Raw genomic sequence first — 202,365 nt, forward strand, 5'->3', positions numbered from 1 at the left:
TTTGACATAAACCATTTGAAAAGTGACTTTTTTTTAGCATATTTGATATATTTTTCATATTTAAGCTTGAATCGGAGCGTTTTTAATGACTTAATTAGTTTAAATCTTTCACATAAACTAATTGAATTAACGGAAATAGACACTCAAGGGTTTTAAAAGTGTCCAAAATCTTTCGTTAGATGAACCTGAAATTTGAACCTAAAATCGGCCCTTACCGGACCTACTCCTTTTCATTTTTTCTAATTTAAAAACTTTGATTAATTTCCCCGTATATTAGATTTCTACTTATTCAATGGTATTAATTGCGTCGATATGTCTACAACTTGCCTAGATACAAATATATACATTTACGACCTATCTCTAGTTCATGTCGTGGGCAACTTGTTTTTGTACTGACATGAAGCCGAACAAAACCCCTCCTTAAGGACAAAAGAAGAAAGGCATCTTAATTTTTCTTTAAATTATTATGATCATGTTATGTCATATGCACTCAATAAATCACATTTCGATGAGTACATGTATGTCATATATGTTACACGATATTGACACAGTTGGACGATTTCAAACTAGAATTTATAACAAACGTGTGGTGTTCAACTTCCATTTTTCATCAGCAAAATACCCTCTACTCCATTGTATGACTTTTACATAGCACAGTTAATACGCGTACTTGTGCACGTTCACACAATTAAGACTTCATCAAAAAGGCTCCAACAGAGGACACAATTAAGACTTCATCAAAAAGGCTCCAACAGAGGTGTGAGGACGAACGATTGAAATCGACACTGCATAAATTTTACGGGCATCGCTGCAATATGGTTGACCGAAACGATTTGTCTGCGTCTCAACAAACTTTAGCAACTGTTTTCGAGGTCTTCAAATTTGAGATGTATAGTTCAGTAGTCTAATCTGTAATTTTACAAAGTGTGTCCTATATCCAACTGTGACATTTTAACGCAGTTTGAATTCGAAAAGCGGGTGATGCATGGATGTCTAGCATAAGACGGTTATCCTGTCGAAGCATTGGGTCTCAATTCTATCTGAATCATGATTTCCCCTCAGTTTCTGTTTCTTAACACCTTGATTTGTCTCTTTATAATCGATTTACTAGATTTGAACATCGGTAAACCATTGTTGCCTTATTGATTTGATAACTTAAATCATAGCCTACACAATTCAGCAATATATTATACATATATATAAGACGATATGGTATGAGTGGGAATGAGTCAACTCTCCATCCAAGTCACAATTTGTAAAAGTAAACCATAATAGGTTAAAGTACGGTCTTCAAAACGGAGCATCGGCTCACAACGAACAGCACGCTTATGTTCAAAATTTACTTTTGTAAAATTATTCAAACGGTAAAACCAACGGTTTAATCAATATAAAAAAAAGAGAAACGAGAAAGACTCTTCTGAAAAATCTTTGAAAAAGTAAGTTGTAAACAATTATGTAAACAATTCGCATATACGAATAAGACTGTTAATGTTCAAGTATAGCAAGTAATTAATATATTAACTTTATATCAACTATATTTACTGCAGTAGACGCGCGTTTCGACAATACCTGCATCCTAAGTGATGCTCGAGGCAAAAATAATTGATAATCAAAAACCTTATAGAAATGTTGATGATTTTGCGTTCAAGCCAAAAAAGCGGAAAACAAAATTGACAAACATAAAATATGAATCCTTTAATATGCAAGAAACAAAAGAAGATTACGATTTTGAGGCATAGAGTTTGAAACAACAAAAAGTAGTCTATTTCAAACTACACAGAAAAAACTATAGACTGGAAATCCCAAACCCTACTAAAAATAAGAATTAAGCATTACTAAACCATGGCAGTTAGTATAATTAAAAAGAGGCTGTAGATATCAAGCAGTATACAACCTCAGTAGTCGAAAAAAAAAAACTGCTCACGCTTCACGATAAACGAAAAACGAAAAAGGACAATACAAAAACAAATTTACAAAACACAACACATATAACTAAAGGAATAGCAAAACAAACAAAGGTGATCTTCGGAGCTCCAGAAGGGTAAGCAGATCTACTGTTCCACATGTGTTTACCCGTGGTGATGCTCTTGTAAGTACAAACTCGTTGTTTTGCTTAATCCATAATGTCACATTCGATAACAAGAGAACGGGATTGTCGTTAGGCAATTTGGAATATGTCCGTCGTTAGGCAATTTGGAATATGTCCGTCGTTAGGCAATTTGGAATATGTCCGTCGTTAGGCAATTTGAAATATGTCCGTCGTTATCCGTGAAACATGAAACAGATATTCTCTAAAGCTCCACTAACTCGTGTTGGTGTCTGGTAACTTTCGAAGCTATTGATTTGAAACCTTGCTTGTTACAAGTTACACTCTATCAATGAAATGAAATCATAGTTAGAAATGCCATCTCTAGAATATAAAATCGACTGAGAAATATACTCTATATGCAGACACTGCTATAAAGCTGCATCAAAGAAATTGAAAGTTCAATGATAAGGCTTATGTTGAGTTTTTATTCCACAAGGTGTCACCAGCCCAAATATTAGCACTTCTGTGTTGACATTAATTATCATTGATATGGTAATCATAATAAATTAACTGTTTACAAAACTTTGAATGTTGAATTTTGAAATACTCATATAGCTTTTCTACCTCAGGAATAGTTTATCTTTAGTTAGCTGTATTTGGCAATAGTTTTAGGAATTTTCGACCTCAATATTCTTCAATTTCGTATTTCATTATGCTGTTTTATTCGATCATCACTTATGAGTATTTTGTAGACAAAACACGCATCTGGTGCACATAAAAAAATGATAATCCTGGCATCTATGATGAGTTTATTATTTAGTGATTAAGCTTATAACACAATGTTAGTTTAAACATATTTATTTAGAGTGGATTGGGAAACAAGTTTTGCAACTTATATTAATTCCTTTCCACTTTGCGGGTGCGAGTGCTGCATTGTAGCGGCATTAGCCTACTATTTTTCGAAATCTACAAGGGTGTCTTTAACGTACAAGAGATATGCACATTGTTGACTGCGGTACCCCTATTTTTGTTTTACTTTTTACCTATTACTTTAGTATGTCTGTGTTTTTTTCTCTCAATATAATGAAATTTTATGCGACTGTCATACAAGGGAGAGGTTTAACTATCTATTAACCAGGTTTAATCCACTGTTTTCTTCATAAGAAATATGCAATCGTTTGATACGTTTGAGCTTTTGATTTTTCCTTTGCATGGGGACTTTCCGTTTCGAATTTTCTTCGGAGTTCGATATATTTTGTTATTTTACCTTTTAAGAAACTGAAATCGTCTCTTTTGTCGTAAGTAAGAGATGAGACAGACTTAACTGTATATCGTTATCCTTTATTTCAAGTTCGATAGGATACTAGTATATTCACCAAACTTTGAATTATTTTATGAGAAGCATGAGGGATCATCTATTTAGCGAAACGTGAGGTTGAAGAATGATACTAAGATATTAAAGACGATACAACATATTTGTTTTCATGCTGATTTCTCAATAAAACGAATTTGTGGTGATAAATTCCTGCAATAAATTTATCAGGAATGCTATACAAAAATCAAACTTCACCTTAAAGATTGGGAACATAAAACAAAAAGGGATACCAAATTAATCTGAAATAGCGTATATCTATCTTAAAGACAATATTGAAATTGCACTTATAAGAACGAAAAGTTAATAAGCTTTAACGTCGCTCAGACAGCAAACGTGTGAGGATTCAGCTGTTCATCTGATGACATTTAATTTCAACACTTGATAATTGTAGACTTCATATGAACTGTAAGGAAAAAAAATATATCTGACACAGATTTCTATCAGGTAAATATTAAGACATAATGTCAAACAGTCGCCCACACAACACGGTTTTATTATTTTTATGAAATGTCAACTATGATATACATAACGACATCTGATCCCAACGATCACGTAGTTATAAAATAAGTTTCAACATATTTTTAAATTGTTTTATCTTACTTGAAACATGACTTTGTACCCTTTAATCAAAAAAAATATACATTAAAATTTAAAGCAATATATAAGCAAGATTCGACACATTGATTTCAAAACATGATATTATTTAAAACTTTTCTTTCTTACCTGCATACTATAAGAAACACATTTTGTTCTATTTACCCAATTCTGTCTTTTACTCAGAGTAAGATGGAATTTGATGGTAAGATTTAACTTTTGATCATGAATATATCATTATTACGAAAAAAAAAGTAAAATCACAACTAGTATCTCAATTGTTTGTAAAACAATTGAAAGGTCTTTCCTGTAAAAGTGATGTTTTCGTAATGTTCTTTGTACGACCTTTCGTTCGATATACGACAAGCATACCTTCTGTAACTTTTCGCTTTTTACACTTAATGACCTCATCCGCCTACATTTTTTAGATCGGAAGTATGATATATGTAACACAGGGTAGATGAGCTTTCATTTGATATGCGACAACGCCATGTTTTAAAAAGTTTGATTGTTGCACTTAATAACCTCATCCAACCAATTTTTGGAGGTTGGGAATTTGATATTTCAAATGTATACATCATGACCTTTCATTTGATATACAACAACCCTATCGTAAAAGAAAATTTATTTTTTGCACTCAATGACCCCATCCAACCAATTTTTGGGGGACGTCAATTTGAAATTTGAAATGTACGCTTTATGTTCTTTCATTTGATATGCGACAACCTTACCATTTGAGAAATTTGAATGTTTGCACTAAATGACCCCACCCTTCCCCCTGGGATGAAAAGGGGGGTTAAAATTTTCATTTTTTAAGTAGAGTTTATTAAGACCTTCAATTTGATATATCAGATGACCCCATTTGACAAAGTGCAAATAATGATGCAATATCAACTATATAAATAGAAGTTATGAAACTTACAAAGTCAATGCAAAACATGAAAATTTCAAATTGATTTTTTGGTGTTTTTTTCCATGGAATGTTTTTGGTATTTGGTCAAACACATAACTATGTCCACCTCTTCAATTTCTAAAACATTTTTCGTGGTAAGCTCTTGATGATTCAGAAATACATGCCTCCGCTCGCAAAACTTCAAACTGCATTATCTCTAAAACGACAATAGATATCTCAAATCTGTTAAATGATAAATGATCTACAGTTGAAGGACAACATTATAGAAAAAGAATGTGGACAATTTCAAAGTTCACCAAGGTCACAATTAATCATCAAATATATGATGCAATACAAAACTTGAGAACCGGAAGTCGTAGAGACATGGGACTATCACCATTCAACTCAAGACCACTTGACCTTTCAAATGTCACAAGGTCAAGGTCATAGTATAATGTGAAGGTCAAGGTGAAATTTCATCATGACCTGACATTGACCTCAAATTGAAGGTCTTCAACTACTGATCATCTTTGCTGTTTATAGTAGGTTGATATCTGTTACCTTTAAAAAGATATACACACAATACTATACTTTTAAGAATCATCCCGTCGTAACTTTTGAACAGACAGTCGGAATCTTTTGAGCTCAGTGTATAAAATGTAGAGCTCGTCGAGAGGAACATTTTATACACTGTAAGTATGCAGCAAACTCTTATCGTTTTCTTAATATGCAAGCTTGAAATTGCAGCGTAATTTTTTTTTGCACTTGGTGACCTTTGACCTTGGGTGCAAATTAAAGGTCACATGAACTTAAGATTATTGGTGTAGGTCCCAAGTCTTTACGACTTCCGGTTCTCGAGATACAATTTTTCAAAAATTGTGTATATTTTTTCAAGGGAAATATCTCCTTATAAGGGTTAACAACTAAATGATTGTATATGTTTATTATCATTGCCATTTGGTCTTGTACATGTTGCCGTTTTCAAATCGAATCTATCTTGAATACTTTTTGATTAAAATGTAAAAGAAAGAAATTGCTTCAAGGGGACGTAACTCTCATAGGGAATGATGAAATCCTTAGCAGCCTCATATGGTAACACATCATGATGAGATCTAACTTTTGTCCAAATAAGGTCATGATATCTTTTAAAACATTTAAGGGGGGCCATGTTGAAAAAAATCAATAAAAGGGAGATAACTTCTAAAGGGGATGATGAAATCCTACAAAAGTTCATCTGGTAAAAGTTCATGATGAGGTCTATCAATGATCCATATTTGGTATTGATAACTTCAACAGAAAGGGGATGAGGCCTTGTCAAACAAATGTTGGAAGAAAAAAAAGAAAAACTAGTATCTCAATTGTTTGTAAAACAATTGAAAGGTCTTTCCTGTAAAAGTGATGCTTTCATAATGTACTTTGTACGACCTTTCGTTTGATATACGACAAGCATACCTTCTGAAACTTTTTACTTTTATCACTTAATGACCTCATCCGCCTACATTTTTGAGATCGGAATTATTATATATGTAACATAGAGTAGATGAGCTTTCATTTGATATGCGACAACGCCATATTCTAGAAAAGTTGATTTTTGCACTCAATAACCCTATCTTACTAATTTTTGGAGGTCAGGAATTTGCTATTTGAAATGTACATATCATGACCTTTCATTTGATATACAACAACCCTACCTTAAAAGAACATTTATTTTTTGCACTCAATGACCCCATCCAACTCATTTTTGGGAGACGTGAATTTGAAATTTGAAATGTTCGCTTTATGTTCTTTCATTTGATATGCGACAACATTACCATCTGAAAAATTTGAATGTTTGCACTAAATGACCCCACCCGTCTCCCTTGGATGAAAAGGGGGTTTCAAATTTTCATTTTTAAGTAGAGTTTATTGAGACCTTCAATTTGATATATCAGTTGACCCCATTTGGCAAAGTGTCAAAACTGATGCAATATCAACGATATAAATAGAAGTTATGAAACTTTCAAAGTTAATGCAAAACATGAAAATTTCAAAATGATTTTTTTGGTGTTTTTTCCCATGGAATATTTTTGGTATTTGGTCAAACATATAACTATGCCAACCTCTTCAATTTCTTAAACATTTTAAGTGGTAAGCTGTTGTTGATTCAGAAATACATGCCACCGCTCGCAAAATTTCAAACTGCATTATCTCTAAAACGACAGCAGATATCTCAAATCTGTTAAATGGTAAATGATCTACAGTTAAAGGACAACATCATAGAAAAAGAATTGGGACAATTTCAATGTTCACCAAGGTCACAATTAATCATCAAATATATGATGCAATACCGAACTTGAGAACCGGAAGTCGTAGAGACATGGGACTACCACCATTCAACTCAGGACCACTTGACCTTTCAAATATCACAAGGTCAAGGTCATAGTATAATGTGAAGGTCAAGGTGAAATTTAATCATGACCTGACATTGACCTCAAATTGAAGGTCTTGAATTACTGATCATCTTTGCAGTTTATAGTAGGTTGATATCTGTTACATTTAAAAAGATATACACACAATACTTTACTTTTAAGAATCATCCCGTTGTAACTTTTGAACAGACGGTCGGACATTTTTGAGTTTATGTATAAAATGTAGAGCTCGTCGAGAAGAACATTTTATACGCTGTATGTATGCAGCAAAGTCTTATCGTTTTCCTAATATGTAAGCTTCAAATTGCAGCGTATTTTTTTTTTGCACTCGGTGAACTTTGACCTTGAGTGCATATTAAAGGTCATATGAATTTAAGATTATTGGTGAAGGTTCAAAGTCTCTATGACTTCCGGTTCTCGAAATAAAATTTTTGAATTATTTTTTTTAATTTTTAAAGGGAAATAACTCCTTATAAGGGTTAGTAACAAATTAATTGTTTATGTTTATAAACATTGCCTTCTGTTCTAATACATGCTGTCATTTTCAATTAAATTCTATCTCTGATACTTTTTGAAAAAAATGCAAATAAAAGAAATTGCTTCAAGGGGATATAACTCTCAAAGTAGATGATGAAATCCTATGCAGCCTCATATGGTAATACATCATTGTGAGATCTACCTATTGTCCAAATAAAGTCATGATATCTTTAAACACATTTTGGGGGGACCATGTTGAAAAAAATTAATAAAAGGGAGATAACTTCTTAAGGGGCAGGTGAAATCCTACAAAAGTTCATCTGGTAAAAGTTCATGTTGAGGTCTATCGATGGTTCAATTTTGGGATTGATAACTCCAATAGAAGCGGTAGGAGGGCGTGCCAAAAAAATGCTGGAAGAAAAAAAAGAAAAAACTAGTATCTCAATTGTTTGTAAAACAATTGAAAGGTCTTTCCTGTAAAAGTGATGTTTTCGTCATGTTCTTTGTACGACCTTACGTTTGATATACGACAAGCATACCTTCTGAAATTTTTCGCTTTTTAAACTTAATGACCTCATCCGCCTACATTTTTGAGATCGGAAGTATGATATATGTAACATAGAGTAGATGAGCTTTCATTTGATGTGCGACAACGCCATGTTCTAGAAATTTAGATTTTTGCACTTAATAACCCTATCCAACTAATTTTTGGAGGTCGGAAATTTGATATTTCAAATGTACACATCATGACCTTTTATTTGATATACAACAACTCTATCTTAAAAGTAAATTTATTTTTTGCACTCAATAACCCCATCCAACCAATTTTTGGGGGACGCCAATTTGAAATTTGAAAATGTACGCTTTATGTCCTTTCATTTGATATGCGACAACCTTACCATCTGAGAAATTTGAATGTTTGCACTAAATGACCCCACCCGTGTCCCTGGGATGAAACGGGGGTTTAAAATTTTCATCTTGAAGTAGAGTTTATTAAGACCTTCAATTTGATATATCTGATGACCCCTTTTGACAAAGTGCAAATAATGATGCAATATCAACTATATAAATAGAAGTTATGAAACTTACAAAGTCAATGCAAAACATGAAAATTTCAAAATGATTTTTTTGTGGTTTTTTTCCATGGAATGTTTTCGGTATTTGGTCAAACATATAGCTATGTTAACTTCTTCAATTTCGAAAACATTTTAAGCGGTAAGCTCTTGTTGATTCAGAAATACATGCCGCCGCTCGCAAAACTTCAAACTGCATTATCTCTACAACGACAATAGATATCTCAAATCTGTTAAATGATAAATGATCTACAGTTAAAGGACAACATCATAGAAAAAGAATTGGGACAATTTCAATGTTCACCAAGGTCACAATTAATCATCAAATATATGATGCAATACCAAACTTGAGAACCGGAAGTCGTAGAGACATCGGATTATCACCATTCAACTCAAGACCACTTGACCTTTCAAATATCACAAGGTCAAGGTCATAGTATAATGTGAAGGTCAAGGTGAAATTTCATCATGACCTGACATTGACCTCAAATTGAAGGTCTTGAATTACTGATCATCTTTTCAGTTTATAGTAGGTTGATATCTGTTACCTTTAAAAAGATATACACAAAATACTATACTTTTAATAATCATCCCGTTGTAACTTTTGAACAGACGGTCGGACATTTTTGGGCTTATTATATAAAATGTAGAGTTCGTCGAGAGGAACATTTTATACGCTGTATGTAGGCAGCAAAGTCTTATCGTTTTCCTAATATGTAAGCTTGAAATTGCAGCGTAATTTTTTTTTGCACTCTGTGACCTTTGACCTTGGGTGCATTTTGAAGGTCACATGAATTAAAGATTATTGGTGAAGGTCCCAAGTCTCTACGTCTTCCAGTTCTTGAAATAGATTTTTTCTAAAATTGTTTTCAATTTTTCAAGGGAAATAACTCCTTATAAGGGTTAATAACAAAATGATTGTATATGTTCATTGACATTGCCATCTGTTCCTGTACATGTTGCCGTTTTCAAATCGATTCTATCTCTAACATTTTTTGAGAAATGAGCAAAGGAAAGAAATTGTTTCAAGGGGAAATAACTCTCAAAGGGGATGATGAAATTCTATGCAGCCTCATATGGTAATACATCATGATGAGATGTACCTATTGTCCAAATAAGATCATGATATCTTTAAAAACAACGAGGGGGGGCCATGTTGAAAAAAATCAATAAAAGGGAGATAACTTCTAAAGGGGATGATGAAATCCTACACAGCCTCATCTGGTAATACTTCATAATGAGGTCTACCGATGGTTCATATTTGGTTTTGATAACTCCAATAGAAACGAGGGGAGGCCATGTCAAACAAATGCTGGATGAAAAAAAAAAAAAAAAAAAAAAAAAAAAAAAAAAAAAACATGCGAAAAACAATAAGGTCTTTCCTCACGGAGAGGAAAGACCTTAAAAACATTAGAAAAACAATAAGGTCTTTCCCATGTAGGGGAAAGACCTTAACTAGTATCTCAATTGTTTGTAAAACAATTGAAAGGTCTTTCCTGTAAAAGTGATGTTTTCGTATTGTAATTTGTACGACCTTTCGTTTGATATAAGACAGCATACCTTCTGAAACTTTTCGCTTTTTACACTTAATGACCTCATCCGCCTACATTTTTGAGATCGGAATTATGATACATGGAACAGAGTAGATGAGCTTTCTTTTGATATGCGACAACACCATGTTCTAAAAAGTTAGATTTTTGCACTTAATAACCCTATCCAACTAATTTTTGGAGGTCGGGAATTTGATATATCAAATGTACACATCATGACCTTTCATTTGATATACAACAACCCTACCTTAAAAGAAAATTTATTTTTTGCACTCAATGACCCCATCCAACCAATTTTTTGGAGACGTCAATTTGAAATTTGAAATGTACGCTTTATGTTCTTTCATTTGATATGCAACAACCTTACCATCTGAGAAATTTGAATGTTTGCACTAAATGACCCCACCCGTCCCCCTGGGATGAAAAGGAGGTTTAAAATTTTCATTTTTAAGTAGAGTTTATTGAGACCTTCAATTTGATATATCAGATGACCCCATTTGACAAAGTGCAAATAATGATGCAATATCAACTATATAAATAGAAGTTATGAAACTTACAAAGTCAATGCAAAACTTGAAAATTTCAAATTGATTTTTTGGTGTTTTTTTCCATGGAATGTTTTTGGTATTTGGTCAAACATATAACTATGTCAACCTCTTCAATTTCTAAGACATTTTAAGTGGTAAACTCTTGATGATTCAGAAATACATGCCTCCGCTCGCAAAACTTCAAACTGCATTATCTCTAAAAGGACTATAGATATTTCAAATATGTTAAATGATAAACGATATACAGTTGAACAACAACATTATAGAAAAAGAATTGGGACAATTTCAAAGTTCATAAAGGTCACAATTTATCATCAAATATATGATGCAATACTAAACTTAAGAACCGGAAGTCGTAGAAACATGGGACTAGCACCATTCAACTCAGGACCACTTAACCTTTCAACTATCACAAGGTCAAGGTCATAGTATACTGTGAAGGTCAAGGTGAAATTTCATCATGACCTGACATTGACCTCAAATTGAAGGTCTCGAACTACTGATCATCTTTGCAGTTTATAGTAGGTTGATATCTGTTACCTTTAAAAAGATATTCACACAATACTATACTTTTAAGAATCATCCCGTTGTAACTTTTGAACAGACGGTCGGACATTTTTGGGCTTATTGTATAAAATGTAGAGCTTGTCGAGAAGAACATTTCATACGCTGTATGTATGCAGCAAAGTCTTATCGTTTTCCTAATATGTAAGCTTGAAATTGCAGCGTAATTTTTGTTTGCACTCGGTGACCTTTGACCTTGGGTGCATATTAAAGGTCATATGAATTTAAGATTATTGGTGAAGGTTACAAGTCTCTATGACTTCCGGTTCTCGAATATAAATTTTTGAAAATATATTTTTAATTTCTAAAGGGAAATAACTCCTTATAAGGGTTAATAACAAATAAATTGTTTATGTTTATAAACATTGCCATCTGTTCTAATACATGCTGTCATTTTCAATTAAATTCTATCTCTAATACTTTTTGAAAAAAATGCAAATAAAAGAAATTGATTCAAGGGGATATAACTCTCAAAGTAGATGATGAAATCCTATGCAGCCTCATATGGTAATACATTATGATGAGATCTACCTTTTGTCCAAATAAAGTCGTGATATCTTTTAACACATTTTGGGGGGACCATGTTGAAAAAAATCAACAAAAGGGAGATAACTTCTTAAGGGGAAGGTGAAATCCTACAAAAGTTCATCTGGTAAAAGTTCATGTTGAGGTCTATTGATGGTTTAATTTTGGTATTGATAACTCCAATAGAAGCGGTAGGAGGGCGAGCCAAACAAATGCTGGAAGAAAAAAAAGAAAAAAAAACATTAGAAAAACAATAAGGTCTTTCCTCACGGAGAGGAAAGACCTTAAAAAGAAACTAGTATCTCAATTGTTTGTAAAACAATTGAAAGGTCTTTCCTGTAAAAGTGATGTTTTCGTAATGTTCTTTGTACGACCTTTCGTTCGATATACGACAAGCATACCTTCTGTAACTTTTCGCTTTTTACACTTAATGACCTCATCCGCCTACATTTTTTAGATCGGAAGTATGATATATGTAACACAGGGTAGATGAGCTTTCATTTGATATGCGACAACGCCATGTTTTAAAAAGTTAGATTTTTGCACTTAATAACCTCATCCAACCAATTTTTGGAGGTTGGGAATTTGATATTTCAAATGTATACATCATGACCTTTCATTTGATATACAACAACCCTATCGTAAAAGAAAATTTATTTTTTGCACTCAATGACCCCATCCAACCAATTTTTGGGGGACGTCAATTTGAAATTTGAAATGTACGCTTTATGTTCTTTTATTTGATATGCGACAACCTTACCATCTGAGAAATTTGAATGTTTGCACTAAATGACCCTACCCTTCCCCCTGGGATGAAAAGGGGGTTTAAAATTTTCATTTTTTAAGTAGAGTTTATTAAGACCTTCAATTTGATATATCAGATGACCCCATTTGACAAAGTGCAAATAATGATGCAATATCAACTATATAAATAGAAGTTATGAAACTTACAAAGTCAATGCAAAACATGAAAATTTCAAATTGAATTTTTGGTGTTTTTTTCCATGGAATGTTTTTGGTATTTGGTCAAACACATAACTATGTCAACCTCTTCAATTTCTAAAACATTTTTCGTGGTAAGCTCTTGATGATTCAGAAATACATGCCTCCGCTCGCAAAACTTCAAACTGCATTATCTCTAAAACGACAATAGATATCTCAAATCTGTTAAATGATAAATGATCTACAGTTGAAGGACAACATTATAGAAAAAGAATGTGGACAATTTCAAAGTTCACCAAGGTCACAATTAATCATCAATTATATGATGCAATACAAAACTTGAGAACCGGAAGTCGTAGAGACATGGGACTATCACCATTCAACTCAGGACCACTTGACCTTTCAAATGTCACAAGGTCAAGGTCATAGTATAATGTGAAGGTCAAGGTGAAATTTCATCATGACCTGACATTGACCTCAAATTGAAGGTCTTGAACTACTGATCATCTTTGCAGTTTATAGTAGGTTGATATATGTTACCTTTAAAAAGATATACACACAATACTATACTTTTAAGAATCATCCCGTCGTAACTTTTGAACAGACGGTCGGACATTTTTGGGCTTATTATATAAAATGTAGAGTTCGTCGAGAGGAACATTTTATACGCTGTATGTAGGCAGCAAAGTCTTATCGTTTTCCTAATATGTAAGCTTGAAATTGCAGCGTAATTTTTTTTTGCACTCTGTGACCTTTGACTTTGGGTGCATATTGAAGGTCACATGAATTAATGATTATTGGTGAAGGTCCCAAGTCTCTACGACTTCCAGTTCTCGAAATAGATTTTTTCTAAAATTGTATACAATTTTTCAAGGGGAATTACTCCTTATAAGGGTTAATAACAAAATGATTGTATATTTTCATTAACATTGCCATCTGTTCCTGTACATGTTGCCGTTTTCAAATCGATTCCATCTCTAACATTTTTTGAGAAATGAGCAAAGGAAAGAAATTGTTTCAAGGGGAAATAACTCTCAAAGGGGATGATGAAATTCTATGCAGCCTCATATGGTAATACATCATGATGAGATGTATCAATTGTCCAAATAAGATCATGATATCTTCAAAAACAACGAGGGGGGGGCCATGTTGAAAAAAATCAATAAAAGGGAGATAACTTCTAAAGGGGATGATGAAATCCTACACAGCCTCATCTGGTAATACTTCATAATGAGGTCTACCGATGGTCCATATTTGGGTTTGATAACTCCAATAGAAACGAGGGGAGGCAATGTCAAACAAATGCTGGATGAAAAAAAAAAAAAAAAAAAAAAAACTAGTATCTCAATTGTTTGTAAAACAATTGAAAGGTCTTTCCTGTAAAAGTGATGTTTTCGTAATGTTCTTAGTACTACCTTTCGTTTGATATACGACAAGCATACCTTCTCAAACTTTTCACTTTTAACTTTTAATGACCTCATCCGCCTACATTTTTGAGATTGGAAGTATGATATATGTAACATAGAGTAGATGAGCTTTCATTTGATATGCGACAACGCCATGTTCTAGAAAGTTTGATTTTTGCACTTAATAACCCTGTTCAACTTTTTGTTGGGGGTCGGAAATTTGATATTTCAAATGTACACATCATGACCTTTCATTTGATATACAACAACCATACATTAAAAGAAAAAATAATTTTTGCACTCAATAACCCCATCCAACCCATTTTCGGGAAACGTCAATTTGAAATTTGAAATGTACGCTTTATGTTCTTTCATTTGATATGCGACAACCTTACCATCTGAGAAATTTGAATTTTTGCACTAAATGACCCCAGCCTTCCACCTGGGATGAAAAAGAGGTTTAAAATTTTCATTTTTAAGTAGAGTTTATTAAGACCTTCAATTTGATATATCAGTTGACCCCATTTGACAAAGTGCAAAAAATGATGCAATATCGACGATATAAATAGAAGTTATGAAACTTACAAAGTCAATGCAAAACATGAAAATTTCAAATTGATTTTTTTGGTGTTTTTTTAAATGGAATGTTTTTGGTATTTGGTTAAGCATATAATTAGGTTAACCTCTTAAATTTCGTAAACATTTTAAGTGTTAAACTGTTGTTGATTCAGAAATATATGCCACTGCACGTAAAATTTCGAACTGCATTATTTCTAAAGCGACAATAGATATCTCCAATCTGTTAAAAGGTAAATGATCTACAGTTAAAGGACACCATTATAGAAAAAGAATTGGGATGATTTCAAAGTTCACCAGGGTCAAAATTAATCATCAAATATATGATGCAATACCAAACTTGAGAACCGGAAGTCGTGGAGACATGGGACTACCACCATTCAACTCAGCACCACTTGACCTTTCAAATATCACAAGGTCAAGGTCATAGTATACTGTGAAGGTCAGGGTAAAATTTCATCATGACCTGACATTGACCTCAAATTGAAGGTCTTGAATTACTGATCATTTTTGCAGTTTATAGTAGGTTGATATCTGTTACCTTCAAAAAGATATACACAAAATACTATATTTTTAAGAATCATCCCGTTGTAACTTTTGAACAGACAGTCGGACATTTTTGGACTGATCATATAAAATGTAGAGCTTGTCGAGAGGAACAATTTATACGCTGTATGTATGCAGCAAAGTCTTATCGTTTTCCTAATATGTAAGCTTGAAATTGCAGCGTAATTTTTTTTTGCACTCAGTGACCTTTGACCTTGGGTGCATAGTAAAGGTCACATGAATTACAGATTATTGGTGAAGGTCCCAAGTCTCTACGACTTCTGGTTCTCGAAATACAATTTTTCTAAAATTATGTACAATTTTTCAAGGGGAATAACTCCTTATAAGGATTAATAACAAAATGATTGTACATGTTCATTAACATTGCCATCTGTTCTTGTACATGTTGCTGTTTTCAAATCGATTCTAGCTTGAATACTTTTTGAGAAAAATGTAAAAGAAAGAAATGGATTCAAAGGGACATAACTTTCATAACGGATGATGAAATCCTTAGCAGCCTCATATGATAACACATCATGATAAGATCTAGCTATTGTCCAAATAAGGTCATGATATCTTTTAAAACATTTAAGGGGGGCCATGTTGAAAAAAATCAATAAAAGGGAGATAACTTCTAAAGGGGATGATGAAATCCTACAAAAGTTCATCTTGTAAAAGTTCATGATGAGGTCTATCGATGGTCCATATTTGGTCTTGATAACTTCAACAGAAAGGGGAGGAGGCCTTGTCAAACAAATGTTGGAAGAAAAAAAAGAAAAACTAGTATCTCAATTGTTTGTAAAACAATTGAAAGGTCTTTCCTGTAAAAGTGATGTTTTCGTATTGTAATTTGTACGACCTTTCGTTTGATATAAGACAGCATACCTTCTGAAACTTTTCGCTTTTTACACTTAATGACCTCATCCGCCTACATTTTTGAGATCGGAATTATGATACTTGGAACAGAGTAGATGAGCTTTCTTTTGATATGCGACAACACCATGTTCTAAAAAGTTTGATTTTTGCACTTAATAACCCTATCCAACTAATTTTTGGAGGTCGGGAATTTGATATATCAAATGTACACATCATGACCTTTCATTTGATATACAACAACCCTACCTTAAAAGAAAATTTATTTTTTGCACTCAATGACCCCATCCAACCAATTTTTTGGAGACGTCAATTTGAAATTTGAAATGTACGCTTTATGTTCTTTCATTTGATATGCAACAACCTTACCATCTGAGAAATTTGAATGTTTGCACTAAATGACCCCACCCGTCCCCCTGGGATGAAAAGGAGGTTTAAAATTTTCATTTTTAAGTAGAGTTTATTGAGACCTTCAATTTGATATATCAGATGACCCCATTTGACAAAGTGCAAATAATGATGCAATATCAACTATATAAATAGAAGTTATGAAACTTACAAAGTCAATGCAAAACTTGAAAATTTCAAATTGATTTTTTGGTGTTTTTTTCCATGGAATGTTTTTGGTATTTGGTCAAACATATAACTATGTCAACCTCTTCAATTTCTAAGACATTTTAAGTGGTAAACTCTTGATGATTCAGAAATACATGCCTCCGCTCGCAAAACTTCAAACTGCATTATCTCTAAAAGGACTATAGATATTTCAAATATGTTAAATGATAAACGATATACAGTTGAACAACAACATTATAGAAAAAGAATTGGGACAATTTCAAAGTTCATAAAGGTCACAATTTATCATCAAATATATGATGCAATACTAAACTTAAGAACCGGAAGTCGTAGAAACATGGGACTAGCACCATTCAACTCAGGACCACTTAACCTTTCAACTATCACAAGGTCAAGGTCATAGTATACTGTGAAGGTCAAGGTGAAATTTCATCATGACCTGACATTGACCTCAAATTGAAGGTCTCGAACTACTGATCATCTTTGCAGTTTATAGTAGGTTGATATCTGTTACCTTTAAAAAGATATTCACACAATACTATACTTTTAAGAATCATCCCGTTGTAACTTTTGAACAGACGGTCGGACATTTTTGGGCTTATTGTATAAAATGTAGAGCTTGTCGAGAAGAACATTTCATACGCTGTATGTATGCAGCAAAGTCTTATCGTTTTCCTAATATGTAAGCTTGAAATTGCAGCGTAATTTTTGTTTGCACTCGGTGACCTTTGACCTTGGGTGCATATTAAAGGTCATATGAATTTAAGATTATTGGTGAAGGTTACAAGTCTCTATGACTTCCGGTTCTCGAATATAAATTTTTGAAAATATATTTTTAATTTCTAAAGGGAAATAACTCCTTATAAGGGTTAATAACAAATAAATTGTTTATGTTTATAAACATTGCCATCTGTTCTAATACATGCTGTCATTTTCAATTAAATTCTATCTCTAATACTTTTTGAAAAAAATACAAATAAAAGAAATTGATTCAAGGGGATATAACTCTCAAAGTAGATGATGAAATCCTATGCAGCCTCATATGGTAATACATTATGATGAGATCTACCTTTTGTCCAAATAAAGTCGTGATATCTTTTAACACATTTTGGGGGGACCATGTTGAAAAAAATCAACAAAAGGGAGATAACTTCTTAAGGGGAAGGTGAAATCCTACAAAAGTTCATCTGGTAAAAGTTCATGTTGAGGTCTATTGATGGTTTAATTTTGGTATTGATAACTCCAATAGAAGCGGTAGGAGGGCGAGCCAAACAAATGCTGGAAGAAAAAAAAGAAAAACTAGTATCTCAATTGTTTGTAAAACAATTGAAAGGTCTTTCCTGTAAAAGTGATGTTTTCGTATTGTACTTTGAACGACCTTTCGTTTGATATACGACAAGCATACCTTCTGAAACTTTTCGCTTTTTACACTTAATGACCTTATCCGCCTACATTTTTGAGATCGGAATTATAATATATGAAACAGAGTATATGAGCTTTCATTTGATATGCGACAACGCCATGTTCTAGAAAGTTTATTTTTTGCACTTAATAACCCTATCCAACTAATTTTTGGAGGTTGGGAATTTGATATTTCAAATGTACACATCATGACCTTTCATTTGATATATAACAACCCTACCTTAAAAGAACATTTATTTTTTGCACTCAATGACCCCATCTAACCCATTTTTGGGAGACGTCAATTTGAAATTTGAAATGTACGCTTTATGTTCTTTCATTTGATATGCGACAACCTTACCATCTGAGAAATTTGAATGTTTGCACTAAATGACCCCACCCTTCCCTCTGGGATGAAAAGGGGGTTTAAAATTTTCATTTTTAAGTAGAGTTTATTAAGACCTTCAATTTGATATATCAGATGACCCCATTTGACAAAGTACAAATAATGATGCAATATCAACTATATAAATAGAAGTTATGAAACTTACAAAGTCAATGCAAAACTTGAAAATTTCAAATTGATTTTTTGGTGTTTTTTTCCATGGAATGTTTTTGGTATTTGGTCAAACATATAACTATGTCAACCTCTTCAATTTCTAATACATTTTAAGTGGTAAGCTCTTGATGATTTAGAAATACATGCCTCCGCTCGAAAAATTTCAAACTGTATTACCTCTAAAACGACAATAGATATCTCAAATCTGTTAAATGATAAATGATCTACAGTTGAAGGACAACATTATAGAAAAAGAATTGGAACATTTTCAATGTTCACCAAGGTCACAATTAATCATCAAATATATGATGCAATACCAAACTTGAGAACCGGAAGTCGTAGGTACATGGGACTATCACCATTCAACTCAAGACCACTTGACCTTTCAAATATCACAAGGTCAAGGTCATAGTATAATGTGAAGGTCAAGGTGAAATTTCATCATGACCTGACATTGACCTCAAATTGAAGGTCTTGAATTACTGATCATCTTTTCAGTTTATAGTAGGTTGATATCTGTTACCTCTAAAAAGATATAGACTAAATACTATACTTTAAAGAATCATCCGTTGTAACTTTTGAACAGACGGTCGGACATTTTTGGGCTTATTATATAAAATGTAGAGTTCGTCGAGAGGAACATTTTATACGCTGTATGTAGGCAGCAAACTCTTATCGTTTTCTTAATATGCAAGCTTGAAATTGCAGCGTAATTTTTTTTTGCACTTGGTGACCTTTGACCTTGGACGCAAATTAAAGTTCACATGAACTTAAGATTATTGGTGTAGGTCCCAAGTCTTTACGACTTCCGGTTCTCGAGATACAATTTTTCAAAAATTGTGTATATTTTTTCAAGGGAAATAACTCCTTATAAGGGTTAACAACAAAATGATTGTATATGTTTATTATCATTGCCATTTGGTCTTGTACATGTTGCCGTTTTCAAATCGATTCTATCTTGAATACTTTTTGAGAAAAATAAAAAAGAAAGAAATTGCTTCAAGGGGACGTAACTCTCATAGGGAATGATGAAATCCTTAGCAGCCTCATATGGTAACACATCATGATGAGATCTAACTTTTGTCCAAATAAGGTCATGATATCTTTTAAAAACTTTAAGGGGGGCCATGTTGAAAAAAATCAATAAAAGGGAGATAACTTCTAAAGTGGATGATGAAATCCTACAAAAGTTCATCTGGTAAAAGTTCATGATAAGGTCTATCAATGATCCATATTTGGTCTTGATAACTTTAACAGAAAGGGGATGAGGCCTTGTCAAACAAATGTTGGAAGAAAAAAAAGAAAAAAAAGAAAAAAAAAGAAAAAAAAACATTAGAAAAACAATAAGGTCTTTCCTCACGTAGGGGAAAGACCTTAAAAAACATTAGAAAAACAATAAGGTCTTTCCTCACGGAGAGGAAAGACCTTAAAAAAAGAAAAAAAAACATTAGAACTAGTATCTCAATTGTTTGTAAAACAATTGAAAGGTCTTTCCTGTAAAAGTGATGTTTTCGAAATGTACTTTGTACGACCTTTCGTTTGATATACGACAAGCATACCTTCTGAAACTTTTCGCTTTTTACACTTAATGACCTCATCCGCCTACATTTTTGAGATCGGAAGTATGATATATGTAACACATGGTCGATGAGCTTTCATTTGATATGCGACAACGCATTGTTCTAAAAAGTTTAAATTTTGCACTTAATAACCCCATCCAACCAATTTTTGGAGGTTGGGAATTTGATATTTCAAATGTACACATCATGACCTTTCATTTGATATACAACAACCCTATTGTAAAAGAAATTTTTTTTTTTGCACTCAATGACCCCATCCAACCAATTTTTGGGAGACGTCAATATGAAATTTGAAATGTACGCTTTATATTCTTTCATTTGATATGCGACAACCTTACCATCTGAGAAATTTGAATTTTTGCACTAAATGACCCCACCCGTCTTCCTTGGATGAAAAGGGGGTTTCAAATTTTCATTTTTAAGTAGAGTTTATTAAGACCTTCAATTTGATATATCAGATGACCCCATTTGACAAAGTGCAAATAATGATGCAATATCAACTATATAAATAGAAATTATGAAACTTACAAAGTCAATGCAAAACATGAAAATTTCAAATTGAATTTTTGGTGTTTTTTTCCATGGAATGTTTTTGGTATTTGGTCAAACATATAACTATGTCAACCTCTTCAATTTCTTAAACATTTTAAGTGGTAAGCTCTTGATGATTCAGAAATACATGCCTCCGCTCGCAAAACTTAAAACTGCATTATCTCTAAAACGACAATAGATATCTCAAATCTGTTAAATGATAAATGATCTACAGTTAAAGGACAACACTATAGAAAAAGAATTGGGACAATTTCAAAGTTAACCAAGGTCACAATTAATCATCAAATATATGATGCAATACAAAACTTGAGAACCGGAAGTCGTAGAGACATGGGACTATCACCATTCAACTCAGGACCACTTAACCTTTCAAATATCACAAGGTCAAGGTCATAGTATAATGTGAAGGTCAAGGTGAAATTTCATCATGACCTGACATTGACCTCAAATTGAAGGTCTTGAACTACTGATCATCTTTGCAGTTTAGAGTAGGTTGATATATGTTACCTTTAAGAAGATATACACACAATACTATACTTTTAAGAATCATCCCGTCGTAACTTTTGAACAGACAGTCGGACACTTTTAAGCTCAGTGTATAAAATGTAGAGCTCGTCGAGAGGAACATTTTATACGCTGTAAGTATGCAGCAAACTCTTATCGTTTTCTTAATATGAAAGCTTGAAATTGCAGCGTAATTTTTTTTTGCACTCGGTGACCTTTGACCTTGGGTGCAAATTAAAGGTCACATGAACTTAAGATTATTGGTGTAGGTCCCAAGTCTTTACGACTTCCGGTTCTCGAGATACAATTTTTCAAAAATTGTGTATATTTTTTCAAGGGAAATAACTCCTTATAAGGGTTAACAACAAAATGATTGTATATGCTAATTAACATTGCCATCTGTTCTTGTACATGTTGCCGTTTTCAAATGGATTCTATCTTGAATACTTTTTGAGAAAAATGTAAAAGAAAGAAATTGCTTCAAGGGGACATAACTCTCATAGGGAATGATGAAATCCTTAGCAGCCTCATATGGTAACACATAATGATGAGATCTAACTATTGTCCAAATAAGGTTATGATATCTTCAAAAACAACGAGGGGGGACCATGTCGAAAAAAAACAATAAAAGGGAGATAACTTCTAAAGGGGATGATGAAATCCTACACAGCCTCATCTGGTAATACTTCATGATGAGGTCTACCGATGGTCCATATTTGGTCTTGATAACTCCAATAGAAACGAAGGGAGGCCATGTCAAACAAATGCTGGATGAAAAAAAACAAAAAAAAACAGGCGAAAAACTAGTATCTCAATTGTTTGTAAAACAATTGAAAGGTCTTTCCTGTAAAAGTTATGTTTTCGTTATGTTCTTTGTACGACCTTTCGTTTGATATACGACAAGCATACCTTCTGAAACTTTTCGCTTTTTACACTTAATGACCTCATCCGCCTACATTTTTGAGATCGGAAGTATGATATATGTAACACATGGTAGATGAGCTTTCATTTGATATGCGACAACGCCATGTTCTAAAAAGTTTAAATTTTGCACTTAATAACCCCATCCAACCAATTTTTGGAGGTTGGGAATTTGATATTTCAAATGTACACATCATGACCTTTCATTTGATATACAACAACCCTATTGTAAAAGAAATTATTTTTTTTGCACTCAATGACCCATTCCAACCAATTTTTGGGGGACCTCAATTTGAAATTTGAAATGTACGCTTTATGTTCTTTCATTTGATATGCGACAACCTTACCATCTGAGAAATTTGAATGTTTGCACTAAATGACCCCACCCTTCCCCCTGGGATGAAAAGGGGGTTTAAAATTTTCATTTTTAAAGTAGAGTTTATTAAGACCTTCAATTTGATATATCAGATGACCCCATTTGACAAAGTGCAAATAATGATGCAATATCAACTATATAAATAGAAGTTATGAAACTTACAAAGTCCATGCAAAACATGAAAATTTCAAATTGATTTTTTGGTGTTTTTTTCCATGGAATGTTTTTGGTATTTGGTCAAACACATAACTATGTCAACCTCTTCAATTTCTAAAACATTTTTCGTGGTAAGCTCTTGATGATTCAGAAATACATGCCTCCGCTCGCAAAAATTCAAGCTGCATTATCTCTAAAACGACAATAGATATCTCAAATCTGTTAAATGATAAATGATCTACAGTTGAAGGACAACATTATAGAAAAAGAATGTGGACAATTTCAAAGTTCACCAAGGTCACAATAAATCATCAAATATATGATGCAATACAAAACTTGAGAACCGGAAGTCGTAGAGACATGGGACTATCACCATTCAACTCAGGACCACTTGACCTTTCAAATGTCACAAGGTCAAGGTCATAGTATAATGTGAAGGTCAAGGTGAAATTTCATCATGACCTGACATTGACCTCAAATTGAAGGTCTTGAACTACTGATCATCTTTGCAGTTTATAGTAGGTTGATATCTGTTACCTTTAAAAAGATATACACACAATACTATACTTTTAAGAATCATCCCGTCGTAACTTTTGAACAGACAGTCGGAATCTTTTGAGCTCAGTGTATAAAATGTAGAGCTCGTCGAGAGGAACATTTTATACACTGTAAGTATGCAGCAAACTCTTATCGTTTTCTTAATATGCAAGCTTGAAATTGCAGCGTAATTTTTTTTTGCACTTGGTGACCTTTGACCTTGGGTGCAAATTAAAGGTCACATGAACTTAAGATTATTGGTGTAGGTCCCAAGTCTACGACTTCCGGTTCTCGAGATACAATTTTTCAAAAATTGTGTATATTTTTTCAAGGGAAATAACTCCTTATAAGGGTTAACAACAAAATGATTGTATATGTTTATTATCATTGTCATTTGTTCTTGTACATGTTGCCGTTTTCAAATCGATTCTATCTTGAATACTTTTTGAGAAAAATGTAAAAGAAAGAAATTGCTTCAAGGGGACGTAACTCTCATAGGGAATGATGAAATCCTTAGCAGCCTCATATGGTAACACATCATGATGAGATCTAACTTTTGTCCAAATAAGGTCATGATATCTTTTAAAACATTTAAGGGGGGCCATGTTGAAAAAAATCAATAAAAGGGAGATTACTTCTAAAGGGGATGATGAAATCCTACAAAAGTTCATCTGGTAAAAGTTCATGATGAGGTCTATCAATGATCCATATTTGGTCTTGATAACTTCAACAGAAAGAGGATGAGGCCTTGTCAAACAAATGTTGGAAGAAAAAAAAGAAAAAGAAAAAAAAACACTAGTATCTCAATTGTTTGTAAAACAATTGAAAGGTCTTTCCTGTAAAAGTGATGCTTTCATAATGTACTTTGTACGACCTTTCGTTTGATATACGACAAGCATACCTTCTGAAACTTTTTACTTTTATCACTTAATGACCTCATCCGCCTACATTTTTGAGATCGGAATTATTATATATGTAACATAGAGTAGATGAGCTTTCATTTGATATGCGACAACGCCATATTCTAGAAAGTTTGATTTTTGCACTCAATAACCCTATCTTACTAATTTTTGGAGGTCAGGAATTTGCTATTTGAAATGTACACATCATGACCTTTCATTTGATATACAACAACCCTACCTTAAAAGAACATTTATTTTTTGCACTCAATGACCCCATCCAACTCATTTTTGGGGGACGTCAATTTGAAATTTGAAATGTACGCTTTATGTTCTTTCATTTGATATGCGACAACCTTACCATTTGAGAAATTTGAATGTTTGCACTAAATGACCCCACCCTTCCCCCTGGGATGAAAAAGGGGGTTAAAATTTTCATTTTTTAAGTAGAGTTTATTAAGACCTTCAATTTGATATATCAGATGACCCCATTTGACAAAGTGCAAATAATGATGCAATATCAACTATATAAATAGAAGTTATGAAACTTACAAAGTCAATGCAAAACATGAAAATTTCAAATTGATTTTTTGGTGTTTTTTTCCATGGAATGTTTTTGGTATTTGGTCAAACACATAACTATGTCCACCTCTTCAATTTCTAAATCATTTTTCGTGGTAAGCTCTTGATGATTCAGAAATACATGCCTCCGCTCGCAAAACTTCAAACTGCATTATCTCTAAAACGACAATAGATATCTCAAATCTGTTAAATGATAAATGATCTACAGTTGAAGGACAACATTATAGAAAAAGAATGTGGACAATTTTAAAGTTCACCAAGGTCACAATTAATCATCAAATATATGATGCAATACAAAACTTGAGAACCGGAAGTCGTAGAGACATGGGACTATCACCATTCAACTCAAGACCACTTGACCTTTCAAATGTCACAAGGTCAAGGTCATAGTATAATGTGAAGGTCAAGGTGAAATTTCATCATGACCTGACATTGACCTCAAATTGAAGGTCTTGAACTACTGATCATCTTTGCTGTTTATAGTAGGTTGATATCTGTTACCTTTAAAAAGATATACACACAATACTATACTTTTAAGAATCATCCCGTCGTAACTTTTGAACAGACAGTCGGAATCTTTTGAGCTCAGTGTATAAAATGTAGAGCTCGTCGAGAGGAACATTTTATACACTGTAAGTATGCAGCAAACTCTTATCGTTTTCTTAATATGCAAGCTTGAAATTGCAGCGTAATTTTTTTTTGCACTTGGTGACCTTTGACCTTGGGTGCAAATTAAAGGTCACATGAACTTAAGATTATTGGTGTAGGTCCCAAGTCTTTACGACTTCCGGTTCTCGAGATACAATTTTTCAAAAATTGTGTATATTTTTTCAAGGGAAATATCTCCTTATAAGGGTTAACAACTAAATGATTGTATATGTTTATTATCATTGCCATTTGGTCTTGTACATGTTGCCGTTTTCAAATCGAATCTATCTTGAATACTTTTTGATAAAAATGTAAAAGAAAGAAATTGCTTCAAGGGGACGTAACTCTCATAGGGAATGATGAAATCCTTAGCAGCCTCATATGGTAACACATCATGATGAGATCTAACTTTTGTCCAAATAAGGTCATGATATCTTTTAAAACATTTAAGGGGGGCCATGTTGAAAAAAATCAATAAAAGGGAGATAACTTCTAAAGGGGATGATGAAATCCTACAAAAGTTCATCTGGTAAAAGTTCATGATGAGGTCTATCAATGATCCATATTTGGTATTGATAACTTCAACAGAAAGGGGATGAGGCCTTGTCAAACAAATGTTGGAAGAAAAAAAAGAAAAAAAAGAAAAAACTAGTATCTCAATTGTTTGTAAAACAATTGAAAGGTCTTTCCTGTAAAAGTGATGTTTTCGTAATGTTCTTTGTACGACCTTTCGTTCGATATACGACAAGAATACCTTCTGTAACTTTTCGCTTTTTACACTTAATGACCTCATCCGCCTACATTTTTTAGATCGGAAGTATGATATATGTAACACAGGGTAGATGAGCTTTCATTTGATATGCGACAACGCCATGTTTTAAAAAGTTTGATTTTTGCACTTAAGAACCCATCCAACCAATTTTTGGAGGTTGGGAATTTGATATTTCAAATGTAAACATCATGACCTTTCATTTGATATACAACAACCTTATCGTAAAAGAAAAATTATTTTTTGCACTCAATGACCCCATCCAACCAATTTTGGGGGACGTCAATTTGAAATTTGAAATGTACGCTTTATGTTCTTTCATTTGATATGCGACAACCTTACCATCTGAGAAATTTGAATGTTTGCACTAAATGACCCCACCCTTCCCCCTGGGATGAAAAGGGGGTTTAAAATTTTCATTTTTTAAGTAGAGTTTATTAAGACCTTCAATTTGATATATCAGATGACCCCATTTGACAAAGTGCAAATAATGATGCAATATCAACTATATAAATAGAAGTTATGAAACTTACAAAGTCAATGCAAAACATGAAAATTTCAAATTGATTTTTTGGTGTTTTTTTCCATGGAATGTTTTTGGTATTTGGTCAAACACATAACTATGTCAACCTCTTCAATTTCTAAAACATTTTTCGTGGTAAGCTCTTGATGATTCAGAAATACATGCCTCCGCTCGCAAAATTTCAAACTGCATTATCTCTAAAACGACAATAGATATCTCAAATCTGTTAAATGATAAATGATCTACAGTTGAAGGACAACATTATAGAAAAAGAATGTGGACAATTTCAAAGTTCACCAAGGTCACAATTAATCATCAAATATATGATGCAATACAAAACTTGAGAACCGGAAGTCGTAGAGACATGGGACTATCACCATTCAACTCAGGACCACTTGACCTTTCAAATGTCACAAGGTCAAGGTCATAGTATAATGTGAAGGTCAAGGTGAAATTTCATCATGACCTGACATTGACCTCAAATTGAAGGTCTTGAACTACTGATCATCTTTTCAGTTTATAGTAGGTTGATATCTGTTACCTTTAAAAAGATATACACACAATACTATACTTTTAAGAATCATCCCGTCGTAACTTTTGAACAGACAGTCGGAATCTTTTGAGCTCAGTGTAGAAAATGTAGAGCTCGTCGAGAGGAACATTTTATACACTGTAAGTATGCAGCAAACTCTTATCGTTTTCTTAATATGCAAGCTTGAAATTGCAGCGTAATTTTTTTTTGCACTTGGTGACCTTTGACCTTGGGTGCAAATTAAAGGTCACATGAACTTAAGATTATTGGTGTAGGTCCCAAGTCTTTACGACTTCCGGTTCTCGAGATACAATTTTTCAAAAATTGTGTATATTTTTTCAAGGGAAATAACTCCTTATAAGGGTTAACAACAAAATGATTGTATATGTTTATTATCATTGCCATTTGGTCTTGTACATGTTGCCGTTTTCAAATCGATTCTATCTTGAATACTTTTTGAGAAAAATGTAAAAGAAAGAAATTGCTTCAAGGGGACGTAACTCTCATAGGGAATGATGAAATCCTTAGCAGCCTCATATGGTAACACATCATGATGAGATCTAACTTTTGTCCAAATAAGGTCATGATATCTTTTAAAACATTTAAGGGGGGCCATGTTGAAAAAAACCAATAAAAGGGAGATAACTTCTAAAGGGGATGATGAAATCCTACAAAAGTTCATCTGGTAAAAGTTCATGATGAGGTCTATCAATGATCCATATTTGGTCTTGATAACTTCAACAGAAAGGGGATGAGGCCTTGTGAAACAAATGTTGGAAGAAAAAAAAGAAAAAAAAGAAAAAGAAAAAAAAACATTAGAAAAACAATAAGGTCTTTCCTCACGTAGGGGAAAGACCTTAACAATAAGGTCTTTCCTCACGTAGGGGAAAGACCTTAAAAACATTAGAAAAACAATAAGGTCTTTCCTCACGTAGGGGAAAGACCTTAAAAAGAACTAGTATCTCAATTGTTTGTAAAACAATTGAAAGGTCTTTCCTGTAAAAGTGATGTTTTCGTTATGTTCTTTGTACGACCTTTCGTTTGATATACGACAAGCATACCTTCTGAAACTTTTCGCTTTTTACACTTAATGACCTCATCCGCCTACATTTTTGAGATCGGAAGTATGATATATGTAACACATGGTAGATGAGCTTTCATTTGATATGCGACAAGCATACCTTCTGAAACTTTTCGCTTTTTACACTTAATGACCTCATCCGCCTACATTTTTGAGATCGGAAGTATGATATATGTAACACATGGTAGATGAGCTTTCATTTGATATGCGACAACGCCATGTTCTAAAAAGTTTAAATTGTGCACTTAATAACCCCATCCAACCAATTTTTGGAGGTTGGGAATTTGATATTTCAAATGTACTCATCATGACCTTTCATTTGATATATAACAACCCTATTGTAAAAGAAATTATTTTTTTTGCACTCAATGACCCCATCCAACCAATTTTTGGGGGACGTCAATTTGAAATTTGAAATGTACGCTTTATGTTCTTTCATTTGATATGCGACAACCTTACCATCTGAGAAATTTGAATTTTTGCACTAAATGACCCCACCCTTCCACCTGGGATGAAAAAGAGGTTTAAAATTTTCATTTTTAAGTAGAGTTTATTGAGACCTTCAATTTGATATATCAGATGACCCCATTTGACAAAGTACAAATAATGATGCAATATCAACTATATAAATAGAAGTTATGAAACTTACAAAGTCAATGCAAAACTTGAAAATTTCAAAATGATTTTTTGGTGTATTTTTCCATGGAATGTTTTTGGTATTTGGTCAAACATATAACTATGTCAACCTCTTCAATTTCTTAAACATTTTAAGTGGTAAGCTCTTGTTGATTCAGAAATACATGCCTCCGCTCGCAAAACTTTAAACTGCAGTATCTCTATAACGACAATAGATATCTCAAATCTGTTAAATGATAAATGATCTACAGTTGAAGGACAACATTATAGAAAAAGAATTGGGACAATTTCAAAGTTCACCAAGGTCACAATTAATCATCAAATATATGATGCAATACCAAACTTGAGAACCGGAAGTCATAGAGACATGGGACTATCACCATTCAACTCAGGACCACTTGACCTTTCAGAGATCACAATGTCAAGGTCATAGTATAATGTGAAGGTCAAGGTGAAATTGCATCATGACGTAACATTGACCTCAAATTGAAGGTCTTGAATTACTGATCATCTTTGCAGTATATAGTAGGTTGATATCTGTTACCTTAAAAAAGATATACACAAAATACTAGATTTTTAAGATTCATCCCGTTGTAACTTTTGAACAGACTGTCGGACATTTTTCGGTTAATAATATAAAATGTAGAGCTCGTCGAGAGGAACATTTTATACGCTGTATGTATGCAGCAAAGTCTTATCGTTTTCCTAATATGTAAGCTTGAAATTGCAGCGTAATTTTTTTTTGCACTCAGTGACCTTTGACCTTGGGTGCATATTCAAGGTCACATGAATTACAGATTATTGGTGCAGGTCCCAAGTCTCTACGACTTCCGGTTCTGAAAATAAAAAAATTCTAAAACTGTTCACAATTTTTCAAGGGGAATAACTCCTTATAAGGGTTAATAACAAAATGAGTGTATATGTTCAATAACATTGCCATCTGTTCTTGTACATGTTACCGTTTTCAAATCGATTCTGTCTTGAATACTTTTTGCTAAAAATGTAAAAGAAAGAAATTGCTTCAAGGGGACATAACTCTCATAAGGGATGATGAAATCCTTAGCAGCCTCATATGGTAACATATCATGATAAGATCTAGCTATTGTCCAAATAAGGTCATGATATCTTTTAAAACATTAAAGGGGGGCCATGTTGAAAAAAATCAATAAAAGGGAGATAACTTCTAAAGGGGATGATGAAATCCTACAAAAGTTCATCTTGTAAAAGTTCATGATGAGGTCTATCGATGGTCCATATTTGGTCTTGATAACTTCAACAGAAAGGGGAGGAGGCCTTGTCAAACAAATGTTGGAAGAAAAAAAAAGAAAAAGACTAGTATCTCAATTGTTTGTAAAACAATTGAAAGGTCTTTCCTGTAAAAGTGATGTTTTCGTAATGTACTTTGTACGACCTTTCGTTTGATATACGACAAGCATACCTTCTGAAACTTTTCGCTTTTTACTCTTAATGACCTCATTCGCCTTCATTTTTGAGATCGGAAGTATGATATATGTAACACAGGGTAGATGAGTTGTCATTTGATATGCGACAACGCCGTGTTCTAAAAAGTTTGATTATTGCACTTAATAACCCCATCCAACCAATTTTTGAAGGTTGGGAATTCGATATTTCAAATGTTCAAATCATGACCTTTCATTTGATATACAACAAACCTATCGTAAAGAAAATTTATTTTTTGCACTCAATGACCCCATCTAACCAATTTTTGAGAGACGTCAATTTGAAATTTGAAATGTACGCTTTATGTTCTTTCATTTGATATGCGACAACCTTACCATCTAAGAAGTTTGAATTTTTGCACTAAATGACCCCACCCTTCCACCTGGGATGAAAAGGGGGTTTAAAATTTTCATTTTTTAAGTAGAGTTTATTAAGACCTTCAATTTGATATATCAGATGACCCCATTTGACAAAGTGCAAATAATGATGCAATATCAACTATATAAATAGAAGTTATGAAACTTACAAAGTCAATGCAAAACATGAAAATTTCAAATTGATTTTTTGGTGTTTTTTTCCATGGAATGTTTTTGGTATTTGGTCAAACACATAACTATGTCAACCTCTTCAATTTCTAAAACATTTTTCGTGGTAAGCTCTTGATGATTCAGAAATACATGCCTCCGCTCGCAAAATTTCAAACTGCATTATCTCTAAAACGACAATAGATATCTCAAATCTGTTAAATGATAAATGATCTACAGTTGAAGGACAACATTATAGAAAAAGAATGTGGACAATTTCAAAGTTCACCAAGGTCACAATTAATCATCAAATATATGATGCAATACAAAACTTGAGAACCGGAAGTCGTAGAGACATGGGACTATCACCATTCAACTCAGGACCACTTGACCTTTCAAATGTCACAAGGTCAAGGTCATAGTATAATGTGAAGGTCAAGGTGAAATTTCATCATGACCTGACATTGACCTCAAATTGAAGGTCTTGAACTACTGATCATCTTTTCAGTTTATAGTAGGTTGATATCTGTTACCTTTAAAAAGATATACACACAATACTATACTTTTAAGAATCATCCCGTCGTAACTTTTGAACAGACAGTCGGAATCTTTTGAGCTCAGTGTAGAAAATGTAGAGCTCGTCGAGAGGAACATTTTATACACTGTAAGTATGCAGCAAACTCTTATCGTTTTCTTAATATGCAAGCTTGAAATTGCAGCGTAATTTTTTTTTGCACTTGGTGACCTTTGACCTTGGGTGCAAATTAAAGGTCACATGAACTTAAGATTATTGGTGTAGGTCCCAAGTCTTTACGACTTCCGGTTCTCGAGATACAATTTTTCAAAAATTGTGTATATTTTTTCAAGGGAAATAACTCCTTATAAGGGTTAACAACAAAATGATTGTATATGTTTATTATCATTGCCATTTGGTCTTGTACATGTTGCCGTTTTCAAATCGATTCTATCTTGAATACTTTTTGAGAAAAATGTAAAAGAAAGAAATTGCTTCAAGGGGACGTAACTCTCATAGGGAATGATGAAATCCTTAGCAGCCTCATATGGTAACACATCATGATGAGATCTAACTTTTGTCCAAATAAGGTCATGATATCTTTTAAAACATTTAAGGGGGGCCATGTTGAAAAAAACCAATAAAAGGGAGATAACTTCTAAAGGGGATGATGAAATCCTACAAAAGTTCATCTGGTAAAAGTTCATGATGAGGTCTATCAATGATCCATATTTGGTCTTGATAACTTCAACAGAAAGGGGATGAGGCCTTGTGAAACAAATGTTGGAAGAAAAAAAAGAAAAAAAAGAAAAAGAAAAAAAAACATTAGAAAAACAATAAGGTCTTTCCTCACGTAGGGGAAAGACCTTAACAATAAGGTCTTTCCTCACGTAGGGGAAAGACCTTAAAAACATTAGAAAAACAATAAGGTCTTTCCTCACGTAGGGGAAAGACCTTAAAAAGAACTAGTATCTCAATTGTTTGTAAAACAATTGAAAGGTCTTTCCTGTAAAAGTGATGTTTTCGTTATGTTCTTTGTACGACCTTTCGTTTGATATACGACAAGCATACCTTCTGAAACTTTTCGCTTTTTACACTTAATGACCTCATCCGCCTACATTTTTGAGATCGGAAGTATGATATATGTAACACATGGTAGATGAGCTTTCATTTGATATGCGACAAGCATACCTTCTGAAACTTTTCGCTTTTTACACTTAATGACCTCATCCGCCTACATTTTTGAGATCGGAAGTATGATATATGTAACACATGGTAGATGAGCTTTCATTTGATATGCGACAACGCCATGTTCTAAAAAGTTTAAATTGTGCACTTAATAACCCCATCCAACCAATTTTTGGAGGTTGGGAATTTGATATTTCAAATGTACTCATCATGACCTTTCATTTGATATATAACAACCCTATTGTAAAAGAAATTATTTTTTTTGCACTCAATGACCCCATCCAACCAATTTTTGGGGGACGTCAATTTGAAATTTGAAATGTACGCTTTATGTTCTTTCATTTGATATGCGACAACCTTACCATCTGAGAAATTTGAATTTTTGCACTAAATGACCCCACCCTTCCACCTGGGATGAAAAAGAGGTTTAAAATTTTCATTTTTAAGTAGAGTTTATTGAGACCTTCAATTTGATATATCAGATGACCCCATTTGACAAAGTACAAATAATGATGCAATATCAACTATATAAATAGAAGTTATGAAACTTACAAAGTCAATGCAAAACTTGAAAATTTCAAAATGATTTTTTGGTGTATTTTTCCATGGAATGTTTTTGGTATTTGGTCAAACATATAACTATGTCAACCTCTTCAATTTCTTAAACATTTTAAGTGGTAAGCTCTTGTTGATTCAGAAATACATGCCTCCGCTCGCAAAACTTTAAACTGCAGTATCTCTATAACGACAATAGATATCTCAAATCTGTTAAATGATAAATGATCTACAGTTGAAGGACAACATTATAGAAAAAGAATTGGGACAATTTCAAAGTTCACCAAGGTCACAATTAATCATCAAATATATGATGCAATACCAAACTTGAGAACCGGAAGTCATAGAGACATGGGACTATCACCATTCAACTCAGGACCACTTGACCTTTCAGAGATCACAATGTCAAGGTCATAGTATAATGTGAAGGTCAAGGTGAAATTGCATCATGACGTAACATTGACCTCAAATTGAAGGTCTTGAATTACTGATCATCTTTGCAGTATATAGTAGGTTGATATCTGTTACCTTAAAAAAGATATACACAAAATACTAGATTTTTAAGATTCATCCCGTTGTAACTTTTGAACAGACTGTCGGACATTTTTCGGTTAATAATATAAAATGTAGAGCTCGTCGAGAGGAACATTTTATACGCTGTATGTATGCAGCAAAGTCTTATCGTTTTCCTAATATGTAAGCTTGAAATTGCAGCGTAATTTTTTTTTGCACTCAGTGACCTTTGACCTTGGGTGCATATTCAAGGTCACATGAATTACAGATTATTGGTGCAGGTCCCAAGTCTCTACGACTTCCGGTTCTGAAAATAAAAAAATTCTAAAACTGTTCACAATTTTTCAAGGGGAATAACTCCTTATAAGGGTTAAAAACAAAATGAGTGTATATGTTCAATAACATTGCCATCTGTTCTTGTACATGTTACCGTTTTCAAATCGATTCTGTCTTGAATACTTTTTGCTAAAAATGTAAAAGAAAGAAATTGCTTCAAGGGGACATAACTCTCATAAGGGATGATGAAATCCTTAGCAGCCTCATATGGTAACATATCATGATAAGATCTAGCTATTGTCCAAATAAGGTCATGATATCTTTTAAAACATTAAAGGGGGGCCATGTTGAAAAAAATCAATAAAAGGGAGATAACTTCTAAAGGGGATGATGAAATCCTACAAAAGTTCATCTTGTAAAAGTTCATGATGAGGTCTATCGATGGTCCATATTTGGTCTTGATAACTTCAACAGAAAGGGGAGGAGGCCTTGTCAAACAAATGTTGGAAGAAAAAAAAAGAAAAAGACTAGTATCTCAATTGTTTGTAAAACAATTGAAAGGTCTTTCCTGTAAAAGTGATGTTTTCGTAATGTACTTTGTACGACCTTTCGTTTGATATACGACAAGCATACCTTCTGAAACTTTTCGCTTTTTACTCTTAATGACCTCATTCGCCTTCATTTTTGAGATCGGAAGTATGATATATGTAACACAGGGTAGATGAGTTGTCATTTGATATGCGACAACGCCGTGTTCTAAAAAGTTTGATTATTGCACTTAATAACCCCATCCAACCAATTTTTGAAGGTTGGGAATTCGATATTTCAAATGTTCAAATCATGACCTTTCATTTGATATACAACAAACCTATCGTAAAGAAAATTTATTTTTTGCACTCAATGACCCCATCTAACCAATTTTTGAGAGACGTCAATTTGAAATTTGAAATGTACGCTTTATGTTCTTTCATTTGATATGCGACAACCTTACCATCTAAGAAGTTTGAATTTTTGCACTAAATGACCCCACCCTTCCACCTGGGATGAAAAAGAGGTTTAGAATTTTTGTTTTTAAGTAGAGTTTATTGAGACCTTCAATTTGATATATCAGATGACCCCATTTGACAAAGTGCAAAAAATGATGCAATATCAATTATATAAATAGAAGTTATGAAACTTACAAAGTCAATGCAAAACATGAAAATTTCGAAATGATTTTTTTGGTGTTTTTTTCAATGGAATGTTTTTGGTATTTGGTCAAAGATATAACTATGTTAACTTCTTCAATTTCTAAAACATTTTAAGGGGTAAGCTGTTGTTGATTCAGAAATACATGCTACCGCTCGCAAAACTTCAAATTGCATTATCTCTAAAACGACAATAGATATCTCAAATCTGTTAAATGATAAATGATCTACAGTTAAAGGACAACATTATAGGAAAAGAATTGGGACATTGTCAAAGTTCACCAAGGTCACAATTAATCATCAAATATATGATGCAATACCAAACTTAAGAACCGGAAGTCGTAGAGACATGGGACTACCACTATTCAACTCAGGACCACTTGACCTTTCAAATATCACAAGGTCAAGGTCATAGTATACTGTGAAGGTCAAGGTGAAATTTCATCATGACCTGACATTGACCTCAAATTGAAGGTCTTGAATTACTGATCATCTTTGCAGTTTATAGTAGGTTGATATCTGTTACCTTTAAAAAGATATACACAAAATAATATACTTTTAAGAATCATCCCGTTGTAACTTTTGAACAGACAGTCGGACATTTTTGGACTTATCATATAAAATGTAGAGCTCGTCGAGAGGAACATTTTATACGCTGTATGTATGCAGCAAAGTCTTATCGTTTTCCTAATATGTAAGCTTGAAATTGCAGCGTAATTTTATTTTGCACTCTGTGACCTTTGACCTTGATGCATATTAAAGGTCACATGAATTAAAGATTATTGGTGAAGGTCCCAAGTCTCTACGACTTCCGGTTCTGGAAATACATTTTTTCTAAAATTGTACACAATTTTTCAAGGGGAATAACTCCTTATAAGGGTTAATAACAAAATGATTGTATATGTTCATAAACATTGCCATCTGTTCCTGTACATGTTGCCGTTTTCAAATCAATTCTATCTCTTATACTTTTTGAGAAAAATGCAAAGGAAAGAAATTGTTTCAAGGGGATATAACTCTCATAGGGGACAATAAAATCCTATTCAATCTCATATGGTAATAAATCATGATGAGATCTACCTATTGTCCAAATAATGTCATGATATTTTTAAAAACAACAAGGAGATGCCGTGTTGAAAAAAATCAATAAAAGGGAGATAACTTCTAAAGAGGATGATGAAATCCTTAACAGGGTCATTTGGTAAAACTGCATGATGAGGTCTATCAATGGTCCATATTTGGTCTCGGTAACTTTAACAGAAAGAAGGGGCAGCCATGTCAAAAAAATGTTGGAAGAAAAAAAAAAAAAAAAAAGAAAAAAAAAAAACATTAGAAAAACAATAAGGTCTTTCCTCGCGGAGAGGAAAGACCTTAAAAACTAGTATCTCAATTGTTTGTAAAACAATTGAAAGGTCTTTCCTGTAAAAGTGATGTTTTCGTATTGTAATTTGTACGACCTTTCGTTTGATATAAGACAGCATACCTTCTGAAACTTTTCGCTTTTTACACTTAATGACCTCATCCGCCTACATTTTTGAGATCGGAATTATGATACATGGAACAGAGTAGATGAGCTTTCTTTTGATATGCGACAACACCATGTTCTAAAAAGTTTGATTTTTGCACTTAATAACCCTATCCAACTAATTTTTGGAGGTCGGGAATTTGATATATCAAATGTACACATCATGACCTTTCATTTGCTATACAACAACCCTACCTTAAAAGAAAATTTATTTTTTGCACTCAATGACCCCATCCAACCAATTTTTTGGAGACGTCAATTTGAAATTTGAAATGTACGCTTTATGTTCTTTCATTTGATATGCAACAACCTTACCATCTGAGAAATTTGAATGTTTGCACTAAATGACCCCACCCGTCCCCCTGGGATGAAAAGGAGGTTTAAAATTTTCATTTTTAAGTAGAGTTTATTGAGACCTTCAATTTGATATATCAGATGACCCCATTTGACAAAGTGCAAATAATGATGCAATATCAACTATATAAATAGAAGTTATGAAACTTACAAAGTCAATGCAAAACTTGAAAATTTCAAATTGATTTTTTGGTGTTTTTTTCCATGGAATGTTTTTGGTATTTGGTCAAACATATAACTATGTCAGCCTCTTCAATTTCTAAGACATTTTAAGTGGTAAACTCTTGATGATTCAGAAATACATGCCTCCGCTCGCAAAACTTCAAACTGCATTATCTCTAAAAGGACTATAGATATTTCAAATATGTTAAATGATAAACGATATACAGTTGAACAACAACATTATAGAAAAAGAATTGGGACAATTTCAAAGTTCATAAAGGTCACAATTTATCATCAAATATATGATGCAATACTAAACTTAAGAACCGGAAGTCGTAGAAACATGGGACTAGCACCATTCAACTCAGGACCACTTAACCTTTCAACTATCACAAGGTCAAGGTCATAGTATACTGTGAAGGTCAAGGTGAAATTTCATCATGACCTGACATTGACCTCAAATTGAAGGTCTCGAACTACTGATCATCTTTGCAGTTTATAGTAGGTTGATATCTGTTACCTTTAAAAAGATATTCACACAATACTATACTTTTAAGAATCATCCCGTTGTAACTTTTGAACAGACGGTCGGACATTTTTGGGCTTATTGTATAAAATGTAGAGCTTGTCGAGAAGAACATTTCATACGCTGTATGTATGCAGCAAAGTCTTATCGTTTTCCTAATATGTAAGCTTGAAATTGCAGCGTAATTTTTGTTTGCACTCGGTGACCTTTGACCTTGGGTGCATATTAAAGGTCATATGAATTTAAGATTATTGGTGAAGATTACAAGTCTCTATGACTTCCGGTTCTCGAATATAAATTTTTGAAAATATATTTTTAATTTCTAAAGGGAAATAACTCCTTATAAGGGTTAATAACAAATAAATTGTTTATGTTTATAAACATTGCCATCTGTTCTAATACATGCTGTCATTTTCAATTAAATTCTATCTCTAATACTTTTTGAAAAAAATGCAAATAAAAGAAATTGATTCAAGGGGATATAACTCTCAAAGTAGATGATGAAATCCTATGCAGCCTCATATGGTAATACATTATGATGAGATCTACCTTTTGTCCAAATAAAGTCGTGATATCTTTTAACACATTTTGGGGGGACCATGTTGAAAAAAATCAACAAAAGGGAGATAACTTCTTAAGGGGAAGGTGAAATCCTACAAAAGTTCATCTGGTAAAAGTTCATGTTGAGGTCTATTGATGGTTTAATTTTGGTATTGATAACTCCAATAGAAGCGGTAGGAGGGCGAGCCAAACAAATGCTGGAAGAAAAAAAAGAAAAAAAAACATTAGAAAAACAATAAGGTCTTTCCTCACGGAGAGGAAAGACCTTAAAAACATTAGAAAAACAATAAGGTCTTTCCTCGCGGAGAGGAAAGACCTTAACAATAAGGTCTTTCCTCACCTAGGGGAAAGACCTTAAAAACTAGTATCTCAATTGTTTGTAAAACAATTGAAAGGTCTTTCCTGTAAAAGTGATGTTTTCGTTATGTACTTTGTACGACCTTTCGTTTGATATACGACAAGCATACCTTTTCAAACTTTTCGCTTTTAACACTTAATGACCTCATCCGCCTACAGTTTTGAGATCGGAAGTATGATATATGTAATACAGAGTAGATGAGCTTTCATTTGATATGCGACAATGCCATTTTCTAGAAAGTTTGATTTTTGCACTTAATAACCCTATCCAACTAATTTTTTGAGGTCGGGAATTTGATATTTTAAATGTACACATCATGACCTTTCATTTGATATACAACAACCCTATCTTTAAAGAAAATTTATATTTTGCACTCAATGACCCCATCCAACCCATTTTTGGGAGACGTCAATTTGAAATTTGAAATGTACGCTTAATGTTCTTTCATTTGATATGCGACAACCTTACCATCTGAGAAATTTGAATGTTTGCACTAAATGAACCCACCCTGCCCACTGGGATGAAAAGGGGGTTTAAAATTTTCATTTTTAGGTAGAGTTTATTTAGACCTTCAATTTGATATATCAGATGACCCCATTTGACAAAGTGCAAATAATGATGCAATATCAACTATATAAATAGAAGTTATGAAACTTACAAAGTCAACGCAAAACTTGAAAATTTCAAAATGATTTTTTGGTGTTTTTTTCCATGGATTTTTTTTTGGTATTTAGTCAAACGTATAACTTTGTTAACTTCTTCAATTTCTAAAACATTTTAAGTGGTAAGCTCTTGTTGATTCAGAAATACATGCCTCCGCTCGCAAAACTTTAAACTGCATTATCTCTATAACGACAATAGATATCTCAAATCTGTTAAATGATAAATGATCTACAGTTGAAGGACAACATTATAGAAAAAAAATTGGGACAATTTCAAAGTTCACCAAGGTCACAATTAATCATCAAATATATGATGCAATACCAAACTTGAGAACCGGAAGTCATAGAGACATGGGACTATCACCATTCAACTCAGGACCACTTGACCTTTCAGAGATCACAATGTCAAGGTCATAGTATAATGTGAAGGTCAAGGTGAAATTGCATCATGACGTAACATTGACCTCAAATTGAAGGTCTTGAATTACTGATCATCTTTGCAGTATATAGTAGGTTGATATCTGTTACCTTAAAAAAGATATACACAAAATACTAGATTTTTAAGAATCATCCCGTTGTAACTTTTGAACAGACAGTCGGACATTTTTCGGTTTATAATATAAAATGTAGAGCTCGTCGAGAGGAACATTTTATACGCTGTATGTATGCAGCAAAGTCTTATCGTTTTCCTAATATGTAAGCTTGAAATTGCAGCGTAATTTTTTTTGCACTCATTGACCTTTGACCTTGGGTGCATATTGAAGGTCACATGAATTACAGATTATTGGTGAAGGTCCCAAGTCTCTACGACTTCCGGTTCTGAAAATAAAAAAATTCTAAAATTGTTCACAATTTTTAAAGGGGAATAACTCCTTATAAGGGTTTATTACAAAATGCTTGTATATGTTCAATAACATTGCCATCTGTTCTTGTACATGTTACCGTTTTCAAATTGATTCTGTCTTGAATACTTTTTGAGAAAAATGTAAAAGAAAGAAATTGCTTCAAGGGGACATAACTCTCATAAGGAATGATGAAATCGTTAGCAGCCTCATATGGTAACACATCATGATAAGATCTAGCTATTGTCCAAATAAGGTCATGATATCTTTTAAAACATTTAAGGGGGGCCATGTTGAAAAAAATCAATAAAAGGGAGATAACTTCTAAAGGGGATGATGAAATCCTACAAAAGTTCATCTTGTAAAAGTTCATGATGAGGTCTATCGATGGTCCATATTTGGTCTTGATAACTTCAACAGAAAGGGGAGGAGGCCTTGTCAAACAAATGTTGGAAGAAAAAAAAGAAAAAGAAAAAAAAACACTAGTATCTCAATTGTTTGTAAAACAATTGAAAGGTCTTTCCTGTAAAAGTGATGCTTTCATAATGTACTTTGTACGACCTTTCGTTTGATATACGACAAGCATACCTTCTGAAACTTTTTACTTTTATCACTTAATGACCTCATCCGCCTACTTTTTTGAGATCGGAATTATTATATATGTAACATAGAGTAGATGAGCTTTCATTTGATATGCGACAACGCCATATTCTAGAAAGTTTGATTTTTGCACTCAATAACCCTATCTTACTAATTTTTGGAGGTCAGGAATTTGCTATTTGAAATGTGCACATCATGACCTTTCGTTTGATATACAACAACCCTACCTTAAAAGAACATTTATTTTTTGCACTCAATGACCCCATCCAACTCATTTTTGGGAGACGTCAATTTGAAATTTGAAATGTACGCTTTATGTTCTTTCATTTGATATGCGACAACCTTACCATCTGAGAAATTTGAATGTTTGCACTAAATGACCCCACCCGTCCCCCTGGGATGAAAAGGGGGTTTAAAATTTTCATTTTTGAGTAGAGTTTATTGAGACCTTCAATTTGATATATCAGATGACCCCATTTGACAAAGTGCAAAAAATGATGCAATATTAACTATATAAATAGAAGTTATGAAACTCACAAAGTCAATGCAAAACATGAAAATTTCAAATTTATTTTTGGGTGTTTTTTTTCCATGGAATGTTTTTGGTATTTGGTTAAACATATAACTATGTCAATCTCTTCAATTTCTTAAACATTTTAAGTGGTTAGCTGTTGTTGTTTCAGAAATACTTGCCGCCGCTCGAAAAATTTCAAACTGCATTATCTCTAAAACGACAATAGATATCTCAAATCTGTTAAATGGTAAATGATCTGCAGTTAAAGGACAACACTATAGAAAAAGAAATGGGACAATTTCAAAGTTCACCAAGGTCACAATTAATCATCAAATATATGATGCAATACCAAACTTAAGAACCGGAAGCCGTGAAGACATGGGACTACCACCATTCAACTCAGGACTACTTGACCTTTCAAATATCACAAGGTCAAGGTCATAGTATACTGTGAAGGTCAAGGTGAAATTTCATCATCACCTGAAATTGACCTCAAATTGAAGGTCTTGAAATACTGATCATCTTTGCAGTTGATAGTAGGTTGATATATGTTACCTTTCAAAAGATATACACAAAATACTATACTTTTCAGAATCATCCCGTTGTAACTTTTGAACAGACGGTCGGACATTATTGGGCTTATTGTATAAAATGTAGAGCTCGTCGAGAAGAACAATTTACATGCTATATGTATGCAGCAAAGTCTTATCGTTTTACTAATATGTAAGCTTGAAATTGCAGCGTAAATTTTTTTTGCACTCAGTGACCTTTGACCTTGATTGTATATTAAAGGTCACATGAATTAAAGATTATTGGTGAAGGTCCCCAGTCTCTACGACTTCTGGTTCTCGAAATACAGTTTTTCTAAAATTATGTACATTTTTTCAAGTGGAATAACTCCTTATAAGGGTTAATAACAAAACAGTGTACATGTTTATTAGCATTGCCATCTGTTCATGTACATGTTGCCGTTTTCAAATCGATTCTATCTCTTATACTTTATGTGAAAAATGCAAAAGAAAGAAATTGTTTCAAGGGGATATAACTCTCATAGGGGACGCTGAAATCTTAATCAGCCTCACATGGTAATACATCATTATGAGATCTACATTATGTCCAATTAAGGTCATGATATCTTTAAAACCAACGAGGGGGGGTCATGCTGAAAAAAATCAATAAAAGGAAGATAACTCCTAAAGGGGATGATGAAATCCTTAACAGGGTCATTTAGTAATACATCTTGGTGAGGTCTAGCTATGGTCCATATTTGGTCCTAATAACTTCAACAGAAACAAGAGGCGGGCATGTCAAAAAAATGTTGGAAGAAAAAAAGGAAAAAAAAGAAAAAAAAACATTAGAAAAACAATAAGGTCTTTCCTCACGTAGGGGAAAGACCTTAATTAGAAAAACTAGTATCTCAATTGTTTGTAAAACAATTGAAAGGTCTTTCCTGTAAAAGTGACGTTTATTGTAATGTACTTTGTACGACCTTTCCACAGGCACTTGTCTCAAAAAAAAATTCCTGTATAATTAAGGTATACAGGAATTTTTTTTTTTGAGACAAGTGCCTGTGGACCTTTCGTTTGATATACGACAAGCATACCTTCTCAAACTTTTCGCTTTTGACACTTAATGACCTCATCCCCCTACATTTTTGAGATTGGAAGTATGATATATGTAACATAGAGTAGATGAGCTTTCATTTGATATGCGATAACGCCATGTTCTAGAAAGTTTGAGTTTTGCACTTAATAACCCTATCCAACTAATTTTTGGAGGTCAGGAATTTGATATTTCAAATGCAAACATCATGACCTTTCATTTGATATACAACAACCCTACCTTAAAAGAAAATTTATTTTTGCACTCTATAACCCCATCCAACCCATTTTTTGGAAACGTCAATTTGAAATTTGAAATGTACGCTTTATGTTCATTCATTTGATATGCGACAACCTTACCATCTGAGAAATTTGAATGTTTGCACGTAATGACCCCACCCGTCCCCCTGGGATGACAGAGGGGTTTTAAATTTTCATTTTTAAGTAGAGTTTATAAAGACCTTCAATTTGATATATCAGATGACCCCATTTGACAAAGTACAAATAATGATGCAATATCAACTATATAAATAGAACTTATGAAACTTACAAAGTCGATGCAAAACTTGAAAATTTCAAATTGAATTTTTGGTGTTTTTTTACATGGAATGTTTTTAGTATTTGGTCAAACATATAACTAAGTTCATCTCTTCAATTTATAAAACATTTTAAGTGGTAAGTTCTTGTTAATTCAGAAATACATGCCTCCTCTCGCAAAATTTCAAACTGCATTATCTCTTAAACGATAAAAGATATCTCAAATCTGTTAAATGATAAATGATCTACAGTTGAAGGAAAACATTATAGGAAAAGAATTGGGACAATTTCACAGTTCACCAAGGTCACAATTATTCATCAAATATATGATGCAATACCAAACTTGAGAACCGGAAGTCGTGGAGACATGGGACTACCACCATTCAACTCAGCACCACTTGACCGTTCAAATATCTCAAGGTCAAGGTCATAGTATACTGTGAAGGTCAAGGTGAAATTTCATCATGACCTGACATTGACCTCAAATTGACGGTCTTGAATTACTGATTATCTTTGCAGTTTATAGTAGGTTGGTATCTGTTACCTTTAAAAAGATATACACACAATACTATACTTTTAAGAATCATCCCGTCGTAACTTTTGAACAGACAGTCGGACATTTTTGGACTTATCATATAAAATGTAGGTTGTCAAGAGGAACATTTTATACGCTGTATGTATAGAGCAAAGTCTTATCGTTTTCCTAATATTTAAGCTTGAAATTGCAGCGTAATGTGTTTTTGCACTCAGTGACCTTTGACCTTGGGTGCATATTAAAGGTCTCATGAATTAAAGATTATTGGTGAAGGTCCCAAGTCTCTACGACTTCTGGTTCTCAAAATACAATTTTTCTAAAATTATGTACAATTTTTCAAGGGAAATTACTCGTTATAAGAGTTAACATCAAACTGATTGTACATGTTCATTAACATTGCCATCTGTTCCTGTACATGTTGCTGTTTTCAAATCGATACTAGCTTGAATACTTTTTGAGAAAAATGTAAAATAAGGAAATTGCTTCAAGGGGACATAACTCTCATAGGGAATGATGAAATCCTTAGCAGCCTCAGATGGTAACACATCATGATGAGATCTAGCTATTGTCCAAATAAGGTCATGATATCTTTTAAAACATTTAAGGGGGGCCATGTTGAAAAAAATCAATAAAAGGGAGATAACTTCTAAAGGGGATGATGAAATCCTACAAAAGTTCATCTGGTAAAAGTTCATGATGAGGTCTATCAATGATCCATATTTGGTCTTGATAACTTCAACAGAAAGGGGATGAGGCCTTGTCAAACAAATGTTGGAAGAAAAAAAAGAAAAAAAAGAAAAAGAAAAAAAAACATTAGAAAAACAATAAGGTCTTTCCTCACGTAGGGGAAAGACCTTAAAAATACTGAACTCCAAGGAAAATTCAAAACGGAAAGTCCCTAATTAAATGGCAAAATCAAATGATAGAACATACCAAACGAATGGATAACAACTGTCATATTCCTGACTTGATACAGACATTTTCAAATTTTCAAATGTATAAAATGATGGTTTGAACCTGGTTTTATAGCGCTAAAACTCTCACATGTATGAGAGTCGCGTCAAATTCCATTACTGTGAAAGTACTTTTATTCGTGGGGTACCAATTTTCGTGGTTTTCGTGGATGACTTTATCCACGATTTAAGTGTCTCATTTGTATGAGAGTCGCGTCAAATTCCATTACTAATGTATCTACACCGATGCGCCAACAAAACAGACATAACAGATATAATTGTCAAAATATTGGGCACAACAATTATCACTGATTTTCGTCTTAAATGAAAGTGGCCGCAGTTGTGTTCAATATATTAAAGTTGCAAATTCCATTTGATGAAAATACATAACATACATAAAGCATTGTAAAGGTTGAGGATGAAAACGGATGCGACCATTTTCATTTGACAAAAAAAGAACCATCTGAAAAGTGACATTTGTTGGCATATTTGATACATTTTTCATGTTTAAGCTTGAATGGGACGTTTTTAATGACTAAATCCTTAAATTCTTTCACATTAACTAATTGAATCAAATGAAATAGACACTCAAGTGTTTAAAAAATTTCAAAAATCTTTTGTCAGATGAAACTGAAATTTGAGGCCAAAATCGTTCTTTATCGGATCTACTCCTTTAATCCACACATTCATTGCTTACTAATATATGTATTATAAATCAAACTCCCGAGTACTCGTTGCCATCCCTAATTAAAAGCGAATATTTGGCAATTGAACCAAATGACATTCGGAACTTTACGATATATTTTTACTTCTTTTGTTGGTTGAAATAGAAATAGTAATTGGTGTTACTTGATCCTTATAATAATATAGGGTTATTGCATGAATATTAGGGAATATTGTCCCAAGTAGAATTTTATATTGCACGAGCTTGCGAGTGCAATATATGTTCTACGAGGGACAATATTCACCAATATTCATGCAATAACCCTTTTATTGTATAGCAGTATAATATTTGAATGTAAAAATCGGTTTAAACTCAGATTTAAACGTTGATGACGTCATGAATTTGAAGATTTATTGCACTAGTGCAATATTAGAATTTATTGCACGCTAACTTTTGGTTACGTTCTGTGGGAAATATTATATTGCTATGCAATAATATGTAATTATCTTACCTTCTGTAAATAGAAAAGAAATACTAATAATAATAATGATACTACTACTACTACTACTACTACTACTACTACTAATGATAATAATGATAATAGTTTTAAAATATATTTTATTGAAATAATTCTCAGGCATAGATTACCTTAACTGTATTTGGCAAAACTTATAGGAATTTTGGTTCTCAATGCTCTTCAATTTCGTACTTTATTTGACATTTTTAACTTTTTTGGATTCGAGCGTCACTGATGAGTCTTTTGTAGACGAAACGCACGTCTGGCGTATATACTAAATTTTGTCCTGGTATCTATGATGAGTTTATTTACAACCACTGGGTCGATGCCTCTGCTGGTGGAGATTTATTTCCCCGAGGGTATCAAAAGCCCAGTAGTCAGCACGTTTTGTGCTGACATGAATTGTCATTGATATGGTTATATTTATAAATTTACTGTTTACAATTTTTTTTTAACCTTTTGAAATACTAAGGCTTTTCTACCTCAAGCATAGATAACCTTAGCTGTATTTGGCAAAACTTTTAGGAATTTTGGTTCTCAATGCTCTTTAACTTCGTACTTTATTTGGCCTTTTTAATTTTTTGGATTCGAGCGTCACTGATGAGTCTTTTGTAGACGAAACGCGCTTCTGGCCTATATACTAAATTTAGTCCTGATATCTATGTTGAGTTTATTTATCAAGTATACATTTTTATTTCATTTCAATTATATATATAAAAAAGATCTGCTATAATGCCAATAACTCTCCACAAGAGACCAATGCAAATGACACAGAAATTAACACATATAGGTCACGACACGGCCTTCCACGATAAGCAAAGCCCATTCCACATTGTTAGCTATAAAAGGCGCCTGAAGTCTTTTTTCACGAAACCGATTGGTCTCAGAAGTTTTATTTAACCCACCATCACTCGTTTTAATTCGAACGCTCTTGAAAATAATTGCTCCTCGGAAATAGAGATATGCATCTATCTGATTTATGTTTAGGTTCATCAAGACATGTGAAACTCAGTTCATTTCCTTTGCAAAGTCATTGGAATTCCAGCGATGAAAGTGCATGTTTAAGTCAGAAATAATCAGAACGCTTTCTCGTGCCTGCCTATAAAATGAAACATTTACATCCCATATCCATGACGATGACCCATTCAGCTCTAACACACGCACAAGCTGAAGATCACCAGATAAGAATGCGTATGTAAGAGCAGTTCGACCAAAATTGTCTTTTGCATTTACGTCTGCATTCCTATTGATTAAACTGCGTACTAAATGCAATTGCATACGTCTTAAGTCATCTTCCACCTTTTGGTCACAAATCAGAATCAGAGGTGTCACTCCTGTTCTCAGTCTGCAGTTCACATCTACGTCTCCTTCTACCAATATTCTGGCTAACTTAAATTTATGATCTAATATCGCCCGAAATAATTTACCTTCCATTTGGCGTTTAACGAATTCACTTATATAAATATTGCCGAGGGGATTCACTTTTGCTGATCTTCTTTTCATTTTGTAAACTATGCGAATTAGTAGACACGGGTCACTAGCTTGGACAACAAAGGATGGCAGTGTAAGTGAATGAAATGAGTGAAGACATGTTCTTATTATTTATAAAATAGGAATCACCCACATGGGTGTTAACAATCAACCTACGATATCACAGTTGGCGGTTATCATAAAGCACATGGTCAGGTGTTTTTTTCACAGTTTGATATCAGCAGAAAATTTATTGAATTTTCTTGATGAGAATTAAAATTATTTCGGACACTAAATGAGAAAACTTTAGAATATTCCAATTTTAATTGATTGGTTGATTTTTTGTTTAATGCCACTTTCATTTCTATTATGATATTTCAGTTTTTATTTGCTGCGGAAGGCTGAGTGCCTGGAGAGAACAATTGGTATAAAAATTGACAATCCTTGTCAATTAGATCAGAGTCGATACCACGCACAGGATTCGAACTCACTCTCTCTCTTAGTGTTGAAAGGCTATAGTGATACAATAGTTCGATCTTAAAATGAAAAAACGACGGTATCACATATTTAGTTGTATAGTTTAGTTCTAAACAAATCCGCATTATCAAATGCTAATAAGCAGTCCTTAACAAGCTATCAATTTGTCTATTTTCTGTCTAAGTTTGTGGCTTTGATTCTTCATTTTTTTCGAGATTTGAACATCGGTAAACTACTCCGTTCTGAATTCATCTTCCAAGAATGAGATTTCAAGTAAGTTTTAAACTTTATAACTATTTTGATGTCTGGCTTATCAAATTATAAGCCTCATACTTTGATTACTATTTACACCATTTGGTAGATGCCACTGTTGGTGGACGTTTCGACTACAAAGGTATTACCAGCTTAGTAGTCAGCACTTATATATCAATTATATGGTCATTTTTATAAATAAACTGTTTGCAAAAGAAGAAATTATTCGAAATACTAAGGATTTTCTATTTTAAGCCTTTGTTACCTTATGCGTATTTGGCACAACATTTTGGGGATTTTGGGTCCTCAACGCTATTCTACTTTATACTTGTTTCACTTTCTAACTATTTTTATGTGACCGTCACTGATGAGTCTTATGTAGACTAAACGCGCGACTGGCTTATCAAATTATAAGCCTGGTAGCCTTTGATAACTGTTTACTCCATCATATATATAAACATATTTATCAAAAATTTACACAATTCAAAATAAAAAAAAAACAAACTCGAATTTGATCTAAGATTGAAAACCCAAAATATATAGACAGTAAAAAAACAAACTTTCTCCTAAACATGGCTAGTAGTATGCGAGTCAAGAAGGTAAAACATTAGAAACCAATTTTAAAAAGCAGTTGGAAATATCTTTAAAATTTATCATTGTATTTATATTTTTCAGTTAAGACATTTCTATATACCAGTGTATTACCGGTGAATCAGATCGGGCAAAATATTGATTTACATGAAATCAGAAAAAAAAACATTGTCTTTGAAAAGTAAATTTTCAACCCTGAAAAACGATTAGGTCTATTTCTTGTTTACTATTTTTGTGATCTTACTTGGTTTTTTTGTTCAATGTTGCTAATGTTATCTTTCCTATATAATTTATATAAATTGTTCCTTAAGTACTTAGATTCTTTAATAATTGTAATTTACAGTTTGATCATTGATATTCAACAAACATACTCGTGTGTGTTAAGCAAACTGATATTTGAATTGTTTTATTCAAGGATGATACCTTGACTTGCCTTACCCTTGGTAAAACGTAGGCGGAATTCTTTTGAATAACAATACCGTTTACATTATAGCGTAGAATAAAATTACAACTGTTACAATATTTGATAGAGTGTAAAGCACAACATTTGTTGACAACTTTATTAAAAGAAAATTTGTAGGGGTTCCGCGGAACCCAGTGTCTTGCCTACTTTTGATGTTAATCACACACTCAACAAAAATGATGGAAAAATCAATAAAAATATTCCTCTTGATACTATCATTTGATTGTCAGAAGCTTCTGTCCATCTGTCCAAAACTTACTTCTGGATACTATCTTTTGATCATAAACAAGCTTCTGGTCAAGTTTCGTACAATTCCAGGATAGTTTGAGAAAGTTATTAAAATTATAAAAACATTAACCACAGAGTGAATGTAATGTTTCCTGGCAGAAAAAACTAAGTCCATTTATAAATAAAATACGGAAAAAATGGTATTTTATTTTTTCAAAATTTTCTCATGAATATTATCTTATCAACATAAAAAGCTTCTGTTCAAGTTTGGTAGAAATCCAGGATATTTTAAGAAAGTTAATTTCAAAAACTTTAACCACAGAGTGATTATTTCTGGACTCCGCCGACGACACCGACACCGACGACGACACCGACGACGGAATGTAGGATCGCTATGCCTCGCTTTTTCGACTAAAGTCGAAGGCTTGACAAAAACCATGAAATTGATCGATCTTCATGTCCCTCTGTTATTGCTGTGTTTTTTTTAGTGTATTTAACAGCGATTCTAAAATCAAAGTTTGTCCGTTGATTTATATAATGTATTTAGCTTGTGCACTACCACTAGTCGTCACTGCTACTTGTGATCACTTGACACTACTTCAGTAATGGCATTATTTGAATATTATACTTTGACTTCAATATATTCATTGTATATTATAAACTAGATATCATCAAATTGGAATAAATCCAAAGTTTATACTGCCTCAGATGCATTTGACGTAAGGTGGTACTGATAGTAATTTTTAAACGCATTTGGGTTTTTTTTATCACGAAATTTCATCCGAATTTTTGGCTACTGAAACCACTTTTGATCTCGAAAGTTTGTGAAAAATATTCTTGAAAATCTCAATTGACTTCAAAAGAGTTCATCGCCATCGCTTAGCAGATCCAATGCTTAGGGTTGACCGCCAATCCTTAACGGCACCATTGTCTATTTGGTCATTTATTCGGTAACTTTGATATTTTGAATAAAATTTTATGTTTATACATCTTAAGTATGCGTCATGAAGGTTATTTAAAAAAAAATGTGTCGCACGTACTAAAGTCGGTATCATATTTTTTTTTATCAAAATCCATACTTTTTCATTCCACTATTTTACATGAAAGGTATACAATTGATGCCTTATAGAACTCTCATTTTAACCAAATCACATACATTCATATATTTCCGAAATTCTGACTTCTGAATGTCGTTGTCAGTTCACAGAAGTTGGCAGTTACTTAATTGTAAGTTCGTGTTTATTCAATTTATGTGACTGAAGTATGAGAATACGCCAACCAGTTGAATGGTTTTAGTCAGGATTGATTATGTTTTAGACGGGAAATGACACATTAGAAAATTTATAATGAAATGATAATTCATTCTGCATTAATGAATTTGTACGTTTCTAAGAAATTCATGACGGGCGCCACATTTGTAGCAGGATATACTTAATCGTAAGGATACCGGAGAATCCCGCCTCCAAGTGTTTTGGTGAAAATTACAAATGACAAAATTCTATAATACGATATAAGTAATTGGTAGTCAATATGCCAAACGTTCTTGAGATATTGTTCATCTAAAAAAAAGTACACTGTAGTATATTTTTAAGAAACGAATTGCAGAAATAACACAAACAAAAAAGAGTAACAATAATACCGAACCTCAAGGCCAATTCAAAATGTTGAAGTTCACCTAAACTGCATGACATTATCAGCGGAAGGACTAAAACACTGTATTGTTTCTAACTTTGTACAGACATTTCCAACGATAATTATGGGTTAATCCTTGTTTTATAGCTACTTTAACTTCCCACTTGTATGACATCTGTTTAAAGATCTGTAACAACAGACAACGACAAAAAAACAGGAATGTTTGGGGATTTACTAATTATATGGAACAATATTGATTTTGAAAAGGAGGGCTCCAAGTACAAGACTTAGTAAATAACACGTTAAGATTGTATACGACATAGATCATTTCTTTTATCACAGTGATGATCATGTTACAAAAATACGGTCATATGACATGGAAAGCCGTAAAACTCCTGATTTCGACTGTTTTCTGATTCCATAAGTACTTAGATTCTATGTTTGGATTCCACAGTGCGATCATTGATATTCAACAAACCCACTTGAATGTGCTTGTGTATTGTTATTTTTTCTTTATTGTACAAACAGATATTTGAATTGTTTTATTCACGGATGCTACCTTGACTTGTCGTGCCCTTGGTAAAGCGTAGGTGAAATTCTTCTGAATAACATTACAGTTTTTATATATAGCGTAGATTGTAAACAATTACAACTGTTACAATATTTGATATAGTGTAGAGCACAACAGTTGTTGACAGCTTTATTAAAAGAAAACTATGGAAATTTTCGAATTTCGTTCTTAGTGTTCCTCTGTTGATGTTATTTTGGTTTTTTCAGTGTTTCTAAAATTAAAACTTTTTTGTTGATTTCAACAATACATTTATCACTAGCACTTGAGGCTTACCAATAGTCGTCGCTACTAGTGATCATTATTTCGGTAACGGCATTATCCAAATACTTTGACTACATAAGCAGTGTATTAATCATCAAATTGAACTAAAACAAAATTTACACTGCCTCGCAGTTGACCTAAGATGGAACAGGTAGTAATATGTAAACCCATGTGTTGTATAATCACGAATGTTTTCAGTATTTGGCTACTAAAACTTTAAAGCTCGAAAGTGTCTTAAAATTTTCTTGAAACACTCAATCGATTTTTTAGGATTTTATCACCGTCACCTTTCTGGTGGACTGCCAATCCTTAAATAGTTGTTAAGGGCAACATCGTCTATTTGGAAATAAATTCATTAATTAAGATATTTGGAATAAAATTTTATGTTTATAAATCTAATCCGGACCTCCTTTGGGAATATTATAGACGTTCATTTTACTTTGATGCTCACATAATAATTTGGTGAAATGATGGTTATTTATAGAAAGCCAATTCGGACTCATAAAATCTATATATCGCAATTTTATTATAGTTCATCATTTTTCATCCAACTAATTTACATAAAAGGAGTAAAGTTAAGTTGAATTATTTCTGTCAGGATTGATTATGTTTTAAACTGTTACTGATAAATAAAGGCAATAAACTAAAATATATCATAAAATATAAAGATTCTACACTTTTTTTTCATGACGGGTGTCACATGTTGAGCAGGATCTTTGTACCCTTCCGGAGCACATGATATATCCCTTAGTTTCTGGTGTGGTTCTTGTAGCTCAATTTTGTTTTTGTGAACTGTTGTGTTTTTTCTTCATTAGCTACGACGTTGTCTTTTTTTCGACTTGTGAATTCAGTTCCATTTTGTATCGTTCGCCTCTCTTTTAACCCAATCATGAAAAAACAAAATTCTATAATACGTTTTTTAAAAGTAATTGGTAAACAATATGTCAAATCCTCTTGAAATATTATTCATTAAGAAAATAACTGTTGACATGCATGCAGTAGCATGTTTTTAAGAAACAGATATGAGACATAACACCAACAAAAAGTATAACTACAATACCGACCTCAAAAGTTAAAAAGGCAAGTCCACGTAAACTGGCAAAATCTCAGGTTTTTAATCAACAGAACGATGGAAAACAATGAACAACTATTCCCAATTTGGTACATGCATCACAGGTGCTTTAGGACAGGATCCTTTATGAGCCCCATACAGTCGAGATTCGTGTTGATAGTAAACATGCACATTTAGAGTATAAATATGGTATATTAGTATATATATGGTACAAATAAGTGATATATATCGAAAAATCTGAGATTTATGATAATAAGGGGGATGGACTATATGGGGCTCATACAGGATCCTGTTCTCAAGCACCTGTGACATGCATAAGAAATATTTAGCGTTATCGAATTAGGAAACTGAAGAGTATTCAAACTAAATATTTAAAAATAATATGAATCAAATATTGCTCAGGCTAGGAGAGTTGTTTCATTGGCACTCACACCACATCTTCCTATATCTATATAGGAGTAAAACAATTTGTGTTATTTTAGTGATCTTAACATTCAAATGAACATATTTACATAAGATGATCACATCAGTGATATTGCATGTCAGAACAGCAGAGGATGATCTATGGAATGAACAAAACTGTACAGTAACAGTGTCATGAATTGTGGCATAATATCATTGATTGATGAATTATGATTTTTATTTACAGTTTTGAATCTTCACACACCCACTTCTCAGTTAAAATACATATCAGTTCATCATATCAACAGGTTTGTACACTATAAACTGTTTTAATAAAGCATCAAAACCATAGTTCATGTAGACAATAATAACTTTTCAACATTTCAATTATCACTGTTATTTTAATTGATGACTTTGAGTTTTCTGCCGATTTCAACAAAAGCATCCACAGCTCTATCAATTTCTTGCTCTGAATGAGCAGCAGATATCTGTACTCGGATTCGTGATTTTCCTGAAATATAATAAATTAATTTCAATCCTGGTATCTATGATCAGTTTATTTATTTATTAATTGAAGAAGTTTTTCTAGTTTATACCATTTCATTATTTATGTCACACCATGAAGTATATGAAAGCAGGTAATGGTTTTGTTTTGTTTTCTCATTTATGTTATATCTTTTCAAGAATTTGGTTCATAATCTTCCATCCTTCAAAACAAAAATATATCAGTTCCTGTTTACATATTTCAAATTCGATGTAGATATATGCCTTGCCTAATTGTATGGTGCAACGTTTTCAGTCCGTTGTTTAAAAAATATGTTAAGTTAAAGAAAAAACGAAAAAAACATCATGTTACTGTGATGTTTGATTCTTGTAATTAATGTGATTGTCATTGTTTTTTATGCATCAACCCTAAGATATTAAATATGACAAGTCTTACCTTTTGGAACAACTGGATAACTGAATCCTATCACATAGATACCTTTCTCTGAAAAATTCAATGTGAAATGAACAAAGAGCAGTTAATGAATAGTATTTTCAAAGGAAAGATTACATTCTATCGACTCGACAAAGACAACATTGTCTTTGGAACAGTTGTTTTGTTTGTTAAAGTATATTATTTGTCCAATACTAAATATTTGCAGTTAAGAAAAAGATAAAACAATTTTATTTTCTAATCTCACCTAGTTGAAAACTATAGTAAAGTCTATTTTGTTATTTTATTTGTTCATTGAGAAAGACCATTTTTCAAACATGTTCATTACAAAAGAAACACATATTACTTTTCCCCATCTCCATTTTTAATTTTATAGTTTATATACAATACAATCTTGTTTATAATTTGTGAAATTTAATTGACTCATAATATATCAGTTTGCTTCGTTGCTTTGGTAAAGAAATCGCGTAAAGTTCAATAAAACCTTGAATCTATGAATAAACGTTTGTTTTTGGTGTGGAAGACATTGAGGACAGAAGTTGCTATTAATCTAAAAGAAAAAATCACCAACAACAAGCAGGAAAATATAAAACATTTGACTTACATTCAATTTAATAAATAGAAACAATGAAGAAATAATGAATCACATCTTACCCAACATATCATCAGCAAAAGTACTAGCTAACTTGGCATCTCCTAACATAACTGGACAAATGGGATGTCCTGGATCACCCTGCAATACAAACAATGTCTAGTATGTGTGCTTTCTTCGGGCATGCTTAATTGATATCAATGTGGATAAAGGTCAAGTTAGGGATTCATGAATACGGATTTAAATGAGTTTGAATTATTGACTTGCAAGTCAAAGATACATTTGCAATGTTTGGATCATATTTTGACCAAACTGAACCAAACTGACTGCTAATAGTGAAATATAATTTCAATATTCCGTGTTTATAAATGATTGCAACAACATAAAAATTGCATTTTTTTTTCTGCATCGTAAAAAGTCAAATAAGAAAAATACCGAACTCCGAGAAAAATTCAAAACTGAAAGTCCCTAATCAAATGGCAAATTCTAATGATAAAACACATCAAACGAATGGACAACAGTGTCATATTCCTGATTTGGTATACAGGCATTCTCAAATGTAGAAAATGGTGAATTGAACCTGGTTTTATTGCGCTAAACCTTTCACTTGCATGAAAGTTGCATCAAATTCCAAAAAGCTATTGTTCTAAATGTGTAGGCAGCAAAAACATGCTAAAGGGTTAAACAATATATATTCCTATATTCACTAAATTATGCTTGGGCAGTTGCAACAGGTTCATTCAAAGGTCCTCAAACGGACATTATTACCCACAATTTATTTATAGTCATTGATTATAAACATCCCTTACCGATATAGTGAAACCAGCGTCCGTCATTTTAGTCCTAAATCTTACTGTATTGGTCAAAAGCTTCTTCGGTAAATCTGGATTCTGTATTATCAAATCAAAGGCCTGTAAAAGATGATCTAAACATATCAAGATTATGCTGCATATTCAATAAATTTGGTCAAGGTTCACTTATGGCACAAAATGGCCTAAAATATCAACTTTTATCATAAAACACCAAAGAGGTCATAATTTGGTTCGTAAATGGGTCTATTTCAAAAGTCTTGATTTCTTAAAGGTGCCAAAAAAATATGTTTTCGTCTTATTAGTATTGATTTAAAAAAAAACATTAAAAATTTAGGGCCACTTCTAACCCTTCATGAATCTTCGTATCTTGTAATTTGAATAAGACCTACGGATATTTATTGGTGTTTTCCTTATGTTTAACAAATCAACAAAATATAAGATGAACTCATGTGAAAAGTAACTCAAACTTCTTCAGAAACTGTTCTTCACAACGAGTGTTTTCATGTATAAATTGTATCCTCGAAATTAGGTGTGTGTGTGTGTGTGTGTGGCATTTGAAACGTCAACTTTAACAAAACAACAAATACATCTGCTTTTCCAATTTGAAAATGATTTGGCCTTCTTGTTTGTTAGTTACACGTCTTAATTGTATACATTTTTTTCGATAATATGTATCCACATAATTAAAATGTTTAAATATTACTCCTTTATTTACCATACCTACACATGCTTCAACTTCTGTTTATTACCTTGCTAGCACATGCTACTACTGGTGGGGGTAATGTGTTTGAAAACAAGTAAGGTCTGGATCTTTGTCTGAGAAGCTGTACAAGTTCTTTTGGTCCAGAGGTATAACCACCTGTAATGTTAAAGTATGACTATTTTAACCTTTGTTCAAACAAGTTATTAGTATGACGATGGAGTTTTAAAATACATCGTGTGAATCAGATTGTCTGTCCATAAAAGAATAAAATTCTTGTGAACCATCCATGAATTGTATCTAACAACATGCATATATTTGAAACATACCTAATTATAAAAAAAGAAGATGTGGTATGATTGCCAATGAGACAACTCTCCACAATAATTAGACTGTAATTACATGAAAAGAGAGGAAAATTTGACTCCATTTTTTGTATATTTTTTGCCAATTGCAGGACAAAGACACCAAGAGTGCACAAACTGAAATGTCTCGCCTTTTTTACTTATCATTGATATTATGTAGATAGTCCTAAATATAAAGCTCTATTTCAACTGTCATATAAACTTAACATTAACCAAGAAAAATAAACATTGACCAATGAACCATATGAAAATGAGGTCAAGGTCAGATGGATAATGCCAGGCAGACATGTACAGCTAACAATTCGTCCATACAACAAATGAAGTTGACCTATTGCTCATAGATTAAAGAAAAACCGACCCAAACACAAAAACTTAACACTGAGCAATGAACCGTGAAAAGGAGGTCATGGTCAAATAAAACTTGCGCAACTGGCAATTATATCATAAAATATTTCCATACACCAGATATAGAATTTGAAAAAAAAGACCGAAACTCAAAAACTGAACTTTGACCACTGAACCATGAAAATAAGGTCAAGGTCAGAAGACGTCTGCCAGCTAGACATTTACATCTTAAATCATTCCATACACCAAATATAGTAGACCTATTGCATACAATGAAAGAAAAACAGACCAAAACACAAACACTTAACTCTAACCACTGAACCATGAAAATGAGGTCAAGGTCAGATGACAACTGCCAGTAAGAATACCTCACAGTCCTTCTATACACCAAATATACAAGACCTATTTCTTATAGTATCTGAGTTATGGACTTGACCACCAAAACTTAACTTTGTTCACTGATCCATGAAATGCGATCGAGGTCAAGTGAAAACTGACTGACGGGCATGAAGACCTTGCAAGATACGCACATACCAAATAAAGTAATCCTATTACTTATAATAAGAGAGAATTTAACATTACATAAATTCTTAACTTTTTTTCAGGTAGTCACTGAACAATGAAAATGAGGTCAAGGACACTGGACATGTGACTGACGGAAACTTCGTAACATGATGTTTCTATATACAAAGTATGAAGCATCTAGGTATTCCACCTTCTAAAATATAAAGCTTTTAATAAGTGAGCTAATACCGCCGCCGCCGGCGAAACACTATCCCATTGTCGAGCTTTCTACAAATAATGTCGAAGGCTCGACAATAATTAAATGCTTACCCGCAGCACCTCCCATGGCTTTACCGAGAGTTGAGTTTATGATATCAACTTCCAATCCAAAATGCTCATCAGTTCCTCTAAAAATAATGTTTCTAATTAAAACAGTACAAACCAAATGTGTAGATCAAAACGTACATGAAATGATAGATACCGCGTATACATCGACGAGATAGTAAAATAATAATAGACAATTTACCGTGGATGACATCTTAAAAACTGCAGGTTCTATAAAAATTTGACCGATTTAAAAAAAAAATACAATCAAATAATTCGTGTTGCCGTAATTTGTCAGTTTGAAGTAGAAATTCTCCATGTCGAACAGACCTTCTTGATCCATTGTTCCTTCCCAGATCGTTGCAATTCATGGACTTAAGGGCATACGATACAGTTACAGGGGAGGTAATGACGTTGCTAACGTAAAATGGTATTTTCGCGACGTCAAACTGTGACATATCGGGATAAGATGCATTTTTCGACTGATTTTTATCATTCAAACTGATTTAATTTGAAAACGAGTTCATGGACCCCTATTTTTCAAAACAGCAATTCATTTCATTTTCCAGGGAGATTATGTGACCCAAATTTTATAAAACTGTAAATAGAGATTTTTTTTTAAATTTTGATAAACATGCAGCAAAAAAAGACGTATTTTCCTCAAGTCATGAACATTTGATAAATATGAGTTATTTCTGAATAAAAAATGCATAATTTTTTAGAATACTTATAAAATACAAAAATTACCGATTATTTAACAAAAAACAATTTGTGTTTATCTTTTATTACAAAAGAGTTATGTCTTTCTTTCGAAAAAGAAATTGCGGCCACAAATCTGAATTTTGAGCAAATATACAAAATTTCGACCTAATTTAACAAAAAGAAAAGTAGCACATGAAGGTATATTTTTTATTACATATTTGATTTAATCAGATAAAAAATAGCCTATATGCAAATTTTCACGAACTTGTAAATACAGGATCAAAACTGTATCGTATGCCCTTAATAGCTTTGTCAGTCAACGTGTCGTCCGTCCGTTTTATGACTATGCCAATTAAAATAACAGATTTTTTGTGTCTATAATTATAGAGCGAAATAGAAAGCAGTCATTCTAATGGTGACCACATTCCATATGTGGCCAAGAAAACAATTGTTTATCGTTTCTTAATCTTTAACTTATGATAAATAGTGCCAGTCATAAAGACAGCAATCATTACCTGCCGGTTGGTCCAAAAAATCCTGTTCCATGACATTCGTCGATGAAGACCAAGGCTCCATACTCGTTTCCAAGTCTTGTTATGTCACTGCAATAAAAAAAATCATGCCCGGTACATAAAAAAAAAAGATCGAAAGATTTCGTTAAGATTTCATAATATCCTAAACTTAAGAACTAGTAATTGAAAAATGTTATGAATTTACAGCATAGCTGTTAAAAGTTTGGTGAAAAGGGGTGTATGACAAGAAAATAATGCATTGGACTGAAAGTGCTTCTATAATATAACTGTGGGGAAACTCACGGCAACGGTGCGACGCTGCCATCCATACTAAATACACCATCAGTGGCTATCAGCTTTTTGTGACAGGAGGATGCGTCCTTCAAGTTTTGTTCAAGATCTGAAAATAAAAATATCACCAATGAATTTTTTACCCAATCGGTACAGAAGATTTTGATTTGTGTTACCTATTGCATCTACAGTTCCGACAGTCGGTAATAGGGTGTGCAAATATAGTTCAGAAAAATGTACATTAGATTGTTAAGCAACCTACTTTACTATTTTACTCATTAAAAAAAATTTTAATGTTGTATGTTTATTTTTAAATAATTACAAAATGTTGAATGAAATGTGAAGCAGTAGGAATGCTAAATATCGTGATGATCGAAGTTTGACTATCGTCAAATATTGTAATGATCGAAAATAAACTCATCATAGATACCAGGACTAACTTTTGTATGTACAAAAGTATCATCAGTGACGCTCGAATCCAAAAAAGTTAATGAGGACAAAATAAAGTTCGAAGTTGAAGAGCATTGAGGACCAAAATTCCTAAAGGTTTTGCCAAATACTGCTAAGGTAATCTATGCCTGAGGTAGAAAAGTCAATTGGTATTTCAAAAATTCTAAATCTTGTAAACAGTTAGTTTATTAATATAACCATATCAATGATAATTCATGTCAGCACAAACTGAGTGCTGACTACTTGGCTGGTGATACCCTTGGGGAAATAAATCTCCATCAGTAGTGTCATCGACCCAGTGCATCGACCCAGTGGTGTTAAATAAACTCATCATAGATACTAGGACAAAATTTTGTATATACGCCAGACGCGCGTTTCGTCTACAAAAGACTCATCAGTGATGCTCGAATAAAAAAAAAGGATCGTGAAATGTCGTGATGATCGAAGTGTGACTTATGTTCAAATATCATTATGATTGAAGTTTGGCTTATGTTCAAATATCGCGATGATCGAAGTTTGACTATCGTTAATTATCATGATGATCGAATTTTGGCACTTACCTTTCATATCTGTGTGTTTATATCTGAATCTTTTAGCTTTACATAGACGTATTCCATCAATAATAGATGCATGGTTTAATTCGTCTGATATAACAGCATCTTCAGGTCCAAGCAATACCTCAAAAAGGCCGGCATTTGCATCAAAGCAACTAGCGTATAAAATGGTGTCCTCTTTCTTGTGGAATTTTGAGATTTTATCTTCAAGTTCTTTGTGCAGATCCTGCAATACACAGTTTAATTTCTCGTCAGATTAGTATGTTGACATCTATCACTGTTATATAGGCTACGTCAGTTGGTCTTTCATGGATAGTTGTTTCATTGGCAATGATCATATCTTCTTATTTTTAAATTTAACTTCAATATAAAAAGAAGATGTGGTATGATTGCCAATGAGACAAATATCCACAAAAGACCAAAATGACACAAACATTAACAATTATAGGTCACCGTACGGTCTTCAACAATGAGCAAAGCCCATATCGCATATAGTAAGCTATAAAAGGCCCCAGTTGGTTTTGTTCCCTTCTTTTGTTATAGTTCAAGTTATGAAAATCACTTGACCTATAGTAACAAATCATAAGTTGTGAAGATTTGAAACACAAGGTTAAGAACTTCCTTTATCAATACATTCTTTGAGTTTAGACTTGTATTTCAATATTCTATGTTTTATTGACGCAATCAATGTATAAAAGAATATCTTGTGAATTTCAAAATTTTAGCCACGAGAGAATGCTTTCATACAAACTTTTTTTCTGTTTCTGTTTGTTCTATGTGATATAGTGAAGTGAAGAATGATTATTATTATTACTTATAGTTTGTTTGTTCTTTTCTTTATGGAAAAGTGAAATATTAAACCTACTTGTGTACCGCATATAAATCGGACAGAGCTGAGGCCAGCGCCGTGTGTGTCAAGTGCTGTCTTCCCGGCTTCAATAACTTCAGGGTGGCTCTAGAATTTACAGAAATAACAAATATTTCATTTACAAGCAACGAAGAATCCACTAAAAAAAACGGTTGAAAAAGAAGCAAAAGGGAAAAAAATGACAGAAAATGAGGTATATACATAAATATACGTTGCATCAACGTATTTTATTGTATAGCAATATAATATTCCCCACAGAACGTAACCAAAAGTTAGCGTGCAATAAATTCTAATATTGCACTAGTGCAATAAATCTTCAAAATTCATGACGTCATCAATGTTTAAATCTTAGTTTAAACCAAGTTTTACTTTCAAATATTATATTGCTATACAATAAAAGGGTTATTGCATGAATATTGGTGAATATTGTCCCTCGTAGAACATATATTGCACTCGCAAGCTCGTGCAATATAAAATTCTACTCGGGACAATATTCTCCAATATTCATGCAATAACCCTATAATATTAACACCATCATGAACACTGCCGTTTTAACATCCGTGCAATCTTCATGAAAATTTATACTAGTTATTCAAATAAAAAATGTTACATAAACAGAAAGAGCAATATTCATGTCTGTTCCATAATATTTATCTATGAGAATACATTAAACAACATCAATGTTTTGTAATATTTTTGCAACTTCACAAAAAGAAAAATATCGACCATGACATTTTTATATATACTAAAACGGGTCTAATCCCAACATATTGTGTGTAAGTGACAAGTTATACTTTTTGGGCCGTGTTATGTTGTTTGTTTGTTTGTTTGTTGTTTGTTTGTTTGTTTGTTATATTTTGGGATAAATCAGTGTAGGTTGCTGGTATAGTCTATAACAACTACCACTAGTTTTGTGATTTCTGTTATCCAATATTATAAATATGCAATTAACATACAGACAAACCAAGGTAGTTGTTTGCACAGAAATTGAGTATGTCTGCTTGAGATCCCGCTACGTGAATTGTAGGGCCTTGTTTAGAAGTGATGACACGTTCTCCCTTCCAAGTCCCGGCATCTTTTATGCCCTCTAGTTCATGTTGCAGGTCTTGTTGTACGGCAGCTGCAGCTTGTGTAGATCTCTTTCTGGTAAAATATTTTAAAGCGCGATGATCTGTTGTGAAAACAAACAAAGGTAGAAGTATTTTAGAATATATGTATGTACTTATATGTCTCTTCACGTAGGATTCAGCCACAATTTGGTTTGACTAAATTTTCCCACGGAGTTGTTAAATGATAAAAGGGAAGGAATAAAACAAAATGACAATGCATGTATTTCATCAGATTGTGAAGTATGCATAGTTGATTAATTACAGCAGATTTCAGTGAGTATGTAGCTAAAGGTAATATCTTTAGTTAGCTTGCTTGTTAGCTGAACCGTGAAGTCATTGTTAGGTTATGTAAACTACCCTCCTTTAATAGTAGACTAGCCCAACAGATAACCAATCTATCTCTCTGTAGGACTAAGCTACTTTAAAAGGAGGGTAGTATACCTTACCTAACAATGACTTCACGGTTCAGCTAACAAGCAAGCTAACCAAAGATATTAGCTACATACTCACTGAAATCTGCTGTAAGGGTTTGTGTAATGATTGAATGGTTACGTTTTCCCAAGCATTATTTGCTTGTCGTGACGATACTTCAAGAGACATCCTGGTCACATCCATAACTTTATTGGGCACTAGCTAAATGTCGGAATATCACCATTGTTTCTACTAATCGTCTGTCTTTTTTTACGCTAAATTTCGCTAATATCCGTTTGTTGAATATTACATCATCTGCGCTCCGGAATAAAACGATCATATTTTATCGAATAAAACATAATAGTTGTGTATCTTATTAACATTAGCATGCTTTATGCATGTATAGTATATAGGTCTACTCAACCATGACAAATGTTTAAACTTTTCCATATTCGTATAGTAGAAAATATCACAATATTTAATTCAATGATTTCAGAGAAGGTAAAACATATTGTGACGGATTTAGCGATTGTGTCTAACAAGCATGAAACGTTTGACAGCTGTTGACAGACATATAAAAACATAAATACAAATATACAATATTTATTTTCATTTCTGACTTCATATTATATAGTGTAAGAGCTATTTTATAAATCCCTGTATGAATACGCATTTAAAGAAAGTAATTAAGAAATGTCTTTGTTGTGACTTGTGATTTAAATTCCATGTTGACCTTGGTTATATAATTACAAGTTTTTTTTATACACGAATGTATAGCGTATAAATTGCCAAAATATGTACGTACACCTATATATGAAAATAGAAGAAAAAAAGCATTCACACCTCATTTCAGAGAAAAAGGTTATAGGTTAACATATATGTATAAAGAAAGTACTGCATATCTGCGTTTCTTTTGTGCATACGTGGAAAAAAGCTAAATGAAAGTTTCAGTTTGTGCTATAAAAAAAACTTTAACGCTACATAATTTATTCTGCAATCGAAACAGGACTGAATGAAACTGTTAACCACCAATAGCTCGTTCTGTTAACTTCCGAGTGGAGTCAAAGAATTGTGGAAATGTACCACAAATTAATGAATTATTCTACCCTATGGTTATATACAATTTTATGTTTTTAAAAAATAGAGTAGACTTACTGTGACGTTTAGATATTTTAAGTACAAAATCCCCGATTCTTTCCATTGTACAATATGGTTAATGACAACAGCCTGTTGGAGGTGTGTGACATTCAACCAATCCGATAAAGGAATATCTAAATATGTATTTTATTTATGGTTCACTACATGTTCTTTGAAACGCTTCGTTTACTTGTCATTAAAGGAAAGTTTGGACTTGCGCATTACGTTTACTTGTAGGGCATTTTTCAAACATGCATGCCGAAGTCAAGTTAAATTAACTCTACTGAGATTTAAGTGTTCAAATTTTTATAAAAAATTGAACTAATGATTTTTCATTGTATAAAAAGATAGAAAATGCTTTGACTTATTTTGTATTTTTGTTCTCAGTTAGATACGCAGTTTAGTTTTTGTTATTTGTAAATAAGATCACATTAGACATGGCGAACAGAAGATATGTACATAGCATTTGACTGTATATGTCTTTGATTCAACCTTACTGCATGCTTTCAGCGTTTATAAACCCATATACAGGATATTTAATGAAAATAAAAGGTGTGCATTTTCAACATAAAACACTTAATACCCAACCTACGTTGCCCCGTCAGTTTTGCAGGACTCAGTCCAAACTATTCCATGATCCCTGCAGTTATATGTTTAGCATCGAAAATATAACATCAACACGTGTGGGAAATACATTTCCTGTAGACATATATTGAATGGAGTCACGATACTGAAGCCTTCGTGGTTGGTGTTAACATTTAGGCTCAGTCTGTATTTTAGCCAGTTTTTGGTGAAGCCTTCGTCGTCGGTGTTTAAATTTAGGCTCAGTCTGTATTTAAGCCAGTTTTTGGTAAAGCCTTCGTCGTTGGTGTTAACATTTAGGTTCAGTCTGTATTTAAGCCAGTTTTTGGTGAAGCCTTCGTCGTCGGTGATTAAATGTATGCTGAATCTATATTTAAGCCAGGTTTTGGTGAAGCCTTTGTCATTGGTGTTAACATTTAGGCTCAGTTTGTATTTAAGCCAGTTTTTTGCTGAAGCCTTCGTCATCGGTGTTAACATTCAGGCTGAGACTACATTTAGGTTCAGTTTTTGGTGAAGCCTTCGTCATTGGTGTTAACATTTAGGCTCAGTCTGTATTTAAGCCAGTTTTTGATGAAGCCTTGAAGCTTCGTCGTTGGTATTAACATTTCGGCTGAGTCTGTATTTAAGCCAGTTTTTGGACATTGTAACTTTGTCAAACTTCATAGAGTTTTACGAAACTACAGCATACTCCTGATGACAAAAAGACAGCATATATACAAAGCAGTGTGTGGTTAAAAGATTCCAAACTTAGAAAACTCTTGCAGGTCTAAATATTCATAGAATTTTACAACTTGGACAGACATTTCTTCGTAATCCATCTAGAGTGATCAACTAAATCCAATTTCGCCAGTTTATTTATTTTGTCACGATTTGGCGATATTGTCAAAATTCCTCATATAATTTGAAATAGTTGTAGATTTTGCAAATGTCTGTATATAAATATGCTTATAATTCATTTTTAACAAAGTTTCAGGATTTTAGTGGGAAAACGGCATTTGGTGCGGTATATTTATCAAGCTTAAAAAAATCATCGTATACTTTTCATTCATTAAATTTGGAACAAATAATCTCCATCCGTAATCAAAACTAGTAATGTCATTTTGAAAAGGAGGGATTAATGACTGAAATGTCCTCGCTTTATGTTGAATCAGTTCAAATCGTGAAAAAACGGCAGTCGAAAATGCATCTTAGTCCCTTTCTATATATAAGCCTATACAGTTGATAACTTCTACGTTATTTGATCTCTGCGATTTGTCTCAATAGCAATCATACGAAATCTTCTGCTTATTTTGAAAACAAGCAGTGGAGGATCCAGAAATTTTCATAAGTCGGGCCTACTGGCTGCCTAAGAGGGGGGCCGCTCCAGTCATGCTTCAGTGATTCCCTCAATAATCAACCATTTTCCCAAGAAAGGGGAGGTGGGGTGACCCCCCCTGAAAACCCCTTTAAATCTGCCTCTGACAAGTATTCACCTCATGGTATTGAATGTGGTCCTATCCATTTTCTTATTTTATCTTATATTACCTTAGATTTATCATATTTGGTAGTTCTAACCTGTCGTTTTACCCAGATGTTTCTTTTATATCTGATCGAATGAATCATGTTACTATGACTTGGCGTGTTTTAATTTTGTTAACATAAATGAGCCACATATCAAGTGTCATTGCCGGTTCTGATGCGTCTTATTTGTAGAGTTTCAATAGTCATCTCAAATTTATGCGCTTTCTTATATATTTTTTTTTTCCATTTTTTTTCAAATTAAGAAAAATATTTAAAAAATTAATGAAAAATTCTTTTTCATTCTTTTTCATGAATGATCACGATCACGATTTTTAAAATTAAATCTTGAATTCATCTTGAAAGGGAGCACAGACACTTGTCTCAGAAAAAAATCTTATAGACCTTAATATACGTGTTATATTAAGGTATATATAAAAAAAATAATCTAAGACAAGGGAGGGCTTCTATAAATTCTGATCATTTCCGAAACATATACCCGTCAGTCAGTCCCGATTTAGAATATACCGGAAGTAAATGTTTGGCGGAAAATTCAAAACATGGCGGACTTAGAACGAACCTTAGAAGTTTTTGCAAAATTAACCTTACAGAACTTTACAAATGGTAAACAATTCAGAATAACAATATTTGAGATCTTTTGAATACAAATTTCCTTATAAAGAAATCTTTTGTGAAACATTTTAATACTTTTAAGAGGTAGAAAACGTAACTCACAAACAAGACCCCTAAATATTTCATTTCAAGAACGAAGTGGATGCAATAAAATACATTTTTTTTTATTAAGATCTTGGATTTATTAGAAAAAAATGTCTAATACTGGTTCAAATCACCGTTTGCACAAACAATACACTTTAAGAGACTTCTTTGTTGTGGTCAACACAGCTTGAGCCTTCGCTTCAACGCCCTTATAGACGTATTTACACAAATTTGTTAGCCATTACCTTGAATCACACAGGTTCCAGTAAACTTTGACATAACAATACCAAAAATTTGAGGTCACAATAAAAAAGCGATTGTTGAAACCGTACTTTCCAGAACTGTTGTATTGTCTTAACCATGATTGTTTTGATGTTTACATGTATCAGCCGCTTTTGTTAACCAAAGTTAAAGGATCATAATTTGAAAGTTCTTCTTTTTATTTGCAATATTTATACTTTGTCTTTAGTCCCCCAAACCTACATGTAAGTCAGGTATATTACAAACGTCAATAGGTTATTCGGAGGCGATCTAAGGTCATTTGGAGACAAAATTCTGCTAAATATCAAAAGTGTAAATACTTTTATGCCAATAATAATTTAAAGGAATCAATTTGGTTCCCATAAACAAAATTTTAACATCACAATTCGGATGCCAATAAGAATCCCTTTGATTGTTCAATGTATGACAATAAAAGATGTTGATCAAGTTTTGCAGTGATATTATTAGAATTCTAAATAAATGATATATATACATGTACATATTTGTGCAATGGTTAAAGATTTACAACTCATTGGAACCTTTTACCATGGTCAAAATCAGAAGTCTGACATGAATAGGTATCTACGATTTGCAGCATCAACAACAAGAAGTTGTGTACCCATTTGTAAAACATTGAAGAAAGATTTAGGGGCAAACATTTACAACATAGAAATTGGTTTAAATGACTTGAAATGTAAAATTTCATGATAACAGACTGTGCAATTTGCATATATATGCAACATGCATCTTTCTATTTTAGATGAAAAGCAATGTTTTGATTCGATTGTAAACTACAAAATGATTTCAAACAGGATTATTTGCGTTAATTAAATGCTGCTGCCTTTGGTTATCAATATTAAAACTGATTTCTTTTAACAGATTGGGTAAAATCTATATGGGATAATGACTTCACAGAAATAGATCCTTTAGACCTTGCTGTAGAGGGTGAATTAGAAGATAATGGATATCATACAGTTACATTTAGGATACTACAGACTGTTTTTGAAGACTGGAAGTCAAACAAAGAAGGAAAAGATGGAGAAGGTGGATTACAATTCATTAATACACCAGATAGGAAAAATGACAACATATTTTTGCAATATTCAATGAAAGAAAAAACAAGACTTGGACTTAAATCTGGCATCATGGATTTAAAAAAAATATTTTTGAGCCTTTAAAATATAAGGCACATATCCCTCTGAAATGACCATTGACCAAAAAAATCTTGGAGGGGTTGGCACTCATAGTTACCAAAATTGATCATGTTGGTGACACTCAAAAAAATTATTCCACAAAAAGACTTAGGTGTTATAGTCTCAGATACATGTATGGAGGAAACTTACCTAAATTACTCCACAAAAGACACAATAGACCCCTTTCGAGTTCATCCCTCACCGAAAAAAACTCGTCAGTTATACACACCTTTATGACGTCATTTACCAGATAGATGGGGTCGCCTGTATCCCTGCACTATTTACGTTCATCAAGCGTCTTAGTGATCGTCATTGTGTAGGATAAACTAGAAATAATGGTTGTTCTGTCAATTCTCTAATGACAGCAGTGCTGGTTGTCAATTTTGAGAATTCAATTTGCCGAATAATTCGTACAATATGGAATTATAGTTTTCCAACCACTTGCTCAACATTGGAACGGAAGTGATGACGCCCCTAAACGCACAAATGACGGTGATAAAGGCGCGTATAATTGACGAGTTTTTTCTGGTGAAGGATGAACTCTGAAGTGGTCTATTGGTGAATAGTTTGGTGTTTTAGCATGTTTAGTCTTAGATATGGATTGTTTAAGCCCAATTACTGTAAACCAACTTATTTTCGCGAGCGATTTATTTTCGCGACTTTCGAGAGTAGAAAAATAACGCGAAAATAAATCGTCGCTAATATGAAAAACGCTGTTGTTACCTTATTAAATACACCAAGTCAGCTGGAAAATGATGAAATTAAATAGCCGCGAAGTGGACTAGAAGGGATCAAACGCGAAATATAGTATCCGCGAAAATAAGTTGGTTTACAGTATATGAAGGAATTCATTATGTTCTGGACCTATGAATGTTGAAAATTTGTATATCAAGTTCAACTTCATGGTCACTTACCATGCTTATTTTATTATTTTTTTATTGTTATAATCTGTTTATTTATTATTTTTCAGGATTCTGGAGCGTTCTGGTTGAAAATGACATTTCACATAAAAGTTTGATAGCATTGTTTGCATATTTGATGGAAATAGGAAATAAGGTAGGTTAGAATTTTGTTCAATTTGATATAACAAAAAGCTGTAAATGTGTGCTTACTGTACAAAGAAGCCCCTTTTAGCTCAAATACGAATATTTTTTATTACATACAATGTAATATTTGGCCTCTTGTGAGGAGTTGTCTTATTGGCAATCAGACCACATCCTTTTTTTAAATGAAATGACAAATTTTCCCCACCCTGTTGAACCCAACTTTGAATAAGAATTTTTAATTTTAATTATGAAAATTATGTTTACACAGGGATTAGATTATTTTTTTGATAAAATACTCCTTACTTTGTAGAAATAAAAAAATTAAATGCATTTATGAGAATGAACATTTCTGTTTTTTATTGAAAATCTAACACCACTTCTGTATTAATATGTACATTGTATGTATATGATTTGTATTTTACAGAAAACATCAGGTTCTACAAAAAAAGAAGCAGGAATTTTATCTGCATCATGCTACATCAAGATGCTAAGTATACCAGGTACAGTACGTTTTAAGTCTTGTTACGATAATTGTTTGACACTACTATCCCGCATCTTATATCCTTTAGTCGTGAATTAATCAATCGATAGGTACAGCTACCTCATGAATCCTTTCATCTTTTACCACACACTTTAATCAGAGGGGCCTCAGTGGTCAAGTGGTCTAAATAGTTCTACTTTAATCACTAGCTAGTCAACACTTAGGTTGTTAGTTCTAGGCCCGTTTGTGCTGCTGCACTCTACTTCAATCTTAATTGACTAAGATTGTCAGTTTTCCTGACGAATGTCAGTGTGTTTTTCTGTGCACTCCAGCTTCCTCCTCCAAAAAAAATGGCCGCCACGAAATAGCTAAAAAAAGTAGTGTTAAAACACCAACAATCAATCAATCACTTGTATCAGTCTGTTACCCTTCAATGTGTCCACCAGTAAATTGTATACATGAATATTCTGTTTTCAGGTGCTATTGATAAAATATAATACACATGTAAATTTCAAAGTTCAAATATTTATACTATTTTGCTTAATTGGTCAGGCATCTTTGTAAATTTATATATTTGTATAATATATCAAAATTGTTTTAAATGAATAACATATTTCCTTAAATATTTACAGCATTAATTTCCAGGGATGGAATGTAGTTGCCTTTTGGGTGGTTTAAACTGCAATAAAAAGTTCATGTCTTTTCAGAACCCACTACTATCATGACTATTTACTCTATAAAAAAAAATTCTACTAGCCAGCTTGACCACTGATTAAAAGATATTAACACAGTATATTTTATTTCACAGGAAGTATAGCTTTCAAGGTGTTTCATCCAGTTTTATATGAAAAGGCTGTAGATATAATAAAAACCATCAATACTTTAGGAGGTAAGAGATAATCTTGTAATAATACATACACAGACATCCAGATACCTTTGTTTAAGTTACCTCTACCGTTACCAAGAGTAAACCTATGTGAAAGATTATTTGTCCAATAAATGCTTAGGATATCGCATATAGATAAGGTATCATATATTGCAGGATATCCAATGTCAGCTTTATCAACTTTCAGGCATTAGAAAATTCTTGCTCAATTTAATAACATATATTATAAACAGATTATGCCACCAATCAACCAATCAATCATGTAATATTCATATTAGGGCTATTCCAGAAAAAAATGTATGGGGGGGTTGGAAGGCAGTTGTTGTCAGCAACCGCCACCCAGACAATTGTAATTGAGAATTATAGTGCATTACTGTGTGAAAAGTTGCTCGAATACCCATCACCCATGTAATATTAATACAATGTGCCTTCCACCCCCGCCCCCCGCCCCCCCTACATTTTTTTCTGGAATAGCCCTTACCAGATTGTCACTTTATAACAAAAATAATAGTTTTGCTTTACATATATATATGACTTAATTTTTCTTTCATTTTTAAACAAATCAAATCTGAATAGATCATCAGTCACACAATAGTTTTAAAGGAAATTATGCATGATATTTTCATTATAATTTTCAAGCTGGTAGTAAAAGGAAGAGAAGTGTATCACCAGCACCAAGCCAGAAAGGTAAAAGAGGCAGAGGAAATAAAACCAGGAACCAGGATCCTACTCTTAACCTTCAGGTACCTTTAGTCTTGTCTTTTGTGTCTAAATGGTCTATAGATTGATGATAAATTTGTAGTTGATATTGTAGGGAGAGTGTCTTAAGATAAAACTGCCTTCAATTCATCACCACACCACAGGATAGATATGCATTCAAGTATGGTTTTGTAAGTTTTCAAGTGATAAGAAGACAATTGAATCGACACATTTAAAATCAATCTTCAATTCTCATTCACACTATGCTACCCTACTGTCATCCAATTTTACAAAAAACTTGCCTTAAAGTTTGCGCTTCTTAGGAATATTGTTTAAACAAAAAAATATCCCAATGAATTAATTTAAATTACAACCCACAGAATTTTAACCCCACAGAAAAGTTTTCCAGTATATACATGTAGCAGTAATATTATTTAATTTAATTTTGTAGGATTTTGGAAGTGATGATGATGAGAGTATAGAGGAACTGGCTCCACAAGAAATCTCAGGATTCAGAAAATTGTTAGAAGCTTTGTTAAAGGTAATGGAAAAAAATCATTGATAGGACAATAATAATTGTAAGTTGACTGCTTAATATTCAGTGGCAAGACAATAATGATATAATAAGACAACCAAAAACAAGGTTAAAAAAGATGAATCAAATGTTTCATAGCCATTTTAATTCAGTTCTTTAATTTATGATAATTTATCGCACACATAAGATGAAAATATATCATTTTGATTTTTGATAAGCATTAGGAACAGTTTTGATTTTATAGTATTTGTCACTTTTAGTGCAAGTGTTGACTTTTATTCATGAGTATTGAGATATTTTTTCAGGCTGATATTAGAAGATACCACTATTTAAACTTGGTTAGTGACATTCCTTTAGAAACAAATCTGCAGAAATGATAATTGGTTCTTTATGTTAGGTTTTATTGATGTTTGCTTGAAGTGATTAATAACCTAAGGCCAAATAAATTAGTATGTGTGGTTCCAGTTACATCTGGAAAAAAAATAAGGGTAGGTAGGTAGGGATTTTTTTTTATTTTATGGTGGTTTTTTTTACATGGAGTCTATGGGAGCAACATTCTGACTTTAACAGTGCTTAATGAAAAATGACAATAAAATCTTTAGGGTAGGCAATTTTTAAGCCGAAAAAGTAGGGACGGTAGGGTTACTGGAACCACACATATATTTTTATTTGGCCTAACACCCTCACAAAGTCTACATATAAATGGTACTGTATGGACCAGTAGAACTCTGTTGACTGTACAGACAAACCTGGATTTAAAGATCACCCTCAGAAAACATTCCTTATAAGAGAAGTAACTTTTATTTGACTGTTGAAAATGCATATCTATCACAATAGCTTAACAAGAAGATCACAATATAGGTTTTCTCTTAAAAGAGGTTGACCTTTCTTGCTACAAAAAAATAGCAAGACAAACTAGTTGGAAAGTTAATTGTTTGTTCTTTGGACTACTAGATTAAAGGTGAACTGTTTGGTTGTCTAGTTTATGCATGGATTGTAATACAGTTAATCTATTTGTAGGATTTGATAAGTTTGTTAGAGATGACCTCCCTACGCCAGTCGTGAACTGTTTGATTGTCTAGTTTATGCATGGATTGTAATAAAGTTAATCTATTTGTAGGATTTGATAAGTTTGTTAGAGACCACCTCCCTACGCCAGTCGTGAACTGTTTGATTGTCTAGTTTGTCCATGAATTGTAATAAAGTTAATCTATTTGTAGGATTTGATAAGTTTGTTAGAGACCACCTCCCTACGCCAGTCGTGAACTGTTTGATTGTCTAGTTTGTCCATGAATTGTAATAAAGTTAATCTATTTGTAGGATTTGATAAGTTTGTTAGAGACCACCTCTCTACGCCAGTCTGAATCATCAGCCTATCATACTGTCCAGATCCTAGCCACACTCACCAGACAGGACACAGATACATATGATGGAAAATTTGATCAAGGGTATAAATTTTCAAATAGTATAACTGCGAAAGAAAATTATTTTGCTGATTTGTTGTCTGTTTAATTGTTTACATTGATTTTCCTCACTCTATATAATTTGAATAATTTAATATAATGAAAAATATAAATTTAACTGGAAAAGAATATACGATAACATAGTAGCTGTGGTGAATTTAAGATTTAATATCACTTTTGAGAAGTATTGAATTTTCAACATAAATCATATTTGAAAGTTGAATCTCTGATATTTGATTCATAACTATTAAGCATTATAAAAAGAATTGGTAAAATTTCAGATAATATTTTTACAATGTAATGCTTATATTTTCTAATACTTGTAAATTGTTATTTATTATTAATAGGACAATTCAAAGGTTGTCACTGCCAGGACTTGCTTATAGGGTAAGTTAATGGCTCAGAAGATTTTTTGAAAATCTCAATCAGTTCTGATTACATTATTTACATGCAACATTATACAAATATAGCCTTTGTATGAGGTCGATACAAGGATATATTGACCTGAAAGAAGTATATTGACTGAGGTCGATATATCCTGTATTGACCTCATACAAAGGCTATATTTGTTATATTATTAATTTCCGACCATATTTGTATCAAAATCGTCATTTAGGTTTGTTGGAATTTTATAAATATTACATCAATTTGTCTCCTTGACAATAACAACATATTAGTTATTATTTAATTTACTCTTTTTTTTTTACATCTTATGTATTTGAAATTTTTTTCCGTCAAATTATTGATCACAGATATCATGTGTTTCAAAACGTTAAACAATATCCTGAAATTCATTACATGACGTCACAAAGTATATCGGTTTTTAGATATTCTAAAAATAACCGTGCGATATGCATTTTGCCGGTAAATATGCTTTTTGCTATACGCCGTTTTCTCTCTACCTTCGAAAATATAGTTTAACATGTGACTATGCCTAAACGAATCAAATTTGTTAAATAATACGAATTAATAATATTATCTGATATCACTAATTAATGCTCCCTAGTGAAGATAAATTGAATTTCACAATTCTTTATTTATGTACTTTATTCTTGTAATTTCTGAATAACCTTTAAGTTGTTCTTGTTTTAAATACTTTGCTAAACCTCACTATAAAAGCATTAAAAGTGTTCTATTTTTTCAGGGATTAAGTCTACTGTGTAAACCACTACATGGACATGTTGGTTCATTGGTAAATGCTGTAAGTATTAAAAATACAAGTATTGTCTTTGTAAAGAAATGGTCAACAAAAAGTAAAAACACAAAAATTCTGAACTCCGAGGAAAATTCAAAAAGGAAAGTCCAAAATCAAAAGGCAAAATCAAAAGTCCAAACACATCAAATGAATGGATAACAACTGTCATATTCCTGACTTGGCATTTTCTAATGTAGAAAAAAAAAGGCACCATTCAAGATCAAAAATTTTATTTGTGTTACAGTCCACAATAAAATTGAAAATGGGGATTGTGTCAAAGAGATAAAACCTCCCTAAAGAGCAGAAAAACACTATTAAATAATAAAGCAAACCTATTTGTCTTTATAATTCATTTCTCCAAAGGGAAATATTATTTTACTAATTCATGAATAGTCCACTTTCTATAGCATTAATATTTATTTGTTTATTTGTTTACTTATGAAACTTGAAGTCCTATAAGCATCATAAGAAACTGTTATTCTATATAGTTTATGCGAAGTATAAAGAAGAATTTTTGTATTTAAATATCATTTTTAAAAAAAATGGAGAAAATATGAAAGGCATCAATAATCAAAAGTCAGACAATATAATGATCAAAAGATAAAACAAAGAATCAGAAAAAAGTCCACAAAAATCCACATTGAAAACAAGAGATTGAGAAACATTTACCCAACAACTACCAGGGGTGAACTCATGTTCAATGAAACATTATGTACTGGTATTGAAATATTTTAAAACTATAACATATATAGAAAAAAATAGTTACAGCTTTTACATTAATGCTAGCAAGACAAATCTTTGTTTGGCTTGCTTGCTTTGCTTGTATCAATGTTTGCTCAATCATGACAATTAAGATAGGTGGGGCTTCAGCTTGTATACATCATACTTAAATTTTATTGGACGTTATGTTTGAGGTAAAGGACACTAAATTTTAAAACATCACTGGATGATTAATATAAAGCGCAATCATAGAAATGAAAGCCAAAAAATTGGTGGTTTTTTTTTCTCGAAGATATGCATTGCTATATAAAAATGATAGAATCTGAAACGAGTTGATGTATCAAATATTCTTTCTTTGTATATTTTTAAGACAAAATATTCATCTCAAACACACCCTAGCATAAGAAGGTTCACTTGATTTTCTCTTTTTGATACAATTATTACTAGTACCAATGTTTTGATTTTTTTTCTTGAGTCACATAATGGAAGGACAGACCTGGAAATAACTAAACTTATAGATTGATATGTTCTCCGTCCGTATTAAGTTTTAAAAAAATGAAGTTAATGCTTTTTCTTCATCCAACTTGATAGATAACCATGTCGGCGACTTGATATCTAATTGTTCTGCCTAACTATGTAATAGATAAATTGAAAACTTATGCAAATGGTTGTTTTTTACAATAAAACACTTCGTATTTGAGAAGAAAATTGTTATTTTATTTGTTTCTATTCACTTTTAAAAAAAATATGGTAAACATTACAGAAAGCATTTGTCGCCTTCTCTATAAACAAAGAATAATCAGTTTGAAGGTTTGCAAGCAAAAATTAATCCAAAATGCGCAATATTCAATAACAATGGACATAATAAATAAAAAGGATGAATTAGTCATTTCCCCTCCTACTTAATTTATCTCTTTTATTAGAAAATCAAGTGCACCTTCTTATGTTATGGTGTGTTTGAGATGAATATTTTGTCTTGAAAACGTACAAAGCAAGAATATTTCATCTCGCTTCATATTCTATCATTTTTATATAGCAAAGCCACAGGTTGACTTTATTACAAAAAATCACAGTACTAAAAGATGAAATATATGGGTCTAATGAAATACTTATGTAATGAATCACAAAATCAGAGTAGGTGTGTTCGAATAGTTTTTTTGCTTTAAGTACTTTACGACAGTCTTTTAACAATGTTTAAGTTGAATAATAAAAAATGCATATCTTCGAGAAAAAACAAAAAAAAGTTTTTGGCTTCCATTTCTACAATTGCGCTTTATATTTGTCATCTTGTGATGTTTTAAAATTTAGTGTCCTTTACCTCAAACATAACGTCCAATAAAATTTAAGTATGATGTATACAAGCTGGAGCCCCACCTATCTTAATTGTCATGCTTGAGCAAACATTGATACAAGCAAAGCAAGCAAGCCAAACAAAGATTTGTCTTGCTAGCATTAATATAAAAGCTGTAATAACTTTGAAATCATTGTCTTAAATGATTGATTGTTATTTTTTGTCTTATTATTATTTGGTTATGATGCAAAAGAATGGATATGGCTCATAGATATTTAAAAATGCGGGTGGTATTAATGATACTGCTTTATATGGATATATGGAAATTTGATTTAATAACCAAGGAGAGAGGTAGTAACAAAATATATGTAAACATGTAAAAAGAACATTTTCATGCCCCACATATGATAGTAGAGGGGCATTATGTTTTCTGGTCTGTGAGTCCATCTGTTCGTTCGTCCGCTTGTCCCGCTTCAGGTTAAAGTTTTTGGTCAAGGTAGTTTTGAACTTGAAACTTAGGTATACATGTTCCCTTTGATAAGATCATTCTAATTTTAATGCCAAATTAGAGAATTTATTCCAATTTCACGGTCCACTAAACATAGAAAATGATAATGCGAGTGGGGCATCCGTGTACTGTGAACACATTCTTGTTTCTTTCTTTTTTAGACCTGTAAATATCTGTTGCCTAATCTTCTTATGTTGATTGGTGATAATAAAGTTGCTGCCACATCTGTACCTAAACACATTCAGGTGACAAAAGACCATGCTATGTACTTTATAAGGTAATGAAATATAATATCTGTATTGTGTTAATGTACCTAGTGCCAGAGGACGGCACTCTGAAAATGAGATAACCATCTTAAGAGGCAATGTTAGAATTTCATTAACTCACGGTAAAAAAACACAATTGGTATAAAAAAAAATTGGTAAATTTTCTGTATAAAGTATTGCATTATGATTATGATTGCAAAGAATTTCTATATAAAAAAAAAGATGACAAATTTCTTATTGGACAATACAAAAATTACCTACTAACAGTAATTACAAAGATGTTGATCATGTAACTTTAGTAGAAAACTTAATAGATATAAATATAACAACAACAAAAAAAGCCTAGCACACACATCAACTTGGTCCTATAAAGCAAAGCAGATACTGTTATGAAGTGTAGGTAGTATTATATCAAAAAGGAGATGTGATATGATTGCCAATAAGACAAACATTCACAAGAGTCCAAATGTTGTGGATGTAAGGAAATATAGGCCTTCAACAATGAGTAAAACCAGTCAGCTTAGGCAGCTATAATTGCCAAGTCATGACCAATTTTGAAACCATTATAACAATTTCAAAATTGCATTTAAACTTAACATGATTAACAAAAAAAAAGAATAAGCTGTTACAGTTAGACCTGCAATACATGACTTTTTGTATGTAGTTATTTGTATCTTGACAATTAAAGTTCTGTACATCATATTCACTTATACGTTTTGTTTATAGTTCCTTATTGAAGACTGAAGAAAGATCAGTTAACACTGTGAAGACTCTCCTCCAACACATGTGTACAAAGGTTCCTGATAAAGCTGAATACAGAGGGAAGGTAGCACAGTCTGTCGTCACAATATTACAGGAACTACCAAACACAGCTTATGGTCATATGGTGGAATGGTTTTATAAACTCTCTAAACATTCTAAGGTATGGTCATATGGTGGAATGGTTTTATAAACTCTCTAAACATTCTAAGGTATGGTCATATGGTGGAATGGTTTTATAAACTCTCTAAACATTCTAAGGTATGGTCATATGGTGAAATGGTTTTATAAACTCTCTAAACATTGTACGGTATGGTCATATGGTGGAATGGTTTTATAAACTCTCTAAACATTCTAAGGTATGGTCATATGGTGGAATGGTTTTATAAACTCTCTAAACATTCTTAGGTATGGTCATATGGTGGTATGGTTTTATAAACTCTCTAAACATTCTAAGGTATGGTCATATGGTGGAATGGTTTTATAAACTCTCTAAACATTGTACGGTATGGTCATATGGTGGTATGGTTTTATAAACTCTCTATACATACTTAGATATGGTCATATGGTGGAATGGTTTTATAAACTCTCTAAACATTCTAAGGTATGGTCATATGGTGGAATGGTTTTATAAACTCTCTAAACATTCTAAGGTATGGTCATATGGTGGAATGGTTTTATAAACTCTCTGTATATTCTAAGGTAAGATGTTTGTTGATTTAAACAGTAAGGCTGCAAACATTACATACAACTCACTCTTTGTGTTGATTTCAGTTACTCCTGTGGTTAGTTGTTTTGCTATTATGTAAACTACTGTGGATTCATTTTTTTCATGGTTACCAATTTTCATCGATTAAGGAAAGTTTTTATTCTTTTGGATATGTTTTGAATTAGTAGTAGTGATGTTTTTAAATAAAACTTGAGAAATTAATAAATTTACATATGGGATTTTTTTCAGATAAACAACAGAGCCTTTGCTATGGAGGTTGTCCTGAGTTTATTATCCACACCAGAAAGACAACCTGATGGTACGCTATTGTAATTTAATGTTATTCCCTTAATCATTGTTACAGCCTATATAAAGAACAAGGCTTTATCCTCTCACAATACAAATTCCTTATTCTAAAGAAATACATATGTACAATTTTAAATACAGATGTGGAATTCATATCTTATGGAATTGTATGTTTAATTTGAATACACTGCACTTGCATCATACTAAACACCTGTTACTAGCAAGGAGCTGACCTATTTTACCAGTTGGTTCTTTTGACGAGATGAGCTCAAAAGGAGCTACAAAAGATACCAAAGGGACATACAAACTCACGAGTCACAAAAATCTGACGTTGCCATGGCATTATACCAAAAACAACCAGAAGACAACCAACAGTATACAAAATATGTCATAAAAAAACGAAGTCTGAGCAACTGACCCATCAAACTGCAATTAGATAAAATATTTTTGGACCAAACCTTTTTTATTTGCACAGTAAGGTATTATATTGCCATATTCAAATCAAGTCTTAAAAATTAATTATTTATAAAAAAAAAATGTGAAGATGTTGAAACTGCCAATCAACGGTACACTAAGTTTATTAAAAAGATTAATACCCTGATTTGTGATATATTTACACCAAGGTGTGACATGTAAGAGTTGTTCATAGATTAAAAAATGTTTATAATGAACCTTAAATGTTTACCCATTTCTTACATAGCTATAATGCCCAAGGTTTTCTCTTTCTGAAAATTATATATTAGAATGAATATCCATGCCAATGTTATTTTTTTTATATAGAGCACATGACACCAGAGACAGCTGTTTTTATCAAGCACACCTCATTACTTGGAATATTGTTAGCTAGATGTTCGGATGCTGCTCCTACGTAAGTACTCACACTTTCCTTTTTCTTAAAAATAGTGAAACAAATATTTTTCATGATACAGTACATTCCGGTTATTTGCATAGCCTATTTGTCAGACGAAATTATGCAATAAAGCGGAGTATGCTTATATCCGAAATGACAAATTACGGAGTCAAATGACATCGATAGTGCAGATCAGCAAAGAAGAAAGATGTACGTCCATAGTCCACTTACAACATAATGAATGCTTATTTATTCTAATAAAAGTTATTTGTCTACTGTCATACATTTTATTTCATTGTGTATTCTTTCAATAAAGTTTATAAAAACATTTTGTTTTTGTTTATTTATGTACCGACTTTTCCTTTACCTGAGATACGATAATGAAATTGTTCTAAAAATAGATTTGTTTCTATGACCCGGATGTACAAATTAAATTGTTACGCTTTGTTTAAAACAAACTGTTTAACAATACTACACAGTTTATAATCATTGTAAACAATAATTGTGTAATGAACTGCCTTTGATATTCAGTATTTACCAATTACACAGTGATGTGACACTGTTACTTTAACACCGCTAGTTTCGTTTATGCAAAGCAGTTAACAGGTGATGGGGCCATGCACGGGTTATTTGCTGGACACGAGCGTTGAAAGTGAGAAAATATAATAATCAGAAGTTAATTTTCTTTTAGAAAAATATTAAAAAGGAAAGATTGATGTATAGAATTCTTCAACCATATATAAATGCCCTGTAATATTTAACATAAATGTAGATCACCCAAGCTGAATTACGAAATTACACATTGGATAATGATCGATAATTAGCAGGCGTTAATGTTTTAAAAATTCACCAAAAATATAATCTATGAACAATGTTTGAAATCCAATCAATAATTAACACCTTTTGAGATAGAAGATCATAGAATGGTTGTGTTTTTACAACAATCAGCTGATTGACATTTTTATGACCTCGAGGCTTAAAATAGAATATGGGAAACTTTACCTGTGTACACATCGAGGCCTTTTCTATAATCATATAAACATGGAAGATACTGTTTTAAAACTTTATTTGAATAACACACAAGTAAATGTGAAATAATAATGAAAATTATGATGCATTCAAGAAAAATATACTTACCAAATTGCCGTTTCTGGTAAAAAAAATCTCGTCAGTTTTAACTGAGCATATCTAGCTGGCGAATATTTTCTATGCAATAAACCGAAATGCCACTTGTAAGGCTATGCATATAACCGGACAATTTAACATTAGGTGAATGGGAAATGGTTTTGTGCAGGAGAAAAGTATGCAATTTACCGAATTATGCTATTAAGCGGTATGCAATTAAGTGGAATCGACTGTATATTTAAATAAAACATATTTCTGTGCTTACTTGACAAAATAATTTTATTTTAAATGTTTCATGAATTAATTGGTATTTGTTGTGTCCGGTCACCAAATTTAAACTTAAGTTCTTAGAATTGTTTCATTTAAACATACTTGGTACTCGGGGAAGACATTTTCAAAATGTGGTATTAAGTCCCCTTTTCGGATAAATTTAGAATTTCACTTATATTTTTACTATACTTGACATCCACCCATAGTTGTGATTTCAAAGGTCTTTCCCTATGTTTTATGTATGTTTTTATGGAATACTTAGGATGTTTGATTGTATTTGAATTGGTAATTGCAGTTTTAATTGTAAAACTCCTTTAAATCATAATTTATAGATAGATAATGTCATGCCCTTTGATTTTATAGTGTAAGAACCAGAGCCATATCATCATTTTCAACATGTTTCTTGTCAAAAGACAATGTTATAAAAGAAACCCTACAGGATATTGTAACACCTAGAAGTAGACTGAGGGAACATGCCCCTCCACACCTTATACCAACACCTGCCATGGATGTCAGGACACAATCTGCTACTGATGGTAAGTTTTTAAAACTAAAGGGAAATTGCATTAGGATATATAGTTTTCTTCTTTAGTTGCTGTTGTGTTGTTAAGAAGAAGTTTTAACAGTATTTTTAGTGACAACTGATTAATAAGGTCTAAATCAAGTACAATAATACTTTAAAGCAGCAATATGGGATTTGGAAAAAAATATTTTCTTTTATATATCTATCTTTCATTTTTTTTATGCCCCACCTACGATAGTAGAGGGACATTATGTTTTCTGGTCTGTGCGTCCGTTCGTCCGTCTGTCCCGCTTCAGGTTAAAGTTTTTGGTCAAGTTAGTTTTTGATGAAGTTGAAGTCCAATCAATTTGAAACTTAGTACACATGTTCCCTATGATATTATCTTTCTAATATTAACGCCTAATTATATTTTTTATACAATTTCATGGTCCATTGAACATGGAAAATAATAGTGCGAGTGGGACATCCGTGTACTTTGAACACATTCTTGTTATATATAGATTAGAACTTGTCTAGTTTTAATTAAACCAAACATTTGATGCATTTCAAAACATAAAAATAATCAAGACAAAAAGTTACATGATTTTTTTTTTTTTGTATCAAATAACTTTAAGTCTGCCTTTACCTTTCATAAATGATGAATGTTAACACAGTAACACTGTATTGTCCATTTATCCTTTTGTGACTATTTCAGACAATAACACAACAAACAATGCTGAGAAGACAGCAGAGAACATCCAAGGACCAGCTGTAGAAGATCAGACACCAATGAATGCCAACCAACCACCTGCTCCGGGGAAAACACCATTCCATGGAGTTTATCTCACACCATTTAATCCAAGTATGTTGTCTGGGTTACAAAAGAGTCTAATGTAAAAGTCAGCATGGGTCACCATATTTTTCACTTTAGGAAGACTGTCTTTTTATTAAAAAAAAAATATATGAAATAACATTTCAATGATATAGTTTGTGATAATGCTATATATGAAAAATGAATCAATAATAGTTATTATCACTATTTTACAATTTTCCTTTGATCTTTCTGACTGATAATTTCCTTTCCTTTCTCAGCACAGTAGAGTGATATGAAAAATTATCTTTGGAAATTAAGGACGCTTGTGCCTCTTGTCAATGAAATAAACAACGTCATCATAGGTAAAATAGCTATAAATAGATTATCGTTGGCATCTCACTCAATTACTATTCTCACCTACGCTGGACTGGCTCAAGCCAGAAAATCAGTCTCATTAAGATGGCCAACGATGATCTGTAATACTAACATAAAAAGAAATATTCCGATAAATCTTTTTACTGCTGTGTCATTGTGAGGAAATCTTATCCATTTAAATCAAGAAGTTGTTTGAAATACTTCAATCAGACACCAATCCAACAATAAAAGGATTCTAAGACTAGATCTAAATACACTACCAACATTGGATATCATACATGACTTCTTGTTACTACTATTAAAACTAGTTCATCTTTACCATGGAAGATGGAGTTAAGAAATCTCACGACAACTTGATTAACTTCTTTTTATTTATGTCAACTTTGTTTATAGACCACAGTGTATTAAAAGGATTTTTCCAACTACTTGATCCATTAATGAAACAAATAGATTATAAAAAAAATTGATACATGGCAAAAAAAATGAAAATAAAACATTTTGTTGGGAATTTTAAATAGGAATGCTTTTGGATGTCCAATGGGAATCAATGCTTTACTGAATTATTTGTATACATTTAACAATTTGTTCCAGACATGCCTGATGATGATGGTGTCACCTCCATGTTTAGACGCAGAGCAAAAGATCCTAAAGTTAATGTCAGAAAGGCAGCATTACATGCATTAGAGAATATCATAAGATTTCAGTGCCCTGATTACAGTAGACAGGTAGGTCACAGATAATTATCAAATTCAAACTAAAGGCTTATGGGTCTTATCATTTGAATGCTGTTAAGTATGTTTTGATCAAATATCAGTCAGAGGTGCTACTTAAACAAGTGATTTCATTATCACCTATTTAAGTGATTTTGGTGTTTCCTTTAATCTTCATATGCTAATTTCTTTGATTTTCCATATTTTCACAAACTTTTCTTTAATTTTCCTACATCGATCAATTATCCCTTTTTCTATGGATATTAACTTCACCAGTGTGCTTGAGCAGTAAGTTAGTGCGCTAAATCTTTTAAAAGTACCCTTGGGAATTGTTCTGTAATCAGATATTCATTAACTACTCTGACTATCAGACAAAGGTCAAAAATATTAGGTAACCTGATTATTTTTAGAGTTAGAATGATATACTTCAAGGTTATGTCCTGATCTACAAGTTATTCCAGAAAATGCATATTTTAAATAAATTGTAAAAACTGACAGGCTAATCAAGCAAAAGACAATTTCTAGATGTTTTTTCAATGGAATTCTTCACTTTACTAATTAAAGAATCAAGCTTGTAAGAAAAATATCAAGAAAAAGTTATAAACACTTATTTAAGTGATCTTCTCAAATTACTTGTTACAGTGATTCTAAAAAGTCTGTGTCTATTTATAGATTTTTTTAAAAATATTTCACAGCCAAAATTACTTGAAGAAGTGATTCTGAAATCACTTGTTTAAGTAGCACCCCTGACTGAATATCTGAAGTTTTATTCGTTAAAGAAGTATTTATTTTCAAAATAGAAACAATTATATATTATCCAACAAATGGTGAAGTTTATTCAAATTATTACAGTTGAACATAATTTTCACCTTGTGCCTTCTTTGAAATTTGTGTTTCAATTACTTTAACGTCTACTTGTTTTTTGGGCCATTCGATGTTACTGGGATTTAATATGCAAAAATGTTAAAGTTTAGACAATTTCAACAGCTCTTATCATTTGATTTGAGTCTGTAGATTTAGTTTGTGAAGCAATTTAGATATGCCTTATATGTACACAATTTTATTATGTTATTATTTTAATTACAGGATTTAGATGTTTTAGTAGAAAGATGTCGGGATCCAGCTCTGTCTGTAAGGAAACAGTCTATGCAGTCATTGACAGATTTATTACTGGACTTTCCTACAGAAAAACCTTTACAGAAGTATGTTCTACTGGTCATTCTTTAAAACACAAATGTTTACCATATCAAATACACTATATTGAAATACAATTGGGGAACTAAGTCTTACTTATATTATATTTCTATTAATATTTAACAGTGTCTGACAGATTTCTTAGCTTATGTGAAGTGAATTCAAAAATATTTTTTAAAACTTTAAATCCATGTGTTTTACTGTAGATTCATTATTATTCGTTGGATACCAATTTTCGTGGTTTTCGTGGGTACAAAGGAACCACGAATTCAAATGTTCAACGAATATCATATTTTCACTAGGCTTTGTATACAGAGATTGGCAAACCATGAAATTAAATATCCACGAATATGCAAGTTTTCAGCAGTCCACGAAAATTGATACCCACGAAAATAAATGAATCCACAGTACTATATTTATCTATATACTAGATAAATGAATAAAAAAATATGCCCAATTTATGAGCATTTTGTTTTCTGGTCAGTGGGTCTGTCTGTTTGTCTCTTCTTTTGTCCGTCTGTCCCGCTTCATGTTAAAGTTTTTTATGAAGTTGGAGTCCAATCAACTTAAAATATAGTACACATGTTCCTTATGATATGATCTTTCTAATTTTAATGCCAAATTAGAGATTTTACCCCATTTTCACGGTCCACTGAACATAGAAAATGATAATGCCGATGGGGAATCAGTGTACTTAGGAGACATTCTTGTTTGCAATTTACATTTATAATAGAAAAATATAGTTCGTCAGATGTGCAAAATAAAATAAAATACAAAAAATCTTCAGACGTTTTTTTACAGTAACAACATTTTGATGTTTTTTTACTCTAGATCCTGGTTAGAAGGAGTGATGCCGCTAGTTATAGACAGAGAGACAACCCTACAAGAGAAATGTATGGACCAGTTAGAAGAAATCATATTACACAATATTGTACCTCTGAAAAGGTAGGTATTACTATTCACACTTTCCTCAAAATTTACAGGTATCAGGATTTATAGCAATATTGTAATTTTCTATAATAAAGGTAAAGAGATATAGGAAGATGTGGTGTGAGTGCCAATGAGACAACTCTCCATCCAAAAAAAGGTTTATTTTGATGTTTTTATTAGATAATAACATTCTGACATCCTCATTAAACATTGTACTCTTTTTCTTACAATAGGGTTATGAATTAAATCTAAACGGATTGTCACATTTATATGATTGGAAATGGTTTGTTGTTTGACATATAGTTTTCACATTTGTTTTTGGTCTATTGCTAATGGTTTCTTGATAAAAAAAAAATTGAGTTTCACCTACTCATATTGAAATTTACTAGACTGGGTTTCTGAATGAAATTTCTTCAAATTTTTCTTCTTAATCTATTCTTCAGCAACATTATTGAACAAGTGCCCCTAATTAAAAGAAGTAAAATGGTCCTGTCTACCTTTCCCTTGGTGTTGTCATGAAGTTGCTTATATACAAATAAGATTGATTACATATTAGTTTGAAAATTTGTAGGATGTCCAATGAATCACACAGACTTGCCTGGGATGTCCTTAATATAATGACCCGATCTGAGTCGGTAGATCTAAGGTAAGATTTTTATAGTATAAACTAAAGGTGGAACATAACTCTACAGGGACATAACTTTGTAAATATCACCCGAATGTTTCAATCAAGTTCTATTTTAAAGAAGATAGTAAGCTTCTTAATGATCAAAATTAGTTTTTGTCAAACTGCTTTATATCCATTGAAACTTTTTTGGATAATGTGTGTGGATTCAGGAAATTTTAATACTTTTTTAGAGTCAAAGTAAATATTTTGTCTACATTTTATGAAAATTTAGTCAAGGTGTTCATAACCACCTTGAAAGAAACTTCTTAACAGATTGAAAAAGAAACTGTATTTACATTATTATAGCTTTTGTGATAAAATTGCATCCATTAATACCATGACATGGAGAGCACATTGTAAAACTGAAATCAATTCTTTCCAGGAAATATTTACAGAAAGCATGTCGACATTGGTCCAGACAGGGGAAGATTAAAGCCACACTTATTTCCAATTTACAGACTCATGTGAACACAGATAACAATGAAGTATATTATAATTATATCACCTTCACGTTGTTGTTTTAATCACTACCGAGTAAATAAGGGGGAAATTGTTTACAGCAGATTCCATTAAGTGTGTAGCCAAAGGTAATAACTTTGGTTAGGTTGCTTGTTAGCTGAACCATGAAGTCATTATTAGGTCAGGTATACCACCCTCCTTTCGAAATGATGCATCCGACCTCAACAGTGGGATTATCTGACCTAACCATCCAAAACCCATTACCGTTTACATAATGGATTCCACGGTGATTATAACATCATTGGAGAATTGAGTTATTCGATCAGTAATTATCCGATGAGATCTGCGTAGTCAGGACCAAATGATAAATTAAGAAATTATTTTAAAAAGACTAATCTTTCATCTTGCCATGCAAAGTTGACCTTGGATGAATTTTATTAAACTTTTTAGGCTTCTTTGGTCATTGAGCACCAAATGGTTTGCTGTATTTAAACATATTCGCTTTTGAATGTTTAGGTGTGAGCTTCCAAATGCAGGTAAATCCAGAAAGCGCTGCAGACACACAAAATTTATGTGATATTTTTTTTTAGGTATCTTGGATGTTACTGGCTGAGTTAGCACCAGCTGTACCTAAGATGTGTCATGGTTTTGTGATAGAATATTGGGAACAACAAGCTCATACTTCTGATGGTACGTTATTCAATAATTGTGATTGACTGAAAAAATTACAATGCCATATTTTCATGACCAGGTTTACAGTTGAGGATTTGATTGGTCATTTTATTTTGACCATTGATAATTTTAGAGGATTTGATTGGTCATTTTATTTTGACCATTGATAATTTTAGAGGATTTTATTGGTCATTTTATTTTGACCATTGATAATTTTAGAGGATTTGATTCGTCATTTTATTTTGACCATTGATAATTTTAGAGGATTTGATTGGTCATTTTATTTTGACCATTGATCATTTTAGAGGATTTTATTGGTCATTTTATTTTGACCATTGATCATTTTAAAGTAACCCTAGAGAGTTGATACAAAATTTCCTGTTTAAAAGAATTGACTATATGTATAATCTTTGTCTGACTGGAATCCTGCTAAAAAAGGGAGATAATAATGTTCTTAATTGAATAACAGTAATAATTCAAACCTTTGTATTATACAGGCAATGATGTTTTGCTGAATTATTTTAAAAGTTAAACAAAAGAAATGTCAAGACAATGATTAAGGTGGTGCCTAACACTACAGGGAGATAACTCTGTAAAGTCATCTAAACGTATAATTACGTTGTATTGTAAAGGGATAACTAAGCGTCTCAATGATCAAAATAATGGTTTGTCAAACTGCTATATAACCTGTGAAATTTTTCTGACAAAACGGTTGGTTCAAAATTTTTGAAATTTTTATATTTTTGTTAAAGGGTCAAAGAAAATACATTGTCAAAATTTTATGAAAATTAAACAAGCCAAATTAATTTTAGTGAAAGTGTTGGGTACCACCTTAATTGTATATTTGACATATCATAGTGTTAGCATTTTGCTGTTTTCACACTTTACCTTTTCATTGCCTCAACCAAATGTTATAAAGCTTAACTACAATGCATATTAGCACACAACACAGATCAAGTTCTAATTTGAATGGTGTCACTCACCATTCTTTTGTTATGCCTCTTGATCAATGGAAAATTGCCATTTTCACTGTTTTGGACTGTCACCATTTCGAAAAAATGTAACTAAGTTTGATAGAAAACAGTAATATAAATGTTACCCATTTACTGCACCGGATGCACATTTTAAGGGCATACGATACAGTTTTGATCCTGTATTTACAAGTTCATGAAAATTTGCATATAAGCTATTTTTTACCTGATTTAAAGAAATATGTAATAAAAAACATACCTTCATGTGCTACTTTTTGAGTAAAATGAGGTCGAAATTTTGTATATTTGCTCAAAATTCAGATTTGTGGTCGTAATTTCGTTTTCGAAAGAAAGACATAACTTTTTTGTTATAAAAGATAAACACAAATTGTTTTTTGTTAAATAATCGGTAATTTCTGTATTTTATAAATATCGTAAAAAAATATGCAATTTTTATTAAGAAATTACTCATATTTATCAAATGTTCATGAATTGAGGAAAAAAACGGTCATTTTTTACTGCATGTTTATCAAAATTAAAAAAAATCCTCTATTTACAGTTTTATAAAATTTAGGTCACATAATCTCCGTGCAAAATGAAACAAAATGCCGTTTTGAAAAATAGGGGTCCATGAACTCGTTTACAAATTAAATCAGCTTGAATGATAAAAATCAGTCGAAAAATGCATCTTTTCCCGATATGTCGCAGTTTGACGTCGCGAAAATAACAAATTACGTTAGCAACGTCATTACCTTCCCTGTAACTGTATCGTATGCCCTTAACAATGTCTCTTCAGTATAAATAAACATCAATAGGTTATGAATTAGTACAAAGTAAAAACACAAAAATACTGAACTCCGAGGAAAATTCAAAAAGGAAAGTCCAAAATCAAAAGGCAAAATCAAAAGTCCAAACACATCAAACGAATGGATAACAACTGTCATATTCCTGACTTGGTACAGGCATTTTCTAATGAGTACATTGACTCTTGCTTATTTACCAGAAGGAGCATCTTTGTCCCATTAGACACATTTTTCTTTTATTTAATTTTTCAACTTCAAAAAACTTTCTGAACTAAAAATAAATACTATGTTTATTTTCCAGTATATTTATTTTTATATTTATGTATACATTGATGTTATTTAATAATTCCAGAGGTTATATCAAGTAAGTATTTATGCAAATTTATGCATTAGCTTGGAGCTTCTATGTATATTGGAATATGCTGCCTTTTTGTTGCTGATGCTATTTAAAAACAGCTTTTTCTTTTCATAAGCTATATATTTGGTTTGATTCACTGTTGCACAGATTGCAAATGTTTTGTTCCAAATTGAAAATACTCCCTATTTGTCCATGTGCTATTACAAAACTATTTGTTTTTGTTACAAGGATTTTATTTCAAGTTTCTTATTTTTGAATTTTCTTTATATATAAAGTTTACAATCTTGTCTTATATTTAATATTGGCCTATATAAGAATTTTTTATATCTATTTGTTTTTCAATATTAAAGAAATAAAAAAAAAATAGAATATTAAAATGCTCACAATTTACCTATCATAGGATTTTCTACAAACTCGTCCTTCTACTTATTTATCCTCTTCATAGACTTGTAGTCAGAAATATGTTTTAAGTTTAGATTTTATACATATGCATCTGGTAGAGCTATCTGTATTTTATGCTTGGCGCTTTATTGCGACCTTATAAATTGGCCATGGCATGTGTGTCAAATGTAAATATGAAAAAATGTATTGCTGATATAAAATTGTAATGCATTGATATTTCTTTCCCCATTTAATCTCATTGTAAAGTATGTTGGGACAAGGCTATAATTTTTATAACTCATAGAAATTGTTTACCATTTGCTCTCTGGCCAATATAAAACTACCATCATAAGGGACTAGACGGAAAATAAAAAGGCTTTGCTTGTTTGAAAAAGCTTTACATAAAAAAAAAGCCTTGAATATTCCAATTTATGAAGAACAACAAGGCAGGACAACAGTGCAATAAAGTAAATTTAGAAACCTTCAAACTTCAACAAACACCTACAAATACAGCTTCTTTCCACGTACCATCAAAGACTGGAATACCTTACCAATAAGACTTAGATATAGAAGATGGAGAGGCATTCAAGAACAGCCTCACATCTTATTAAACAGAGTAGTCACGCAACAAACATTTGATTTTGATACCTTTTTAATGAGCACCATATTGAAAGACTAAATTAGTACTTACGTGATGGGTCTTAGATCCATTTGCATTTCAACGATGTAGAGGATCTGGTGTTAATGAAATTTGTCATACTGTGGATTCATTTATTTTCGTGGGTACCAATTTTCGTGGATTATGGAAAACTTGCAAGTTTGTGGATATATAATTTCGTGGTTTTGCCGAAGTCTACATACAAGCCTATAGGAAATTTGTTATTCGTTGAAAACATTTAATTTCGTGGTTCACCAGTACCCACGAAAGCCACGAAAATTGGTATCCCACAAATAATAATGAATCCACAGTATATTAATTATGTTCATGTATTTGAATGTACTTTGTCTGTTCTGTTGGTGAATCCCTGTAATTTTACTGCCTACTGTTGATCTGAATTATACATGCAATTGTCCTGAAATGTTATATTTCAGTATTCTCTTTGAAAAACAGAAATATGTTAAGAGTTATAACAAGACATGTTAATTTATTGTCTTATTTTTTAGAGACAGACTATAGCACTCTACAGAGAGTTCTCTCAGTGATGGCATGTTCTGCTAAATTTTTCCCTGAAGATAAAAGAGATAGACTTATCGGTAGGTCGAAGTTGTCATTTTGAGCTCTTCTTGAAATATGACTACAATAAAGAATAACGATCTTTAAAACATTTTTACTTATGGAAAGTCATTTGAAGGAAAGAATCTCTGGAAAGTTATAGTTCATTTTTGTCGACTTGAGTTGAAAAAGCGAGACTAAGCGATCCTACATTCTGTCGTAGTTTAATAACTTTCTTAAACTATACTGAATTTCTACCAAACCTGGACAGAAGCTTGTTTATGATCATAAGATAGTATCCAGAAGTAAATTTTATAAAAATAAAATTCTATTTTTTTGTGTTTTATTTAAGAATTGAATGCTTCTTTTTGTAAATTTATTTGGGTGTAAAAGCGTTGACCGAAGTACTGTTTGTTTGAAGCGCGGAAGCGCTTCATTCTAAAAATGTACGCACGGTCAACGCTTTTACAACCCTATAAAGTCACAAAAAGAAGCATTCAATACTTATAATTACATTTTTTAGCTAGGATTATAAAACACGATTTTCATGAAGTTAAATTTTTAAATTCACCTGTGCGCTTTATTGTGGGACCTCGTGTCATCATGAATGAAATGTTATTGTCTCATGCAACTGCTTACGGAATAACATGTGATGTGCAATTAGCCAATCAGAATAACGTATTATAATGAAACATACATCTAATGTAATTATTTATAAATGGACTTAGTTTTTCTGCGGGGAAACATTACATTCACTCTGTGGTTAAAGTTTTTTAAAAATTGAATATCTTTCTTAAATTATACTGGATTTCTACCAAACCTTGGACAGAAACTTGTTTTTGCTCATAAGATAGTATCCAGAAGTAAATTAAAAAAAAAAATCCATTTTTTCCATATTATACTTTTAAATGGACTTAGGTTTTCTGCCAGGAAACAACACATTCACTCTGTGGTGACAGTTATGATGATTTTATACAGAAATTAATTCACTCAATTTGAAAAGCATTTTTATATACAACTTGATACTTCTAAAAGGAAATTTAGAAAAATTGATTAAACAGTCTTGAAATTCAACTTAAGATTAACTCGTCAAAATAATGAACATATTTATTGCAGATTACTTAAGGAACAGATTATTACAGTTTAATTCTCCTCCAGAACTGATATCCATCACCATAGAAACACTCTCTAAGGTATATATTGTCAGTAGTATATATTGTTTTTGTTTTCTCATTGACAGTAACATACAATAGATAACATTTGTATCTTTCTTTCTGATGAAAATACCAGCAATAAAAGTTACAAAATTTCCAAATCTGAATGCAGGTAAAATTTCACTCTATGGAAGATAGGAGATAATCATGAATACTCTTGATAATCACTGACAACCTTGAAATAGTTCATAATTTATATTTGTTTTAAATCAGTTCTCTGTAGTATTTAAATTTAACCCTTACCATGCGGTGACCGTCATATGATAAGCATACCTAGACCTCCGTTATTTGGCTCCAATTGCGTTCCATACCTTTAGAAGTCCACTTTATGATACTTATTTAAAAGTTATGCATGTTCCGTCAACCTGAGGCTATCCATATTCATGTTTATCATGTATAAGTTGCATTTTGAGCACAAATAAGGACTTGGAAAATTGAAATCAGCTGAAACTCGATTTTCTGGAGGGATGGGCTTCACATCTGTGTCTTACAAAGGATGTTCAGAGGCATCAAACTTGCAAAAATAGTGCAAACACTCTGCCATATAACTGCTGATCATTATTATTATTGAAATACACATAGGAAATGACTACTTCAGGTTTCAGGCAAGGCTTCCAAAAAATATTTGAGCCAGCCTGACATTTTTTATCTGATCCCGATTTTAATCCCTTAAAACTTAGTCACAAAAGGCAATTATGGTAATCAGTTGGCCATTCCAATGATTGACATTAGATTAAAAAACAAAAACGATTTTAAAAAACTTTACTTTGATATGAATTTGATGTTCGGATGTAAACTATTAAACTGGCAGTGCATCATTCATAGTGTGCACATCAGTGTGCTCATATCTGCCTCAGACTCTTTATTTGCGCAAAATGACATTGACAAAAACTTTACTTTCGTTTTTAAAATCACATTTTCTTAAACCGGATGTTGACTTGACAATTGTAAAACATGGACCATATACGGATACGTAAAATCTGTGTACGTTTCAAACCACGGCTGAGTGAAGAAGCTCTTTCCACGTTATTTCTTCAACAAAATACTTGAAATGAACGTTAGATACAGGTATCAATGATAATTTTTGCATTTTTAAAGAAATGTAGGTTGCATAATAAAATTTTCCACCTGTGCACATGCGCACACGTGTTCTAGTTCATACAACATAGTTCTGAAGATTTTTCATTCAAAACCTTTTTCATGATTTTCATCAAATCATGTTGATAAAGTTATTTCTTATAATTTTAATCTTTTTTACGAAATCAATTAGATACAAACTGCTGAAATGTAAGAAAAAATAATTGTGAATAGACTGATAATTTTTACAATGTCCGGTACTGTAAATAGTTTACCTGTCACCTGCACAGGTAGATGTCAGCTGTCCAACAACTAATTAGCCTTGATTAAAATTAGAAAATATTGAAGTAGGGGTTGTTTTGATAGTAATTTATCGTCATGTCACTTTTATGACCGGAAATGTGTGGATGTTAAAGACAAAAGGTTGGGTCAAAAAGATCGATAATTATGTTAAAATGACCTAAAAAGCCTTGAAAACTAAAAAGTAGATGACCGCTTCATGCTTTGCCCAGCTGGACTTTTACCTGACATTATACAAATGACCAGAATGTATGACCGTTTTGGAAGCCCTGGTTTCAGGTCCATTTGAGGTCAAAAATCAGAAAAAAACGTGAAATTCCGTATTTTTGGTCCAAATGACCTTCTGTACACTGCTGAACCAAGATCAGATTCACGCCCACCTAACAACTATTGGGGTCAATTTGTTAACTAGGGTCCACTCTACATACCAGCTACAGCTGGATACCTTTACCAGCATCCCTGGGTCTTCTGGGTCAAGAGAAAGGATGAAAAATCGTCAAAATTGACGCATTTGCACCTGATGACCAACTTTTGGGCACTAAGTTACTAGTTAAATTTTGTTTAGTTGCATCATTAGATATTATGCCATATTTAGTATTGTATTGAATTGTTTCAGTTGTGTGAAAGTAAAGCTGAAGCTACAAACAAGAGATCTGAGAAAGATGCCTGGTGTGTGGACTTACTGAAGGCTTGTGATACCTACCTGTCGCATGTTATATTAGAAGAATGTAAGGATTTACTGTATACTTTGGCCACATAAATTTGATTTCTAGACCTGTGGGTTTTTCCCCCTGTTTTCTAGGAATACACTTTTTTTTTAAATAAAAGAATTCACTGGTTCTGCAATATTTTGGTTGCATGCTCATCTTGATTTTATCCCCCACATACAAACTATATTTTGCAAATGCACATGTGGTAAACCCATATGTAAAGGAAAATACAAAAAATTCAACACCATTGGTTGTTTTTGTGCTGGCTCATTGGTGTGGACTGAAAATTATGAACAAAAGACAGGGTACAGATGAGCTTCCAAATTTAGATTGAAATAATTTTTTTAATGGAGATGGGGAAAGTTTCAAAGAGACAACAACCCGACCATAGAAAAGACAACAGCAGAAGGTTACCAACAGGTCTTCAATGTAGTGAAAAATTACCTCACCCGGAGGCGTCCTTCAGCTGGGCCCTAAACAAATATATACTAGTTCAGTGATAATGAACGCCATACTAAACTCCAAATTGTACACAAGAAACTAAAATTAAAAATAACACAAGACTAACAAAGGCCAGAGGCTCCTGACTTGGGACAGGCACAAAAATGTGGCGGGTTAAACATGTTTATGAGATCTCAACCCTCCCCCTATACCTCTAGCCAATGTAGAAAAGTAAACTTATAACAAAACGCACATTAAAATTCAGTTGAAGAGAAGTCCGAGTCTAATGTCTGAAGATGTAACCAAAAAATTAAACAAAATGACAATAATACATAAATAACAACAGACTACTAGCAAGCAGTTAACTGACATGCCAGCTCCAGATTTCAATACACCTTATCGCTATTTGTCCCCCATTACTGGATATCACACAGGTTCCCGTAAAATTTTGACGTCATAAAACAAAACATCTGACGCCACAATGGAAAAGAGATTGTTGTGTGCGTCAAAAGGTCAAGTGGCCCGGTCGGCCGGCCAAGTAGGGTAATAGCGATAAGGTGTATTAAACTGATTGAAAGATTATGATTTCATCATATGAATATCAGGCACAATCCTTCCCGACCTTAAGCATCACTCAATCAACCTTTGCCATAGAATGAGAACAATTATCAAATATCTTCCAGGTATTCAACACTTTACCTAGAATTTGCATAGCTTGTATATTATTCTTCTCCTAAATCCTTGGACTTGATTTCATCCTAACTTCATAGAAAAATAAAGGATCAAGCACAGATAAATGAAATAAAACAGAAATATGTTAAAATCCTTGTTTTTTTTCTTTTTTTTTCTTCTTAACTATCGTAGATGTTGACCCAATAAATGAGGATATGGTAGTACGACACTTGTTTACATTGGGAGAAATAGCACAGATATGTCCCGCCAAAACCCCAAAGAGAATCTTCCTTATTGTACAGAGTATGATTGCTGCTCCCTGTATCTCAGCTCCAGCTTCACATGGTAAGGTTAATAGCTACAATGAATTTTTTTTAAGACTATGTAAACAAAAACATATTTGAGGATTGATTGTTAATCCTTCAAAATGACCATTATTAATATAGTAAATAAGGGACCATTTTTATAAAAAATTTACATGAAAAATAACCATTGCATCATACATTATTAATTGTAAATTCAGAAATTATCAGGAGGAACTTTTTATTGTGGATAATGTGACTGGTTGATTATTACAATAATGAGATCATGAATTCTGACATTTGATACATATATCTGTATGCAGATTTTCCTTAAATCGCAATAATCAATATCACTTTTTTGTCCATTCTTAAATAATCACAATAATAAATGCACACAATATTTACAGTAAAATGCAGCTTTAAGATATTTGTAAATAGAACTTTTGTGTGTTTACAATAGGATCAGTAAACATATCCAGTGGTTCCACAGAAAGTTCAGAGAATTCAGAGAAGACTACCAGAGCTTCCAGTAGAGCTTTGACAAGAACTTCTACAGGCTCTGTGGGTTCTACTGAGGATCATACAGATTTAACACAGAAAACACAGTTACGATTCTCCCAGCAGACGCAGGGATTCTCACAGATACAACTTACACAAGCATTCTCACAGTTCCAAGGATCAAAGATGTCAAATAGAATCAGAGCTTTTGCTTTCATTGCTCTCGGTAATATTGCGTGGTTTTTTTTAAAGATGCATTATTTCCCATTTAAATAAGCAAATAATTTGGTTAAGTCTTCAGTGTAAGTAAATAAGTATTTTAACGTACTTCTGGAATTCAAATTACAATATAGTTAAGCTGTGCTTAACTTTAAATTGAAATCAGGTATATTATATTTATTTAAAAAGTTTGAATGGTTAGCTCTTCAATTTTCATGGTATATGCTGGCCTTGATAACCAAAGACTTTAAAATTGATATTGCTGTTTTTCTGCTTAGTGTGTAGCATTCAGGATTAAAAGCAAAGATTGATCAGATCAATGTGTGTGTCTTGTACAAAGCAAAATTCATATTTATTCATATCACTTTAACAAGTTTATTGCATGCAATAAACAGTTTTTGTTGGATATAACACACCAATCTGTTTACGCCATCATTTTCAACATTTTACCAATTTAAACTGAATATATTTATATTTTTCCAGGTAAACTCTGTCTTCAGAACCCAGATTTGGCTAAGAAATGTGTTGCAGCTTTAGCTAGAGAATTGGAAACTTGCAAAGACCCTACTATACGTAATAATGTAGTCATCATAATGTGTGATCTTTGTGTCAGGTAAGATGATATAATCTAAAATTAGGTGAAATTATTGTCTCTTACTGATTTTTAAGAAATTTTATGTAATATTTTTTTTTTTTTAGTTTTGCAAAATTTGAAGAAGAAAAAAAAATGTGTTTACTTAATCTTCAAATCTGATTAACACATCCAGTAATTCTGCATGTCCAATGGTACATACTGTGGATTCATTTATTTTCGTGGGTACCAATTTTCGTGGTTTGAGGAAAACTTACATATTCGTGGATATTTAATATCGTGGTTTTGGCAAAGTTCACACTCATTCCTTTACAAAATTTGTATTTCGTTGAACATTTGAATTCGTGGTTCTCCTGTACCCACGAAATCCACGAAAATTGGTATCCAATGAATAATAATGAATCCACAGTATACTATTTTCAATGTTTTGACATTTTCATCAGATTTGGGTAAATCTTATAACAATACAAAATTGTAGGTACACCACCACAGCTGATAGATATGTATCTAATATTGCTGCTTGCTTGAAAGATGAATCACCTTTAGTTAGGAAGCAGACACTTACACTGTTTACAAGGTTACTTCAGGTAAATTATCTCAGACTTAGTATGTATTTATAATAATTAAAGGTAAATTGCCTTCAAAAACACTCAAAATACTAAATCTACTACTATCAAACCTGAATTTAATGAACTCTTTCTGGACCAGAGGAAACTTGTAAGATTGATTTGACTACAATAGTCCGGCGGCTACAAGCATATTTCAGACGAATTGTGCACATCCTGTTACAAGCATGAAATTTGGCATAGACCTTTCTCAACTATTATTCTTTTATTTCAGATAGGGAGGCATTTGAAAAAAAATGTCTCACTTCCGGTAAAATCCAAAATGGCGGACGTCATACTTAAATCAGCCCAATATCGAAGGCTAGCGTGTAAAAATGTGTTATTATCATGCTACTATCATAATATTTGGTATATACCTTTGTTTTTACTACTTTTGGATAAATTAAATAGATAAGATGTCTTCAGAAACCCCACTTCCGGTTAAAATCCAACATGGCGGACATTGTACTTAAATGAGCTTATTTTTTAGGGAGGGTAATTAAAATGTGTTTTAACGTATTGCTACTATCGTTACATTGTTAAGGATTCTTTCTGTGCTGCTTCTGATGGCTAGAATGTATAAGACATTATGCCTTAAAAACCCTTACTTCCGGTTATAACAAAAATGGCAGACATAGAAATATCATTTTTTTATTCAAATTTTCAACTTTTTTCAAAATGTAAAGAAAATGATTTTATTTTGTGCTGGTCATTAAACTTTTGGCTTCAAGTTATCCCCAAAACCACTTATTCTAGCATGTTGTAAATGTTTAGATATAAAGTTAACACTTCCGGTAAAAAATAAATTTCAAAGATGAGTCCTCAATCTATTTCTTCGATGTAGAGTTTGGGATAGATTGATTAAAACAAAATAGAATCACCAAAATACTAAAAAATATTTAAAGTTACTACTATTTGGCCAGGAATACATTTTTATTCACAGTCACCATGACATGCACACATCGCAGTGCACGGGATACCCGATTTTCAACATTAAAAATAACCGCGGTATCCTTTCTTTCATCCACAATGTACAAGATTCTTACAAAATGATGAGGTCTCAAAAAGAGTTTTTAAAAAGCTATCCTCTTTGTCTTCGCCTTGAATGGGTAGCATAAGAGACAATCCCAAGCTCGTCTCCCTAAACACCTACCTAAGTATATTGCATGATTTACATGCAGGAAAAGACATGACCAAGTTGAGGGATAGCATCAAAAAGCCTTCCCTTTTGCGCAAATAGTTATTTTCTTGCTTCGTTAACAATGTTATACCCATCCGTTAAGTTTGTGCGATCTTACAGTAAAACCCCGGTGATTTAGTCTGATTAATCATCATTCTTTATGTTAAAGTCACATCTTCAAATGCAATCAATGTTTCCCACATAGTCTTTTTCCCTTTCAAGCAAAGAGAGAACCATATCACAACAGGTAAAGGCATGGATAACAATACGTGCATGTGTCAGATCACTCATTGCCTAGCGCATTTGAAAGGCCATTGATAGATATTAATCCAAAGTCTTTTCCGCTCCCAAACACAATCCATAGTTCGTCTACCCCTATTTGACAGAATAGCGAAACAGTAGTGACAGCATCATCATTAACGACTGTTCGAATCATGACTCGTTTAAGTTCGTGTTTGACTGCATCAGACACATGCACCATGATTTTAGTGTCTGCCTCTAAATGTGAACTTGGTGCTGAACTTGAAATAAATCACGTGGTTGATAAGATAGAATATCCTGACCATTTGTTGCTATAACTACCATACGCATCCAAGACTTCGTCCACTCGTATTTCAGTTTCAAGGTATTTTATTAAGGCAAGGACATAATACCCAATCAGCATACTCGTTAGGCCGCAATTCACAATCGGAGAGCTGATTTCCAACATTTACAAAGACTGTGGTATTGTTTCTCACATCGTTAAATTCCAAAAACACATATTTTCTTGCCTTGTTAACCAAATCTGTTTCTTTTTTCGATCTTACAACAAAACCACGTATCGTATTCAATGACATTTAACTTATCAAATCCATATTGTGATGTTGGCTGGTCAATCATCATTCTAAATGCTATAGGCACATCTTCAAAATCCATTTATGTCACCAACGCAGTTTCTTTTCCAGCAAACGTGTTATATTTTAATGCCTAGTGCATTTGAAAGGTCATTGATTGATATATATCTTATACTTGTTCCCTTCCAAATGCAAACCAAAGTTTGTCTGCCCCTATGTCACGGAATAGCGAAACAGCAATGACATCAGTATCTGTTTGAGTCATGACTCATTTAAGTCTGTGTTTCACCGCATCAGACACATCGATCTTGATTCTAGTGTCAGCCTCTTCCTGTAAATATGGTGCTAAACTTGAAACATCATCAAGTGTTGGATAACACTGAACATCCTGAGCATTTGTTGCTTCAACTACCTTGTACTCAAAATTGTATTGAGCAAGCTGTTGTGAATGAAAACTTAAAAGTTCTTTCTTACTGTCGTCATCTCTCAGAAATCTTTGCCAATTTTGAGGATGTTTTTAATCCTGGATTCGTCTGTGTATTCCCTTTCCCCTAAATGTTGCTCTTGCTTCTTTTAGCAGCTTTCAAACTACCAGTATTGCCTATGTTCGCATCCGACACTACATCCACTGTTGTTTCCGAACGAGTATGATGATTGGGAATTATGTCCTTACCTTTATAAAATACCTTGAAACTGTAACAAGAGTGGATGAAGTCTTTGATGAGTATGGTAGTTGTAGCAACAAATGCTCAGGATATTCTATCTTATCCACCACGTTATGTATTTTAAGTGTAGCACCATGTTCACATAAAGAGACTGACACTTAAATCATGGTGCATGTGTCTCATGCAGTGAAACACGAACTTAATTGAGTCATGATCAACAGTCACTGATGATGCTGTCAATACTATTTCGCTATTCCGTGACATAGGGGCAGACAAACTATGGATTGTGTTTGGGGATGCAAAAATCTTTGGATTAATATCAATGGCCTTTCAAATGCACTAGGCAATGAGTGATCACACACACTTATTTCTGACCCATACCTTTACCGGTTGTGATACGGTTCTCTCTTTGCTTTAAAAGGAAAAAAAGACTGTGTGGGAGACATTGATGGTATTTGAGGATGTGACTTTAACATACAGAATGATGATTGATCAGCCTTAATCACCGGGGTTTTACTGTAAGATCGCACAAACTTATCAGATGGAGCTAACATGATTAACGAAGCAAGAAAGTCAATTTTTGCACAAAATGGAAAGCTCATTATAAGTGAGGCTATTCCCACGACTTGGCCTAGTCTTTTCAAGCATGTAAAACGTGCAATATTCTTATGCAGGTGTTTAGTGAGACGAGCTTGGGATTGACTTTTATGCTACCTAGTCTAGTCATTAATGGATTGCGAAGGGACAAAGAGGGTCCCTTTAAAAAAAAATATTTCTGAGACCTCATCATTTTTTCAGAAGCTTGTACATTATGGATTTAAGAAAGGATGCCGCGGTTATTTTTAATGTGGAAAACCGGATGTGCCATGCACTGCGATGTGTGCATGTGGTGATGACTGTGAATAAAAATGTATTCTTGGCCAAATAGGAATAATTTTAAATATTTTTTAATACTATAGTGATTTTGTTTTGTTTTAATCAATCCATCCAAAACTCTATATCGAAGAAATAGATTGAGGACTCATCTTTGAAATTTACGTCATATATTTTTACCGGAAGTGTCAACTTTATATCTAAACAGTTACAACATGCTAGAATAAGTGGTTTTGGGGATAACTTTAAGCCAAAAGTTTAATGACCAGCACAAAATAAAATCATTTTCTTTACATTTTGAAAAAAGTTGAAAATTTGAATAAAAAAATGATATTTCTATGTCCGCCATTTTGGTTATAACCGGAAGTAAGGATTTTTAAGACATATGTCTTATACATTCTAGCCATCAGAAGCACCAAAGAAAGGTTCCTACACAATGTAATGATAGTAGAAATATGTGAAAACACATTTCAATTACCCTCTCTAAAAAATGAGCTTATCTAAGTACAATGTCCGCCATGTTGGATTTTAACCGGCAGTGGGGTTTCTGAAGACATCTTATCTATTTAATTTATCCAAAAGTAGTAAAAAACAAAGGTCTGTACCAAATATTATGATAGTAGCATGATAATAACACATTTTTACACGCTAGCCTTCGATATTGGGCTGATTTAAGTATGACGTCCGCCATTTTGGATTTTACCGGAAGTGAGACATTTTTTTCAAATGCCTCCCTATCTGAAATAAAAGAGTAATAGTTGAGGAAGGTCTATGCCAAATTTCATGCTTGTAACAGGATGTGCACAATTTTTCACAAAGCCGCCGGACTACAATTGGCAAAGAAGAAAATAGCCTGCCCAGACAGGTTAGAAATGTGACCTTTATTGCAGGTTCAACTGTTGTCTCAAACCTTTTAAATGAATAACAATCTTATCAATTTATATATATATATTTTAGCCCTTGTAAATGCTTATTTTAAGAAAGCTGGATCTGCCATGAATATACAGGAATTCATGCTGTGAATATGAAACAGCTGTTGTACCATGCATTGATTTTAAATTTATATTTCATTACAGGAAGATTTCTTGAAATGGAAAGGAGTATTGTTCTTCCGATTCATAATGACATTACTGGATTCTAACAAAGAGATAGCAGATTTTGGTTAGTTAAGGTTATTATACCCCCGCTTTAAAAAAGGGGGGGGTATACTGTTTTACCTCTGTCTGTCAGTCCGTCCGTCAGTCCGTCAGTCCGTCCCATGAAACTTTCGTCACATTTTTCTCAGGAACTACACATCCACCCTTTCTGTAATTTGGTATCAACATTTATATATGTCGACCATACCGTGTGATGCGTTATCAGATTCATCACTTGACAACTTCCTGTTTACCGAACACTTGTATGATTTCACACATGATAGCCAAGTTGAAAATTTTCGTCACATTTTTCTCAGGAACTACAATACAAGGATTTCTGAAATTTGGTTTCAGGGTTTATCTAAGTCAGCTATACTGTGTGATGCGTTTTCAGATTGATCACTTTAGAACTTCCTGTTTACCGAACACTTGTATGATTTTACACATGATAGCCAAGTTGAAAATTTTCGTCACATTTTTCTCAGGAACTACAATACAAGGATTTCTGAAATTTGGTTTCAGGGTTTATCTGAGTCAGCTATACCGTGTGATGTGTTTTCAGATTGATCACTTGACAACTTCCTTTTTATCGAACACTTGTATGATTTTACACATGATAGCCAAGTTGAAAAATTTTGTCACATTTTTCTCAGGAACTACAATTCAAAGATTTCTGAAATTTGGTTTCACAGTTTATTTAAGTCAGCAATACCGTGTGATGCGTTTTCAGATTGATCACTTGACAAATTCCTGTTTACCGAACACTTGTATGATTTTACACTTGATAGCCAAGTTGAAAATTTTCGTCACATTTTTCTCACGAACTACAATACAAGGATTTCTGAAATTTGGTTTCAGGATTTATATAAGTCAGCTATACCGTGTGATGCGTTTTCAGATTCATCACTCGACAACTTCCTGTTTACCGAACACTTGCATATTTTTACACTATTAATATTATCCACTTGAGGTGGGGGTATCATCAGTGAGCAGTAGCTCACAGTTTCACTTGTTAAATATATGAAGGATATTTAACATTTTAAAACAAAAACATTTTTCTTGAATAAAAAGTTATGATGATTATGTTAATGGAACAGCAACCCTAAATCACTAATTATCAATTTCTGCTATGAGATCAGTAATCCTTATTTAGAGATTTTATCTTCCATGCATTGAAGAGTTATCAGATAATTATGAATGACAGAAGATATAGAATATACTTCAATGAGAGAGCAACCCAACGACACTAATAACAAAAAAAAAAATCTATAAGTTTTTCCATTAAAAAACTTCGAACATTACAATACAAATAGCATTATGAAAAATGGATTAAAAATTCTTTTATGAAATTCAATATTTTGTCTTAGAAAAGCTAGATTGGTTAGATAACATGTTTTAATTTCAGCTGAGTTCTGTCTGGTTCATTTATTGATGCAGAGACACCCTACCATGTTCTTCCAACATTTCCTAGAGTGTATATTTCATTTTAATGCCTATGAAGATCATGCAAGTAAGTGTACATAAATTGTTTTATGATGCTTCTTCTATCTTCTATCAGAAATTGAATAATGTGCTAGTCTTTTGAAGAGTTAAATATGTAGATTGTTGATTTATTGACGGTGAATATATTAAGTTTTTCTTTGACAGAAGGAAAATGCTAGTTTTTTTCATGCATATTTTATTTATTTATAGGTGAATTTGTGGTTCCCATATATACTCATGAAATCTACAATAAATGTAAGACTAAGAACAATAATTAATCCACAGTAATAGCACCACAGAGTTTATACAATATCACTTTACTTCCAGCATTCAACAAGTTTCCACAAAATGAGAAAGAAAAGAGAATGTTTTGTTTGAAAGGGGACCATAATGCCAGGTAGTGTATGGTTTTATATCAAAAAAATTATAATCCTTACTGAAAATTCTGGTAATAAATCTAATACTTGAAATACAAAATGGACTACCATGATAACTGACTAAACATTAAAAAAAAGTCTAACATAGAAATATCTAACCTAAAAGAAATGACTGTTATGTTTTAAAATTTGGAATAGCCATAAAGGGAAGATTTAAATTTAAGAAAAAAATGTTTGAGAAAATTTGGGTAAATAATGCCCATAAGGATTTCTTTGTTCATCTTATTATTCAATTAATCTATGTCTGATTTGTAATTGAAGAGTATTTATGACTTTATTTTACAGCAAAAGATTAAAGCTATATTTGTTTATGTTGGAGTATATGACTGATGAACACAGATTTCAGATGACCGCCAAAATGGCACAAGAGGTATATAACAACAGTTACTTGACATTGTTAATGAAAAAGTATTGTGCATCACTTTCTGAAGGACTTGAAACTGTCACAAAATTTATTAAGTTTGATATGTGATTTTTTATGCCCCACCTATGATAGTAGAGGGGCATTATATTTTCTGGTCTGTATGCTCCCTATGATATGTTCTTTCTAATTTGAATGTCAAATTAAGGTATAGTTTTGATGATGTTGAAGACCAATCAACTTGAAACTTAGTACACATTTTCCCGCAATTTCACAGTCCACTGAACATAGGAAATGTAAGTGTGAGTGGGCCATCCATGGACTATGGACACATTTCATTTAAAATATTATGTGACTTCAGTAATAATTAGGTCTTTCCACCTTTCTGGTCGAAAGACCTATTGAATTTGTTCTGATTATTATTATTTTATTAAGTCTTTCCACTTTTCTGTGGAAAGACTTATTGTTTTTGTTCTGATTATTATTATTATTTATTTTTTTTCTTTTTCCGCCAACTTTTGTTCCTGCGATAAATGTTTGTTTCGCAATATGTCGCTTAGATATTTCTCATAGTGTATGGTCTAGTTTATGCGCTTTTAAATTTTACCCTGCTAAGCCGAACCCTTTTCTTCGTAAGAGTTATCTCCCTATTCACTGTTTATCATCAGAGTGTATCTCCTTCGTAACAAAAAAAGATAGCGACAAAAGTCATTTTACAAATTGTTCGTTACATCCTCAGTAATTTTTGGCGTATTTGGATCGAAGCGATTGGATGAAATTTTATATGAGTTATCTACCTTTACGGAATAAAATTGTTCGTATGTTTTTTTAACTCATAAACCGTTAACCGTATAACTCTGGCATGTTTTTATTTCACTCTCCTGGGTCCTAACTTAGAAAATTAGGTCAAGGTCAAAGGTCTAGGTCAAGTTCTCAATAGTGACTTTTGCTTGTTTTTGCATTTTCTCCAACACTTTGAGAGATACATATAAAAGAACAAGTGCAAAATGTCTGCTTTATTGTAATGAAGATATGCTACATTTAGTCTTATACAATTAAATGGCATCTTATAGGAGTTGGTGCCCCTGGAATGTCTTGATATGAGGTTATTTGATTATTACTTCAATTAAGTTCATTATAAAGACATTTGACCTTATACAAAAGGTTAAGTGACAAATGACATTGAAAAATGGCTACCGAAAGTGACCTTGAGAAAACCGGAAGTAGCTTTTTTTGCAATTTTTTCACATAAAAGTACTCAGAATCTATATATTTTGTCATATAGATACATGAACTAAAAATGACTTCCAACAAACCGGAAGTGGTCAATTACCTCCCATTCTGCATACAAAGGTTTATAGAAACTATATATTTTTGGAATCAGTGTGATAGAAGCTATCATATGAGACCGAATGTGACATTCATTTGACCGGAAGTAGCATATTATCTCCCTTATATCACTCAAAAAGATAATTAAACCATCATTTATCGCAACAGTATGAAGAAACTACCTTCTTATCCAAATTTCTTTGGTGTGGAAAAACTTTCAATTGTTCTCTGAACAATTGGTTTTTAATTTCTATTTTTTTTCTTCCGCCTAATTTTTTTTCTTGCGTAGTATTGATGTTTCAAAAGATGCCGCTCAGATATTTGGAATATGATATTGTATAGTTTATATGCTTTAAAAAATTGACAACAACATAACAAAATACTTAACGTTGTAAGAGTTATCTCCCCAAACACTGTTTTTCTTGTGGCCACTACTCCTTTGCAACCGTAAAAGATTTCAACAAATTTATTTTATCAAATTGCTCGTTACATCTGAAAGATTAAGATTTTCATTTGGACTAAAGCTTTATGGAGACTCCATATGAGAGTTATTCCCCCTTTTTCATTTGAATCAAGTGATATGCATTTCTAACTAGTAAACCATAAGTGATAGAGACCTAGTGTCTTCAGATTTGAGGTCCTTTGTCCTAAAATATGAAAATGAGGTCAAGGTCAAAGGTCAAGGTCATTTTCTAAATTTTGATTTTGGCTTATTTTCACTTATTTTCAAATACCTTATGACATATTGACGAATAATTTTTCATAAATTGTTTCCTTACTTGTATATTTTGGTTGAAAGGGTGCGCAGACAATAAATGGGAGTTTTTGCCCATCTCACATTAAGAATTACGCTTAAAGTGATATTACTCAGTAACCAAACATATTAAAGACCTAGGGTCTTTTGATTTAAGGTCCTTGGTTTGTGACCTTGAAATTGAGGTCATAGGTCATAGGTTAATAGGACGTTCTAGATTTTCACCTTTGCTTTAAATTTAAATTAATTCATCATAAAGCCATAAGAACTAACATTTTAAACTGATTTTTCATATTTCAATATCAAAATAGATCTTTTCTAGTGGAAAGACCTTCAATTGTTCTCTGAACAATTGGTTTTTAATTATATATAGTTTGATGTATAATGGTACATGATAAATATTTTCCAGATACTTGGTGGTGTGGTTGATGGAATTATACCACTGAATGATAAAAGCAGTGTTTTGTTGAAGGATACATTAGCTATACTTAGTAGTAAGGTAAGTAAGACCTTTTCTCTCACTTATAACTACTATATGATCTTTAATTTTCATTGGTGTTAAATTTCATTGATTGAGGGAAAAAAACATATTTGTGAATACATTATATCATGGTTTTAACAAATTCTTCATACAAGCCTTTATGAAAGTTGAATTGTGTCCAACAATAAAACCTATGAAATCCATCAAATTAGTACCAAAGGAATAATTACATTTCCACTGCATTAGCCATTGTAAGAATGAATGAATTTCACAAGTAATGAAGTGAAATATACATGTATTAAAAAAAATGGTTATATTTTTTTAAAATGGTTATAATTTTTACTGATAAACTTTTGACATGTTGTTGCTTATGATGTACTGGTAAATTGAAATGAAATTTTACAATTTTTAGCAGAAAGGACTATTCAAACATGTTCTTTTAAGTTAGATATGGAATAATATGTAACAGTATGTATCTACAAATTTATTCTAACTGTAATTTTGCACATGATGTGTACACTTCAGGTTGCCATTTAGCAGAGTAGGTCACAAAATATTGTAAGAAATCCATTTATGTCTTATTTTTAGGAAATTAAACTGTCTTCATTACGTGCCAAACCACAGGATGAGATGGCTGGTGACGATGAAGAAAGGGCTGCTGTTGTCATGGCAGTGGCTAAAAAGACATTAATCACACAGGTACACATGTACTTAAACTAACTTAATGATTTAGAACCTGTTCAAGGTTAAAAACATTAAAGAGCAAGTCAATAAATTAAAAGAAGGACCTTCCCCTGCTTGACTAGTTAAGGTGGTACTTAACACTACAGGGAGATAACTCTGTAAAATAAATCAGCTAAACATTTTAATTACGTTGTGTTGTTAAAGGAATATTAAGCTTCTCAATGATCAAAATCAGTGTTTGTCAAACTGCTATATCACCAGTGTAATTTTTCTGATAAAATGGTTGGTTCAAATTTTTTGAAAGTTTTATATTTTTGTCAAAGGATTATAGTAAATAATTTTTTTTTTGTCAAAATTTCAAGAAAATTAAACGAGCCAAATTAATTTAAGTTAAGTGTTGGGTACCACCTTAATACAATTTCTTATTTCTACTCTGAATCGTCTAGATCATTTAAATGAAAAATATTGGTATTTCATAATTTTCAAAATTTGTACGAACTTTGTGAAAAGATCAGAGGTTAATGCAAACATATTACAAAGAATTAATGAAAAAAATAATAATGTAATTTGTATTTTAAACAAATTTAAAAAAATGCATTTTATTTCATCCCTTTCATATTTCATTTCAGGTTGTGAAGAAAAATGTTATAGAAAATATTGTGCCAATTGTTGTCTCTCTTAAACACATGGTAAGTGAAAGTTTATAACTATCTTACTGAAATTAATCAAAAGAACTATAATTAGATAAAAATTTGCCTCTCATGCCTACCATACATTCAATTATTGAATAGCATTCAGCTAATTTGATCTGAAAATGATTTTACAATGATTTTCGAATTTTGAAATCTTCATACATCAGGGATGATAACTTAATTTAATTTTAGATGTAACACGTCTTCTGATTGGCTGACATTATTTTGTTATCCGCCCATCGACATAATTTAGTTATGTGACTGTGACGTCATGAACGTTTTTTCATGGTTTTCTACAGTTTAAAATGGAATTTAGAATTAAATCATAAGAAATGACTAATATTTTTTATGTCTATTCGAAATATCATAAAAAATTTGTTGCACACTGTTAAATAACCCGCTACTCGCGTTATTCAGTGTGCACCAAATGTTTTATGTTATTTTTTCATAGACAGAAATAATATTGCAGTCATTCCTTAAATGTATAATGAAATAAACTATTATATTTTATATCAAGCACCTTTTAACATTGATTTGACTCAGATGATTTGTTGTTACCAGCATAAATCTCTGCTTTTTATTGATTGTGAAAGTGAAATTGCATTTTATTACATGTATTTGAAACTTGATTGATTGTCAATTTGCCATCATTATGTATTGTTACATACTACATCTACATTGCAGTTAGAACAACAAAGATCTACAGTATTGAAAGACCTGATGATGTATCTTAGAGAACTGCTGAAAGATTATAAAAATGAAGTACAAGGTATAGGCTTATTATTTTATTGTCCTGAAGGTGTAGTACTGTTTCTATAATTCTTCGTCAAATTATCCCTTTCTGCACCCATTGTATAAAATTTTTTTAATCAATGTGTGGTTATTTTGATCTCAGTTCTTCATTGGTTAAAATCTGATTGTGATGTTGAATTTTCTTGTTTTTCTCTGAATTTCCTGTTGTGACGACATGAAAAAAAAGACCATGCCTGATAACGTCTCATAGAAAGAACACATCTCTTGGCAGATAACTCGAAAAGAAGGACAAGTTTTGCCTGCTTTCTATTTGAAAATCATTAGAGAAACAGAGTGTAACAAGATATTTATCCACTCTCGACTGTTAAATTTTAAATATTTTAAACGCTCTCATACATGTGACAGAGTTGTCAAGCCACAACTGGAGATTTGGAAATTTTCAGCTGGAGTTTGGGCCTCATAACTGGAGATTTTTTATCGACCTTTTTATCGACATACGCAAGATTTTTTTGTGTGTGTTTAAACTGCATATCTTCCTTTTTTGTTAAAACACAACAATGATTCCACACCTTCAAGCACCTACATAGCCATTTTTACTTAGTAAAATCAAGGATTTGTATAGATAGACTCTAACTTTGGTAAAATAGAAGATAAGGGGGGGTCAAATATTTGTTCATCATAATTTTATATCATGTATATAGTTCAAGATAAAGTAATCAGCCATCATACATTGTTGGCAATAAGTAAATATGCTTTGACCACATAGGCAACTTTTGTACCCCTACTGAACATTTCTGTAACAGAAGGTGTTGAATTGATAAAGTTGTGAGCTTTCTGTTGGGTAGCTGTCTCCATATTTTTGGTCAAGTAATTAGGGACACCATAGTCAGCTTTGCATGAAGTGTAGTAAGCATGGTCATGACTCTTGGCACTGGACTTTCACATTTTTTTTTTGTTTTGGCTAGATACTGTGTCTTCTTTAATTTGATGCTGGGGTACATGTATTTGGTGATAACATACAGTTTGCATTTTGTGAAATAATAAGACAAACACACTTATTTAGGTGTTCCATTGGACAAGATAGAAGACATATCATATTTGAGTTGATTTTATTGTCTTTGATGTTTAATATAAACTAAGTCTGTTCCATGTTTTCAACAGCATCAAAATTTATGAAAGTCGATGTTTATATAACATTGTTCCATTGTCAGAATCACTTTTAATCATCCACACATGTTTATTTAACTAGCTAGTTGATAACTAGGTAAATGCCAATCATCTTTTATTGTTGTATATACAGTCTAATCCTTAACACCTTCATTGATTACTCCAGGCTATTTTCTTATTTACCTTTTTGACACAAATTCCATTACAGGAAACTTCCGATTTTCTCGGACTTTTCCCATATCAATTTAGAGTTTCTCGGACTTTTTCCTTGTCTGTATCTATTTTGTAAACAGAAATGTCTACTGAAATTTTTTCGCGATTGACATTTTCAAAAAGCGGAAGATTTCAAATTTTAACGGGAGGGACGGAAGAGGGTCTGAAAAGCGGGAGATTTGAACTCCCGCCGGAAGAATCACATGTATGCGCTCTGCAAGCCTCACGTTTTAAATTTGAAAGTTTTACTGTCTCGTAAGGATAAATATCTTATCACACTTGATGCAGTAGTAGAATCTATATTTTTCATATATTTAGCTATACCAGATTCCATTGTAAGACCAGGAAATTTGTAATGAGATCTTTAGAAAAGTAATGTTAGAAAAAGGGGTAAAACATATTTATATATTTAAGAGCTTAAACAGGACAATTTGTCTGTCTCTTCAAATATATATATTGCATATGGAGGTTAAATGCTTAACACCTGCTTTTCATTTTTTGTTTGAGTCCTTTTAGGATTAAGGATGTTTGCTGCTCAGTTTCAAAATAAATAACTTTCCATAAAACTAGTATGTATTGAAAGTGAATAAATTGAGGAATCAAAATAGCAGAAAAAATATAGGGGTCCATGGGCTTGTTTTCGAGATATAAGCCATTGGAATTTTGGCGGGAAAATGTTCTCTCTTGATTTTTCATAGCTTAATCATTGACCAGTTAAAGTTCTCAAATACTATTAAAAAATAAATAAAATTTTATAAGACTTTTACAAATGACTTATAATTATACATATTGAAGATTTATAAAAAGAAAATGGGGGTTCATTGGGATTTTTTTTTAAGGCATTCAAATGGATAAAACCAGAGGATTATGAAAATCTGACAAAAATTCCAAAACATGACAAGCAGACAGCCTTAAGTACCATTTATATCAGTTACCTCAACATATCAGCAAAACTGAAATAGGAATAAGATTAATGATAAAATAATATTTGACATTTTACAGAGATTTTATCAGCTGACAAACAGTTGGCCACTGAGATTGAGTTTGATCTGAGAAAGTTTGAAGAACAAGAGGAAGAGACAGAAAGACAGAGGAATGCTTCAATAGTTCAGGTTCATATTCAATGATAATTTATTATGTCCAAGTAAGGCCAAACTAGGGTTTGATAATACTCATTGGGTGATTAGACCCCATATTGTTTGAGGTTCATGTTCAAGTCAGTGCTTAGTAGACTGAACTTAGGGCAAAATGTTTGTAGCCTTCACCAGCCTAAGCTTGAAAAAGCTCCTTTGAAAGAACTAGACTGCTGTTGTCTGTAATTAACATCATTTAACAAATTGTAAGTAGATGAACAGACATCATTAAAAAAACAACATCAAATCAGTATCTGATAGAATTAAAAAACAAAAACATTTACAACAATTTTAGAAAGAAGTAGCCCAGCTTGTGCACCTGTGGTGTTCTAGTAATTTTTTTTAATAGGAGGACAGTTAGAGAAATAATTGTAAGAGAAATAAACAACCACAATTGCATTAAATCTAAATAAGGGAGAGAAAAATCTGCTTACTGCAACCCTTTGAGGAATTGTAGGTGCTATTTGTAAGTCAAATTAAATATAAAATTATGGCTGTGTTTTGTTTTTCAGGCAACTTCACAGCCTGGAAGTCCAAGTGTTTCATCTAAACCAACCACCCCAGCTGGATCTAAACCAGGAACTCCTTCATCATCGAAAACTTGTTCCCCAAGATTACCAATCCATGGAAGTTCTCCTAGACCGGAGAACCATAAAGGTTCACCTAGACCTGGGTCATCAACAAGGAAAGTACAAAAAGGAGGTTCTAAACAAGGATCTGACCAGGATCGTTCTGTCATGGGTCCACCTGCAGTCCAAGTTACAGGTGCTACTCCTATGAAGACACCTGCTAGGTAAGAACACTTTATCTGCAAAATGTTTTATGAATTCTAGGAAAAGTTTTAACTTGCTGTGGATTCATTAATATTTTTTTGTTGGATACCAATTGTCATGGATTTGGTTGGTACTGAGGAACCACAAATTTAAATGTGAAACAAACTATCTAAAGGAATGTATGCATACTTTTTCTGAAACAATGTAATTAAATATCCACGAAAATGCAAGTTTCCCTCAATCAACAAAAATTGGTAAAAAATAAAAATGAATGAATCCACAGTAGTTTTTTTTTCAGATAAAGAAAGTACTTATTGACAGTGTTGTACTATAAGCATTCATACCAAAGTTGAATTTAGAAAAAATGCAAACTTAAGAAAAGCAAAATATGATATTGCCATTTATTTATCAAAATTACCTTATTTTTATTTGTCAAGAAAGATCTGTTATACAGATTTTTATGAAAGGACATGTTTTCAATAACAACTGGTCCATTCCTCATTTAGCTGGTTCTTTTTTTGATTCTGTATAAAAAGTATTGCACTTTCTATAGGTTTTATTTGTATAAAAAGATTAGAATTAGAGATATTTATAGGGAAAATATCAGTTACTTATACTTGGTAATTTCTTTTCTCAATTTTATTTAATTGATACATGTAAGTGAAATCCATATTAACCAAATTAATATCACCATTTTCACAATTTGATGTCAAATTTACTAGCAGTTTTAATATAGAAGATTCTTGCATAATAGAGTTCTGTTTTGATAAGATTTTAGGACCAGTGGTAAATTGCATATAAAAATGGTCATGTCTTATATCAAATTGTTTCTAATTTCAATGAAACATCTGATAAAAAAAAATCTTGTACTCCTGTTTAGAAGTTTATTTTTTAGGTGTATTTATTTCTATGTTTGTATAAGTGATACATGTAGGTTAAAAATGCTGTGTTTTATAGGAGATAACATATTCATTTATGCAAATAGATAAAATGTAACTTGTTAGCTTTTTTCTATTTTGTTCATCAGAAAATGGCCATTTGATTTCCAGCTCCCGCCTGCACAATACCCCTCCCCTTTCCCTCTTTGACAACCTTCCATTGGGTAATGCAATAATTGTTCACTTTCGAAGTTTATTTTATAACCTAGTTTTGTGATTTGTCTTCTGCAAATTGTCAGTGACCTGTATGTTATACTTCACCATACTGATCCTGCTAACATTTTCAAGCATACCATTTTCAGAAAAAATCTAACTAAGTTGCTCTAGATTGAACTCTGAATAGATGTACAAACCTGTAAAATATATTTATTTTGCTGAAATACCAAAATTCAGCTAATTCAATTAACCCCTATTGAAACAAGATAAAAAAAAATGATATGAGGTATTTTAAATAGATTTAAGACCATCACTAAATGACAATAAATAGGTGTGTTTTTTCCTTTTGAAATTTTCAAAAAATATATTTGAACATAAATTGTCAGTAAATTTTGACATCTTTGAGCACTATTTTCACTTTGATGTTTGAATAAAAATTGTCAGTAAATTTTGACATCTTTCAACACTGTTTTCACTTTGATATTTTACTAACATTACATATTACAGGGAAGCCTCACTTTCTACATTAGCAATCCTTAATTCTGCTAGGAAGGCATTTGAGAGAGCTCAGAATATTCATGACAGTCTATCAAAGAGTTCCACAGAAGAACCAGCTTCAACTGAGGCACTGACCTTCGAATCACCAGCTCTGAAGAAAAGTTCCAAACGCAAATCTATTTTGAAAGAAAAGAAAAAGAGTCATGATGATGAAGATGAAGATGAGAGTCCACATCTTGGAGTCAGGGTAGGCTCATCTGCAACAATGTTTTGCAAAATCAAAACTAAGCATAACAATTTTAATGTTTAATTATGATAAACACAACAAAATAAAAGAATATGTTCTGTTAAAATGTGCAGGAAACTCTTACTTGGTTTCAAAATACATTCCATTTTCTTGTCATTGTGTTTTTCACTGCTTTTATTAAACAAAAATTGATTGTATTGAGATCTTACAATTATGTACATCTTTGTATGTAAGGGAACTTTTATTTGCCAATGGATATTAAGTAACGAACAATCAATTTTTATATGCTGTTTAATATTACTATTTTTAAGCTTGTGAATTTCTTTTGTTATACAGTAGATTCCACTTAATTGCATACCGCTTAATAGCATAATTCGGTTAATTGCATACTTTTCTCCTGCACAAAACCATTTCCCATTCATCTAATGTTAAATTGTACGGTTATATGCATAGCCCCACAAGTGGCATTTCGGTTAATTGCATAGAAAATAATCGCCAGCTAGATATGCTTAGTTAAAACTGACGAGATTTTTGACCGGAAACCGCAATTTGGTAAAAAAAAAATTCTTGAATGCATCATATTTTTTTTATATTATTTCACATTTACTTCTGTGTTATTTAAATAAAGTTTTAAAACAGTTTCTTTCGTGTTTATATGAATATAAAGGCCTCGTTGTGTACACAGGTAAACTTTCCCATATTCTATTTTAAGCCTCGAGGTCATAAAAATGTCAATCAGCTGATTGTTGTAAAAACACAACCATTCTATGATCTATCTCAAAAGGTGTTAATTATTGATTGCATTTCAAACATTGTTCATAGATTACATTTTGGGTGTATTTTTAAAACAATAACGCCTGCTAATGATCGATCATTATCCCAATGTGCAATCTCGTAATTTGGCAAGGGGTGATCTACATTCGATATGTTAAATATTACAGGGCATTTATATATGGTTGAAGAATTTCAACATCAATCTTTCATTTTAAATTATTTTTTGAAAAGAACATTAACTTAAAATTATTATATTGTCTCACTTTTAACACTCGTGTCCAGCAAATAACCCGTGCAGGGCCCCATTACCTGTTAACTGCTTTGCATATCGGAAACTAACGAGGTTAAAGTAACAGTGTTACATCACTGTGCAATCGGTAAATACTGCATATTAAAGGCAGTTCATTACACATTTATTGTATCAAATGATTATAAACTGTGTAGTATTGTTCAACAGTTTGTTTTAATCAAAGCGTAACAATATAATTTGTACATCCGGGTCATAGAAACAAATCTATTTTTAGAACAATTTTATTTTCGTATCTCAGGTAAAGGAAAAGTCGGTACATAAATAAACTAAAACTAAATGTGTTTATAAACTTTATTGAAAGAATAAACAATGAAATAAAATGCATGACACTAGACAAATAACTTTTATTAGAATAAATAATAATTCAATATGTTGTAAGTGGATTATGGACGTTCATCTTTCTTCAGGATTTCCTTTACTGATCTGCACTATCGATGTTATTAGACTCCGTATTTTGGCATTTCGGATATAAGCATACTCCGCTTTATTGCATAATTTCGTCTGACAAATAGGCTATGCAAATAACCGGAATGTACTGTATAAAGAAGTGAACTCTCTAATTGCATATTTCATAATTGTTTATATTTAATACAGTTTGCAGAAGGGGTAAAGGACAAAGCCACCCCTCCCAGGGCCCTCAGAGGTAACAGGGCGATAAGCACACCCTCAGGTAAATATTTAGTTCAATCCTTGCATCAATGGCTGAAATGTCCTGAAATAAATCATGGTATTTCTGTTATTTCAACATATTTGCCCCAATGTTAAAAAAGCATTATTTGTAAATTGGCTTATAGTCATTGATTTCAGGTACTTTGAATTCTTAAGCGCTAGCTAGCCCCTAGCTTCATTTATTTGATTTAAAAAATAAGGAAACAAGGTGCGATTTTTCTGTGAGACAATTATTCATCAGAGTTAAAATAAAGAAGTAATTATCCTGTTTTATTATTTGACTAAATTCTTTACATCTTGAAACTATATATATATATGCAGAGTGTAAAGGCACTTTTGTTCTATGATGATATGACAGATTTTCAAATTAAAAACAGGAGATTTATGAAATTACTTGTTAATTATTTTCTAACTTTACGATATTTCTTTTTACAGCCTTTTATCATGATGACGGTAATTTTTGTGATTGCATGTATAGATTAGAACTTCTGCTTACATGGACATTATTTAGAATTGATTTTATTATACAAGCAAATTGGTACCGTTTGCATAATTTATTTTTACAAAATCATTTTTATTTGCTTTTTAGTTCCTGCTTTTACTGTTATTTTTTTTCTTCAATTTTCAAAAATGTTTATTATTGATTTCTTTTCTGTCAACAAAATCACACAAGTTTTTAAAATAAAACGTTAAATATTTGTAAAAAATAACCAGAAAACTAAGAAAACCCACATGTTCTTTAATAATATTGGATTATTTTCAATCAAAATATAGAAATTTATATTATTTTACCCTTTATTGAAGTAATGTCTAAAAATCTTTAGAAGCATAATTAGAAATATAAAACAGAAACATTGGCTTTAGAAAATATACCTGTTATGCTTGCATACAATTGTAGCTTACTTTATATTCACACCTTGTAGATTAGAATAATTATATAGTGGAACATTAACAACATAATATTTGTATAAAATATTTATTAGACTAATATGTATTTTAAGTGAATATTCCAGATTATTGTGTGTAGACATATTATTTATTTTACTACCTTTCTGTTCCACTTGCATCTTTGTAAAAAAAACACTCATTTTAGTATTGGCTGTCATTGTTTTCAATTTTATCGCCAATAGGATAAATGGGGTATATTTTTTTCCAAAGTTGTCTATTAATTTACATTCAGCAGATAATTTATTTGAATTCACTGCAAATACATACATATTTGTGTGTCATGCCTTTGTCAAATAATTTTACCCAGTTTTTAACAAGCATTGTATTATATTGTCAATCACCCTGTTTTCTATGTAAAATGAAGTAAATTATTTTTCTTAAGGTGGTACCTAACACTACAGGGAGATAACTCTGTAAAATCAGCAGAATGTTTTAATGAAGTTGTGTTCATAAGGGAATATTAAGCTTCTCAATGATCAAAATAAGTGTTTGTCAAACTGCTATATATCCAGTGTAATTTTTCTGATTAAACAGTTGGTTCAAATTTTTTGAAATTCTTATATTTTTGTCAAAAGGTCAAAGTAATTACTTTGTCAAAATTTTAAGAAAATTAAACAAGCCAAATTAATTTTAGTTAAAGTGTTAGGTACCACCTCAAATGCTTTATGATAAAGATTTGTGCAATTTCCAATAACTTGACAAACAACAAAATAAATAAGTTTACAAGTGAGTCTGTAATTATTATTTACCGCAAACCTTAATAAGTAAACTCTGCTTGGAGACTTTCTCAATCGGTGACAACTTCTTTGAAATTTAAAGTCAGATGTTATTTATTTTAGGTGTATTGAACAACATCACTTTCCATGCTGATCAAAATGTAACACTTATACCACCGTCACCAATCCCAACCTGTATGCCTATCAGAGTGTTCGGTGATGCTTCAGATGAAAATGGTAAGGCTTTACTTTCTCAGTTTCAACACAACAGTTGAATACACATTGTTTCTTCTTCTTGGTACTTGTTTCGGGTTTCCTGAACTTTTATGATTGATGGCTTTAATATATGATATACAGAAGATTTTCATTATCTTCATCCCTGTAACAGGCATGAAATCAAAAACTTACTAATTATAAATTTAATAATTTATTCATATCTGTCATCTTCCTCAAGGGAAGTAATCCCACTTTAGACTATTGTATGACATATCAGCTAATCAGTTATACTTATTGAACAAGCTTTAGAACTAGGAAGATGAACAAGAACTAGATAACAAACTGTTTTCTCATTTTATGCTCCATTGAATTTTTTTTCTCCGGATACTTGATTTGCATAGGATTTTTTTAATAAAATGCAGAACATATGCTTTAAAGTATTAAGGCATTGTGAAAAACAACTATTTCATCAAATGAATTTAAGTCAGATATTCCTATGATATTCCTTTTCATATTGGATATAAATTTTATTAAGTCAACTGCAGACACTTTGTAGTCAAAGTGTTTCAACTGAGGTACTACACAGGCGTCAACAAGGGTCATTATGGATGAAAGGGTTTAATAGTTGAGGGGCCTTATTTTTGTGTATTTGGTTAAAATTTTGGGTTTAGATAGTTTGTGATCATATTAACTTGAAGCTTATTACACATGTTCACTATGAAGAGAAATGTTTAATATATATGCCATATAAGGGTTTTGACAAAAATCTGGGTCAAACCCTAATTTGACATATACAGTCAAACCTGTATAAACCTGTGTTAAGCAGTTGCTCTCGTAAAGTATCAAACGTGACCTCTGAAGTGAGGTGATCTTTTAAATAGTTCTGAAAAAAAATCTGATTCAGATTTTACATAATGGCCGAAACGATGAAAATTATTTAAGTGTTTTCAATCGGTAAAGTTATTGTTCCTGCCAACAGAGTAATAAACAAGGGCTGATACCCGCACTTTTAATATGAAGAAACATTTGAAATAGTTAATATTTGTGGAAAAGAAAGTTGATGATAGGTTATTGATGGAAACTGAAAGGAATGGAACACAATGAATTCTCAAATTCATCACCTTTTGCACATCATCAGTTCCAAACGGGGTTCTGATTTTCATTTTGACCTCGATACTGAACACATATATCTTATTGTCATGATTGCATTTTGATTCTTAAAAACATGAAGATGACCCATTTAAAAAGTTAAAAAAATGAAGAAAAAAAAAAAAAAAAAGTTGAAACAAAAATTTTGTGAGAAGATTAAGTGAAAGCTTACTGCCCCTTGAAAGATTAAGTGAAAGCTGACTGCAGTGCACTAGACAGAGAGGCTGAAAGAGGCAGTTAGAGGCTAGTGACCACTAAAATGAGGTGACTGTTAAGGCAGGTTTTAGTGTATATTAAGCAGTTGACTGATTATGGAACTGTGACAGAGGAAGTGGAAACATGTTCTTGTTTACCAATAAAATAAACCAGTTTGAGCCAAAATAAATCTAATTTACATCAACATAAAGTAAAAAGAAATTTACAGGAACATAGCCTAAGCAATGCAAGTATTAAACAACTTTTACAAGCTATTACAATTGTTAGCAAGTTATGTTATTTCTACATATTTCAGCCACTCCTGGAACACCTCAAAAAGGAGCACAGGGTAGTAAAGATACAGTTTACATGTTCTCTCCAGATAAACCGTAAGTAATGGGTTTCAAGATAAATCATTTTTTAATACAGTGATAACTTTCAAAATCAAAACAGTATAAAATTAACTCCTGTTAAAAGATGTATAATGTCTTCATATTTATAAATATGTAGAATTGACAAGTTATATGACTTAGTTTATAAGACCTATAAAGAAAATAAAAAATCATCTAAGAAAAGCTAGGATGTGTTTTAATTCCCAAAATAATTTTGTTTGCAATTTTCTTTATTAAAATGTACCCGAAGATAAAATAGGGAAAGTAGTTCAAAATAAAAATCTGTATGACACCAACTTCATTTGCATGTGACATTTAACAAGACCAAATGAATCATAGTAAAGTATTAAAATAACATGAAATTTTCAAGATAGGTCCTGAAACAGAATAAAATACAATAGAATAATATGGTCAGATCATATGTTTTTGTATGTCATATGAACATGTACAATGCATTCTTTTTAATGGAAATTGTGGCATCATAATTCATTTTAAGTAGCAGAAAAAACTACTGATCTGAGGTATATACATATTAAATTCACAAACTCATTTATTTTCATATATAGGTTACCACGACCCAGGAAATGGAATATCAAATCACCTGTAAGTACATAAGTTTGATATACATGAGTCTCCTATCATTATTTATTTAGAATATTAGACCTGGGTATTATAGTTTTGTCTGAAAAAGGTTCATTTGGTGAGGGGGGGGGGGGGGGGGGGGAGAAAGACAAATACAGGTTGTGCACCAATAGATGTATCAACTGACCTAAAACTGACCTATGAAATAAAAATACTCCTTTAATTTGTCCTGAGTTTTTTTATCCTTTGGCATCAACATTTGATGAAGTTTGTGTTTGGACATATCTCTGTATTGGCAGCTTTAAATCGTGCATGTCAAGTATGTTCATCTGGTGGTGGCAGTGGCATCAAGTAACTGTTAAAAGCTTAATATTGCAGAGGGTGTAAGAGCTAGAGAAGTAGCATAAGGATAGTTTATACTTTGACGTGTTTTTTTTTGTTGATCTGATAGAAGTAACCTGACCTTATAAATTAATTTCTCTTAAGATTTGATTACTCTGAGGAAATGATTGACAGTTTTTGGACTATAGATGATTGTCAGGTGTGGTCTGATAGGATTCACCTGACCTTGACCTCTTTATGTGGTAAAATGAATAATTTAGCTTTCACTCTTAATTCAGTTTCTCAGTTACTATGTGGAAAAGTTCAAAATGTTTTTGTCTCTCAAAATAGTTACTAAGGTGTACATGTATATCTGACAGGATTCACTTGACCACATATCAATTGCTTATTGATAATTGATAACTATCGGTTAGGGTTCCAGATTTGAGGAAAAGTTCTAAATCATCCAGAGAAATCGTAAACTCCTATTATATAACAAAACTGCTAACCGACATTCCAAATACCACTGGAGGTACACGCAAATTATGTAACACACAGTTTTTAGATGTATATGTACATGCATGTTGTAGCTGTAGCAGAACTCATTTAATCAGAGATATGTGGTGGGAGTTTATAATTGAAAAATTTCCATTGCATTTATTTGTGGAACTTTATTCATACAACGATGAAGAGTTATATTGTATTCTCTTGGGGAAGCATGTAACAACAAACAATATAGACACCGACAGTTTTCATAATCTTTGTCATGTGCACGTTGCACACTGTGTCGCTGCATATTGTAGATTAAGGAGAACATTGATTTGTTAATGTGCCAGTGCATGAACCGTCGTTAGTGAGAGCAATTTTTGTCAAAATTTTCTTCAGTTATATAAATAAGCACAGAGCTATATTTTGTTATTGTACATATTGTAATATTATATTTAGGAGATAACTGTATTGTATTTTAAGCTTGGCCTTCGTAAAACTTGATTTTACTGTCGTAAATATCCGTTTACCTATCTCCGCTCCGCGTCGCTAGGTAAACTCAATTTGCGACAGTAAAATCGACGTTTTACGAAGGCCAAGCTTAAAATACAATTACGTTACAAACTAATTGCATTAGAATGTGTTATTATCATGTTTTGAAAACTTTTGTAATTTGATCTGTTTACATATATGATTGTTCATTGAATCTCCTAATAGAGGAAATAAAGATATGAATGAATGTATGAAAGATGATAATTTTCAGTATTAACACTCTTGTTTTAAAGTAATGGTAGTTGTGAAAGGTGACTACCATCAGTTCCAACATTTTTCAAAAACTTCACCAAAATAAATGTTGAATAAGTTTACATGGACAGTAAGTGCAATACAAGTATTAAATTGTTATTTGGATGGAGAGTTGTCTCATTGGCACTCACACCACATCTTCCTTTATCTATGTACGTAAGATAACCATGCAGAGAATGATGCTTAGAAAAAAAACTAAACAATGAAAAACAAATTGTTAAGGACAAGACCTCTTTCTGTATCAGTATTTATTTTTCTTGTGAAATAATTTATATTTTCTTAACTCGTTCTTTTACTAGGCTCCAAGTAGAGGTGTTGTCAAAAAAGAGTCATCTGAAAATGAAGATCCCAGTGATGAAAATGAGGCTGCAGAAAACACAGAAAAAATAAATAAACAACAGACAAAACCAAGAAGTAAAACAAGACGAAGTGCTCGCTTGAGTAAATCATGAATATATTGAGTTTTAATAGTTAAACCTGCATACTGTACAGATGTATTATATATTCTGCTAAAAAAAGATTAATTGCATGCTTAATTTGATAAAATGAAATGAAAACTATTTTTTGTAGTGAAAATATCTATAATTGTTTACTTTTTACACATAGTAACTTGGATGGACAGTTTTCTCAATTGCACCCATACCACATCTTCTTATTTTTAAGTATATACAGTGCAAAAAGCAGACTATAAATAAGTCCATTACATCATTTCTTAAAGTATCACTGTTGGATCAAACTTCTGATTACATACCTCTGGTTAACTTTGCTAAAACTTCAAATGCAGTATTTATTCCAATTAATGAAAAAAAAAATATATGCTGGCTTAAAAAACAGATGTAACCATATTTGTATATATAAAGAATATTAGTGGTGAAGGTTTTCACATCATCATCCTTTTAGTCTTAAGAAGATAATTGTCTCATTTGTATTTATGCCATATCTCTTTGCTATATATTAATTACATGTTTCACACTAATACTACTATATTAAAGGTACCTAGTTTTCATTGCTAAAATAAAAAAGTGAACCTTTACTGTAAATTTAGAAATTATTGCGATATTTTTGTTATTGCGAAAAATGCGACAGGGTTATTATTGCAATAAATAAAACCTGCATTTTAAAATAGTTTACATGGATTAAACAGGACTTTTCTCAAAATTGCAAAAATAAAAATCACATTTTTCTGTAAATGACAAAATCACAATAATAAATGCATGCAATAATTTCTGAATTTACACTATTTGAAGGTTTTTTGCTTGTTAATTTATCTTTTAGTTGGAGATCATGAGAAATTTCTAAGGTATTTTTAATTCTCAATATATATACTCAAATAATTTAATTTTGTGTATAAACATTGTTTTTATTCATCTGTAACACTCTGTAAATTTAGGTAGAAAATATGTATGATCATGTAGAAATTGTGAAAAATACAAAAAAAAGCCAATGTGATATTATAGTGTTTTATAAAAATAAAACCAATAATAAGTATGGAAGTGTTTGGTTTTGTCTTTTTATACCCCCTTTTAAAAAACTGTTTTACCTCTGTCTGTCCTTCCGTTAGTCAGTCCGTCCGTCCCATGAATATTTTTCGTTGCATTTTTCTCAGGAACTACAATACAAGGATTTCTAAAATTTGGTTTCAGGGTTTATCTAAGTCAGCTATACCGTGTGATGCGTTTTCAGATTCATCACTCGACAACTTCCTGTTTACCGAACACTTGCATATTTTTACACTATTTATATTATCCACTTGGGGCGGGGGTATCATCAATGAGCAGAAGCACGCAGTTTCACTTGTTTGTTGGCAAAATTTACTAAACATGAGACATATTTATCTGTCATGGAAGATACATGATTTATGGAATCAGAACAATTGTGCAAACTTTAAGATATCTCATGGTGTTAGAGCTGAATATTAATCAATATCTAATATAAGTTCCATTTTGGTCTGAAATTACTTTGCATGTCAATTGTCTTTTGACCAATATTGTGTCTGGGGTATAGAAATATGGTCATTTTTGGTCTTCCTCAGAGTGGCAGATAAACTCTTTATAAAGTGGGACAACCCTTAGACTCTTCAGGTTATATAATTATGCAGCCATGTCCAGTCAGAATGGAGACTTTTTATCTGATGCTTTGGGACAGAGGATTTACCTCTCTGTATGTTAAGAACCCTTGTAAAAACTTTTAGGGGTTCATGGTTTGCCTTTTGCTATCCAATATACCCTCATTTTACAGTTGCAGTTCAATTGGGTAAAATGTTAGTTCTACTCAAAGTCTAAAAAATGTATCGCCTCTGTTAAAATGGCCAAAATATATCTATTAGGATAAGTGGATATTTAGACCAAATCATAATAGATAAATGTTGCATACAAAGTTCATGATGCACTTAAAATGTACCTCTGGAGTAACTCATCAGAAAAACAGGACAAAAAAGTTCTATTGACACAGAGGCGAAGATATTATCTAGTACTACATATGCTGTATAAAATATACTGCTGAAAAGTAAATGTGAAATTAAGTCTCGAGTTTGAACTTATTTCAATGTTAAACAATAGATATAAGAACATGTGGTATACATTCTAATTAGACAACTCTCCGTCCAAGTCAAAATTTGTAAAAATAAACCATTAAAGGTTAAAGCACTGTTTTCAACATTGAGCCTTGGCTCACACCGAAACAGCAAGCTATGAAGGCCCCAAAAATGACAAAGTGTAAAACCATTCAAACTGAAAAACCAACGGTCTGATCTATATAAAAACCAAAAAACACTTATGAACCATATAAACAACCTGACAACCACTGAAAATGGTGCATTTTTTTAGGTTAATTTTACCTATTTAAAGGAGGTTTAACGAGATTTGCAGGACTTGATTGTCCCCTGCAAAATGCAGTTTGAGGGGCATTGCAAAGTGGGATACCTGTCTTTCTGCTCTTGTAAGCTCTCTCAACCATACAGTTCCTGAGTAGTAGGATAGATTTATTTTGTGTATTGGATCCTGGCAATGTTTACATGTCCATCTGACCTTGACCTCAGTTCATGATCAGTAATCAAGGTTAAGTTTTCATTGTCCAGTCCCAGATACTATAAGTCATAGCTCAACTACTTTGGATAAATTGTTAATTGTTAAATACTGTTTTTTGTAGGTAAAGGTATACTATAAATTAAAATGTTGCACAAAGTACAAAATCAAATATCCACCTAGCAGTGTTCAAATGACCTTGACCTCATTTCTCTAGTTGAAATTCATTGGCTAAGCTTGCTTCTGAGATACTATAATTAATGAGTCATCTATATCTGTTGTATGGAATAGTGAAAGGTGTACATGTCTGACCTGTACCTCATTTTCCCGATTCATTGGTCAATGCTGTTTTTAGCTCACCTGGCCCAAAGGGCCAAGTGATCTTTTCTCATCACTTGGCGTCCGTCGTCCGTCGTCCGGCGTCCGGCGTCCGGCGTTAGCTTTTACAAAAATCTTCTCCTCTGAAACTACTGGGCCAAATCAAACCAAACTTGGCCACAATCATCATTGGGGTATCTAGTTTAAAAAATGTGTGGCGTGACCCGGTCATCCAACCAAGATGGCCGCCACGGCTAAAAATAGAACATAGGGGTAAAATGCAGTTTTTGGCTTATAACTCAAAAACCAAAGCATTTAGAGGAAATCTGACATGGGATAAAAATGTTTATCAGGTCAAGATCTATCTGCCCTGAAATTTTCAGATGAATTGGACAATCGGTTGTTGGCTTGCTGCCCTCCAATTGGTAATTTTTAAAGAAATTTTGCCGTTTTTGGTTATTATCTTGAATACTATTATAGATAGAGATAAACTGTAAACAGCAATAATGTTCAGCAAAGTAAGATCTACAAATAAGTCAACATGACCTAAATGGTCAATTGACCCCTTAAGGAGTTATTGCCCTTTATAGTCAATTTTTTACAATTTTCATTAATTCGGTAAATTTATGCAAATTTTTACCAAATATTTTTCTCTGTTACTAATGGGCAAGGTTCATTATAGATATAATTGTAAGAAGCAAGAACGTTCAGTAAAGTAAGAACTTCAAACACATCACCATCACCAAAATACAATTTTGTCATGAATCCATTTGTGTCCTTTGTTTAATATGCACATAGACCAAGGTGAGAGACACAGGCTCTTTAGAGCCTCTAGTTCTTGTTGGGACTGTTTCTCAGGTACTATAAACAATAGGTAAATTTTCAAAGGAGTAGGTCCGGTAAGGGGCGATTTTGGTCAAGTTTATCTGACGAAATATTTTAAACTCTTTTTAAACACTTGTCTATTTCAATTCATTTAATTAGTTTAAGTGAAATATTTTAACTGATTAAGTCATTAAGTCATTAAAAACGCTCCGATTCAAGCTTAAATATGAAAAATCTATCAAATTTGCCAAAAATCGTCAGGGGCCACTTTCATTTTAGACAGAAACAGTATAAAATTTAACTAAAATGCTAATTTTGTGAAGATTTCAGTAATTTAGCATGACTTTATGATGCTAGTACCTGATATATGTGCATTGTATTGTCAAAAACAGCCCATTATAATGTAACAGAATCATTCTACTTTCCAATAAATAGCTTCATGATTACATTATCACAATTTTGTAAAACTGCTACATTTTGGGTCCAAAAAGGGGTCTTACTGAACCTAGTCCTTTGTCCTAGACATTGATGATATAAACCTTTCATAAAACATATGAGAGCCCTAACAAAGCAATTTTTAATATAATAAATATTTCCAAGGGGGCATGACTCTAATTTGATCCAAGAATTTTCAAAATCATCCAAGACATTGCTGATATAAACCTATGATATAACAGTACTGGTAATGAAAATCTGGCAAGTATTGCACACATGATAGCACCAACAGTGAAGTTTTCCATATAATTAATTAGGGCCCCGCCTAAGGCGGGTCGCCCTATAGTGATCAGTCTGTCCGTCCGTCCGTCCGTAACACTTTAGTGTCCGCTCTATATCTTGAGAACCGTCATGATTTCAAAGTTTATACTTGACATCCATTTTAACCCAACACCAGAGGGTGTGTCATGATGTATGTACAACTTCCTAGGTCAAAGGTCAAGGTCAAAAACTTAAGTTTCAGTTGACAACCCTGTGTCCTTTGGTGAAGACTGTGTCCGCTCTATATCTTAAGAACCCTTATGATTTCAAAGTTTATACTTGACATCCATTTTAACCAACACTAGAGGGTGTGTCATAATGTATGTACAACTTCCTAAGTCAAAGGTCAAGGTCAAAAACTTTAGTTTCAGTTGACAACCCTGTGTCCTTTGGTGAAAACCGTGTCCGCTCTATATCTTGAGAACCCTTATGATTTCAAAGTTTATACTTGACATCCATTTGAACCAACACCAGAGGGTGTGTCATGATGTATGTACAACTTCCTAGGTCAAAGGTCAAGGTCAAAAACTTTAGTTTCAGTTGACAACCCTGTGTCCTTTGGTGAAGACCGTGTCCGCTCTATATCTTGAGAACCCTTATGATATAAAGTTTATACTTGACATCCATTTTAACCAACACCAGAGGGTGTGTCATGATGTATGTACAACTTCCTAGGTCAAAGGTGAAGGTAAAAATACTTTGGTTTCAGTTGACAACCCCGTGTCCTGTTGTGAAGATTGTGTCCACTCTATATCTTGTGAACCGTTATGATTTTAAATATTATACTTGACATCCATTTTAACCAACACCAGAGGGTGTGTCATGATGCATGTACCACTTCCTAGGTCAAAGGTCTGTCTGTCTGTTGGTCTGTTCATCACTAACAAATTTGATCCACACTATATTTTGAGAGGACAGCTGTTATTATTTCATACTTTATACCTGACAAACATTTTCAACTAACATATATATTAACCAACACCAGAGAATGTGTCATAATGTATGCATCCTAGGTCAAAGGTAAGTCCGTCGGTCTGTCCATCCGTTCGTTGTTCTTAACAAATTGTGTCCGCTCTACCTCTCGAGAACCGTAAATATTTCATACTTTATACTTGGTGGGTCATAATATATTGAAGGCATAATTCTAAAAATATGTGACAAATATCAATTGGGCAGCACTTAAACATTTTGTTCAAATATCAATCCATATATCCAGAAGTCACCTTAGAGTAGTCAACAATGAGTTCACATCATGCAGTCATATCACTATTATACTATGAAAGTAAGTTGAGAATATTTATCAGTTTTAACTTAAAATCTTAGATCAAAATCACACGTGAGACTATGAAATAACTTCAAATAATGCTTAATATCAGATTATCCATACAACTTATTTACCCCACGTTATTGACAGCGGGGCCCACAGAGATGGCTCCCATCTCAATGATATCTAGTGTTTCCAAGGAGCATAGCTCTGGTTAAGATGGTTGATTGGCACAGATTTTCAAATTTCAAAGTTCAAGACAACGTCATTTTGCCCAAATAAATAGTCTAATGCAGATATGAGCACGCTTATGTGCGCACTTTGAATGATGCAATGCCAATTTTAACAGTTTATGTCAGAACATCAAATTCATATCAAAGTAAAGTTTGATATCGTTTTTAATCTAATTTAGATTAAAAACATTATGTCAATCATTGGGATGGCCATCTGTCTGATTACCAAAATTTCTTTTTGTGACTTAGTCTTAGGGATTAAAATTCGGATCAGATATAAAATGTCCGGCTGGCTCAGAAAATTTTTGGAAGCCCTGTTTCAAAATAGTCAAAGACATTGATGAAATCTGACTGAACAGGTGAGAGCACTAACAAGACCGGACGATTTAAATACAGTTAGCTTACATTTACATCATCAACAGAATTTCTATACCATCACCAATAGTAGCTACATTCTAGGTCATTTGAACTCTGGGTGGAAAGTTATTTCATTGGCAATCATACATCTTATTTTTCTATGTAGTCCTGGATCCTGATCATACTGGTGGCTTCATAATTTTCATGTGAACTTTTCAAATAAAATTGAGAATGGAAATGGGGAATGTGTCAAAGAGACAACAGTTTTGATCCACAGATAGACACTGGACAATGAAAACCTTTCAAAACTATTTACAGTCATGTGACTTGAACTGTTTATGCGTAGAAGTAAACACAGAAGAAATTTAATAAGCAATGAAACATACTACTATTAAAACTCTTAAATATCTATAAATAAACAACTGTATAAGAGCAGTAAATGTTTATTTGTTTATTATAACACAATATAAATGATCACATGATTTTGAATGGAATACTTTGCCCTACATCTTTTGTAGGCAACTAGTCATGTTATCTTTCACAAACAGATATAATACATATACAATAAATTAGTAAACAAATGTAACAAAATGTACCATGTGGTTAGAAGATAAGTAGATAAGATTAGGATCTGAGTGAATTACAATGTACTAATAGCATGCCATGGTATTAGAAAGAAGATGAAATGGTCCATATTAACCATTAACCTTGTTCAAATAAAATTATGAACAAAGGAAGATAACTCAACTTTCAATATTATTACCTCAAGTTTTCAATAAAATAGTACGAGTTTGTTACTTGAATTTCTCGAGTATGTTTAAACCGTTTAAAACATTTGTCTAAAAAATACATTAATAAAATGTAAAGAATCACAACAATGTACTGTGTATTAGTTCTCTAAAAGTAGTAATGAAGTCTGGAAATCATAGTCTATACATCCAGCCTTTACCATAGGACTTTTGCCCTGAACCCAACCAAAAAAAAAGTAGATACATTATATGCGAGTCCACAGTTAAGGGGTAGACCTGTCAGGTATACAGACCAACAAGAGGCTGTCACAACGACAGCAAACCGGATTTATTAACATTCATTTGTGTCCTGGCAATATCACAAGAACCATAACTGATGAACGGTGAAAGTGAAAATCGTCAAAATCTAATTTGACCTCTATTTTGTCATCAGTATCAACATATTAAAATTTGAAAAGCTTAGGTTGAATGGTTCATGAGTAAATGCACAGACAACATTTGTTTACCGCCCACCCGACTGCCCAACCGCCGTACATCCCCAAATCAATTACCGACATTTTTGTCACAAAAATCCGGTTAAAAATTATAGTGGTCCAAAAAGGAACAGAGTTAGCAAATATAAAATGGTTGCAACTTATTTTGCCTGTTTTGCAGCAAGAAAAAAAATATGTGAGTACTAGAATTCTCCTCGATGATTATGGTCACTTGAAAAACACCGATATCACTCAGATTACATTTCTACCTTGACAGGTAAGTTTGTATTTAGCCTATGAAATACTTATTTAGCCTTGAGAATTGAAAGGTCAGTTTATCCCATTCATACAATAGAAGTTTACCTATGAGGGTCAGAATGGGGTTTACAGAATAGAGAATACATGTAATAGCAACAAAAAAATAGAGAAAAGAGAAAATGAACAATAAAATAAAATATAGAGAATACTGTGGTGCAAAAGTATAAATAATAAATGTGCAAAATAACTTGAAAAGGTAACTTTAGTAACTGTAATGCAATACTGATAATATAATGATCTATGTACATAACTGATAAATAATCTTGTAACAAAAAGACTATATAGTAAAATCAATTTCATGAACATTTTACAGAATGAGAGTTATTTTTAAGGCTATTAAACATGTTAAAATGAAAATGCCATAAAAATTTAAAGAATACAGATATTAAAAAACCCATGCAGGTCCTCATGTCATTTACATTGTCAATATATAGGACACATCTAGTAAAACTGGTTTTAAACTAAACATCTGGTCAAACTGGTTTGATATAACTGATAGTTTCTTGCCCTAGTTGTATATTTCACAGTGACCTTATGTGTTTGTGCTAAGAGTACATTGTAATGTCATATTTATTGATTTTCTGTTGGGACATGACCTTAATTGTAAACATAAAAAACAGTGGCTTGAAATTTCAACTGATATTAGTATAATAAACAATGATAATTTAATATTTGGAATATCATATCCTGGTTGATGATGTTTTTTTTGGGACCAAGATGTTTCTTCATTCTAGTTTATATGATTATTTTAACCTTCAGCATTGTTCAATGCACATTTAAAATTTCAGGTCTCATTTAAAAAAAAAACTACCATGTAAAGAAATATGCAATTTAATATAACCTTAAATAACCCCTAAAACTCAACATTAACAGATTTTTATGAATTAAATCAAGATGCACAAAGTTTTAAGTATTGGTCAGAATATAGGGTTCTTTTGTACTTTAACAATATCACAATAACAATAAAGTGACCTTAATTTTGGACAAGGTAAATGGCATGAAGCCAAATTTATCAATTCTATTGTATGAATGGGAAACTGACCTTTCAATTCTCAAGGCTAAATAAGTATTTAATAGGCTAAATACAAACTTAGATGTGAAGGTAAAATTGTAATCTGAGTGATACAGGTGTTATTCAACTCACCATAAACAGTAGTTGATTTATCCAATATTTTCTTACTAAAACTTCATTGGAATCCCAAAAACATACCCTGTTATTCAATGATTTCATTTTAACAAACAGAAATTCTAGAAAAACATATGATAAATGGGTTATAAAATATACAAATAGTATACTGTTACTATACAAACATAGTATATATACAGTATATGTATACAGTAGAAATAATTACAAATAAATAATAGGATTTCTACAGTCAAACAATAAAAGTTCATATAAACTTCACAACCTTTCAGTGTTATACATGTATGATAGAGATGATTCAATCTTCATTCATAAATCAGAATTCTCCCATTGAATTAATGTAGGAGTATTTAAAAGTTGGTACATCATATAATATTGGGATCAATTTTTAAACAAAAGAGTTTTAATGACAAAGGATAGAAACATTTAGCACTATAACATGTATAATACATGGGTCTCTTCCATTTTGAAATTGATAAGGAAAAGCTTGCTATCAACTTTTATTTTAGAGAGAGAAGGCAGAGGGATCAATATTTTACTTCTTTTTTAAACATGCAAAATGTATGAAAATAAAAACAATCGTAGCCTAGTAGGTCATACCAAATGACAAGTACACACTGTATAAATAGACAGCTGTTTAACATCCAGTGGCAATAACTACATGAATATTCATGAGAAGAACATGTTAATTTGATATGAATTCCTGCTTTGTACTAGATCAACAATCTGAGCCAGATTTACAATGTGCTAGTTTGCGAGTCACTGATCATGAAAGAATGTCTCCTTACCTAGATATTCTGATCCAAACAGCTTATGTTATTATCCCTATATGTTGAGTGCTCTGAGAAGAAGGAGCAAAGGAAAATTTTAAAGTTTTTGGTTTGACCTCGCAAAAGATTGAACGTCCCACTTTTAAGTTGAGCATGCAAAAATGGGACAGCACAAGTTACAGAAGCATTAACTTCCTTACTTCCAGTAACTGAGAACTAGGGTTCTAATCTTTATTCAGCTGATAAATAAATATTGTTTTGTCAGACAAAGGACATAAATATAATAAAGTACCTCTCCATATAACCTATACCAAGCTTGGTTCTATACCTACTGTGAATTCATCATTATCCATACCCGTAGACAGGGTGGGTGGGCTGAACACCCTTAAAAACAAATAATTGGCAATCATACCGCATCTTCTTTTTTTTATATATATAAGCACTGTTAAAGTCAATATTCTGTTCGAATTGTGACTGTTAAAGTCGAGTTTGTGAGTCCAACGACCCCCCCCCCCCCCTTGGAAATTCCTGGCTACGGGCCTGTTATCTATGGGATACTTATAGATGAACTGTGAAATTTAAATGTTAAAAACAAGTTACACACTTTCTAAAGGATGCAGACTTTGGCAAAACAACAAAAATACAATAATCCTCAATCCTCAAAAATAAGTTTCCATGAAAATAAATGAATCCACAGTATTTGAAAATTGAAAAAAAACCAGATCTTTCACACAACTCATGTAAACAATATTAATATATGATCATTGCACTGGATAAATGTTCTAACTAGTAAGATTTTATAAAGTATAAATTCTAGCAATTTAGTTTTACACAATAAGAAATGGTTAATGAGGTCCCACAACAAAAATGACTTGTGTTCTAGCTTTAGAGTAATACTTCAATTTTTCTTATAAATTCTACCTAGATTTACCTGTTTAACTACCATGAAAGATAGAGTAAAACTACATTTTTATCTAATAACTTCTACCTAGATTTACACAGATTCTGTTTAACTACTGTGATATTCTTACAATACATGTATTATAGTTAAAAATGTGTAAAACAATATAAAGTAAAGGAAACATAATGAAATGTTGAATACAAGAAATATCACAATAAATACTACAAAGACATTTGCGTGTGTTTAAAGTTAGAAAATTTAATAATTAAAAAGATTTACAGAATAATTATTATAAATAGACTAAACAATATATTGTTCAAAATTAAACAATGAATATGCAGTGGATTCATTATCATTATTGGGATACCAATTTCTGTAGATCTCATGGTAAAGGTGAACCATAAAATCAAATCTCAACAAAGTGCCAGTTTTCTATAGGAATGCATGCAGACTTTGGCAACACCATGTAATCAAATAGCCAAGAAAACGTTATTTTTTCCCATATCCACAAAATTTGGTACCCACTAAAAATAAATGAATCCCCAGTAGTAACAAAATTCAGGGAAGGTGTAAATCTTATCAGGACTGCCAGAGGGCACAACTAAATACATCCTGATACAATTTTAACTGTATAATAGGTAACAATTTGTTCTAAGTTCTCTTTTGGTTAGCTCTGTCTGTTGACTCCATTTTCAGCTACTTTTTCTGGTGCTTTCGGTGAATCTTCTCCTGCACCGTAACTTTTGGCTTCTGGTTTTAGTGTAGTTGATTCTGTAACGCTATCGCTACCTGGAGCAGGAATAGGAATAGGCCCACCGTGGGGTTGTGAGGTCACAGGTGATTCTTCAGGTGTAGAACTGAATTCATCCTGCAAAGGAGTCTGGAAATTAACAGAATATACAATAACTCTAAATTCAGAAGTGATATCTTTTTTATAGTGATGGGATAGATGTTGCAAATAACGCTGAATTTTAAGGTGGTACCTAACACTTGCACCAAAATTAATTTGGCTAGTTTAATTTTCATAAAATTTTGTCAAAGTACTTACTTTGACCTTTTAACAGAAATATGAAAACTACCGAAATTTTGAACCAACCAATTTGACAGAAAAATTACACTGGTTATATAGCAGTTTGACAAACACCAATTTTGATCATTGAAAAGGTTTTTTATGCCCCATCTACAATAGTAGAGGGGCATAATGTTTTCTGGTTTCTACGTCTGTTCTTTTGTCCGTCTGTCCTTCCTTACGTTCGTCTCGCTTCAGGTTAAAGTTTTTGGTCAAGGCAGTTTTTGATGAAGCTGAAGTCCAATCAACTTGAAGCTCAGTTCACATGTACCCTATGATATGCTTTTTCTAATGTTAATGCCAAATTAGTGTTTTCACCCCAATTTCAATGAGCATAGAAAATGATAATGCAAATTTCAGGTTAAAGTTTTTGGTCAAGGTAGTTTTTGATGAAGTTGAAGTCCTGAATGTATTAACAAACAGAAAGAAGTGTTTGTAAAAAGGCCTGATCATAAACCAAGAAAGTTTTAAAGTAATGAAACCTTGCTCGGAGTACAAAACTTACATGTAAATTTGCGTAGTCATCCTCCGGATGTTCTGGTCGACATTTTCCACAGCAGCAGCAACAGCAGAGACAACAATAACAGCATGTTATCAGACCACAACATATAAAAAATGCCTACAAAAAAAAATAAAAAAATTATTGACACTTTTATATAACAATTTAAATTTCTTATAAAATGAAACTCTCGTCAGCAAGTCAAAATGATTAAATATGATGATTCCATGTGACATGAGAGTATACTTCAGAAATTATGTTTGAAGATGAATATTATGTGAAACAGTGAATTCATGTTATTACAAAAATATCTATATCACACACAAAAAGAGAAGGCAACATATATATTTATCATCTAATTGTCTAACTAGTTGTCTACTACACATTCCATTTACAGCCTATAACTTGTCTTTATTTACATCGACGAGAGGTTCCAGATGCTCCATACATCTATAATGCATAGCACAGACTTATATGATGACTAAACTGTATATGGACCATAATTTGGTATTCGGCCTTTGGTTTCTTTTTGTATCCTTTTTTATAAGTTCTAAAATTCAAACTTTTATTTAATGGGTTGTGTTGGTGTTAGAATAGTATGAATGGAACAATTGAGTTTTTCGAGAAAAAATTAATACATTTTGATTCACCGTTTACGTGACATGAAACCAAACAGGAAACCGATCTTTATTTTCTTTATTTTGCACAATATAATTCAAAAGGCATAAATAAACACCATTACTAGTGTTACTTGCTTCATGTTAATATTTAAAATCTATTTTCAATGTTATATTAAAGTTTTTTTTAAACCTGACAGGAAACCATAAGAAACCGAAAGCATTTTTTTAGTTTTATTTTATTGCAAAATCTGCTTAAATTAATCTGAACAGTATACTTTTTCTTAAAATCCATCTTAAATGTAACAGTATTATAAAACTCCTAAATATGTGCTTGTTTTGAAAACAATTAGTACATTTTATTCAGAATTTTCCATATTTTCTCCATTGATACAGGATACCATAATCGTTGAATCATGATGTTTAAGCAAACAAAATGTATTTATATTTGGTTTTGATTTTCCAGTTAATATATACAATTTATTCCAAATCATTGGCAATGTAACATTCTTTAAATCCAGTAAAGAAAAATCCTTTAACTTGGAATTAAAATCTTTAAAATAGACACAATGTGATACTTGTGACATGTACACCATCTACAGGGTTTCCACATTTTAACCTACTTTAGTGGGCTAAAATCAATAAAGTACTTCCTTTCAAGTCATGCATGCTAAAAGTTTACTTCTCCTTTGACAAATTTATTGCGTTTCTGATAAGTGTTTGCAGAACATGAATAAAAAATATTAATTAAAAACTGTGACAGGATTCCAACTTTGTACATTCCAAGTGTAACGGTATATTAACATGTATTTTTTATTAAATTATATTTATTCACCTAAAATATCCAGTAATATTTACTGCTGAAGTTAAATCAATCCAACGAGCATTGGTACAATGATAAGAGACGTAATTTCGATTGATTTTTCCAAGGACTCTTCACGTCATTATCGGGAAACGAAGTGTGTTCTAACGTCTGTCAAATATGAAATCGATTTTGTCAAGTCATTGGGCATTTATTTTCACACAGGATCGTATGTAACATTATGCACATAGGAAAAATAACAGACCACCGGCGCAATCTCTTTGACAATTGTATTTTCCCTTTTAAACAAGACGAAACAAGTCTACAGATTATGTATGCTAACATCCCGTTGGAAACAAAAACAATGTTTAGACCTAGTATTTCGTACATCCGGCAGTAATGGCGTGATCACATGCTAGTCATATGTTTCACGTATGACCGGAAATGGTTAGAACTTAAGGACAAAAACAATTTTAATAAATAATTGGACTTCTGTTTCGTGTGAAATGTAACGCATAACGGCAACGTAATTTTCTTACTTAATTACTACGAAGATCAAAACAAGAATGTAAATCATCTCGGATTCACCTGTTTGAACATCTCGCGAGAGTTCATATTTGCATATTGTTTTTAAGAATTCTATTACAACAAAGCAGATTACATCATCTAAAATTGCGTTATGAAATCGGACGCATAAATCAGGCCACTGTTCTTACATCTGCTACATAAATACTTATAGTTCTCGGCATTTTCTTCTCACTATTCTTATCGGTCGATGTTCTTTGTTATTTGAAAGCAAAAGTTACGAATTTGCCGGTGACGATTATCTATAAATCAGTCAGCGTTATGCTCTTCGGAAGCAATAAATAACGCGAGAAACGACACAAAAATACGGTTGTAGAATCTTTGAAATTCGTATATTTTAATTTTTTATGTAGGGAAGTGTAGCATACACTTGTATGTTGATAAAAATAATGGCATCTTTAGATGTAGTTGCAACTTTTCTTACAGTAATTCACATTTTATCACTTTTCTATAGTTATAGGAAACGGAGCCCAATAGCAAATTATGGTCCATATAAGCACTGCTTAAAGTTTAAAATATCAGACAACAACTTACTTTACACCATTTACTGGTAAGCATCAGGTATACATTAACATTTTCTTCACCAAACTGGTCAGCAGCCCATAGTCCCATAGATCCATATTGATCATATATTTGGCGTCGTGTTGTGTCTATTAATACTGTGTGGGCATGGCTTATTTCTTTAAACTGTCAAATATAACAGTAAATAATGATTATTTAACTTAAAACATTGGCAAAAGCTTGCAAAACAAGTGAAACTGCGAGCTACTGCTCACTGATGATACCCCCGCCGCAAGTGGATAATATTAATTGTGTAAAAATATGCAAGTGTTCGGTAAACAGGAAGTTGTCGAGTGATCAATCTGAAAACGCATCACACAGTATAGCTGACTTAGATAAACCCTGAAACCAAATTTCAGAAATCCTTGTATTGTAGTTCCTGAGAAAAATGTGACGAAAATTTTCAACTTGGCTATCATGTGTAAAATCATACAAGTGTTTGGTAAACAGGAAGTTGTCAAGTGATCAATCTGAAAACGCATCACACGGTATAGCTGACTTAGATAAACCCTGAAACCAAATTTCAGAAATCCTTGTATTGTAGTTCCTGAGAAAAAAATGTGACAAAAGTTTCATGGGACGGACTGACTGACGGATGGACTGACGGACAGACGGACGGACTGACAGACAGAGGTAAAACAGTATACCCCCCCTTTTTTAAAGCGGGGGTATAATAATCAGTTCTAAGCAGTATGTTTCTTTTCACGATTTCCTGATTCAACTGATAGGTTGATTTTCTTTTTTTTTTTTACTGTTGAGTAAATCTTGTGCAGAACTAGTACATAAAATTAATAGCAGATATTTTCAAATATATACATCTGGTTCAGACAATTGGGTAAAAAGAATGTATATACAGACATGACAGAAGATTTGTATATTTTACATACATTTTGATGGTGGTGGTGGTGGGGGGAGATATTCTTATACATTTTTAAGTGGATATTTATAGATTTCACAAACACCCCATTACTCTAATCATCTTTCAGATCATGTGTTTTAAAACAGAAATCTGAATACCTATGTATTTGCATGATCTAACACTGTCTAAAAACACTTTTGAATTTTCCATTTCCCATCTTTACTTAAAAGCCACTCTGACAAGTTCAAATGGAGTTAAAGAAATATTTTTCATAAAAAAAAAATATATATACATGATATATAGATCTAACATTGTTGGGTTGATGTTTAGACGAGTTGTATATATATATAAATACAACTCGTCTAAACATCAACCCAACAATGTTAGATCTATATATATATATATAGAGAGAGAGCACCAATAACTTTTGTTTTTATGTGGTGTTCAACCCCTCCATACATTTTCTTTGACATAATGTGAATCAACCTACATTCTATTGATTTGGAAACAGGAACATTAATTATTTTTTCCAGTAATTGCAGGCAATAAACAGCTATTTAAAATGTCATTATCTCTCAAATTTATAGCTGAAACTGTAAATTTATGACCCAAAGCAAGTGAAGAAATGTAAAAGCAACTATCTTGCAAATTTAAGGATTCATAGCAATCCAGTAAATAACAAAAGCAACTGTCTAGTCATATTTCATTTTTCATCTCTTAAATTCCAAACAAACTAAGAGGTCATCCATAATTGTCAACCATTTTCCAAAGTGTACAAAACATACACTTTTTCAGACCCCCCCTCCCTCTAAAAGTGTGCATCAACTATTTTCAGATTTCAAGAAAAGAATCAATCATTATAAAGACGATCCTGTCTATTATAATTGCATTTAATATAGAAATTTGCAATGAAAATAAACTGAAATATATCAGACTTGTTTTTTATCTTATTTTTTTTGAAAAGCGTACGGTAAAAATGTTGATTTTTTAACCCCCTCCCCCCAAGTGTACGTTGTGTACACTTTGGAAAATGGTTGACAATTATGGATGACCCCTAAAAAATGAACATCAAAAGACATTTACTGAATTTAATGTTAATCTCTCATCTCCTTTTATTGAAAAAAATAAACATATCATTAGACAAGAATAATCTTCTATTTTTTATAATTCATAGTTTCATTTATAACAATTTTCAAAATCCTAATGTTGTTTGAAAAATCATCAATCCCTTAAACCATTAATCTATTTTGGGAATCATGGTAATTGAATTCTATTTGGATAGCTATTTGCAAATCAAAAAATGTTATTTCCATTAGTGCAATTTCCCCCCTGGGAAACTTACAATTCACAATCAGTGATAACATAACATATTTAGTATTCACGTTCTTCAATTTTGGAGAAAATCACCAGTGATTCTTTGAAATCAATAACAAACTGCTTGTCATGCTTTTTACTTTTTTGTATGTGTTACTCAAAGGACCTGTGGTCATTGTAAGAATTTAGTCTAGGATTGACCAATTTGCATTATTGTAGCCTAATATATTTCATGAAACTGTACCGTAATCAAATTAGAAATGAACCAATATTTACACAATACAATTAAGTCTAGTGATAACCCAATATCAATTGGCCCTTGAGAACCCAAGAAACACCATTCAGCGAAAATCTTCTGTGGAAACATACACATGTTTTCAGTTGGTTACACATTTTATCAAAGTATTTTGTAAAGCAAAAGTGGTTCTTTATAACAAACATGATACCATCTCATTTTGTCATGTCTTTGTCAAGTCTCAAGCAAAAGACAATGTAAGAGTTGAATTAAAAATAGACACAGAAGGATGCTTGACTGATACCGACAATGGATTTCTTAGTTTCTAGGACAACTTAGTGGATCTTAAGGTCTAATTAATGCCCTATAGATTCCTTAAATATCAGAATGTAGAATAGAATACTATGTCCAACAATTTATACTCAGGAAACTTGGTAACAAATATCTTAAATAAAGTCTTTTTATAGATTTTAAATTGTACACTTAACATGACTAATGAAAATGAGAAATATCAATGAGACTTTGGTTATTCTCTTTGCTGACCAAAACTGTTTAAAAATCAATCCATTCATGTCATTGATATAAACTGGCTATCAGTCTAGAACAGAACAGACACCAATTTACGTTTGTCTTATTGTCAATAAATCATCTACTTCTGTTGTAATCCTGGGCTAATTTTCTCTCTCCATAAAAAATTATGTCACAAAAAAGCTCTCATGGGGGATATATAAACATGTTGCATTTCTCACTCTGAGTTGATCAATGAGCAAGGATACAGTTTATAATCAATGTATTTATCACCTATAACTAATCAATGGTCTCTCTATTGTTACAGATACATATGTTTACTCTCCAATAGATAATACAAATACTTGATTAAATATCAATAAAACATGCATTCATGCCAATCTTAAATAACTTTTTAAATTCAGTTTTTTTTAATCGTATTTTGTGGGAACATATTTTGTGTGAGCAATTAAAAGGAGATGGGTGGTAAAAATTAGTGAGACAAGAATCCAACATAACAAGTTAACTAATTAGAACCACATGATATGAATGTTGTACTAACATTTTGTTGAATTTACTATTATTTCAAACAAAAATAAATTTGCTGTTTTATAAAATAACTCAGATGTAACAATCAATTTAACAGAAAATTTGAAAAACAATTTACCCCCAAATTGTACCTTCTTTAAGATCTAAACAAAATATATTATATTGCTATTTTCAAATTCTTAATACAAGAATCCATTAGGGAATAGAAATATGACAAAGATTTATGATTTTCTTACCTTTTCCGCAGCAGATGGATCATCTGGATTCTTATCAGGATGAAACTTTAAAGCCAACTGAAATAAAAGACAAATATCACTAATCTCTATAGATAGATATTTTGCATTAGAAATTTTATTGCAAAAGTCAAGTGATCAAAAGTTCTGTTTTTAAAAACAAATGTTGTTTCAATAGTTGACCTGTATAATTCTGATAATCATTTATTTTTCATGAACTCTAGTGCTACCCTGATGACAGTGTATTCTGGGATGGTGTGTGTCTAAATTGAAACTCAATTTTTGCAAACTGAGTAAAAAGGATAACTCCACATTTTTCTTTAATGTAGACTTTTGCTGTTGATACAAATAAATGTTTTGTATAGGCCTTAGTGAAACACAGGTAATTGACTGGTGGATTAATCAAATATATGTATAATATCAAATGACATTGAATCAAAAATTTAAGCAATAGTATTGATCTTACCTATCCTTCAACTATCATGACTATTAATTTAATTTATCTAAGTATATCTACTCTGTGTGTTAATGTCTTTCATGAAAATGGCAAGGCCATTCTAAAATAAACTAAAATTCAGTCTTGAACCTAATGAACATTGTATGAGTACTTACTCTGCGATAAGCCTTTTTAATATCATCATGTGTTGCTGATTTTTCTAAACTCAGCAATTCATAAAGTGAGTTACCAGAACTCCTAAATAAAAGAAATAACAAAATATCATTTAAAGACAGAGATTCTATATCGTACTGAAGATTAACAAGGCGTTTGTTCACTATAGTCTAATAGTATGTAATTATCCAAAACTGTTTTTATGACTTCCATATTTTTTCCCAGTTTTTTTTATTTGTTTTGCGAAATCTTTAGCCTTTTGTCTTTTTCAACTACATGCATTATATTTGTTCTTTTAAAAGTACACATTTATCAGTGTCTGCTCCAAATGTATGGAAAGATGCTGTAAAATGGACTTAACTTTTTTATTTATTTACTTTGTTTGCCTTGTGATAAAGGATTCAGTGGAAAGACAAATCAGAAATCCATATATACTAGTAAGGTGTGGTATGATTGCCAATGTGACAACTGTCCATCAATGACAAAATAACATAATTTGAGCAACTGTAATTCATCATTCAGGTTTCAACAATGACCAAAACTACATACATGTATACTGGCCAAAGAATTTCTCAGAATTACATGTATATTCCTAATTTCCTAAAGCAACTGATAAATCTGTGCATACCTGCCAAATGTCACTATTTGCGGAGGATTTCCACCATGGAGGCTCCAAAATGGAAATTTTAAAAGAGCAATATTGTCCACAACTTTAAACAAAACTATCAATTTTACAATGGCGATAGGCTTGTAAAAGCATGTCAGAAGAAGCAAAAAAACAAAAATAAAATATATTGGAAGCCCCTATTGAAGTCTTTGTAGGACTATATGAGCCATCTTGCACATAAGACCCCCATTGGCATTTTGAAAAATTGGGAGGTATGTCTGTATTTTAATCAATGCTTGGCTTTTAAATAATTACACACTATATTTCTATAACTTCATGTTCAAAAAATTGAGAATGAAAATGGGGAATTTGTCAAAGAGACAACAAGGCGACCAAAGAAAAAAACAACAATAGCAGAAGGTCACTAAAAGGTCTTCAATGTAGCGAGAAATTCCCGCACCCGGAGATGTCCTTCAGCTTGCCCCTAAACAAATATATATATACTAGTTCAGTGATAATGAGCGCCATACTAATTTCCAAATTGTACACAAGAAACTAAAATTAAAACAATACAAGACTAACAAAGGCCAGAGGCTCCTGACTTTGGACAGGCGCAAAAATGCGGCGGGTTAAACATGTTTGTGGGATCTCAACCCTCCCCCTATACCTCTAGCCAATGTAGAAAAGTAAACACATAACAATACGCACATTAAAATTCAGTTCAAGAGAAGTCAGAGTCTGATGTCAGAAGATGTAACCAAAGAAAATAAACAAAATTAATGCTACAAATATACAACTGGCCTTGAAAACTCAACTTTAACAATCACAATTCAAACAGAATGTTGACTTTAACACTTTAACAGTGCTTTTTTATTTTCAAGGGGGTTCTTATGAACCACCTCTGGCTACGGGTGTGATGTAAATGGATGTAGGTGTGTCAAAATCATAAACACTATAATTACCAGATAGTAAATACTGCTAAAAAATTTGTAAGGGTTCCGCGGAACCCAGTGTCTCGCCTACTTTTGCTGTAAATCGCAGACTCAACAAAAATGAGGAAAAAACTCAATAAAAATATTCCTTTTGATACAATCTTCTGATTGTAAGAAGCTTCTGTGCAAGTTTGGTTAAAATTCAGGATAGTTTATGAATCGAATAAATGTTTTAAAAACTTTAACTGCAGACTGTATGTAATGTAAACTGAAATAAAAACTAAGTCCATTTATAAATAAAATACAGATACACAGGTACCAAATATTAACAAAATTTCCTTTCTAGATACTATCTTTTGATCATAAACAAGCTTCTGTCCAAGTTTGGTACAAATTTAAAATAGTACAAGAAAGTCATTAAATTTTTTAAAAATTTAACCACAGAGTGAATGTGTTGTTTCCTGGCAGAAAAAATAAGTCCATTTAAAAGTATAATACGGAAAAAATGAATTAATTTTTTTACAAAATTTACTTCTGGATACTATCTTATGATCATAAACAAGCTTCTGTCCAAGTTTGGTAGAAATCCAGTATAGTTTAAGAAAGATATTCAAATTTTAAAAACTTTAACCACAGAGTGAATGTAATGTTTCGCCGCAGAAAAACTAAGTCCATTTATAAATAAAATACAGAAAAAATGGAATTTTATTTTTACAAAATTTACTTCTGGATACTATCTTATGATCACAAACAAGCTTCTGTCCAAGTTTGGTAGAAATCCAGTATAGTTTAAGAAAGTTATTAAATTTTCAAAAACTTTAACCACAGAGTGAATATTTGTTGACGCCGCCGACGGAATGTAGGATCGATTAGTCTCGCTTTTTCGACTAAAGTCGAAGGCTCGACAAAAATGAATGCAACACTAACCAATATCAAAAAAGATAAATATAACACAATGTCAAGAATGAACCGTTTTTTTTTCATCTAATAAATGTCTACATCAGATATAACATTGGATGATTGGTGTATCTTTTAATCATAAAACCTTTCGATAATACAACAGAACATGATCATGATTTTAAAATTAAGGATGTATGATTGCAAATTAGACAAATATCCACCAAAACTTAAATGAAAAGTAAAATAACAAAAATATGGGACTCTGAGGAAAATTCTAAACAGAAAGTCCTTAAAAGCAAATGGCAAAAGCTCAAACCAATGGATTATAAACAACTGCGGTATCATATGATATTCCTGACAGGCATTTTTTGATGTAGAAATAGATAGATGGAGCCTGGTTTAATAGCTAGCTATTCCTCTCGTTTAAAATTCCCTTATATTGACAGCAATGAAAGAACAGAGGGACATTCAAACTCATCATTTGCTCATAGATCATAGTTCAAATGAAGAAGATGTAAAAAATATTGGATGCCACCATATGGTTTTCAACAAAAAGAAAAACCTGTATCATTTAGTCTGACAGGGAAAATATGAAACAATTCAAAAGAGAAACCTTACAGCCTATCTAAATATAAAACAATTTATGATAAACAAATTAATAGCCAAGATCAACCAGGGAATGGAACACTCTATTGGGAAAAAAACATAAAGCAGCTACACTAGAAGAGTCAAGGCCAGTCTTACCATCCTGCCAGAGGCCTTGACAGGAGCTTCACACACCTAGCTATATATATTATAGAACTCCTTAAACCCCAGATGTACATTGTTTTATTTGTAAATAATTTTCCTGTAAATAGTTTTTATGATTTCATGAGCAAGTCATTTATTTACACTCAAGAAGAGTCTGACTCTGTACCGAAAGAAGAAGAAGATAGCTATGACAGACATGAACCAGAGGCAGAGAGATAATACATGTATTAAATGTCTCTGCATGAACCAAAGACAACCACTCCTAACAATGGCAAAATACTTTTGCTACTTAGAAAAAAATAGATCCCAAAATGAGATAACGTAGAAAGAAATGACAACAATATTTGACAATTGTGAAAATACTATAAAAAAGGAGTGTCCTATTGAAAGCCGGTAAATCGAGTCCCCCTTTTTTTGGTGAATTGTCAACCCAACACGTGTGCATATCGGAATAACTTACGATAAATGTCTGGGTCTGTTCATTTCTGTCAAAACGAATTAAATGATGTTGTTTAACTATAAATCAAACCATATTCATCAATGAGTGGGAAGCTGCCTCAGAAAAAAATCAATGACAATGTTCGTTCATCATTATCAGCGCCCTCTATGATCAAAACACATTGCGGATTTGTTCAACACAACTTTTAGTTTTCTACTAATTTAGATAATGTCTATCATGTTTTAATTCAAAAGCACGACAACAACAACCCGGTGAATCAAATTTACTGATATAAGGATGCTGTTTTATATATATTTGTTAAATAAATTCAATAAATATCAAATTCAAGATCGACCTAAAAACTAATTTCTATCCCGGAATTGTTTTATATTTAGTGGCTGGTCAGATTTGCGTTTTAAAGAACACATTCATGCATAGATGATCCAAAGCATTTAGATAACTTTGACAGCCGGCTTTGGAAGAAAAATGAGGACTAATCTCTTCTTATTTTGTGTTTTAGCACCAGTTTATACCATCTTAATCGGTCACATAAATGGCGATTCTGTATTTGGTTGTGGGGGATTTGTCAAATCTGACGTCGATATCAACTTTTCTTTAGTTGAAGTAAGTTATTCAGTGTCAGTAACAAAAAGTAAAATCACAAAAATACTGTAACAAGTAAGCATCATAATTTGACATTAGCATTGTAATGTATCCGGTCGTTCTGTCCCCAAACTGATTCTGACCCAAGTCGAACAGGCTAAAAGTCCATTCCGGCCAAGTCGATCAGGTTTAAAGTTGATCCAGCCAAAAATAGAATAATGAATTATCTATACAGCCTTTTGACTTTGAGGAACCGTAGCTCATTAAGTACTTATGTTATTTTTTTACTATTTGTGGACAATAGTCCGTTCCGCAGCTAGGTATTGTATTGAATTTCTAGACAAATCATGACAAATGGGCACCCAGTGTGGCCAGATCAGCACCTGGTTAAATCGACGCCTGATGTAGTCATTTCGGCACTTTGTGAAGTTGTATGAATATTGTTTTTTATTATTAACATGATCAAGTGTTTACATTGTTTTCAGGTGAAGCTGTATACCATGCATGGTAGTGTAAAGTATCAGACAGACTGTGCTCCTAACACTGGGTACTATCTCATTCCATTGTATGACAAAGCTGACTTTAAACTGAAAGTAGAACCACCTAAAGGATGGAGCTTTGGTAATTTATGTCTAGTCTATGTTTAAATATTTACAAATCCATTTTTCCCTCTCACTAATTATATAGAGTAAAAACAATGAATTAATTGAAGTTCTGAGTCTTCAACGAAGAGTATTTTAACTCACTGTCACATCTAATATATATAGAGCTTATGAAGTTTATAAGTGTCAAATTTAATGTAGTTTTATAAAACTTCAGAAGCTCTATACATGCTACTACAATATATCAGTGTTTTCCATTCGCCATTTAAGCCGGGTGTGCCGACCACCTTCTTTTCAAAGCCGACCACCTTTCCATTTCAGGAGGTGGTCGGCTTTTTTTTCAAATTCTGGATTTTTTTTTCGGTTCCGCACCGTAAAATTTTAAATACTAATCGCGCTTTGAAGTTTGTTTTTCAATGACAAAAATGGCGGATCGTCAAATTTCAATGTTTTCTTTTATTAATCGGGAGAATGGAAAGGCAGATGACGATGGTGCTAAGGAAAATTCTAAGCCATATAATTCATCTAAAACGGATAGTTGAATTGAAATTGTTGAAATTAATAAAAAAAGTATCAAAACAACAGAAAAGGCACACAGGCGATCGCGAAGATAAACAGGTTGGGAACAATCTCAAAATGGGGGATATCCCTAAAATTAGGGACTGTCCATCAGGCAATGGGTCATATAACTGTTTAAGAAAAGATAAAGAAAAACTTAGATTTATTATCTTAAAAGGGGGAAATCGTTTTATTTGATACAACTTTTCTAAAAGATTGTCCATAACACAGGCACTTGTTTATATCCATTGGAAGACCCACTATCAATGTCTCTTTGAATGTACCCCTCTTAAAAGAGATAGTCATTACATTGAGAGGTTACCCCTCATCTGTTTCTCTTTAAATGTACCCCTCATAAAAGGGATAGTCATTACATTGAAAGATTACCCCTCATATGAGGGTCGGTGATAAATATGAACAGGACTTTAAAATGTATAATCGTCATAGAAGGATAATACTGTTCTGTGTGCCAAAAATACCGCACTAAAGCGAGGAACATGACAGAAACTTGGTTGGATAGGCCATGCATTAGCAGACTTCGTAGGAAGAGGGAGTCCTGCCAAAGCCATTATGATCTGCTATTCGAGATGCACAAAACTAATTTGTCAAATCCTTTAATGAAAGGCTAGCAGTGATAGCAGAAGAATGGTTCAATTCCATTATATGTGAATACAATTCTTATCCTTCTATTTGTGACCCCAACCCACAGTAAAAATCAACCCGGTTGAAAATATTAAAAAAAAATCAACCGGTTGCAAGTGTTTTTTTCAAAACACCCACCTTACCTTAGTGAAAAAAGGAGAACACTGTATATGTATATATTTTTACGGTACCATCTTGCATGTCTTGCTTCTAAAAATTATAGCATCACATCCATAACATAATCTATAAGAAAACCAATTCAGATAGCAGAACATTAAAAAAAATAGCATCACATTAGTGATTACCATGATTCTAAAAGGTTCTGGAGAGAACACTGTCAGAGATACATATTTTTACTGTTAAATAAACAGGACTCTTTAAAATTCAGTCAGAAAACTATTACCATAACTCATATAAAACAGATATCTCTATCCTTCATCTGTGGTATAGGAAGTAACTATTTATCCATACCATGTACTATTCTCAATATATATGATTAATAGCTGGATCATATAGTTTTATGCTGTAGTGTATGTACAGCTCGCCTCTGTGTCTGAACTAAATATCTGACTTTTAGATTTGGTTTGAGAAATTGATTTCTGATATCTGTTGATCAGAACTTTAACTGGTTGGTGCTATCTAAATCTAGATATGATTTTACTGTTTTTATATTACAGAACCTGAGAGTGTTGAATTGAAGATAGATGGCACCACTGACCCATGCAGTCGTCAGGAAGACATAAATTTTAAGTTTACAGGGTTCTCTGTCAATGGAAAGGTCATAAGTAAAGGTCAAGTGAATGGACCTTCTGGTGTGACAGTTACACTGCACAAGTCAGGGTCAACAGAAATTTTACAAACTGTTACAACAGCTGAAGATGGCAGGTTGGTATCTTGGATTCTAACAAAAATTTGCAGAACATTTCATAAAATTTAGAAAGGAATTGGGGAATATGTCAATGAGATGAGGAGAGGACTCAATCAAAGAGCAAAAACAACTGCAGGCCACCAATGGGTCTTCAACACAGTAAGAAGGCATGCTTCAACTGGTCCCTAAACAAAAATGTATTAATTCCTAGTGTCAAAATTTATGAAATTGTTTTCTTTACATCAGTTTTATTTACTCGTTTTTGTGCGACACAAAAATGTACAAGCTGAGTCTCTGCTAACATGTCAGATTCTAGTTTTACATTTGTTAGGTAGTTGTGAGACAATACAATCTATACCTTTCTATTAGCAAAGAAGTCTTCAGGTTATAATATATAAGCAGCATATTCAAGAAAGAATATGGAAGACTTTCTAAATCAATATTAAACTTGAAGAGAATGTAATAACAAAATCAAATGCTGTATGATATCTTTTCCAGCTACATTTTCAGTAAAGTCATGCCAGGCGATTATGATATAAAAGCAACAGCGTCTCCAAAATATAAATTCATACAGGTAAGAACTGCTTCATGTAAACATTAGTGTTAAACAAGGTGATCATCTCATTGAAACAAATGTAAAGATATTAACAACATGTCTTTGAAAAAAAAAAATCTTATTTATTCACAACTATTTCAGACTCATGGCATTTTAATATGTTGAATATTGTACAGATGTTTTAGGAAGTCAGTATATGCAATTTTTACATAAACTTTCTAAACAATCATGATATTTGATACATTGTAATAAATATTTTCCAGCAACAAGCCAAGGCTACAGTGACGGCTGATAATGGTGATGTAGGAAGTTCTATAGTGATTGCTGGTTATCAAGTGGTGGTAAGTACAAATGTACACCAATGCTATTGATATTGTTTTAAAGATCATAAAAAAATAATAAATTTCAGAAGCAAAAATGCTTATATTTGATAATGTTTTTTTATGGGGTATATTTTAATTAATAAATTATTCTTTGCTTACAGTTCTTCTATAAAAGCATGCAAGGCAAAGCTTTGATCACATTGCTTGCTATGTTTGCTTGGATGTTTGCAAACAATAGGTAGGCGGAGTTTCAGTCTGTTTTATGTATACAAACATAGCAATCAAGTTGATCAAAGGTTTGCTTTGCATGCTTTTGTGAAAGAGCTGTAATCCAGTTCAAGCTTTGAAGCTAATTGTTCCTTACTGACTATGCAGGACAGGCCAACATATCTTTGACACAAATGAAGTTTTTTTAATCCATCATTGTGCTCAATCGTCATAATAAAAAATAAAAAAATGTCTCATAATGTGACTCACAGGTGATATTTTTCTGCGCACACATGTATCAAGTTTTAAGTGGTGTTTGTGTTGCGCAGTCTTTCATTTTCTATGTAGTGTTTTAAAAAATTACAATCATATGACAAAACAAATGGTAAATAACCTTGCTATTACCTTTACCTGTCTTATTTGTTAATCATGTTACTATACTGTAAATATATTGAGTTTGTTTTAGTTCTAATAAATCTTTGCTCTGATTTTAGGGAAAGGTACAAAGTGAAGGAGAGCCAATCAAGGGAGTTAACTTTGTACTCTTTTCAAAAGTTGTAAACAAACAGGTAAATATGATTTTTATGTCTCATTTATGGGCATTATTTTTTCTGGTCCATTTCTTTGTCTGTCCTGCTTCAGGTTAAAGTTTTTTGGTTGAGGTAGTTTTTGATGAAGTTGAAGTCCAATCAACTTGAAATTTAGTACAATTGATCCCTATGATATGATATTTCTAATTTTAATGCAAAATTAGAGTTTTTACCCCATTTTCACAGTCCACTAAACATAGAAATGATAGTGCGGATGGGGCATCCATGCACTAGGGACACATTCTTGTTTGTTCAACTTTCTTTATATCTTATGGTATTTGAAACATTCATCGTACAATAAGGGAAATACAAGTCATCAGATAGAAGTTGACATTTATTTATCCTCATCTGTCACTTTTTTAGCTCACCTGGCCCGAAGGGCCAAGTGAGCTTTTCTCATCACTTGGCGTCCGTCGTCCGTCGTCGGTCGTCGTCCGTCGTCGTTAACTTTTACAAAAATCTTCTCCTCTGAAACTACTGGGCCAAATCAAACCAAACTTGGCCACAATCATCATTGGGGTATCTAGTTTAAAAAATGTGTGGCGTGACCCGGTCAACCAACCAAGATGGCCGCCACAGCTAAAAATAGAACATAGGGGTAAAATGCAGTTTTTGGCTTAAAACTCAAAAACCAAAGCATTTAGAGCAAATCTGACATGGGGTAAAAATGTTTATCAGGTCAAGATCTATCTGCCCTGAAATTTTCAGATGAATCGGTCAATCGGTTGTTGGGTTGCTGCCCCTGAATTGGTAATTTTGAAGAAATTTTGCTGTTTTTGGTTATTATCTTGAATATTATTATAGATAGAGATAAACTGTAAACAGCAATAATGTTCAGCAAAGTAAGATCTACAAATAAGTCAACATGACCAAAATGGTCAGTTGACCTGTTTAGGAGTTATTGCCCTTTATAGTCAATTTTTAACCATTTTTCGTTAATTAAAGTAATCTTTTACAAAAATCTTCTCCTCTGAAACTACTTGGCCAAATTAATCCAAACTTGGCCACAATCATCTTTGGGGTATCTAGTTTAAAAAATGTGTGGCGTGACCTGGTCAACCAACCAAGATGGCCGCCACGGCTAAAAATTGAACAAAGGGGTAAAATGCAGTTTTTGGCTTATAACTCAAAAACCAAAGCATTTTGAGGAAATCTGACATGGGGGTAAAAATGTTTATCAGGTCAAGAACTATCTGCCCTGAAATTTTGAGATGAATCGGTCAATCGGTTGTTGGGTTGCTGCCCCTGAATTGGTAATTTTGAGGAAATTTTGCTGTTTTTGGTTATTATCTTGAATATTATTATAGATAGAGATAAATTGTAAACAGCAATAATGTTCAGCAAAGTAAGATCTACAAATAAGTCAACATGACCAAAATGGTCAGTTGACCCCTTTAGGAGTTATTGCCCTTTATAGTCAATCTTTAACCATTTTTCATAAATCTAAGTAATCTTTTACAAAATCTCCACTGAAACTACTAGGCCACAATCATCTTTGGGGTATCTAGTTTGAAAAATGTGTCTGATGACCTGGCCATTCAACCAAGATGGCCGCCACGGCTAAAAATAGAACATAGGGGTAAAATGCAGTTTTTTGCTTATAACTATGAAACCAAAGCATCTAGAGCAAATCTGACAAGAAGTTAAATTGTTAATCAAGTCAATATCTATCTGCCCTGAATTTTTCAGATGAATTGGACAACTGGTTGTTGGGTTGCTGCCCTCCAATTGGTAATTTTTAAAGAAATTTTGCCGTTTTTGGTTATCTTGAATACTATTATAGATAGCGATAAACTGTAAACAGCAATAATGTTCAGCAAAGTAAGATCTACAAATAAGTCAACATGACCTAAATGGTCAATTGACCCCTTAAGGAGTTATTGCCCTTTATAGTCAATTTTTAACAATTTTCATTAATTTGGTAAAGTGTTGAAACTATTGATATAAAAATTCAACTTTCTTTCTGGTATCTGAAATTCAAATTTCAGTATTTATAAAGTGTGATAAATGATTGTTTGATGGAAGAAGCTTCTATCAAGCCATTATTTAGAAACACTATATATAAGGAATCTAGGGCAAACTTATTTAAAAAAATCATCAAGCTTATACATTATTGTGGTTAAGCCTGACCAGTCTGTAATAATTAACAGTATCCACAGTCGTTATTCATTGTACAGTTTTGTAATGCCCCATTTATGGGCTTTATGTTTTCTGGTCTGTGCGTCTGTTCGTCCTCCTGTCTGTTCATTTGTTTGTCTGTTTGTCCTTCTGTCTGTTCATTTGTTCGTCTGTTTGTCCCGCTTCAGGTTAAAGTTTTGGTCAAAAATTTTGGTCGAGGTAGTTTTTGGTGAAGTTGAAGTCCAATCAACTTGAAACTAATTACACATGTTCCCTATGATATGACCTCGATCGTTCAAATTTTAATGCCAAATTAGAGATTTTCCCCCTTTTTCACAGTCCACTGAATATAGAAAATGATAGTGTGTATGGCGCATCTGTGTACTGGGGACACATTCTTGTTGCACTTAATTCAATGAATTTAACTTGAAAATACTTTAGCACTATTATTTTACTTTTAGGATGTGTTGGACTGCGAAAAATCAGTTCCAAAAGGATTTGTCTCCCCTGACAAGCAGGAGTCTTTATGTTATGTTACATCAAAGGATGATGGCACATTTACCTTCCCCTCTCTGTCTGTAGGAGAGTATAGCATTGTAAGTATAGAAAAGGATGTTTTTGCTAGAAGAAAATAGAAACAGCCAGAAATAGATGATAAATTGAGCAATAATTCAAAAGAAAAAAAAACGTGCCATTTCTGTTAGAAGACCATTGATAAATTTGCACTTCCTATAGTATGCTGTTCCATATACGGAAAGTTCTGTATGTAAAAAAAAGTATATGATGATTGATAGGAAATAAAAATAGCCATAAATAAATGATAGACTTAGTTTTAATTGTAAGAGAAAAAAAACCAAGCCACTTCTGTTTGAGAAATGAATGTTAAAACCATTGATGAATTTGCATTTGTTGTACAGTAGTTATTTATTCAATGTATGAAGAGTTCTGTGTGAAAAATTATAATACTTTGAGAGGGAATGACACAATGTTATTCTCATTCTTTTCAGGTATCATTTTTTAAAGGAGAACATATTAGATTTGATGTTGTACCTGCTAGTATGGAGTTCAGGGTTCTTCATAATTCAGTCAATTTACAGGTAAAATTTCTTTTAGTAATGATTACTGCAGAAATTTGAAAGATGCAGTCGCTCAACTTACTGAGAACACAATACATGTATATAAGTAATAAAAGCAACACAACAACACAAAAAACAATGTATATTATATACCGAAGATAATGCTAAAGTTTCTTCTAATCAAATAATTATGTAACAAAACTTTCTTTTCTTACTAAAACTGCTGAAAGAAAGCCAAAAAAATTGATGTCATAATAAAATTTTGACCAATGAAAAATGAGTTTAAACAAATCTCACATTGATGGAACTAAAAAAAATCCACTTGTCAGGAAAATGAAAAATTTGGTTAGAGTTAGGTTAGAGAAAAATTTATATTAAAAAATTTATATTAAATTACATGTATATATGAAAAGATAAATAAATAATTCAAATGTTTCTCTAACCTAACTCGATTTTTCAGACTTTTAGGTCCAATGGGCAGGGTTTACAACATTGTATTGACAAATATTACTATTATAATGTATATATACACTATGTCATTCAGTGTGCACCACATTTTTAATGTTATTTCTTCATAGCCACTAGATTGACAACAACACTAATGTTATCTGCAATTTTTATTAAGTCGACATGTTTCACCGATTAGATCGGCGTCATCAGGACATAGTATACATAAAAATAAGCTCTGAAGTACTAAAATGCGGCATCAAATATTTGACGTCATAGTGTTCTTTTATTGTCCATGTTGTTATTGGTTACATGTATTGAATGTATTTAGTGAAAGAGAATGAAATATGTTAATAAAGTCATACAGTTTTTGAGAATAAAATAAAATAAAATATAATAAAATGTTTTAAAATTTGAAATGTTCTTATCTAATATTTGTCACTGGTAAAAATGTTGTATATTCCTCGGACTTTCACTTGGTTCATCCAGTTGTTTTCTGTGGGTTCATCATTACATACAGTTTGTTAGCTTGAACTCTGAGTTGGTTCCTTGTATGTTTTGTAACAATTTGTAGTTTTGTAAGTTGGTATTTCTTCAACTAGATATCCGTAGCTGTTGGTGGTATATTTTAGCGATTTTGTTGTTTTAACGTATATAAAATCATCATCTGAATCTTCTGAATCACTGAGTTGTAGATCTTTTTCAAGTATGTTCATAGATGGCATCTCTGATGTCTCTTGAATTTTGAGTGGAGTTGGAGCTGTATATTTTGGTGGCGCTGCCATGATCATAAATTTTGGTGTTATGTCATATTTGGTTTGGGCTTCTACGGGTGGAACCCATTTGGCAATTGGGTCAGCTGCGGCTTTTGGTGTTGCAGTTTTCTCATTAAAATCTGTAGTTGGTTTCTCCTGGTGCTTAGTTGTGATGTGTTTCTTCGCTCCATGTTTCCTAGTGAATGTAGCTGGGCAATGAAGGCATTCAAAAATTGTAACAGTGGGTTCATGAAAAGTCTTGTGGTGTCTGCGGCGTGTACTGATGCTGGCGAATTTTTTATTACATTTTAAACATTGGATTCGTGTCTTTAAATTTTTTCCTCCTGAATTTCCAAAGCATTCAACTTTTCTCGGAGTTGTTTTCGTTTTGGCCATATTATCTTCTTCTATTTAAACCCCAAGGTTCGGCAGTTCCTAGCTTGTGTATTAAGCTTTCTTCTGTGCGTAGTCTAATGTTTACATTGTTTTTCGTTATTACTATGCCCTTAATTGTGACGTTATCCCTACTGTGATGTTCTGATGTGAAGTGTTGTGATACCGGTTTTAGATTTTTTCTTTCTTTTGACAACCCTGCATACCGTCGGTATCCACTTAAGGAATCTCTACCTTCACGAAACTTTAGAGGCGTTGGTTCAGCAATCCGCTATTCTTCATAGACAGAAAAAATATTACAGTCATTCCTTAAACAAATTTGTTTATTATAGTTCAAAACTGTATCGTATGGCCTTAATACACTTGTTCATTATACAGTGAACTTTAATAAATAGAAAGGATACCAAATTAGTTTTTGAACCAGATTACATGGGTTTTTATCAAAATGGAAATGTTTAATTCTTGTATACATGGCATGGTTTCTTGTGCACACATCTCCTTATTTCATTAATTTTTTCTTTTATATTGCAGCAAACTTTCCAAGTATCAGGATTTTCTGTTAGTGGCAGAGTTATCAATTCTGTAAAGGTAATTTTTGTATTGCTATATATATATATATTTATTAAATGATATGAGCAAATAAGCCCTCATACGGATAAATCAGCATGTGCAATACTAAAAACGTTCCACTGTCAATATAAATCAAGATTTAATATTGCTCTTCGAACAGGGCCAATACGGAAAAAAACAGGGCCAATACAGAAAAAAGTGGGAAAAAAGCTGTATTAGCCCTAGGGCTAATACAGGACGTTCACTTCCGGTTTTCAATTTTCTTACGCCATTATTTAACTTTGGAAGAATCGTTATGCATAAAAATATTTGTATAATATTTTTTAAATTAAAGTCATAAAATAAACAGGTTAAATGATGTCCAATGTTTTGTAACGTCTTAAAGTTTTGAAACGGAAAAAACAGGGCCAATACAGAGAAAAGCGGGAAAAAAGCTGTATTGGCCCATGGGCTAATACGGGACGATCACTTCCGGTTTTTAATTCTCTTATAATCATTTAATAAAAGTGTTATGAACTGGCTGTTTCTGTATTGGCACTGGTATAGATTCTCGGTCAGCTGTATTGGCCCTCGACCCTACGGGTCTCGAGGCCAATACAGCAAACCTTGAATCTATACCAGTGCCAATACAGAAACAGCCAGTTAATAACACTATAATATATATTCTTTCTGTGTATATGTTATGTAATTCTTTTAAATTCCTGTAAATAAATTGAGTTTTGTATTTTTATACAAAAGCATAATCTTGGAGATTAAACAATATTTTGTTTGTTTTATTGTGATAGTACTATATAAAATGTATTTTATAAAAATTGACCTGTATTAAAAGACAATCTGTACGTGTGTTATGAGATTACTTTTTGTGCTATCCCTTAACACCCAGTCTTTGATAGGACCATGCAAAATGCCTATAAGTGGGTCCACATAACATGTCAACCAAATGAAATGAAATTTTGCATACATGTTATGACAGTCAAAAGAAAAAAAAATCTAACTTATTAGAATTTTATTTTAAGCTATTTTTAGATTTTACAGCGCCATTTACTGGAAATGCCTTAATTTCGAAAAATATCTACAAAAATATCACAATTTTGTTAGTCTGAATATGCTAGATAATGTTATGTGGAACTTCACGCAGGTTTCACTGTATTTTAATTTGGTTTTTATAGGGATCTGGAGTTGGGAATGCTGCAGTATATGTGAATGGAAAAAAACAGTCTACGACAAAGTCTGATGGAACTTATCATCTAGAGAATATGAAAACAGGATCATATATCATCAAAGTGGAGGCTGACAACATCCTGTTTGATGAAACCAGTGTTAAAATATCTCCTAATACTCCACATCTACCAGATATTATAGCTACTAAGTAAGATTATTGGGGTATTTTTTGTGGTTTTCACTTCTCTGTATGAACAGGCATCTGTGGAAATATCAGTTTACAGTAAAATCTTCAAAATGAATTGTGTTATGACATTACCAATGAACAGAAAACTGGCATATTTTTAAATCTTGACATAACAAAAATCATCTAGATTAAGTCTGTCACAACCTCAACAATTATTTCATACTTTGTCGTCTCAATTAACTCACAGGCAGAATCCAGTGTTTCCATCTGATTGATTTTGACATTTCTATGCTTGCTAAGTTTTGAAACAGCTCTGAATTGAAGTAACTTCTTTATAGAAAAGTAGGTATGTGAAATACATGATTTTGCCAAAACTCTTTTAAATTTCATGTTAAAAGTGCAAAATATAAAATGTAAGATGTGAGATCAATATAATTTTGTAAAGGATTCCTAAGATTCGTAAAAATGGACATATTTGATGTTGACTTGCAAATTTAACAAAAATTCTGAATGTTAGATTGAGCTATGTTCTAATTTCACACATTGTGAAACCACATTATTAATTTTGGGTTATTACTGAATGTCACTAGAGTCTGATGGTTACTAGCTAAGATATGGTAAAATGAATACTTCAAAGGAAACAAACATTTCTTGTATTGTATATTATATATCTATTTCTTACAGATTCAGCCTTTGTGGTCAAATAGTCATTGATAAGCTTCCTGAGGGTCTTAGACAAGTACCTCCACAAAGAAGAGTCATCTATTTCCCAGAAGGGAAAAATTCTGATGCTGTATCCATTGCAACAGATAAAGATGGAAAATTCTGTACCCATGCTGCATCAGGCAAATATCTGATTAAGGTACAGCCTATACAAGTGTTTATTAAATTTAGAATACTACAATACATGTGAAAGAAAAAAGAATACTGTAAAGCAACTTATTTGGCCCTTCAACTTTATTGCATGTTTAGTATTTCCTAGCAAACTGTGCAGCAATTTATTTTTATGCTTAATTTTAAAAGTCAAAATTTTATATTTTCACAACTGTTTTCAATAAACAGTATGTCAGCAGATAGCAGTACATGACTTTGATTTGACCTTGAATTTGTTATCTGTAGGTACACCTCACTGAAGAAGAGGTTGCTGGAGGTCTCCAGATTATGACTTTGATTTGACCTTGAATTTGTTATCTTGTAGGTACACCTCACTGAAGAAGAGGTTGCTGGAGGTATCCAGATTATGACTTTGATTTGACCTTGAATTTGTTATCTTGTAGGTACACCTGACTGAAGTAGAGGTTGTTGGAGGTCTTCAGATTATGACTTTGATTTGACCTTGAATTTGTTATCTTGTAGGTACACCTGACTGAAGAAGAGGTTGCTGGAGGTCTCCAGATTATGACTTTGATTTGACCTTGAATTTGTTATCTTGTAGGTACACCTCGCTGAAGAAGAGGTTGCTTGAGATCTCCAGATTATTATGACTTTGATTTGACCTTGAATTTGTTATCTTGTAGGTACACCTCACTGAAGAAGAGGTTGCTGGAGGTCTCCAGATTATTATGACTTTGATATGACCTTGAATTTGTTATCTTGTAGGTTCACCTGACTGAAGAAGAGGTTGCTGGAGGTCTCCAGATTATGACTTTGATTTGACCTTGAATTTGTTATTTTGTAGGTACACCTGACTGAAGAAGAGGTTGCTGGAGGTCTCCAGATTATTATGACTTTGATTTGACCTTTAATTTGTTATCTTGTAGGTACACCTGACTGAAGAAGAGGTTGCTGGAGGTCTCCAGATTATTATGACTTTGATTTGACCTTGAATTTGTTATCTTGTAGGTACACCTGACTGAAGAAGAGGTTGCTGGAGGTCTCCAGATTATTCCCAGTGAGAAGTCTATCATCATACCTAATGCTCCTTTATTAGATGTCATGTTTACACAGTTCAGAGCCAAAGTTACAGGAGCTGTGGCTTGTCTAGGTACTTATTCTTTGTCAAATACAAAAAATGGCTTCAAAAATAGATTCTCAGCTTTAGATAAGTTTATAGCTTGCGTTTTGTGTGAGCTAAGGCTCCATGTTGAAGGCTGTACTTTGACTTACAATGGTTTACTTTTACAAATTGTGACTTGGATGGAGAGTTGTTTCATTGGCACTCATACCATATCTTCTTGCATTTATTAATATATATCATTGATGTAAAAAACTGAAAGAATAATGAAAAAAGGAAGCTTCAAGAATATAAAAATGCTGACAATTTCTGTGTTTTCCACAATGAAACTTACGTTCTCTAGATTAAAAATTGTTTGAGTCATTATAAAGTTTGAACAATGTTTAACACATGCTTAAGGTCTTAAATTAGGATTTAATTTTTGCTTTTGTTATCTTTGAGAATTTTATCGAAATTTGTTTTCTTAACTATCATTATTGTATGTGGGATATTACTGTACCTTCTATTCCATGGTCAATATTTTTAAGTAATGAGGGGGTTGATAAAACAGGTGACATTCAAACTGTAGGACTATATAACTGAAACATTTCTTTCTCATTGAACAGAGAAGTGTGGATCTATGGAGGTATCCTTAGAGGCTGTAGGCCGAGATGACTTTAAACAAACAGTTCAGGTAAATATGCATAAGTTAGGCCGTTAGTTTTCTCGTTTGGAGTGTTTTACATTTGTCATTTTGCTGCCTTTTATAGCTGACTATGCTGTATGGCCTTTGCTCATTGTTGAAGGCTGTACAGTGACCTATAGTTGTTAATTTCGGTGTCATTTCATCACTAATGGGGAGTTGTATCAATGGCAATCATACCACATCTTCTTTATGCCCTATTATGGGCATTATGTTTTCTGGTCTGTGTGTTCGTCTGTCTATCTGTCCGTCTCTCTGTTCCTTCATCCTGTTGCAGGTTAAAGTTTTTGGTTGAGGTAGTTTTTGATGAAGTTGAACTCCGATCATCTTGAAACTTAGTAAGCATGTTCCCTATTATATGATCTTTCTAATTTAAATGCTAAATTAAGAGATTTTATCCCATTTTCACGGTCCACTGAATATAGAAAATGATAATGCTGATGGGGCATCCGTGTACTTGGGACACATTCTTGTTATACAGTTAATTTGACAATGGTTTGGACCCAAAAAAACTGTGTGTTTACATTTACACAACCAATTCAATGAACAAACATTTACAAGAAGACTTATAAATGCTTGGGGTTCACCACAGAATGAAAGATGATGCTGGATTTTATGATTGCATGTTTTGATGTCAAGTAATATTGGTATTGCATTTAGTAACATTTTTATGTGCATTTTGTTGAAATTCTTTTAGCAGATGTACAACTCCATTTTTAGAGTATTCACCATGATCGCTCTTCTAAAAGGTTCAAATTGTGGCTTGGGGGTGATATCAATGTGTAGAAAACCAAATAATCTCTATTTATTTTTAACTCCCCTTAGACAATAAATTTGTGGATGTGATTATGAAGAAACATAAGTGTTTTAATAATTTTGATAATATATAGTTTCAATTAAGATATAAAAGTCAAAGTTATAATAATGGTTAACTTTAATGAATTTTGTTTTCAAGCATTGTAATATGTTATTTTGTTTTAAAGGTGAAAGAATCTGGGAAAGAAGGCATATTTTATTTTGAGAATGTAATGCCAGGAAAATACAAAGGTATGTACATTGATATGTCAGTATGCTTATATTTTCATGATTTCATGATTCATAGTGTACAGTCAACATGATCAAATATTTTAATTCCAATCTTTGCAAATAAAAAAATATTATGATTAATAATTAGTTTATAGGGTTTCTTAGAAACTATGAATTATTTGTTTTTATTATTTATATTTATTTCTTTGAAATTTGTCATGATTTATTGGCTGTATGGGTTAAACTTGGCAGATTTTTAATTTTTTTTACAAGGATTTTGTTTGTCCGTCAGATTTAAAGATTTAAAATTTTAGACTTACTGAAAATTATAAAGTGATAAAATTTGTTTCCTTTTCATTGATCATTTTAAAATAAATTCAATTGTCAGCAAATCAAAGGGGCCTCTCAGTTGAACGGCAAACGATTTAATGGCTTCTAAGTTCAAGACATTGGTCACGTGATAAAAGGTCAGAGTTTACGATTTTTTTGTAAACGTGCATGCCTCGTGGTTTTTGGACTCGTATCGTCTTATTTGTACTCGTACATTAATAAAAACCAAAGTGTTCAATTCTGGATTGAATAAGCTTTCTTATTTTATATAATTATAATAAAAAAGTATTGTTAAAATGTTATAAATTCACAAGCGAAGTGAAACTTTTTTCTGAAAATTTGCGTAGGTCCACGGGAAATCCTTAATAAATCCTTAAATAGGTTTGGTAACGTGTTGAGGGGTAAAAAATATGAAGTAAAACCATTTTTTGCTCCTAATATTACAATATCAAGTCACAAAAACCCCGGATACGCAATTCTGTCAGATTATTCGTGGCGAAGCGGAGATCAAAGGGAGATAACTCGGTGCGCGCATCGTAGGAAATTGCAAGTTCACAACAGTAAATATGAGTAAAATTAATGATTGCAGATCTATTTCGACGAGTTCTTGAATACCTTTCAATATTCCATGTTCCTCTACTGTTGTAACATTAAAATAGTCATTGAAAGGTTGAATATGACATTTTTTTCAAGTTCTTACAGGTTTTTGAACACTTCCAAAGAAGACAATTACCAACATTTTATATCAGACTGACTCTCTGAAACTTGAATATATTGTATATATTCTCAAGGATTTGTATAGCTAACTATACAAATCCTTGATATTCTCAAACACCCTTTTAGTAGATAGAAGGATACAAGATGGGTTTATCAGTCATTTGTCAGAAGAACCTGTGTAACAATAGAAGCAGAAGCATAAGATTACATTTAAACAAAAATATGGAAAAAAAAAGGAAATATATAGTCTTCAAAATTGTGACCATTACCATAGATTGAAAATAAAATCAATCTGAAGTAGCCAGAAGTACATGTACAATTTTTGTTTTATTATAGCTGCTTTAAGATACAGTTGCAGATCTCAGGGAGTCTGATGATTGAAACCTCCTCTTTTTATGGAAGATTAATGCATTTGAATGGGATCATGCATATAGTTGGAACCCTCCTTTTATCCTTGGTTGAGAATACCATCACTTATGTTTAAAATTTTCTGGATTCACCCTGAGATAAGAAACTACATAAGTTGTACAAGTTCTGTTGCTTGTCTTAATCAAGAGAAAAAAATCTGAACCTTCAAAGAACCAGAAATGGATTTAAAACATAATAATCAACACAAAGATCACTGAACAAAAGCTGTATTGTAATCTGATATATCCTGCAGTTATCATAAATCCTGTTATATGTATTATTTGAAGTTTTGTTTCATATTTTTTCTTCTTTCTTATATTTGAATTCAAAAGTCCTGCGACCAACTGTTAAGTCCTTGATAATCAATTATTGATTGGATAATAACATCAGCTGACCAGTAAATAAAATTTGAAAATGCTTTGTTGAAATAAAATAGTGGTATTATGTCATTAGATATACTGAATCAACTTCAAATTTAATCCAAATTCACATTTACCTGCTCTAAAATGCAGTCAATTGGACTACAAAAACCTGAGACTACTTCAATGTATAACATAGAGATTGTGGTCACCTCCCATGTTATAGTAGTCTTAAACAAAAACAAAACTGACTTCACTTGAATACAGTATGTTCAGAATTCTTTTGAAAAAGGACAAAGTTCAAAAAGAAATTTATTATTCTTATATCAGAAATAATCTCATAGTATCAAAGCAGAATGTCAGTTCTTTTAATTGAGATAACCAGTTTAATCACATTATTTACTTTTATAAAAAAAAAAGTCATGATATTATCTGGATTTACAATCATTGACTAAGCTTGTCATCAACTCACTTACTTTACAAATGCTTTTAAAAGTTAACCTGTCAGTACTAAAATAAAGAAATGTGGTATAAGACAAGATATTTTATTCCAATTAAAGGGCAAAGGAAGAGCAAAGTAATGTACATGTATTACAATGATTTATATATGTGTATATATAATGGATCAATGATGTTGATATAAATCAGATAAATATGGAGATAACCAACTCCATTCTTAGATTTTAAACCACAGCTAGTTCAGAGCCACACATATATATTTGAAAAGGCATATAATAATTATATCTTCAATTAACAGGCAAATATTCCCAAATGCCCAATTAAAACATTATCTGTACTCTCTATATATATTGATAACTTTCTGAGTTCAAAACATTTATTTTAAATTGCAACACAGTCACTTTTCAGTTTTCAATGCCTCTAGGTTTTCTTGAATAAAAAGCCAATTAGATTTGTCACTTGTGCTTATTAATAACTTTACAATTTTTTTACAACTTATTATTATATTATCATTAAATTCTTTTCTTAAAAACTTATAAAGGGGAAACTGACATTTATGGTATAGTTGCCAATGACATAACAGCCTGGAAACTTATCACCAGAGTCCAAGTCTTTGTTAGCAGTGACAGTTAAATTACAAGTCACTTGAGTCTGACATACATCAACAATCAATACATTCCATTGTTTTAAGGCAAATGAGGAAAATAAGAGTAACAATAGCTTTTGCCTTACTACATGCAGAAGAGAATATTAGAAATTATAATATAAATTAGTAAAAAAGACAGGACTTAGCCACTGGACTTTTAGTAGTACCCTTACTAACCCTTAGAGGAGCTGCTGTATACTAGAAAAAAATATGTTGATGATTTGACCCCATCAATCAGCATTTTAGCATTACATTATTGTCAATTGCTATCTGCTCTATTTGTTCCAACCTGTCATGAGAGTCAAAATGTATATGAGGGTAGGAATTAAACCCATGTACGTTCATTTACTTTATTGTTCTTTGTGTACACAAAAAATAACATTATGTACATGTCCATGAAATATATCAAATGCAAAAAATGCTGTAATGTATCATTACACCCTCATTAGTTAAGGACCAAGTAAAAGAAGTCCCTGCACCTACCTAGACGTATTTCTTGGGTAAGATTTATTATATAACTATTGAAAGTATAACACCATAAAGGTTATTGGTAAGAATATAGTAACATCAACGTGCAATTCAAGTAAACAAACTGTCAAACATAAACAATCTACCACGTGTTTGTCTGCTGCGCTTGAATTCAAAACGATCCATCAGGCTTATTTACACGAATTTTTGCTCAAGAAGACAGTTAAATGTGTCCGTTTACCTTATGGGGTCTGTTAAGAATGTATTTGCTGTTATAAATTGTGTATGGATGGAAATATAAGGAAGATAACATTGATTTTTACCGTAACTTTTGAATACACAACATTCCCAAGGTATCCCCACAAAACACATGGCTACTTTGTAACGACGGCTGGTAACGTGTAGCCACTTTCTAACGGCAAATGCAATTGGATGATCTTCAAAGATCAATAATAAAATTGCTAATAAATGATTGGATACGAGATTCTGTCAGATTATAAATAGGTGAAAAAATGTAAACATTGAAATCCGCCATCTTGACGTAGGAAACAAACTAATTTTCAGTCTTGGATTAAAGGACATTGCGCACATTGCCAGCGTATCATGCATAAACAGTCATCTGCAAATATATCTTTCAATTTGTGTTTTACACTTACTTTTCTATGTTTTAGTTAATTTAATGTTTTAATTTACTACAGAATGCGACATCGTTCTCAAAGATGCCATAGAAAAAATTATAGGTGGCGCTGTTTGTGGGCGTAAACATTTTACATACGGGTTCTTTTTTTGTCGACAAATTGACCTCTATCTGTCAGATTCAGGCGTTTGCCTTCCAACTGTCTGTTGCCAGGTAGTATGAGTAGTTCATTTACTGTATTTCCAGCCTGTCAACACTAAGGTTGTTAGTCCTAATCCTGCACATGTTCATCTTCAATCTCAATTGACTAGGATAGTTAAATTCCTTTAGGTTTTGATTTTCAAAAGGTACATTTTCTTCTTCCACCAATATAAACTGACCGCCTCCATATTGCCACAAGTGCTAAATTTGAGACACCAACAATTATCCTCATCATTTTACCATCTATATGTAAAATATTCATGTTTTTCCATTTAAGGGAAAACTAAAAAAATATTATAATCTTTTAAACTTATGTCAAAACACTGTGTTTCATCCAATATTTTACATTTCACATTTACATGTGTATCAGATTGAGAGGAATCCATTGTTTTATTTCAGCCATTTTGATGCATGACACCTGGTGTTGGAAGGAGAAGACCATTGACATAGAGGTCACAGATAAAGACCTAACAGGGATTAAGTTCATACAGACTGGATATATACTCAAATGTAGTATCTCACATGAAATTAAGTTGGTAAGTAAATTGATTATATACAGGACGGATGCTATTATTGACTTGTTTTAAATTTAACAACTGTGAAAAGGGGTGGACTAATTGAAAATCTACAAATTGACTCTGAAATGAAGAGATTGATTAAGATACTCAAATGTGAAATTTAGTTAGTAAGGAATTATTGTCATTGGAATCATGTTCAATTTTTTTTGTAGTTTGTAAACCATGGTATGAAATAGAACACTTAACTGAAAATTTATCTGTGTAAGGATTTTGTGGGCTATGTTTGTTTTATTTTCTTGATGCCATTGTTTTGTTTAGCTTCGTTTTATTTTAAAAAAAATAATTAAACTCTCCCTATGGAATCTTACTATCTTTAATAAAGTGAAAATAAATGTTTTAATATATACTCCATTAAAAATGAAGGCTAAACAATTTCTCTTCTTTTTTAGCATTTTGCCCATGAGAAGAAAGTTGGGACAGTTGGATCATTTAATTTAAATAAAGGAAAGAATAGATTCTGTTTAGCCCAGCCAGGTGTATATAAGTTGACTCCAGATTCCTGTCACAAGTTTGAAAAGGATATATACACTTATGACACGTAAGTTTGTTTGAATATATACACATAAGACACACAAGTTTAAGATGAAGACTACAGAAATAGCATGTTATTGAAAAATAAAATCATGATAAAAAGTAAAAATAAATCAGTTTTAAGCAGTGTGGAATATAGATACGGATTTCAAGACAAAGCAATGTTAGGTTAGGATAGATGGCTTCAGCCTAAGAAAATTCACTATCTCTAGCTTATATTGAACAAATATGTTCAAATAAATTACTTGGAAATATGAAGTGGGTTGAACAAAACCAAAAAAAATCAAATACTGTTTGAATTATCTTGTTACTGTCAGCAATTGATCTAAAACAAAAGGTGACTTTGACGACATGATTGAGAGAGGAAATATGAAAAAATGTTTCATTCAATTTTCCGTAAGCCCCATCTGAAGTCACATTAGGAAATTGTTTGTGCAATATTCAGTTTGGATTTCATTTGTAATTTCAGATCTAGTCCAGAGTTGCTGACCTTGACAGCAGTAAAACATCTGATAGAGGGCAGTGTTACAACAGAAGAAGCTGTGCAGGATCTAGCAGTAACACTTTTGTAAGTGATTTGATTTGATTCTATATTTATTGTAATCAGTTTAAATACTTTCTTGCTAATTTTTGTCGATCCTGCAACTTTTGTTGCAGAAAGCTCGACATAAGGATAGTGATCCGGCGGCGGCTACGGCGGTGGTGGCGGTGTTAGCTCACTTCTTAAAAGCTTTATATTTTAGAAGGTGCAAGACCTGGATGCTTCATACTTTGTATATAGATGCCTCATGTTACGAAGTTTCCGTCAGTCACATGTCCAATGTCCTTGACCTCATTTTCATGGTTCAGTGACCACTTGAAAAAAAAGTTAAGATTTTTTGTAATGTTGAATTCTCTCTTATTATAAGTAATAGGATAACTCTATTTGGTATGTGCGTACCTTGCAAGGTCCTCATGTCTGTCAGACAGTTTTCACTTGACTTCAACCTCATTTCATGGCTCAGTGAACAAGGTTAAGTTTTGGTGGAAAAGTCCATATCTAAGATTCTATAAGCAATAGGGCTAGTATATTTGGTGTATGGAAGGACTGGATGGTGTACATGTCCAACTGGCAGGTGTCATTTGACCTTGACCTCATTTTCATGGCTCAGTGGTTATAGTTAAGTTTTTGTGTTTAGGTCTGTTTTTCTCTTACTTTAAGCAATAGGTCTACTATATTTGTTGTATGGACTTATTGTAAGGTGAACATGTCTAGCGGACAGATGTTATTTGACCTTGACCTCATTTTCATGGTTCAGTGGTCAAAGTTAATTTTTTAAGTTTTGGTCTTTTTATCGAATACCATACGCCATAGGTCAACTATATTAAGTGTATAGAAATATTTTATAATCTATATATTAGTCGCGCAGGTTTTATTTGACCTTGACCTCATTTTCACAGTTCATTGCTCAGTGTCAAGTTTTTGTGTTTTGGTCTTTTTTTTTTAACTATGAGTATTAGGTGAACTATATTTGTTTTATGAAAGCATTGTTAGCTGTACATGTCAGCCTGGCATGGTTCATCTGACCTTAACCCCATTTTCATGGTTCGTTGGTCTTTGTTTAGTTATCTTGGTTAATGTAACATTTATGTGACAGTTGTAATAAAGCTTTATACTTAAGACTATCAATATAATATCAATGATTATTAAAGAAGGCGAGACATTTCAGTGTGTGCACTCTTGTGAAATATCAGTGTTAACACATGAAATCAATCATTGAAATAAATAGGTATTCCTAAAATGAATTATATATTATCTATTAATTCATTTTTTAATTATCAAATTTCAATTTTACTGACTTTTAAAAAAAAGAACATAAAATTGTATGCAAAGTTGTGTAAGATGGTTTATTGAACTACATTAAAAACAAAGATACTGATGATGAAAATCCAACATATTCAAGCTGAAAACATAATTGTCATCATTTAATTACTTCTGACACATAAATTGAAAGTATTTTAAAGCAAGCAAATAGTTGAAATGTATGTATGTTTTATATTATAGATCACTAGTGGATAAAACACCAATAGTCCTTGGTCCACTGACTACAGAAAACAAATCCCCACCAGCTGATACCAAAGACAACAAAGCACCACAACCAACTGGACCATTTGTTTACAAGTTCTCACATTGGGCAAGGTAATATCTAATGTATCTCAGTCTCCTTTATAATATTAAACTAATATCTCTGAGATACACTGGACAAGGTAATATCTAATGAATCTCAGTCTCCTTTATAATATAAAACTAATTTTTGTAGAGGTTATATATGTGCTCACTTCAGCAATTAATTCACAATCTGAATTGAAGTCAGAAGAAATTTTATATAAAATTTGTGAGTCACATACCAAGGAATGACGTTCATGTTATGTTGTGTTTTTGTTTCAATGAATGAGTTGCAAAAGAAGTTTCTGCAACATTGTCTATAGAAGTTTTAACCAAGGGAAAACATTGTAATGGACCCAATACATGTATATATAGATATAGTTATATACTTTCTGTTCTTGCATTTCATATAAAATTGAATAAAGCTTTATAGAAGATTGTGTTTCATTTCAGAACTGGTGAAAAGCTGGAAGTTAGTGTTAGTTCCAAAGAACTGTTATTCAGTCCTGCCAAAACAGAAGTGGCTGTTTTAGGAGGTAAGTAGATATAAGAAGATGTGGTATGAGTTCAATGAGACAGCTCTCCATCCAAGTCACAATTTATAAAAGTAAACCATTATAGGTCAAAGCAAACCTATAAACGGCCCCAAAAATTAGTACTGTTTAAACATTCAAACAGGAAAACCAACCGGTCTATTTAAAAAATGAAGAAACAGCATCTACTGAACATCAGATATACTTTAAATGGCACTGTCAAAAAGGAATATTTAGTTTGCAGTCTTTCATAGGATTCTAACAGGTTCTGTTGATTTAAAAAAAAAAAAAAATCATTTAAACAAAATAACCAACTGATATTGAAGAAATGGTAATTGCATAAAACTGTTGATTGACACTTATATCTATGATTTATGTTTAAGATACCTGTGCCGGTGAGGTAGCTAAGTTTATTGGTAAGAGAGGAGTGTTAACAAACTTTGATTGACACTTATATATGACTATAATTTATTTTCTAGATACCTGTGCTGGTGAGGTAGCTAAGTTTATTAGTAAGAGAGGAGTGTTAACAAACTTTGATTGACACTTATATATGACTATAATTTATTTTCTAGATACCTGTGCCGGTGAGGTAGCTAAGTTTATTGGTAAGAGAGGTGTGTTTATCATTGGTCATATTAAACCTGCAATAATGGGAGTTAATATCACTGTGACAACTAAAGGAGTCCAGGCACCTTCTGTTTCTGTTGATTCAGCTGCTAATGGTGGATTTAAGTAAGTTAAAATGCAATTGATAAGACACAGGTAGGAGTAGTTGGACGGAATAAGTTCCAAACTTAATGTGGCTTTCGTTCTGAACAAGTGATCTAAAAAGAAAGAAAATAAAAAAATATAATTGGCACTTTATTATTTTGATGTTGCAAATCTTAGAGAGGCACTGAAATCTTTTCTACAATTGGCTGCTTTTTTATGTCTTCTTTATTCTTAAAGTATATATGAAGTTGACCATCTCAACTATTGAGGTTTTACTAGTAATAATCTACAGTCGACTCTTGTTATGTCGAAGTCAGCCGGACCAGAGAAATATTTCAAGATACACATAGTTTGACTCAAACAAACACCGGAAGTTGACAATCTAAGGGACACAACTCTTGCTTAGCTTGGTAAAGCTAAAATAAATCCCTGTGAATATGGCAAGGGGATCGATATTCTAGTATCAGATCGATGTATTTGTATGTCACAGTCTTTTATTATCATAATAACATTATTTTTACTTATTCAATTATTTCAATTAAAAAAAATCCTATGGCTTTCCAAGAAAGTAATTTCCAATCGTTATTGAGGTCGGTTATAGCTGATAAAATTGTTTATTCCTGGATACAAGAGATTTAAGAAAATTTTGATTTCTATTCATTTTGTTTTCTGTTCAAAAGAAAATATAACAAGATTAAAGACGCCGTTTGAGTAGTTTTAAGGTGATCAGCAATGGAAGCCACAATCCTCACTTTATACCCATCCAAGCTCATTAGTGTAAATCACAAATTTATTGTTTTGTAAACATTTTAAATACTTTTTCGTGAACATTAACAATGTATCACTAATTATTTATAAAAATTCTATAAAAGATAATCATCGGTAAACAAACACTCATGGAAATAGCATGTCATAAATCAATACAGTGGTCAGTGACCGGAAATTTAATTACACGTGTATTGTCAGATTAACTCTTTAATCCATTTAAATCCCGGAGGTCATGTTTTGACATTTGTGTATTAGATCGAGATAAAAAATGAATTTTGATTGCTTTTGTTAACCTTGGGACCATAAATTTAGTTCCTCAACCGAAATTTCGACTCATCCAATTTCGACTCATCAGGAGACGAATTACATACTTTTGTATAGAATAAAAATCGGGACTAAATGAAAACTTCGACTCATCCGAAATTTCGAGTCAACCGAGTTCGAGACAAGAAGAGTTAACTGTATATCTCTTTCTAAGAGATCAAAAAATTGACAGTAAGAAAATATCTGTATGTATAAGTTACATGATGAAAGAATAACAATACTTAAGCTAGAGAGATAGCTTCATACTTTCTACATTGTCAGGATAAAAAATTGCAATTAAGGTGGTACCTAACAATACAGGGAGATAACTCTGTAAAATCAGCTAAACGTTTTAATTACGTTGTGTTGTTAAGGGAATATTAAGCCTCTCAATGATCAAAATATAGTTTGTTAAACTGCTATATAACCAGTGTATTTTTTTCTAATAAAACGGTAGGTTCAAATTATTTGAAATTTTTATATTTTTTCAAAGGGTTTTAAGTCAATACTTTGTCCAATTTTTATGAAAATTAAACGAGCCAAATAAATTTAGTGAAAGTGATGGGTACCACCTTAAGGTTAAAATCATTACTTGAAGAATTAAAATTTTACAAAATGTTTCTAAGAAAACCATAAACCATGTCTACAATGAGAAAAAAATATAATCCAGCAAATTAAGTGAATCTAAAAATTGAAGATAACAATGGACTTGTCAAGGAAATCGATTGCACATATTAAGTTTGTTTTCCAGGATTGGACCGCTACACAAAGGAAATGACTATGAAGTTACTGCGGAGAAACATGGTTATGTGTTTGTAAAACAAGATGGTGAGATGGCTGTGTTCTCTGCTTATAAACTGGGAGAAATATCGGTCAAGGTTAGTTATATAAAGGGGAACAACATTTTGTGCTTTTAATAATTATTGCTATGTTTCTATTGTGAATATTAAAGTGAGCTACATAATGTGATTTTAGTATTTGTTGCTTTTTTAGCTCACCTGGCCCGAAGGGCCAAGTGAGCTTTTCTCATCACTTGGCGTCCGTCGTCCATCGTCCGTCGTCCTCGTCCGTCGTCCTCGTCCGTCGTCGTTAACTTGGCCAAATTACTGGGCCAAATTAAACCAAACTTGGCCACAATCATCATTGGGGTATTTAGGTACTCAAAAACCAAAGCATTAAGAGCAAATCTGTCATGGGGTAAAATTGTTTATCAGGTCAAGATCTATCTGCCCTGAAATTTTCAGATGAATCGGACAACCCGTTGTTGGGTTGCTGCCCCTGAATTGGTAATTTTAGGGAAATTTTGCTGTTTTTGGTTATTTTCTTGAATATTATTATAGATAGAGATAAACTGTAAACAGCAATAATGTTCAGCAAAGTAAGATCTACAAATAAGTCAACATAACCAAAATGGTCAATTGACCCCTTTAGGAGTTATTGCCCTTTATAGTCAATTTTTAACTATTTTTGGTATATCTTAGTAATCTTTTACAAAAATCTTCTCCTCTGAAACTACCGAGCCAAATTAAAACAAACTTGGCCACAATCATCATTGGGGTATCTAGTTTAAAAAATGTGGGGCGTGACCCAGCCAATCAACCAAGATGGCCGCCATGGCTAAAAATAGAACATAGGGGTAAAATGCAGTTTTTGGCTTATAACTCAAAAACCAAAGCATTTAGAGCAAATCTGACAGGGAGTAAAATTGTTTATCAGTTCAAGATCTATCTGCCCTGAAATTTTCAGATGAATTGGACAACACGTTGTTGGGTTGCTGCCCCTGAATTGGTAATTTTAGGGAAATTTTGCTGTTTTTCGTTATTATCTTGAATATTATTATAGATAGAGATAAACTGTAAACAGAAATAATGTTCATCAAAGTAAGATCTACAAATAAGTCAACATGATCAAAATGGTCAGTTGACCCCTTTATGAGTTATTGCTCTTTTCAGTCAATTTTTAACCACTTTTACGTAAATCTTAGTAATCTTTTACAAAAATCTTCTCCTCTAAAACTACCAGGATAAATTAAAACAAACTTGGCCGCAATCATTATTGGGGTACCTAGTTTAAAAAATGTGTGGCATGACCTGGCCAACCAACCAACATGGCCGCCAGGGCTAAAAATAGAACATGGGGGTAAAATGCAGTTTTTGGCTAAAACTCAAAAACCAAAGCATTTAGAGCAAATCTGACAGGGAGTAAAATTGTTTATCAGGTCAAGATCAATCTGCCATGAAATTTGCAGATGGATCGGACAACCTGCTGTTAGGTTGCTGCCCCTGAATTAGTCATTTTAAGGAAATTTTGCCGCTTTTTGTTATTATCTTGAATATTATTATAGATAGAGATAAACTTTAAACAGCAACAATGTACAGCAAAGTAAAACCCAAAAATAAGTTCACATGACCAAAATGGTCAATTGACCCCTTAAGGAGTTATTGTCCTTTATAGTGCATTTTTAACAATTTTCATAAAATTTGTAAATTTTAACTAACATTTTCGACTAAAACTTTTAGGCCAAGTTCAATATAGATAGAAATAATTGTAAGCAGCAAGAATGTTCAGTAAAGTAAGATGTACAAACACATCACCATCACCTAAACACAATTTTGTCATGAATTCAAATGCATCCTTTGTTTAATATTCACATAGACCAAGGTGAGCGACACAGGCTCTTTGGAGCCTCTAGTTCTCTTTGTAGCCGTCTGAATGACTTATATAAATTTATAATATGAAATAAGGAGATGTGATATGATAGACCAAATGACTTAAATGCTAGCAGCCATAGGTCACTATTTTGCCTTCATCGATTAGCAAAACCCATACAGCACAGCAAGTTTTGAATGGGTCTGACAATAAAATGCTAAACAATTCAAATGTGAAAACCAATAGCCTAATTTGTGTACAAAACAACAAATGGGAAACAAATATGATATACATTTATAAGCCACAACCATTGAATTACACATATTTTAAGTGGCAGGGTTGAACAAGTTAGCAGGCACTCAACCCTCCCCTAACCTGTAACAGTGATGGAACAGCACAGCATGATAACAAACAATATATTAAAGCTGAGATTAAGTTTATTCAAAGGATCCATAACCTAGCATAGTCTAATTTATTGGTAACCCTATTACAGTTTGTATTAAAATTAAATGGTGACATTAAAAGTGGGATGAACCTTGGTAAAATAAACTTTTTAAAAGACTGAATACTGTAAACCAAATTATTTTTGGTGAGCGATTTATTTTCGCTACTTTTGCGATATAAATCGTCGTGAATATTTAAAACTTGGATCTTTCCTTATTAAACTTCATCAAGTAAATCAGAAAATGGCAAAATTAAATAGAAGCGAAGTGGTCAAGAAGGGTAAAACGTGAAATAAAGTATCCGGGAAAATAAGTTAGTTTACAGTGTTTGATATTGAACTATTGTAAAACTCTATTGAAATTTGTTAGAAGTTAGATTAAATCTGCACCTATATTGTTGTTTTACATTAAATCTACACCTATATTGTTATTGTTGTTTTACATTAAATCTGCACCTATATTGTTGTTTTACATTAAATCTGCATCTATATTGTTGTTTTACATTAAATCTACACCTATATTGTTGTTTTACATTAAATCTGCCCCTATATAGTTGTTTCACATTAAATCTGCACCTATATTGTCGTTTTACATTAAATCTGCATCTATATTGTCGTTTTACATTAAATCTGCACCTATATTGTTGTTTAACATTAAATCTACACCTATATTGTTGTTTTACATTAAATGTGCACCTATATTGTTGTTTTACATTAAATCTGCACCTATATTGTTGTTTTACAGGTGGTAGACAAAGTAGGGACTGCTCTACCTGGAGTGGTGTTGTCCCTTAGTGGAGATAAACAATACAGGAGTAATAATATTACACAAGAGAATGGTACAATTGTCTTCCCTGAACTGGTAATTAATCATTTTATTGTTATGTATATGTTAATGAGGTACAGTAGCCTTCTTTTATTTTTTTTCATCTTATTGAACACTGTCCAAAATAGGTTCTGAAAGATTAACTATGAGTTCACTCCTTCAATTTCAATTATGCTCTATATTTATGCTAATACAATACTTCAGTTTACAACATAAGTTTTTTTTTAAAGAGCGTAAATTCTAACCCAGACTGACCTTGTCCATATTCAGGTCTATGACAGTAACACAACATTTTTATCATTGACTTATTTAAGAATCCCCAAATGGCAAGATTTCTATCTAATAATTGGACTGGAAACTAAAATCAAGATTTGTACAAAGACAAAGATATTCTGGAAATTTGTATATTTATTCAATTGCAGATTAAATGAGACATGAATCCTTTACAATTTTTCAGTCACATAATTTTTGGAAAGATTAGAACTTGTTCTAAATCTTTACTTAGGCACCACCCTCCCTAACAACAGGACAGGTTAGCTACTGTTACTAAATGTATTCACACTAAAATAAAGTTCCCTATAGTTCTCATGTATGTGCACATAATACACAAATAAACTGAAAAAACTGGGTATTTTATTGGAGCAGTTCATTCAAGAATGTCATTAATGTGTGTTGATGTGCAGGCTTTTTTAAAAACATTTTTATTAGGTAAGTGGGTATTGATTCAACTAGTATGATTGACAACTGTCATTATCACTAAACAATCAGAGACAAGGTGGACTTTTAATTACAATTCAATTCAATTCAATTCAAAGCTTTATTTATAGTCGGCATGTCATATAACAAATAAACATAAGCTCTCTGAGCTTTTATAACCGACAAACGCATACATTTACATAACAATAATACACAATACAAATATTAAAACATAAAAGACATAGAACATACATTTCATGCACATTTAGGCTGCACTATTAAATACTATATTATACACATGCATAAGCACTAAAAGCAAACATAAAAACTAAAGCACAGCATTCACAAATTATAAAAAGCTTAGCAAACATTCACAAGAAGCAGCACTATTATATTTCAAGCTATAACATAAAATATAAAACTATGCACATGCATTGCAATGGCATGAGTTGCCATTCCATGAGTTTATTAGACTCTTGAATTGGGTAAAAGATGTTTCAGTTCTAAAGTGGTTTGGCAACTCATTCCATAGTTTGGCAGCAGAATATCTGAAAGATTTCAAGCCATACCTTGTTGTTCTTACGTCTGGTATTTCAGCTAAATTTTGGTATCTGAAAGAATATTTTGTTTTTTTAATATTTATAAGGTCATGGAGGTATACTGGATTTTCATGATTGAGTGTTCTAAAGACCTCTATTGCCATAGTTCTTAGGCGTCTTACTTTAAGTGATGGCATTTTTGATTTTAAAAGTAAGTCTTCATATGTGCTGTTGTGATCCTGGTAAATGAAGCGAAGTGCTCTTTCTTGTACTTTTTCAATTTTTTTAGTGTTGGCCTCGCTGCAGAAATGCCAGGACAATGAACAGAAATTAAAGTTTGACATGATAAAGGAGTGATATATTGTTAATTTTCCAAGTTTGTTTAAGTATTTGCCAAGTCTTTTTAATACATTTAGTTGTCTGGATGCTTTTTTGCAGATGTTTGATATATGCGTGTTAAAATTTAGTTCAAAGTCAATGGTGATGCCTAATAGTTTGACCTCTTTTTCACATTTTATTTTGTTACCTGCTAGATCAAATGTAATGTTTTTGCCCATTGTTTTTTTGCCAATTGCCAAAGCTTGAAATTTTTCAGGGTTTGCCTTCATTTGATTGGAAGAAAACCATTCTATTAGAGCCAAACTGTCTTTTTCAAGTGTGGAGATAACGGTGTCTATATCTCTATTTGCATAAGATAATGTGTTGTCATCAGCATAATTGTAGAGTGAACTGTTTGTGGTGAAGTGAAATATGTCATTAATGAAGATGTTAAACAGTATAGGACCTAGAATAGAACCTTGTGGTACTCCTTTGTATATGTTTTGCCAATTGCTCAGACTAGAGCCAACTCGAACACATTGTTTCCTGTTAGATAAGTAATTTTTAATGAGTTTTAATGAGGAAGTTGAAAGACCATATGCTTCAAGCTTAAGCAGTAGAAGATCGTGAGGGAGACAATCGAAAGCCTTAGATAGATCCATTAGAATTGAGCCAATAAACTTATTTTGATCAAGTGCCATTTTCCAGTCCTCTATAATCCTGAGTAGAGTAGTTTGACATCCATATTTTGGTCGAAATGCAGATAAGTATGGATGAAAGTGTGTATTGAAGTATTCAACTAGCTGGTTGTAAATTGCTCGTTCAAAAAATTTTGAAATTGCTGGAAGTATACTTACTGGTCTATAGTTGCCCACATCAAGTACGTTGTTCTTTTTATGCAATGGTACAACTTGTGCCTCTTTTAATTTGTCTGGAAAAGTGGCTGATTTAATAGTCTTGTTTATCAATTCAGTTATTGGTTTTGTGATAACTGGTTGTGCTAGTTTTAGAACCTTAACTGATATGCCATCTATTCCTGTTGCCTTTTTTATGTTTAATTTTTTAAGTTGTTTATCTACAAATTCATTTGAGATGGCACTAAATTCTAGTTGTTGTGTGGCAGTTTTGTTTTCGTGTATTTTTTTAACACTTGGATGGTTATTATTAGCAGGTGTGTTGTTGCCAATATCTTTAGCCACATTTATAAAGAAGTCATTGAAGTGTTCTGCTACTTTCTTTTGATCACTTATTATGTTTTCTTCATCACATAGAATGATATTTTTTGTGAAGTTGCTACCTTTGTTTGTAATAAAAGGTTTAATAGTAGGCCAGAAATCAGATGTTTTTGGTCCGCCTATGCAGCGTTCGTAAAAATATGTTTTAATGGATTTTTTCTTTATTTTATTGACTAGATTTCTCTGTTGTCTATAGAGTTCCCAGGTATTACCTGATTTTTGTTTGTTATACCTGTTGTACAGTTGTCTTTTTTTGTATACTGCTTTTCGTAGCTCCTGGTTCATAAATGGTGCTGGTTGTTTACATTGTTTTCTTTTTTTCAATGGAGCATGTTGGTCTAAAACATTTACCACAGCCTTTTCAAAATCTGAATATGCTTGATTAATATCATCTTGATCTATTATTTTAGAAAATTCAATTTTTTCTAAGTCTGAAATAAAATTATCTTGATCTAAATTTTTAAAGCTTCTATAAGTTTTATATTCTGTGGTCTTATTTGAAATTTGACCCTTTATCTGTACACTGATCATATTGTGAACATCACTAATACCAGTATTAAAAATTTCTTATATTCATACATAAACTAGATTTATTTGTCAGTACAACATCTATCAGACTTGGATTATTCCCCTTTGTATGACATGTAGGTTCATGGACCAGATTTGTTAAATCACAAACATCACAAGCATCTTTTAAAGTATTACTTTTCTCATTTACTAGCATATCATAATTAAGATCACCTAACATTAAAATATTATCATATTTTGTTGAAGCTTTGTCAAAGGTATCTATAAAGTCTTTGCTAAATTCTGAATTTGACATAGATGGTGGTCTATATAACCCTGTTATTAGCCATTTTCTATTATTGACAAATAGGTCTACACAAATTGATTCTACTGAGTTAAATTCTAAATTACACTTCCTGTCACATACCAGATCTGATCGAGCATATGCGACAAGTCCTCCCCCGTTCTGATTTCTATCTGCTCTCCAAAAATGATAGTCATTTACACGAAACTGAGCATCTGGAAAAGAACTGTCTATTTTAGTTTCAGCAATAAATAACATTTCAACTAGACTAGATGATAGCAAGTCTTCGATTAAGCAAAATTTATGTCTTAGGCTATTTATATTTAAGTATGCACAGGTGAGTTGCATTGGATGTCTCTTTTTAAGTTCTCTGAGTTGGTCAAATACATCATTTTCACTTGGTGAGTCATTACTGGCTAATGTGTCATTTTGGTAAATAAGTGATGATGAAAGTGAGGAGAAAGAGTTTTCCTCATTACTATTGATCTCATAGGAATTGTTGAAATAGGAGTCGCTGAAGTGAAACGAGTTGCACTCTGGACATACCCATGGATCGTCAGTATTGCCCCACATCTTATAATCTGTTGGGGTGATGTTCGCACATTTGATATGCCACCAGCAGTAGCATGATTCACAGTATATTGCACGATGGTTTTTAGCAACTGGTCTATGGCATAGGCCACATGGATTCTTTACTGGACCAGGATTTAATGATATATCACCGCTTATTATCAGAATTATCATTAGTCTATGACATCTTTGTGATATATTTATAGGTTGAAAACATAGAGGTGGTCTGCTGTATTTCATATGGTAAAACAGCATTGAATGATTGTCAACATGCAGGTCATTTGCAAGGGTTACCTCATAATTATAAAATAGCTGTTGTTTACTATTTACACAAGTTGAAGTGCAAGTTTGTGTTGGTACCTAATTGGTAACTAATTACAATGCCCAAACTGCCAATCAAATTGACCACATTACCTATCTACATCAGTCTTACATAATTGTACAGACTTCTCCAATATGCATCTAATTCTTAATACACAAGTATTTGACCTCATAATTGATTACACAAATGTGTGTATTATTTGTTTGATATTTATAAGGATGATAGATTTATTTATTGCCAATTACTTTTGATCTACATTACATAAAGTAATTCTGTAAATTATATCTGAAAGATAAATGATTAATGGAATAGCAAGATCTTAAAAAAATGAAATATGAATATAAATATGTATATACAAAAGGTATTCAAGAATGGCCTATAATTTACTTGATAAATTTCCAATAATCATCTGTAATTAATCAACAATTTAGATTAGTTCACTTTTTTATCAGGAATTGGCTTTAAACAGTTTTAAAATTTATAAGCTTTTAATAATAAAAAACCATTGTTTATTAGTTTATTTCCCATCAATCATTATATCTATTTTAGTCAATTGAATTTTTATTAGAAGTAAATATATATTTTTGCAATCAAGAAAGAATCCACATTTCAATAACATTAGTTTTTTAATTAGTTAACGTTGAAAAATAAAATTGAAAATGCCCTGTGTTGAAAAATACATTAATAAAATTGAGAATGGAAATGGGGAATGTGTCAAAGAGACAACAACCCGACCAAAATAAAAAAACACAACAGCAGAAGGTCACCAACAGGTCTTCAATGTAGCGAGAAATTCCCGCACCCGGAATTAATGAATGAATGAATGATCTTTATTCTCATAAACCAAATACATAGTTACAGAGAAGATATAACAATAATATATATAAGATATAGCATGTGTGAAATACAAAATTAATATGATAAATATTTACACAAATGATAAATAAACATATAGTTGTATTAACCAGGAGGATAGACTTTCACAGAAATAGATTTAATAAATCTACAAAGTTTCTCAAGTTCAACAATATTTTGGGTTGAACATACTTGTTTGAATTTGATAACATTTATATTTTTAATACAATAATGAGGTAAGTATTTGCATCTTTCATCTTTGAAATAATTACAAGACATGATATATATAATGGTATTCATCACCAATGTCACCTGAGCCACAAAGGTGACACAATCTTTCAGATCTTGGTATGTTGCGCCACCTTCCCGTCTCAATGGGCAAACGGTTATTCCCACATCTAAATTTACATAAGGTTATTAATGAATTAAATGGTAGTACTGATAAATAGTGTTCAAATTTAAAAACATTTTTGTACAATCTATAACACAGCCCCTTGGGCGAAGTGTTCAGTTCTGTTGACCATTCTTGAATGAACTGATCTCTTAATCTTTGCTGAACACTCAATACAACCCAACGTTTCTCAAATAAGTTGTGACTTTGCCATATATTTGACATTCCACAGTCATCAAAAATTTTCTTTATATATAATATCCATTTACTATCATAACCATAGTTATTAATATTTACATATAACGGCTTATATAATAAACATGATATTTTGCTCTCTTTTCCTTCTTGTAAACGACACCAGAAATTAATCATAAGTGACTTGACGGTAACAGAAATGGGACATCTTCCCAATTCCCCATAGACCATAAAATTGGGGGTCGAATTTTTTAACCTCAATATATGTTTGCAAAAACGCAAATGAACTCTCTCAAGAATATCTAAATTTTCGAATCCCCATATCCCACACCCATAAGTTAAAATTTGTTCAAAAGGCACTCAAAAATTTTATTATATTTGTAGGGACCTGGGAAATATTTCTTGAGATCCATGATGAAAGAATACCAGTTTGAACCAGCTTCCCAGCTTATAGAAGTATTAGAAGGTACCACAATGAATATCACTATTAGTGGAAAGAGAGTAGCATTTAGGTAAGTTGTCTCAGGTCATTATTTTAGACCCCACCAAATATTTTCGTCTCAAAACCTGATTTATTATGAATAAATGATGAAATGAGGGTCCTTCCTCAAATTCAGGATTTTAAATCTTTCGGTTCACATCATACAAGAAGCTATAATAGTTGAAAACAATTCAAACAGGAAAATCAAAGGTTACTGCTAAATGCTTAATTGTGAACATGAGGTTTTTTCATTGAGGGTGCAGCCCAAAGTGAAATAACTTGTAAGGGTTGACAATTTTGGATATTCATTGCTTCTAAGGAGCCACAATTGTTTTATTATACCAAAGGAATCATTGACCTTATTTTAGTAACAAAACAAGTTTGAAAATACATTTTTGTCACAGCTACAGGCGTGGAAGTTCTTGTATGTACAACAAAAGTTGAATCTTTTTTGTTAAATATTGATGGCCCTTAAAATAAACTCATCATAGATACCAGGACTAAATTTTGTATATACTTTGTATTATATGAATTTTGTATTGAAAAGGGCTGTTTATGAGAGATATCATCGTCACTAGATACATGTCAAAAGTCTTATTTCCTTGTCTTTTTATGGGCTTTCTGTAACATAAACATTGTCATTTTGTTTATTTACTTCTGTGACCTCATTTTCATGGGAGATAACTTGTGTACAAATCATGGAGCTGAATATATAAAAAAGAAGATGTGGTATGATTGCCAATGAGACAACTATCCACAAAAGACCAAAATGACACAAACATTAACAATTATAGGTTATTTCCAGGTGATCAATAGGGTAATTCATTGCTGGTATAAATTTTAACGGTTAATTGTCCTTCCTTGCAATTGAATGAAAAACAACTGAATTATTCCATGTCACTTGATAATGTGATAGAATTGTTTGTAATATATATACGGTATAATAACACATTTTAAAGAACTAATAAATGGTACCAAATATCATTTTAAAAAATGCAATACCTTTAATCATTACTGAACTTTATACCTTAACATAATAATGCCAAGATTTTTTATAGTAAGTAGAAATTAGTAACTAAGAAATAATTTTATGAAATCTTAATATTATTATCTATTATTTTGTCAATCAACCTAAACACCACTTTCTTACATTGTAGTTGTTATGGCCAAGTTACCTCATTGAATGGAGAGGCTGAACAAGGAATAATTGTAGAAGCCATGGGAGAAGGAGAAGGGTGCTCCTTGTTTCAGGAGGAGTCTAAAACAGACCAAGAAGGACTTTATCGTATAAGAGGTCTTCAGGTAATGTTACAATACTATATCAGGTATTGTAATTTTCATTAGTTCAGTGAGAGATTACCTGAGAACTATACTCTTATTTTATAGAATTGTAGATAGAAAATTACAACTAATAATATATTCAAATGAAGTTAGGCAAAAACTTTTTAGAAAATTATAGACTAATATAAGATTCAAATGTTCAAATATACTCAACAAATGTCCTAACACATTAATTCACAAATTCCTGAAGCATACTGGTTAATTGTCAGTGTTGTTTGGCCACAAGTAACTTAAGGATGTACTTAGGTGAGGTTTGGGAATTTGTGTCATATTTTTCGGACTCCTTGTTGTTTTTCCATACAAAACAAGGTAAATATTTTGCCCCATAACACCAAGGTCATTTACCAAAATTTTAGAAGATTCTCAATTATCTTATTTTGTTTTTGGACCCAAATATTACCAATGCAAACATTAGGTAAAAGCCGGAGTCAGCCTTTTCCGTCATATTTTAAATCTAAAATATCTCTAAAAGGAGGCCGATGACCTATCAATATTTTTAGCTTGTTTTAATTCTTAAAGAATGCTCTACCAGCTTATAGTATCAATTTTAAATCTTGAATTATTAATTTTCACCGAACCTCACATAAGTACATCCTTAAATGTTGTGTCTTCAATTATTTATTCATATTGACCTTCAATAAAGTAGATAAATAAGGACTTGGAAAGGAGTAGGTCCTCAAATTTCAGTTTCATCTGACGAAAGATTTTTACCACTTTTTAAACACTTAAGTGTCTATTTCATATGATTCAATTAATTTATGTGCAAGATTTTAACTTATTAAGTCATTAAAAACGATCCGATTCAAGCTCAAATATGGAAAATCTACCAAATATCCCAAAAAATGTCACTTTTCAGATGTTTTTTGTCAAAAACGGAAGTGGCCGCATCCGTGTTCATCCTCAATCTTTACATATGTCATGTATTATCATCAAATACAACTTCCGTTTCAATATTTTGGATGAACACGAATGCGGCCACTTATGTTTTACCCGGAAACCGTGTAAAATTTAACTAAAATGATGGAATTGTAAAGATTTCAGTAATTTAGCACGACTTCACGGTGCTAGTACCCAATATATGTGCATTGTAGTGTCAAAAACAGACAATATTTATGTAGCAGAACCATTCTGCTATCCAATAACTAATCAAAAATTTACATTTTAACAATTTTGTAAAACCGCTATATTTTGGGGCCAAAAAGAGGTCTTACCGGACCTACTCCTTTCCACACTTTCACAATATAAAAATAAGGAGATTTTGTATTGATAAAAGCAATTATAAGTCACCATATGTCCTTCAGCAATGAGAAAAACCCATTTCTGAGCTGGGGAACTTCCTTTTGTTTGAAGAGTCTTGATAATCTATATTATGTCGTCCCACTGTCTATATCACTCTGTTCAGCTCTTAATATTATTCTGTATCATGTCTTTGTGACATCAAATACGTTGATCCCGCCTTAATAACTTTGACCCGGACATATAAGCGACGTCATAATGTTTGAACCGACGTTAATAACTTTGACCCGAACTTATCAAGTCATCTTTTGTGTGCTGGTGAAACAAAGAAAACACTTCTGAAACAAGCAAATATAGCCTGAAAAATCAATTATCAGATTATCTGCATATTGGTATTGTAAAATATCAGCTGCTTGACATTATATGAAGGCTTTGTGAGCTTGTTCGCTACGCTCACTCAACAAAAAATCTTATATTATGTCTAGCAGGTGATATTTTACGATATCAACATGCAGATAACCTGATAATCGGTACATATATCGTTGATATTTGAAAGAAAATACATTGAATATGCTTTTCTTTACAGCCAAAATGTACTTATGTCATCAGATTGAAAACTGAAGTTAACAAACACATTGAAAGATCTGCACCAAAATCCAGAAATATTATGGTATGTAGTATTGTGTCTTAGAAATGAGGTTCCCAGAACATATCATAGATTACTCTTTTATTTGTATACTTTTACTAAATTAAATTGTCAGAGGAATACTCAGTATGTACCAAGTTTGAATTTTTTTTACTGTACATTCATTCAACCTTTATACACAAGTGTGAGAAAAAAAGTAAAACTTCAGTTGGAATATAAGGATGTTTTCAGGGATGCTGTGACCTGTGTCCAAGCAATATGTCATGGTATAGCATTGAAGTTCCCAATTCATGCTGTTTGGGGAAGTTTTGGGGTGATATTTCAAGGACAAAATAGCTTGATTAGATCACATGTTTTTGTATGTCATATGAATTTGTACTATGCATGCTTTTTCAACGAAAAATGTGACATCATAATGCATTCTTGATAACACAAAATCCCATAAAACAAGAAATGCTGTTCTTAATAAAAACAAACTGAATTTTTTATTCATTTATCCTGGGGGACACTCAGCTGTTATCATCTGTGTTATGGACATTTATAAAATTTTATCACTGGTTGTTTCAAGAATTTCTGTGGATAAACTGGCAAATTTCATACAAATTTATTCAAACACCAATTCAACATCAACACTACTAGGTTTCTCTTTGACACATTCCCCATTTTCATTTTCAATTTTATTCCTCATAGCCTCCTTATAGGCTTCCTCATAGCCTCATAGGCATGATAGCCTCATAGGCATGATAGCCTCATAGGCTTCCTGATAGCCTCACACATTTGTTTTGAACCATCATTCCAATTGGATTGGTGTGATGTCAAGCCAGGGGTCTATACTTTGCTACTTTTCAGTATGCATATAGCTAGGCTCTTGGTTTTTAATTTAAATTTTTAGCTGAGTAGATTCCCCCAAGGGCCAAATTATGAGTGATTTATATATATATAAAATAAAAGTTTTACTTCAATTATGATTTATGTTTAATTCAAACATGGATACCACTGACATTACTACAAAATATTTCCCAGAAGTTTATTTACAAGATAGGTTATATTAAACAGGAAAAATTAGGTAATACTATTGATGTGAGCACTAAATCCTTAATTTTACATATCATGAGTTCAAAGGGTGAGTTCTAAAAGAATTCAGGGGTAATTAAATTATTAAAACTACTATGAACTCATTATATGTGACCTTGAGGATTTTGTTCACTGACACATTTATTAACAAAGTTGAAATATAGGGCAGAAAGTTATAGCAGGATGGTTTTAATTGTCAGGAAATTGCAAGAAGGTATCGGGTTGGATATTTACTGAGGTGTTAAAACACACATTTCCCTATTACATAACAGATTACCAAAGGAAAGATACAGTATAAACAATAGACAATTAAAATAAGATTAGTACTACATCACATCAAACATAAATTATTTTACCCTAAAAAGTTTTACAAAGAATCAGAACACAATCCAAACATGGAACAAAAGACAATTAAACATATTCAGGATCATTTCTGAGAATTTTGTATAAATGACAAATAAACTAATCCAGAATTTTGTTTAAATTTTCTGATAAAGTTGGCTCAGGATACAAAAGATGCTTTCCAAAATCAAATTTTTAATTTTATTATTTTAAACATCACTCTTTCCATATATATAGTTTCCATATAATGTGATTATTTTCTGATTTGACAAATTTCTTACCTATCACTGAAACTTTCTCAAATGTAACTGAAATTTACTTAAGATGTAATGACTATAGTTTGTGAATTATTTTTTCATTACAGATAGAGAATTCTGATTTCATTGGAGTTAACATCATTGCTTTCCGTAAGATGAACCAAATGGACATCAGTGGAAATATTGTCTGTCATGACGATTACCTGTCTACTCTAAAGGTAAAATACACATTAGGTGAAATATTGTCTGTCATGACGATTACCTGTCTACTCTAAAGGTAAAATACACACTAGGTGAAATATTGTCTGTCATGACAATTACTTGTCTACTCTTAAGGTAAAATACACACTAGGTGAAATATTGTCTGTCATGACGATTACCTGTCTACTCTAAAGGTAAAATACACACTAGGTGAAATATTGTCTGTCATGACGATTATCTGTCTACTCTAAAGGTAAAATACACATAACAGGTGAAATATTGTCTGTCATGACGATTACCTGTCTACTCTAAAGGTAAAATACACATAACAGGTGAAATATTGTCTGTCATGACGATTACCTGTCTACTCTAAAGGTAAAATACACACTAGGTGAAATATTGTCTGTCATGACGATTACCTGTCTACTCTCAAGGTAAAATACACTTTAGGTGAAATATTGTCTGTCATGATGATTACCTGTTTACTCTAAAGGTAAAATACACATAACAGGTGAAATATTGTCTGTCATGACGATAACCTGCTTACTCTCAAGGTAAAATACACTTTAGGTGAAATATTGTCTGTCATGACGATTACCTGCTTACTCTCAAGGTAAAATACACTTTAGGTGAAATATTGTCTGTCATGACGATTACCTGCTTACTCTCAAGGTAAAATACACTTTAGGTGAAATATTGTCTGTCATGACGATTACCTGTCTACTCTCAAGGTAAAATACACTTTAGGGGAAATATTGTCTGTCATGACGATTACCTGTCTACTCTAAAGGTAAAATACACTTTAGGTGAAATATTGTCTGTCATGACGATTACCTGTCTACTCTCAAGGTAAAATACACTTTGGATGAAATATTGTCTGTCATGACGATTACCTGTCTACTCTAAAGGTAAAATACACATAACAGGTGAAATATTGTCTGTCATGACGATTACATGCTTACTCTCAAGGTAAAATACACATAACAGGTGAAATATTGTCTGTCATGACGATTACCTGTCTACTCTCAAGGTAAAATACACTTTAGGTGAAATATTGTCTGTCATGACGATTACCTGTCTACTCTAAAGGTAAAATACACTTTAGGTGAAATATTGTCTGTCATGACGATTACGTGTCTACTCTCAAGGTAAAATACACTTTGGATGAAATATTGTCTGTCATGACGATTACCTGTCTACTCTAAAGGTAAAATACACTTAACAGGTGAAATATTGTCTGTCATGACGATTACCTGCTTACTCTCAAGGTAAAATACACATAACAGGTGAAATATTGTCTGTCATGACGATTACCTGTCTACTCTCAAGGTAAAATACACATAACAGGTGAAATATTGTCTGTCATGACGATTACCTGTCTACTCTCAAGGTAAAATACACATAACAGGTGAAATATTGTCTGTCATGACGATTACCTGCTTACTCTAAAGGTAAAATACACATAACAGGTGAAATATTGTCTGTCATGACGATTACCTGTCTACTCTAAAGGTAAAATACACATAACAGGTGAAATATTGTCTGTCATGACGATTACCTGTCTACTCTCAAGGTAAAATACACATAACAGGTGAAATATTGTCTGTCATGACGATTACCTGTCTACTCTCAAGGTAAAATACACATAACAGGTGAAATATTGTCTGTCATGACGATTACCTGTCTACTCTCAAGGTAAAATACACATAACAGATATTTTCAGGAATCTGATAAGTAGGCATAGAGTACTGGTAACCACCAAGTGATATCCATGTCAAATTAATAATAAATGAATTACTTGAACGTTGGCCTGCATTAAGTTCAGTTTTCAGTTTTCAGTTTTGTAAAAAACAAAAAGCCACATTCTTTTGGATGGAAGCAATCCTATATAGGCCATATACTTTCGTTTAAACTAATGATATCTTTCTGCTGTGTTGTTTTAGGATTGTAAATGAGACAACTAGTTACAAAAAGTTAAATAGTAAAATACATGGGAGCATCAAAAACCATTTTAAAAAATCTTCACCTATAGTGTCCTTCACTTGAAATTGGCACCATGTTTTTTGTCAAAATTTTATTAAATATTGACCAGCTTTACTAAAGATCACGTTTTTCAATTAGAGGAAGAAAAATCCTGTCCAAATATCCACTATTGTCCTACTTTTTATTGTGTTTGCACTGTATAATCCTGACCTTCACAAAATCCAAGATTATTTTGTTTGGTGGAATCCGACATTGTTATTACCGGAAGTGTTGCCGTGGAGTTCCACATGCTCCCATTTTCTTGTGTCTCTCAGAGCTTTTCATCATCTTTACGTAAAAAGCGCTGGAAATTGTAGCATCAATGACAATGATATTACCATAGAGTAACGAATGTTATGGTATAAGGGATCCTCATAGAAACCAAGATGGCGGTTTTACAATGTAAATAATCTTGAAAATGTGAAGGTCAGGATTATACAGTGCGAACACAATAAAAGGAAGGACAGTTGTGAATATTTGGAAAGTATTTTAGTTCCGCTTAATGAAAAACATGATCTTAAGTTAACGCAGCCTATCTTTATTTGACAAAAAAACATTGTGCCAATTTTATGTGACGGCAACTACAAGCATATTTCGAATATTGCAAGAGAAAAAAATACAGAATGTACATCTCAATAATTTATTTTTTTTTAAGTGAGAAAAACTCACCTTCTACAGAGTACATGTAGATGAGCCTTTCATATATTTAAAAGTAAAATCACAAAAATACAGAAAGCTGAAGAAATTCCAAACAGAAAGTCCCCAATCAAATGGCAAAATCATTAAATGAATGGGTAACAACAACTTGTATTCCTTACTTAATACAGGCATTTTCTTAGGTACTTAAAATATGGTGTATTAAACCTGGTTTTATAGCTAGCTTTAAATTGCCTTTTCCAAATCTTCTTTATTTTGAAAAATAAAGTATGCTATTTCTTTTGTAGATACATTTGTACAGAGATGACAATGTAGATTCACCAATACATACAGTAAATATGGGTGTGACATCATTCTTCTTTCTCCCATCTTTACCTATAAATAATGAGGTAAGTTATTGATACACAAATTAGCATGGATGTGCAAAAAGTAAATGGATACCAAGGTGGTGAAAAATGTATAAAGTTAAAGAAAGGCAGGCAACACCATGGTTAAAAAAACAAGGTTTGAATTCAAACAGTCTATGAATCACTAGAAAAAGAACAAGTGATTTAGCAAAACACCACCTAAAAATTGATTGTGAAATCATGTGTTTCAAAAAGTAAAGCAGTTGCTGCTCCATTAATAGTAACATTGTCCTCATATTTGTCTGGCTGGGTTTGGGATTGTAACTTTAGATTTCCTAGCTTGATTGAGATAAAACATAGCGATGGAAAATAAAAGGACGAGAAAAAATGTTATTGATTTTGGTGTCAATAGGATAATGGTCACTTTTTATTAGCTCACCTGGCCCGAAGGGCCAAGTGAGCTTTTCCCATCACTTTGCGTCCGTCGTCCGTCGTCCGTCGTCGTTGTTAACTTTTACAAAAATCTTCTCCTCTGAAACTACTGGGCCAAATCAAACCAAACTTGGCCACAATCATCATTGGGGTATCTAGTTCAAAAAAATGTGTGGCGTGACCCGGTCAACCAACCAAGATGGCCGCCAGGGCTAAAAATAGAACATAGGGGTAAAATGCAGTTTTTGGCTTATAACTCAAAAACCAAAGCATTTAGAGCAAATCTGTCATGGGGTAAAATTGTTTATCAGGTCAAGATCTATCTGCCCTGAAATTTTCAGATGAATCGGTCAATCGGTTGTTGGGTTGCTGCCCCTGAATTGGTAATTTTAAGGAAATTTTGCTGTTTTTGGTTTTTATCTTGAATATTATTATAGATAGAGATAAACTGTAAACAGCAATAATGTTCAGCAAAGTAAGATCTACAAATAATTCAACATGACCAAAATGGTCAGTTGACCCGTTTAGGAGTTATTGCCCTTTATAGTAAATTTTTAACCATTTTTCGTAAATTAAAGTAATCTTTTACAAAAATCTTCTCCTCTGAAACTACTGGGCCAAGCTAATCCAAACTTAGCCACAATCATCTTTGGGGTATTTAGTTTTAAAAATGTGTGGCGTGACCTGGTCAACCAACCAAGATGGCCGCCACGGCTAAAAATAGAACATAGGGGTAAAATGCAGTTTTTGGCTTATAACTCAAAAACCAAAACCTTTTGAGGAAATTTGACATGATATAAAAATGTTTATCAGGTCAAGATCTATCTGCCCTGAAATTTTCAGATGAATCAGTGAATTGGTTGTTGGGTTGCTGCTCCTGAATTGGTAATTTTAAGGAAATTTTGCTGTTTTTATACGACCGCAAATTTTGAAAAAATTTTCGTCGTATATTGCTATCACGTTGGCGTCGTCGTCGTCGTCGTCGTCCGAATACTTTTAGTTTTCGCACTCTAACTTTAGTAAAAGTGAATAGAAATCTATGAAATTTTAACACAAGGTTTATGACCATAAAAGGAAGGCTGGTATTGATTTTGGGAGTTTTGGTCTCAACATTTTAGGGATTAGGGGCCAAAAAGGGCCCAAATAAGCATTTTCTTGGTTTTCGCACTATAACTTTAGTTCAAGTTAATAGAAATCTATGAAATTTTGACACAAGGTTTTTGACCACAAAAGAAAGGTTGGTATTGATTTTGGGAGTTTTGGTTTCAACAGTTTAGGAATTAGGGGCCAAAAAAGGGCCCAAATAAGCATTATTCTTGGTTTTCGCACCATAACTTTAGTTAAAGTAAATAGAAATCAATGAAATTTAAACAAAATGTTTATGACCACAAAAGGAAGGTTGGTATTGATTTTGGGAGTTTAGGTCCCAACAGTTTAGGAATTAGGGGCCAAAAAGGGACCCAAATAAGCATTTTTCTTGGTTTTCGCACCATAGCGTTAGTATAAGTAAATAGAAATCTATGAAATTTAAACTCAAGGTTTATGACTATAAAAGGAAGGTTGGTATTGATTTTGGGAGTTTTGGTCCCAACAGTTAAGGAAAAATGGGCCCAAAGGGTCCAAAATTAAACTTTGTTTGATTTCATCAAAATTGAATAATTGGGGTTCTTTAATATGCCGAATCTAATTGTGTATGTAGATTCTTAATTTTTGGTCCCGTTTTCAAATTGGTCTACATTAAGGTCCAAAGGGTCCAAAATTAAACTTAGTTTGATTTTAACAAAAATTGAAACCTTGGGGTTCTTTGATATGCTGAATCTAAAAATGTACTTAGATTTTTGATTATTGGCCCAGTTTTCAAGTTGGCCCAAATCGAGGTCCAAAATTAAATATTGTTTGATTTCATCAAAAATTGAATAATTGGGGTTCTTTGATATGCCAAATCTAACTGTGTATGTAGATTCTTAATTTTTGGTCCATTTTTAAAATTGGTCTAAATTAAAGTGCAAAGGGTCCAAAATTAAACTAAGTTTGATTTTAACAAAAATTAAATTCTTGGGCCTCTTTGATATGCTGAATCTAAACATGTACTTAGATTTTTGATTATGGGCCCAGTTTTCAAGTTGGTCCAAATCAGGATCTAAAATTATTATATTATGTTTTGTGCAATAGCAAGTCTTTTCAATTGCACAGTATTGTGCAATGGCAAGAAATATCTAATTTCACAATATTGTGAAATAGCAAATTTTTTTTTAATTAAGAGTTATCTTTCTTTGTCCAGTATAGAAAGCAAGAAATATCTGCAAGAATTTTTTTTAATTGGAGTTATCTTTCTTTGTCCAGAATCAACTTAAATCTTTGTTATATACAATATACAATGTATATTCACTTTTTACTACCAACTGATAAATTTAAATAATCTTTACCATTCAGTGATAACAAGCAGTTTTTTTACATCTTACTATTTTATGATGTATTTAAATGAGTAGTTATTGTTGCAAACTCCATTAGAATATTTTAATTGAAATTAGTTTTGGAATAAGGGAAAGGGGGATGTGAATAAAAAATTGGGTTCAGTTTTTCTCATTTGAAATTTCATAAATAAAAAGAAAATTTCTTCAAACATTTTTTTGAGAGGCATAGTGAATTGCTCTAAGAGAAAACAAAAATTTTAAGTTCATTTGAATACATTCATTCTGTGTCAGAAACCTATACTGTGTCAACTATTTAATCACAATCCAAATTTAGAGCGGAATCCAGCTTGAATGTTGTGTCCATACTTGCCCCAACCGTTCAGGGTTCAACCTCTGCGGTCGTATAAAGCTACGCCCTGCGGAGCATCTGGTTGGTTTTTATCTTGAATATTATTATAGATAGAGATAAACTGTAAACAGCAATAATGTTCAACAAAGTATTATCTACAAATAAGTCAACATGACCGAAATGGTCAGTGGACCCGTTTAGGAGTTATTGCCCTTTATAGTCAATTTTTAACCATTTTACGTAAATCTTAGTTATCTTTACAAAAATCTTCTCCTCTGAAACTACTGGGCCAAATTAATCCAAACTTGGCAACAATCATCTTTGGGGTATCTAGTTTTAAAAATGTGTGGCGTGACCAGGTCAACCAACCAAGATGGCCACAAAGGCTAAAAATAGAACATAGGGGTAAAATGCAGTTTTTGGCTTATAACTCAAAACCAAAGCATTTAGAGCAATCTGACTTGGGGTGAATTTGTTTATCAGATCAATATCTATCTGCCCTGTAATTGGAAGATGAATCTGACAACCTGTTGTTGGGTTGCTGCCTGTGAATCGGTAATTTTAAGGAAATTTTGCTGTTTTTGGTTATCATCTTGAATATTATTATAGATAAAGATAAACTGTAAACAGCAATAATGTTCAGCAAAGTAGGATCTATAAATAAGTCAACATGACCAAAATGGTCAATTGACCCTCTAAGGAGTTATTGTCCTTTTTAGTCAATTTTTAACAATTTTCATAAAATTTGTAAATTTTTAATTAACATTTCCACTGATACTACTGGTCCAATTTCATTATAGATAGAGATAATTGTAAGCAGCAAGACTGTTTAGTAAAGTAAGATTTTAAACACATCACCATCAACAAAACACAATTTTGTCATGAATTCATCTGCTTCCTTTGTTTAATATTCACATATACCAAGGTGAGCGACACAGGCTCTTTAGAGCCTCTAGTTTAGCTTGTTTTTTTATCTGCTTGATTGGAATAAAACAATACAGTTGGAATATATAGGGATTTTTGGTCAAAGGTTTTGTTTAAAAAATATTTCTTGTAGGTAACTTGTTAAAAAAAAGGTTTATCATTCATACAGGAGACATATTTAAATAATAATATATAGATATAGGAAGATGTGTTATGAGTGCCTATGAGACAACACTTCATCCAAGTAACTATTTATTTTATCCAACAACCATAGTAGTATTTTGATCCCTTGGAATATAAATGTTTTCTTGCAATACAGTTTGTGGAGCTTTAGTTGGTAGTATAATTGAGAAACGAAATGGGGAATGTGTCAAAGCATCAACGACCCGACCATAGAGCAGACAAAAGCCGAAGGCCACCAATGGGTCCTTAATGTAGCGAGAATTCTTAGGTGTCCTTCAGCTGGCCCCTAAAAAATATGTTTACTAGTGCAGTGATAATGGATGTCATACTAAACTCCGAATTATACAAAAGAAACTAAAATTAAAAATCATACAAGACTAACGAAGGCCAGAGGCTCCTGAAATTTGGACAGGCTCAAAAATGTGGCAGGGTTAAACATGTTTATGAGATCTCAAACCTCCCCCTATACCTCTAGCCAATGTCAAAAATTAAACACATAACAATACGCACATTAAAATTCAGTTCAAGAGAAGTCTGAGTCCAATGTCAGAAGATGTAACAAAAGAAAATAAATAAAATGACCATAATACATAAATAACAACAGACTACTAGCAGTTTTAAAACTGACATACCAGCTCCAGACCTCCATTAAACTGATTGAAAGATTATGTCTTCATCATATGAATATCAGGCACAATCCCTCCCGTTAGGGGTTTAGTATCATACTACATGTATCATAAAATATATGAGAAGAACCTAACCTGTGTCATGCCAACAACTGTTTTTTTTTAAATAAATGTGTTTAGTGTCTGCTTTCCCTTCATTTATCTTGTGGTTTGGCTGTACTCGTGAATGCCATGAAAACACTTCTAAAAATAATAACTCAAAATGTATAAATTTCTTATGACACTAATATCATTTGTTTCCCATTTCAGAAATATCTGATAAGAATAGAGAGTTCATTATCTAGGTCATCATATGACTATACATTACCAGAAACAGAGTTCCTAGCCAATCAATCTTATAAACATTTTACAGTAGATTTTACACCACAGGTATGTATGAATATTAATCCATTCGTATTACTTTATAAGTAAACAGAACATTTTAAGAATTCTTATGATTCAGTTCAATTTGAAATTTAGACTCCAATATAATTTGGCAATCACAGGATTCATTTTTTGTCTCAGTATCTTGTATTCATATACCATCTTGTTGGAGAAAAAGCATGTTTCAATTCAGCACAAAAGTTAACAAGGACCTTAAACACTGAAATTCCAAACAATGGTTGTGAAGAGTTCTAAAAATTATCACACAAATTATAAGATAAAAATACATTTGAAAAATCCTAAACCACTTTTGACTTGGCCACTTAGGTCTGAACAAAAATGGTACAGTTTGGTTTCATTTGTTTATTCTGCCAAGTAACTCTTGTAACCAAAATTTTTTGAAAATATAAAGGAAGTAAAGGAAGTACTATCATTATTTTTGGTAAAGATTGCATGAAATGCAATCAAAACCTATGATACACAAAATAAAGTGCATTGATCATAACATTCTATACATCCTATTCATGAACATTTACAGAAATTTATCAATTAGGAATTGAATGCTTCTTTTTGTAACTTCATTGGGGTGTTAAAGGGTTGACCAAAGTACATTTTGTATCAAGCACTTCATTCTAAAAATGCGCACAGTCAACACTTTTACAACCATATGAAGTTACAAAAAGAAGCATTCAATACTTATGATTACATTTTTTTCAGCTAGGATCATAACAACACAACTTTTATCATTCTTTTTTATCTAATTCACCTGTGCACTTTATTGTGGGACCTTGTGTTATCATGAATGATAAGTTTTATTGAGTAATGCAATTGCTTAAGGAATAACATGTGATGTGCAGATAGCCAATCAGAATAACGTTTTATAATGAAACATACATCTAATGTAATTATTGTAATATATCAGATATTTGAAGCACAAAATAATGTTACACTTGTCAAGAAAATTACATAACTTTTGCAACATGCAGGAATCTATTACTGTTCTAAAAATAGGATGATGTCATTATTTAAAATCATCTATGAAAAATTTGGTGTTATCTTCCTTTGCCAAGAATTGCTGTTTAATCAACTACAACCAATGCAATAATTAATTTTACTTCCCACTGATAAATTGAAGCAATTTTTACTGTTCAGTGCTTACAAGCACTTTGATTTTTCTTCTTAAGAAAAGCTGTAAACAACATTTAGCTTTGTTGATAATTTGAATTCACAGCAGTTGATAGTATTGTTTTGGCAACTAAGTGGTTCAGCAGTACAAGTTCCTTTGAGTTTACAGTATTGCAGAATTTTTCAGGTCAAAGGGTACATTGTTCTTGTATGCATTTTTGTATTTTGTCATATTGATTTAAAAAAATACCTGTCTTGTGAATGAAAATAAGAAAATATCAATTAGCATGAACTAAAGTAAATTGTATATTTTTTTTCAGAGGAAATCACTAGAACAAGAATTAAATCAAGGATCGTTCCTTATTCTACCTTTGACCTTACTGTTAGCCTATGCTATTTATAATTACCAAACGGTAAGTGTTCAGTTAAATGATTATTAAGATGATATTGAACTGATGGCAATTTTTTGGGTTGACGAATTAAAAAAAGTGAGACTAAGGCATGCTGTTTCCACCATTGGTGTTGGAAGTGGCAACAATATATTAGCTTGTGATTACTGTAAATTCAGAAATTATTGCGTGCATTTATTATTGGGGTTTTTGTCATTTTAGACTAAAATGCGATTTTTATTTTTACTATTTTGAGAAAAATCCTGTTTAATTTATGTAAAACATTTTAAAATGCGAGTTTAAATTATTGCGTTTACAACTCTGTCGCATTTTTCGCAATAATAAAAACCTCGCATTAATTTCTGAATTTACAGTATGTCAGTTTTTGAGTCACTAGGTTAATGATATCAAGTATGCACTTGTAAAAGCATTGGCACACCTCATTTCCATTAAGATTACTTGAACCCCCCTTCAGTCATGATTTATGGACTTCAATGATTTGCTTAGTTTCATGTTTATATATTACCATTAAAGTTTCAACACTTGCATCAGGCTGTCAAAATTTGCAAAACATGAGCCTTATCTTGGTGTCAACAGTCTATTTTAAATCTAACAAAAGTTAAAGGGAACTACTTGAGAAGCCACCTCATCCAAGTATTTTATGTTACTGTGGATTCTTTTATTTTCGTTGGTACCAATTTTCGTGGTTTGAGGAAAACTTACCTTTTCCTGGATATTTAATTTCGTGGTTTTGGCATAGTCCACCTTCATTCTTTTAGAAAATTCATAATTCGTTGAACATTTGAATTCGTGGTTCTCCAGTACCCACGAAATCCACGAAAATTGGTATCCAACGAATATTAATGAATCCGCAGTATTCACTTATATTGGTTTTATTTGATTGTTTGCTTTTGACTAGTTGTTTTTTTTCCCCGTTTGTACATTATTTTCTTTGATCATTTTCTTGAATTATTCTACTCAGTATGCCAGCTGTATCATATGACACATACAAAGCTTAATATTATAAATGATACAAACTGAAGAAAGATAGGTATTTTAGTAAAAAGACATGGAATTTTGTAAATCAATATTTTGTTTAAGATTAAACTGAATCGTTCTGTTTTTTTGTGTAGGTTTTAATTTCTTTTACATCTAATTACAAAAATATTATGTTACATTGATAATATTACCAGAAAAGGATCAATTTCATGAACATCAATATTCTGTTATAAAAATATTGCAATATTTTTGTAACAGAAAGTTATGAAATTTATAAAACTATACGTAATTTCTAAATATGTATATTCTACATTGTGCACTTTATCTCTTTTTCAGCTGTTACCTTTTATGTTAAGATCAGTTCAACAGATACAGACAATGTTAACAGTAAACCAGGCTGATTTGGTCCACACTTCACAGAGTGGAGGGGGAGGGGGAGGTGATTCATCATTGTACAGTGAACAGGCTCAAGCAGCTAAGAAGAAAGCTAAACCAAGAAAAACATAAACTATTAAAAAAAACTTGGGATTGATTTTAAATTATTTATAAATAACTTTATTAGGCTTAATCTCACTACTGTGGATTCATTATTATTGATGGGATGCCAATCTTGATTGATTTCTTGGTTATTCTGAAAGTTCAATGAAGATTTTTTTTCTATAGGCTTGTATACAAACCTTTGCAATGATATCATATATCCACGAAAACCCCATTTCCCCCAAATCCATCTGAATTAAAACCTAGAAAGGTAAATGAATCCACAGTGATATTCATCAGAGATTTTATAAGTTTTTGAATTTCAATCAGTTATTTTTTATGAAAAAAAATAATATTGGTTATCTTTGTTTTATATTTGTTGTTTTTATTGTTTTTAAAAAGGGATAAGCATAAGATATTTGAAATATTTGGTTATTAAAAAGATGGAATAAATATAAACATAAGATATTTGAAAGCTTTGAAATCTTTGGTATTGAACAAAAATCTAAACATTAAATATAGTTGTTAATTTGTATTGAACTAAAAGTTCAGCCATTCTTTCATCATAAAATGGTTTTATTTCTTAGAAATTATTGATTGGTTTTCACAATTTTTATGTATATCTTAAATATTTTTTTTATACATTATGGAATGAAATACTTTATAGTAAAAGCATTTTTTGTCTGAATCTTCATTTCATTTTATCAGAAGCATAGACATCATTGTACATTCCCTCAGTGTTATTCTAACGTACTACATACACATATTTAAGTTCTTCATGTCATATATTACATGTAATGTGATACAAACTCAATGTGTGTAAGCTATTGGTAGTGAAATAGGTGTTGAGAGGTTTCATGAATAAAATTTAACTTTCATGGAATATATTTTACTGTTACGCTGAATGATGAATGATTTTGTTGACTGAAAACTTGAAAAATATGAATTATGAATTTGAAAGTCAGAATAGAATTGTCTTTTTGTAAAAAATACATTGTAATGTTTGTCAATGCCTTTATTTAAACAGATTCACATATTATTTTTTGTATATATGAAAGTAAAATTGAGAACTTAACCATTGTTGTTTTTCTCCTGTAGTAAACCACTGTATGAAACTAGCCAATTTAAAATGCCATTAGTGTGTTTCTTCTGAGTGTATTGATATTATTGAGAGCAATTGTTGTTGAGTGACAGGAAAGAAGAAAATTTATAGATTTGATGATCACATTTTGAGATATGTAAAATATGGTGTATGTTTCTTGAAAGTGCAATATTTATTTGTTAAGAAGTAGCATTTATAGATCAAGGCATAATTGTTTATAGTCACATTTCAAAGAGTAGATTTATGTTAATGAATTAAAGACATATCATTTGGCTATCAAAGGAGTAGGTCCAGTAAGACCTCTTTTTGGCACCAAAATAGAGCAGTTTTACAAAATTGTTAAAATGTAAACTTTTAGTTATTTATTGGAAAGTAGATTCTGCTACATAAATATGAGCTGTTTTGACAATGCAACATTTAGTCATTCTAAATTACTGAAATCTTCACAATTTTAGCCTTTTAGTTAAATTTTTTACGGTTTTGGTCATAAATGAAAGTGGCAGCATTTGTGTTCATTCTCAATATTGTAGTGTAAAATTGAGAATGGAAATGGGGAATGTGTCAAAGAGACAACAACCCGACCAAAATAAAAAAACACAACAGCAGAAGGTCACCAACAGGTCTTCAATGTAGCGAGAAATTCCCGCACCCGGAGGCGTCCTTCAGCTGGCCCCTAAACAAATATATACTAGTTCAGTGATAATGAACGCCATACTAATTTCCAAATTGTACACAAGAAACTAAAATTTAAATAATACAAGACTAACAAAGGCCAGAGGCTCCTGACTTGGGACAGGCGCAAAAATGCGGCGGGGTTAAACATGTTTGTGAGATCTCAAACCTCCCCCTATACCTCTAACCAGTGTAGAAAAGTAAAAGCATAACAATACGCACATTAAAATTCAGTTCAAGAGAAGTCCGAGTCTGATGTCAGAAGATGTAACCAAAGAAAATAAACAAAGTGACAATAATACATAAATAACAACAGACTACTAGCAGTTAACTGACATGCCAGCTCCAGACTTCAATTAAACTGACTGAAAGATTATGATTTCATCATATGAACATCAGGCACAATCCTTCCCGTAAGGGGTTTAGTATCATACCATCATAACATATATGAGAAGAACATAACCCGTGTCATGCCAACAACTGTTTTTAGAATAAATGTGTTTAGTTCCGACGCAAAGACCTTATCAGTGACTCAATATTAACGCCAAAATATGCAATCTTTAATGACTTGACAACAGTATCGTAATTATATCCCTTCTTAATAAGTCTATTCAAAGGTTTTGTAAGTTTATGAGGTGAATACTGACACCTTTGTGCTTTATAAAGAATATTTCCATAAAAAAATGGATGTGAAATACCTGAACGTATAAAAAGTCTGCATGTTGAGCTATATTTACGAATGATGTCTTTATACCGATGATAAAATTTAGTAAATGTTTTGACTAGTTTGTGATATCGAAAACCCTGGTGTAATAATTTTTCAGTAATACATAAATTTCTCTCGTTAAAATCTAAAACATTGTTACATACACGAGCGAATCATACAAGTTGAGATATATAAACACCGTAAGATGGTGTAAGTTGTATTTGATGATAGTACATAACATATGTAAAGGTTGAAGATGAAAATTGATGCGGCATCATTTTGAATCAGAGTGTTTTTAATGGTTAAATCAGTTAAAATCTCCCACATAAACTAATTGAATCAACTGAAATAGACACTTAAGTGTTTAAAAAGTGGTCAAAATTTTTCGTCAGATGAACCTTTATAATTTGAGGCCAATATCGGCCCTTACCGGAGCTACTCCTTTACAAACACTGGTTCAAGTTAATTGTCACTTTTATATTATCGTTAGAGGTATGAAAATGGACCATCTCAAGTTTGTTAATGATCAAAGAAATTGGCTATATACATCAAAACTTTAGATACCATATATATAATAATAATTACATTAGATGTATGCTTCATCATAATACTTTATTTTGATTGGCTAACTGCACATCACCTGTTATTCTGTAAGCAATTGCATCACTCAATAAAACTTTTCATTCATGATAGCACGTGGTCCCACAATAAAGCGCACAGGTGAATAAAATACAAAATTTATAAAATTCGTGTTTTCATGATCATAGCTACAAAATGTAATGAATGCTTCTTTTTGTAACTTTATAGGGTTGTAAAAGCGTTGACCGTGCACAAATTTTTAGTATGAAGCGCTTCTGCGCTTCATACAAAATGTACTTTGGTCAACGCTTTTACACCCCAATAAATTTGCAAAAAGAAGCATTTAATTCTTAAATATATCCAAGATATTGTTGGTGAAAAATTGTAAATAGGTCAAAATAAAGAATTATAGATGTTTTACGGGTGAATGAATAGATTGCTGCAGTAATAATAGAACACTGAAAAAACTCATGACCAATTTATGCCATCATGCTTATTCTGATTTATTATGATAAAATTTATTCTGATATCAAAAGTTTTTATGATTTAGAAAAAAATTATAACAATTAGTGTTCTACAAATTAAATATTCCTGAATAACAAAGCATTATCAACATGCCCATAATAATAATCAAAAATTATGAAAGAAGACAAAAATAAAAACTGCAGATAGATGTGTTTCATGTTGATTTATTCATCTGTATTCACAAACTAATTGGTGCATTTAATAGTTCCATCGTTCAAACTAATTAGATACTGTCTTTTAATAATTTATTTGAACATTTAAGAGAAATGCAATTTCTTGTTAATTATGCCACAAAAATTTGATAGTATTACCCTTTTTTTGAAACTTTGTTTGGCCAGGTGGGTTTTTTTCCCAGACTTTTTTTTAATAGAATTGTTAGTATTTTCCAATTTGTGTAATATTCACTAGTATAAGACTTTAAAAAAATGTTTATGCAAGAATTAAATAACAATCTCCAATGAAAAACAAATTTATTGAATTGAACCTTGAGAAACAAGTTTTTTATTGCAGTGGCAACAGAGGTTTTTAGTATGGAATTGTATGTTAGAATATAAGTACATATTGTTGAGTGTTTTGATAGAGACTTCATTATATAAAAAGAAAATTTTATTAATAAAATGATAAAATGTATTGTGCATTTTTCTAGTTTTTCATTTTGTTTGTTTTTAAGCAGGCACTCAAATGAAAGCATTTATAAAATTGAGAATGGAAATGGGGAATGTGTCAAAGAGACAACAACCGACCAAATAAAAAACAACAGGAGAAGGTCACTAACAGGTCTTCAATGTAGCGAGAAATTCCTGCACCCGGAGGCGTCCATCAGCTGGCCCCTAAAAAAATATATACTAGTTCAGTGATAATGAACGCCATACTAATTTCCAAATTGTACACAAGAAACTAATATAAAAATAATACA

General features: G+C 32.2%; 5 protein-coding genes across 9 annotated transcripts; 2 read left to right on the forward strand and 3 right to left on the reverse strand.

Moving 5' to 3' along the window:
• Positions 1 to 53,954: 53,954 nt before the first annotated feature.
• LOC134701597 (2-amino-3-ketobutyrate coenzyme A ligase, mitochondrial-like) lies at positions 53,955 to 64,555 on the reverse strand. Its single transcript, XM_063562739.1, has 12 exons — positions 64,390 to 64,555; positions 62,671 to 62,885; positions 61,712 to 61,801; positions 60,853 to 61,072; positions 59,855 to 59,951; positions 59,555 to 59,641; positions 58,344 to 58,420; positions 56,849 to 56,958; positions 56,097 to 56,198; positions 55,350 to 55,428; positions 54,699 to 54,746; positions 53,955 to 54,269 (listed from the first exon to the last, which is right to left on the reverse strand). Exons 1-12 carry the CDS (start codon positions 64,433 to 64,435, stop codon positions 54,160 to 54,162), a joined length of 1,281 nt encoding a protein of 426 aa, XP_063418809.1. The 5' UTR covers positions 64,436 to 64,555; the 3' UTR covers positions 53,955 to 54,159.
• Positions 64,556 to 66,976: 2,421 nt separating this feature from the next.
• LOC134701642 (condensin-2 complex subunit D3-L-like) lies at positions 66,977 to 123,244 on the forward strand. 3 transcript variants are annotated; one of them, XM_063562775.1, is made up of 46 exons: positions 66,977 to 67,074; positions 68,308 to 68,472; positions 69,592 to 69,677; positions 70,092 to 70,167; positions 70,957 to 71,037; positions 71,674 to 71,777; positions 72,185 to 72,274; positions 73,589 to 73,716; positions 74,079 to 74,118; positions 74,876 to 74,932; positions 77,607 to 77,722; positions 78,438 to 78,633; positions 79,429 to 79,498; positions 80,266 to 80,353; positions 82,094 to 82,266; positions 82,948 to 83,094; positions 84,013 to 84,146; positions 85,218 to 85,333; positions 86,157 to 86,270; positions 86,827 to 86,901; positions 87,305 to 87,407; positions 87,972 to 88,071; positions 91,731 to 91,820; positions 92,896 to 92,972; positions 94,987 to 95,098; positions 96,386 to 96,538; positions 96,956 to 97,219; positions 97,696 to 97,825; positions 98,283 to 98,391; positions 103,037 to 103,121; positions 104,502 to 104,606; positions 104,906 to 104,975; positions 105,301 to 105,385; positions 107,869 to 107,958; positions 108,529 to 108,639; positions 109,254 to 109,313; positions 110,001 to 110,085; positions 112,452 to 112,561; positions 113,095 to 113,375; positions 114,957 to 115,194; positions 116,873 to 116,948; positions 117,383 to 117,400; positions 118,735 to 118,848; positions 120,488 to 120,560; positions 121,130 to 121,166; positions 123,056 to 123,244. In XM_063562775.1, the coding sequence occupies exons 1-46, from the start codon at positions 67,011 to 67,013 to the stop codon at positions 123,206 to 123,208; spliced, it is 5,049 nt and encodes a 1,682-aa protein (XP_063418845.1). In that variant the 5' UTR covers positions 66,977 to 67,010; the 3' UTR covers positions 123,209 to 123,244. The 3 variants fall into 3 exon arrangements, with proteins under 3 accessions (XP_063418845.1, XP_063418847.1, XP_063418846.1); XM_063562777.1 differs by having other exon boundaries at positions 114,999 to 115,194; XM_063562776.1 differs by lacking the exon at positions 117,383 to 117,400.
• Positions 123,245 to 133,499: 10,255 nt separating this feature from the next.
• On the reverse strand, positions 133,500 to 146,188 carry LOC134701617 (dnaJ homolog subfamily C member 5-like). 2 transcript variants are annotated; one of them, XM_063562754.1, is made up of 6 exons: positions 145,977 to 146,188; positions 142,330 to 142,411; positions 141,721 to 141,777; positions 137,994 to 138,146; positions 135,462 to 135,575; positions 133,500 to 134,767 (listed from the first exon to the last, which is right to left on the reverse strand). In XM_063562754.1, exons 1-6 carry the CDS (start codon positions 145,997 to 145,999, stop codon positions 134,555 to 134,557), a joined length of 642 nt encoding a protein of 213 aa, XP_063418824.1. In that variant the 5' UTR covers positions 146,000 to 146,188; the 3' UTR covers positions 133,500 to 134,554. The 2 variants fall into 2 exon arrangements, with proteins under 2 accessions (XP_063418824.1, XP_063418825.1); XM_063562755.1 differs by having other exon boundaries at positions 133,500 to 134,755; positions 145,977 to 146,171.
• Positions 146,189 to 146,390: 202 nt separating this feature from the next.
• Positions 146,391 to 198,496, forward strand: LOC134701615 (BOS complex subunit NOMO1-like). 2 transcript variants are annotated; one of them, XM_063562753.1, is made up of 31 exons: positions 146,391 to 146,579; positions 147,044 to 147,179; positions 149,038 to 149,245; positions 149,727 to 149,802; positions 150,048 to 150,125; positions 150,809 to 150,883; positions 153,484 to 153,618; positions 154,030 to 154,119; positions 156,225 to 156,281; positions 157,433 to 157,632; positions 158,296 to 158,473; positions 159,454 to 159,595; positions 160,171 to 160,238; positions 161,231 to 161,294; positions 165,898 to 166,034; positions 166,466 to 166,614; positions 167,077 to 167,175; positions 168,652 to 168,786; positions 169,207 to 169,289; positions 169,766 to 169,782; positions 169,879 to 170,021; positions 171,823 to 171,949; positions 174,908 to 175,024; positions 181,305 to 181,432; positions 182,559 to 182,703; positions 184,565 to 184,648; positions 186,405 to 186,515; positions 189,465 to 189,566; positions 194,762 to 194,881; positions 196,321 to 196,413; positions 197,725 to 198,496. In XM_063562753.1, the coding sequence occupies exons 1-31, from the start codon at positions 146,442 to 146,444 to the stop codon at positions 197,893 to 197,895; spliced, it is 3,606 nt and encodes a 1,201-aa protein (XP_063418823.1). In that variant the 5' UTR covers positions 146,391 to 146,441; the 3' UTR covers positions 197,896 to 198,496. The 2 variants fall into 2 exon arrangements, with proteins under 2 accessions (XP_063418823.1, XP_063418821.1); XM_063562751.1 differs by lacking the exon at positions 169,766 to 169,782 and having other exon boundaries at positions 169,862 to 170,021.
• On the reverse strand, positions 175,785 to 179,411 carry LOC134701636 (uncharacterized). The gene is made up of 2 exons (XM_063562769.1): positions 178,711 to 179,411; positions 175,785 to 176,295 (listed from the first exon to the last, which is right to left on the reverse strand). The coding sequence occupies exons 1-2, from the start codon at positions 179,395 to 179,397 to the stop codon at positions 176,278 to 176,280; spliced, it is 705 nt and encodes a 234-aa protein (XP_063418839.1). The 5' UTR covers positions 179,398 to 179,411; the 3' UTR covers positions 175,785 to 176,277.
• Positions 198,497 to 202,365: the final 3,869 nt, after the last annotated feature.

Source organism: Mytilus trossulus, unplaced genomic scaffold, assembly GCF_036588685.1.
Source record: "Mytilus trossulus isolate FHL-02 unplaced genomic scaffold, PNRI_Mtr1.1.1.hap1 h1tg000247l__unscaffolded, whole genome shotgun sequence".
Classification (NCBI taxonomy): Eukaryota; Metazoa; Mollusca; class Bivalvia; order Mytilida; family Mytilidae; genus Mytilus; species Mytilus trossulus.

Excerpts from the sequence above, each read along its gene's own strand:
- LOC134701597 (XM_063562739.1), bottom strand. The coding sequence starts at position 64,435 with ATGGAAAGAATCGGGGATTTTGTACTTAAAATATCTAAACGTCACA. Across the intron at positions 59,952-60,852 it reads TAAACACACAGATATGAAAG|ATCTTGAACAAAACTTGAAG; the intron begins GTAAGTGCCAAA and ends TTTTATTTTCAG. Across the intron at positions 56,199-56,848 it reads TAGTAGCATGTGCTAGCAAG|GCCTTTGATTTGATAATACA; the intron begins GTAATAAACAGA and ends CATCTTTTACAG.
- LOC134701642 (XM_063562775.1), top strand. The coding sequence starts at position 67,011 with ATGGCGGACTTAGAACGAACCTTAGAAGTTTTTGCAAAATTAACCTTA. Across the intron at positions 70,168-70,956 it reads CAAGATGCTAAGTATACCAG|GAAGTATAGCTTTCAAGGTG; the intron begins GTACAGTACGTT and ends TTTATTTCACAG. Across the intron at positions 120,561-121,129 it reads ATGTTCTCTCCAGATAAACC|GTTACCACGACCCAGGAAAT; the intron begins GTAAGTAATGGG and ends TTTCATATATAG.
- LOC134701617 (XM_063562754.1), bottom strand. The coding sequence starts at position 145,999 with ATGAACAGACCCAGACATTTATC. Across the intron at positions 138,147-141,720 it reads ATCCATCTGCTGCGGAAAAG|TTTAAAGAAATAAGCCATGC; the intron begins GTAAGAAAATCA and ends TATATTTGACAG. Across the intron at positions 134,768-135,461 it reads ATGACTACGCAAATTTACAT|ACTCCTTTGCAGGATGAATT; the intron begins GTAAGTTTTGTA and ends GTTAATTTCCAG.
- LOC134701615 (XM_063562753.1), top strand. The coding sequence starts at position 146,442 with ATGAGGACTAATCTCTTCTTATTTTGTGTTTTAGCACCAGTTTATACC. Across the intron at positions 194,882-196,320 it reads CAGTAGATTTTACACCACAG|AGGAAATCACTAGAACAAGA; the intron begins GTATGTATGAAT and ends ATTTTTTTTCAG. Across the intron at positions 196,414-197,724 it reads CTATTTATAATTACCAAACG|CTGTTACCTTTTATGTTAAG; the intron begins GTAAGTGTTCAG and ends TCTCTTTTTCAG.
- LOC134701636 (XM_063562769.1), bottom strand. The coding sequence starts at position 179,397 with ATGAAATACAGCAGACCACCTCTATGTTTTCAACCTATAAATATATCA.